The sequence below is a fragment of the Sarcophilus harrisii genome, chromosome 3 (genome assembly GCF_902635505.1).
Source record: "Sarcophilus harrisii chromosome 3, mSarHar1.11, whole genome shotgun sequence".
In the NCBI taxonomy this organism is placed as follows: Eukaryota; Metazoa; Chordata; class Mammalia; order Dasyuromorphia; family Dasyuridae; genus Sarcophilus; species Sarcophilus harrisii.
This window is the reverse complement of record NC_045428.1, coordinates 119687412-119940360: the sequence shown is the minus strand read 5'-3', so window position 1 is coordinate 119940360 and position 252949 is coordinate 119687412. Positions and strand designations below refer to the sequence as shown.

The 252949-nt window shown below is 33.8% G+C and overlaps 1 protein-coding gene across 7 annotated transcripts; it reads right to left on the bottom strand.

The window, feature by feature from the left end:
* Positions 1–22375: 22375 nt before the first annotated feature.
* On the bottom strand, positions 22376–176491 carry SCEL (sciellin). Of its 7 annotated transcripts, none has more exons than XM_031958526.1 (36): positions 176397–176491; positions 136066–136124; positions 133592–133709; positions 129105–129164; positions 118409–118477; positions 106193–106261; positions 105535–105573; positions 104133–104219; positions 101677–101742; positions 85691–85771; positions 84075–84128; positions 79949–79996; positions 78504–78563; positions 77208–77267; positions 76316–76375; positions 75949–76008; positions 75253–75312; positions 72552–72611; positions 70006–70065; positions 68904–68963; positions 66074–66133; positions 64405–64464; positions 63914–63973; positions 61228–61287; positions 59995–60054; positions 54993–55052; positions 54785–54847; positions 54378–54437; positions 45458–45520; positions 43081–43134; positions 36690–36782; positions 34730–34801; positions 31375–31449; positions 29421–29529; positions 27399–27501; positions 22377–24421 (listed from the first exon to the last, which is right to left on the bottom strand). In XM_031958526.1, exons 2-36 carry the CDS (start codon positions 136103–136105, stop codon positions 24405–24407), a joined length of 2280 nt encoding a protein of 759 aa, XP_031814386.1. In that variant the 5' UTR covers positions 136106–136124; positions 176397–176491; the 3' UTR covers positions 22377–24404. The 7 variants fall into 7 exon arrangements, with proteins under 7 accessions (XP_031814391.1, XP_031814388.1, XP_031814389.1 ...); XM_031958524.1 differs by lacking the exon at positions 176397–176491 and adding an exon at positions 161623–161768; XM_031958527.1 differs by lacking the exon at positions 176397–176491 and adding an exon at positions 161623–161768 and having other exon boundaries at positions 79949–79993.
* Between the last annotated feature and the right edge of the window lie 76458 nt (positions 176492–252949).

Below are 252949 nucleotides of genomic sequence, written 5' to 3'. Positions count from 1 at the left end.
GGATTTCTAAGGTCTTACAGGAAAAGAATCACCACTGTGTAATACATTGCAATATGCCCACTCAGGAAGGAGGAAACTACCACTGCACTTTGGGATAGTACTAAGAGATTCTCTCCAACGGTCAATCTTAAATTTTGTCTTTTTTTTTTTTTTTTTTTTGCATCTTCCACCCATTGCTTCCAGTTCTTCCCACTAAAACCAAACAAAATATGTCTAAATATCTCGTTCCTGTGACAATCCTTCAAATACTTAAACCCAGCTATTGTCTCTCACTTCCCCACTCTTCTCTTCCCCAAGCTAAATATCCCCACTTCCTTCAATGCACATTTACTTTTCCACTATTTTTTCCATGTGACTTTTTTTTCATAGGAAAATGATGAAGGGAGGTAGTTTTTGAAACCTAGTCCTAGTTTTCCTTTTCTTTTTCCTTAATTTTTTTTCCAGAAAATTTTAACTTATTAGCTCTTGTGATAAATATTGTTTCATAGGTTTCTATGGCTCTTTCTGGGACACACTAGGTCAGGTGGGAGCCTCTCTCCATCTCCATCAAGACCTCTCTACAAGACACAAGGCAACTGGAGATCCAGGAGATTAGACAAGGGACGACACTTGCACAGGGAAGATAGAAGACTAGCTCCGTTCAGGAGGAAATAATGAAGGAACAATTCAATGGGGGATACAACATTTGGGTCGAGTTGGGGCAGGAAGAAGTAGGAATCCAAAAAGAGTCTAACAGACCCATGGGAGGTGAGAACTTACACGAGGTCTGTCTCTCTCTCTCTCTCTCTCTCTCTCTCTCTCTCTCTCTATCTCTATCTCTCTCTCTCTGTCTCTGTCTCTCTCCCTCCTCTGTGTCTCTGTCTCTCTCTCTGTCTCTCTCTTTCTGTCTCTCTCTCTCTCCCTCCTCTGTGTCTCTGTGTCTCTGTCTCTCTCCCTCCTCTCTCTGTCTCTGTCTCTGTCTCTGTCTCTCTCCCTCCTCTGTGTCTCTGTCTCTCTCTCTCTCTCCTTTCTGTGTGTCTCTGTCTCTTTCTGTCTCTGTCTATCTCTCTGTCTCTCTCTCTTTTACACACACACACACACACACACACACACACACACAGCAGGATCTAAGGTCATTAGTCTCAGACTCACCCCAACAAGTACAAGGATTTCAGAGAACAACCAAGAATTTAAAGGACATTTTCATCATTCCCATCACAGAGCATCAGTGGGCAGGGATGGAGACAAGGTCCCTGAGCTCTGCCTTCAGGCCACACTAGTCTAGGGTAACCTTGAACTTTGCCACAATATGCAGGTATTTGATTGGAGAGTCCACAAAGTCATTTCCAGTCTTCTTGGAAAGCACGTTTTCCCAGCAATTTTACTTCAAAGAACCAGGTGACCTCTTGAGGGTTATGTTGTTATTGATGTTCAGGAAGCCTGAAAATTTCTTCCTCTAGCTTCTTCTTTAGCACTAGATACTCAGGTTTGTAACCTTAGGCACCACAGTAAGCCATATGAACTTGAATGGCTAGGCTGGAGCCCTGGCTTTGGCCAAACCACTAGACTGCTTAGCAGAATAGAATGCGGACATTTCCACATTCCAAATTGTGGAATCTAGTCCTAAATTTCTACTACTTAGATTCTACTACCTGAAGCCTCCCTCTCAGCTTCCCCTTTAATAAATTTCCCTATTTCTCTTGAAGGTACTATGCTTCCAGTCACCTTGATCTTGTAACTTTCACATTGTCCTAGACTGCTTGCTCATTCTCCCTCACAGAACCAGTTGTCAAATCTTGTGCTTTTCTACAGTCATAAATTTGAATTTAAACATTTCTCTCTATTCACACAGCTACCCCCTTAGTTCTGGCCTTCCTTACCTCTCACTTGGATTATTACAACATTGCCTAACTGGTTTCTCTCTACTCCAGTCTATTTTACACAGAGCTGCTAAAGTAATTTTTAGGGGCTTTTTGAAAATTTTACCATGTCTCTCTGCTAAACACCTCCAGTCTTTCCTATTTTCCTATAGAATGAACTGGAAACTTTAAATTTTAAAGTACTTCACGATCTAACCCCAAGTCATCTTTTCAGCCTCAAATCTTCTTTACACACTTTTTTCACCTTCCATTGTTTGTACTACATGTCTTACCTCTCTCAGAGTTCCTCTCTTCAAAGCTCAGCTTAAGTACAATGTTTTGCATAAACCTATACCTGCTTACTCCCAACAGTTAGTAATCTCCTTCCCAAGCTATCTCCTATTTAATTACTTTGGTATAGTTAAATAGGATGCCTAAATAATTTAAACTAAGCTTAAAGCTTAAATAGTCAAGGTTAAATAGTTTAAGACTGCACTAAGACTTTAGAATGTAATCTTTTTATGAATAGGAATCATTTTATTCCTTATATTGTTAGCTCCTATGACTAGCACAATACTTGTTAGTAAGACCTTAATAAATGTTAAAGTTCTAAATAAATAAATATATTGATGTGTGCATATACATATACTGTATACATGTATATAGAGTGCGCACATGTTTACATAAACTATATACATTGTATTAATATTTATACATGTTTTGTGTATATGTGTCTTCTGTTATTGATCAGTGACCTGATCTAATATATATGTATATGTATGTATGTATATATGTGTGTGTATTTGTATTTTGCACGTGTTTGGTGTATATACATTTGTGTACATGTGTGACCTGAATGCACATGTCTATATATGTGTTTGTGTGTATGTGTGCATGTTTTCTTTTGTTGTAGGTCAATATCCCACTCTCTGGTGCAATGAGTATTGGAAGTGTTTCCATAAACAAATAGACAAATAAGGGAAATCTTTGCTATAAATGGAAGTCTGTCCTAATGTAATATCTGACCTTTATTATCCCCATCTCTATACCTTTCTTAGAAACTAAAACCCTGCGCTCCTCTTTTTTTGAGTTTCAATCTATCTCCAGTCTCCTTTGGATGTTACTAAAACCTGGAGAAGTGGAGTCCTCCCAATGAAAGTCCTAAGTAAAAGGTCTATGGAAGGATTTTTCGCATGCTCAGTAGCAGATGCGGGTAAAGCAGTATTTCTGTTACACAAAGAAGGAAGGAGACAGGCACAATGGGAACAAAGAGCTACCGGGCTCCACATTAGCAAAAGAAATAAAGAAAAGGCACATCCTAATGAAAAGAATAAGAGTAATGTGATAAAGAAATGCAGCCATCTTAAACCAGAATTAACACTTCAAGGGAAAAAATAAAGAATTGGCCCCTCCCCCATTTTTCAGATGATGGAATATAGGGTACAACCAAGCAACCAGTAGTCAATATTTTCTATTGTCTCTTCTAAGAACTGGCTTTTATTAATGTACTTGTAATTGAGGTCTCGAATCATATTTTGTTTTCAAAATATCAATATTAAAAATAAAACTCTAATCAAAGGTTGGATTCTAAAGTTCTCTTTAGTTCTTAAAAAAAACTTGCAATTTAAACAGGGAAGGTATAGGAAACTAGTCTATTCTTAAAATTTTCAGAATTCTGCATCCATTTTCTAACAAAACAATCTCCCCTCCTAAATTTCTAAAGTGGAAAATGGCAAATTCCTTGAGAATAATTTAAGCCCTTTCATTCTTTTATATAAAATATTTTTAGATTTCCATGAATTATACAGTGATAGATATACATATGTATATATAATGTGTGCACACACACACACTTCTGTATAAAGGCACTCAAAAAAATCAGACTAATTTTCAGTTGGTTTTCCCCCCAGGTTGTCAGTCTCTTTAACACACATAATTAAAGAGGTTGCTGGTGTCAGGGTTATAATTAAGCAGTCTTAATTTTGATGTAAATTTGTAGCCTTTTTATTTTGAATAAAATTAACTGTATAGTTGCCTAGTCCTTTAACCCAAAAAAAAAGTGTATTTTCAGAACAGTGTAAACTAATTTTAATTCATATAACATAAATTCATAAAACTGATAACTACTTGTATTGTGAATGATGTGTTCAAGGATGCAGTATAACTGTGGATTCAAAGCTGAAAGAAATTTCAAAGGTCATTTATGAAGAGTCAGGTCTAAAAATCATGAATGATTGACCTGTTGACTAAGTCTGGTGATGGAACATACTGTACCTATAATGTATAGTTTTAGATAGTTGTTGGGGATGAAGGAGAAACAACTAAAAAATTAAATGATTACCTTTGGTCAAATGGCATGTATCAGAGCCTAGACTTCATCACAAGCAATTCTCACCATGTCATGTAGCCTCTCATTTAACTCATAAATTTCTTTTAAAAATGAAAAATTCATCTATAGTCCCTTTCTGTACTTCAAAAAATTATAGTGTGACTGTTTAAACTTTGCTTTAAAAATAAATTATCCTTATAGAATAATGTCTATATGTTCACATTAATTTTTAAAGCATTGTAGATGAATCACATTCATTTAGTTGATGGCTTAGAATTGTACTACAATCATCCCTTGTATTTACAAATATTTTCCCTACAGAGATCTATTATTATAAACTCAGTATTACAGATGAGCTAACTCAAATTAAGCCATTTGCCTAGCTCTAGGAAATTTCCAGTTGGTCTAACCAATAGTCTGCTTTCTGTCTTTCATTAAACTTTCTTAAAGCATCAGTAGCTCCTGGAGTTCAAACTTTCAAACCTAATCAAGAAAAGCAGCATGATGGAATGGAAGATCTGAATTCAAATTCTGTCTCTGAAATATTTTGGCTATTTAAATTGGGCAAGGCTTACCATAATTTCTCAGTGTTTGAAGCAGCTCTAGAAATTTCAGAGGTATCCACCTGAATTGGCAAAGAGAGTTCCTTATATTACTGAAATCTGTTCCTATATTACTGAAATCTGAAGGACAGATTTATCATTGCCTTCTAAATATACACACCTACAATTGTCACCACATACATTAAAGTCAGTTGATTTGATCTTCTCCAAGAAGAAAGCAAACTTCTGGTAAGCAGAACCAAGGACAAGACCTGTTGAATGTTACTGGGATCTGATTGACTCAGAAGCCACTGTAAATTTTATTACTACTTCAGTCAGCAGAATTCTCCATTTGTTTCTACCATCCAGTGGCAAGAAAACTCATTAAAAAGCTTGACCAAGCTTCTTTTAGCAATCCCTATGTTGCTGGGCTTTAAACTATTTCCTATCACAGGCAAGCAAGCTTTCTATAGACCAGAAAATAGTCATTTGCTCTCTTCTGACCAAGCCCATTTGAAAGCTGATAAAATTCCTTTAGCTTTGATATGATCATCTTAAAAGTACAGTATACCAAAAAAAGTTTGGGTTTTTTTTGAGAAGTGGCAAAAAGATAAGATGCCAAAATTTATTTTAAATGAGCCATGAAGCTTTCTCATTCTAATCCCACCCAGTCCTACCTAGTAATCCCAGTCATTTCAACACCTCCTGTGACTATGCTTCCATATAGCTATAATTAGTTATTATAATAATAACAACACCTTGTACTTCAGTATCATATTATACATTTCAAATTGTTTGCACAATCATTTATTTGGTTTTCACAATAACTCTGTGAGGTAAGTAGAGCAGGAATCATCATCTCCCAATATACAGAAAAGGAAACTGAGAGGCAGAAAGATTAAGTATTTTACTCAGTCTCTTAACAAAGTTGCAGATAGAACCCAGATGTCCTGACTTCTAATAATCCTTTTCCTATTATGTATGCTATGTTTCTATTTCTGATTTTATATGGATTCATGAATGAATGAGGAAGTGTTTATTAAGTGCTTACCACATGCCAAGCATTGGCTAAGCACTAGTGAGCCAGATGGAAAAAAAAGAAAGAAAAGAAAAGAAATAGGGCTTAATATCAAGGAGCTTATATTTGCTCCACATGGAGCTACATACCAATATCATACCCATAGCAATGGGCTTTGAGCCTTGGGTTATACATTTTAATAGATGGAGATAATATATGGAGAGAAATGGTGATCAGGGAAGGGAGTATTGGTGTGGGGAGTCACCAAGATTGTGCTTGGGACCATAGTACTATTATTGTGTCTATCTTTCTACCAACAGTGGTAGAATTAATTTGATTACTGGTTCCAGAACAAGACTTGAAAATCAAGGAGTGGAAGAAGAGTGCAACAGAGGAGATGGCAAGATGCCCCAAAGTCCTAGTTTTCTTTGGTGGAGACTAGGTAAGATAGATTCATGAGCACATATCCTGTCCTCCCATTAAATTGTAAACCCTTGTGGGGAAGAAATAAATTATTTGCAATTTACTTTTTATTTCCTAGCATCACCTACAAAACCATATTTAAAGCAACCTTCCAAAAACAGGAATAGAGTCATCCAACAATGATCAGGTATTCCATTGCAATGAACAAATTCATCCTAGAATGAATTTTGGTAGCTATCTATATCTAGGCCTCAAGCTTCAAAATATAACAATATCGTGTTAGATTCAGGAGAATTATTGAGATAACCTGTCCCATTGTTGACTCATCCTGAATGGTCAAAATCCTAGAAGAGCACAGGAATATGTATTCCTCCCTTTTGGGGACTACAAGTCATCATAGCATCTGTGCTCTCTTGTGATACTCAGAGCTTCCTTGAGCTTTCCTTTCTCTTCTCCTAATGTATTACCTTAGATATGCAAAATTGCAAAGTCCCCATTTCATACACACCTAGAGTGACTGTATTTCCTCTTTCATATACCTTTACACGAGATGCATAAAACCCCAGCACAGTCAGAAATGCACGATACAACACCTGTTCTACTCTTTCCCCATTCCCACAGTTCAGCAAGCTTTACCATTTGTGCTTACAGCAAAAAGGACCTAATGCAGTGCTAGATTCTAAACACAAAGACTGGTTGGTATATTTTGTTGGCTGATGGATTATATCTTTGTGTATTCTCCACAGCAGGTATCTAGGGACACTGAATTCAAAGTTCAATTTATTACTGAATAGACCGCCTGGAACATTTAAGTCACAAGCATGGAGTGAGAAACAATGAGTTTCCAAAATTAACAAAGTTGCTAGTGCTGGCATAACATTTCCAGAAGTACAATGGTCATTCATTGCCTGCTTATTTATGCACAAAAGACAAAAACAACATAAATGGTCATTGTGTGCTTCCTGATATGGTTATTTTTCACTTTTATTGAAATCCTTACATCCTAAATCTTAAATCCTTATAGGCACAGTTACTATTCTGGGAAGAACTAAATGGGATGGTTTTTGAAACATATGGCCAGCTCAAACAGACATGGTACTTAATTCTCAATGATGTTGAATTTCAAAGATAAAACGTAGCACTTTCTCCAAGTAATTTGACATTTTAAGAATTGCTTTACTTTTTTTTTCTTTAAAAGAAAGTTCCTTGATGCCTTTTGTTTCTCATTAAATTATTTATCTCTATGCCAGGATCCTTCCCCCTCATCTTCCTATACTCATTGATTGAAATTTCCTCTGTATTTTATTCCTCTAATTTAGCACTTTTATAAAAAGTTTACAAATATATAACCCAAAACCTTAAATTTGGTTTAAACCAATGCCACTTGAAAGATAGAGATTTCTGCCTTTTAGAAATAAAATTTTCTTCAACATGGGCTTAACTTGAAAGATAAAAATAGATCTGGAACCACACTACTCTCACTGAATTTTTTTTTAATTTTTCCACTCTTCTTTTTTCTCATCTTCAGTCTTCCCCAGTTTTCTTCAGTTAACAGCTCAAATCATATCTTCAAGAGACCATTCCAACCTTCCTGCCTAGTAGTGTTTTCTCTCTGACATTACCTCCTAGTTATGCTATATGCATTTTGAAAGTATATACACTGTATTCTCTCCTATTAGAATGTGACTTCCTTGAGATCTGGAACCATGTTTTCTTCTTCCTCTCCTCCTCTTCCTCCTCCTCCTCCTCCTTCTTCTTCTTCTTTTCTGCTGAGGCAATTGGGGTTAAGAAACGTGCCCACAGTCACACAGCTAGGAAGTGTTAAGTGTCTGAGGTCAGATTTAAATTCAGCTCCTGACTTTCGGGCTGGTGCTCAACCATGTTGTTTTTTGTTTTATTTTGTATTTTTGTTTTTATTTTTCTTGCATTCCCAGTACTTTACCATTAAGCATAACTGTGTAATAAATGTTTCTTGACTGTCAATCTGACTGATATAATGTGCTGGAGTCCATGGTCCATTGGCATAACCCTCAAGACGCCAAATTCACTTCCATTCCAGGAATGGGCAACAGAAGTGGACTTTTAACTGATGCATTTTGCCATTTTCAACCCATTTTACTTATTAAATATCTATTTCCTTGACTCCCAATTAGTATGAAGTTGCAATGCTCTTTCATTCTTTGTTTTTTTCCAACACTTTTCTCATCCTTTCCAGTGCTATATGACATACTGAGTTTTCTTAAAGAGGACAAACTGCTTGATTTTAATTTAACTATTGAATGATTTTCATAACACCTATAGAGTTCAATGAGATATATTAATGTGTCTCTGGAATCAGATTATCCAATAATAAGAAAGCTACCATATTTCATTCTCCTCAATCTCCAAGAAAAAAAAATATTTGGAATGCTAGTAATAGATAGTTAGAGATTGGTTCATCTATAATAGTTCACAGAACATGGCAAAACCCAGACTCTAGTGGAACATAAAAGACTGATGTTTACAAAGCTATTCTAAGCAAATCTTGCCACAAGTCCCCAAAAGTTCAATTTCAAGAAGAAAGAGAATAATATGTCTTTTAGTTATTTTGGATGGTTCCACACAGTTTATTGGGATCTTGTCTGAAATCATGTTGAGTACAAATTTCTTTTCTATTTTTAAAAATAACTGTGAATTTATTTCATGTTTTTGAAAGCTGAACTTTACATCTTATTTATCTATAAGGAATTCCTTGAAAATTTGACTGCCTTGACCAAAAAAGTGGAAGGTAAGGATTTTTAATATTTTCTGTGTTTAAAATAACTGATAACTAAGGAATCATCAAATACAGCCCAATAGATAGGATAGGAGAATGGGTAATGACTAGTACAAATGATTTTAGGAGCATAAAGACTCTGTTTTCAGATTTAGTTGATTATACTACTTATAAGTAATTTTAATTAGTGAATTGAAAACAGTGTCTGAAAGCTTCCAGATGCTACTAAAAAACTGGAGGCAGAGAAAACAACAAATAACAATGAAACATGATTTTAGAGAATTGGACTCATTAGGTGATTAGGCCAACAGATGGCAAATGTAGTTCAAGAATGAAAAAATGTAAAAATATTTCAGCTGGTAGTAACTAGTCTTGTGGGTACTTATAAATCTGGATACCATCCAATGAACAGAGATTGAAAGGGAAGTACTGCAGGAAGAAAAGAACTGATAAACTAAAGGGAAAAATAACAAAAAGGATAAAATGATTATCAGTGAACTTTTGGTTGCTTTAGTTCTCCATATCTATTATGTATAATAACCATTGAGTTATCATAAGGCAATAATCCTCTGATATTAGCAGTCAGTCAATGGGAGTAGTCATTTTAGTGACTCAAGGTGTGGTCTGTGATATTTCATAGAGGGAACTATGGAATTATGGATACAGAGTAAAAGCCCAGTGAAAGAAAGTTCTTGGCCAAGCAGAGATGGTTACACTAATAAGATGCATAGTCACCCTGTAATTCCTTATGGAACCCTGTAATTCCAATGAATGAATATTTGTGGGGATAAAAACCTCAAAACCTTGGTTAACTTGCATTTGTGTCTGCTCCAAACTAATTGAGCTTTGCTTTGAATAAGACTATTTCTCAAAATAGAAGGACAATAAAAAATGATGTTTGATTCTTAAGGAAACATGGATTTTTCTCCTCTCAGTTCTCTGACTGAAAACCATAATGTGTGCCTGTTCCTTTAAGAGGCAAATAAACCATATTTAAGATGTGACAGGAATTTTACACTTAGACTCATAATAGAGGTCAGCAACCAGCAACTCTTAGATTGAAAGTGATTCTTGGTCAAAATAATGAAGGATTTTATATTCTTGTCAGTATTGTCTATTGCAATACATCAACTTGTTTAATCTAAATAATATCAACATCTAAAGTCTAAATTAGGTTGCTGTGAAATCTAAATTAGGTTGATGTGGCCAGCTTAAATGGATTATATGGGTTTTCAGAAAGAATAGGAAGGAATATTGAAGAGAGGCCAGTAGTATTTAGGAAGACAGGGTCAGTATTTTCCATGTAATAGGAATATTCTTGATAAATATTTATTGAATGATTGATTGAATGAATGGAAGACAAGTCATGGAACTCTTAGTCTTACTTTCCATGGACTTTCTATTTCCTAACCTTTCAATTTTTTCGTGACTATCAGAGTTTTCTCAGTATTCATGATTTTTTATTTTTTAAGTTTTTAAACAGAAATGTGTATTGTATTTTACTGGAATTTTTTTTCTTAATCTATTGATAGAATCCTATGATACTGTTTTTGTTATTAATATGATCTATTATATTTTTCATTTTCTGAATATTGCTCTAAACCTGCATTTGTGGCAGAAATTCAAATTTTCCTCAGTCTGGTTAAATAGTAACTTCTATACTGATGAATGGTGGTATTTAGTTGTAGGAAAGGGTGATAGTCAATTTGACAATTTATTAATCACAGAATAATTAAATAAACCTCTAGTTTTTACACTTCAAAAATGTGTTACTGTGGTCAATTTGCTAACATTTTGTTCAAAATTTTTGCATTGTCTAGTTTTCTAGCTGTAAAATTATTTGATTCACTTAGGTCTTTGAATTTCCAGTTAAATCAGTTATTTCTTACAGCAGAACTCAAATCCCATAGTCGTCAGTTCACAAAATTTATTGTGTTTATACTTAGGCACACGATAACAAGAATATACTTGAACTTCTTTGTTTGAAATAAAAAAAGTATTTGGCAGAGAGAATCTTAATTCTCGTGGAAGGGATAAGTAAAGAAAATTTAAAAGGGACTAGTCCATTTTCATATTGTTCAATTGGAGTGGAGAAAAAATGGACCTTTTGGATTTGGAGATATTGTGTTTCTAGTATAATAGTGACTTATTAAAATATTATTAATAATGTTTTAGTGTGAAATTATTTTCTATGAAATTTATAATTTTTAGCAGTGTGATTTTTAATTACTTTTTGGCCAATGTCTTTTTTACATTTCTGAAATCACAGCATAAGTTTAGGAAAATATGGTTTTATTTTCAAAAATAACATTTAAATATAGCTCCTATATGAATGTACTCTTGCACAGTAAGATATTACTAATTTAAACAGATCTGAATACAGGACAATTCAACCTATGGGAAACAATGAAAATTCTGAATTATAATATATTTTAACATAAGATATATATAATAGCAAGGGCAGAACTATATTGACAAGTCTTAGGTCATTTGATAATGGAAACATTAAACATACATAAGGAAAATATAATTAGCACATCAATAGCTTATATATATGTATATGTATATCTATACATATAGATAGGCATATTTTTGCTTGTAAAAATACTTTAGGGCATTAAGAAACAGGCTACTCTAAATAAGTTTGGTTTTTATTCTGGTTTTTTTCAACATTCTTTTATAATGTAATCAGATTGTTATAAATTTTAAGTTATTGTTTAAATTATAAATATTTTGTAAGTTACAAAGGTAATTAAGCTTTAGGCTATTCTCCTAGTTTTCTGACCATGTCACATCTCTTCAGAAAGTTTTAGTGTCTCCTTATTTCTTCAAGTGTAAAATACAAACACCTCTGTCTGACATTTAAAGTCCTTTAGGTTTTAGACAGTTTCCATATTACTGTGTCGCAAGGTTTCAGCCAAACTACCTATCTGGTTTTTGTGTCTCTAAAGAGACTTATAATATTATTCCTTCTCACCAGGGAGGTGCTGATATATGTTTGGGGAGAGAAGGGGATGTGGTACACACTTTTGAGTTTAATTTGCACTATTAACATTTTCCTCCATCACTTTCTTAAGTCTAGAAAAAAACAAAACAATAAATGAGTGATGATTACAAAACTTGCCACATAGTGTAAATACCCATATTGAAATTTTCATAGTTGAATTTTGTGAACTGCTTAGAGTTGATTCCTGCTCTTTCTCTTTCCTGAAATTCCCAGCTAACTTGGAAGCTTAGATCAAACACCATGCCCTCTATAAGGGCCTTCTGAACTTCACAGAGGTGTTAAAGCTCCTTTCCTCCCAAAAATTACTTAGATATTTAGAATTTACTTTCTCTCTCTCTCTCTCTCTCTCTCTCTCTCTCTCTCTCTCTCTCTCTCTCTCTCTCTCTCTCTCTCTCTCTCTCTCTCTCTCGTTGTTTTACCAAAGAAGAATGGAAGCTCCTTGAGGATGGGAACTATTTTAGTTTTGTCTGTATGAACAACAAACAGAAGAGTTCCTGCTACATAATAAATATTTGAGAAATTCTCCTTGAATTGAATAAATAAAATTCAATGTCTTAGTGAAGTCTGAGCAAAGAAGTCTACTTTTCCAATTTGTGCTTCAGAGATGTTATTTAAATGAATACAACTTCTTGTTTGTTCATCAGTAATTAATCTGGGAAACTTTTTTGGAATGAAACATTGGCTTGACAAAAACCAAAAGAAAAAAAATAACTACAATGTTTAGGTTTTGTATGAATCATATAAATTTGAAATCTAGGAGAAATTATAGTTTTGATTTTGTTTTTAAAGAAAGAGTTCATGTCATATTAATTATAATTTGCTATTTTCTAATGAATGGAAGGGGGAAGAATAGGCTCACCTGTTTGTATCATTCCTAAAACTAAAAAAAAAAAAAAATCTGTTCATTTAAAAATGCCAGCTATTATTTTATTATTTGAAAACAACCATATTGGGATGCCACCCAGAACATAGCATAATCTGGAATAGTTGAAGGCTTCATGGTGACTTTTTTGATGGAACTAGACCAAGTCATTGTGAATCTTGTCACATTACACATTGGATGACAACTTCTTCACAAATGCTTTAGCTTCCTTGTTAATGCTCAGCAGAGGTAATAATTACTTACAGACGTTCCTGCAATTCATTTGAATTATAGGGTTGTGATTCTGAGAAGAAAATTCTACCATTTTTCTGGGCCCCATAATCAGTGATAAATTTCTGAAGGGCTATCACAAGCACTGAAGCCTTTCTGTATTATTTATACAAATCTCAGATTTCTGCTAGAATTCCATGTGTCCCCCCTGACTTCCCAAGTCATGCACATTGGCTTTATTTAAGAGAAGATGATTAGTTCTGTTGTTTTTCAAAAAAGCAGTTTTAAAAACATTACAGAGAGGATGAAAAAGACGCCGTTGGGAAAAGGATTGTCAGTATTTTAATAATAAATCTTCCATACAAATGTTCACCAACTTCTGTGGGAAGGTACTTCCTCAGCACATGAGTGAATACATATCTTCCCTCTTTGTGAACTGGAATGAGAATATCTAATTCTTTTTTAGAAACTCTCAAGAAAGTTTGGTAACTATATTTTTATTTCTATTATGAAAAATTAATGTAGTTCTATACCTAAAGAACAATAATGATTAGATATTCCATCCAACAACCATTTATTAAGTGTCTATTATATGCAAGGCACTATGTTGAACACTCTTTCATAAAAATGAAACAGTTCCTCTTCTAGGAGGTATACTAATAAATGACTTGGGGGGAGGGCAGGAGGCTAGAATAATTGGGACAGAAATGTATCTAACACATGTTTAGATTTAATCTGCATCACTAACATATCACTTTCTTAACTCCAGAAAATCAACAAAACAATAAATTAATTTCTGATCTGTAGCTTTTACCAATCTCAAAGATGTAAATGTTCAAAATTCCAGGTATATATTCGGTGCTTTAGTGACTGACACCTTGAAAATTTAACAATCAGGTTTTTAGAGCTTATAGGAACTGACTCAAGCATGCCCTTCCTCTGCATTCTACATATATACAGAGAGGAGGAATTAATAACTTGGAGGAGATCAAGAAAGGCTTTTTCTAAATTACATTTGAGCTGAGTCTGAAAAGGGAACAGAAATTTCAAGAACCAAAGGTGATAGGGAGGGCATTTTAATCATGGGCAACTATTGGAAACAAGGTTCAAAGATTTTTGCTGCAGGAAATATTATGTAGATGTGTGGGGAAATGAAAATGCACTCTAGGATTTTTGTCCTCTTCACACTTATCAATCCCAAGAAACTCTTCTATACCTTCAGTAGTTGAACCTAGTCTGTCAATTCTATTTTTTTGTAGCATCTTTCCTCTGTCTCTCTTTCTCTGTGTGTGAATGCACACACACACACACACACATATATATATATATATGCACCAGTCTTGGAGTCAGAAGACTCATTTACCTAAGTTTAAATCTGGCTTCAGACACTTCAGACCTGTGTAATCCTGGGCAAGTTATTAACCCTGTTTGCCTCAATTTCCTCATCTGTAAAATGGGTGAGAGCAGGAAATAGCAAACCATACCAATATCTCTGGCAAGAAAACCCAAATGGAGTCACAATGAATCACAAATACCTGACATTTCTCTCCTTGCTTTTTTCCAAACAATATACTCTACCTTCCCATTTAAGGCATTTTAAATGGCTACCACCCATGCTTGGAATGCTCTTCCTTCTCATCTTCATATCCTTGCTTCTCTGGCTTACTTAAATTATTGCCTTCTATAGGAAGCCTTTCCTCATCTTCTTCAAACTCCTCATATGTATTTCCATTTTATGTGTGCGTATATTTGTAATTTATATGTAATTGTTTTCATGTTGTCTCCCCCATAATCCTGTAGAGCAGGGACAGTTTTTAGCCTTTCTTGTATCTTCAGCATTTTGTGTAATGGCTGACACATAGTAGGTCCTTAAAAAATAACTTGACTAAACTTTTCCTAACTCTAAGGATGATTTTTCAATGTATCAGGCAGCTAACATTGTGACAAATGACAACATTCCATTTTTTTTTCAATACTTTAAGGATCTATGACCTGATCTACTCTTTTACCATTCGTATTCTTCCTCTTTGCCTTAGTTAATCTTCCTGAATTGCTGAAGCTGAAAAAAATCATCACCAGACCAATCAGGTGACAAGGCTCTCCAAATTTAGCTTGGTAGGTCCTTGGAAGACCTTGGGTGTTCAGAATGCATTTGAAGGCTTGGTAGCACATGCCAGAGTTTTCAAAGTTTATACTCCATTTGCAGAGTTTGTGAGAATCCAAGGTCACCTCCACAATGGTAGTACTTTAGTGAAGTCCAAATCTTATGTGAGACAATGCAGATACAAAGGTAAAAAAAGAAACAGACCTGTTATCATTATTATATTTTTTCTTACATGGAGGTGGGAAGAGGGGAAGTAAAGTACATACAAGATAAGTACATGAAAGATAAATTGGGGAGTGAGCATTAGCAATGGGGGATCAGACAAGACTTTACAGCAGAAATTGCACATTAGTTGAACAGAAGCTGAACAGAAAATCCAATGCATTAACATAAGAATAAGGAGGCATTAAGTATATATATTAATGTTTTTTTTTTAATTTTTATTTTGCTTTCTCTGCCTACATTTTCTTTTTTTGTGTCAAGGTCAATTAGAATTCTAAACTAAAATATTATTCAAGAGGTCTGTGACTGGAACAGTAAACTTTATTGATAGCTGAAAAACTACTCAGTTTATGAAGTTGTTAAAAGTTAGAGATGCTATATATCATTGATTTTCAATAATTATGGATATGAACATATTCAGAAGATGGACATATTTATAAAAGCTATCCACTAAGGTACAATGGTGTTTCAATTTGTTTTAGGTAAATTGGTAAGTCCTATTAGATAGGTCCCATGTTGATTAAATATTGAAGAACTGTTGGGTGTAGTCATTTCTCCACAATTCCTAGATGACTAATATGCATTATTATATAATATTAGAAGTTGGTCAGATGACTGCTAGCTCTAAGATTTAAAGTTTCCTATTCACCATTAACATGCTAACATCAACATATATTTATTAGTTCTTAGATTCTCAGTCCTTCAGTTTCAAAATAGTGTTTTGTCAGGCCTCTGGCTAACTCAGAAAGGCTGTCTTTTGTCAAATACTAGAATACTGAGATCAAACAGGTGGGTAGCACTAAGTATAATCATAGTACATGAGACCCAAAGAGTGTGTGTCAGGGAAAACACTAAAACCACATAATCACTAGGGCAACTCAGTCAGAGGTTGATTTCACTAGGGAATATACACAATAATTCATGGATTCAAAAAGTCTCCTGGGAAGCTCACAATGTGACTGTGCTGTTCCCCCAAACTCTGACAAACCCCAAAATTTAATTTACCTTCCAAAGGCAATTGAAAAGACAAAGATACCCTTCAAAAATGACCAACTTCACATTAATAGGAGAGAAATTTCTCCTCCTCTGAAATCCTCTCTCCAGAACAATAATTCCCAATTATTTTCTAGCTTCTAATTCAATTTTCGCAGATTTACTGTTTTTCTCCATGACAAATTCTTTCCAAAAAACAAAATTCTTAATTGTCTCTTTCAAAAGATCTGTAGACCTATCTTTCAATATAGGCACTCCTTTTACTCCTTCAGGTTATAGCTCATCCATATCCTAGTCATCATGAACTAATATGAATAGAAATTTTAATTATCCACTAGTAAATGCTCTGGTTAATGAGTCACTCCATTCCTTGAGTCTTCAGATGACAGCTACAATTTAATTGGTTTGTAGGGCTACAAAAACTAAAAATGAATTTGCACTTTGAAAGAGCTCCTTTAGCACATGTGACATGAAATAGACAAGCTAGAGTGTCTATAGCTTCAAATATGATGAAGTTTAATAAAGCTATTTACAAAATCTGACATAACTATTGCTGTAACTCGAATATAAGCTAGCCAAGTGGCATTGGAATTTTAAAGGTTAACAAGATATTAATGCACAAAAATAGTGTGGCATATGCAAATCATTTGCCTCATATAGTCAACCTTGGTTAGATTTTTAAAAGGGTTCTGTGTTCAGCTTGAAGTTCCACATGTGGAGGACTAACTAGGAGTCAAGAAGCCTGGAGTTTTATTCCCAGTGTCACTATCTCACTGTGTAACTTTGGTCCAGTCCCTTAAACCCCTGTGGGTCTAGGTTTTCCATGTTTAAAATAAAGGAGTTTGACTAGAATGATCTCCAGCATGCCTTACAATTCCAAAATTCTGTGGTTCAGAATGGGAAGTTAAGGGTGGGTAGGAGAGGGATAGAATAACAACTTTTTTTCTTCTTAAGTAAGAAATAATGTTTTATACAAGGCAATAAACAGTATACACAGATAATAGATTAGGAAGAACAATGACATAAATTACTATGAAAGTCTGTGAAATTATTCTGTCTAGATATCTTTTAAGGATAGATTACTATCTTTCTTAAATACTACTTTGCCTAAAGGTAATAGAAGGGACTAGATGACCTTTTAATGTTCTAACTAGTACCAGACTCTACCGTAGTCTGTCTCTCAATAAGGTCTCTTTACACGAATTCCTTTTGATGTAAAAGTCATACATCAATTTTATTTGGCGCCAGCATAATTTGTTTATTTAATGGTGTATAATTAACCTTTGTTAATTGTATTAACCTTGTTTGTAGTAGGGACTTAATAAGTATTTGTTGAATTGAATCACTAAATGAATGTTGACCAATGAAAATCATAAATGTTGGAGATGGAAGAGCTAAGATTCTGTCCAGAAAGATGATGAATTGACTATTTGAGAAACTGAAAGTAGAATTGTTTGAAATGATTTAAAGCTTGATGAATTATGTAAGTTCAATTTATATATGAAGTCAAAATTACATTTTAAAAAAAGTAGTCTACAAACTGTTTCATCTATATACCCAGCACAAAATATTTTAGTGTCTTTTGGTTTTCCATCAAAATCATTTTCCTGTAATACCAGATCTCATACTTAAACATTTTTTTCGAAAAAAGTAAAACATCTCAGCAAGTCTAATAAATACAAAATTATTTTTGACATAGTCATATTTAACATCTCTATTTTCACATCTTTCTACTGAAGGATTTGTGGTATATTTCATAATCAGTTCTGCGTGATCAAAACTAGTCATTACAATTAATCAATTTGGATTTTAGTGTTCTTTTCATTCACATGCTTATAGTCATTGTTTTGTTTATTAGTATTTATGTTTATATATGTTTAATATTATATTAATATTTATATACATGATATAATAAATATACTATATGTGATATAATACATAAATATTATATATATATGTTTTGCTTAATTTATTCAGCATCAATAATACCAGTCTTCCCAAGTTTCTCTGAATTCTTCATATTTTTTTTTCTTAAGGCAAAATAATATCCCATGATTCTTATATAGCACAATTGGTTCAATCTCATGCCAGTTTATGGGCATTTATATTGTTGCCAGTGTTTTACTGGCATGAAGAAAAGTTGCTATGAATATTTTAATGCCCATGCACCTTTTGTTTCTTTCATTGATTTTCTTGGGATATATTCCCTACAGTGGAATTTCTGAATTACAGTGTATGAGCAGTTTAGTAATTCTTCTCATATAATTTCAAATTCAATCATCCTGGTTGGACTAATTCATAGCTCCATTGACAGTAGACATTACGGTACATGCCTACTAACAACTACTTCAGCGTTAATCTTGTCCATCCCTGGGAATGAGGGAACAAGAAGAGAGGTACCTACCTGGTCCTTTATCTATGATCTGTGAAGCTATACAGGGAGACAGAGAGCCTGACTCCTCTTTGAGTCTCTGGGCCTATACTTAAGTGAAAAAAGAACCAAATGCAGGGAAAAATTTTCCAGAATCTGAGACTTGACCCATGAAAGACTCTGGCCCTTGGGTGTGCTTATAGAGAAAAGATCCTAAGCTTGACACTGGATACACCTCAGCATACCTTCTCACCCTGGCATATCCCTCTAACTCTGTGGTCACCTCCTTCCATTGGTAAATTCTCCCATGACTTCCATTTTAAGGAAGAACCTAAGCCAACCAACCTTTATTTCTATCTTATCTCTGCTTCTGTCTCAGGATATTCATACCAAGTTGCTCCCTTTTATGTATCATCTTCCTCCATTAGGATGCAAGCTTCTTGAGAAGAGGGTCTGTCTATATCATCCCATAAATTTACCATAGATAGTCTACCCAATGTATTAGAGGCTTTCATTGCATTCTCTTGGTATTATAAGTATACCAGTGTAGCCTTCTGGCTGTCCATCTGTCATTAATCCCTTGCCTTAAAATCATATGTTAAATTTGTATAACATGTTATATTTGGATATTTGTATATTTATTCACTCCATCTGTTGAAGCTGTACACATCTTTTTAAGCTAAAAAAAGCCATCTTCTCTAAGTCAGTAATAGCCTTCACACAGAACCTTGCATCTTTCACACATCTGTTTTCTTTTGAATTACAGTAATTAGTATGGCCCTTTTCTGACTTCTCTATGTTGTGAATCTATAATTGACATGTTATAACCTGAGACCCCCTAATTGTTATGCTCACAGAGAATAAAGAGGCAAAAAAAAGGATTTGAACTAAGAGATAGAACTAAGATGACTATGATCAATTATCATATGGTCATGAAATTATGACTGCAAAGATAACTAAAAATTCATAGTAATCAAATGTATCCTTTATTTACATAAAATTTTACAAATTTTATGGGGACTGCCACAAAATAAAACCTGAAAAAGTAGGTTCAAGTCAAATTGTATAATTCTTGGAAGGCTATACTCAGATTTCATTTTACTCAATAGATAGTGGGGATACACAGACATTTTTTGAGTAAGGTAGCAAATAATAAAGCAGGTAAATTTGTAACATTTGAGAGACTGAAAGCAGGAAGAGAGTTTGAACTAAATTGGTAAGGGTGTAAATGGAAGGGTAAATACAAAAGATATTGTAATAAGACATGGTGGTGATTGATAAAAAGTGGAGAATAAAGAAAATGGTGGCAGTAAGGAAGTCCTTTGAGATTTCAAATCTAGGAGACTGAGAGGAGAGAAGTTAAGAAAAGGAAGAAAGATAATAAATGAAGACATATTGAACTTCAGATGTCAATAAGGAATCCATGCATAGCTTTCCAGGAGGAAATGGAAATTCAGGATAGAGGTCAGTGATAAAGATATAGTTTTGAAAGCAATCTGTATAAAGTTGATAACTAAAGGAATGGGAGTATATAAAGTCAAAGGAGAGGGTATAACCAAAGAAGAGAAATTCAAGGACAGTTTTAGTCATGGTGGAAGGAGAAGAAGAGACTGACTATGGTAGCTGAAGGAAAATGAACTAGTAAATAAGATTGAATTGCTCAGAAATAAGAGGAAAATAGTGTCAGAGAAGCCAAAAATCAGAACAGTATTAAATATGAAAAAAAAATTGTCATGGGTAGCAAATGGTACAACAAGTTCACAAGCTGAATTTCACATCTTTGTTTTGCTTGCTGAAAGATAGATTAAATGTTAGAAAAAAATGATGAACAACATTATAACATCAAGTTAATATTCAGAGTACAAATATGAACAAATCTTGTCAATATGGTATATACTCTTCCAAAATCAAAGTATGAGAAATTAAGTCATTAATGCTAAAAACCACTACAATCATGAATTCATTTTTCTCAAGAAAAAAGTTATAAATGGATTTTAAGTTCCTATTGCATATTTGGATTGGATATTGGAAATTCATATTAACAGTTTATTGGAAATGACTTAAGGAAATACTTACTGAAGAAAAAAACAATCCATCTTTAAAAAATGTTTTCAAATGGCCATATATAACATTTACTTTTACCATTAGTTACTTATATATCAAATAAAATAATTAGAGAATTAGGGTATTAAAGCTAAAATGGACTGTCTATTCCAACTTTTTATTTTTATGGAATAAATAAAGGTGTAAGGATATTAAGTTAAAAGATTTTCCTAATGTCACATGCAGTTGCTAAATGGCAAGAGTATTATAATTTTTTTCTTGGAAACCAAATTATACTTATTTAAATTTATGTATGTCCACAAGATACCAAAGAAACTATTTAATTTAGTGGGAAAACAATCAGACTATACTACTGTTAATCTGCAACAGACAAAATAATAAATTAGATGATTTTTTCACTATTAAGTCAGTGATTTTAATAATGTTCCAGACTTATCCTGTATATAAAAATGATCCAAATGTTATCAGCTTTTTAAATATTAAACATAAGCCAGAATTTTTCCTGAGATGCTAATCAATAATAGTTGGAACATCTTGCTAATCCTATTTAATGACATAAATTACTGTGGTCAAAAGATTAGGGATGCACATTTTAGATTATTTACTGAGACAATTCTTATTATTCAGCTTTATTAAGAGGATAACTTAATAAATTGTTTTTCTTAACTCAGTTCTTCTCTACTTGGCCTTTCCTTAGTATTCCCTAAAAGTTGAGCCCTTCTTATTTTAAGGAATATTCATTGTAAATGTAAAAACCAACTTTTAAATGTTATCTTTTTGGATATTCAGCTTTATTAAGAGGATAACTTAATAAATTGTTTGTGAAACAGATTGCTTTCCTTTTGCTCCCTCTTACTAGTAAGAATGAAGGCATAATGAAAAAGGCATGCTGTACTTGGACTCAGAAAATTTGAGATCAAATTCTGGTTCTGCTATTTAGCCACTGTGTAGTAAGATCATAGGTTTTTAGAGCTGAAAGAGATTTGGTCCAATTTTCCCATTTTGTAGGTGAAGAAATTGGGGTCCAAAATCTGTATAAGAAGGAGCCAAAATTCAAGACCAGGCTTTCTGATTATTGCTCCTATATCATTTTACCCCTTTGTGCTTCAATTTTCCCACCTAAAAAATGAGAGGTTTGTGCTAGAAGACCTCTGAAATCTATTCATCTCTAGAAATTTATGTTTCTATGATATAATCCGGTTTGAAGTACTTGCCATTTTGATCCTATGTGATCTTAAGTGAAAAAATGAAGATTAGTAATCATTGGGCTAATTTCAAACAAATTAGTCTAGGATAGGTCCGATACTGCTATTTATTCAACAAAACAAAACAAAACCAACCCAAAAACATTTGAATGATGATAGCAAATCTTAAAAAAATATATGTTTTTGGTATATCTTAGGCTATTGTGTGGTATTTGTAGACTCAATCATAGTGAAGAGGGGGTTGATAAATTCAACTCCTTTCTTCACCTCAATTCACTCCATTTTCACAGCATTGTTTTAGTCATCTTTAATATATTATTGAAGGAAGATAAAAGATTTATTTAACAGCTGCAAAAAATATTTCTTTTAATTGTTTCACTAAATTTTAAAGAGAAATAAAATATTACAATGATATACAAAAGCAATATAAAAGGCTAGTTTTTGCTACAAATGTATTTACATGTTAATATAACTTTGTTTTAAGCAGGGAATCTGCTGCATCCTGTCCTTTCCTATAATGAGTTTCAAGTCTGACAAAATTATTTCTTTTTATCCATTTGGATACCATATAATAAAAGAACAATACAACACATGGCTCAATTATGGCTTCTCATGGAATGTGAATTAATGAACATGGAATTATTATTTATTCCCTTCTCAGACTCCTCCTTCTCCAAAGGACAACTATTATGGCATTATTGTATTTTGTTAGTCATTTTGGACTTAACTCTTTTGAAGCTAGTCTCCTGCAGATGTGACAATACCTCCTCATAACCCAGATGGCTGTTACTGAATTGGTCATTTATGGCAGTTTTCTAAGATAGCTTTTGAGTTTTTCTTAACTCAGTTCTTCTCTACTTGGCCTTTCCTTGGTATTCCCTAAAAGTTGAGCCCTTCTTATTTTAAGGAATATTCATTGTAAATGTAAAAACCAACTTTTAAATGTTATCTTTTTGGATTTCAACCTGAACACTTCTGAATGCTTATAGAATAGCTACATACAAAGAACAAAAACAAAAAATAAAAATGAACCATCACAACATAAAAAACCAGCTAGACCCTCCATACACTGAAAAAAACTCGATAAGTAAAACATTGGTCACACCACATAAAACAACGCACCTTGATCACTGTAATTCTCTCCTACTTTACCTCTGCCTCTGGATCTCCCTGACTTCCTTCAAGTCCCAGCTGAAATCTACCTTTTACAGAAAGCCTTTCTTGACCTCCCTTCATGCTAGTACTTTGACTGTTGATTTTCACCAATTTATTTTATATATATTATGTTTATACATAATTATTCACATATTGTCTCCCTCATTAGATAGTAAACTTCTTGGGAATAAATATTGTCTTTTGCTTTTCTTTGTATTCCTGGATCTTAGCAAAGTGCCTGGCATATAATAAAAGCTTAATCAATATGTACTGATTGGCTCGAAAAAATCAGTATATTACTCCGTTGGTAAATGAATCTGATTATCACACTCAACAAAAAGGTTTATTGTTAACAGCCATTTCAATTTATTTTTATAAGTCATTTGCAGATACAAAGTGTTATACAATATGAATATATGTGGCACACCAAAGAAAGTGTTTTTGTAGTCTATAACCATTGTCATTGAATGTCTGATTAACTAGATTTTGAAAAGCATGCAGAGAAAAATATAACAAGGGTACTACCTACAAAGTAAACATTTAATATTGTTTTATCATTCACCCAAAAATTTATTCCCTTTGACTCTTAAAACAATCTACAAAAATAATATTCTTGATAAAATCAGCTACCAAGATAATATTTCTTTAGACTTTTGATAAATAAAAAATCATAGGTCCTTCTTAACTTTAAAGTAGAAATGTGCCCTTTATATTAAACTTTGCTGCCAAATTATTGTCAAAAATTAAGTCATCAAAACGTTTTTTGTAGATGTCATTTAGACATGTGGACATGGAATATCTGTCTTCATTTCATGAGAGACTTATTAAAATATCCTTTCATTCACATCAGTGATACAAATTAAGAGGATAACACATTCATTAAAGGGTTGAAAAAATAAAGATGGGCAAATTAAAAACCAAGCAATAGGCCCACACAAAAAAAGTTAAAATAAAAGCCATGACTCAGCCTGAAAGGGAAGTGCCGTCCTTAACTCTGTCAATGCTAATAACCATCAGAAGCATCATTGTTATGGCACATGTCATTTTGGGCAAGGTTGGAGAACATGGTAGACAGTTTAATTTTTGATCTCTAAATCTGCTTTAAATGGAATAGTTCTGTTTTTCTGACTAACATTAGTATATGCATTGACTATTTGATTCTTAGCAGAATTAGCAATTTTATATAAGATTCTTTCAATCTTCAGTATTTTTAACCAAAAAGCTTTCCTTAACGAATTAAATGTTCTCAACAAATGGTATTCATCTTGCTTTCCATGTGTCAGAATCATAGAATCCACTTGGCTAAAAGTAAAAAGAAAACAACAATTAGATATATTGAATTCATTATAATTCTCTATATGCCTCTAATTAAAAGGCAAACCCATTAATGCATTATAGGAACAGATCATCTCTAGCATATGGTTTTTAATCCTGTGTACAGCCAACCTTCTGTATATATATAATTTTGAGTCTGGAAAGGTAGGAAATGAAAAATAAAATAATCACTTCGGCTCTTTGAGGAAAGCCTAGAGTCAGGAAGACCTGAGTTCAAATCCAGTCTCAGCTGTTTATTATCTGTGTGACCTCTGCCTGAGTTTCTTCAGTTATAAAATTAAGATAGTAATAACACCTACCAACCAGGGTTGTTTTGAGGAGCAGATGAAATAATATTTATAAAGCATTTAGCACAGTGCATGACATATAGTAAGTACTTAATAAATCCTTGTTTTTTTCCTTCAAGAAACTATGGGTTCTTCAAGAAACGATAGGTTCTGAACCAATAGAATATATAGTTATTGAGGAATCAGAGATTTAGGAGATACTTAAAATATCTTGGAGGGAAACCAGGGGCAAACTTTAGAAGAAAATTAAATATGGCTAGCAAAGAGCATGTGAAATAAGGGGAAATGAGAGCAGGATTTGTTCCTTTTTTGAGATTCATTTTGATAGCTTGATGATCTATGTTCTAAATTTTCTACAAACTCAATCTAGGTCTCTCAGACCTAGGTTAGTCTAGCTGTTATTAGCCCTTTGTATAAAGTTACGTTCTTTGCTCTAAATTCTTTGTAGGAATCAAATGAATTACTGTTTGGCATCAGCAGAGAAAGAATTTCATAGGAAGAATTGACTTTAACACTGTACTGTTATCTGGTTTCAATCTGCATTGTACCTCTCCCTTATTAGCTAAAGATAAAAAAGAGAAAGCTGCTACTGGATTTCAAAGATATATTTTATCTCACAGAATTTTATTACAATAATATTTCTGCATAGAAAATTTCTTTAAACCTCCTTCCCAACTCTTCATCATTTATATGGTACAAAAATAAGGGACCCTTTCACATAATTTATATATATATATATATATATATATGTACATATTTGATAGGTATTGTGATAAGAATTGGACCTGCATTGACTTTGGTATAGGAAATTCCCAGAAGTATGACTATAAGTCCCATCAAACCATTGGAACCAAATCTGCCTCATATAAATCCAATTAAGACATCATTTATGATGTCATTGATCTTCAGAAATTAAGGGCAAACATCATAGGAAATTCCCTCTACCAATACTTGTCAGCACCTTCTCTCTATTTTATAATCTTTGAGAGTTACCTAAAGGACAAAGAAATCAAGCTGCTTACCCAGGGTCATATAGCTAATACTTGTCAGAGGTGGGATTTAGATCCTGATCTTCTTCGAGATTGACACTCTATTTACTAAATTGAGTTAATAAATTATGGTACCATGGGTTTTTAAACTTATGAAACATAGATAATTATGTTTGGAAGGGTTCTCATAGTTGCTCTAGTTCAAGCAACAACATAGACAAGAACCAATGTATGCCCAAAAGATATCAGAAAATGGCTTCATGTTTGTATTTATATATATTTCTAGCATCGTTCAGTTATTGATTTACTGAAATCCCCTCTTTTTTTGACATATTTTTTTTGTTTGCTTTAGAGACTGGATGTCCTTTATTTTGCTCAGGCTGACTCTACTGGTAAGCCTGACCCCCATTGCTAATCAAAAAAGAAGCTTTGACCCTTTTTGTTTATGACATGCCCCTCCTTAGGCAGCCTAGGAGTCCCTCACTCCTAAAAGCTCACCATATTGGTAACTGGACTTAGTATGGATACCTGATCTTCTTTAAATCTACTATATCTCAGAATTCCCAAATTCAAGCTATCTATTGTCTGCTTTCCTTAGCAGTGAGGATTACAAATTTGTAATCTGACTGACAAGTGTTCATCCAGCCTCTTCTTGAAGGCCTCCAGTGAGCATATCACCTTCCAGCTTAGTTTACTCCATTTTTGACAGTTCTACATACCTTAGGAATTTTCTTCTACACATTGAAATGAACCTTTCTCCTTGTAAATTCTACTCACTAATCCTAGATCTGACCGCTGGGACCAAATAGAATAAATATAATCCTTCTTCCATATGACAATCCTTCACATAATTGATTACAGAGATCACTTATGAAAAAAATATAACGAAAATTTAATTTTACATTAACTTCATGAGCCTTTTAATAATGTTAAAAGCATTTTAATAATAACTGAACTATGCCTGGAATGATGGTATACACCTATTATTTCTGCTACTGGAGAGGCTGAAGCAGGCAAATAATTTGAACAAAAGGGCTCTAAACTACAGCGAACTAAGACAATCAGGTATCTGCACTAAGTGTGGGCATAAAGACAGTGAGCCTCCATGAACCACCTCAGATTGAAATGAGCAGGCCAGATTTCCTGTGAATAGGTAGATTCAGCTCTCTGAGCAATCACTGGAGTTCCAGCTCATGTAAGATAGGAAAACCTAGTTTCAATTAATCAGTCTTCAATTCAATCAATAATTGTCTTATACCAGAAGAATACAGAAACACAAATTCAAGAGGTCATTTCCTGCTATTGTCATTGATTGTAGAGTCAAAGAATGATACAGAGATTAATTTGAGGGGGGAACTTCCATATCTTTTTGTGATAATTATTTAATGAAGGAAGTACCTGTTACAAGCAATAAATTGCAGATTTTACAATGCTTTCTATTGAAAACTAGTAAGGACTTTAATTTTTTTTTTACAATAGAAGTTATAGTCTACTTAAAGTACGAGATAATCTCTATAATATTGCCTAAATATATCTATTAATAATCATCATCAAAAATAATATGGAATATTATTATAATAACAACTTGTCATATAAACATCTATCAATGTTCTATCAAGATCTATCAATGTTTACAAAATCTCAGTGTATTACAAAGTTGGCACATACCTACAACCTTGGAGTAGCAAGGCTCACAGTGTACAGTATGTTTATAGATCCAAATACTATCACCAGCTTCCAGGTTTTCCAAAGGCTTTTTGCAAATTTCACACTAAAGAAAAACAAAACAATTTTTAAATGTAAAAGCTCTTACTGAGAAAATCAATTTCTGTCATTGTTCTCTGAGATTATAGAATAAAAGGTACTTAAGGACATAAAAAGATTCCCAGTTGTCAAAGAGGCTCACAATAGATCCTTTCACTCTCAATAAAGTAGTGAGAGAAGAGGTTGGAGATTGAGGTTGGGGCTCAAGTAAAGAAGGAAAGGTTTGAAACAGCTGCTGTAGTAAGTCACAGCATGAATGAGATAATTTGTACATGATACTTCCATATGGACAGTATAGAATAAATACTGTATCACAGACAGTATTATTCCTTTCAATAAAATGTATTAATTTTACTGGAGACTTTACTAATTATCCCAACTATATAGTGTTCACATTCCACTGTACAAACTGCCAGGGGAAGCTTTTCCCTGATGTTAGCATATCATGTATATGTAGTATATCAATGTCTTTCATGTTTGGAAATGAAGCTGAATCCAGTGCTATTCATTTATATGGGTATATCTCAAAAGACTAATGGAAAGCCAGCAGGCCTTTCCACACTATAAACATGTCAAGATTACTCTTTAATTTGTAGCCCTAGCTACAAAAGTGTATGGTTTGTTGCTCTCTATGGCTGTGTTTCTAAGCCACATGGTCTACCCAATGTCTTGGCTCCAAGTCAGCACCTCTATTTCTTCTTGCTGCAAGAAGAGAGACCTATCTGCCAGTCTTTGATTATGGGACATACCAAATCCTAGTGCATTAGGAGGTAATTAGGTGCCAGATCATTGAGGACCACCTCTTCATGGATGCCTTGAGTTAGGCAACTAATTATAATTAATTAATTAAGGATCCACTGACTTTTTCCAAGAGGCCCAATGACAATTTATGGTCACACTGCTACATATAAAATTTTAAATTTATATGCAGTTCCTTTTCTTTTCTATAGTTTTGTCATTTTAAAAATATTGCAATTATTATGATTCTTTAACACATTGGAGTCATTTTTGTAAATTCAACTGTTACATGCTGACCATATTTCCACAGAATGAAAAGAGCCAGGAATTGTCAAATGTCAAATATACATTACTAATTGTTTCTAAGGATGTTGCAAAACCAATACCTACAAATATTTGAGAACACTTAAGAGCATATTTAAATAATGTATTATTAATGCAGACAATAGCAGGGGTTTATAAAGTACTACCTCCCTTACATGTGTACCAAAAAGCAATTATTTTTATGTTACATATTCAACCAGCCCATGCTTTATATCTCATCTAGTTATTTAGTCATTTATCTCAGCCCATTTTTCTCATGTGCTCTGCTGCTATTATGCTTCTTGCTTCTTCTAAGGACATCCTCTAGACCTAACTTGTAGAAATCAGATCCCCAGACTCTGAGGAGTTAATCCATTCTGCTTTAAAATTTCTGTCCAAGGATATGATGAGGAATTTCTCTTTAGTGAGATGTTAATGAGTAAATGAATGCCATCTCACCAGTTCAACTGTAGCTGGAAAATCCTGCTCTACCATTAAAGACCCATCTATTTATTCTCTTCATTTTCAATTTTCTGTTCTAGGAACAATCATCAAATCAATATTAACACTGATTGCTGGAAAAGGCATGTCAACCAGCTGCCCACTGGATCAACTTCTTACCCCCATGACTCCCTAGAGCAAATGCTCCCTCCCTCACCACCATTCATCTGTATGTGTTGTCTCTTTCTACCCACCCGCCAACTTTAGAATAGTAGTTCTGTGAACTTCTGTGAAGGCAGGGAATGTTTCATTTTTGTATTGATATTTCCATTGCTCATTTAGTATAGTAACCAATATGCTCTTTTTCATTCACTCCTTGATTATTTATTTCTATGTAAGCTTATATTCTTTAAAAAAAAAAAAAAGAAATGAAGCTCTTCTTACTTTGAAGCAAGTTGAATGACAGCAAATCTGTAACTCATCCAAGATCATTTTAGTATTTGAGCCCAGGGGCTTTCGGCAATAGGTACACATATCCTTTTCAATGACAGACCTATACAAACATGAATAATATAAATGTGAGCATCTCCATCTCTTAAATGACAAGTTCATACATTGCACTGACAGTCGCCTTTTAAAAATATATGGTAATGATGTGATGAAATGTTAATCATGCAATTATGAAAAACTTTGCTGTCCAGAATTAACCAATATAAATACTCCAGACCACCTGCTACTATTATATAATCTCATTGACTTTCTAATTACCTAAAGATGACAGTAATGGAATAACATGAGGAAAAACCACAACTTAAGAATTCAATAGTGGTGGAGGGCACTTAAAACAGGAAACAAGAGGTTCACCTTTTCCTAAAAACACCAGATTTTTGAATTGCTTGAAAGAGGCTAGATTGGAGCAAATCAAATGGATTTATATTGCACATAGTAACCTTGTAAATCTTGTAACTCTCAAAACTATGGAACAAACCCAAAAGAGAAACACAATCAAGAGGATTTTAATTTAAACAAAAAACCTTAAGGTCTTAATAGACCATCAAAGGAAAAGCAGGGATATTTGGAGAAGTTCTTAACTCTGAGGAATTTAGCAGGGAGGGAAAACCAGTACCTTTCAATATGCTTTAATACTGCAGATAAGAGAATTGGAGGATGAAGTGTTTTTCTGAATGAGCATGGCAGGTATTAACTTTTTATGCACCCAGAGAGGATATAATTCTGCTATGCATTCAGACACAGTCAGAAACTCTATATTAATTTTGTATGTGTTCTTATGTATTTATGTATACAGTCATCCCCCAATAGACTGAAGCACTTCAGGGTAGGGAAGAAGGTTTATTATTTCTTTTATAATTCTCCATACTACCTATTATATGTAGTGAGTGAGCAGTAATTTTGTTTAACAGATCCAAGGGTCAAAGACCCACATGGGGCATGGATACACAAGGAGGCTTACTAAGCACTCTAAAGGATTAAGAGAAAGCTACTTAGTTTATTAATACGAACACTCTTATGAGCAAAAGCTATGTCTAGCCCTATTAGTATTACCACCATAGAAAAGGCATTAATTTGGGAATTTCTCCAATATCAATAATGCACTATAAACCAAGTGTTTTAATACAGTGTTTGGAACTTAGTAATTACTTGATAAATGCTTGCTGATTAATTAAATGATCGGTTTACTCCTTTCATGCCAGAGGGATGAGGATGGAATCTGGTCCTGTATTTCCTCAGGGTGGAGAATCCTGGATGAAAAAATTCCCTCCACTACTGAAAATTAGCACCTTCCCTACAATTTATATTATTAGATATTTTGCCCAAGTACTGAGCAGTTAAATGACTTGCCCAGAGTCACATAGTCAGTGTGTCCCAGAAGTAAAATTCCAACCATTTCTGGTATGGAAGCCAGTTCTCTATCTCATCCTGTCTCTCAAAACAGAGGATGATGTTAATTTGTTCAAAAAGTGTTGCCATGATTGAAGGTGACTTTTAACAATAGGATAGTATTAGACTTGCAAAAAAGGCAAGAAGAGCTTGTGTGGCACTGTAAATTGATTGGTCTTTGGCCAACCTTGCCAAAAGTTACAAAGATCAAGAATCTTCAGTGAAAAAATTATGGTTTAATATTAAAGGTCCCTCACAACCTTCTACTAATTTGTATTTCTAGACTTATTATACATTCTTTCCCCCTCCCCCCACAAACTCTGAGTTTATACCTTACTGGACTTTTAGCTATCTATTAGACTTTGGCTTCCTTGAAAATAAAAACTTTCCGCCCCTCCTTTCTAGATATCCCCACTGCTTGGTACAGAGCTTGACTAGTTTATTAGCTGACCAACTACTTTGACACACATATATATAATGCAATAAAATATGTGCTTACCTATCAGAGGTTGAATAAACTGTTTGTATATATTTTCCAGAGATACTTTCTTCATAGCCATCCTTTGGGTATTTGCTATAAACAAATATAATATAGATTTATAAAATATGTTCACCCTTTGAGATATCCTGTAATATTGAGAGTAATGATATTTTGCTATTAATCTGTACATCCACACACACACACACACACTCACTCACTCATAAAGAGAGAAGTAGAAGGGACTGAGAGAGAAGCAGAGACAGAGAGACAGAGAGACTAGACAGAGATAGAGATGCAGAGAAATAAAGAGACAGAGATAAAGAGAGAAACTACACAGACTCGGGAATCAATTTGGAGTTCAAAAAACAAGTTACAAACAGGGGTCCTGAAACTATGGCCAGCGGGCCAGATGCGGTAGCTGAGGACGATTATCCCCCTCACCCAGGGCTATGAAGTTTCTTTATTTAAAGACCCACAAAACAAAGTTTTTGTTTTTACTATAGTCCCGCCCTCCAACAGTCTGAGGGACAGAACTGGCTCTCTATTTAAAAAGTTTGAGGACCCCATAACAATAAGCAATGTTTTGGGGGATTATTTTTGTGTTTGTTTTTGCCAAACACTGAGGAAAAATATTAAAATAGATAAAAAATGAAATAATGAATCATATTTGAAGTCTTAAAACTTTTAAAAAAATATATTGCTATATTAAAGTGATCTTTTAATTATTTGTTTTTCTTTGTACCCCCAGCACTTAGCAGTGACTGGCACATAATAACTACTTAATAAATGGTTGCTGACTGACTTTTGAACAATCATCTATTGGATTGGAGATGAATGAGATTTGAAATATTCTGCCCAGTCATGTTGTAGTAAAAAGATTACTTTTAAATAATCATCTCTTCTATTGTTTTTGAGTCAGGATACATGGGATCCAATCCCAATTTTGATACTTGTTAGTTGTGTAACCATGGGCAAATCACTCCACCTCAATGAACTTCATTTTTCTCATCCATAAAATGGGCACACTAATATTCAGACTATTTATTTACTTCACAGGGTTGCTGTAAGGAAATTTTTTTTTGTAATCTTAAGCCCTGTTATTAATGTGAACGGTGTATAATAATTTCCCTAATACCTAATTTATTCAGGAAGATTAAATTCCAGGAACCTAATTGTTTCATTCTTATTCAGTGACACCTTTACAATACTTGTTTATTCAGAGTAACCCAAAAGTCTCAGTACAATTTTAAGCCTTGATAGTCTTGGATAGTGTTCCTCTCTTTGCCATCACCCAAATGGTCTATGGGAGTCCATGTTACTAGATATAGAACTAAACTCATGGGAATTTGTTACCTTTATCTCATAGTTAACTAGGGTAAATCAGAGGATTTGAGATAATTTTTGATAAATTCGTGAGTGACAAATTTTTAATAGAATACCAGCTTCATAGATGTTTAGAACTAATTTATCTGGTTAGACTAAAACTGCTATTGAAGTACTGTAACATCAGAAGATGTGTGAAGTGTGTTTATAAACTGTTGAAATGGACATAATGGAGGGCAAACTGCTGCCTCACAAAACTTCCTTTGGTTCAGCTTTCAGAATTCTCTGGCTCCAGGGGAGGGAAATGGTATGGATTTTGGATCTTTTTTCAGTACTGTGTTATAAATGATTCTTTTCCAGATGATGATGGGTTTTAATAAAATGAAAGATTCACTATCATCAATATGGTCACCAGACTCACATCATTCCTGTGCTAATAATGCTGATACTTTTTTTTTCTAATTATGAGTTAGTATCCTATTTATTGATAGGTTCCTGACACCTACCTAAATAAAGGGTTTTTTACTTAACTCAAATATAATATTGTTTGACATCGAGTTTCATAAAAAAAAAGTTTTTAAATCAACATCTCTTCTATTGTGAGAGACTATTGAAATGTAATTTATATGTAAGACTATTGAATGATTAACCAGAAAATGTCAAAATTATATTTTTCATTATCTTTACCTCTATTTGATCTTTTTTTGCTTTTCATGGTTATATTAAAATTGTTTAATTGCTCTTTAATTTCTTGCACATTTAACTTCTTGTTATTTTAAAATTTACTGAGGAATTTTCTATCTTTTCAATAGCTGGACTCACTCAGGTGATCATTCAAATAAGCTTGTTTTAAATGTATTTAATATAAATATATATGCACAAATATATACATATGTATACATGTGTATGTGTGTATATATATATAAATGCTTATGTATAAATATATACATATATACTTAAGTTTAAATATATATATATATATGTGAAAAAAATATTGACTTGAAAAGCTTAATGTGGTATTCTTCAATGACCTTTGGCCCTCCTGGGAGTCTCCTAGATCATCCTTTCTAGCATGGTCTTTCTTGTGTTGCACAGCCAAGAGCCAAAAAGAGAGGATTTCCTCTTTGAATGCGTTTTTAAACTGCAGGCTGTAATCAATATGTGTACTACATATGTCTGTTCAATTTGTCATCTCATTACATCACCCTATAATCTCTAGAGCTCTAATGGCGAAACTGTTGGAAGCAGTTCCAATTGCACCCAACACAGCAGGCAATTAATAGCATCTGGAAATTCCTAATCCAAGTGTAATTATTCTTAGAGGGATACTTGGGGATTTAAGAATTTCAAAAATATGCTACAAATTAATATATGAAAATTATGTGAGAACTTTCAAATAGTGACCTTACCCCATACATATGTATCTACAGATGGTGTGTTTGCATATGTGTACATGTATATATACATATATATTTAAACAATAAACATATATATGATAGAGTTTTAAAAATTGCTTTTTTTCTAGTTCTATTTTTTCATTGGTATAGAAAGCTTATTGTGTGGAAACTCCCTCCACCAAAACAAATCAAGAGCTCAGTGTAATATATATATATATATATATATATATATATATATATATATAGTGTATAAATTTTAGAGAACAGCCCATTTTGTGACATAAAATATTAGGTGACCTGCCCATGATTACATAGCTTGTATGTGTCAGAGGTCAAAATTGAACCTATGACTTTCTAATTTGAAGCTGGCCACTATGTCATATAGTCTTTTCGTGTGTGTGTTTGTGTGTGTGTGTGTGTCTTTTGATATTGATATTGATACTTATATTAAAATTCAACTAGATTAAATTTTCCCAGGCTTTATTCAACATTTGAAACATCAAATATAATTATGAATCCAGCATTTGAGCTATCAGTAAATATTTTTCATATTAGGAACATCATACCTGATGATTACAGCTTCTATACTTAACCATAGATGATTTCAAAATTATTTTTAAAGTAGGAAAATATTTGAGATAACTTTCCAATACCTATTCTCCACATATGTCCTTGTGTATACAACACTGTCCTTTGGACTTGAGTACCTGGTTCGAGTATTAAAGCTGAAATACAAACATTTTTAACTTCATTTTAAAAAATTTATTTACAAGAATATTAATAATAGTAGGTTATTGTATAACTAGAATTATTATTTAGTAAAATTAATTAAAATGAAATTTATTTATAGGTATTATTTTCTAAATTATTTTTAATTTTAACATAAAGATTATATTAATTGACCATTCCCAAACTTCATTATTAGTATTTTTATTCCTGATACTCTATACTTCCACCAGTTACTAGATATTATTTTTAAGAATCTTTTGTCTCACATGTGAGTAAATAGACAGAATCTGATTGATAATTACTTTGATTTTTTTTAATTCCTTTTTATTCTGTGGACTCAATAATATTCCCCAATAGCAATTGCCCCTCACCCACAGATTTTTATATCAAAAGGAAAATATTAATTAAATCCACATGAAATTGTGCTATTTACTGGGATTTTATGAATAATTAAAAGAATATTAATCTTTGTAAACACTTTGAAGAAGAAATTGATTTTTCTTTATAACTTTCAAGGTTCATGTAGCATAGTGCTTATCTATTACAACTCATATGTAATGATGTGTGTAAAATATTTGGTACACCTTAAAGAACCATGTAAAAGCTAGTTATTATTATTATTATTTTCATTATTATAGGTCTTCTGTTAAACTTATTGATTGAATTAATATATGAATGTCACAATTTTACATTATATAAAATATTAGAAGTTCCTAATTATTTAAACACTCTTTTTCAAGGCTTGTTATGAGAAAAGTACTTTACAAACTTAAAAGTTTCATATAAATTTGATCTATTATGAACTTAATTTTTATAATAAAAGTATTAGGAATAATTACACCTTTCTTTCTTATTAAATGGAAAGATCACACATTGGAGTACTCAGCTTTCCTCTCTCTCTTTTTTTTTTTTTTTCCCTTCTCTTATATGTTTTATTTGTTTGTTTTCCTTTTGGTCTGGAATAGAGTGAGCCTCCCATAAAGAAATGCCTTCTACCAATACAGATCAGCAGCTATTCTGTATCTAATAGCCTTAAATAATTGTGTGTGGGTTACTTAAAGGTTAAGTGATTTTTCCTGGGGCCGTGGCACAGGAGATAGGGTGCTAAATCTTCAGTCAAGAAAAATCATATTCCTGAGTTCAAATGTGAACACAGAGACTACCTGTATGCAAGTTATTTAACTTTGTTTGCCCCCATTTCCTCATGTGTAAATTAAGATGGAGAACAAATGGCAAACCACTTCAGTGTCTTTGTTAAGAAAACTCCAAATGGGGTCATAAAGAATCAGACATAACTGAACATACACAGAGCTGTTATATATCAGAGGCTTGAAATAAGGTCTTCCTGACTCCTAGACCTGTTCTTTATCCACCACAAGAGCTGCTTTTCTTCTTCTACCTTTTATTTTTTCATATTAGACGAAATAATATACACAAAATATTTAAATTTAAATTTTATAGCAGCACAGAAAGTTAATTTTTTACACTTTCCTATTATCATAGTATGACTTTTAGCCAGGTGGCAATTTTATCTGAAAAGGGGAGCTCCCAATATAGCAAATCTCTCTACCACTGCAGATCAGGACTTGACCTACAAAGAGTCTTGAAGTTGACTAAAACATTGAGAAATTTAATCTTATTCATGATCACATATTTATTCTATGTCCAAGGCAGGTTTTTTAGACTTTGTGGTCCTCTATCCACTATACTACATCATAGCAATGTCCAAACTATGAAATCTGGATTTTCTGTACCCAAAAAACTCCCATTATAATTACCAGTTAAATGGGAAAATTCTGCAAAGAGAAAAAGTTATGTGCTAGTTGGTTTAAAAAAAATAGGTGGAGAGTCATTCAATTTATTAAGTTAAAAAGCCTACTATACCTGGGAGATGTTCTCGTTTCATGAGAGTAGGCTGTATTTATGTTGGACTGGTTGTTTCGGGCATTGGTAGATTCATTAGTATATTCCTCTAGCCTAAGAAAAAGCAGATTCAAAGACTCATTTAGAAACCAAACACACTTGAAGATTGCATTTTTTTCTTAATAATATAAACAAAAATATTATTAGCAATACAATAAAATCTTGCTAGACTTGACTAGTTAGCCATAGATATACACTCCTTCTCCTCGTTCTATATTAATGCACCTGCATAAAACCACTATCTTTCCAGGTAGGCTATTCTGAAAGCGTTAACTATATTCCCTAATTATCTTTTGTCAAGAAAATTCCTGTATCAAGATTGGTTTCTGTGATTTTCATCACCAGTTGTGATATTTCAGAAAGCTGCCAATGTATGATATCTTACAGTTGTCTATCAGTTTCATGAAGATGATCAAAAGGCTTCCTTTGAGAATCTTCATCTTCCATTCTATTATAAATTAAGGTCAACATTTTTATATCTGCAGAACTCAAACCTACATTTTTTTATCCCTCTAAAAATACTAGCAAGCATAGTGAGTTTAGGAACATTTAGTTTTATTTCTGGGTATCTAAGAAAATTATTAAACTAAGAAGAGTTCAAAGTCTTAGCTCTTCTTCCTTCTCAAGGCTTAAAAACTCTTAAAAGAAGATTGGAGAAAACACAGAAAAGAGTTTAGGTTTTTATTAGCACTCATCATTCCCAGATTGACTTTTCCTTAATTCAATAATTAATAATGTGGCTTCCAAAGAAGAGAAATACTTATCCATAGTCAAAATTTCTCTGAAATTAAGTGGTTTTTTTTTGTTTTAAGAAAGTTACCACATGAATATATGCATATAATTAGATTAGAATGACCTTTAAATTTTAAGAAAATAATTTTTTTGCTATTTAATCCAGTCATTTTTCAGTCATGTCTGACTCTTTATGGATCCCAATTGGGATTTTCTTGGCAAAAACACTGAAATGGCTTGCCATTTCCTCCTCCAGTTCATTTCACAGATGAGAAAACTGAGGCAAACAGGGTTAAGTGAGTTGCCCAGGGTCACACAGTTATTAAGTATCTATTAATACTTAAGTATTAAGTATCTGAGGCCAGATCTGAATTCAGGAAGATTAGTATCCTAAATTGAGGCTTATTATCTTATGTACTGAATCCAGATGATCAAAAAAAGTAAATTTAATAGGCATATAAAACTAATCTAATAGAGTTGCAAGATCCATTCCATATCAGGAAATTTAATTTCACTCATTCAATAGTGTTAGGAATGCTTGCCACTGTTAAATAAACATGCCAAATAATTAAGTTACAGACTAAAAGAGGATTTTAAAGAACAAAGTCTAATGACACATTTGGACTTTTGCTAAAGATTACCAAATTATTAAATCTGTCTTGAATTACATTTCAAAGCAGGCAAATCTATTTTAAGCCATGTCATTTAATTGTCATGTCTACAGTGGGATTTCCTACAATAGCATGACAAAAATTGTGATTTTATAACAATTTTAAAATATCTATGCTAGTCGATCTTTTTTTTTAAATCTACAAAATGATAACATCTGTATAAGCCTCTCTAACCAAATCCCAATATCCAACATGTTTTCAATATGATAGGGAATGCAAGTATAATTATATTTTTTCAATTCAATTTGAATTTTTATTAAACCTCTACTATTCACAAGGCATTGCATATATGAAGGCAAAAAAAAAAGTCAAAACATACCCTGTCCTCAAGGATTTTACCTTCTGCTTAATGGATATAATATATACACAAGGAAGGAGATACAACCTAATGCAAAATCATTTCAAAAGGGACAGAGAGCTAAAACTGGGCAGATTAAGAAAGGACTTGTGTAAGAGCTCTTGTACCTGATCTGTAAGAATTCTGTAAAGCAGTGGAGAGGAAAGAACATATTTCAGACACTGAGGACTACTTTTGTAGATGTAGAAAAATTGCTTGGAGAAGAGTCAGCTTACCCATTTGAATGGAACAGAGTGTTTGAAGGATGGCAATATGAAATAAGAAGCTTGTAAAAGTAGATGGGAACCAGATGGCAAAGGGTTTTATATTTCAAACTGAGGATTTTGCATTTTATCCTAGTGGTACTAGGGAGACACTGAAGATTCTTTTGGTATGTATTTGTATGTGTTGTAGTTGGGGTACATGGTCAAATCAATGTTTTAGGCATCTGAACGTGTGTGAAGGATGGAGAGGGAACCAGGCAGTTAACAAGCATCTGTTAAGCACCTGCTCTGTCCTAGGCACTCTGCTAAACACTGGGCATATGAAGAAAGACAGTCCTTGCTCTCAAGGAATTCACAGTCTAAAGGCAAAAACAATATTTAAACAATTAAGTTGTTCTCTCATTTCAGTAATGTCTGACTCTTTATCATTCCATTTTGAGGATTTTATGGCAAAGAAAATGGAATGGTTTACCATTTCCTTTTCCAGCTCATTTTACAGATGGGGAAACTGAGGCAAACAGGGGTAAGTGATTAATACCAACAAGCTATAATAGAAGAGATAGTGGAGATAACTAACAAAGGGAAGGCCCCAACATTAAGGGGAAATCAGAAAAGGAAAGCAGTTTCTCATTTAGTCTAATTTGCCACAGGCTTTAAGATTCTCTACCACAGTACCTCGAAATGGTGATCCAATATCTATTTGAATCCCTCTAGGGACTGTGAACTATCACATTTCATTACTGGAAAGCTCTATTCCTTGGATCTTCACAGATTACAGGGTCATAGATTTCAAATTCAAAGGAACCTTACAGGTCATATTGTTAAGCCCATAATAGCAACTAGATGGTGCAGTGAATAGAGTACTGGACTTGGAATCAGGAAGATTCATCTTCCTGAGTTCAAATCTGGCCTCAGGCACATACTATATGTGTGACCCTATGCAAGTCACATAACCCTGTTTGCCTCAGTTTCCTCATCTATAAAATGAATGGGAAAAAGGAAATTACTCTAGTATGTTTGCCAAGAAAACCCCAAATGGGTTCATAAAAGCCAAATACATCTGAAAAACAACTGAACAAAAGTTAAACCCATTCCTTTTACATATGAGAACAACTGAGGCCCAGAGAAGTTAAGTGATTTGCCAAGAAGATCCAGGTAGTAAGTAGGAGAGACAAGATTTGAACTCAGGAAATAAGCGGAATATTGTACACAGTAACAACAAGATTATGTGAAGATCCACTGTGATGTTCTTGCCTCTTCTCAACAATGAAGTGATTCAAAGTAATTTTAATAGACTTGTGATGGAGAGAGCATCTGCAAACAGAGAGTACTGTGGGGACTGAGTATAGATCACAAGATAGGATTTTCACCTTTTTTTTACTTTCTGTTTTTTTTCTTTCTCATGTTTTTTTTCTCTTTTGGTCTGATTTTTCTTATACATGACAACTATGGAAATTTTTTAAAGGACTGTACATATTTAACCTTGCTATCCTAAGGAGGGGAAAATTTACAGGAGGAAGGGAAAAAAATTTGGAACACAAAAGTTTTACAAAAATGAATGTTTAAAAATCTTTACATGTTTTAAAAAATAAAATACTATTGAGAAAAAAAGATTTGAATTCAGTTCATAGAATTATAGGCTGATATATTTAGAGCTAAAAAACCATTTAGTCTGAATCCTCAGTTTGCCAGTAAGGGGCTGAGTCCCAAGGAAGTTTGGACATTTGCTCAAAGTCAGTGAGATAATGAGGCAGAATGGGGATAGATCTCACATCTCTGACTTCAATACAGTTCTCTTTTCATGTGGTGCTTCCCTTCTTTGCTAGGTTGAGCTAAAACCTGCCTCTTTATAAATTTCACTAAATGGTGTTATTTTTGATTTCCTAAATACTCACCCTATGTGGCTTAAATCCAAATATGGCACCTTAAATCTCCAGAACTCTATTGAATATTAAGCTTTTGAATGCATGCTGGGTGGTCATATCCTGCAGTCCCTTGCCAATGTAAACTCTTTGAAAATTGTACAGTGAGGCCCTGAAAGACCTGTCAGAATGATTCCCTTATCTCCCATAATATATATCTCATTAATTTCACAAAAAAAAGTAAGAGGTTTCCATCATAGCTTTATTGCAATGAAATTTTTATATGGATGAACTATTTCCCTTAGCCGTTAAAGTTAATAATGTCTCTATGGAATATTTTTTCTCTAATCATTCAAAATAGGTCAGTAATCATATAACTTTAGAAGAGGCTTTTTCTTTGCAAAAGTAGATTTCAAGTAATTCTTAATTCATCAAATTTGAAAATATATATTCAGTTCTACATATATTTTCAAAGCCCTTGCTAACCAATCTCTTCCTACCTTTCTAGTCTTTTCACATCTAACTTTTCTTACTCTGTGACATTTGTTTCCTTGCTGTTCTTCAAACATAATACTCCATCTTCTGATTGAGAGTTTCTCAGCTGCCCTTCATATCTGGAATGTTCTCCTTCCTCATCTCTGCTTCTGAGGTTTTCTAACTTCCTTCATGTCTCACCTAAAATCTTGCCATCTGCCAGAAGCCTTTCCCAGTCCTCTTAATATTAACGGATTTTTCTTTGAGACAACAGTTCCCCACCCTTCCACCACCAGTTTACTTGCTTATGTTTTGCTTGTACATAGATTCAGGAGTCCTCAAACTATGGCCCACGGGCCAGATGCGGCAACTGAGGACATTTATCCCCCTCCCCCAGGGCTATGAAGTTTCTTTATTTAAAGGCCCACAAAACAAAGTTTTTGGTTTTACTATAGCCCGGGCCTCCAACAGTCTGAGGGACAGTGAACTGGTCCCCTATTTAAAAAGTTTGAGGACCCCTGACCATAGTTGTTGCCCCCATTAGACTCCATAAAACTAGGGACTGTTTTTCCCCACTTCTTTTATCCCCAGATCTTACCATACTGCCTTGCACACAGAAGACACAATATATGCTAGCTAATTTACTGACAAATTACATAATTAGTTGTGATCTAAGAACATTTCATGTGTTACAGCACATCTCCAGGTTACGAAAAGCTATTACATATATAATGCATATAAAATGTTATGTGTAGAGCACATGTTATTGTCTGTTTTAGAGAGGAAGAAAATTGAACTCAAGAAGTTTGAATAATTTGCACACAATGTCACAATGAGTAAGCATCAGGGACTGACTTGAAATTGGGATTCACTTTCTAATGAAGTTCTCCTATGTATAGTAGAGATGAATATTTCAGTTTAATAGACTAGTCAAAAGCAGTTGCCTCATTTATTTTGGTGTAATAGAGCCAGAAGACCTAGGCTTTGGATTGGCCTCTGCTATTTAATAATTATATGACTAGAGGAAAGTCATTTAACCAGTTGAGCCTCAGTTTTTATCCCTTTAATGGGGATAATGATATATTCATTATCAACCTCAGAAGTTTGTTCCAAGGAAAGCATAAATAAATAAATAAATAAAATGTTATTATTACTATTTTAGGCAGCTAGGTGACACAGTAGATAGAGTACTGTGGCTAGAGTCAGGAAGATTCATCTTCCTGAATTCAAAACTATCCTCAGACACTTAGTAACTGTGTGACCCTGTTTGCCTCAGTTTCCTCATTAATAAATAACCTGGAGAAAGAAATGGCAAACCACTCCAGTATCTTTGTCAAGAAAACCCCAAATGGGATCGCAAAGAGTAAGACATGATTGAAATGACTAAACAATAACAATTATTATTATTTTACCTACTCAAGTCCTACACTAATGACTCACAATGGCATGGCAATGAGTACGTCAACAAGATTGTGCCAACAGAGCACAGACAGATCCTATCAGCAGGAAGGGCTTCAGATATGACCATGGCAATATTCTCTAGGACTACAATCCAAGGACCAGTTTAGTTACTTGTTGACTCGCCACAAAATGATGATCTTTTTCAAATAGGACTCATGAGGAACATCTACTCTAGCAGGGGTCCTCAAACTAAGGCACGCAAGCCAGATGCGGCAGCTGAGGACGATTATCCCCCTCACCCAGGGCTATGAAGTTTCTTTATTTAAAGGCCCACAAAACAAAGTTTTTGTTTTTACTGTAGTCTAGCCCTCCAATAGTCGTGAGAGACAGTGAACTAGGCCCCTATTTAAAAAGTTTGAGGACCCCTGTAATAAAAGCATGGAAAGGTTGTGATCTGTGTTGATGGAGATAGTTTCCATATCTACCAACATAAAAATAGTTTTTCTGAAGTACTGAAGACATATTCTCTTAGTTTATTTCCTGATCACAATTTTACTGAAAGGAAATCTATGCTACAAATTCAATAGGTAAACATCCATATCTTTACTGTTCTCTTTAGCATGAGGAATCAAAGATTGACTTAAAACTCACCGCTTTGCATTATTGTATATGTGGGGATTTACATCTATGCGACTGTCAAGGCCTCTGTAAGAATGAAAAATTACAAAATGAGAAACATCCATGCATAGCGATTACATTCTTTTCAACCATTTTCTACTTTTCATATTTTTTATTGTAAAGCATCGAATGGTAGAGTAGTTAAAACCTCTGCATTTAGCGTCAAAAGATGTAGTTTCATGTTCTATCCCTGCTACTTCTTATGACTTTTTGTGTAACTTTGGACAAATGTTTTGCTATTTCTGAGCATGTTTTCTTATTTACAAAATGTGAGGAATAACACTTCTACTATTTACAGACATTTATTAGATCAAATGAGTTTGTTTATATATGTAAAATATTTTATAAATGCTAAAGCACACCATAAAGCATAGCTTATTACTTTTTCTCAGGGATAGAAACTAAGATGGGGAGGAGGGGAAGGAGATGTGGAAATAAGTAAAATTCTGATGGGAGGCTAACTCCACCTCACTTCTTTTTCCCAGATTGTATTCTCTATCTTGGATTTTTCTTTCTAAACAGGGATCCAATGTTTCCCTAAAGTTAATATGTTTTAGGCCCAAAATATTTTACTGTTTAGCTTTGGTTAGAAGTTGATATGAAAAAATAATCCACGGATTGGGTGTTAATGTTTGATAAGGGTTCTTGCATTATCCTTCTTTAAGTATTTACATTTTAACATGAGATTTTTCAGACTCTTAAAGCTTCATTCAAAGGAAATAATCTCCAATGATGGAATTCAGGCATTCTGACAAGCCAAGAGGCAAGCTGTGAGCTGCAAGGTTCTCCCTAGCACCCATTAAAAATTGCAATAGATAAGCAAACATATTCCACCTATGTACAAAACTGCCCTTATTAACATTTCCTCTACTGAGTCCCCAAGACAGAACTGAGAAAGCACTCATGAAAATGTTTTTCTCTCCCAGCTATTAAAAAAAACCCCACTAATTGAATGTTCTTGCTGAGGGTCTGAGGGAAAAGGAAGAAGGGAACTGAAATTAGAATGGGAAGGAACATAGAATCATAGATCTGAAGCTGGAAGATATTTTAGAGGTTATCACCTTCAATTCTCTCATCTTACAAATGAGGAAACTGGGGTCCAGAGTGGTTATATGACTTGTCTGAGTCAGGATTTAAATTCAGGTACTATGACCTCCCCCCCCCTAAGTTCATTATTTTCCCCATTACATGCTGGTGATTGGAAGGGCTATTGAGCGTAAGAAGATTTTGTAAATATTATAAAACAAACAAAAGGTTTCCACTCATTTCCTCATTTTTTATTGTGTACACATATTCCCTTTGCCTCACATAATTTCACAGAGTTGGAAGGAAATTGAGGGAGGAAATAGATAGAAGACTGTTGGATTTTTGGGGTTGTGTTATTTATCTTATTTCATTTTTTTAGTAGCAGGTGGCACTCACAGTTGCTATGGCACTGATAAGTAATTAATTCCTCCCTAATTTAAAATGTCTATTGAACCCAGCAACTATAATCTACACTAATCCTTCACATGGAGGCAAACAAGTTGCAAGAATTTTAAAGCAACAACATCCCAAGAATATCTGAAATTGTGTTTTGTTTTGTTGCTGTTAAGGATTCATGGCATCTACTAGGGTGAGGAATGCAGGAGGTGGATCTTTCAGTGCTTTCTGTCACTGCTACAAACCCATCAAACTGCAGTATGTAAAAATAAATTTTCACAGCCTAAGAACTTAGTATCCTAAATATACTCAATTTGCATGATGCCTTTTACAGTAAGCAGAAGATCCTAAGTCACAAATTCAGCCAAAATTGGAATTTTCTTTTAAGCTGGTTTCTATAGGATTTATATGTCAACCGTTAAGGATATTTTCTCCCTCCACCTCCATTTACCTTCTCCCCTCCAAAATCCTAAATGAATTATTTATGTTCTATCTCTCCCAATTAGAGTGTGCACTCCTTGAGAACAGGAATAATTGAGGATTTTTCTGTTTGTATTCTCAACTTGGCACATATGAAGCACTGTTTTTTCCATTCCTTCAAAACCTAATTTGAATTGTCCCTACATAAACACCTAATTCTAACTTACAATTTGACTTATAACCCAGGGCTTATAAAGAAAAGAGTACTGAATTTGAAGTCTTATGTATCAGAACTCTATGGACCTTGGGAAATCACTACCACTCTGAGATTCAGTTACTCACTTTTTTTAATCCTTAAAATAAAATTCATTCAAATGCTAAATCTATAATAATTCATCTATAATTCAGCTCTCCTAAAATTCTTATAAAAGGGTAAGCAAAATAATTTAATTTAATGCACTCATACATGGAATTTATAAAGGATAGGATATATTATACTTGGCCTTACCCTTCAGTCTTCTTGTTATATCCATTGGACTTTACTTCAATGTGATTGTCAAGGTCCTGGTCTCTATAGGAATTTAAAAAAATTATACTATATTAGATTCACCTTTGAATTATAAGAAAATGGTTTTTTGAATCAAAAATTACACATGGTATATTATCTGTTACTCTGGCAAGAAGAAAAACCTTTATGAAACAATATGTAATCTTAGAATTAGCTTTCAATGATTGTTTTATATAAATATATGTCTTCCCAATGACTTAAACTTTTTCCTCTCCATCCTAGAACAATAGTAACTGGACAAACTCTTTATGATTATAGGTATGGGACCAGGTTTCATATCTGGACACATTCTGGTAGTGAAATTCTTAAGCAAGTAAATTATTCTCTACATGCTCTAGACCACGATCATCTTTCTATCCACTACACAACAGTGGATGTAATGGAATATTATTGCTTTGAAACAAATTTTGCATATGAAAAAATTCAGATAAATATGGGAAGACTTGCATGAACCAATTCAGAGTGGACTTAGCAAAATAAGAACATTGTATACATTAATAACAATATTGTTTTAAGGATGACTGAACAAATAAATTATTTTGTATATTATAAAACCTAAATTAACTGTAAAGGACATATGAATAAATATTTTATCTGCATCCAAAGAAAGAACTGAAAAATAGAAGTATATGTAGCATCTAAGCACATATATACATATATATGCATGCATATATACAAATGACATGTATATGCCTGTTTGTGTCTAATGGTAGCTATCTCTAGGGGAAAGAGAAAAAATATATAGATAGATAGATAGACAGGCAGACAGATAGATAGATAGATGAAATTTGAAAGAAATAGCAAGTTTTGCATAGCAAAGTTTTGTGTAATCCTTTTTATTGTACTATGTATGTTATGGAAATGCTTGTTTTACTCCATAAATTAAAAATAAAAAAATACTGTAAATGAAAAGAATATTAAGAGAAAGTCAAATACTCAAAAATTATGACCAAAGAACCAACAATACAACATCTATCCTTTTTCTTCATATGAAAGAGGGAGACCATGGGAACAGTGTTAGGTATAAAGGCAAAAATGGTCATGAAATTGATTCTGCTTAACCGTTTTTCTTTGTTACAAAGAAAGATTCAATTCAGGATTGGGATGGAGGTAGAGTACATCTGGTAATGTCTGTGTATAAGGCAAAAGGTGAGAATTCTCAGTAAAATAAATAATAAATGTGTATGCTTAAAATCCAGATTACCAGACATAAGGATACTGAAAGTTTTGGGGGAAAGGGCAAGGACTGCTGTTTAATCAGGAAGAAGTGGACAAAAAGGAAATAACCAGGTAAGGCAACTTTCAAAAAACAAATCAAAAACTTCCATCAGAATTTACATGGCTAAAACATAAAGAGTTCTCTTAAGATTTGAATTATAGTCTGATGGAGATTAAATAGAGAAACTGAACCACTGTTCTACATCAAATACTGGATCATTCCATTAATATACAGCTTTGTATTAACATCAATCTGGCTGGGCAAAAAACAAAGTCTATGAAGCAACAAAATAAACTGATACTTTAGTAAGTACCCATATATCTGTAGTTAGATAATATATGCAAATACACTGCAGATCTTAATTGCCATGTAAATTTTATTATCCATGATTGGATTAATATCCATTAATTGTATCCTAGGATTCCAAGGCTGTAGGGTTACAATAAATCACCATTTTCAGGACCAGTCTCTATTGTTGTCTCTGAGTTCTTTAATTAAAATTATTCCATTTCTTCCAAGGCTACTCTCTTTCTTCTAACGTTCCGAGGTACGAATTCTGTGTTTAAATACTTGGTTTGGGTTATATTGATTTATTAATTAATTATGCATATTTAGATTATTGAACACACATTTGGGAGTTTTTAATGGAATTTCCTTTTTATGTTGATAGAAATTAATGTGTACATGCACACACAAAAACAACGAAAAATGACAACTTCAATTTTATCAGGGAAAAATCTGATATTATTAATTGTAAACCTCCAATATCCAAATTAAACTTCCTTTCCTAAAGGTTATAATAATAATTCATATTTCTATGATTTTTGGAGTTTTACACTATTTTGCTTACAACAACCTATTGGCACAAGCAGTTCATATACTACTACATCTAATAGATGGGAAAACTGAAGTTTAGAGAATTGAGGCAAATTTCCCCAAATCACACTCCCTCTAAGTGTCAAAACTATTACAAAACTCTCGTCTCCAAATCCAGTGCTCTTTCTAGGTGGATTATATATATTTGAATATGCAGAAACTATTATAAATGATATTTAAGACAGTGTGCCAGAGGAGAAACATAATCAGTGCAACAATGACACTTCAGGATCCTCTAAGTAGTTCAGAAAATGTCTGAACAGCTTAGTGTCATACAGCTCTCCAATGAAATGACTGAGCCTTCCTTTCTTTTCTCTTTCCCTTCTCTCTCTCTCCAGTAGAGATGTTGACAGATAATGAAATAAATCATCAAAAGGGACCACAGTGAGAGGGAAGAAAAACCTACCAACCACATAGAGACAACTCATTCTTTAGAGTAATCAAGAAGGAGCACAAAAATGGGATTACTTTTCTTCCTAATAGACCATCACAAAATTTGCACTAGAAACTATTAAAAGTGTTCAATATGCTCTTTTTTATTAGTGATCTAATAGAATTTCCTTTGTTTTATCCAAACATCAAACAAGTAGAATGGACTTTATGACCTGAATTGAAAGAAAACAAAATTATGTTACTAACAGGAATAAAAGACAGGATGAGTGAGGAAAACAAATCAAGGACATTATTGTTTTTCAGGCTGATTGATGTCAGCTTTGACAATCCAATCCAAGCAGCTCTGACTGCTCATAAACTTTCCACATTACTTGTGGTATAAAAATAAATTTTCCTTGTCTAATTAAGCTTATATAATTTATATCATGTCTTTTGCACCAAAGTATAAGATGGAAAGAGCTGTGATTTAAAGCACCCAAAATAGATTTTTTGAAAAGCCCATCCCAACGTTGCCTAGCAAACAAAAGCATGTGTGCAAAGCTATATAATAGAAGGATTATAGTCGACCTGACTATTTCTTATTCTTATAAACATTTGGAATTTATTTTAATGATATGGTCACATCATTGGCCTCTATAGATCATGAGAAAACATTTTGGAGAAAATGAGCACTACATACTTCAGCTGAAAATGGAATTTTAAAGGCAGCTTTCAAAAAAAAATAGAAAAAAGAGCTAGGTGTGATGGTACAAACTTATATTCCCTATTACTAGGGTGCATCAACTCTGGAATTCTGAATGACAGTGATCTAAGGCAATCAAGTAGTTGCATTAAATTTAACACTGGAGCAGGTTAAAACTTTGGAGCCAATAAGTAATAGGATCATACTATGTGAGAGACTGCTCCACTTCCACCTGGTAGAGATATGGTTCCCAGAGAAAGAGGGAGAGGGGGAAACAGAAAAAGGAGAGAAGGATAGGCAGAGAGAGAAAGCATAGCACAATGTGTTGAGAACTTGCCTCACTTTTTATAGAAAAGGAAATGGAGGCCCAGAGAGATTACTGGCTTTTTTCCAAAATCATGTGGGTAGAAATAGAGGACAGCCTGGGTTAAAACTAAAATCTTTGGTCTAGAGCTAAGGATTCCATTACACCATATGACATCCCATACTTTCCATCTCTGTTTTCATGTGTGGGAAGTAACACATTTATAAAGCAGCAATATATTTGTCTCAACATAACTTTAACTGCTCAATGTTCAGTGTGGAATACATTTAGAATACATTTACCAAATTATAGAGTGACAATACAAAAGATTTACTATGTGCCCTCATTTATGCCAAAAAATTAAATCTTGGGCACAAAGCTTTTGATTGAATAGAAGTCTTTGTCACTCTGAAAGGGATATAGAAACTATTGTGAGATCATTTGTATAATTCTTTTAGTTCTGCTGTGAAAAAAAAGGGGAACGTTTATATTTATTTTTCAGGACTTTTTTAATACATGAGAGAATTAAGGCTTTGCCATTAAGGGAATTAGTGCTCCATTTTGATGTAGACCCATGAAAACACAGCAAATTGAAAATACAAGCAGCCCTCTTCATCAAACTTGAGTCCTCATGGCATGTGAAGTCTGACTCAGGTGCAACAGGTTTGAACTAGGAAGAATTATTGGGGGAAAAATCCAAATCTTCCGATAGTTTTCTATTTTGTGTGCAATGCAAGTTCTGGAGATCAGAATACTTGGGTTCTAACTCTCTCTTCTACCTAATACCTGTATGACCTTGAGAATTCATTTTGGTCCATTGGGCCCAAGTTTCCTCATTTGTTAAATGAGAGGCTATAGGACGCTTTGGGAGCAGTGTGGTACAGTAGAAAGAGGGCTAGATTTACAGTCAAAAGAGCTGAACTAGAATCTTCACTCTTCACTTGTTCTCTGGGTAACTTTGGGTAAATCATGTTGAATTTTCAGAACCTTAGTTCTCTTATGGGTAAAATAATGGGTTAGATTAGGTGACCTCTAAAAACCTCTTTTACATCTAAATCTATGAACCCAGAAATTCATATTAAGCTTTGCTTTTGCTTTCACAGAATTCTACTTCTTAGTATGGCATAGTAGAGAGCTGTTCCAAAATCAGGAATACTAGGTTTAGCATCCCACCTCTGACACATTTTGGCTATGTGACCCTAGACAAGTAATTGAATATTTAAGTGTTCTAGGCAATTTTCCATAAGTTTCAGAAAAGGTATCAATCTACCTTGATAAACTCTCATTTGAGAGTTTCCTATATCAGTGAAACCAAAGGTCCAGTCCATCTCCCTATATTTTGGCATCAGTTGGTTTAGAAGGAATGCATTTCTTTTATGTGCTTGTGTTGAGGAAAGTGTTTAAGGATGGAAGGACATTTCATTGAAAGAAGAGGCAAAGGTGGTAACTTTGCAAATAGATCAGAGGACATTTAGTGTGTTCAAATCCTAGCTCTCCCATGTTAATTGCTGGTGGTGGTGGTTATTCATTCTCAAAGAGGATTAATGTATCATGAAGGTGATGTTTTGATTTCTGCATAAATTGGATTTGAATCAGGCAAAGCTGTACAAAGTCATCACCCTCTCTCTTCATATGACTTCCCTGGACCTCAGTTTTCTTATTTAGAAAACAAAGCAGGGATAACCTAATAGTCTTCATGATTCCTTTCATCTCTAAATCAATACTCCCAAGATTATATCATCCATTTAACTTTTTTTAAATGACTCAAGTAGATGGAGGTTGGATAAAGCCTTTAATGACACACACATGATGTTAGAAGTGGATAGGAACATCATTTTATATCTTTGACAAATATTATCGTTTATAATTTTAAAGGTAAAAATATCAACAGATGCATTTAAGTCTTCATTAAGAAATAGCTTTTATAGATGGGCTAACAATAGCTTAAGAGCTATCAGTAATTGACTTGCTCCTTTTTATGTTGGTTCATGGGACCAACATATTGAAAATATGTTGAAAATATGCCTGTTAAGAGTGAAACATTTTTTTCACTGTATAAGTGAAATTTCCCCATAAGTATGCATTTGTTCAGGTTGCTGAGTTCCTAGAAGGCGTGCAGGAATGTCTACTTGCAGGCAGAGTGACAGTTAGAATTTTATTCAGTACCTGAGTGAACTACAGCTGAAAATGTCACCAGTTTCCTAAAGAGAACTCAGCTTTGCTGCAGTTCTCCTATGAAGTTATCAAGTCATGCATCACATTAAATAGAATTGTAAGGGAATGCTGTTGCTATTAAGCTGACTATGACCCTTCAACATTGTCCTTTTCTGCACTTTTAGCGAATTCAAGTGAGAAGGACCAATGTACTAAATAATCATAATAATAGAATAAAATTAAGAGACCTTTCTTCCAAATAGATGACTCCAGAATTTATTACTTTTTTTCCCTATTTATTTTATGATTATTTATTGAAGACATCGACTGGTTTCTATGTAAATGTGACACACTATTGAAGGTATTCAGATATAACAGTTTTAGTTGAGGCCATTTTGAAATAAAATCATTAACTTTTAAATAAACATAACAATTATTTCACTGAGTGACACCTACCATTTATAGTACCATATTCCATACCAAAAAACCACATTTCTTTTTATAGGAATTTTATAAATCTTTGCTTAAATTTGCATTATATTTAAAATGTAATGCATTATTTTTTACTAAAGAAATTCAATGAGAGATCTTAACTCATTTCAAACAGAAGGAAATATTATCTGAGAGATATGGTTTTTAAATTCACTCCATTAATGCAACATACTATTTTTAGATTGGTTCATTTTACAAGATTCTTCAATAAATAACTATCTATCCAGGACTTAACATCTTTGGTAAATTTGTCTCAGTTCTACTTCCTGTCGTTCAGAACTACCAATCTCAGTGAAATTCTTTCCTCCTCCTGCTATCTTTCTTGAGTAGCTGAATGGTAGGCTGGATAAGAGTATTGTAGCTGGAATCAAGCAGACCTGGATTCAAATTCAGCTTCATACATTTACTAGCTGTGTGATCATGGGCAAGTCATTTAACTACTGTCTGCCTCAGTTTCTTCAACTGTAAATGATGATAATAATAGAAACTGCCTCTCAGAGTTGTTATAAGGATAAAATGAGATGTTTGTAAAATATTTTGCTAATCTTAAACTGCCATACAAATGTTAGTTATTAATTATCACTTTTATCCACATCCAACTCAGCTTAACTTCTAGTCAAAAATCTACAGTATCATTTTCTATTGGATTCTTCCATTCTGCCTTTGAAATCCATGTTTAGTGACTAAACCCCCGACCTGCTCCCATTACCAATCTTCAATTTCTACTTTTGCATTTTCTGCTTTCCATACTAATTGATCATCTTTCCCCACCTTTTACAATGCTGATCATTTCTCTCATGCCCTCCAATACACAGAACAAAGAACTGGCATGATCCTTTCTTTCAATTACCATTTTGATTTTTTTCCCTTTTTTTTTTCTTTCCTCCCCCACCCCTTCCTTAGAGATGGCTACCATTAGACAGAAACATTTATATGTATGTATATGTATTTATATACACACACATCTATGTAAAATCATTCTATCCATACTTCTATCTGGATTCTGTCTCTGGTTGCAGATAGCATCTTCCTTCAGATGCCCTTTGCCACTTCTAGACATTTGTTCTGTACTTTCAATTATCTTTCCCCCTTTGTAGTTTATGTCCCCTGATTATACCACATTCTCCTGATTAACTGCTGCTGTCCTACACAAACCTTCAGAACTTGCCCATCTTCCTCGATAACCTTTTTACTTTTCTTTCACTTTTTTATCACATTCTTCCTTTCAGTCTGTCTTCTATCCTTCCACCATCCTTGGAAACTTTAATATTTATGTTTTTTTTAATTTCTTTGTAACCCCAGTGCCTATTACTGTACTTGGCATATAATGGGCACTTAAAAGACATGTGTTGATTGATTGATTGATTGATGATCATTCTAATCTCCCTGGTCTCATAATGAAAAAGGTACCAGACTTGAAAACAGAATCCAATTGTTATTGTTGTTGATCCTTCATTATCAAATAAGACCATGGACAACACAAGATGATGACTTGTGAGTGAATTGGATTTAAGAGAGACAAAGCTACACAAAGTCTTCAGCCTCCTCCAGAGACAATTAAAAAAAAACATTAAGATAACTAGTGATGGTCTGGGATGCAGTGAATGTCCTTGGCCTTTCTAAATTAAGATCTTTCCCAGACTTTATGGACTTATTTAAAGTCTTGCCACGTGCTAGCTTTGGACCTTAGATTCCTCATTTGTAGTTTAAGCAGGTTGGACTAGCTGTTTTCTAGCATCTCTTCCAGCTCTGATAGTCTATGACCAGACAGCATATCTATGACTTCCCCTTTCTACTCCTACTGGGCTTAAAGCCTAACATTGGAGTCAAATGAACTGTATATTGGGGAAGTCATTTAACCTCTTTAAATCTCAGTTTTCTTGTCTATAAAAAGAGGAAGTTGTTTTGGAAATGCTCTAGGGTCCCTTCTACCTCTAGCTTTATGAGCACATGATATTCAATGCTAATTCACTACTCATTAGCCAGTTTTGTGTCATCCCTTCATTCTGGGTATGTAATTTCCATCAAGAGATTTGTTATAACAGCATTTCCCACTACCACAAAGCAATTTTGAAATACTATAGAATTCATATTAATGCATTTTACTTGTGTTAATAAAACACTCTGGGGTGAAGAATGCCACAGAAAAGAAACAAAGGGCAGGCAACTGTATGAAATATAGGATTTTTGCTTAGATTGTTTATTTCAGTAGTATTCCTGAACTCTGAATTATCACATAATTAGATGTAACATCTTTCAAAAATCTTTTCTTCAGATGAATCTTATTTGCTTTTCAGCCTTGATTACTGCCTCCTATATAGTCCAAATTTGAAAATGGCTCCCTAGTGGGAGAAAGAACATCTAAGCTGAGACCATAATGGAACAGCATGTTGTCTTGTTGACAAGGGCATGAACCCAATATGATATTAAATATAAGCAATTGAGAAAATGATGCATGACCATTAAAAATAACCTAGCAGCAGCAGCAGGTCCATAATTTTAAAAGAAGAGTCCCATTACTATCTTAAAAAGCCAAATACACAAACTTGGCATGTTTTGTGTTATAACCACATACTGATTTGGGGTGAGGAGAAAAGAAACAAAATCCAACCAAGAAAGAACACTCACCAATAAAAGAATGCACTACTAGCTTGATGAAAAAAAATATGCTTGAGTTAAAACTTCTTACTCAATTCTTTAGAAATCATTCAGAGAAAGCAATGAGATTAAACATTCTTACCTCTTGCTGTGTCTAAAAGTTGTTGGATCCACTTTAATAAATCTATCCAGATCTTGGCTCCTTTAATTGTAGAAAATAAAAATGGTTTGGATCAATGATAAAGACTTATAAACATATTCATATTATAATTCTTTTTCGTTCAAGTGTCTGCCTACAAAACTCAGGGAAATTATAGTATCATCAATCCAGAATAGGAAGTAATTTTAAAGGCTTCTCAGACTAAACCCCCTATTTTAATACAAAGAAAAGGAAATAGAGGCCTATAGAACACAAGGTACTTACTAAAAGTCACATACAGTAAGCATCTGATATGGCACTGGAACTAGGTTCTCTTATTCCACAATGTTCTTTTCATTGAACTACATTGCCTCCCATATTGTTGAAAGAATATATTTTTATTCTTTTACCTCTGATTACTTCTGAGAACTTCAGGAGTCACTTTGATGAATTTGTCAAGATCATCTTGGTTTCTTTAACAAAAAGTAAAAATGATACAGATTAATGATGTGATTTGGGGATAAGTATACTAATGTTATGAAAACTTCAAATAATTTTCTAAAAGTCTGTCAAATACCTTGGGAAAGGATGAAAATGATGAATATGATGTCCGCTTACCTCTGATTGTTTCTGAGAGTTTCAGGATTAACTGTGATGAAATTGTCAAGATCTTGGTGTCTTAAAAGAGAATAAATAAAAACTGTGGATTAGAGACAGGCAAAGATTTAATGTAAAGTATATATTTGTATGCGAAAGGAAAGGATCTGGATATTATTATGCTAAAAGACTTATTTTCTTAATAATTAGTTGATATACATCTTAGAAACACTGACCCACTTAAAGTGAGGATTGTTACCTTGTTTGAATAAAAACAATTTTGATTTTATATATTTTATTTCCAGTATCCCTTTGCTATTAGTAAAATATTTGTCTTGTATCAGTGTGTATATGTATATGTATATATACATATATATATATATATACATATATATTTGCATTTTAAGACACATGGTCTACAAAATGTGAAGTGGATATCCAAAAATCAAAAAAATATATATTTTTAAGTACTTATCACATGCCAAGCACTGTATTGGCAATGAATATACAAGGAAAAATAATTGTCTTTGCCTTCAAAAAGCTCATATTCTATAACAGGATTAATTCTTTTTCCTTTTATCCAGTTGTTTTGGTATCCTGGCGACATGACATAACTCTCTTATTTCTATCCTGATTTTCATGACCTATAAATAAAAGTATCAACTATAAAAATTAGTTCTAAGACTAGGAGGATTTTTCTCAATAAGAGCTCTGTTAAGTAAATAGAATTCCAACAAATTACAGCATTTCCTCCATGAATGAAAAACAAACTAAATTCAAAACAACTATTCATGTTGAGAATATGAATGGATCCTGGATCTGAGGTCTTAAAAAGGTAAAATGAGATAAATGGCAGCAGTACAACTGGGGTGGAAAAGGAGTTCAAAAATTTACATTTAAATCTCATCTCAGTTCATTTTACTTGCTACTTATATGCATTGGACAAGTAACTTGAACTCCCCAGATTTCATTTTCTTAATCTGTAAATTGAAGGAACGAAATTGGACATTTATTGTTCTGTTTGCTTTGTCCTTCATTCTAATCCAAACTCTAGAGCCTAAGAAGGAGATTGTTTTCTTAAGTATCCCCACAGACATTCTTTGATGCCTTACATGGGAGAGAATAAAAGAACATGGAAGGAAATTTTACAGAAGGTAGGTAGTGTGAGAATTTTTTTTTGACATTTTATATTTAATAAAATGGAAACTCAGAGATATTTGGTGATTTGCCCAATGTGCCATTGTTAACTTTCTGTAACAAGCCACACCAAAATACCCCTCCTCTCACTCTCACTCCCACCATTCTGCTCTATATAGTTTCCCCTTTTTAGAATATATGTTCCTTGTGTATCCCAACAGTTGACGCAGTAGTTAACCTGGAGTAAATGTTTAGTAAGTTCTATATCATTCAAGAGGCAACTAGTCTATGATAATGAATATTTGTTCCCTTCCCCTTCCCCTTTATTGAATGCTTAATTATCTATACTTAAGGACAGGATCATTAACATTTATCCTACAGCTGTAGCATAGTGGAGAGAGCATTGAATAGTAATCATAACAATAATAATAATGACAATAGCTAACATTCATATAGTGCCTCCTATATGCCAGGTCTGTGCTATTTTACAAATATCATCTCATTTGATTCTCACAACAATCTTGGGAAACAAATGATATTATTATCCTCATATTATAGATGAGGAAAGTAACGCAGACAAAGGTTAAATGATTTGTCCAGGATTTCAGGTAGTAAACATCTGCCATCAAATCTGAAATCCGATCTTCCTGATTCCATGCTAGAATTTTTAATAACAAAGATACTATTAGGTAAGGAATTAAGGTATATGACAGTTTCCTTGGGGGGAAAGTATAAATTAAAAACCTAATAAACTTCTATTATAAAATTCTACCAGCAGTGATCACACATAACCAAGTAATTTCTGACTGTATTTAACATACCCTTTTTGATTTTAAAAGAAGCAATGTCAGGATGATAATGGTATTATAAACAATGCTAATTTCCTATTTTACAAAAGACAAAGCATCAAAGCATAATTTCTTTTTAAAAACCATAATCCAGAGTAAAGTGTTTTACACTGTAACTACACATGCTGTACATTTCCCAGAAAAACAGCAGACATTTTTATCTTTGGAGTTAGCCAGATGGAAGAAGTTGAAAAAAACACAGGGAATCTTCATTCTCTTACTGTTTTGTTGAACAAAAGAGACTTGGTTCTAGCCCTCATTTCCAAGAATACATTAAATATATACCAGACTCCTTAACCACCAATCAAAATGCAAGCCAATTTAAGAGAGTCTGGTAATGAGGCTAATGTGAGTGCCCATCAACTGGAAGACACAATTGGGCTTACAGCTACCTATTGAGCACCTCCTAGATGCACAGCATTCTGCTAAATACAAATATTCCTGAAAACTTAGAAATGAATTTTTTCTGGAGAAAGCTTAACATGTTTCTTATTAATTCAGTTAACATATTGCCTCCCATTAAATTTTGTTGTATTAATATAACCAAGTCTCATATGTAATATTTAGGGATATTTATCTCTTTGGGATTTTAGATCTTTAAAATGCTTTGCATAGATTTACACAGATGGTCTATAGATATTAGTTGATCCTGAAAACAACCTGATAAGATGTTAATTCTATTAATAAGATTGAAGTCTCAGCTTTCTAGCCCATGCTACTTCTTCAAGGATAAGATTTATAAGACAAATTAGGAATTTATAATATACCTTGTAGCTTGTTTTATTTATTTATTATATTGATTTCTTGATTGAGGTACAATCTTTGCTTCTTTCATGTTTTTTTTAAGTACAAGTAAGGATGCATTTTAATCTCAATTAGCTAAATCAGAAAATGCTTCAAGAAATAAGTATGTATTTTCTTAAGTATAAGCTGTTACATTGATATGGACAACCTATTTTCTCCAAATAATATCTTTCTACTTCCAACACTTAATTAGCTTTAATGTATGATAATTACCAGCTGTTGCTAAATGAATATGTCTACTGGCTTCTCAATTTGGTGCTCAGAGACTACAATGACACATAAAAGGCAGACTATGTAGTGAATGCTATGTTTCTAGCACAGAGCCAGGAACCCAGTGGTTGTGTCACAATTATTCACTGACTAACTGATATGCAAATAAAGGTTGCAAAATAGAATTAAAAGTTTTAGAACTGCTTAAGATTCCAAGATGGATCCAGTGAGAATCACAATCTACTTCAAATAAATATACTCTCACCTTCCTTATTCTAATTCTCATTGTTGAGAAAACCCAAGAACCAAAGAATTCAATTCTCCAGATATTTATTAAATACCTACTAGGGCTTAAGGGCAGTCTAATGGCACAATGGATAGAGTCCTAGGCCTGGAATCAAAGTCATCTTCCTGAGTTCAAATCCAGTCTCAAACTGGATACTAGCAGTTTGAACCTGGGCAAGTCACTTAACTATATTTGCCCCAGTTCTTCATCTGCAAAACAATCTGGGGAAGAAAATGGTAACCACTCTAGTGTCTTTGAACAACACCCTCTCTCTCCCCCCCCCCAAAAAAAAAACCAAATAGAAACATGAAGAAGTTTATCATAACTGAAAAACAACTCAACAACAACTGGGTGTTTGGGGAGTCATAATTTTTAAATTACTTAGCTTCTACCCACATAGCTTTTTTAGCCTGGTAGTAAAGGAAGACATAAACACACGACACAAGCATATGATAAATATTTTTTTAAAAATCAGACCTAAGAATTCATTGACATAGGGAATTCATGGTAACAAAGCCTCCTCTACCAATGCAGATTGACACCTCAAAAGTTATAGTCTTAGAAGATAGTCCAGGACACTGAGGGTTTAAGTGATTTTCTCAGAATTATACAAATGGAACAAGAATTCAGGCCTTCTTGATACTGTGGCTGGTTGCTCAAATACTGTGAATGAGTATAAAAAAGGACCCGGGGTAGAAGTCTATTAATAATAAGGGGTTCATAAAAGACCTCTTGAAAAATATGATCCTTGAGTTGAATTTTAAAGAATGGGTAGAGATTCACCACATAAAGGTAATATGAGACTACAATCTAAGCATGGACTATTTCATCTGAACCTGTATTTACAAAGAATAATAATATAGGAGGATACCAAGAGAGAATAATGTGTTGAAAGCCCAAGGAATGACTTTACCGATTCTACCTGCAAATGCCTCTCATATTCATCCTCTTCTCTCCAGTCTCAAAACTGTCATCATAGTTCAGATCTCTATCATCTAAAATAAGATCCCAAGTGGCTTTCTAACTAGAAAAGATGGGAAAAGGCTATCCCACTCCAAGTCTCTCCTATGTTCAATCCACCCTCTATATAGTTTCCAAAACAATATTCCAAAAGAACAAGTCTGACAATGTTACTCCCATGATCAATAAGCTCTAAGAAAAAAATATAACCTCTTTTTGACCTTTAAAATTCTTCATAATTTGGCTCCAATCTACCTTTGCACATTAATTGAATATTATGCTACTTTATATACATGATACTCCAGCAAACTGGTTTACTTTCCTCATGCTCTATATTCCATTTCCAGTCTCCATGGCTTTGCCTTATACCGAGAATGTCACTTAACCTCTTAGAATTCCTACAGTTCTCAGTTCAAGTGTTCTGTTCCAGGCTTAAGTCAATTTCCCCCATTGTTAGCATTCTTCCCACCTGATAATTACTTTGGATTTATTTTGCATTTGTTTATCTTTGTATATGTTGTTTCCAGCCACTGGAACATAAAATTCTTTAAGACAAATCTTTGTTTTTTTTTTAATCCTCAGTTCCTAGAATGATTCCTGGCAAATATTAGGTGCTTGAATAATTGATTAATAAATAAGTGAATATAAGAAAGTTTTGCTGAGCAAATACCAGCTCAAACAGTCAATTATTGGATTCTTTTCTGAATTGATTCAGGTTTATTTGTTATCTAAATATGAGATAATAGAGGGAGGGAAAGGAAATGCTTATATCTTTTACCCTGTGATATTTTTGATAGCATTGGGGTTCACACTGATGAACTCATCAAGACCTTCTCCCCTAAAAGACAAAAAGAAAATGATCAGATTAGCAAATCAATGACAAGAATTCAGTGAACACCTGAATAAATTAAAGGATATCCCAGAGCTCATCGTCTTAAAAGGGAATTGGGGTGTATGAGTGTGTGTGTGTGTGTGTGTGTGTGTGTGTGCATGTATGTGTGTGCTTGTATATATGTGTACAAACTCATACAAATATAGTATGTATAACTTTTCTTCTTAAAAAATTTTTCCCACTTAATAGTATTTTCCCCAATTATACATGTAAAGATAGTTTTCAACATTTATTTTATAAAATTTTGATTTCCATTTTTCTCCTTCCCTCCCTCCCTTCTGCCCTTTGAAAATAACAAGCAAGTCTGATATAGCCTACACATGTACAATCATATGAAACATATTTCCATATTAGTCATATTGTGAAAGAAGAATTAGAATTAAAGGAGAAAACCTCAAGAAAGTAGAAACAACCTCCCTGCCAAGTGAATGCTTCAGTCTCCATTCAGACTCCATAGTTCTTTCTCTGCATGTGGGTAGTATTTTCCTTCATGAGTCTTTTGGAATTGTCTTAGATCATTGTATTGCTGAGAAGAGCAAAGTCTATCAAAGTTGGTCATCGCACAATGTTGCTTTGCCGTGTACACTGTTCTCATGATTCTCTTACTTCACTCAGCATCAGTTTATGTAAGTCTTTCCAGGCTTTAATAGGGAATTGTAAACACCAGAAAAAATACTATTTTCTACTTTTCTATAATGCTTTTATACCTATCAATTTCGTACTGTCGAAAATCTTTTGAGGCAAGTAGGACAGATTAATCTGTGGTGGTTTCTCTATCACATTTTTATCAAGATAATAATTAATTACAACCACCTCCACTTTCTATTCCCTTAACATTTAAGGCAGGAGAAAGCAAACATAGTTTCATGTTTAAATATACCAAGCAGGCATAAGAATTTCATCAGCCTACAACTTCCTTATCTGCTTTCATAAATTGTTTGCTGACCAAAGTTCCCTCTGGTTTGTTTGGGCTCACATGTGTACTTATTTTACAGTTATGCCTGAGCTATGATGTAGTTGTTTAAGTGTAGTTGTCATGCAGAAATTATTGTGCCCAATTTAGTTGATTTTTGAGCATATATTAGAGAAAACTAATTCAGGAATCTATATTTATCTTACCCTGGAGTAGGTTTATTTGCTGGTTGGTTCACTTTGATGAGATTATCCAAGTCTTGGTTTCTTAAAATATTAACAACAACAAAAAAAAATCAATTGAACAGCAGGGCATAAAATAAATATTAACTATTGAACACAGAACTTGTATACCACTTGAACTGATTAAATGCTTGCTGTTTGATATTTTAATTTTTAATGGTAATCTTTAGCCCTGTGTAAAAATAGAAATCCATTAAGATTTTGTGAGCTCTTAATACATATGATGATTGCATTTTAGTAACTATTGGCTCAGTAAGTCTAACTCACATTTGCAAAGTAAAATTTCTCCTTCCAAATTTACAGTAAGAGTCATCAGAAAAAAGGTATCTGGAATGTGTTATGAAACTATAACCAATATCATCAAAAAATAAAAAAAAAGATGTTATGATATATAACTTTTTTGCTTTCACCTAGGATTTGCTATGGAAATAAAGTGAATATGTATTGATTCTATATCATATATGTGTGTGTGTGTGTGTATGTGTGTGTGTGTGTGTGTGTGTATATACATCTATGTATATAAACAGATACAGAGGTGTATATGTGTACACATGTGCATATAATTATTCATACATGATATATCTATATAAATGCACATGGTGGTATATTATGCATTAATAATACATGTGTATAGTATATGCATATATTTACATATACATACTATAAAGTAATAAGACTGAACATACAAACAAAATTAGTTTCATTCTTTGCTTTAAATTTATACCTTATCTAACATATTCACCTCCTTTTATTTAAAGAGTTAATTTTTGTCTAATATTGTTTTCTAATTCTCTAAGTAACTTAATATTGGGCTAAAATGCAAAAATATTCTCTATTTTTTTTTAAATATAGAGATAGTCCATTAGTACATGTATCTTGTACAGATGCTACAGATAGATAAGGAGCAGAGTTCAGATTTGGATAGGAATATGGAAGCAGTATGGATTGCCTTTGGGAAATTACAATTTACTTTTAAGTACCCCAAGTCTCTCTCTAAAACAAAGGCCCATCTAATTATTGATATATTTCTAGTGATGTAGTATGGCTGCAAGTCTTGGAATGCCACAAGCTTCAACATATTAGAGCTAACAAGAACTGAAAGGTTTATCGAGAGATGTAAAGTATAAGGATAAGCAAGCTGTAGCAAGGTAGAGAGAATACATAAAGGATATCATAAAATAGATGATTAGAAATAGAGATGAGTTAATAATGAAGGAATATCCAGTAAATAGCCCATATGCTCTTTTGGTATCCACAAAATGTAAAAAGAGCTAGAGGAAGGGTAAAATAATGTGACATTTTTGGACTTTACTATAAGGTTTTTTTTTATTCCTATATAATCTTACTTCGTCACTTAATGTGCTTATGATTTTATTGGTGAGGCTTCCCCTCTACCAGTGGTGGACTGAGATTTCTTTATAATTTACAATTCTAAAAGGAAGAAAGGAAGGAAGGAAAGAAAAGTAAGAGAGAGAGAGAGACAGAGAGAGACAGAGAGACAGAGAGAGACAGAGACAAAGAAACAGAGAAACAGAGACAGAGACAGAGAGAGAGAGAGAGACAGAGAGAGAGAGAGAGACAGGAGAGAGAGAGAGAGAGAGAGAGAGAGAGAGAGAGAGAGAGAAGAAGCAACCTAGGGATGGAGGGAAGAGGTAATATTTAAAGAGCACATTGAAGGCTTAAATTTATTCAAGTTACCAGACCAGTAGAACTGCTCATATATATCACCATCAATAATATTTAAAAGATCATAAAAATTAAGAGAGGTTTCTGCAGGACTTCTTGGTAGTCAAATGTGATAAAAGGAAAGAGAGACGAATCTTCAAACTAAAGGCCATAGAAATTTAATTTAATTCCTTGCAGGAATAGTGGGTTAAGGAGAAATGTCTCATGACTGCCTTAGCCAGTATTAAATGGGCCTTACTTGCTTATGGTTGCTTGAACTTGATCCAATTCTAATAAGAAATTAACAGGTATGTTTAATCTTCTCTACAGCTTCCAGGATCTTTTATACCTCTACTTTGTCAGTGATTCATAACTTCAAGAGACCTATATAGAGGATTTAAGGGAAGGCCCCAGTCTCTGGTTAGGTCATGTGCTTCATACATGCAAATAAATGTGAAGTTAGCTCTTTGTCTTATTTCTAGCTTCAGTGGTCTGATGGAGTAAAGCACATTCAAAGAAATCTAGGAGTGTTTTTTTTAGTGCAAAATAAATAAACAGAAAAAGGCAATTATAGAATCATAAAATTTTAGAACTTAATGGAACTTGAAGATTATTTTGTCTGACTTCATTTTACAAAACAAAAAACCCTGGCACAGAAAGGTTAAAGGACTTATCCAAAGTTACACACCTCATTAAGATAAGATCTGGGACTAGAACCCAGCTTTCTTATGTCCAATTCATTATTCATTCTGCTATATCACATTGCTTCTATTTATTAGAAAAGAAAAAGGAAACTGAAATAATAAAAAAAGCATTGATATAAACCTTAAAAAACCAATCATCTACCTATATAATTAAAGCTTAATAACAATATTTTGGTGATAAATTTATTGGAAAGTTTATATTTTCTCAGAATTATAGTCACTGAATTTTTATATATTTCCACAAAGTTTTATAAAATTTAGAGAAGCTAATTAAATCTTACCCCTGATCACCTTTTCCTGTTCCTGGGTTTACTTTGATGAGATTATCAAGATTTTGGGCCCTTTAAATATTAAAAAAAAAGTTCAAAATAAGTGTTATTATTGTAAATACTTAACATTAACATTGATATTATTAATAATTTAAATGAAGGTTAAGCTGGAGGAAATTTGTTACTAATATCCTATTACATTTGTACTCTAGACCTAATCAGAGCAAAATGTCTACCACTAAAATTAATGTAACTATTTGAATTCCCATTTGTTGTCAGAAGATAAATTTTATAAAATTCAGGTTTAAATTAAACAAATCAGTTAACCAATTTCTATAGTTGTAGCCAGTCAAAAATATTTCATCTAACTACTTTAAATACTCCTTGTTAAGTCAGATTTGAACTTGAAGCACACTTTGGTCATAATGTTATTTTACACTAGCAGATGGACCAAATTTTTTCATAGCAACTTTTATAAAAGAAAAGATTTCCATAAGTCTTACCCCTGGCTATGACTGTGGGTTGCAGGATTCACTTTGATTAGGTTGTCTAGGTTTGAGCCCCTTTAAACATTGAGGAAAAGATCAGGTCAACTTCATATGAAGAAAATAAAACATTTTCTAAGACTGAGAAATAGTATATATAATATTAATAGAAGTAATCCCTAGGAAGCTAAATATTACCTATTAATATATTCTCATGTGTGCAGGAGCTTCAAATTAATTGAAATGCAGTTAGAGAAGCATCGAATTTTGGTTTTCCAAGTCCAACCGTAGATACCATATTGAATCTCTGCTTTCCTTGTAATATCTCTTTTATAATAGCAAAATTCATTCTACCTGTACCAAAGGGAGCACGTTATTGTTACCAAATCCAATGTGGAAGGGCAGACAGCAAGTGTTGTTGTTTCCTTTTTTTTTTTTTTAAGCAACTTCAGAGATACTTTATAATGTGCAATGTTCCGTGAAAAGCATTCTAATCAATCACAGAGCTCACTATTTAAATATATAACCAATTTCTCTTTAATCTATTCAGCCTCTGCCTCTGGTTGTTTTATAACTTTGAGCTAAGCTAAAGCTACAAATGATTGTTTGTGTTAGCAACAAACAATATAAGGATCAAAAGTAGTAATGGCAGTCTGCCACCAGTGTTTCTGCTTAGTTGTATTTTTCCCTTCCCTTCTCCCCATGTTGTCTTTCTCCTTCTTATAACTAACTAACTCTTTTAGGGTGCTAAATCTCTCTATAGATTTATCCTGTCAGTCGAGGGCACATTCCCATCTCATGGAATATACCCTTTGATTAATTGTGAATTCCACTAGGAAACTTGTCTTTTCCATTAATTGTTAAAACTCCTTTCCTTGCTAACTATATGTTCTCCCTACTCTCTTTTATTTACCAGTTCTGGTGTCTATTATATCTCTACATTTTGTGTGTAACCTCTTCTAAATAACCCAGAGAAAAATGGCTCTAGAATGTGACAAATAATACTTTTAAATGTGATATAAAGTCTACATCACATCACTAAAAAAAAATAAACAAAACAAAACAAAACAAAAACAACCATCATTGTTTCACTATTCAGCTGTGAGTATACTCCTACTTTCCATCTTAGTAAAATTACTACATATGTTTCCCACATACTGCAGCATCAGCAAGTCCTCCTCTGATGTACTGAGCCACCCAGATGTGGAACATGAATCCACATGTGAACCTGCCTTTTTCACCCTCTTCTCTGCACATTATGATCCTAGTGAAGACTGAATGGAAGACTCTCTAAAGCAGTAACAAGTAAAAATCAAATACCCAGATATTTGGAAACTTTCAGGTTTTATAACATTATTATTTTCATCCGGATGTCTAAAATTATGTTAACTATAGCCTGAAAATAGAATCAATACTTTTGAATCTGATGTAAGGTTAAATGAAACTTTTCCTACTTCAAGAAACAAAGGAACAGCTAGTAGAGTAGGAAAATCATAACACCCAATCTTTCTATAAATTTGTTCTGCTTTACCAAGCATGTTCTTGAGCTGGAGTGTTGCATGGAATAGCATTTTTTTTCTTCAGAAACCAAGGATTTGAGTATCACTTTACAACTTTTATAGAATTCAGTTTCTGTTTTTGAGCATGAATTTTTTTAAAGGAGAAAGCAGGAAACTATAAATCTTACCCTGGAATATTTCTGTCTGCTGAAGGATTCTCTTTGATGTAACTGTCAAGCTCTTGACCTCTTCAAATGAAAAATGATGTTTTGATTAGAGCAAGTTTATATCAAATACACACAGCTAATATAGAAATTAGACACAGCTAATATAGACACACAGCTAATTAGACACAGCTAATATAGAAATTTGTTTTAACAATGCATGTTTGTTGATTTTTTTTTCTTTTTTCCTCAGTGGAAATGGGAGAAGTTAGGAAGGCAAAGAAATAGATTTTTGTTCATTAAAAAGTTAAATTTAAAAATCCTTACTAGACCAAGTAATCTACAAGTTGGTCTTCAAAGAAAATATGTATGAAAAAAATACCTTTCATTCTTTAAAAAAAAAAAAAAAATCCCTCCAATGAAATGCCTACAAATGAAGGTAAGAGTAATGGTTCACACTTTGAAAAAAAAAAAAAACCTTAATAAAAAACTGGGGGAAAGATATGTAGTTGGGCTACATTGGGCTACATAGTATTTGAATCATTGAAAAAATAGACTCTACCTATATCATAGAAAGAACAAATCTGTTTCCCTTGTTTACCAGAATAATTGTAAGAATAGGGCTTTGTGACTTTGGACATAATATCCTACTGAAAAATTTTCAGTTCAACAGTCATTACATATATTAGTGATAGGATTAGGGATTAGAGCTATAACTTCACTGACACAGGAACCTCCAGGAGAAGGAAACTTCCTTTCCCAAAGCAGGTCAGCACTAGCCTAACAGTATATATTCTCAGAGAACTGCCCAGAATACTGAGACATTAATTGGAAAGCATGTGTCAAAAATCAGACTTGCAAGAGGACCCGAGTTAAAATTTGACCTCAGACACTTAATACTTCCTAGCTGTGTGACCCTGGGCAAGTCAATTAACCCCAATTGCCTCAGCCAAAAAAAAAAAATCAGATTTGAACCTTCTGGGCTCCAAATACTACCAACAACTAACCAAACACTGTCTTTCCTTGCTTTTTGTTGTTGTTCAATCACATCCAACTCTACATGATCCTCTTTAGAATTTTCTTAGCAAAGATAATGGAATGATTTGTCATTTTCTTCTCCAGCTCATTTTACAGATGAGGAAACTAAGACAAATTGGGTTAAGTGACCTGCCCAGGGCCACACAACTAGTAAGTAGTTGAACAGATTTGAACTCTGGAAGAGGAGTCTTCTTGTCTCTAAGCCCAACACTCTATCCTTCATGCCATGTAGCTGCCCTATACATAAATTATTTTAAAGTTTACAGAATGCTCTAATATACTACCTTATTTGGACTTGTCATGTTTACAAAATTCATGGGCTTGTTCCAAAGATCAAATAAAATTTTTTAATGTATTTATGTGTGTATGTATGCTTTTATGAGAGAGAGAGACATATACACATATGCATGTGATATTTATGTATGCATATATATGAAATTTATATACATGTGTATATAGATAGATGTACAGATATCTCTATAAATATAGAGAGACATATAGACATGCACACATACATAAATTTCATTTAGAATTTGGAATAACACCAAAATTTTACATAATATTACAAAGTCCAAACATGTACTCTACAACCATGAGCTATTCTCACTGTTCTTGTCATTATGCCCTTATTATAGATAAGAGATCTATGCCTCTGGGAGTTTAAGTAATTGCTCAGCATCATGTGGCAATAAAATGTCAGAGGTAAGACTCAATCCAAAGCCTCATCTCTGATAGTCTCCAGACTGAAAACCGACAATAATTTGGATTCCTTTATCCAGTATGAAAGAAACCCTTTAGGTTAAATTGAGGTTTAAAAGGTTGAAGCTCTTAAATAACAAATAAATAAAACATTCAATTTGCTTGGGGGAAAAAACTAAAACCAAAAGTCCTATATAACCTTTCAAAGCTCATCTTTGTGTAGTTTTTTTCTGTTTACAATGTTGTTTTATTGTGTTATGTTATATTTTTTCTCAGTACCACCATGTTAGCTGAGTAGTGCAAGTATTACATTGATCAGAGAACTGAATCTACCTTTAGAGAAAGTTAGAAAATTAACCAAGATGGGAAAATCTTTTAGGGGTAGAAAGCAGACATAATTAAATAGAGTAAGAGTCCCTGAGAACTTATAAAGATTATCTTTTTTGTGTTTGTTTAGGGTTTGTTTTTTGTTTTTGTTTGTTTGTTTTTTGTATTTTCTGGCTTAGTACAATGCCTTGAATAAACTCTTGGTTTTTGTTGTTATTGTTGTTGTTGTTTAGTTGTTTTTGCTGTGACAGATTCTTTCTGATCCCATTTGAAGTTTTCCTGACAAAAATATCGGAATGGTTTGCTATTTCCTTCTCCAGCTCATTTTACAGAGGAGGAAACTGAGGCATACAGGGTTAATTGACTTGCCTAGAGTCCCATAGCTAATAAGTGAGGCCACATTGAATTCATGAAGATGTATTTACTACATATTCCTGACTCCGGGCCTGGCACTCTGTCCATTGTGCTACCTAGCAGTCCATAAATACTTAATAAAAGTGTGCTAGACAAAATTGAACCTCATCTCTTCTGATTACAAGGCCATACTACTTTCTACTCCACTAACTTGTAGCTCTCAAATACCATACTAGATGGCTATAAGCTACACCAAACCACAAAAATGCACCATTCTACTTCAGTCACCTTTAGATTTCTGATGTATTTTCAGTTTGAAAAGCAAGTATTCAATTTGAGCTTGAAATTCCATTTTAATTTTAATCTTCCCAGATTAAACAATCAAATGCATTTATATAAGCACCAAAAAAAGAGTCAAAAGTTCCACATATCCTACCTCTGGGTGTTTTTATTTCTTTCAGTATTTACTTTGATGACACTATCAAGGTCTTGTTTTCTTTAAACAAAAAAAGAATTTCCAGTTAGTGGTAGTCAGCTTAAATACTATTCAAAAATATGAACAATGCCTCAATTTAAGAAATAGTAAACATATTCTTTTTTCCAAAATGGCAAACAAATTTGGAAATGTTGAATGCCAAGGAGTATCATACCAAAATGTCTAAAACTGGATTCTATTTAAAATAAATTATCTCCTAAAAAAAATGAATAATATGATTCTCGCAACCCCTTTTAGCCTCACGACAAATAATTACAATTATCTATTTATTATGTAAATTTATTTATACAATTTGAAACTTTCTTATTTAACAAAAACAATCTTATCCAAAAATATATGTCATCTTTTGAGCCCAAAATGGGCATTCTTTGATATGTGGAGATATACAAATTACTATTCAAGGAGATACAATTAACTATTTCAATTTTAAATAAAATACACACACACACACATTCACACACATACATACATCTGTCTCTATGTCTAGATAGATAGAGTCTTCCCTCATTAGAATGTGAGCTCTTTCAGGTTTTGTGTTTCTGTTTCTAGCATTTGCATAGTATTTATTTGGCACACAACAAGCCAATATGATAAATTATTTCATTTGTCACTGAAAATAGGAGAATTAATTCATCTCATGTATTGGGAAGCCACAGAAACCTCATGCATAGAAATATTATTTCCACATAAGAAACTAAGGTATGATTAGAGGAAATAGCAGAAGGTGTAAGCATTATATATTGTCCAGTATAGCAGTCACATTCACATTTATGCTACTTAGAAAAAGAAAAAAACTTTTAACTATGGTGGCCATTCTCATCCCTAAATTTAGAAAGAAATCCTCCAATCCTCCAGAAAAGATTAAAATAGCCCTCAAGGGTGTTAGTATATGCACCTGATTTATAATAATAATTAGAGAGACTCAGCTAATATCATTAATCATGAATATAAACAAATCTTTTAAGGTTAGAAATGCCCCTAAAAAGTACATTTCATTTTTCCTTTGATCATCTCATGGAGGTGAGTTGTCAGTAGGACTTACCCAGTGATATTTTCATTCTGATTAGGCTTCACTTTGATGAGATTATCCAGAGCTTGATCTCTTTAAAAAACAACAACAACAACAACAACAAAGTATTTTACTGAAATAACACAGTACTAAAAAGGTGTTTAGCTTTTTGTTTAATATTTAAAGGGAGGATTTAAGAAATTTCATCCTGGAATTCAGAATCACAGTAGCTTCAGACTGGAATGTACTTCAGAAGTCTTCTAGAACTACCAGATCTGAATCCATGAAATTCCCAAAAGGGGATCAACCAATCTTTCCTGATTGTAAAACCTGTAGTAAGGGGGAACCCATTACCACTTAGGGCAGTCTATTGACCTTTAAATGTTGTTAGGGGATTTTTCATTACCTAGAACCTAAATTTTCTTATTTTGCAATTTCCCCTTATTGTTCCTGGTTTTACCTTCTGGAGCTAAGTAGAGCAAGACTAAATCTCTCTTTTGGATGATAGTCCTTCACATACATAAATATAACCATCATTTCCCCCTAAAGTCATTTCTTCTTCAGGTTACACATTTCCTGTTCCTTAAACTGACCCTCATATGTGCTATTTCCTATTTGAAGTCTTTTTTGACTTACTCGCCGCCCCCCCCCCCCCCCCCCCCCCCCCCCCTAGGAGTAACTCCTAGAAATTCTTTAATGTTTACTGTATGTAAAGAAATGTGTTTGAATATGTGTACATATACACCCATATATATGTATATTTCTATCTGTGCCTATTTAATTTACTTATAGCCAATGTCTAGGAAAGAAAAATATTCAAGATGTTTTTTTGAGATCTCAAAAGGTCAACAGAACTTTGTATACAGTAACAGCTATATTGTTTTTAAGAAAAACTCTGAGCAACTGAGTAATTTTGACTATTATAAATATCCAAATTAACTTAATAAAGTCCATATGAAAATGCCATCTTCAGCCAGAGAAAGAACTGATAAATGGAAGTATGTACAAAACAATTTTACTATTTATGTGTGTATATATATATATATATATATATATACAAAAAAAATCTACATATACACACACACATAAAGCAAGATTATTGAGCATGAAACTGCAAATCTATTATGTACAACTTGCTATTCCTTTTAAAAAAATACACTAAAATTGTCATGTAAACGTCTTTTTTTTCTTCTCTTCCCATAGTGACCATTGGAAACACACACATACACACATATTTACACACACAAAAACATATATATATATATATATATATATATATATATACACACACACCTATTTGCATTAGATACAAATATATATATATATATATATATGTATATTTATATCTATTTATGACTAATGGTAACCATGGGGTGAGAGGGTGGAAAGAAAAAAAAAAAAAGAAATTAACACGACAATTTTATTGAATAATACACTATATATAACAGATTTTCAGTTTCATTTGTTATCATCTTTTTGATTATATTATGTTATGGAAATGCTTGTTTTATTCCATAAAATAAAAATAAAATAGAAATAAAATCATTTAAAAAAAGATAGGAAGGGCCAAGTTTTAAAAGACTTTAAAAGTAAACAGAATTTTATTTTAAACAATAGGGAGTCACAAAAATTGTGTTTGTGTGTGTGTGTGAGAGAGACAGAGAGAGAGAGAAAGAGAGAGACAGAGAGAGACAGAGAAAGAGAGAGAGAGACAGAGAGAAAGAGAGAGAGACAGAGAGAGAGAGAGAGAGAGAGAGAGAGAGAGAAACAGAGAGAGAGAGACAGAGAAAGAAAGAGAGAGACAGAGAGAAAGAGATATCTAGACTTTAGAAAAATCATTTTAATAGCTGAATGAAAGGTGGATTGCAGAGGGGAGAAGTTTGAACATGGAGACAAAAAAGATGGTTGTTGTAATAACTCAGGTGAGAGGCGATGAGGGCCTCTACTAGGATGGTGACTATATGAATGGAGAATGGAGTGGTACATACAATAGCTATTGAAGAGGTAGAAAGCCTTGGCAACAGACTGTGTATATATAATAAGTGCAAGGCATCTAGGATGAAGATAACAATAACAATAATAATTGCAAGAATAATAAGAACAAGTATTTATATAGCTTTTAGGATGTGTCAGGAACTTTGCTAAGTACTTTACAAATGTTATCTGATTGAAGGTCTGAGGGATTGGGATAATGGTGATACCCTTGATATTAACAGGGAAATATGGTAGAAGGGAAGGTTGGAGGAGAAAGGAAGAGCTCCACATTTAACGGTTTAAGTTAGAGATGTCCAAAAGGCAGTTATGATAAAAGATTGGAGCTCAAGAGAGAGATTAGGGTTGTATCCAGAAATCTTCATAAAGATGAAAGTTAATTAACTTAAGATAGTTAATAATTCTATGACAAAAATATTATGTACATAAATTGAGCATAGACTATTATATATATTTAATTGAGGATTGAAAATAGGAATATGACATGGAAATCCAAAGTCCATTAGAAGTTAAATTCTGGTCACTGAGATCACATATAAATAGTGGAAAAATTGCCCTGGGTTAAGATATATCCCACCATCTCTTACCCTTTTCCATTTTTATCTGCATTGGCATTCACTTTGATGATGCTGTCAAAGTCTTGGTTTCTTTAATAAATATTTTTTGAAAAAATCAAGTTAGCAACATGACATTATATCACCATTAACTCCAAATATCCACCCAACCCTTGAAGTGACCCTAGAACTAAAATGATAAGTGAAGACATTTGACTTCATTATGGTAATGTAACCTATGTTGATAATGATGTCAAGTTAAAGTCTTCCCATTTTATAGCTATCACTCTGAAACTAATACTTAGCTATATATGTTTTAAAAACAAAAATTCCCATTAAGTCTTTTTCTCATTATAACTGATTAGGGAATTCACTCTAATAAAACTACTGAGGTCTTATACTCTTTATTCAACATAAGCTAGTAAAACAAGGTTCAAGAAGCAGATTTTTGATACTATCTTTAAACAACTCTGTTAATAATTAATAATAATAATAATTTGTCATTATTCAGTTGTTTCAATCATGTTCAACTCTTTATGACTGTCTGAGATTGTCTTGGCAAAGATACTCCAGTGGTTTTCCATTTCCTTCTCCAGCTCATTTTACAATGAAGAAACTGAGGCAAAGAAGGTTAAGTGACTTGCCCAGGGTCATACAATCAGTGTCTGAGGTCAGATTTTTAACTCAAGTCTTCCTATTCCCAGGCCTGCACTTTATCCACTGTACCAACTAACTGCTTCAATTGTTGTTACATGACTTTATTTAATGTACGCTATGCATACCACATATCTAGCATATCTATCTAGCATTCTGTATTAGAAGAAAAATAATCATGGCTAAGAATAATAGTAGTATTGGAAATTTCTTGATTATTAAAGTTCTATCAATGTAAATCGGGCTGGGATTAATTTGTCTGGGATAAATTTGCCTGGGTTAGGTGACTACCCCAGAGTTAAACATTCAGTATGTGACATAACATGAAATCAAGTCTTCCAGGTTCTGAGGCTGAATTTCCTCCCACTATATTCTTCTTTTTCTTCCTTCCTTCCTTCCTTCCTTCCTTCCTTCCTTCCTTCCTTCCTTCCTTTCTTTCTTCCTTCCTTCCTTCCTTCCTTCCTCCCTCCCTCCCTCCCTCCCTCCTTCCCTTCCTTTCTTCCTTCCTTCCTTCCTTCCTTCCTTCCTTTTTAGAATTGTAAATTATAAAGAAATCCTTTCTCTCTTCCTTCCTTCCTTCCTTTCTTTTTCTCTTCCTTCCTTCCTTCTTTCCTTTCTTCCTTCCTTCCTTCCTCTCTTCCTTTCTTCCTTCTTTCCTTCCTTCCTTCCTTCCTTCCTTCCTTCCTTCCTTCCTTTCTCTCTTCCTTCTTTCCTTCCTTCTTTCCTTTCTTCCTTCCTTCCTCTCTTTCTTCCTTCTTTCCTCCCTTCCTTCCTCCCTCCTTTCTTCCTTCCCCCCTTCTTTCTCTTCCTCTGTCATATTGGAAATCCTAATCTTAACTGCTGGTGCCCTGCTCAAAGGAATGTAAATTTTGATTGCTGAAACCTAGCAAGATATTTGGGGGTTTACAGGCTAGATTTCTTTTTTTTATGGACCATGCCTTAAACCAAAATCACTTTGGCTCTCTTTGATTGGCCAACCATGCTTTACTTGGTCTTTGTTTAGTTTCAGATGGCTCAGAGTGAATGTAAATAGCAATTATTTCTGATTTAGTAAAAAACCCTAAAGATCTTTCCCTCCCAGATTGATTTAATTTTTTTTTTAACTAAGTAAAAGAAGCCACTTTCTGACTCATTTCTTACCTAGCCTTAGTCAAAGAATGGGTGTTACTCTAGACAAACTGAGACCTGGAAAAGACCTTAATTCAAAAAAGACCAAGGCCTCCTGTTGCATCTGTATCTTGCTTCTGGACCCAGCTAGCTCAGGAGGAGAAAGTGAGACTGATGACTTTTCACAGATTTGCAAGTCATGACATCTCTTTCCTGAAGACTTTGTTCTCTTCCAGAATGATGCTCAAACAACAACAATAATAAAAATGATAACTTACATAAAGTACTTATCCTTTCTTGCTTTTCTAGTGTTCTTACATCTTGTTCCTCACCATGTATTCACCAATTTAGTCACAATGGCTTTTTTGCTTTCCATGAATCTGACACTCCATCTCTCAGCTCTGGACAATTTTTTCAGCTGTCCCCATGCCTATTTCCGAACACTAGCTTCCCTAGCTTCTTTCAAGTCCCAACTAAAATCTTTTACAGGAGGCTTTTCCCAACTCCTCTTAATTCCAGTGCCTTCCCTCTCATAATAATTTCCTATTTATCCTATAAACAGCTTCTTGTCTTCCTTGTTAGATTTTGAGCTCCCTGAAGACAAGGATTTTTTTTTTGCTTCTTTTTGTATCTTCAGGACTTAGCACAGTGCCAGACACATAGTAGGTGCTTAATAAATGTTTATTGACAGATTTAATAAGCACTTTTTTTTTACTTGTTTTGCTGAGGCAATTGGGGTCAAGTGACTGCCCAGGGTCACACAGCTAGGAAGTGTCTGAGACCAGATTTGAACTCAGGTCCTCCTGACTTCAGGGCTAGTGTTCCATCCACTGTGTCACCTAGATGCCCCTTTAATAAGCACTCTTAGCTTGTTTTTCATTTGTGGAAACCAATCACAAATAGATGATATAAAGTTTTTAAAAAAATAAAGAAATTGACTTAGGAAATAATTCCAACAAATTAGTAGTCTTACTTTTTGCCACTTCTGTCTGCTGTGTGATTCACTTTAATTAGGCTGTCAAGTCCTTGGTTTCTTTAAAGATATCAAGAAAAAAGAAGTAAGTCAAATTAAGGTTGTCAGTTTTTTGTCAGTAGCAGTTCATGAGAGCTTCTTCACCACCCATTAAGTGACCCAGAACCACAATAAGTCAGAGGTAATTGGGGCTTTGACTTGAAGTGTCAAAATTTAGAGTGATTGGCAGTACTTGTAACCCTTTAACTGGTAGAAACCACTGAATTTAGTACTGAGCAAGATAAATCAGAAGCTACCAGATGACATGCTTACTTTGCCCAATATCTGTACATTAGGTGATTCCTTCCTTAGCCCATCTCTTAACTGACCCCTAAGTCAGTATCCTTGTGCAGCAATCTCTATCTTCCTCCAAATTTACATTTCATTCTGCTTTCCTCAGCCCCAGTTGCTTTACCTAAACCTGTTTTGGAGTGTTGTTCTGGTTTCCAGAATTCGTAAGTGATGCCTTTGAGTGCTCCCCAAACCAAAAAGTGCTATTGACATTTGAGACTTAATTCATTGAACTGTCTTTGCTATTGTTCACTGTGTAGAAGGGGCAACTAATTTTAGCCTAACACACTGTGTTGAAAATCCCCAGAAACAAATATCCAGCGATTCAAATCAATCAATTTAGAAATGAATTATACATCGTCTTACCCTTTGTCATCTTTGTCTTTATGAGAGGTCACATTGATGAGTTTGTCAAGATTTTGGTTTCTTTAAATATGAAAATAATTCAAATGAGAAGATCTATGATTTTATAAATGAACGTTTTAAAATTTTCAGGAAAAGATATTTCTTATGAAAAGTTTAAGTATAGCAATATTAAATGGCTAAATAGAAACTGAAGTTTTTGTGTCTATCATGACTGAACTCTGATAAGTAAAAAAATAACTCCTATATCTCTATTGCATATACATATAAAGTTTTATGACATATGACAGAATCTTCAAGTGTCTAGTGCTTAAAGCACAGTCAATATGAAAGATAATCCCACTAAATCCCATTATTGATTAATTCTTACCCTTTGTCATTTTCTTCAATCCTGGTCTTCACTTTAATCATATTGTCAAGCTTTTCATTTCTTTAAATATAAAAAAGTGATTTCATTTATTCAACAAATAACTACATAAAAGAAAGTTTACTAATAAAATAGCTTCAATTTTCTATCATTCTCACTTGTTACTTTGTCCATATCATATTTTATTCTTCCGACTTTATATGAGAACTGAACTAAACTACTAATTCCTGTTTCAAGTCCCACTAAATATCAAGTCATTTTAGATTACCTCTGTTCCCTCATCTCTCCATACTACCAATTCCATTACTCCCAAGATTTATATATTTCCCTTTTCATGTATCTGTTCTATTCTTATCATATTTCTTCAATATCTTTCCTCTTTCAACTCACCAAATACCTTCTCTTACTATCATTCAAATTCTCAAAATCTGACCCCTCCCATAAACTTTGCTGAACTATAAATAAAAGATAGCATAACTCTACCCTATTTGAAAATGAAATTACCTTAACAACCTATTTTCTTTCCATTAGACAAAATGTGTCTTTAACCCTGTATATACTTCTATTTAGCATAATCATGACAAATCTTTTTAACATTTATAGAAATGTTCTTATTCATGTTTCAGGAGGGGGTTGTTTTCACATCTTCTTCATCCTCACTGAGGGCTTTAATTCCTCAAGATGAAGACAAACTATGTCTGGCATTGTCAATTTGAACACAAACAGTATTGCTATGTCCATAAATTGGCACTTAAGAGGTCGATTTTTAAAAGATGAAAGCAACAATCATGATGATAAAATTGTCCTGTGACAATTAGTGACTAATAAAAATACAAATAATGATCATTGTGAAAAATACTATAATCATATTATTAGAAAACTCATTCATTCTTACCCTTTGTCATTTTTCTCAATTTGAGGATTCACTTTAATGAGACTGTCAAGCTCTTGATTTCTTTAAATATGAAAAAAAATGAAAATGATGTTATTCTTCCATGTCCATTGTATCAATTAACAATCTAGGATATAAATATAGTCAGATTATGGAATACCCACTTACTGACCACTTCATACAGGGCTTTGATTCAGGGCTGGCAGGGGGTATAAAATAATAAAATATATGCAACTTTAGAATTGGAAAGAATCCTAAATTAAAGAATAACTATCTCTTCCAAGTGCCACACTTTAAAAATGAGAGAATAGAAACCTGGAAAGTTTGAGTAGCATATCTCACATCTTACAAATATGTAAGAGATCCAAGAATAGGGCCTAAATTTCCTAACTTCCTTCCCAGAGTTAATTAGACCATAGATCTAGAGCTGGAAGAGAATTCAGACATTATATACTCCACTCCTTAACTGTTCAGTTTAGAACCTTTAGGCCAGAAGTGAAACTTCATTTCATCTGAGAACTGGTGACTTGCATTATTAATGTTAAAGTAACATAATTAAGTAAATAATCTGGGATTTGAACCCAGGTCTTCAGGACCAAATAGAGCATTCTTCCCATTGCCTCTCTTTCTTTGCCCTTAAAGAGCTTAGAGATATAGTTGAGAAAATTAAAAGATACACATGTGAACTGAGAGGGCCAGCTCCATGGTCAATCAATAAATAAACATTTGTTAAGAACCTTCTGTGTACTAGCCACTGTACTAAGTGCTGAAAATTCAAAAAGAAACAAAAGACAGTTCCAATGTTAACAACCAAAAAAATGATACATGGGGATGCAAATACACAGTACAAGAAAAAAAGAGTTCACTGAATAAGATGTAGAATAAAGGAATGATCAACAATGAGGTGAGTGTTCCCCACAGAAAAATGCCCAACAGATCCTACTATATTTAGTTCATTGGACTAATCTATTAGTGTTCATTATATATAATTAATATCTTGTTTGCATGAACTTATATTCTAAAGAGATAAGATACTGACTTAGAGAACTATAATATACATTATCACATAAGAAGGTTTAAAAAAGAAAATGCCATATGAGATTTGAGGAGGAAAAATTCTAAAGAAACAATAATTTCCTATGTAAATCATACCTCAAATAAAGGAATAATCTTTTAGATCCATGCTATCTATTTTAGTATTTCTATGCCAGGAAACTCTCATTTAATTAAAGAGTACACAATTAAAATAACCTGTCTAGACAATAATAAATTTAAATTAAGAGATAAATCAAGTCTTACTTTTTATCAATTCTTTCTGCCTTATGATTTGTTCTGAAAATGCCATCCAAGCCTTGGTTCCTTTAAACGTAAACATAGACACCAGCCTTTAGTCAATAATGGTATAGTCATTTAATTTGGCAATCGTATTAAATTCAAGAGATTGGAAATTTAAACCAGTTTGGAATAAATGACTCAACTGGCAATTTCTAAAGATCAAGGTACTACCATTCTTCAAAGTATTGAGTTTCAGTCTGAAGCCCAGAAAGGCTGTCACTCTAGCCTTCCTACAGCTAATTAGCAGCAGAACCAGGACTAGAATCCAAATCTACTAATTAATTGCTAATCCCTAGCTCAATGCTTTATTTGTTTGCTTTGCTTTTACTATAACTGCCTCTGTGTTTTGGGTAACATTTTTAAATTTTGCTTAGCACTTTTTTCATTAATTCATTCTAATTCTGTATGCTAAGTTATTTTTAACCTGTTTGTGTTCAACACTTATAAGTTAACATTGAATGCAAGTTAAATTATTCACTACTGCCTCTTATCAGATTTTTAGGTCACACAACATTTCATGTAAGAGCTGCAGAGCCAGAAAATAAAAAATGGTCGCAAAAAATGGTCATAAAAATGTAAGACTAAATGGCAGTTAAACTCAGATTAATTGCAATAACTAATCTTCATATTGGTTGACAGATGAAGAAACATATTTCCCTCTTCTTAGAAAAGAAATTACAAGGTCACAGATAATAGATTTAGAGATGAAAGCTCTTTTAAATCATCTGGCACAACTTTTTGGAGATGGAAAAAAAGGTGCCCCCAAAATGAAATCACTTGGATATCTAAGAGATAAATGTCAGAGTTAGTTGGAAGACCATAGATATAAAATGTTAGATTATTATTTTGTTGATCAATTTTGATTAACTGTTTTACTCTATGGTAAGGGAAGATTCCATAGGTACAGTATATAATGCAAAATTTCCATAATATAAAAAGGGAAAGGCAATTCCCTTTGAATATTTAAAACACAAAAGAGGTAGATTATATATATTGGAATAACAAGGGATGTTTTGTCAGAATCCAATCTACAGTAACAACAGTGACCATTTACCAAACCAAGCCAGACATAAGTTAATGGGAAGAGATATTTTTAGTCTTCACCTTCAGCTTTTCATAGTTTGGCTGGAGCAAAGTGACATGATTATTCACATAAATGGTTTATTCCACAACAATAAATGAACACAATAACAAAACAAAATCTATTATTAATAATCCTAATTTTTTTAAAGCTACATATGTTTTTGATATGCAGAATCAATAGCTTTTCACATACATGGGTTCTATTCAAATATTTGTAGACTATTTTTCTTAGATTCAGTGCATTTTCCATTTTGCTAACATACAAATCTCACACAAAAAGTCACATCATTTTCCATTTTAAAGAACAAAGCTCTTTTAAATCTTACTTATTCATGTTTCTGTTCATTTTGATGAGATTATCCAGGTCTTGACTTCTTGGAAAAAAAAGAAATACACCATCAGTAAAAATCTACCCAACAATAAACTAGGTCTAATTGCAAGTTCAATTTGTAAAAACTATTTGATCAATTCATAATCTACAATGGGAACATTCCAACCAAGAACATAATGCTTTAACTTTTCCAAATGACCCTTTGAAAAGATAATTATAATAAAGAAACAATAGGAATTCATTTACTTTTCTAAATCAAAATCCTCTCTCTATGGATATAAAAGGTTCTCCTAAGGTAATAACAATGAAGAATTATTTTACCTTCACTCATTACCCTTAAAAGTTTTTCCATGAGTGTAGACTGAAGTAAAAAGTAAATCGATATTTTAGTTTCTTTAGCTAGGAAAACATCTTAATATAGAGCACTTTAGAGAATTAACTTTAAGAGGTCACTGAAAATAGTTGGAAAAAATCTGGCCCGAAGAGACTGAATAACTGTCTTCTCTCTCAGAATTGGCATTGGCTTTGGAAGAATCAATTAAGTTTCACAGTCAATTCAAGGTGACTAAGTCTAATCAGATATTTGCATTCTAACCATTAAATTTATATAACAAAACCCAACAGCAAGCTCTTAAGTTCACCATTTCTCTTGTCATCATTCAAGAAACTAAAGGGAATTATTCCCTCTAAACCTTGATCTTTGAGACCCAAAGCTTTTCCTCTTATTCCCATTTCATATTCTTTCTTTTTAGTGAGTCATCATTATATTTGCAGCTAATAGTACAAGAAACTTCTTTACTAAAGCATAGAAAATTGAAACAAATTGCATTTTTTAAAAGCAAATCTGATTGTTATCCATATATTGGATGCCTTATTAACCCAGATTAGTAAATATTCTATTATTTACAATTTCAGCAAAGTTCCTAGCACAATTAATAAATGCTTGGTGACTGGTGGATTTAGAGATTTTTCTGGGGCACTTAGTTTAAGTGTCTTGTCTAAAATCACAGAGTTGATATGTTTCAGAGAGAGAATTTGACTTCAAGTCAATCTGTCTGCTGGACCAGCCCTCTACCCACTTCTTCCCTACAAGCTACAATAAGGCAGACCAGTTATAGAGGAAAACATCTACATTCAGGAAGAGCAGTATTTTGAATATTTGTTGATTGCTATGTGGCTTCATCTAGCGGTGTGCAGAAGTCAACTTGAGTTGGCTTGCAAAAGTCAATGGTTAAATTTTCAAAGCAAGAATTTGCACTATAGAAATTCACAAATACTACAAAGCAAGGCTTGATTTATTATTTTGTTGATCATCTAAATTTTAGACAGTGATGGAGAAAATATTAATAATGCAGACTTAAAAATATGTTGTGGGGATAAAAAGAAAAAAATATGTTGTGGGAACATTTGGGGAGGGGGGAAGGGGAAAGGTGATTATTAAACATTTACTAGCCTTCTCATTGTGAGAATATCTTCATTCTCACAATCATACTGAAGTAGACAGTATCCTGGTCTAATTCAAGCCCTTTAAATTCTGCCTCTAAGCAACCAATTCCCATAGAAAACAAAGTCCTTTCTGATTGTTTCTCCAGAAATATATCTTGAATTAAGGCTATAGCTTCTTTTTCTTTGACATCTGAAATGGATAGCTCTATACTATATAAGATCCCAAATCCAGAAGCTTTTGATTTAGTTTCCTTTCAATAAATGCCCAGTCTAAGTTTAAAAATCTACCAACCCTTGTTCTTTTCCTGTTTATACATTTTTTTTAACAAATCATCTTCTATGGCTCTTCGTATCTCTTTCCCTCACCCATCTCATCTACCCTCTAATTTTGGTTCACAATTGACTCCCCAGAGCTCTAAGTTGTCTCTCACATTTTAAAATTTGTTTTTTTCTTTTCCATGCTCATCCTAGGTGATCATTAGCTTAACAAAAATGTTACTATTGTTGTTTGTCCTTTCCAAAAGACATCAGGGAGGTGATACCATGACATGTAAAAGAATTGGATTCAAATGAGAGAAGGCTATGCAAAGTCACCAATTTCACTTTCTCCTGCAGAGTAACATTCACTTATCATAAGTCTTACTTTCAGACCAATGGCCTGACATTTTGATGCATACAAATATAATGGGGAAGTGGGTTTCCATTATAGCCATTTCCCAGAATTGACTTTGACTAGGGGATATTCAGGGGCTCCTTGAACCCCTTCACCTCTGTGTTTGCTCAATTGTTCTTGCACTAAAAAGGTGCCTGGTACAATAGTTTCACAGTCAAAGCAAGATCCTTTCATGCCTTTGACAATATGATAATTTAGAAACTGCCACAGAATTGAATCCTTTAAAGTGTATTATTTGTTCAATGGTGGGATTGATGACTGAGAATAAACAAAGGGAGAGCCAAAGTTGCTGTCCCTGTCATAAATTTGATTAGCACTGTATGCTTGTTCAGGACAAATGATATCCATTCCCCTGACACACTACTCCATTGTTATTTTTCCTTACTTTAAATTCTACTAGCTAACCTCTAAATTGTTGGATCTTTCTGTGTCAGCTGGGAAAAATGAAACACAGAAGCTCTATAAATCTTATCCTTGTTCTTTATGACTGTGCTGATATTTATTCTGACAAGATTGCCAAGATATCTCTATATCCCTCTATTTCTCTCTCTGTCTTTGTCACTCTCTCTCTCTCTAACTCTCTTTCTGTCTGTCTCCCTGCATCTTTCTGTCTTGCTGTTTCTGTATGTGTGTGTGTGAGACACATCTGTCTCAAAATAAAATTGGGCAGGTAGGAGACATGATGGAGTAAGTCCCAAAACTAGAGTCAAGAAAATTCATCCTCCTAAGTTCAAATCTGGTCTCAGAAACTTATTAGCTATAGAACCCTGGGCGAGTCACTTAACCCTATTTGTCTCAGTTTCATCAACTGTAAAAAAGAAGGAAATAGCAATGTCTTTGACAAAAAAAGCTCAAAGGGAATCCCAAAAAGTGGGACATGACTGAAACAACTAAACCACAACATAGATCATGATGGAGCACTCAGTGGTTAATTAAGCATAATAATAATTGTATTTAGAGTAAAGAAATAGAAGAGAATAAAGAGTATGTAGCAGAGTACCTGAACCTACAGACTAATTGGTAAATTGGGGCCAGATCATGAAATTATAGATTTAGATACTAGAAAAGCCAGTCTCCTTACTGGAGAAGAAAACTAAAACAGACAAGTTAGGTGATTTGTCTCAGGCCACACAGCTAATAAGCATCTAAGATGGGATTTGAACCCAAACCTTCCTTATTACAAATTCAAAACCCTACCCCATGGGAGATCTTGAAAACTTAGTCAATAAATATAAACTTTTTTCTGTAAGCAATGGAGGCCTTAGAAAGATTCTAAAAAGGGCAATGACATGGTTAAAGCTTTACTTCAGGGAGAGTAATCAGGTAGGTATGTAGAGTGGATTGTAGCAAGCCAGGCAAAAGACAATGTGAGCTTTGGATAGTGAAATGGAGTAAACATTGAAACAAAATTCTTTCTCTGACTCTCTCTCTCTCTCTCTCTCTCTCTCTCTCTCTGTGCTAAATTCCACGTAAACTACCCATCATCCTTCTATTAAGACAAAATTATCTGAGGAAAAAAATGTAATAAAATTGAATAGCTCACACCTTTGAAAAATTATTTATAATTTAGTTTACATTCAAAAAGAAGGTTTAGGGTGGCACCTAAGTCTCATGAATGAGGGTTCATAAATTGTGTCTCAGTTGGTCATTTTATTAATTTTATTTCAATTGTATTTGAGTGGCCAATCTTGTTTGGATGTCTATATATATCTATACTTTGTTTGGAATCTGGTTCAGAAACAACATGCTGAAGTTAATTAAGTCTAAAGATGAAAGTTTCTGCTTGGATTTAAAGTTGTGGGAATAGTTTTCTAAAAAAGAAATTATTGAAGCCGTGGTAGTGGCTGAAGTCACAAAAGGAAAGTGTTTAGAAAAAGTAACACAAGTATAATTAGCAGCTATTTAAGGTCAAAATAGAAACTCTTAAAGTAACAGGTTAAACATGCTTTTACTAAACATCAAAAAAAAGAAAAAAAAAACTAATGGGTTCCAAGGATCTTACCCTTTGTCATGTCTACTAGTATCCACTCTGATGATGTCATCCAGACCTTGGTTTCTTTAAATGAAGTAAAATCAGAATTGATCAGCAATAGATAGGTCACCATATGATTGAACTAAAATCATTCATTTGTTTTCAACACATTAAAATGGTTTTATTCAGGAATGATTCAGCAAAATAGAACAAATCATTCAGCTTATATTGCAAATCATTTCAATTCTCTGGATCTTAGTTTCAATTATCTGGGTTTTTTGTATGACAAGAGAGTTGAGTAAGATGATCTCAAAGGCACCTTCTAGATCTAAAATCCAAATGACCACATCAATTCTATACTTCCAATGAAGGCCAGCTCTTGTGCTTCTCTGTGGCCCAGCAGTGACCTCTAGCTTCTTAAAAACTTCAGAAGACAAAGATAAGTTTTAATAAGTGGAATGACTTCATCCAAAGTAGAGAGAATCCATGAGTTAACTGAAATGAATATTTAAAATTCCCACCAACAGGCTTGAATTTTGCTAATCTCATATGTTTATTTTAAGTCATTTGAGGTGTTTCTGATCACAGCAATTCTTAAAATCATAAAATCATAGCAATGAATTCCCAAATCAATGAAATCATAGATCCATTTGAATATTTGAGTATATATGGAAGCATGAAGGAATTGCAATTTGTGTCACTTGAAGGAATGACACTGATAACATCATAGCTTTTTTGAAATATCAAATCATGAATTCTATACCAGACCTCCTATTGTAGTAGTTATAACTAGATTTTAGAACTGCCATCTAGTGCTCATTGAAATAATACCACTATTATCAAAACTTACATTAAAAAACATGGTATTAAACAGATTTCATATACAAATAAGTATAGAATTATGGATACAAGATTTTATGCTGAAGCTAAAGAACATTTAATTAAATATGCAAACAATGCAGTTTGCCTGTCTGTGCCTTCAAATGGAAAAGGGTGAATCTATATCAATAATTCAATAAAACCCTACCAGAAAAAAATTGAGAAAAGTTTTGCTTTGTCAAAATGAGTTTATATTTCAAGTACTATTAAAGCATAAAATGGGAATTGGTAAAGTTAAAATGTAGATTTCAGGTTTTTCTTAACAACTTATGATAAAAGATGTTTGCTTGGCCTCCTTATATTTTCTTACTGATTTTCAAAAAAAAAAATTCAACAATCATTTTTGCTCCAGAGGCTATTTCTTAATTATAAAAACATCATTTCTTTTACACGTTCTTAAATTATCTTGCTGTGATTAAAGTGATTTCAAATGTGCATGTTATTATAATTTCATTTTAAATAAATTGGTGAAGGAATGGATATCTTAAAATAGTTAATGAAGTTAGAACAAGTCATATGAAATGTAATTTCTTCCATATGAAAGCAAATTCACTGATCTATGGATATGGTAGGTTATCCCCTACAAAATAGACCAGGCAAATTCCCAGGATGCTAGGGCCACCAAGTGGGGTTTCTAGGGGCAGCAGAATAGTTAACAGATTATGTTCTGGTGGGAAATTAGAGGATGCTTTCACTAGATGACATAGTCTGGTTTGAATGAAGCAGTGTCGTATTTAGCAGTTAGCATGGTATACCAATTACCTTACCTATTATCCTGTCGTGCCTGTGGAGGTGATGGAACTGGAGAATAAGGTCTTGGAAGTGTTGGTGGCAGAGCACTTGGTTCCCTTTAAAACAAACCAAAACAATGATTTCATTATGAAAAAATAATTATTTTCTAAGGCCATGGACTATATGGCATGGAAATATAACCCATAATCCAGTGAAATTCACAGCATATATGATTATCAGCTATTTTTATTATTATCTGAACTAGCATGATATATAATTACATAGCTACAGCAGATGGGCATGGATATACTTTATCTTCAATAGGAAAAAGAGTCATTAAGAGCACATGGATTATATATGACATGGAGGGACACAGGTATTAGTCTATAGAGTATAAGCTTTTGCATTTTACAGATAACACTGGCTTTACCTATAGATGACTTATAGAGTATTGAAGTACTTAGGTGATAATTTAAGGAACATCAAGGCTTTCTTGACTCTTCATATCACCATCCCCAGCAGGAATGGGAAGAGTATCTGAACCACCATTAAGTATTTATGTCCTTGGGTTAGAACATGGCCTTATTTTTAAAAAGCAAGTGCTTCTGAGTGGAGTGTTTACTAAAAGGCCATTTCCAACTTTTAACACTTTGAAGTGAATCCAACAATACCTCAAGCGTCTGGCATATAGAAGGTGCTTAATAAAATCATATTGATTGATGGATTTAGTTTATCAATAAAACTTCAGAATATATAAGCTAACTGATAAGGGGATATGGAGGGTAACCAGGAGTGGGAAAGGTAATCTTTTAATGCCAGAAATTCCTAAAGGGAGAAGATGAACAAAAGCCTGATTAAGATGATGAGACAGTATGGTGACCTACTTTGCCTACTTTACAGTTTTAGTGTAAGGTGTAAAAGGATTTATTCCAAATCTTCATCTGCTAAATCTTTACTATTTTAAATAGGCTACATTCTCCACAAAGTGATCTTAAACACTGATGTGTAGGAAGAGGGAAAATCCCAGAGAAAAGGATAATATGGGGAGGGACTTGGGAAAATGGCCTTGGAATGGGTCCAAGAATGCCCAGGATAGAGAATGTATAGAGTTGAAGGGGAGCGGGGGGACGGGAAAGAAAGGTTGATGGAGAAGTGAAATTTTATTCAGCACTAGGATGCATTTTCACCCCTGCTGGGACAGAGGCCAGTCAATGCCAGGTTTATTTCAACCCACCTCAAAGGGGCCTTCATTTCCATCTATGTGCTGACAACCACAGATGACAAAACTGAGGAAGTCCAGAGCCAACTGCGAGGGCTCATTTATGCCCTGCCAAGAACACAACAAGCTGCCAAGCATGGGTGATTTAAATGCAAAAGCAAAGAAGGAAGCTGTAGCTCTGAATGTTTTTGAGAGACAGGAAGAGAGAGGTGCTCGTGGAGAATGTTCCTTGCAGACAAATGCTTTGAGGATCCTTTGTGAACATCAACTTCCCCACAAGAAAGATCCAGGGAGCTCTCTCTAGAATTATAGCTTCTTGGATAGAGTTGTGCAGAAATCTGAATAAAGAGAACTGAGGTTGTTTTTTTTTTTTTATCATGTTTAGAAACAAAAGCCTTGCTTGAAAATAAACTCAAAAATTATGCCTTAGAGAGATGACCATTTTGATGAAAATGCTTCCTAATCATTTATTTTAAGCTTTTGAAAGATCTTGTCTGTGACCATGATGTCAAGAGATACATACGTATATAAAATGGTTAATTTGATACCGGAAATTCTTTTGTTATTTACCTCATCAGAGAACTGAATGGATTAAAAGAGACATGACTAGATCTCTACTAAGGAATGACTCCTGTAGTGATCAGTTCTTAATCATGTGGCTGTTTAGTTGGTTCAGTCATCTCTTACTCTTTATGACCCATTTGGTGCTTTATTCACTGTGTCATCTAGCTTCTCATGTTTTTGTCATGATCATCTCTAATATTCAGCCAAAAAGGAGTATTTTTCCCATCAGATTAATATACTGTCAAAGATCTGCCTATCTATCAATATATAACATATCTAGGAACATTTATTTGATTGATAGACATTTTATAGTATTTAAAAATCCATTTATTTAAAAAAGAGGCTATATTGAACAAACCACCTACTATCTGATCATTATGTCAAGTACTATGAGATATGTAAAAGAAGAAAAAAAACAAAGTCTTGAGTTTCAAGGAATTTGAAGTTGAAAAACAAAACATTATAATATATGTAAAATACTTATGAACTATAATATATTACAATGTGATATAAAATAAACTATAATAAGCTTATAAACTTGTAATAGACATATAAACTATAATAAGACTAAGTTAGCTAAGTGCCAATATTATATAAATATCATATAAGTCAAAGGAGTGATCAATATGTGTTGATCACTCACTCTCTTCTGGATATACTTGCTTTTTTAAGTTTTTGTGACACTATGCTCTTCCTGCTCCTTTGATAAACTATAATCTAAGCCAGGGCATCTAGGTGACCCAGTGGCTTCACTGCAATCAAGAAGTCCTGAGTTCAAATCCTGCCTCAAACACTTAATAGCTGTATGACCCTGGACAAGTCATTTAATCTTATTTGCCTCAGATTCTTCATCTGTAAAATGAGCTGGAGAAGGAAATGGCAAAAGTATCTTTGCCAAGAAAACCCCAGATGTGGATAGTCAAACTGAACTGAAATAATGAAATAACAATAGTGATCTATGCTATTACTATTAATGCTTCTCATTGATTTCTTTGCCTGGTACTTGGGATGAGGAACAGGGGGAGGAAATCAGCATAGTAGAAAGGGATTGTAGGTGGATGCACGTGCATGCATACACACACACACACACACACACACACACACACAGCTCAACTTCAGATGAGAAGAAGAAGGTTTAGAGGAGCTCTCCAATGCTCTCATCTGCTAGATGAAAAAATCTCTGCCCCTGAAATAGGGAAAGAAGAAATTTTTCTTAAAGAAAGGTATAATAAAGACTATTCTTTTTCAGTTTTCTATAAAGAATTAATGTAAGTTTTTATGGTAAGATTTTTGGCCCACCAATAATATTATCTCATAATAATAATTTAATTCTCATGGAAATAGTGTTTCCTGTAGTAATGTTTCAACTAGCATCACGATTTTTCAGAACTAGCTAATGATATTAAATAGAAAATGCCTTTATAGCAAATATTAAGAATTCCTAGTCTCCATGTTGGATTACTTGGAGGTTTTCAGATTGGAAAAATAGTCACTGGCTGCTAAATTATTTTAAGGATTTTTGACAAGTTGGCACAAAAAGTCGTCTGTTATTCAACAATCTCATAATTATAAGTCCTTTTGGAAACCTAGCAGGCAGGCAGGATCACTTGTCATCAGAGGCAGGGTTTCTTTTTTTATAATCAAACTATATTAAGAATTTTCCCAATCTGCAGATCAACCGTTATTTTGCCTTGTTCAAGCAGAAATCAGAGAAATTCAGTTCTTTCCATCTGTTGAGTTCTTCTCAGAAAGGCCAATAAACTAAAGTTCAAAATATCAGAAGAGACATTGCCCCTTTTTATTAAATAGTGAGGACAAAAACCTGTATCATCAGCTGAACACCAAAGTTCTATATATTTCTACGTGGAAAACAGTTTTTGTTCACTAAAGTGATGTGAGGAGTTGTTGAGGTATTACATGAAAGGAAGGAAAATTTTAAAAGCACCAGATTTTTAAAAAACATGTTACAGTTGAATAAAAACAGTGCTGATAGTTAATAGTTAATAGACCTGTGTTTCAGACAGTTATTTGACAAATTTGCTATCACTTCTCTCCTCAATTTCCTCATCTAAAAATGAAGTAATATTTCTCTAGTTACTTTTCAATTCTTAAATTTAATGATTCTGTTTCTAAGCTGGGAACTTCATTTATTATGCCTACAGAACTAAAGAGAAATGTTCTCAATACCAACATGTTTTGGCATATTAATTTGGTGATTCTGGGTCATCTTCCATGCACAAAATTATTTTAAGATGTACAACCAAAATGCACATTTTTGTAAACACTAAAATAATTATTTCAAAAGTTAATTAATAATCTATGAATATGGGAAAACATGAATACAAAACTCACTATTCCAGTCTCCACTTTTACTTATACATTTTACCTTAGCATCTTTTTATTTATTAAACATTATAAGTTAATGCAAAATAGATTTCAGTTGAACAAATGAAATATAGATATTTTATTCATTATATTATTAGATTTATAAATAAACTGGTAGCCAAAGGGTTAACAGTGTTTAAGTAATATGGAAATGGTTAGTTGGTTTTGTGGTGGGGTTTTTTAAAGCATCATTTATGGTTTACAGTCAAAAATAGCTGCAGAGCAAGGTTGTCATGGCAACTCACAAATCCATCAAGCATTTTTCTTTTAATTATCCACCAATCAGCTAACTGGAAAGGAAAGGAAGAGGAGGAGGAGAACATGTGAAATAAATAAGGAAAAAAGGAATTAAGATGAGTATAAAGATAATTTAGTTAAGGAATTATTGTAATTTTATTGGATTCTTAGGATGTTGTGGTGAAAATGATTATTAGAAACATTTTTTTCCTTACATTTTGGCCATTATTCTAGAAATAATTGTATGTTTCTCTATTTTTTTAAAATAATTGATTGACCACAGTAATTTTTTTTTGAGTATGTAGTGTTAAGGGGTTTTGGTTACCGGTCATCTACCCACCATCTGAAGCTTGAGTAGCAGGTTTATTTTGACTTAATGGGATAGAGGGAAGAGAGAAAAAGTACAAAACATTTTTTGTGCTAAGGACTTCTGAGGGCAGGAATGGGAGAATGGAAGGTTGATTTGAATGACAATTGGTGATTATAGTTTTAGAGAATTCAAGGAACTTCTCCAAGTTGCATCCCTGATTTTCCCTTCAGATTTCTTTAGGATGCTTCAAAAGCTTCTCCACCTTGAAAGCTCACTGCTTCTCTACATTTCATACGCTGGAAATATTTCTCTCTCTACTCTCACTGTCTGGTCCCTCCCAGAACCTCTAAGGAAAACATCTATGTTTTCATTCTTCTTCAGGATAAAATCCTGACTCATCTTCTGAACTTCCTCTAAAACAGTCCCCATGCCAAACGTCTTCATTCCCCTCTTTTATATATTATCTAGAATGTAAGCTCCCTGAGGATAAGGATTGTCTTTCTTTTTTCTTATACTCCGATTTTTGGCACTCATCACTTACTTGATAAAAACTTGTTGATTTGATTTGGGACCCCTAAAATCTTAATCTAAGAGATTTTTGAGGCGGGAGGGACATTCAAAGATTAGAACATTTACCTACAACTGTACAGTTCCTATAAATCAGAGGGAAGACTCCAATCCAGGTTTTCTTATCTTCAAGCTCAGCTCCTTATCCATTTTGCCTTGCTGATCTTCTGTATGTTATGTTCTGATATAAACAATGACTATATTATTACCTTTCCTAAAAGAAATTAACTATGTTTTACTGATTCTTCTGAACTTTCTAAGAAACTGGATCTCCTTTTCTAAGAGGAACATCTTGAAGATGTCCCTCTCTAACTTTCATTTTATGCCATCTCCCTCTACTAAAATGAGAGCATGGACGGGCTTATTTTTGTATTTGTATTCCTTGCACTTAATTATAGCCCCTTGCACATAGGAAATTTAGGAGACAATAATTAAAAATTGCTTTTTTTCAAGAACTAATTTATGTATTACACTGATTCAATTCTTTAATTCTTTTATAGTTCTACATGTTAATAACCAAATATCAGTGGTAGACTGAAATGTGTCCATAACTTAGTAGATAAGACTTAGAGAATTGACTGAGGCTCTGCAAAGTGAGTGACTTGAATACATTCACATTGAAGGTGGTCAGAAGCTGGAAATGAAATCCAAATCTTCCTGATTAGCTCTAGCAATCTTATCCACTGTTCAAATAAGAATGAAATTTTTCTGAAAGAATTTCTAAGCCTATCCTATCTTCTTGGATGATTATTTACCTAGAAAATGCATTGCAATAAAGAGTTTTAGCATTCATAGCATTAGTCTTGAAATAGCTCCATGGTTTCATTGACAATAATTTAGATGAACATCAGCAAACTTCAGCAGAGAGAGGCCCATGAAATTGGCATTTTAAAAGTGCTGTATTAGCAATCATGGGTGATAATTTAAACACACAACCCAAAGAATAATTATCAAATAGAAATACTGAAAACAGGATATATAGTATCCTCAGGAAAATTAATTGCCAAATAACTGATAATACTAATAATTGTAAATTCAGGAGAGGAAGAGATAATAATTTGCTGAGAAAACTATGTAAGAAAGAGTGAAATTTGAGCCAAAATTTTAAATCGGTAGGAATTCCATAGTGGGAGAGCACAGTTAAGAAGGGGAAAGGAATCACCTAAGTAGATTCATTTGACTAGGTTAGAATCAAGTATATGATAGGACAACCTAAAAAAAATTATAACTAATAACTAAATGTTAAATTATTAATTATTAAATAACAACTGTTAAGTCTTCAGCATGAGCAATTATACCTCAAAAAATATTAAACACTAAAAATCAGAATTTGATTTATCATTTTGTTGATTTCCAAACTTAAAAAAAGCAATAGAGAAAAATACTAATAATATAAATTAAAATTAAAAGTATGTCATGCAATTCCTCTCCTCCCCCTGTCTTGAGAGACACTTATTAAACATTTACCAGCACATCACCAGTTAGAAAACTTGTGTATAGCATGTCAAGCTAGGATGGTTATTTGGGACGTCATATACCAAGGTACAGAGTTGATTCCTAAAGGCACTGAAAATTGTTGAAAAATAGAGCAACAAAATGAATGATGTAATTTTAGAAAGATTAATTTGGCAACACTTTATAAAATGGATTTGATTGGGGTGACTATGAATATCAATAAATAGGTCATTGCAGTAATTTAATGTATAAGATGATAGAAGTCTTAATTTAAGTCACTGACAGAAATGTAAAGGAAGGGACAAATGAATAGAGAAGAAATAAGGAAAGCAGGTGTATTCTGCATATTAAATGATTAATATGGAAGGAAGAAAGTAAATGGTGAGAAGGGGCAGGGGGCCCCTTAGTGAAAATGCTAAATTGGAGGTTTATTTCTTTTTTAAAGATAATGGAGACCTGCATGGTATGAAGTCCAAAAGACAAAAATTTTAAGTTGACCAGAAAGTTAATTTCTAAAATCTGGCTTCCTAAAAACAAATTACTGCTAATAGCTTTTACTTTTGAAAGAAAAAATCTTCTTTAGTATTTTCCTACCAACATTCACAAAATATTTCAAATTTTCAGCATTTTTTGAAAAATCTCTTTATTAACCATCAGCATAACAAGAAGCATTAAAAAGTAAGAAAGATAAGTTGTAGTTTCCAAGATTCTCCAAGGAAAAACACTTTTAAAACCAAGTCTAATAGTCTTGTATTAGTACAATTCTCTCATTTTCAGCAGGTAAATTTGTTTTAGTGTTGTTCTCCTTACACAGAAATATTTTAGAGAACCTACTAAATGAAGCATCCATGTCTCTAAAAAAGGAATGAATATTTAAATTGATTGATCCACACTGATAGAAACCTTTTGTCTTTAGCTCCAGTGTTATGGACATGAGCCAGTATGCAGAAGGAGAATTACAATTCATCTCCTTCCTTCAGTTGAATCACACTAATAAACCATAAATTTTCAGGGCAAACAGCCAAATGAAGTCTGTTTTCTACAGGCGTATCTCAACTAGCTCAACTGAATTGGGAACAATAATGAATAGACAAATAAAATAAGAAGTGATTTTGGAAGCAAATGGTCACTATGAAGGGTAATTGTCAGCTATTTCTATTAGGTTAAGACTTGATGTATAATGAAATACTAAGGGTAAAAAAAAAGTTGAACTTCAGAATTCCTAAGTTTTCTTCTCATTTTTTTCCACTTAAGAAAGATCCCAACAAAACCACAGACAAAACATAAATCAGTTTTCCCTCCCCAAATTCAACCTGCTCTTCCTCCTAACTTCTTTATTTCTGTTGAGGATATTATCATTTTTCCAGTCATCTAATTTGCAACCTCACTATCATCCATGACTATTCCTTCCTATGTTCTCCCCACATCCAACCATTTACCAAGTCTTGTCAATTCTAATTTTACAACACATATCATTAATCTATTTTTCTATAATTGAATAGTCATCATAGAAGGGTGAGTTGGGAGAGGAAGGGGATGAGTTGTCCTTGCATATCTTTTCATTCAAGTTTTGTTTGATTTTTATTATTTTGTTACTTTAAAAAAAATGGTGTGTAGTTCTTTCCATTTATAAACTACTGTTTATTTATACCATGATACAGATGAATGAAATTATAATAGCAGATACTAACTTATTTAGGAATTATTCAGTTAGATCAAGCTGGGAATTATGAACCCAACAAACAATCAGATGTTCAAACCAGAATATTGTTTATTTTGTACTCATTACCACTCTCACTCCCACTATCTCCAAAAGGATAGAACTAATAAACCATTCCATAGGGCAAGCAATTTGGAGGAGGAGGATTTATCTCATCTCTTTCATGAAAGCCTTGTATAGTTGAATAATTAATATGGGAATTCTCATTGTGGACATTGGACATCCCAGATAACTGCTGCTTGTGACTTCAAGAACATTTCAATAGGGAAGGATAGATGAGATGGGGGAAGAGGGTATGGTATCTGTGGTGTCAAGGACAACAATGATTAGTGCCAAGTAAATTTAACTATACATAAAAGAACAAAAAAAGATAGAAAGTCATGGAAATATTTACATTTACTGACCCAAAGTAAATTAAACAAAGCTGGGGAAACATTGTATATGATAAATACTATGATATAAATGGAAAGGATCAAAAGCAATTTTGAAATATTGAAAAGAACAAGCTGGGCCTTGAAGAAGATATATAAAAAGGTATCTCCCAACTCCTTTGTAGGGAGAAAAAAGGAATGATGTTCCTATTTTTTTTCCTGTTCTTCTATCTTTAAAAAACAATTCTTTGTTACAAGAGATGGCCACAGGGAAAGTTATAGAGAGAAAATCTAGGAAACCTTAAATTATAGCAACAAAACACTATTTTAAAAAATATTAGATTGACATTTCCTAAGGTAATATTAGACCATTATACCTTCAGCTCAGAAACTGCCTTTTCAGTTCTCTCTTTTCTCTCAAATGAAGTCATTCATGCACTCATTCAGCAGGTGCTTACTGAATCTACTGTTTTCAAGGTATTATGCTAGTCATTGTGAAAAATAAAGATGACCAGGACACAGTCCCTATTCTGTTAAGAGAAAACAATCCTACACATCCAAACATTACATAAAATGTAATACATAGCATAAAAGACAAATGAACAGGGTACTGTAAGAGACTGGAGAGGAATCTCACCATATGGTAGTGGATGGGGACTTGGGGGGGAAGAAATATGGTTCATAGAAGAATTACTTTAATTCTTCAAGTGATATCTTGAAGGATGGATAGTCTTTTAATACATGGAGTTAAAGGAAAGGGAATGGAAGAGCATGAACAGAAGAAAGGAGACAAAACAATATAAAGTGTATTTAGACAACAAAATATGATCCAATTTGGCAAGACAATAGGGTATATTCAATGACTAAAGGAAGACAGAAATCCAGGAAGGAAGGTTAGGACCAGGTTCTGAAGGCTCTTGAAAGGTAGGCTAAGAAGATAGTACTAGTTTTTGCACAACATCATATCAGGGAAAGCTATTAAAAGTGGGGGATAGAGATATAATAGAAAACTATTTCACTAGCTCAAGAGTGAGATAATTAAAGTCTAAACTAGGATGGTGGTAATAAGAATAGAAAAGAGGAAAATAAAACTGACAAAAAGAATCTAGGTATCTAGGGTATCTAGGGTGATGAAACAGTCAAAGATAACATGGAATTTACAAGTTCAGGAGAACATGGTGCCATTTAAACAAGGGATAAAACCTCTATACTCAGCATACAGATAGCTAAATGGCACAATATATGGAACACTGGGCCTGGAAAATGTACATTCACTCTCTAACTAGCTGTGTGATTCTGGGCAAGTCACTTAACTTAAGTTTTCTCAGTTGTAAGATGGGATAACAATAACAATAATACCTACTTCCCAGATTATTCCCAGGTAACATTTGTAAGGTCTAAGTTTTCAGCATTCATTTTTGTAAAACTTTGTGTTTTATTTTTTTTTCCCTTCCACTTTTAACTCTCCCCCTTCCAAACAATCTAATATGGGTTAAATGTGTGCTATTTGATTAGGAAATATTAAATAAAATAAAAATATAATATGACAGATAATTTAAATTTGTAATTTTCTAAATCAATATGTGGCCACAAGAGTACTTTTTTGATATCAGTGGTTCAGAATTAGGATAAACCATTTCCTATAGTAGGGCATAATATTTATAGAAGAGATCAACTTTCCCCTCCCTCCTTTTTCATCCTATTACACTGGGTATAATGACTGCTCTCTCTTGGATTTCTAGCAATCTCTTTTTTCATTTCCCCAAGGCCAATGGTGGCTGTATACTCATGAAAGGGTGGATCCAGACATGGATGTAAAAACATATGTTTATCTAAATGAGCCTGAATCTGGCCCTCAAGATCCTGCTTGTTTCTTTAGTTTCATGCTTTGTTTTGTTTTGCTTTTTCAATCTTGTTTCCACTGTTCCAGGTCAAGAAACAGTGAACCTGAAAGAATGATCTTTTCTGTCTTGGCAGCTATCTGCTAAGAACATGAGCTCACCAGCTTCTCTGAGTCAATGTTGTTGACTCACTGGGAAGTTCTATTACTTTTCACAGGAGAAGTGGATCACTGCTAAGATGGTGCTGCAATTGAAGACTCTGAAAACCCAAGCCATGTCCTGTCTCTGCAACTGTCTCTGAACTGTTCTCTATATAAATAACTATTTTTCCAGTCAGATTGTAAATTCCTTGAAGGCAAGGATTTCTTTATATTTATATCAATCCATTGTCCAGCACAGTGTTTTGATGATAGTAATTTATAGTCTTGAGGACAGCATTTAACAAATGTTTGCTGAATCGATGCTGAAGTGATTGTCAGGGATAATAAGGTGCCCTCTATTTGGCCTATATTTTAAATTGTTATATAATATAGTGCATGCTATTTTACCCATTGTAGACCAGAAACAATTGATTACCAGAAACTTTTGATGAATCTAATAACTTCCTAGTGTTGAATTTCACTTTCTGCCTTTATTATCTGTTTTTCAATTTTTCCAGGTCAGTGGTTGACTGTGATGACTGGGAAGCATTAGTCAGGTTTTTGTATTTAATTTCAATGTTGCACACTTTCTTCCTGGATCATTGCCTTATTGTGGCAGGATGGCTTGCGTAGCTCAATGAAACTATGAGCTCTACCATGCAAGCTCTACCACCCAACATGGATAGGTCTTAGTGGAGACAAAAAAAAAAAAATGATCCACTGGAGAAGGAAATGGCAAACTGCTCCAGCATCTTTGCAAGAAAACTCCCCGGGCAGTATTAAATGATAAAAGAGATGATATCAGAAGATGAATCCTTCAGTTCAGAAGGCATCCGACAAACTATTGAGGAAGAATGAAAGACAATTACAAGTAGCTTCAGAAAAAAATGAAGCAGCTGGGCCAAAGGTAAAAAGAAGCTCAGCTGCACATGAGTTTAATGAAAGAAGGAAAGTTGAATGCTGTAAGATTGCATAGGAATGCTAAACTGAATGTGGTCAAATAAAAGATGGAAAGATTAAACATCAACATGATGTTTACAATGAACTTGAATAGATGGGAATGAATGAATATAATTCAAGTGATTATTGCATACATCACTCTAGGCAAAAATCCCTTAGAAGAAATGGACTAATTTTCATGGCCAGTAAAAGGGTGAGAAAAGCAGTACTAGGATAGAATCTCAAAAGTAAAAGATTGATATCTGTTTGAATACAAGGCAAACTGTTCAACACCACAATAATACAAGTCTATGATCCAATTACTGATGCCAAAGAGTCTAAAACTGATCAATTCTTTGAAAACCTACATCTTCTAGAAATAATGCCCCCCAAAAAAGATGTCACATTCAGCATAGGGAATAGGAATACTAAAGTTGGAAATCAAAAGATAATTGAAATAAATAACAGGCAAGTTTGACTTTAGAGTACAAAATGAAGCAGTGCAGAAATGAATAGAATTTTGTTAAGATAACACACTAGTCATAGCAATCACTTTCAACAACTTAAAAGGTAACTCTACACATGGATACCACCAGATAATAAAATCAGACTGATTTGGAAATATGTTTAGAAGAATTGCACATGTTTAATCTATATCAGATTGTCTGCTGTCTAGGGAAAGGGAAAGAGGGGGAGAGAGAGAAAAAAATTCAGAACACAAGGTTTTGCAAAGGTGAATGTTGAGACTATCTTTTCACATCTTTGGAAAAATAAAATACTATTGATAAAATCAGATTGATTATATGCTTTATAGTCAAAGGTGAAAAACTATAGTCAGTTAAAACAAAACCTGAATCTGACTCTGGCTAAGATCATGAGTTTCTTATTACAATGTTCTAAGTTGAAGAAATCAGGGGAAACCATCTGTCCATATAGGTATGATCTAAATAACATCCTTTATGAAGCTAGGATTACAAGAATCACCAACCCAGAAAAACTGAGTATAATCCTTCAGGAGAAAAAAAAAAAAGGATATTCAATTAAAAGAAAACTTTTCAAACATTACTAATGAAAAGACCAGAGCCAAATAGAAAATCTAACTTTCAAATACAAGAATCAAGAGAGGCATAAGAAGGTAAAGAGGAAAGGGATATCCCTTTGAATCCCTTGAATCATAAGGGATTCAATAAAGTCAAACTATTTATATTTCTTTATGGGAAAATGATACTTGTAACTCCTAAGAACTCTATCATTATTAGGTCAGTTAGAAGGAGTATATATAGAAAGAAGGCAGTCAGCTACTATAAGTTGTTATAACTACTATACATTATGGGATGTAAAATGGGTAATTTTGATTATATTAAATTTTAAAAGTTTTTGTACAAACAAATCCAATACAACTGAAATTAGAAGGAAAGCAGAAAACAGGGGGAGGGAGCATTTACAGCAGGTTTTTCTGTTAAAGGCCTCATTTCTCAAATTTTATGAGAATATGAGTCATTTGCCAGTTGATAAATGGGCAAATGATATCAACAAACAGTTTCCAGGTGAATAAATCAAAACTATAACACATTGGAATAAATGATGTAAATCACTACTAATTAGAGAAATGTGAATTAAAACAACTCTGAGGTATTTATCTCATACCATTAGATTGGTTAATATGACATAAAATGAAAATGATAAATGGGTATTTATCCATTTATTTTTTAGGATAAGTGGGGAAATTGGGACATTAATGTGCTAGTGGTGAAGTTGTGAGCAGATCCAACCATTCTAGAGAGAAATTTGGAACTATGCCTAAAGATCTAGAAAACTGTGGATATCCTTTGACCCAGAAATACCACCACTAAGTCTATATTCCAAAGAAAAAAATTTAAAAGGAAATTACCTATATGTCCAAAGTATTCCTAGCAACTCTTTTTTGGGGGCAAAAAATTGGAAATTGGGGGCATATCCATCATTTGGTGAATAACTTCAAGTTGTGGTATATGATAATGATCAAATACAATAGTATGTGATAGTATAGTGCTATAGGAAAAAGAGAAGATAAACAAGATGCCTTCAGAAAACCTGGGAAGACTTACAGTAATTGATGCAAAAGTGAAGTGAGCAGAACCAGTAGAACATTGTTTACTGTAACAATACTATTGGACAATGATCAATAGTAAATTATTTATCTATTCTCAGTAATACAATGATTTAAGATAATTCTGAAGGACTTATGAAGAAAAATGCTATCCACTTCCTAAGGAAAAAAAGATAAAAACATCCTTTTAATTTTTTTTAAACTTTCTTTGATTTCATTGTTTTTATTTTTGTTTTTTTCTTTCACACTTTTTAAAACTTTTTTGATTTCATTGTTTTTATTTTTGTTTTCTTTCACAACAGAAATAATATGGAAATATGTTTTACATATTTGTACATGTATAACCTATGTCAAATTGTGTGACTTGATGAGGGATGAGAAAGGGGAAGAAAAGAATTTGAAACTCAAAATTTTCAAAAATGAATGGAAAATTTGTTTTTATATGTAATTGGGAAAAATAAAGAAAAAAGAATATTAGAGATGTCAAATTATGTTATATGAAAAAATGAGCATGATAAAAAAAATTTTAAATGGTAGGAACGTCACAGAAGTAGAAGAAATTAAGAAGTGGCAAAAATACTAGAAGGAGCATACTAGAAATATCTTAACATTACTTAAAAATGGTTTGGTTATTTATCTAGAGCCAGATACTCTGGAGAGTGAAGTCAAGTGGCCTTTAGGAAACATTGCTAGCAATGAGGCTAATGGAGATGATAATTCCTGTTGAGCTTTTTAAAATCCAAAAAGATGAAACTGTTAAAGTACTGCACTAAATATTTCTGGAAATTGGAAAATTCAGCAGTAGCCACTGGATTGGAAAAGTTCAGTTTATATCGCAGCCCTAAAGAAGGACTACACCAAAAAACATTCAAATTACCAAACATCAAATTGTGCTTATCTCACACGGTTATGCTTATTATTCTGCAAGCCAAGTTTCAGCAATACGTGAACAATGATCAGAAAAGAATAATTTTCAAAAAGACAGAGGAACCAGAGAGCAAATTGCCAATATTTACTGAATTTTAGAGAAAGCATGGAAATTTTAGGGGGAAAAAAATCTACTTTTTACTAGAACTTTTGACTGCTTGGATCACAACAAAATGTGGCAAATCCTCAAAGAAATGGGAGTACCAGATCATTCCTGAGGAACAAGGATGCAGATCAAGAAGCAACAATTCAAACCAAACATGGAGCAACTGCTTTTAAAGATTGGGAAAAGAGTTTGACAAGATTGTATATGTCACCTTATTCAATTTATATTCAGAGTACATCGTATGAAATGTCAGGCTGGATGAAACAAAAACCAGAATTAAGATTGTCATGAGAAATATCCACAATCTCAGATATGAAGATGACACCACTCTGATGGCAGAAAATGAAGAAGAATTAAGAAGCCTCTTAATGAGGTTGAAAGAAAAGAGTATGAAAACTGGCTTGAAACTTAACATAAAAAAAAAAAAAATCTTGGCAACTGTTCCCATCATTTCCTGGCAAATAGAGAGAGAAGAAATAGAAACAGTGTCAGATTTATATTTTAGGCACAAAGATCACTACAGATGGCAACTGTAACCATGAAATTTAAAGAGTCTTGCTCTTTGGAAAGAAAAATATGACAAATCTGGATTACATACTAAAAAGCAGAGGCATCTTGCTGATAAAAATCTGTATTGTCAACTGTATTTCTAATAGCAACGTGTGGCTGTGAGAGTTGTACTATAATGAAATCTGAGTGTCACGGAATTGACATTTTTGAACTATGGTGCTAAAGACTTTTGAGAGACCCTTAGACAACAAGGAGATCAATTCAGTCAATATTTAAATTGATTCAGGCTTTAAACTGGAAGGTCAAATACTGAAGCTAAAACTTAAATAAATTGGGACTGATTAAGAAAGACTCTGATGCTGAGAAAAAATTGAAGGCAAAAGGAAATCAGGGTGGCAGAAAATGAGATGAATAAATAATATCATGGAAACAATGAATGTGAACTTGGATAGGCTTTGAGACATAGTGAAGAATAGGAAAACCTGGTGTGCTTTGTTCCATGAGGTCATAAAGGGAACACAACTGAATAACTGCATAATAACCATATTTCAAAATATCTCAAATAAAGTTGTTTTTTTTTTAATAGGATCAACTTTCCTATAAAATTAACCCAGCAAATTTGTTTTGCCTTTCTTCCTTACCTTCTGCTTCCTGCTGCATTGCGGGTGGCATTATACCCTGGATGTGGTGGTGGAAACCAGGATTGTCTGTTAAGAAATAACACATAAATAAAATGTTCAGAAGATCTAATCTCTAAAGTCAGATCTCTGTAGGATCAATTTACAACATTTGGCAGCCAAGGACAAAATAATATATGTTAGGTCATTTGTTTTACAAGTACCAATTCTTGTAAATAGAATGAAAACTACCATGGAGTATTCATGCTCTCTACATTGAAATCAATTTTCTGATTTCCTTTGGACATTAAATAATAAGACATTGTAGCAATGATAGTGTCAAAAAATAACTGAAAATATAATCAAACTCAGAGACTTGAATAGTGTCAGCTTTAGTGCAAAAAGCTTTTTTCCCATTAAAAAAATTAAACCTGACTTACTCACCCTTTGGATTGACAAGAGTACCTAAGAGGTTCAGCAAAAAGATAAAAGGGTAAAATAATAAAGAATATCCAAAGGATGATTGACAAGAAAATGAAGGGTCTGGAGTTCTCCATATGTTATATGGAGAACAATTTCAAGGACTAAGGAGGCTTAATCTGAAAAAGAGAAAGATTGGGACATTCACAATAGCTATCTTCAAATATTTGAGAGGTTGTCATGTGATAGGATATGTATTTTTTATCACAACAAAGGAGAGGAATAGGACAAATGGGTGAAAAGTTATAGTAATTCAAATTCCAACTCATTATTGCATGGAATTCCTCAACTTTTACTCCTTATTTAGAATAATAGATTTACTTACTGCTTTTATATCTAGTGGATAAATAGATCTCAGCAAAGATAAGAGATATGTGGATAAAGAGCTGTCATTATAGTCAAAAAGCCCTATATTCAAGTCTCACCTCTGACAAATATTAGCTGTGTGACCCTCAACGAGTCAATTAATCCCTCAGCACTCCAGGGAATCCTTTAGGACTGTAAGACATTGCTAGAAGGACTCCATCATTGGAAACTTTCTATGAAAATGAAATTACAGATCCAGTTCCTATCCTTATCTTACCATAAAAGTAGCACCTAATCAGAGAAGATGGTAATGATCACAGAAATACAGGAATTTTTATGCAAGATTCCTTTATATAAAGCTGTTGTGAAAATTGATTGATTATAAATAATTAATCTATCCATGGCAAAGAAAGTGGCCACTTTCACAGAATGATTTAAGGACTCTTACGAAAAGTTTACTGGCACCCAAAGTTTCACCCTACTAGAATGACATAATGATCTTTGTTTCCACTATCCCAGTTATTTTGAAGTTTTGGGCACTATCTGTAGATGTTTCCATTAAGATTTGTGGTATAATGCAAAGAGCAATGCATTAGGAGGAAAAAGATGTGGATCCTAATTCTAGCACAGTTACTAATTTGCTGTCTCAAAAACTTAATTGAACTTAGAACTAGAAAACAACATGAAATCATAGAGCCAGAACTAGCAGGTACCTCAGAGGTCATCTAGCTCAACTTCTGTTCCCCGTTTTATAAGAAGATGAAACTGATATCCAGGGTGCTTAAGTACTTGCATTCTACAGTCCCTCAAAATTCACCTTTTTTCTATCTCTCATTCAAAGCCAACAGCCATCTCCTATCCCTGTACCTTTTCATTGGTTATCTCTTCCCAGATCTGAAATTACTTCTCCTTACAGCAATCTCATAAAGTCTTTCTCTTTCTTTAAGATGCATCTTAGGCACCCTTGTTTGATTGGAGCCTTGATCCTCACAATTGCCAGTTTCCTCTTCCCCAAAACAGCTCATATTTGACTACTTTTGGACCCAATATGTATTTTATACATATATGTATACATACTCAAAGAGCATATATTAACTCTATATTTATACCATATGTATTTTCACATGGACTTTTGTCCCCACTAGAATGTAAGAAAAGATTTTTTTTCATCATTTCATACTTATATCCCAGAGTCTGGCATTTAATAAACAATAAAGACATGTTGGTTAATTATTTATTGTTTAAGATCATTCATAAACAGTTGACTTTGAACACAAGAAATCCTAATCTGGAGCCAATGCTTACATTGCTCAGATATCCAGTATAAATTCAACATGTGGATTATACAAATGAGGAACCTGGAATCCAAAAGATTAAATGAAATAGTTTCACATAGCTAGAGACAGAGCCTGATCTAACTCATGTTTTTCTTTATAGTATAGAACTCCTTATATCATACCATATTTCCCACCTTGAGCAAGAAATGAATAAGACAATAGGTGGGGCATAACCAGAACATGATGGGCATTTGGAAGACAAGGAAGAATATAAAAATAAGGAAACTGGGAATAGAGGAGGGAAGAAGATACAAAGACAAATTTTAAACATCCATCCCAGATAAGTCCAATTTACACAGCCAGGTAGAGAAATACTTTGATTTAAAAGTAAATATTTTCCCAATGATAAGCACTGACCTCTTTTTCTTTACAGGAGTTATGACAGGTGTGGTAGTAGCAGTAGGGCCTGTAGCGGTGCTGGTGTTCAAAGAAACTCCAGGTAGCCTATATTTAAAAAAGAAAAAGGTTTGTGTTTTGTGGTTGTTCGTTTATTTTGAGGAACTCAAAGAAAAAAGATCATGGTAACAATTGGATCCTTATTCTTTATCTTTAAACCCATCGTCTCTGTCAACCCCCAACCTCTAGAAACATCAACTTCTGCAGTTCTCTTCACTGGCTTAGCTTTAAGCATTATTGGAAATCATACCAAGGGTAGGTTGTGGAGTGGCAAGGGGGAGAGAGAGAGAAAGATGTCCTATAGTGATAGGAAGACCCCCTGAATGAGCATCAACACACAAAAAAAGAAATTAATGCACAAAAAGAACTGAACAAGGGGATAGATAAATAATCTTAATAGCTTGTTAATTTTTATATATTAATTATAAAAATTTCTTTAAAAATAAAATTCATGACAAAAGTTTACATTTTCTTATACAGTCATCATGTTTTTAAACATTGAAAGTTTTGTTGTTTTAAAGAAAAGAAGAAAAAATACATTAATGTTTGAGGATTAAAATTTGGCTTGATAATATCTTTAAATATCTTCCATTCATATATTCTGGGCCAAATGCATTTTATCTAAATGTTGTAATAGGTATCCTTTTTAGAGAACCAAGATTTTGGAGTCCCCTTTCTATTAATAAAAGAATTACAGGGAAATGAAGTCAGGCAGGAAGGAGGTGGTGCCTATGATAACCCGGAATATCATGCAAATGAAGAGTATTAACAACCAACAATCACTAGAAAAGAATAAGGGAAAAGAAGGGAGAGATCATCAATTCATAAGATCATAGATCTAGACATGGAAGAGAACTTAGAGACAATCTAATCTAAGCCCTTCATTTTATAGATGAAGAAAAGAGGTCTCAAGGAGATTAGATAACATGCCCAAGGTCATAAAGATAGTTAAGTATTAGAGGTAGGATTTGATGGGAAGAAAAAGGAGAGGAGGGGAAGGAGAAAGAAGAAAATTAGGGAGGAGCATAAAAGGAAAGAGAGGAGAGGAAGGCAGGGGAGGTTAAGGGAGGAAAAGAAAGGAAAATTGGTTGAAGAGGAGAGGGAAGGGGAGAGCAAGGGAAGAAAAGAGGGGAGAGAAGCAGAAAGGAGGAAAGAGAAGAAAAGAGAAGGAAGGAGAAAAGAGAGACAGAGAAAGAGAGAGAGAACAAATAGGAGAATGTTTTCATTCCCAAGAAGGCATATAAAATGATCCTTTAAGTCTGAAGTTAATGTAGAAGGTGAGGAATGGCAGTACTTTGAATAAACATACAAAGAAACAAAAACAATATGCTCTAAAATATAGTTTCAATAGAAATATACATACGGCTTTGTTGCTTCTGATGTTCTGAATGTGGACAAACCTCTGATGGGGAGAAAAACATAAAAGTTTGAGAAATAAACAAGTGGCAACAAAGAATAATTAATACCATCCGTGTTATAGTCATCCATATTTTGATTGTTCAAAGTTAGAAATTCTTTGAGTAGAGGAAAGAGAAAAGCACTAGTATTTAGCTAAATACTATGAGATGGCCTCCCCATCTTGGCTGTATCTTATGAGAATCTCCAAAGAAGTATTCCTCCCATCCCCTTCACCCCCAGAAAAAGAAGCTGCTTCTGTTTTCACCAAATGGATTTATTTGCTGTGCAGCTGTGTTCAATCATTTTCCTTGGTAATGAGAATGTAAAATCCACATTTACATGATTTTTTGTCAATACTCTTGCTACCAGAATATTTTCTAAAATAATATACATGTGGTATATATAATGAGGTCCAGATCTGTGCTTGATTTCCAAAAAACCCCACCAAGTTTTCTTTTTTCTCTGGTCATGGACCTGAAATAAAGGCCATTCACTTGAACCTTCATATGCCTTCCTACTACCAGGAACTGAAATTATAAGAGACCTTATAGAATACATTTAGTAAGAATGGAGTTGTACAAATTGATATGATAACCTTTCCCAAAGTTAGTAAATACTTGTACCTATTAGTTAGTCGGTTATCCAGGATATTGGCCTTATAAGTTTTAGCAGCATCATTTCTGTCTGAAATCCTTTATGAAGAAACATAAGGAAAAGTCTTGATAAGTATTCTGGTTTTTGTACCCCTTTCAAATTCTCTTTTAAGCTAGAATCATTTAAAAACATAATTCTTCCCCAATGAAAATCATTTTTTAAAAATTTAGTTTTTGTCCCTTTCCCTTTATGCTACCATCCAGTCCATCCAACCAGTTGCAGGTCTTGTTAATTTTATCTCTGATGATTCATTCACTCACATCCCTCTCTGCTTTCAGTCATAGACCTATCTCAGAACTTCATTTCCTCTAGACTTGTGCAATAACCTGAAACTGTGCTTTATAGGAATTGAGCAAAGCTGTGAACCTAATCCCTTTCCTCATCCCAGAATATGAAATAGTGCAAGGGGGTACCCTTAGTTAGTTGGTTAGTTAATAACCTAACTACCACTCTATGATTCAATCAATCTAAACTATTCACTGTTAAATTAACACATTCCATGCTTTCCTACCTTTATTAATGCCATCCTTCATGTCTGGAATGGATCAATACCTTCCTCCTCTATTCACCTGCTAAAATCCTTATATTTTCTAAGACCCAATTTATATATATATTATCACACTACATACTGGAGTCATCATGAAAACATTATAAGTGTCTTGAATGTCACATCTGACCAGTTAAAAAGGTCCTAGTATAAATATAGCAATAGTGGGGGAAAATGGGTAGAGAAGTAGCTTTGCAGATCATATTACATATTTCATCTTACATATTACATATTTCAGTAACAGACAATTCTAAACTCAAATTCTAGGATCAAAACAAGATTAAAAGGACCAGGCACAGAAAAAAAAATTATTTAAGGTCTGTCTATAAGTCTAGAACCATTATCTGATAGACCACAATCTACAATATATCCTCAACAAAGTGGGTCCCTCTTTTTCTTACAAAGGAGAGATGTTCTAGTTCTGGAAGAACATACTGAGTTGTTCAAAAAAGATCTTTTGTGAAATCAGTTAACTTGTGTAAGTAGAAAAGAAACAAATGATTCCAAGGCCAAGCTAAAAGAGGAATAAATGTGACAGAATACAAGATATTCTTAATACATTACTAATATGAGAAAATAAGAGAAGACTGGTATTTATGTATTCTCTAGCTTGAAAAAATACATAAAACTCAACAGTATCAGTAGATGTGTCTTTTTCCTCCCTCATGCACTCTTTCTTCTTGTTTGCAGAATGATGACATTGTGGCTATTTCCCTCTTCCTCCCATCTCTTAAAAGAGGAAAATTGCAAAGTTCAGAATACATATGCTCTGATTTTCTAAATTCAAGATTTCAAGTTGACTCAGTATGGTTCATGCTATTTAAATTTGTCATGGAAATGACTATTTATTATAATAATAACTGACATTTATTTAGTGATTTAAAGTTTGTAAAATACTTTATAGCACTTTTTAATTTACATTTCAAAATAACCCTTGAGGAAGGTATTATAGGTATTAATTTCCCCATTTTATAGATTAAGAAACTGAGGGAGTTATCTCTTTTATTAGAGCTCTCATTATTTCTAAAGACTTACAATCTAAAAAGACTTCAGCTTGTTCCATTTGCCTAAATAGAAATATCAGTGCATCCCAGTTAGACTGGTCCAATGAAAAGCAATTTGTAATTAAATAAGAAGATATTCTAAACTCTTCATATCATATCCTTTGACTTACTACTGATCATATACCTCAAGGAAGTCAAACACAGAAAGGTAGATCCCACAACAAAACAAAATGTCTACTGCAGCTTTTTTTGCGGTTACACTAAACTGGAAATATAGTAGATGCCCATGGATTTGAGGTTGGCAAAACAATTTGTAGTTTAATAATATAATAGAATCGTGTTTAACAAAAAAGTACAACCATGAAGTATTCCAAAAAATCTGATAGAGAAGAAAGTACAATCAGGAAAACATACAAAATGACCAAAATAACATCAAGGAAAACTACACTAGAAACAAATTGAACTGAGATTAAAAGCAGTGATCAATATGGGCTCTAGTGGATGTATTTCATTTCTCTTCTTTTGGTACTTAAGTAAGAGACTCCAGGCATAGAATGTTTTTGTTGTTGTTCAGTCATTTTTAGTTGTTTCTGATTCTTTGTGATCCCTTTTGGACCTTTCTAGCAAAGTTACTAGAGTAGTTTGCCATTTCCTTCTCCAGTTCATTTTACAGTTGAGAAGACTGAGGTAAATAGAATTAAGTGATTTGCCCAGAATCACATAGGAGGAATTTGAACTCAAATCTTGCTGACTCTGAGTCCTATGCTCCATCTAGTGTGCCACCTAGCTGCCCTATAGAATGTTACACAAACTAGTAAATTTAATTATTGTACCAGTTAATTTTTAATTTTATTTTGTTAACAAGGAAAGATTTTCTTAGTGTCTACATATGGCAAAAGTAGGGGAAAGGGTGCATATTAGAAAACATATATGGTATGAAAAACAAAAGCTATGATTATTGGCAAGACACATATCTATGCTTCAGTTTTTCATCTGTCAAATGAGGTTAGATTAGATGGCCTCCAAAGTCTCTTCTAGACGTATGATCCTATGACCGCAATAAAATTTTCCAAAGCAAACTAAAAATGTTCAGTGTGACGCTGATCAAGGTCACATTATTCTGTTCTATCTCCCCTTGATATTTTTCTTACAAATTGCAGCTTTTTCTTCTGCCCCTAATATTCTATTTGTGTATATTTGCTTTGTTCTTTTCATGAACTTAAGCCCTCCTCTTATCCCTTCTGTTCTGGCTTCTTTTTCCCTTGACTGAAGCATGGGTGCCTTACTTTTTGGAATTGTTAAAGTCAATTTCCTCATGCAAATTATCTTATTGAATGTATTCCCATTTGTATTTACAATGATTTATAGATTTGTCCTCAGCTAAACTTTCCCCCAAAAGGAATCAAAGCATATTTTCATTCTATATGATTAATACATTTATTTACTTGTTTCCAAAGGATGACCTGTTATTATGTAAATTATGGGGTACAATCTACTAAGCTAATATATTACAAGTTCACAGGACACTTGGAACAGTTAAAAGAAGCTCATGTTCACAGGAGAATCTTTGACAATTCTAATAGAATATAGAATTTTTTTTTAAAAAGATGAGTCTTACTACCACGTCATTGCCTTCATGAAACCTTCTTTGATCTCCCCAACCAGATGTAATCTCTTCCTCCTCTGAATGGTAACAATACTCTTGTTCTCATTTGACACTAAACTTTATTTTTTTTCTTTTATTATAATTGTGTTCTCTTATCTTTATCCTATAAGATTATAAATTCCTTGAGGTCATAGATTTTGACATTTCATTTCTGTACCTTCAGCACCTATCAAGAGGTTTTATATATGGTGAGCAATTGATAAGTGGTTAAATGAGTAAATTTATTGTTTAGACTATTCAATCAACTAATTAACATTTATTCAGTGATTTATGTATACCAAGCACATGCTAAGCAGTGGAGATTCAAAGGGAGACAAAAGGGGCTGCTAGATGGTGCAGTGGATAGAGCAGCAGCATTGAAGTCAGGAAGACCTGAGTTCAAATTCTGGCTCAGACACTTAATGTCCCCTAGCTGTGTGACTCTGGGCAAATCACTTAACCCCAGCTGCCTTTGCAAAATTAAAAAAAAAGGAGCAAAACAAAACAAGACATCTCTCACAAATATGGTGGAGCACATAGTCATAATGGGAAAGACAAATATACAAACAATATATACAGGACAAAGTGGAGATGCTCAATAGAGAAGTGTTAGCATTAAGGGTGAGCAAGTAAGTTCCTTGTAGAAGATGGATTTTTAATTGGTACTAAGTCAACTCAATTAGAAATCAGGATGCTTCAATTCTGACACAAGTGGCTCTCTTCAACAATGAGCTGATCCAAACCTGTTCCAATTCTTTAGTGATCAAGAGAGCCATCTACACCTAGAGAGAAGACTGTGGGAATTGAATGTGGTTCACAACAGAGCATTTTCACTCTTTTTGTTATTGTTTGCTTGCATTTTATTTTGCTTCTTTTTTAAAATTGTTTTGATTTGATTTTTCTTGTGTGGCACAAATAATTGTATAAATATATATGCATATATTGACTTAACATATATTTCTACCATGTTTAACATATATTGGACTACTTGCCATCTAAGGGAGAGCATGGGGAAAAGGGAGAAAATTGGAACACATGATTTTGCAAGGGCTAATGTTAAATAATTCTCCATGCATATGTTTTGAGAAATAAAAAGCTTTAATAAAGAAAAAATAAATAAATAAAAAGAAATCAGCATGCTTAGAAATTTCCTTATCAACTAAAGAATTCCATTTAAAAGGCTCTTTTCAAGTTCTTCATAAACTCCATCATCATCCTTTACAAAAGGCATATAAATTTTTGACATTAAAAACTGATGTTATCATAGAGAATAGGAAGGAAAACCAAAGGTCATCATCTCTGCATAACTTATTTAGTGAAGATCTGTTTGCCTACATTCATGCATCTTATATAGCAAGATGAACAAATGGCCCATTAATTAATTTTTCTTGTTTTCAGATAAATGATGAAGGCAACTTCTCCAAATCTTTTATTCGACGCTACAAGGAGAACCATTGTCCTTTTAATTGCAGCTAGACTATTGGATCAATTTAATAAGATAAAACTTACTAAGGATAAATACAAAGCCTTAAACTTAGATTTTGAAAATTCTTTTCACAATTACAAGATGAGAGAAGTATGGTGAGACATGTCAATATGCAAAATTTTTATAGGTTTTGATGTGCTACAAATTCAGTGAGTCAATAGTGTGATACTGTATAGCCCTTAAAAGGCTAATGTGATCTTAGACTATCTTAAGGGATGCATAATATACAAGAGTGGAAAAGTCTTTTTACTTTCTTGTGCAAGTCACATTGTATTCTGCCCTGACCATACTCCATCTGAAATAATGTGTTCAGTTCTAGATGCCAAAAGAACATCAAATCAAGTGGATACTACCCAGAGGAGAGTGATTGGGATATTAAAGTGCCTAAAGAAAATGTCATATGAGAATTGACTAAGGAGACTGGATAAATTTTGGGGGTTATTGTTGTTTAGTCATTTTGTTGTGTCTGACTCTTGTGACCTTGTTTGGGCTTTTCTTAGCAAAGAAATCAGAAATGCCTTTTCCTTCTCCAGCTTATTTTGTAGATGAGGAAACTGAGACAAATAGTGTTAAATGACTTGCCCAGAGTCACACAGCAATTTAATGTCTGAGGCTAGAACTGAATTCAGAGAGATGAATCTTCCTGACTTAAGGCCCAGCATTCTATTCTCTGAATCACTTTGCTGCCCCTAGATATGTTTATCCTATAGTTAAGAAGATAGGGAAGTTGATGATAACTGTCTTCAAAAATTTAAAAGAGATGTGGAGAGTTCTTAGGCTTGTTCTTTTTGGACCTCAGGACAGAAGCAGGAACAATTGGTGAAGGTGGAAGAAATGCAGATTTTAGTTTAATTTTTTTTTTAAATCTTTCTAGCAATTAAAACTATCCAAAAGTTGAAAGGGTTTCCTTCAAACTAGTAGGGTCATACTCACTAGAACTCATCTGTCATTAAAGATCACTAGAGGTCATCTGTCACTTAAGTTGAGAAGGATTCTTGTTCTTCTGTGGGTTGAACTTCCATGGATTGACTGAGGTTGCTACCAAATCTGAGATTTGGTGATTGGTTCCAAATCGATTAATTAATAAGCATTTACTAAGTACCATTTAATGTCAAGCACTGACAAGCTATTACTAGGGATACAAATACAAAATGAGATAATCCCTGTCTTCAGGGAACTTACATGTTTATGAGAGAGTAGGGCTCTAGGGACTATTCATACTATGTCTACCATGATTCATTTCAAAATGTCTAATTTGTGATCTCTATAAACCTTTCATAATATATGTATAGAAATAGAAATAGGAACGGAGCTATAATTTCATTGATATAAGGTACTCCCATTAGGGAAATTTCTTCTACCAATGCAGGCTGGCAACTTCTGTATAATTTATAGTCTTGGAGTGCTTAGTTCTAAAAGCTCTAAGAAGTTCAATTAGCACTCTTTAGTTCAGGGTAGCATAACCAGTATGTATCAGAGGCACAAGTTGAACTTTCTATCCATTATACCAAACATCTTTTCATTATGTGTATAAGATCATATTTTGCTCTTTAATTAAATCTTTAATTAAAATTTTTAAATAATTTTTTAAAATTTTGTTTCCTTCCTTACTCTAAGGGCAAGCAGATATTAAATATGTAAATAAATACATTCACATATAATTATATTATGAAAGAAGACCCTTCTAATAATCCTAGTAAGTTCTTTTCTGTATTATAGTTTACTTTCTCTTATGGAATCTGTTAGCACTTCACCTGTAGAATTCTAAGGAAAAAACCCACTAATATTTCTGTGTTGTCTTTGATCCTCGAAAGAACAACTCAAGGCCATTTTTTCTGGCTTTACCAGATAATTTAAGAGACAGAACTCTCCAGGAAGTTTTATGTCCACATTACTTGACGCATCCTTAAGTGTTAATTGTCCTTTTTTTGTTTTTGTTTTTACCTCTAAAACTAATTGACAAAGTCTCTCCCTCTTTTCCCAATAATAATCCCATAGATAATTTGTCCATCTGTCTCAGACATGCCCATAACATCTGGTATCATAAATAACTCTGTCTATATCCACTTTGTTAGCTAACCTTGAGTAAGTCAGAGGACATTTCATTTTCTCATACCCCTCAATTAATTACTGCAGTTGAAGCTCTGAAAGCTAAGGCAAGAGATAACATATTGCTCCCCACTAATCACCATTCTGGGACTCTCAGAAAGAACAGAGTATCTCTAACATTTATTAGAGATGATTTTTTTTTTAAACAAAAAGGGAACGCTGGGTAACTATCGTTGAAGTTGTCATTCCACCACTCCAATTGGATCTTGGACATGAAGGACTGCAGTATCCTGATTATATCTCCAACTTTCCTGAGGCTATAGAGAATATATTTTAATAAATATTTTGTTTTGTGCAGAGGCCTTTTCCTTTTCTCCTTAATATAAATGCTGAGTTGCTACATAATCATTCATTTGTAGAAGCTTCACTTAGCAAGTGTAGGAATTCACATGAAGAATCTTCAACTATAGTGAATGCTTCCTAATTGAAGGATATAACCCTTATTGTGAAGAGGTAGCCAGGGAAGGGAATTTTATTCCAGACAATCACAGGGACAATGAATAGAGATATAAAATAATAGATGATCATGCCCTTTTCATTAATAATGGTAATATTGATTTAATTATTATTTCCCTTCACAAAAGATTCAAGGAAAAGCAAGTTAGGAAAGGGGCAGTGGAATGGATGATAAGATAATCATGAGGGATAAGCTCTAAGGTTCAGGGTATGGCTGAATAAAGTGAAGGATAGTATAGGGATGACTAGATATAGGGCTGATGTGAAATTTTACTTATTTACCCTCTAATCCAGACAGTAATACTTCAGGACAAGTCTCAAAAAGGAATAGATCGCTATCTTTACATGTGGTACACAAGAGTAGTGTGAGACTTTACCAAATGTGCTGCAAAACTTTAAGTAAATCATATCATCTTATTATCCAGTATAGGAACCCCATCAAAAAGAAGATAAAGTTAGTCTGATAAGACCTATCTTTTGATGAAGTCATGATGTGGATGGTTTCTACAAAATCATTAACCATTCCTTTAATAATATATTCTATAATTTTGCCACTAATCCAAATTAAGTTCACTGCCCAAAAGCTTTTGAACTTCTCTCTCTTCTTTTTTTTAAAAATTGTTTTCTGTTTCTGAGATACTTTTTCTATTTTTATGACTTATTTTTAAAAGCGTTATTGATTTTTTTTGCTTTTGAATCCTATTGAATTCTAAATATAGATTATTTACTCTCTACCCAGATCATCCATGAACTTTCAAAGATCATTGTCCAAGGCTTAACAATGCTATCTGCTGTTCTTAAATACACTGGCACATAATTTGTCTAGTCCTGATAAATTGCATTTATCAAAGGAATCATATCTCTCTACTCATCTCATGTTTTAAATCCCTCTGAGCCATTTTTTCCAGCTGACATCTTGAGCAAAGAAAATAGAAGCAAGAGAAAAGTTGAGTTGTTCATTCTTTTTGTTATATGTTATTGTTGTCCAATGCCACCCCCAAGAAGCAGTTCTTCTCTTTCCTTACTACTGCTTAAGATAGGTTAAAAAAAAAAAAAGGAACAGTAATCTATTTGTCATTCTTATCATCCCTAAGCAACTTTTCCTCATTCTAACACTATTCTTACAAAACAATTGTATTCATCTTCCATTAACTGCTTTTTCTTCAAATTTTTATACATGTCTTCTTAAAAAATGAAGTTGATCAATGACTTTCTTGAGCAACTATATGAAACTTTTTAAACAACTCCTTTTTTCATCATAATTAGTTGATTTATATCATTGGAATTTTATTCAGAATCTAGGCAATAATTTAATTCATTGGGATTTTATTCAGAAGGGATAGAGCTTTGGACCTGGAGTTAAAAAGATTCAGTTCAATCCTGGCTTTTGACATTTACTAATTGTGTGATCCTGAACAAGTCACTTGACTTCTATTTACCTTAGTTTCCTTATCCATAAAGATTCCATAAAATGGGGATAATCGCAACCCACTTCACTGTAACTTACTTCAGAGGGTTGTTGTGAGACTCAAATGAGATAAGGCTATAAAGCCTATCTTCTACTAAGTGCTATCTAAATGTTTGTTGTTATTATTGTTGTTAGAACTTTTTATTCTCAAGTATTTAAACATAAATAGGGAAGAACAAGCTTTTCTCAGAATTTGAACTGATATGTCTGGAATAAATTCTGATGAACAATCACAAGTAACCTGTAATCAAACTCCTCACTTTCCTTTGTCTTAAGACTCCCACAGAGACTAAACAAGGAGAAAAAAAAAATAACTTGTATTTTCTCTACCAAACACTAGGGGTCTCTATATCCTATATTACAGTTACTGAACCTCAATTCTCTGTGGCCCAAATATTTGTTACTGTTCATTCCTATTTTATTTACATAATTATAAGATATAGTAGGGAAACATTGTAATGGAAGCCGTAAGTTCTAACCACATTTTTTTTTTCTAAAAAAATGATAGGTTATACTAGATAGTCTCTGAGGTCTATTACAGCTTCAAATCAATAATTCTAGGATGGCTGAAATTAAAGAATAATTTAACTTTTAAAACTTTTCAAAAGAATGATAAATCAAAAGCTTCTTTCTTTTAAATCTCAAATGCTACAAATGGTTGCATGAGAGATATGATATGGTGTAATAGCTCAAGAGTGAGCTTTTTTATAAAAGTAGAGAGCTTCTTTATGACTTCATGCCTTTAAAGTAACCTTTTCATGCCATGGATCAACTCTCTAACACCGTAAGTAGGACAATTGCTAACCTGCCTTTGCTAGAGAGGGTAGGAATTCCTCACTGACAGTTCTTTATGGGAATAAAACTACTGTATTTTTCTCCCTCCTCCCCCCAAAAAAGCAAACAAACCCAAAGTAAACTGGAAAGTCAGCAATTCCTCGAGTTTCATAAATGAAAACATAGAATAAACCACAAACCCAATTTCTATTTTTTTCTCAATAGAGCTGTCTTTTTTTTTTCACATCAAAACTTGAAATTGTTGAGCATGGTAGCATTTTACTAATTTTTCCCTCCAGGATACAGGCACTTTTTAATCTTTCTCTTCAATCCTTTCACCATTAGTTCCAGTCACTATTTTGAACTTCTTACCTAGAAATATGTTGTCATCTATCATTTAAGTAGAAGGACAGGTGAAAGTAAAGGTAAAGGTATAGTAAAGTGGAAAAAGCCCTGAACAGGGAGTCAAGAGGGATGAGTTCTTGTCCCAGCTATGCCACTTATTTGCTGAATGAATCTGGACAAACCACAGAGAAGATACTTAAATATTGGATGAAGGAAACTAAAACTAATTCAACTGTTTGAGCCTCAGGTTCATTTATAACAATAAATAAGTGGATCTAATCTCACATAAATTGGACCTACTATAAGAAACTTTTTTTATTGGAGAAGTCAAGTCATTCTCACTCTTCTACAATTATTTCCATCATATCTTATCTTTTATGTGTTTAATTACATCAAATATTATTGGTAAAAGTGAGAAAGAACTGGGAGACAACTAGAATGATCCCTTAGTATATACTGGCTGCAATCTGCATCTTTGGAGGTAATACCAAATCAATAAGATCACATATTCACTTGAGTTAGTTTGAATGAGCAATTGAGGCAGCACTGGCAATGATGACAACATATATTGCCTCTTTTAGTTTACATTGACTTCAAAATATAAAAGAACCATAGCAATACTGGCCATTATCAGAATTTTTATGAAAACTGAAGCAATCTGGACCCAGAATCTAATGGACACCTCAAATAAAGGCAAGAACAGATTAAAATCTGATAGGTGCCAAGTTGATCTATAATACATCCTTTATTCAAAGAGAGTTATCAGTCTAGATGGTTCCAATGATGACTAATAAACAATGATTTTCTATCTATATTCAATTAAAATATAAGCTTTCTAGATTATGAAGAAGCAACATCCAAAATATATTTTTAATTGTCATTTATACAATTTTCATTGCATCTTTCATTTTATTACCTCAAGTTCTTTAAAAAAAAAAAAAAAAAGAAGGTACGTTCACTATCTTAATGCCTTAGTTTCATCGTAACGTTATAGTCAATACTATTCAGTGAAATTTTGAAATTAATTATCTCTTACCCTTCTCACAGATTGGAATCAATCTTTTATACTATTAAATAGTGTGTGTCAATAAAATAGATGAGCAGAAATTGCACTTTGTTCCATAATCAAGATGGAAACATCAAAATTGTTAGGAGAGCTATGAGCATATCTCTCCACAGAGGTAAGGAGGAAAGACCAGGTGAAAGAAGAAATAGAGAAAGAGGTACAGGGATTTCTCAAATGTACAATTTATCAGTTAGAACTAAACTAATCACTCCCTACTCATTGCAATTTTTCCCCTAACTACATTCAGGCTAGATTTTCTCCATCTAAATTGCATATAGATTTATTGTCAGTATAAAATAAGAGGTAATATTCAGGCTTATGGACAAATCATGAACTTTTTTGAGAAAAATCCACATGTTCAGTATACCTTAATTATTGTAAATAAAGCTTTAGAAAAAATAAGATTAATAAATGTAACAAGCTTATGTACAATCCATAAATTTCATTATCATTATTATCATCACCAATATTTATATAACACTTTAAGAATTGTCATCAATAATCATTTATTAAACACCTGTTCTGGGCCAGGTACTGTGTTAAAGCCTGGATTTACCAAAAAAAAAAAAAAAAGTAAACAATAACTTCTGCCCTCAAGGAGCATAGATTCTAACAGGAGAGACAACAAGTGAATATATACCAAACAAACTGTATGCAAGATAAATAGAGGAATCCTTAGGAGTCCTTAATAAAAGAATTAGAATTAAAAGGGGTTGAAGATAAATTTAGGATTTTGATTGGCACTTAAAGGCAACCAGCAAGTCAGCAGTCAAAATGAAGGGGGTAAAGCTTCTAAGAAGGGAAGACAGAAAGAATGCCCAGAGTCTTGTTCGTGGAGGAACCTGGAAGCCAGTGTTATTAGACTGAAGAGTATATATTGAGAAATAAGGTATATGAAAACAGAAAGATAAGATATATAAAGGATTTTGAATGCCAGAGAATTTTTACATATATTTGCTCCTAGGGACAATAGGAAACCCCTGGAATTTTTTGGGACAGAGCATGGAGGTAACATGATAGGGCATGTGATTGGGGAAAATCATTGTCTTTAGGTATATTCTCTGATTTGAGAATATACCTCACAATAACCAACTATTATAAGCCCTATGTTACCTATATCTTAGAAATTAGAAAACTGAGACTGAGAAAGGTTAAGTGAATTCACAGGATCCCTGACCTAGAAAGTGTTTGAGGCAAAGTTCAAACTCAGATCTTCCTGACTACAAGTGTAAAACTAGAATTAATTGTATTCTAAACACATTGTACATGGTTTAAAGCAACTTACCTGTCTAAAGTATCATCGGATCCGTACCGAGTAATTGTAACTTTCTTCTCATCCCTTTCATTTTTGCTCCTATTGTCAAAAGAGTACATCAAAAAATTAATAAAATAACAAAAATGGAACTAAGTAAAATTTATAAGAATACAAATCATTCCCCAATTGATAAATAGTCAAATGATATGAACAAACAAATTTCAGAGGAAGAAATCAAAGCCATTTACAATTACATGAAAAATGCTCTAAATTACTATTGATTAAAGAAACGCAAATTAGGACAACTCTGAGGTACCATCTCATATCTATCAGATCAGCTAAGATGACAAGAAAAAATAATGATAAATGTTGGAGGGGATGTGGGAAAACTGGAACACCAATACATGGTTTGTGAGATTGTGAACTGACTGAAAAGCAATTTAGAACTATACTCAAAAGGCTATAAAATTTTGCCTACCCTTTGATCCATCAGTATTACTAATTACTAAGTCTGTATTTCAAAGCGATCATAAAAATGGAGTCAAGGAATTGGAAACTGAGGGAATGTATCAAGTGGGGAATAGTCAAATAAGTTCTATTATATGAATGAAATAGTATATTATTGTTCTATAAGAAATGATCAGCTGGATGATTTCAGAAAAGCTTGGAAAGACATAAATGAACTGGTGCTGAGTGAAGCAGGCAAAACCAAGAGAACATTGTACACACTAACAGCAAGATTATGTGATGATCAACTAGTATAGACTTAGCTTTTCTCAGCAGCAATGATCCAAGACAATTCCAATAGACTTGGGGTGAAGGATGCCATCGCATCCAGAGAGAAACCATGAAGAATGAATGTGAATTGAAGCACATTATCTTCACCTTTTTGTTTGTTTGCTTTTTCTCATGTTTTTCCCTGATTTTTCTCACAACATGACAAATATGGAAATATGTTTAAAATTATTGTACATGAATAACCTATATATTGCTATCTTAAGGAAGGGGGAGGTAATGGAAGAAGGAAAAAAATTGGAACTCAAAATCTTACAAAAATGAATCTTTACATGTATTTGGAAAAATAAAATCCTATTGAGGAAAAAATAAATAAAAATAAAAGGAAAAATGAATTCTTATTGGAAAAAAAATGAAAAATGATCCAAAACATGTCATGCATTTGGAAAAAAAACAACTGGCTATATTGAGGTAGATAAAGACATGTTTACTAACATAATTAGATTTGGGGAAAATTTCTGTGACAAACACAAGCCTACCTGGATACTAACTCAAACATCCATTAAGTTGTAAACAACTTTGTCTTCATTCTTTTCACTGTCATGTTATCCATCAACAAATAATAGCAATATTAGTTCATATTTATGTAATGCTTGAAGATTTGCAAAGTTTTACATTGTTTATTTCATTTGATCATAACAATAATCCTATGAGATAGATATATTATTAATCCATTTTAAAGATGAAGAAACTGAATTTCAGAGAGATTTACTTGTCCAGAGTCACAAATGAAACCAGATGCTCTGATTCAAAACTTGAGAGTAGGAAGGGTCCTTAACATAAAAGGAAACTTCACTCTACAATATTTGACAAATGGCCATTCATTCTCTGCTGGGTGGGATCCACTTCTCAAATCAGTCCATTGCACTTTTGGACAGCTCTAACTATTAAGTGTTTTTTTTTTCCTTGACATTAAACCTAATTTTTCTTCTTTGAAATGTCTATCCATTGCTCCTGGTTCTGCCTTCAATGACCAATAAGAAAGAATAAATTTAACTTCTCTATACTAGCCCTACAAATACTTGAAGACAGTTATCCTATTCTCTCTGCCCCATCCCACCTGCAATCTTCTCCAAATTAAACATAGCCAGAGCATCATTTTTGGTGCCTGTCTTCTGGAAAATCTCCAACATCAAAATTCATATTCAGTGTTCTATCCCATTATGCCAGGTTATCAGCTGCTCTACCTTTAAAACACTGAACCAGGTGTGTATTGAGAAATGTTTAATAACTAGCTGCTCTAGCCCCCTCAAAAAAAAAAAAACTTTTATATTTAATCTACATTACTAATATTTTCTTCATCATTTTCTTAAGTCCAGAAATAAGCAAAGCAATAAATTAAGCCCTGATTTGTGGCATTTGTTAATTTTTGAGGTGGAAATGCTCACACTGAAAATTTAATTATTTGATTCTTTTTTTTTTGCACATGAAAGTACAAGTCTTTTATGTACAACTTGCTACTTCTTTTAAAAATATATAGTTATCATGTAAATTTCTTTTTTTCTTCATTCCTCCCTAACCCCATATTAGAGATAGTTATTATTAGATGCAAATATTTTTTTGTGATTTATTATTTACTATTTCTTTCAAACTGCCTTTTGCATACCTATAGCTGAATCTTTTCTAAAAACTATCTACTATTCTTCTCTCTTTCTCATTTCCAAACAGAGGAGTCTTTTACACATTTTTTTTCACTCTCCTCTATGATCTATAATGATCTGCAAAGTAGGAGAAGAGGTTGTTGAGTGATACAGGGGTAGTGGAAGTACAAATTGGATTTTGAGAAGAGTGAAAGAGATATTGAAAGAAACTAAGTTCATACTCCTTATTTGAAAAATGAGGAAACTGAGCTCCAGAAAGGTTAAGTGATTTTCCTGAATTTACAATTAGTAAATTATAAAACAAGGTTCAACTTCTAACCCCAAATCCAGGAATTTTTCTACTATATTCTGCTGTCTTTTTAGAAGTGCATATTTGAACCTTCACTCTCCATGACTCAGATCTTCTCTATTTTTAGTCATTCCTCTCTCCTCTCATATAAAAAGATAAAATGACTCTCCCAAAGTTAACATCTCCACACGCATTCTTGATTCCAACTACTTTTGGGGCCTCAATTTATCACTCATTCCCCTTTTTTCTAACATCCTAACATTCTACTTTTCTTCTTGCTTCTCCCCATTCATATAAATTTCTACTCAAGACTTTCTCATGAAGAAAAGTAAATTTAGCTTTATTCTATGTTATTATCCCTTCAAGGTACCATTCCATCTCTCTCATCCCTTTTATTGCCAAACTTTCAGGAATGTTATAAGATATAGCATATGTACTATTTCCTAACCATTTACTTACTCACCAACCCTTGTAACCAATCTTGTCACCAAAACCTTGTAACAGGTCCTGCTGTTCTAAAGATAGTACTTTCTCAAAAGTAACCAATTTGCTCCTACTCATAAAATTAATTAAGCTCTTAAGACTTCATCTTCCTTGATATTTCTCTAATATTTGACAGTGTTTATTATACTCTTCTACATACATATTCTTTCTTTGGTTTCTATTTCACACAATTGGTGTCTATTTTCAGTCTCCTGGATCTCCTATTTCAATACTACTTCTTTATTTTATTTCTCCAACTACTTTAGATGATGGAGCTTCTCCAAAGCTCTATCCTTGGTCTTCTCTCTCTATGCTCTATTTTTTGGCAATCTGGTTCACTCACATTACTTTAATCATTCTCTCTCTCTGAAGATAGCTCTCAAACCTCTAATTCTAACATCTCTCCTGAGTCATAGACCTAAGTTTTTAGCTCTTTGCCAAATATCTCAGTCAAAATGTGCCATAATCACCTCAAATGCAACATATTTAAAGCATAACTCTACCCTTCTCCCCCAAACTTTCCCATTTCTTTTAGAGTAACACCATTATTTTTACAGCTACCTAGACTTAAACACTTTGAGTCACTTTTGATTCTTCCCTCTCAGTAATCCCTCAGTTCAATCATTTTCCAAGTCTAGGCATTACTTCTTTAATATCTCCTTCCTTTCTAAGAGTAATAATTTCAACTTAATAATGATTTAAGCTATACAAAATGCTTTCTTCACAACACTCCTGGAAGGTAGGTAGCATAAATACATTTTTTTTTTTCTGTAACGAGGGACTAATTCTGCCAGTTTGATTGACCAATATTTCTCCCTATGGACGGGTTGACAGCCTGCTTCCTTGAAAGAGTCATTGTGATGTAAGATGGAAGTGCCTTAGAGAGACTGTAAGACATTCAAGGACACTCTATAATTGATTCCAGTTGAGTGACCATGTATTGAATGATGAGGTTTGGGTATCAAGGTGGGCATTGGAAGAGAAAGCCTGAAGTACTGATAAGATTATAATATTCCCTGAGGCAAACACGGAAGGATACTGATGAAATCAGCTCAGCCTGAAGTGAGCCTTTGTTCAAGTGTCCCAATGAGGTCTTTGGAAACTCCATTTTACTATATCTAATCAGAAAGCTAAATTAGAAGTCCAACCCTCCTCCCCAAGTTAAATTTCTCCTATGAAATCTGCCCAAGACTTACACCATCTTTGCTAAAATCACTTTTTAGCCTGCCATGCTCTGTCTCATGGAGTCTTTCTTCTCACCCATGCCACCCATGTCTTTTCCGTAACTCTTTTAGGGTGCTAAATCCCTTTAGGGGTTAGCCCAACAATCAATGGTGTAATCCCCTTTGCTAACCCTTTTTGGTGCTAGTCTGCTAAACTCCTTTATGGATTTAACCTGCCACTCAGTGGTGTATTCCCACCTCATAGAGTATTCCCCTTCTCCTGGTTAATCATGCGTTCCACTGAGAAAGTTATCTTTTCCATTGTTAATTGTTAAAACCTCTTTCCTTGCTAACTATAATGTTTCTTTTTAGTGCTCTCCTGAATCTATTTCATATTTAGCCCTCTTGGTATCTATTTTACCTCTTATTTTGTCCATAACCTGTTCTTGTAAATAAAGGTAGCTTTTGACAAAGAGAACGACATTGTGAATTCTTCACATGTGCTTTGTGCCTTGTGCCTCATATTTCCAACTAGGAATTGGTAACCTAAACCCATCATTGAAGAGATGGCTCTTTGATCGGCTATGGAGGTGTTCAAGAAGTCTGATCAGCTTGTTACTTCTTTGCCTCATTCAACGATTCTGCTCAAGATATCCAGTGAAAGATCATATCTGTAATAGATATAATTGTGCTTTTTCTTCTCTGAGGCCATATGGTCCTATGATAGGGTTTTGATCCTTGAAATTCTGGGTTTATTCTTTGCTATTCTAGATGAAAGAGATATAACCTCTGTAATCTTGTGAATTTCAAAAAGTCCAAAGGATACCTGGCGTCCCAATATTATAGGTAAGAGTGTGCAACCAACTCAGTATCATTGTCCCATGAAGCAAGGAACAACTTTGGGGAGAGTTTTTCTGTAGTCAGATAGGCAGTAGTAGAGAATATAATCAATGAAATTTAGTCTTAAAATTGGTGATATTAATGCTGTGTAGGAACTAAGCTAATTCTTCTACCTATCCTTCCTAGAAAGTATTTCCCCAGATATTGGAAGAAATATTTGTACCTTATTCTTGCTAGATATTCCAAGTAAATATCACTTTTTAAAAGCTAATTGACATTAATAAATTAAATAGAACCAAAGCACTAATCACTGACACCTAATAATAGAGGGATGTCACCTGCCAAGGATTTGAGCTTATGACAATAGAGAAAAAAGAGAGTAAAAATTCCTCAAGCTACTCTTGAATATTGAAAAGGATGGTAGTCAGCCTTGCCCTGAAAGCAAGAATCATAGTAAACTCATTGCCATTTTATAGGCTACAAAACTTGGTTCAGAAAGTTCAAATGATTTATCTGCAGTGACTCAGTAAATGGCAGGGCCTGAATTCACACCCAGTTCTTATGATTCTCAATATAATGTATACTCCATTATATAATGGCAATTTTCATTCATTCTCACTGTAATTGCCCTAATTCCTGCATGCATCATCTCCTACCTAGGCCATTTCATTAGCTTCTTAAGTGGTTTCCCTTCCTCCAGTCTCTCTCTCTCCACCCATAAATCATTTTATCTACTATTTCCAGATTAATAATCTTTTAAAATCATAATTATACTCTTTTCATTACACTGCTTAAAGTCTTTCAATGGCTTTCCATTGACTAATGAATTAATACCAAATATATTCCATTATCCAATTAACCCACCTTTCCAGCCTTAACTTAGTTCATACTGCTTCCTTTACATACTCTATAATTCAGCCAAATTGGATTATTTACAATTTTCTGAACTTAACTCATATTCCCATCTCTATCCCTTTTCCTTTACTCTTTTTATGCATGAAAATTTCTTTCTCCTCATATGGGCCCCCTAAAATCTTAAGGCCCAACTCAAAAACGGTTTCCTTTGTGAATCCTCTGATTTCTATATCTAGAAACATATGAACTCTCTTGGTTGTCTTTTTAAAAATCTCTTTAATGTGTTTTTTTATTTTACTCAGTATTATAGTTATTTTTGTATATATCTTACCTTCCATACTAGAATGTCAGCTCTTTCAAGGCAAGAATCTATGTCTTTAACACCTAGAATTTTGGCTGAGCCTCCTTTGCTGAACTTTTGAGAGGACAAGAATAATAGCATAAAATAAGAAGACATAGATTTCTATCTGTATTGTTGAAGGGAATACCCATATCAGTAAAATAGCAAGCTCACTTGAGTATTTAAAAATAGGAAAAAATGACAGCAAACCTAATTATTCATGTTAATAGAAGAATCCTTTCTGTACTTAATTATCCAAACTACAATGTGACATATGCACATTGGGAATCAGAATATGCAAATCATATAACATAATATGTAAATTGGACAACAGCTAATATATACTTGTTAATTACTGTGTAATAATTTTTTTTCCTGTAATTAACCATCTTGTGCAGGCAGACTTTTAACAACTTCACACTGTGTTAGGGACACCTGGAAAATTGAAATGACAAATAATAAGTGATTGAATATTAATTCATTTTATATAACTGGTGTTTCTTAGTGGGTAATGTAAACAGGCATGATGGATATTAGCAGGCTTAAACATTTTACCATCAATTCCTTTGTGCAAGAGAGGTAGCACAAAAAATATTATCCAGAGTATGTATGACCAGAAAGAAGATGGATCAGTCCTGTAGTGAGAATAAGACAATAAATATTTCAAGTACTTTCCACCAAATGGTAAAAGTACTAGAAGTCAGTGCTCCATCGATTCAGAAACATGAATACTCTATAGAGAATTTAAAGGCGTATAGGACAGAAAATTTTACTTTCACTTATCCACTACGCATTTATTAAACATCTACTATTTGCAAATGTAAGAGACAGATGGATAGAGACCTGACCCAAAGCCAGGAAGTCCTGAAATCAAATTCTGCCTCTAACACATAAGGAATTTTTCTACTCTGGGCAAGTGACTTAACCTCTCAGGTCTTTAGACAACTCTCTAGGACTACAAGTTGAAGAAAAAGTGCTCTGTTGAATTGTTAAAGGGGTTCATGTCATGAAAGTGTTCCCCATTCTAAGAAAATCAGAGGACCCTCACTTTTTGGCCAGCCACTCACTGTGCTATGAATTGAGGGCATAATGACAGAAACAAGATAGTCCCTGCTCTCATGAAACTCACATTCTACTAGGAGGATGGGAAGGTATGGAGGTATGGCTATTTGCACTCATAAAGGGTGTACCCCCACAGATGAGATCACAGATCCATTAATAAATGAATAATTAAGAGTAACAGGAAAAGAATATCCTTGAGGACATTATTTCAGAATGCAATTTGCTTATTTTTCATATCACCTTTTAAAGAAGCTATGAAAAGATATTAGCTGAAACTGAGGTATGTACACAAGATATTCTAGACCTAAATGAAAAGCTTTAAATTAACTTTGTAGATCCAAGAGTTCTGAAATAATTGAGAGTAAAATTGGGGAATGTATAACATGTAGTTACAAATGGTTACTCTGATCACTGCACAGACCTACTTGGAGAAAAGATTAAATCTAGCACTAGGAATTATTTGTGGGGCTGAGTATGGAGAATATTGTATTCAGTGCACATGAAAAAGATTGTTTTAAAAAGCTTAACTGTCTTAGAATATGGAATATTTTTTCATAGAGATTAAATAAATTCAGGAAACAAGGTTAAATGGTCATACAGCAGGAGGGCTAGGAGTAAAAATATTAATAGTAGAGGCTCCTAGTCTTATATGATGTCTTATGAACTATCTAGAAGAGGAATGCCACAATCAATTCTTCAGCTTTGAAGATGTGCCTGGACTATTTTGGATAGGAAATGTCAAGTTAAAACTAAGCTGTTAGAAAATCTCTCAAGCCTGCCTGAGTAGGAAGAAAAGTGACAATTAAGATTTCATGTGGGTGACTGTGAAGTGATCTCAACTATGTTTAGAGGATTACAACTTCTGGGCTGTTAGTTACCATTCAAGAATCTAGGTTGGACCCAATGGCCACAGAAAGGTCCTTTTAACTCTCAAATTTTGTTGATTCTGGGAGAAAGGCTTTCATCTAGAAATCATTATAAACTATCCACAGAAGCCCAAAAGTGATTAGGGAACAAAAAAGCAGTGAAAATGACAGCAATATTTCAAGGATCTCTGATTTCATTGATGTGAAATGAACCATGACACCAATTTGCAACCTTCTCTTCCCACTTCTCTCTCAATCTATGACTCTAATAACTGGTTTCACAAAATTCCTTTCAGACAAAAATCAATTCATCATCTATTGGCCAATTGCTATTAAGGAGCTCCTCGAATATTATCAAGGGCTTTTTTGTTTTTTGTTTTTTGTTTTTGGAGAACAACTACCCAATCTTTATCAGGCCCATCTGTACATTTTTTCCAGCTTGGTAATATTTTCAAGAGTTTATGCCCACTGACACAATCCTCTTCATCAATTCTTAAGTCTTCATTCTTCTTGACTACTTATTTGACACTTATCACATTATAAAGTCTGTGAATAGAGTGAAAATTGACTTCTTTTCAAATCCTAGAAGAATAGAACTAGGATACTTAAAAAGAAAGGGTAACACCACCAGAAGAGGTGTTCCAAGGGAAAACAAAAACCAGCAGAAATCAAATTTAAAATCAAGGTTTAGAAAACTTCCCAGGTTGTGTTTGAAGCACCTCCTTAACCTTTTGGAACTGATATTTTAAAAAGAAAACATCTACTCTTACTCAACATATCTTTCTGGCACTGTCAGAGAAAAATAATGGGCTAGTTACTGTCAGAGCCTGCTCAGGATACAGCTACAGCAGGTTAAACAGGAAGAAAAAGGAATAAGGTATGATCATCCACCCTAGGGTATATATGGTAAAGAACTAGCAAAGCTTCCTTTCTGGTAGCTGGGGTTCCATAGATGCCCTCTGCCTGTTCTTGATCCTTTCAATTTGACAACTTTCCTAGAATTCGAAACCTGTATATTTTCTGGTTATTTATCTTGGATTTGCCCTTTATAGCTCCTTTGTCCTTTCAGCTCCTTCCCACCTGCGTGCCAACTAGGCATCCCAATGCTTAGTTCTCCAAGCTAGAGATAAGTCTCACTTTCACTGCAATTAAGAACCTGCTTAGCCTTCTGTCAGGACCCCCCTTTTTTTTTTCCTATACTGCGATTTACAACTTCAGCTACCTTACCAACCTCAGGGTAGAGAAGCTAATATTTTCACAGGGCTCCTTTCAGGGTTGACCTCGCCTTTGGGCCTCTGATGGAATAACTGAGAATTTCTCTGCTAAAACAAACTTTTTATTATTATATTCTTCTGATGGGTATGTTCTGATATATTTTTGGTCTTTCATTCAGGAAAACAGGATCTGAATCCCACATCTGACATTACTCCCTGGGTGAAACTTAATAGATCTTGTTCAAATCACTTCTTCTCTGAAACACAGTTTTTTTTATCTATAAATTGGAAATCATACTCTCAATACTGATTTCACAGTTATTAGGAAGAAAACTCTGAAAATATGCTGTTATTTCTGTATAATAGAAGCCATTTCTATAAATAGGAATTATATTCTTGTTAGTATTTGAAGTTTCAAATTCTATTCTTCTTCTCTTATCATTTATCTACCTATCATACTGTCTACGTTCTGAATCCTTCTGATTCTACCTATTATTCAACATTTACCAATCATGTTTATTTGTTTTGAAGTTGCACATAATTTGAATTACTCTCAGGAAAACCTACAACAGTTCCTAGAGAGGACAAATGGTTGGACCATTCCAAATGATAAGACAATCTAAGATCTTAAAATTTTATATCATAGGACTAGAAGCAACTTTAGAGGCTTTCATATTCAATCCCCTCAGTTTACAGATAAAGAAATTGAGGTTTCCCCAAAGTTATACAGTTTGTAAGTGACAGAACTGGAATTGAACCCAAATTTTAAAACACCAAATCCATATTCCATATTCCAAGGGTCCTTTTTCTGAAACTAAAGGACCTCTGAATAGGAGAGCTAAAAATGAGAATAATTCATAGTTGAATAATTCAACCTTTTAGAATTGTATTTTCAAATTTTTTTTCTCTCCCACCAAATAATCTGTCCCAAACAGGTGGTCTAGCAATATATTGTTATTTTTTCATTGCCCATACTCCTTTTTTTCCCAAAAAAAATTCTCTGGACAATCATATTTGGAAAGACTACTATAGTATTCCCTTTTCACTTTCCAAGTTCATAATTATTTTGCAGGCCTCATGTGTTCAAAGAGTTAAGGAATTCCTTACATTTGCTGCAGATAATCAGTGGTTAGAAGAACAATTCTAATCAAGTCTCTTTTTTCCCCATTATTTGAAATTTTTACTAAAACATTCATATACTGTAACTGAGATACCCACCTGTCTAAAGCCTCATGGGAAGCATGTCGATTGAGCACCACTTTGCCATAGTTTTCATCTCTGCATGTTAAAAAAAAAAATAGTTCAAAGAAATAGTAACTACAGTGTTTGGTAAATACAAAACAAAGGAGAAGGGAAAAAAGATCTCATAATTCTTTGGCAAAGAGTCTTTCCTTTCACTGCAGGCAAAAGAAAACAAGCATCTATTTATTTTAACCAGTCACCACTTGACTGCACATGATGACATGAAAATAATTTGTCAGTACAAAGGACAATTTTTCTAATGTGCCTCATGACATTTCCATGAAGTTCAACAATTGCGTCAATTTTTCATCAGGGTGTGAGAACATAGGATCACCTACTTTTCTATTTATTTAAAATAGCTTTTAAATGCATAAGACTATCCCAATTTAGGTAGACGGTTGATTTTATATGAGGATTAGTATGTGCTTGTTTGAAAAACCTGGTAAATTTCACTTTAGAAATTCAGACATTTTAATTTGAAATTATAGGGTTTGTAGATCAAGAAAGGACCTTAAATGCCCTTATTTTGCAGATGAGGAAACCGAGGCCCAGAGAGGGTAAATAATGTGCCTAAAATTCTTTTCCACAATAACAACAAAAGCTTAGAGAAAAATAAACAACAATAAATATAATAAAGAAGACACCATTCAAAAGACAACATATATTTTAGGTCTCTGAAACTATAGTTTTTCTAATTAGAAGAGAACCTCTTGTTTACTACCAAAAAAAAAATCTGTTTTACTTTGTACAATGAGCTAGAAGGGAAACTAAGAAGCCTGGGCAATTTTAGAAAATGTCAAAACATGTAGTACAGTCTATAGACATGAGCCAAGGCAGGAAGTACGTACATGGAGCTACATGAAATCAACCTAACCTGAAATACCACATTTTTTTCTAGCTTTGTTCCACTAAAGTTCCTTAGTACTGTGAAACTACACTTAATGAAAGTAGAAAATACAACTGTGTTTATCAATTAAGAAAAAATTCTGATTAATGAAGTTCAAATCATATGAACAGCTACTCCTGCCGGCTACTCTGGAGGTGACTTTGCCTCCTTGAATTCACACCGATGCTTGGTTGATACCTTGCTCATCTTTCATGCTATGCTGTACCATGAAGTTGAATGAAGGGAATGGCAGGAAGAAGGGAAGGCTCTCACCTGTAGAAGAAGGATCAAAAGCAGACCAGAAGCTGGCCATCCAAAATAAAAGAAAGGGATTGCCAAAAACAATTTCTCCCTCAACCCACATTGAACCACATCTATCTGCTGTCCTGTACCTTGGTAAGGAAGTGTACTTGGTAAAACAAACAAACAAACAAATGAACAAACAAAAACCACTCATTTTCTCCTGCTGTAGTCTTGAAACAAAGGTCCTCAATATTATTGGCATATGGGTAGATATATATTATAAAAATCCCACTTTGTCAGAACATTTAAAAAGGTATATTAGATCAGAGTAATGGTCCACATAACCTCACATTTTGATTTTACAGTAATTCTGCCTGTGTTTACTTGGGAGTTACTGTACCTCTCCCAAGATATTAACTGTAAAATATTAGAAATATTCCACATTAATCCCTACTTTCCTTTTACCAATAAGAAAGGAATTATGATGTAGTGGCAAGGAGTGCTGGATTTAGAGTCAAGGACCTCAGTTGAGATCCTGGTTCTGTTATTTACAATCTAGATTAGTCATTTAATTTTTCTGGACCTTAACTTTCATCTGTTAAATGAGGGGTATAACCTAGATGACCTTTAAAGTCCCTTCTGGAAATTGAAGACCTTATGACCCTAAAATTTGAATGAATCTACATCTCAGCAATGCAGGTAGCATTTACAGTAAATTTCAAACTAGTATGTATGTGTGTGTGTGTGTGTATACACATATATTCATCAGTGTCCCATAGTTGAAAATAATGGTGTCTTAACAAAAGTTGCATCATCCCAAGTATGTAATTAGTTAAACTGAAAATTCGCAAACTTCTCATGGAAAGACTGAAGAGAAAAAAGAAGCTTGATTTCATTATTATAGGCTGTAGGCTGTTTGAAGGCACGGATTATTTCATTTTTGGCTTTCTATCCCCAACATTTGGCATAGTATGGTATCTAACACATACTAGGCAGTAACCAAATGTTCATTGATTGGTTAGTTGGTTGCTGAATTGAATTTTTAAATAGAATATGTAATTTCACTATATGACAAAACTCTTGATGAAGAAATCTTTTTTTTTAATTAAAGCTTTTTTCCCCCCCAAAAAAATGCGTGGACAATTCTTCAACATTAGCCCTTGCAAAACCTTGTATTCCAATTCCCCCCTTTCTCCCACGCCCTCCCCTAGATGACAAATAGTCTCATACATGTTAAACATGGGAAGAAATCCTTTTAACCCTTTAGCCAAGATAATCATGATGTGAAACAGTTGTAGATAGTTGTCTGATACACCAAGAGGTTTAAGGACTTTGCCAAAAGCTACATAGCCTGTAACTCTGAGGTTAGTTCCCTATCTTTTATACGGGTGTCCAAATTTTTTTGATGTCATAGCTCTGTTAGTATAATGCTTTAAGTGTATACCTACTTCAACATGTCATTTACTAATTTCTAAATAATATATATGAACTACTCCACTACTAATTATGTATGTGATAAAACTTAAACAAAATAAGTTAAAGGATAAAATCAGATGAAATAATATTTGATCTCAAAGAGCTAGTATGAGTCCCTTTAGTAGAGAAGTGACAGAGCCAGATCTATGCTTTAGGAAAATCCCTTCAGCAGCTGTGTGTAGGATGGATTGGCGAGGAGAGAAGTTTGAGGCAGGGAGATTAGCCAGAAAGCCATTTCACAGTCCAAAGCTAATGACAATGAACTAAAATAAAAGCTGTATGAATAAAATGGGAGATATGTTATGATGGGAGAAACTTGGTATTTGCTTTGACTTATGCAATGAGGGAAAATAATAAGTTTAAGTGATTCTGAGTGACTAGAAGGAAAGTGGGTCCCTTAGCAGAGATAGGGAAATGTAAGGAGGGATGGAAGGTAATGAGTTCCATTTTTACATGCTGAGTCTGTGATGCTGATAACACATCAAGTTCAACATGCCCAATAGTACTGAGAGTTCACAAGCTCAAGAGAAAGATTACAGGAATCTGAAAAGAAATCTAGCAGTAGTTTATAACAGGACAGGTAAATCCTTGTAGGTTAATGACATCACTAATCAAAATAGTGTATAGAAAGAAGAGGAACAAAATAGAGTTATGGTTATGGATCATAATGAAGAAAAAAAATATGAGAAAGAATAATTCAACATGGAGGCGGAGAACCAAGCAAACGCAGCATCATGACAATCCAGAGATGAGAAAGTGCATATTTAGGATATATTTATTCAGAGATAATCCAGATAATCCAGAGATGAGAAAGTACATATTTAGGAATAACATACTGTTTTTTTAGGAGCTAGAAAATGAAGATTTTTCTAAATTTCAATTAGTGAGTAAACTTTGTCTGATAGACAACAACAGAACCTTATCATTTCTGATTAATGACTCATATACAACCAATGTACCCCATCCTCAAATTTATTTACTTTGAAAATCTGATCCCAGGGCAGCTAGTTGGTGTAGTGGATAGAGCACCAGCCTTGAAGTCAGGCGACCTCAGTTCAAATCTAGCCTCATTAACTTAACACTTCCTAGATGTGTGACTCTGAGCAAATCACTTAATCCCAATTGCCTCAGCAAAAAAAAAAAAAAAAAAAGAAGAAGAAGAAGAAGAAGAAGAAGAAGAAAATCTGATCCCACTGACAGATATATATATGTATGTGTGTATGTATATATGTATATACACACATACATATATATATATATATAATATGTATTTACAAATACATACATACACACATATATGTACAAAAATACCCAAAACAGGCTAAAATATAGAATATTTAATAAAACCAATGACAAGGAAATTGCTCATTTTTCTAAATTCACACTAGCAATACAATACAAAACAGAGAGCATTGAAATTATAGTTCAAAGATGATTTCATATTCTAACTTACTATTTATGTGATTTTGTATAAGTTTCTTAATATATATGTGTCTGAAATTTTCTCATCTGTAAAATGGAGAATTGGTGTGGTTCACTCATTTTAGTTATAATTGACTCGTGACCCCATTTGGTTTTTTTTCTTGGCTAAGATATTGGACTCTATTTCCTTCTGCAGCTCATTTTACAAATGAGGAAATTGAGGCAAACAGGGTTAAGTGCTTGCCCAGAGTCATCCAGTTATTAAGTGTCTGAGGCTGAATTTGAACTCAAGAGGATCAATCTTCCTGACTCCAGATCTGATGCTGTATCCACTAGCTGCTCTTGAAATGTTGCTATTGGACTAACTAATCCGTAAGGCATTACATTCTAGGATTCTTCCCCCATCTCCATCTTTCCCCTGTTTTCTCCTCCTTACTTTTCTTCTTCTGGGCGTTTCTTTATCCAGCTGCTATCCTGTAAGAAAGTCCTTCGCTTGTTCACTTCATGAAAACCTTGTTGTCTCAGTGCAGTCCCCAGAGGAGTAGTCTTCACATCTAATTAATTTAAACATAAAAATTTGCTTTACACAACAACAGATTAAAACTGGGCTCTAGGATTTAAAACATGGAAAGAAATTTCAGTGGTGTATCAGATCACCCAGTGAGACTAAATACTAGATTGGCAAACTCAAGAATGTTCCAATCTTAAGATATGCTGACAAGAAAGAACAAATCCCACATCTCCAACATCAAAGATAACCCAAAAATATTGCATAGATACCAATTAAAACCTAGGCATAATCCTCATGCCGAGAATACAGACCTGTGAACTTGGCACAAACACCAATAGTTTATTACTTTGCCTTTCTCCCCCCAAGTGAACTCTTAAAAGCCACAGGAGACATAAAATTTTGAACTAGCAGGGCAATGATCCAGTCTATCTCTTTTGTTTTGTAGATCAGTAAATAGGAGATTTGGCAATGTCTTGTTGTGTTCATTTAGATGCTAACACTGTATGTACTGTTCATGTTCTGATTTTATAATAAAAAAAAAAAAAGTCAGCACAAGAGAGGTTAAGGGCTTATTTAATGTCATATTGATAATTAGTGGCAGATCCAAGACTAGAGCCAGGAGTGTGTTGATAAATGTTTACCAAGTGACTCTCAAAATTAAAAAAAAAAAAAAAAAGACCTATGACACTTCTAAAGTTTTATCTGCATTCTTAACATTTATTCTAACACTCTATTAGTTTATTAAGCAATCCACAAAATATATCAAGCCTTGATTTGTAGTGCTCCTTGATTTAAGAAGTATAAAGACTCACACTTAAAATTTAACAATAGACTCTCAAGCCAGTGAGAGCTGGTTCTAGCATAGCTCCTGGCTCCTGTCTCCCATTGTAATCAACAGCTCTGAGAATCTAGAAGCAAGAAGGTGACAGTGGATGGAGTGCTGGAACTGGAATCAGAAAGACCGTAATTCAATTTTGACCTTTGTTTCTTAGTAACTGTGTATTCTTGAGAAAATCACTCAACTTCTGTTTGCCTCAGTTTCATCAACTATAAAATGAGGATAAATAGCACCCACCTCCTAAGGTTGTTGTAAGGATCAAATAAGATAATAATTATAATTGTTTAGCAGAGTACCTGATTCTATATGTTTATTTCCTTTCTTATCTACAGCTTCCATTAGTATTTTCTCCTTAAGGATACTGTTTCATTTTTAGCTTTTAATCTTTAGTTCCTCACCCAGTGTCTGACACATAGTAGGGATTTTAAAAATCTTTTTTGGATTTACTTTAACTGAAATACTAAGATAATAAAGTATTAGGGTGTTAGGAAATATGTTTTTGTCTCTCATCACAATTTTCTGCTCCATATATGAAATCAAAGTCATTACTTGAAAGGAAATATTTGTTTTTAAAATAATAGTTCCTGGCAAAAGATTTAATAAAAGTTAGCATTTCTATAGTGCTTTTAGGATTGTAAAGTTATCTCATTTTATTCTAACAACCATGTAAAATAAGTGCTGTCCCTACCTTGCAGATGAGGAAATCGAGGTCTTCATGTACAACTACTAAGTATCTTTATGTAGGATTTGATTTCAGGACTTTCTGATTACAAATCCAGCACTCAATCCACTACATTGCCTAATATAAAAAATTTTTTTATTATTTTGGAATATCTGAAATCTTCAGCCTTCCTTATAGACAGAGTTCACAGCAATTTTATTTTTTATTGTTTAGTGCCTATTAAAATAAGGGAGTGTGATTTAAAAGTAAGAACATCAGTCCTTCTACTGCATTGCTTTTTGTTTCTTTTTATTTCCTAATGATTGAAATTATATTACACTTAATATGATTTCTATATAATTGCTATAATTGGAATGATAGTTTCATACTTTGTTGTTCAGTTGTTTTCAGTCATGTTTGATTCTCCACAACCCCATTTGAGGTTTTCTTGGCAAAGACAATGGAGGGACTTAACATATACTTCTCCAGCTCATTTTATAAATGAATGACTTGTCCAGGGTCATACAGCTGAGAAGTAACATATTTGAACTCAGGAAAATGAGTTTTCTGTTTCCATATCTGGTTCTCTATCCTCTGTGCCACCTAGATGCCCAAGTATTATTTTCTCTCTACTTTATTCAGACTATATATTTTGTACACTTCTTGTTAACAGATTTCATGACTGATATGAACAAGCTAGAGCAAGAGAATTGAAAACTATGTCATTTAAAGATCCAAAGAAAGAACTTCTCCAGTAGAATATTAGCTCTTTGAGAGTAAGAATTTTTTTTTAAATTATTGTATTCACAGCCCTAGCACAGTGCCTGGTTCATAGTAGGCACTTGATATATGTTGTCAATGAATAAATATCTAGTTATGGAAGATCATTATTTATATTACCATTTCTAGGAGATGCTTTTCTCAAGGCAATATTTGACATGTTGTCATCCAGTCAGGATCTAAAATAAAATGATAAAACAAACAAACGATAAATCTATGGATTTAATTTAGGGACTGTTTATTGCTTCCTTCGAACCCTTGTGTTTATTTCTATGAATACATTTTAAGTCAAACTCAAACTCTGTAGTCTACTGGAAAACAAAACATGAATACATATAGCTTCGGCGAGTGTAAGAACTAAGAGGTAGCTTGGAATATACCTGGCCTAACACTTTGACTTTACAGATGAGGAAAAGCTCAGAGAGAGGAAGTCTTATATTTGTCTTTTCCCATTGCCTCTAGGATTATATATGAAATCTTCAGCATGGACTTTAACACTATTTACAATCTGGTACCAAACAGGTACATTTCATTCCATTATTCCCCATTTTTTCTCCAGTCATGTCCAACTCTTTTTGATATCATTTTGGGTTCTGTTGTGTTTTACTTTTTGGCAAAAATACTAGAGGGGTCTGCCATTTCCTTCTCCAGTTCATTTTGCTGATGAGGAAACAGAGGTAAGCAAGGTTAAGTGACTTGCCCAGGATCACGGAGCTACTGGGTACTTGAGGTTGGATTTGAACTCAGAAAGTTGAGTCTTCCTGACTCCAGGGCCAGTGCTCTATCTATTGTACTATTTAGCTTCCCCATTACTTCCCCAAACACTCTATTCGAAGTGAATTAGACTACAAAATCTTTCTCCAACTCACCTTGCAACATTTCCTCTACAATATGCACATTCCATGCCTATAAAGCACTTCTGACTTATGGATTCTTAACTTCCTTCTTCAAGACTCACTTCCAGAGCTACCTCTGCCACAAGGCCTCTCCCCTGATCTGCCCAGAGGTAAATCTTTTCCTTTAAATATTTCTGGTCTGGATCTTATTTTTGCCTTCATCATTCTCTAAGTCATATTGAATTATTCTTGAGGGCAAGGATTCTATATATACATCCTTTATTCAACTGTAAAAACAAATTGCATCAATAAGAAAATTATATATATTCTGGTTTTAAGTCTTGATTTATATCTCATACCCAAAGCAAGTCACTTAACCTTGCTTACCTCTGTTTCCTCATCAGCAAAATGAACTGGAGAAGGAAATGGAGAAGAAAAGCTAAAGGGACCTTCTTGGACAATAAAAGAGATCACCAAATATTTTCTCTTATCCAAAAGAGGATAAAAAGTTGAGGCAGTGAACTATGATGGGTAGAGACCTGTCCTTACAGCTAGGAAGACCTGGATTCAAACTCCTCCTCTGACTTAGCCATCTCATCCAAATCCTTTCTGAATAGGATGGCTATTCAATGGTGAGCCAGTTTACATATTCTTCAGCCCTCAATACAACTTTCTAAGACTGTACACTGCAAAGCAGGTAGCCTTCATTTATAAAGTAAGTTTCCTCACTTGCTAGTTCTCTTTACAAGTAAAATTAAGATCTGGGTCTTATTCCATTACAAGGAAACTGATGAATGTATTTTGTTGTTGCTATTGTTGTCAAATTATAACCCTATTTGGAGTTTTCTTGGCAAAAATGCTGGAGGGTTTGCCATTTCCTTCTGCAGTTCATTTTACAGATGAGGAAAGTGAGGCAAATAGGGCTAAGTGATTTACAGGGTTGATTACATTGCTAGTAAATTTCTGAGGCTGAATTTGAACTCAATTAATAGACATACAGAATCTAAATTTTTAAATAGTCAAGCCATAAGAAAACTATTAATGCTAATTCTTTTACTTAGGGATATTTGATAATATTCTGTCCTTTTTTTACATTTGATGGGAGATAATTGCTACCTAATCAGGAAAGTACATAAATGTGTGAACTCTCTGAGGGAACATTCCCACTGACCCTTCACTATTCTTCTCCATAGATGCCAATGCAACTAATAAAAGGGTGTTTATCAAGCTGATAGTTAACTCCAGAGAGAAAAGCTAGTTCCCAAGGAAATGGTATAATTATTAAATGCATGCTATCTCTACTAGATGAAACAGGACTAAGATTTCTCTCTCAGAAAGTAAATAAACAGGGTAGAATAATTTGCAATATAAAATAGGAAATTAACATGGCAAGCTTTAGTATATAACATGATCAAAAGAAAAGAAGATGGTGAAATCCTACTGTAAACACTGACATATACTAAAATCAGCATCTATTACTGAAATCAAGCCCCAGGGGAGCCCGGGCAATTGTAGGAAGTAACCAATAGAAACTTCTGAACATCTTTGCCATGCTAAACATCTACCAGTACACTTCTGGATATGCAATGTGTTAAACAATACAATAAATATTCAAAAACATCTCAGCTGGCAATGATAATAGATCATATCTATTAAGACAAAAGTTAGTAAAGAATAATAAATAGCTTATAGAATCATAGAGCAAGAAAGGATCTTATCAGTCCTTTCTGAAGCATGAATGATATATTAACAAGTGATTGTAAATAGTTATTATTTGTATAGTTCTAGGGATAATGAGCTAATTACCTAACTACCTAACAAGATTCTATATTTCATATTTGGGAGGAGCTCTAACAACTAGGAAGTGCTGTGTCTCCCTATAACTTCTATCTGTTCATCCTACTTCTACGAATTATAGACAAACGGGCTATAGTTTCTCTTCTACATATGACTTTCCCCATCACTGTTTTGCCCATATCATGAGTTGTTATAAGAAATAAAATGGGAATTTTGAGCAAGTTTTGGGAAAGTCATAGATGACATGTGAAAACCAGAAAAAGTTTAGAAACTAAGACATATATAAAATATGTGGATATTATCATATAATATCCACATATTTTACCTTTAATAATACCATAATAATCCTTCTTTGGCATGAAGAGAAGTCCAAAAATTTTTACATGGATTTTCCCAAATTCATGTAAAATTCCTAAATTCCCAAATCCAAATTCCCATATTCCCAAAATAAAAGCCAAATCACAGCAGTGCTGCACCTCTAACTACTATGATGTAGAAGAAATAACTTTAATCCAATTTCTTTTCTGTCTTCTTCCTTCATGTATTTGAAATGATTATATGATATCATGTATTCTCCAGAATAAACTGCCCTGATTACTTCAATTAGTCCTTTTATGATATGGTTATAAGCTCCCTTACTCCTCTGGTTGCTCACTACCTTGTTAAAGTGCTCTCTTAAAATGCAGAAGTGAATGAATATTCCAGATGTAGTCTGACCAAAAAAAAAAAACACAAGGGTAACAGAACCATTTTTATTCTGGAAATTCTATTTTTACTCTTGCAGCTAGGTCATCTCATTTTTACTATGATACATATTATCATTGCAAATTGAATCCACAGTCTAAAAAAACAACCAAAACCCTAGGTCTTCTTTATATAAACAACTACCTGACTATTCAGTGCAGTTCTACAGTTGGATTAAAATTTTCACTGTGTAAAAATACAGATTCTGTAGCTAGATAGTAATTTAAACAAAAAAAGTCTGAATGGAAGGTCAATATGAGTTAACAATATAATATGATAACCAAATAATGTAACATTTTCTAAAGTTTTCTTGAGAGAAGGATAGTGTAAGAAGCTGGGCGGTGAGGAATGATAGATTATCCCTTTGTTGTCTGCCTGGTCAGTGCATATCTAGAGAGATATGTCCAATTTTTTAATGTTCATTTTTCATTTTTAAGAAGGATGTTAACAAAGTAGATAGTGTCTAGAGAAAGGTGCCAGCATGGTTCAGAGACCAAAGACCATCTTATTTGAAGATTGGTTTAAAGAACTGAAGTTGTTTAGCCTGCTTAACCTTCAAAGGGCTGCCAAATGGCAGAGGGAAATGTATTTCCCTAAAACTTTTATCTATTCATCTTTTTTTTTTAGGCCACAGAAATCAGGGCTTAAACTAATAGTTAGAAATTGAAGAGAGACAGATTACTTTTTATATAAGGAAAAACTTCCTGACAAGTAGAACTGCCATAGATTGAGAGTTGGAAGGGATCTTATAGATTTCTAAATAAACCTCTCTCTCAATTTACAGATTCTGAGGTCCAGAGAAATTAAGTAAATTTCCCAACACTACACAGCTAATAGTTTGAGGTGGGATTAGAACTCATATTTTTCTGCCCCCCCTATTCTGGCTAGTTGCTTCCCCATCACTAGGAGGGGGAACTAAAGCTATTGTACAATAATAGATGAATAGTACTGCTGAGATCTCTTTCCAATCTGAGGTCTTGTCAAATTTCTTATACAGAGTCACAGGGCTAGATTAGAGCTGAGAAGCTTTCTTTTGACTAGAGGTCCACCACTTTTCCCGCACCAGGATTGGTTGTGCCTTCTCTATAAATCTTCAATTTCCCTCTTTGTTTCACTGCACTGATTTCTTTATTCTCTCTGCAATTTATTATATTTTATATATATATATATATATATATATATAATATATATAAATATATTATATTTTATATTCATTATATTTTACATTCTGTCAGTGCTTCATGTTTATTTTTATTTTCCTAAATTCCCCTCTGCAAGCTTATTTGCTTCAAACTCCAGTGGAAGTAAGCCAGAGAAAATACGGCCAACTGAAGAGTGATAAGAAGTGATTAGTTACCTGTTTTTAAAGGGCCAGAAGGCATGGAAATCTTAAGCTTGGAAAATTATTATAATTTTAGCCATTTGTCTCCCCAAGAAGAGTTAATAAGAGTCTTTTATTAAGCAAATATGCTTACCTGCCTAGAGTATTTTTATTCTTAGGAAAGAAACAATAAAAAATAATGTATATTAAATAACAAAGCATCTACCTAGTAGCTAGATACTCACTGCCTCTCTCAGATCTTGGCAGTCTACAAAGAAAACAAAAATTACTCCCAACTTAGGAATTCTATGTCAAATACATTTTGTTTACCTCATCAGGAATTCCTTCTGTTATCGGGCAAACGAGTAAGAACAATGTAGACAACATTTTCCATTTAGTATTTTATTCATACTTCCAATAGAGATCATCTTTATATAAAGAAACCTGTATTTTAAACTTGAAACTCCTAGCTTTTACACTGGTATAGGATCATAGAACTAGTCATAGTCACAGTCATAGGTCAAGAACTAGTGAATTTGGGGGAGGAGGGAATAGAAACTCATGGCTAGGAATTTTCTCAGTCACAAACTATTCTGTTGCTGGTAGAAACTTACAACATTTTTTTTTTTAAACCAAAGTGTGCTTATCACTTGTGGAGCAGGATTAAGTAGATCCAATGTCTAAAAAAGAGAGCCCTTACAGGGCTGGCAACTTGCCACCCTTGCTGCCAACTCTCAAGCATTTCCCACTTTTTATGGAACATTTACTTTCTTGCTTCTCCTCCAAACAACTGAACTTGGCTGTTCCCTTTCCCTCATGTGTATAGGAAGGGAAAGATAGTACTAAGTAGATAGTACAGTGTAAGATGCTAAACTATATTTCAGAAAAATATAGGACATTGATTGAAAAATACCATATTGAGTGCTAAAAATGAGATGCCATATCTGGCATTTGAGAATCTCTAAGCAGCTGCTTACTTTTATCCAGATCACAAGTGCAAGCTCAAAAGAACAAGAACAGAGAGGAAACCAAAATGATGATGAAAAAATTAAGACCATGATGGAGTATTGTATCAAGTGAAAAAGACCATAAAGGTATGCACAGAGTATTGAACAGTGAAATGATACCTGGCAATATTAAAAAAAAAAAAAAGGAAGACATTTTTTCATGCTAGAAAAAAATGTGGCAGCTAATGAGTAGCATGCTTTCTATCAGTTGAGTTAATCTTCATTCATCAAAAGGCCAAATATGAAGCAACAAACAATATTTATAGTTAGCAATTCAAGCTCCACTTGGAGGGAAAGAATACCAGATTTTGAATCAAAAGATATGTGTCAGGTGTGGAACCAAGATGGCAGAGTAAAGAAAGCATTCGCCTGAATTTTCCTAACATTCCCCTACAAATAACTTAAAATAAGATCTCAAATCAAATTCTGGAATAGCAGAGCCAACAAAAGTTCAGAATGAGACATTCTTTCTATCCAAGACAACACAAGATCTGTCAGAAAGACAGATCAATGACATAGGGGAAAAGGCTGATTCAGAGCCCACATGAATGAAATATAGGTAGTAGGAATAGATGGTAGTGACAAAATCAGAAGCAGCTTTGGGATTTTTAAATCCATATATGATCAGGGGATCTGGAAACCGGTGGAAAAGAGATTACAAAGTACCCCAGTGCTAGTACTGTATGCAGGACTATATGCTATTTTGCAACTCCATTACTTATACCAACTTTTGTATCCTAATTCAAGGACAAAAAGTAACTCTTTTGTTCAAGAGAAAATGCCAACAGTTTGGCAACTTCATTATTTATATCCACTTCTAGTTCAAGGGAAAAGAGTTGTCAAAAGAGAGTGGAAGGTCTGAAGGGTGGTATCATTTCTGGCCCCAAAGGATAAGGGACCATGAGAAACAGTATCTTTTCTGGTTCCAAGGGAGAAGAGTCGCTGAGAAACAGTACTATTTTAATCTTGTTGGATAAAAGTCAGAATGGAGACCAAGAGAGCAATGATCCCAACTCTCCCCAGATCACACCATCTTGGGAGCATCTAAAACTTCTCCAATCCCAAACTAGCTCTAAAAAGCCTAAAGCTTGAGACAGTATCCTCCCCACCATGCCAGGAACAAAGTCCAACATTAACAAATCAAGAAATAAATAGGGTGGGAAAATAAGCAAATGGGGAGAAAAGAGAGCCAGGTCATAAAAAGCTACTATAGTAAGAAGAAAGATCAATTAAATCTAAACATTTACAAGCAAAACCTCAAAGAAATATATTAATTAAAAATAAGTCTAACAATAATTCCTGGAAAAGCAAAAAAAAGTAATTATTTTGAAAATCAAAGTGATAGAAGAAAAATAGGTAAAGAAATGAAAGCAAAAGAAGGAAAATGTGAAAAAAAATGATGAACAACTTGGTAAAAAGAGGCACAAAAATATGGAAGAAGATACCTTAAAAACAGAATTGGTCAAATAGAGAGAAAAAAGGATACAAAAGCACACTAGAACTTCTTAAAATTTAGAATTGTGTAGCTGGAAACTAATAATGCCAAGAGACATCAAAAAACAATAAAACAAAGTCAAAAAAATAAAAAAATATGAAAAACAACTGACCTGGAAAGTAGATCAATGAGAGATAATTTAAAACTGTTAGAATGTCTGAAAGCCATCATCAAAGAAAATATAGACATCACTTTTCAAAAAATTATCAAAAAAAACTTCCCCTATATCCTGGATAGAACCAGAGGATTAGATAAAAGTTAAAAGAATACACCAATCACCTCCTGAAAAAGATTCCATAATGAAAACTCTGGGAAATATTATAACCAAATTATCAAACTCCCAAGTCAAAAAGAAGATACACCAAGCAGCCAGAAAAAGAAATAATTTACTGTGTACCCACAGTCAAGATCACACAAGATTTTAGCAGCTATCACATTATAGCAGCAGAAGGCTTGGACTATGATATTCTGAAAAACAAAAGACTTGGGGTTACAATCAAGACTAATTTACCTAGCAAAACTGAGTATATTACTTCAAGGAGAAAATGATATTTAATGAAATAGAGGACTCCCAATCATTCCTGATTAAAAGATCAAAGCTGAAAAGAAATTTTAATTTTGAAACATAAGACTCAAGAGAAGCATAAAAAGGTAAATATAAAAGAGAAACAGCAAGGGATTCAAGAAGATAAACTGTTTACCTTCCTATGTGCAAGGTGAGTAAAAACTTTATCATCATTAAAGCATTTACAAGTATTCTAAATAAAAAGAAGTTATGAGTCAATTATATTGGGATGAAATAAAAATGTATATGTGAGAAAGAGCTATGCCCTGGGAGATGGTGGAAAAAAGAGAAAGAAGGGAGCAAATTATCACAGTAGATGAAGAAAAAGCCTTTGACAAAGTACAATATCCATTCCTATTAAAAACCCTAGAAAGCATAGGAATCAATGGAGCCTTTCTTTAAATATTAAGTTGCATTTATCTAAAACCATCAGCAAGCATTATTGGTAACGGGCATAAACTTGAATGAAGCCTTCCCAATAAGATCATGAGCAAAGCAAAAATTTCCATTATCACCACTATCATATAATATTATACTAGAAATACTAGCAAGATCAATAAGAAAAAGAAATTGAAGTAATAAAAATAGGCAATGAAGAAACAAAATTATCATTTTTGCAGATAATGTGATAATATACTTAGCCAATCCTACAGAATCAACTAAAAACTAGTTGAAAACACTTCAGCAAAGTTTCAGGATATGAAATAAAACCACATGAATCATCAGCATTTCTATATCCTATTAGCAAAATTCAGCAGAAAAAGATACAAAGAAAAATTACATTTAAAATAATTTCAGACAATATAAAATAATTGGGAGTCTATCTGCCAAGACAAATCCAGAGATTATATGAATACAATTACAAAATACTTTTCACACAAATAAATGCACATCTAAACAATTAGAGAAACATTCATTGCTCTTGGGTAGGCAGAACCAACATAATAAAAATCACAATTCTACTTAATTCGCTTATTCAGAGCCATACTAATCAGACTACCAAAAAATATTTTATAGAGATAGAAAAAAGTAATTATGAAATTCATATAATGGAGCAAAGCATCAAGAAGATCAAGAGATCATTTTTTTTTTTTTGGATGTTCAAGAAGGTGGCCTAGCAATTTGAGACTTCAAAGTATATTACAAAGTGGTAATCATCAGAACAATTTGGTAGTGGGCAAGAAATGAAGAAATCAAAGAACAGGAGGAAAGGACTTATTTGTACAAAAATATTTATAGCAGATCTTTTTGTGGTGGCAAAATATTGGAAAGTGTGGAGATGTCCATATATTGGATAATAGCTGAACAAGTTGTGATACATGATTGCGATGGAAGACTACTGTGCTATGAGAAATGATGAGCAAGATGGTTTCAGAAAAACCTGGGAAGACTTCTGAATTTGTTTAAAGTAACATAAGCAGAACCAGGAGGACATTGTACACAGTAATAACAAAATTGTAAAAATCTGTGAAAGACTTATTTACAATCAAGGCAATTCCAAAAAACCTATAATGAAAAATCCTATCCACCTTCAGAGAGAAAAGTGGTGGAATTTGAATGCAGATTTATGCTTTAATCTTTAATTAATTTTAATTTAATTTAATTAACTAATCTTTAATAAAAGTATGCTTTCTTTTTACCCTTTATTTTTTAAAATTTTGTTTGTGTTTTCTTTTGCTAATATGGAAATTTGGCATGATCTCACATGTATAATCAAAATCAAAGTGCTTACATTCTCAAGGAGGTTGGAAAAGGACAGGAGGGAAGAAGAGAATTTGGAACACAAAATTTTTTAAGTGATATATTAAAAATTATTTCATGTGTTACTTGAGAAATATGACAAAATAAATAAAATTTTAAAAAAGAAACATCCTCTTTAGCACTAACTGAATTATCACCTTTTATAATAAAGGAACTCTAGACCCAAGTCTGCTTGGTATGAAGTGAGGTGCATCAATAGTTTTGGAAAAGAGATAATAAGATCTTTATCCTTTATTTTAACTTGATGCTTCTTTTGATTTTTGCTCTAAACAATTGATGATTTGATTATACACAGAAAGGTGATTCTGAAATGACTACCACTCTTGGAAGCAGTTGCTTTGTGCCTATTGAACCAGATTCAAAAATTATCCTTAAGTTCCATTTTTCTGATTTCATTTGATGCTTGTCACATTTAATATTTTCCATCTTCTTGAAAAAGATTCACAATAGACAAAATTGACAGTTGAGACTGCTAACCATTCTACAAACCTTCAGCTTCTTATTTCTTTTCTCTGACTTATATTTCCTAACAATTTTCATCATCCTGTGCTGATTCCATTTTCATGTGAAATCATGAACCTTCAAGGAAAAGGGTTTGAGATCACTAGAATTTTCAGTAAGAGCCTAGATGGCTACTTGTCAAAGTTGTGAGAGAAAAAATTATTGTATAGGTATGCTCTGAAGTTCCCTCCACCTTAGAGATCCTGTAATTCTGGATTAATTTGGCAGCTCTTACTGAGTTTTTTACAGATTATTTTTTTCTACCTCATCATCCTTTACAATGGATAATGGATGCAGGTAGCTTCATGGTGGTCCTCTTGTTTGTTTCCATAATAGACATTACAAGGCAAGATGACCAAGTGCCCTATGAAATGTTGCCTCTGGACCAATTTTTCCAATTCTTATAATCATCTCTCCCCAGAGAATTTACAAATCCATCCATTTAGTTGTAACTCTTTGTTTTCTGGTTCAATAAATTCAAGTTATATAGCTCAAGGTATTTTGTTTTGGTTTGGTTTGGTTTGGTTTGGTGGTTTGTTTTATTTTTTTCTCAAGAGGGAGGAGGAATCCTGATTTTGATGTTCATTGTGTTATCTTTCCCCTATAAGCTTTCTATTTACATCCTAGAGTAATAATAAAAAAAAAAAAAAATTTAAATGTTTTTTTTTTTGTCAGTCAATGATCTTTGAGTGATTGAGGAGAAACTGGGGGAGGGGTCATTGCCATAGAACTGAAGACATAAATATATCTCTGCTTTTAAAAAGATCAAGGGAGTGGAGCCTATAAGTTATAGGCCCCTTGAAATTTACTTGACTTTTATACTGTATTACTAAAAAAGTGTGTTAACATTTAGAAAGAAAAGTAGTATTAAAAGTGAAAATAGCTTTATCAAGAACAAGATACTAATTTATCTCCTTTTACTCTTAGGATAAGCACAGTTAGATGGTAGAATACAAGGCCTAGAATGAGGAAGACTTTTATTTGTGCATCTGATATTTTAAAAAACAAATTTTGCTCATTTCTTTTGTTATTACATTACAATAATTTGTGGAAATATGCCATCTCCCTCTATTCATCACCCCCCCCCTTCCCAAAGAAAACATTTAAGCAATAAACCCAATATAGTGAACTAACATATATAATATTCCCACAACAAAACATTTGAGAAAATTTCTGATATCGTCCTTGTGGACAAGATGAAGATGCACACATCTTCATTAAATTAGATTAAATAAGAAAGCAAAGTTAGATGATTTTAGAAGTAGTCAAAAGACCAGGCAGTAAGTTTAGCTACTAAAGTGGCAATATGGAGTACAGCTAGGATTTGCAGTTTCTTTGTCCTATTTAACACTTTTTTTTGATGACTTAGGAATGGATAGCATACTTAGCATACTTAACAAGCCTGAGAAGGATAACATACACAGAACAATAGTTTTAGAATCAAAAAGATTTCAGCATGCTAGATCAATGGAATGAGTCTTAATGAATATAAAGCTTAACAGATATAATTACAAAATACTGTTGTTTTACTTTTAAAAGGCAACTTTACACATACTAGATGGAGAAAGTGCTGTTAGCTAATTTACAAGAAAAACTTATTGTGTAATGAGGAGTTAGAATGCTTTAAGGTTAATAAATATCAATAGTATGACATGTCTGACAAATGCCCCCACCTAATATGATCTTAGCTTGCATTAAAAGAGAATTGTATTAAGAACAAGAAGGTAATAGTCCCACCATACTCCATTCTGGTCAAATAATACTTAACATATGATGTTCACTTCTGGACATCATTTTTTAGGAAAGATATTTAGAAGTAATGCTGGATGAAGGAACTAAGATTGTTTAGCTTAGAGAAAAGACTTAAGTATGATATGATAGCTGTCTTCAAGTATTTGAAGGGCTATTATATATAAAAAGAATTAGACTTGTTTTGTTTGGTCTCAGAAACAAAAACTTGGAATAAATGGAAGAAATTGCAGGGGATAAATTTAGACTCAATATAAGTAAAACTTAATAATTAGACCTAGTAAAAAGTGAAATGAGGTCACCACTCAAGAGGTCACCAAAGGTCTTCAAATGAAAATTACTTTAGAGATAAATTATGGAATTCTTTCTTTTTATATGCATGCTGAAGTCAATGACCTCTAAAGGGCATTTTGGGTAAAAACCAAACCCTAAATCTGTTATGATCCTTTTCAAATTAGAGATTCCATGGTTACATAAGAAGAAAGAAAATCAGTAGATATGGCCCAGTTTATCATTATTATATCAACATTGGTCATTGGACTAAGATCATATGATAAAAATTTGAACAATTAAATTAGAAAAACTACAGGGGGGCTGAAAACTGTATAATTCTCTGTATCCCTGCCCTTTGGTTTTGTTTGGCTGGTTGGTTTAGTTTGGTTTGAGGTTAATTAGTCACTTTACCTTATCTTCTTTTTTTAAATTTTTTTTCAAGCTTTTTATTTTACAAAGCATATGTATGGGTAATTTTTCCAACATTGACCCTTGCAAAACCTTTTGTTCCAAATTTTCCCCTCCTTTCCCCCACCCCCTCCCCTAGCTGGCAGATAGTCCAATAAATGTTAAATATGTTGAAATATATGTTAGATCCAATATATGTACACATATTTATACAGTTATCTTATTGCAATAAGAAAAATCAGATCAAAAAGGAAAAAAAAAAAAAAAGAAAAATTGAGAAAGAAAACAAAATTCAATCAAATAACCACAGAAAGAATGAGAATGCTATGTTGTGTTCCACACTCAGTTCCCACAGTCTTCTTACTGGGTGTAGATGGCTCTCTTCGTCACTAAACAAGTAGAACTGGTTTGAATCATATTGTTGAAGAGGGCCATGTCCATCAGAATTGATCATTGTATAGTCTTATTGTTGCCATGTATAATGATCTCCTGCTTCTGCTCATTTCACTTAGCATCAGTTCATGTAGGTCTCTCCTTTCTGAAATCATTTTTCTGGTCATTTCTTACAGAACAATAATATTCCACAACATTTATATACCATAATTTATTCAGACATTCTCCAAATGATGGATACCATTCAGTTTCAGTTTCTTGCCACTAAAAAAGGGCTGCCACAAATATTTTTGCACGTGTGGGTCCCTTTCCCTCCTTTAAGATCTCTTTGTGATATAATCAGTAGAAACATTGCTGGATCAAAGGGTATGCACAGTTTGTTAAGTTTTTGAGTGTAGTTCCAAATTGTTATTCAGAATGGTTGGATGTATTCACAATTCCACCAACAATGTATAAGTGTCCCAGTTTTCCCACATCCTCTCCAATATTCGTCATTATCTAAGCCAATCTGACAAGTGTATAGTAATATCTCAGAGTTGTCTTAATTTGCATTTTTCTAATCAATAGTAATTTGGAACATCTTTTCATGTGGCTACAAATAGTTTCAATTTCTTCATCTGAAAATTGTCTGTTCATATCATTTGAGCATTTATCAATTGGAAAATGGCTTAAACTATTATCAATTTGAGTCAATTCTCTATATATTTTAGAAATGAGGCCTTTATCAGATCCTTTGGATTTTACCTTATCTTCTTAAAAAACTAAGGTTCATTTTGTACTTTCTATTTCATGAGATGTGATGGTCCTGAAAGTAATTAATTGTTGATCAGCCTTCTGGTGATAAGAATCATCATACTTAGGTGGCTAGCTAGTAGTCAGAACCTGAGATCAAATTCTGCCTTTGATACTGTTAAACTGTGTGATCTAGGATAAGTAACGATCTCTCTCAGCCTATTTTCTCATCTATGAAATGAAAACTAATAATAACACCTACCTCACAGGATTTTTGCAAATACATTAAATAACACATATAAGGTGCTACACAAACTTAAAGTACTATATAAATGCTTTGTTGTTGTTTAGCTTGCATAGTTCTTGAATAGCAGATAAACATATATCATATAGTTTCACTGGGCTAGTCTTCAGACCTTTTCCATCTGGATGGAACTTATTACAGTTTGGGCTTCCCCTTGCAAAACCTCAAAACTATAATGTAAAATCAGAGTAGAAAGTTTTATTTTTTATTTTTGTTTTGATTTGTGAGGAAAACCCTATATTAGTCTGGATAATAAATTGCTCTCACACAGGAATTTTCATTTCCCAAATTCAGACAAATAGTTGTCATTTTTAAATTTAAAAATTTTCAAACTAAGTGTATACCTTATGACAGGAAATCTAGATTTTAGCAGAGAGAGAAAGAGAGAGAGAAAAGAAAGAGAGAAAGAAAGACAAAGAAAGAAAAAGAAAGAGAAAGAAAGAGAGAGAGAGAGAGAGAGAGAGAGAGAGAGAGAGAGAGAGAGAGAGAGAAAGCAACAAAGAAAAAAACAAAGAAAGAAAGAAAGAGAAAGGATGGATGAGCGAGCAAGCAGGATGGTAGGTGGCTTTCCCATGGACACACAGCAACTTAACTGTCAGAGGCTAAAACCAAAGGCTGAAAGGCCTAATAAAAACAGACGCCAACACCTATATCTTTAGTATGACAGACTAGTGCCAAAACAATATTAAAACTGGACTTCCCATGTTTGGAAGCCCAGAGGCCTTAGAGTGAGAACTGAAAGGTAATATTACAACTTCACAAATAGGAGTCTGTGAAGACAGAAAAAAATTGACCCTCCCAACTAATGTCATTCATGGACAAACCCCTCCAACAGGTAATCTCCACCCACTGCTTATGTTATCTTACTCCCACACCCTTGTGAGCCCTCTGGAGCCTAACTTTTGTCTTTGGTTCTCCACTGAAACTATTCTTTAATTCCTTTCTTCTGATATAATCTCTCTTCTCACTCCCCAATCTTTTCAACCTTTCAGTTGCATTTGATACTATCAGTCACTTCTATCTACTTGAAATTCTCTATTATTTTGGCAGCTATGAGCCAGTCCTCTTCAGCTTCTCCTTAAACAAGGTATTCCTTTGGGATTCTTTTCAGTGACTCCTCTGCTTGAATATGGGTGGGTCCTTCCCCCGGAAAATTCTAACAAAAGCTCATTGTTCTATTTGCTTCTTAGACCAACCTTAGTTCCTGCTCCTTTTGTAAGGATACCTGGTTTCTATCTGGGTCACCTGCCTGCTAAGCCCTAATTTTTCTAAATTTTCTTGCTCCCTCCCCTCAAAAAAATTAGGGACATGACCTTTCTAATCTTCCTGAGGATAATTTTTCATTACATTGTCATTAAGCTTGACCCTACCATCACTCTTCTCCACCCTCTTTTAGCAAGAGTTTTCATTGAGTAAGAGAAGGAACTGAGATCAGAGAGGAGACAAAGAAAAGGAGTGGGAAAAGTGGGTGTAGAGGAGAAAGTACAGTAGTTATGGAGAGGAATAGAAAAGATGAGGGTTAGGGTTAGGGAAAAATCCAATTTTTGCAGACCAGAAGATGTTACTAATTTATTGCAATACCAGAAGTTACACTATCTCTAAAAGAGCTCATTTATAAAGAAGATTATGGAGCCAAGAGAAATAGATAATCAATAAGGAAAACATGGAGGATATAGCCACTTTTAGGAGCATGGACATTGATACTGGTGTGTTTTAACAATTTGGGACAAAATTTCACATTTACCAACTAACTAAAAATGATATTTAAACCTGAAAATTAAATAACTTGCTAAAAGAACAGGAAAATATCCATACTATATATGATTTACAACTAACATCCTAACTGGCTAATGCTAAATTAGTTTCTTTGTCAGCTGGGAACCAAAATGAAAAGACATGTTCTGAACACTTGCCAAAATGCTAATTACTATTCACAACTGGCTGATGTAAACATCAGTCAGTCAAATACCCAACTGCTGATTTCAGTTGGACATTAGCCAATGAGTGAGGCTGAGATGGCTGTCTTTGTGAAGAAGAATCTATGTTCCCAAGCTTGATAGACATAGGTCAGCAAGACCAAAGAAATATAATTTCTACTGATTGTAAGGAAAAATGGTACTAAATACTTTAAACATTTTTTTCTAATAGATAATTTTTTTTTCTTTTTTCTTTCTTTCTTTTTTTTTTTTCATCCAAAATTGTGATATTATCAATGTGGAAAACTCTCTGGTGTGGAAATCTTATCAGAAATTTCCCTTTAAATTATATGTCTTAGAGAATTGCCAGAGTGATGTAATATAGCATTTGAGCTCTCCTGATTTGGGGGGCTTCTGTTCTAACAATAAGTCAATAGTCCTGAATCTTCAGGCTTTGGAGTCTGCCTCAGGAAACTCCCATGCCCAAATCTGTCTGATTCTGAATAGACCACTCCTCAATCAGATAGCTTCTGGCCTCAGTATAGTTCCATAGATCAAACCCTGAGACAATAGTGAATAGACCACTTCTCAGTCCATTGCTTACTATCAGATAGATAATCTGTTGGTCTGTGAATATCACTTCTTCCTCATCTTCCTCCATTCCACAACTAACTAGTTTTCAGATCCTTTCCCATCTGGCCATAATATACTTTGAATCTTTTACCAGGTCTGTACTTAAATGCATGCCTACCATGCTATCTTAGACCCTTATCACTTCTCACTTAAACTAATATTATAGCACAAAAAGAATAAGTGTGTTCATTCTTACGACAACAACAACAAAAAAATGGCCTTAAACATTTCTAATAAGTTTAACATCTATTCTTATCATCATCCTTGAAAATATGTCAGGTACCCACATTTCTCATAAAACCTATTCTACTCCTGATATGAAAGTGTTTTCTCCAATTTCAAATTCTCCTATAACACTTTTCTCAGTCCTTATTTTATTTAAATTCTCTTTTAACAATTTCCCCCCTGGTTTCCATGACATTGCATTCTCTTGGTTCTCCTCAAGACTACCTGCTAACTCCTAACTGATGTGTTTTACTAGATCACCATTCTTTTGCCCATTCATTAAGAATGGTGTCCTCCAGTAATGTATTGTTGGTGGAGCTGTGGACTGACCCAAACATTCTAGACAACAATTTGGTTCTGTGCCCAAAGGGCTATAAAATTGCGCACATCCTTTGATCCAGCAGTATCTCTACTGGTCAATATCCCAAAAAGATCATATAAAAGAGAAAAAGATGCACATGTACAAAAATGTTTGTAGCGCTCTTTTTGTGATGGCAAAGAATTGGAAAATAAATGGATACCCATCAATTAGAGAATGACTGAATAAGTTTATGGCTTGTGAAAGTAAAGGATATCATTGTTCCAGAATAAATGATGAAAAAACTGATTTCAGAATAGCTTGAAAAGACTCAATATGAACTAATGCTGAGTGAAGCAAGCAGAATTGAGAAAACATTGTATATAGCAAGAGTAAGATTATGTAATCAACTACAATAGACTTAATTCTTCTTAGAAATTCAGTGATCCAAGACAATTCCAATAAACTTTGGGTGGCAAATGCCATCTGCATCTAAAGAGAGATCTATGGAGACTGAATGTGGATGGAAGGATATTATTTTCACCTCTCACTTGATCTATGTCAAAAGTTTTCTAATTGTCTCCCTGTTTCTAAGTTCGCTCCTCCACAGTTTCAACTACACAACTATCAAACTGATATTCCTAAAATATAGATCTATTCATGAAACTCTCTCCACTCAAAAAAAATTTCAATGGTTCTCTATTTCTCTAGAATCATATTAAAAAATACTTGCCTTAATTTATGACCTTCTAGCAATCTTTCAAATTCTGTTTCATGTTATTCTCCTTCAGTAATTCTCCTTTTCCTTTAGTAAAACTAATTTGCAAACTAATCCATCTCTTACCTCTATATCTTTGTATGAGACTCTTATAATACCTAGTTTCCTCAAATATCACTTTATAGGAAGTGTTTCCCAATTTCCCCTGCACCCTACATCCTACAGACACCCCTGCCCCAATTCTTTTGTTAGGGTTTTTTCCCACTTGAAATTACCTTGTAAATATTTGATATTTACTTATCTTTGTATTGGTTATATTCTTGTATTCTAATGGGAGCTCCCTGAGTCAAAAGGATCTTTGATCTTTGTCTTTGCCTCACCAGCACCTAGTAAGGCCCTCTACCTTTGTTCAATTATTTCTGTCCTGTAGGACTCCTCATGATCCCATTGGAGTGTTCTTGGGAAAGATACAGGAGTGGCTTGCCATTTCCTTCTCCAGCTCATTTTATAGATAAGGAAAGGCAAATAGGATTAAGGGACTTACCCAAGGTCACTCAACTAATTCATGTAGGAGGACAGAATTGAACTCAGAAGATGAGTCCATCCTGGCTGAAGGACAGGGACTTTATCCACTAAGTCACCTTTGCACTGAAGGCTCTTTTATTAAGTGAACCTGAACAAGTCTTTCCTTGCCTTCATCACATTTTATCATGTTCTATTATCGCTCTATGTACCAAATCTCTTCTCTTTCTCCTAAAAACTATTTGAAGAGGAACTGTGTAATAGAAAAAACATCCAGTCTCACATAGGCTAAGCTACTTTTTGTTATTAAAACCATACTGAAAGCTTACCTAACACAAAAAGGTGCAAAGAAGGGGGGAAAGCATTTATTTGGTACCTACTGTGTCTCAGGTACTGGGATAAGCAGCTAACAAATATTTTCTAATTTAATAATAATAATAATAAAAATTAGCACATAAGTAGTATCTTCTATGTGCCAGGCACTATGCTCAATGTTTTAAAAATATTATCTCATTTAATATTAATAATAGTTAACATTTATTTAACACCTACTGTGTAGCAGGTTCTTTGATAAACACTTTATAAATATTATTTCATTTCATGCTTACAACAACAACTCTGGGAGATAGAGTTATTATCAACCCTATTTTATAGGTGAGGAAACTGAGGCAGTGAAGAGATTTGGCTAAGAACCACAGCTAAAAAATATCTGAGGTGACATTTGAACTCAGGTCTTCTTGATTCCAGGCCCATATCATTTGATCTTTACACCAGCTCTACAAGACAGTTCTTTTTATTGTGGCAAGGAACTGGAAATTGAGTAGAAGTCCATCAATTGAGGAATAGCTGAAAATGTAATGGTATATGGAATATTATCCGTCTATAAGAAATGATGAACAAGCTGATTTCAGAAAAGCCTGGAAAGACTTGTATGAACTGATGCTAAGTGAAATGAGCAAAACCAGCAATGCACACAGTAACATCAAGATGGCATAATGATCAGCTCTGATAGACTTAGCTCTTCTAAGAAATGCAGTGATCTAAGATAGTTCCAACAGATTTGGGATGAAGGATGCTTGCACTCAGAGAGAGAACTATGGAGACTGAATGAGGATGGAAGCATGTTATTATCACCTTTTGTTGCTACTGTTGTTTGTTTTTTCTTTCTCATGCTTTTTGCCTTTTGTTCTGATTTGTCTTTACAACATAACTAATATGGAAATATGTTTAAAATGATTGTGCATGTCAATATCAGATTGCTTGCTGTTTTGGGGAGGAGGGTGGTAAAGGGAGGAAGAAAGAAAAAAATTTAAATTCAAAATATTTTTAAAAATTATTGTTGAACACATCTTTACATGAATTTGGAAAAATAAAATACTGTTGAGGGAAAAAAAATTCTTTTAAATAAACAGTACAAGATAGAAACTGTTTAAAGGTTCTGATAAAGGCCTCATTTCCAAAATATATAAAGAATTGACTCTAATTTATAAGAAATCAAGCCATTCTCCAATGGTCAAAGGATACGAATAGACAATTTTCAGATGATGAAATTGAAACTATTTCCACTCATATGAAAGAATGCTCCAAATCACTATTGATCAAAAAAATGTAAATTAAGACAACTCTGAGATAACACTACACACCTGTCAGATTGGCTAAGATGATAGGAAAAAATAAGGATGAATGTTGGAAAGGATGCGGGAAAACTGGGACACTGATACATTGTTGGTGGAGTTGTGAACGAATCCACCATTCTGGAGAGCAATCTGGAATTAGGCCCAAAAGTTATCAAACTGCATCCCTTTGATCCAGCAGTGTTACTACTGGGCTTAGATCCCACAGAGATACTAAAGAAGGGAAAGAGACCTGTATGTACACAAATATTTGTGGCAGCCCTTTTTGTAGTGGCTAAAAACTGGAAACTGAATGGATGTCCATCAGTTGGAGAATGACTGAATAAATTGTGGTATATGAATATTATGGAATATTATTGTTCTGTAAGAAATGACCAACAGGATGATTTCAGAAAGGCCTGGAGAGACTTACACAAACTGCTGCTGAGTGAAATGAGCAGGAGCAGGAGATCATTATATACTTCAACAACAATATTATATGATGACCAGTTCTGATGGACCTGGCCATCCTCAGCAATGAGATCAACCAAATCATTTCCAATGGAGCAGTAATGAACTGAACCAGCTACGCCCAGAGAAAGAACTCTGGGAGATGACTAAAAACCATTACATTGAATTCCCAATCCCTATATTTATGCCCACCTGCATTTTTCATTTCCTTCAAGCAATTTTTACAATATTTCAAGTCTGATTCTTTTTGTACAGCAAAATAACTTTTATGTATACTTATTGTTATCTAATTTATATTTTAATAATTTAACATCTACTGGTCATCCTCCATCTAGGGAGGGGTGGGGGTAAGAGGTAAAATTGGAAAAGAGGTTTGGCAATTGTTAATGCTGTAGTTACCCATGCATATATCCTGTTAAAAGGCTATTAAATAAAAAAAAAAGAAAAAAAGAAAGCCACAGGATGAATACAGACTTGAGATTAATGAACTGATCTGGGAAATAGAGAACAGAATCATTATACCTTAAAACATATTTTGAGGATGTATTCTGATGGAAGTTTTCTTTGACAAAAAATCTAATTCTTTCCAATTGATCAAGTGGAAGAACACTAATCCAAGAAGGAACACTGGAAAATAGTTGTACTTTTGATTTTGTTTTCCCCAATTATTTTACCTTCTGAACCAATTCTTCCTGTCAACAAAAAAACTTTTGGTTTCTGACAATATATTGTATCTAGGATAAACTATAAAATATTTAAATGTTAAACCCGCCATTTAGGGAGGGGGGGGGAAGGAAAAAATTTCTGGGAAAAAGTATTGGGATAATTTTAAAAAATTACCACAATTTCTTCATTAAAAATAAATAAAAAAAATAAAAATTTATTACCCTATTTTACAGATGAGGGTTGAGGGAATCTAAAAATTTTAACTACATACTATAAAAAATCATATTTAACTTATTCTAACTATAGGCTCGAAACTTACCATTGAGCTTTTAAAAAAGGAGAATAAAGGCCATCAATACCTTCTTAGTGGCCAAAGTACAAACAGTCCAGACTCTAAGAGGTCAATTGTATAATCTCTCAGGCTTTTAATCAACAGACTAACACAGGTACAAGGAATTTCTATCCAGATGACCCAATACCATATCCTCATTGAATATTCCTTGCTACTACAATGTAAAACTTGTGTTACCTCTCACATGTTGTAGAATTATTCCATTTCCTTCCCGTCTCAAACTTTAGCTACCAGACAGGCCTGAATCAGACCATATCTTTGTTTTTTCTTTATATATATTTATCTGTGCTTTTTATATAATAAAACAATAAACAGTTTTTTAATTTGTTTAATTGAATCCATGGAAGATAAGAATAAAATATTATACAATCACTTAGCTACTTCATAGAAAATACTGCAAATCATCTAAGAAACAATGTAAACAATCACCAATGAAAAGTAAATGATCTAGATCAATTAAATTTCTTTCTAATAAGCCACATAAGACTTGTTGAGTACCTTTAGATATACAATCAAAGAAAATAATTTTCAAAAATCATCTGTAAGATTATTTTCATATTCTATTTCCTCAAATAATACTAACTTAAATTTATATTGTGCTTTGATTTTTGGAAAGCATTTTCCTCACAATAACCCCCATTTTCATAAGTAAGAAAACTGGAATTCATGATGCTAAGGGAAATGAGCAGAACCAGGAGATGATTATACACTTCAACAACAATACTATATGAGGATCAGTTCTGATAGAAATGGCTTACTTCAACAATGAAAGGATCCACATCAGTTCCAATTGATCAGTAATGAACAGAACCAGCTATACTCACCAAAAGAACACTGGGAAATGAGTGTGGACCACAACATAAAATTTACACTTTCTGTTATTGTTTGCTTGCATTTTTGTTTTTCTTCCCAGGTTATTTTTAACCTTCTTTTTTAATCCAATTTTTCTTGTGCAATAACTGTATAAATATGTATACATATATTGTATTTAACATATACTTTAACATATTTAATATGTATGGGACTACCTGCCATCTAAGGGAGGGGGGGAGAGGAGGGGAAAAGTTGGAACAGAAGGTTTTGCAAGGGTCAGTGTTGAAAAGTTACCCATGCATATGTTTTGTCAATAAAAAGCTATAATAAAAAAAAAGAAAAAGAAAACTAGAGTTCAGAGGTAATCTTTTTGACCAAAATCCATGCTGAGAAGGGTTTCAAAATTTAAAAATCTATTAACAAATAATCAGGTAAGGAGGATTCATCTAGTTTATCCATCAGGTTTCTTACCATCTAAAAATCTAATGTATTTCCCAGGTACTCAGAATCTTTTGAAACTTGCCCAACTAGCTCCAAGAAAAGTCTAAGTTCAACATGACCTTTTCGAGTGCATATTCCCCACCTTTCTTTAGGAATTCATGATAACCCCACCCCATATTTCTGACTACCAGCAACACCAAGCTTTATTATGAATAGAATTCTACTTTTTCAGATTAACAGCTAGACTCATTTTACAGAAGATAAGTTCTCTATGTTTAGCTATACAATATAATATCACTTCCTCAATACTGAATCAAAAATATTTAAATTGAAAATGATTCTTTTATTGACCTCTAGAAGTTTAGGTCCAACCACATTTAATGCATTATTTAGAGCCCAACTTCTTAGACTGTGGGTTTACAAGACCTTATGACTGAATGTAGGTGTCATGAAATTATGATTTATTATCAATAAATATTTGAGTTGTATACCTATTCTATCTTCCTATATATTCTGGGTCACCTAAGAATTCTCAAGTAAAAAGGGGTTGCAAATGGAAAAAGTTTAAGAAACCCTGATCTAGAATCACCTCGTTCATTGTAAGATCTAGAGGAACAAATGATGATAGTGATTATCTCTTCTAGTCCTTTCATTTTAAGGATAAAAATCTCAGTGAAGATGGGATTCTTAGGCCTAATAGTCAGTAACACATATTTTACTTAATATATATTCAACTTTTCAATTTAATAGTCATATATATGACCATATACATGAATACATATGTATAAGTATACTTACATATAATATATACACACATATGTTCCTTATGAGGCCTGTTAGCAAATAATAATAAAATCTAATAATAGTATATCAATTCTACTCTGAGGAGCTAATTAGCTCTTCATACATATAGAATCCAGCATGACATTTGGGCTTTTACAATTCTGCTATAAAGTGTCAAGACTGAATATACAAGTCACACATTGAAAGTTAATTTCCTTACTTTATAATCTTGTCTTATATATTATAGTAATACATTAAGATACTATATGCTAAGGAACTTCTGATTTCAATATGATTTACAATTCTTTTCCAGTGCTGGAATTTTGCTTATTTAGAATTAGAGAATCATAAAATGTTAAAGTTAGAAGGGACCTTACAAAGAAGTCCTAGTCCAATTCCTTTGTTTTATATATGAGTAAGCTGAGGGCAATACAGTTATAATGATTTGCTAAGGCCACACAGAGAAGGCAACTATAGGCAGAAGTTGAACTATAGGCAGAAGCCAGGTCCCCTGACTTCCAATCCAGTGTCTTTCTCACTTTCTCACTATGCTGCATTTTTGTAACCAGACATTTTTATTCTCTATGACTGAACACTGAATAACACTGAAAAAAATCATAAGTCTAGAATAAGGTATCAAATTGGTATGAGAAAGAAAAAAAACAAAGTCAGGAATTGAGAAACCTGAGTCCTGGTCCCCACCTTGCCACTAACTCATAAGCAAATTATTTGATCTCCCTAGTCCCTTACATTCTCATCTATAAAATGACAAATTTGTATAAGAGCATAGCTAAGATTCCTTTCATTTCTAATATTTTAATATTCTATAAATTAGCTTGAATAAATAATATGAGTGGAATCAAAATGGGAAAACAGCCAAAAACCTGGATTATTTATCTATGATAAAAATCCAAATATTTGGAAACATATAGATGTTTTTACTGAATTTTTATGCTTTTAACTAAATATTTTGATTTGCAAAGACTTCTAAAAAGGGAGTTAATAGAAAATCTCACTCAGTGGAATTTAGATGTTTATATTTGAAGGAATATAGTAAAAATCAACCTAAAAAATGCCATACTGTAGTATAGATTATAAATATGAAGGGGTAAAAAAAAATTGATTTCTGTTCTTTCAAAGTCAATTTTAAAAACCCACTTCATTATAACATTCTAACCATAAAAGTCTAAATCTTAAGTTTTGGGTTATTTCAAATGTTCAAAATGCTTTCATTCTTTCAAGCACAAGTTATCAAATTCTTTAAAAAACATTGTGAAATGAGTATATTTGTCTGGAGATCTTCATGGATTCCAGCAAATACCACAAAATCTCTATTCCTCAAGTTTGTAAGATTAGTGTACATTGTAGATCCAGACCATCCCCCTTGAAGAACACTTTCCTGCTAACCAAACAACAGCAAGGACAGTCTGGGCTCAATTCCTACAACACTACCTTATAAATAATAATGATTGACAAAATTGAGAGAAGAAAGGAAAGCAAGCTAACTTACCAAATTAAAAAAAAAAAAAAAGACTTAAAAGTAAATTGTCTATTCATATCAAAGAGCTTCTAAAACTGGTTTTACAGGACTTGGGTGGGGATATTTCTGTCTTGAAACAAGAAACAGAAGTGAAATATTGTCCCCCATAAATTAAGCACCTGTTAGGTTAGAACCCCAGTTTCTATGTGAAGTATTTGGCACTCCATGCAGAAAAATCAGAAAGAAAAGGAAAGAAAAAATTCTTCTTTAAACCACCCCATCTTCACTCTCTTTTGATCTAGAGTAGCAGAAAGATGGGTGGTGTTTTTTTGTTTCTTGGGGGGTTGTTGTTGTTGGGGTTTTTTTGGCATCTGTCTATGACATCAATATGAGCATCAAATTGCTTAAATCAAGAATAACAAAACTACCAGTAGCTGAATAATACATGTTTAAATAAATTTGCTAAAATTATTATCTATCAAAAATAGAGATTGTGTGTTTAATTATTAAGTATTCTGAGTTGAGAAATGAGCTAGTGAGAGCTTGTCTAGCTCCTCCTTTTAAAAGACGTGATTCGTATTTGCTCAGAACTCCCCAGATGAAATCCCTCACAAGAAAAACTGAATAAACTATCGTCATACTTCCCAACATATAAAAGTGCCAAAAAAAACTAAAAATAGTGTGATCTAAAAACTGCAAGAACTACCAATGGAAAAGAGCTACTCTGTAAAGGCTGGTTGAGCAAACTATTTAAAACAAGTGAAAGGAAAAGTTCACACAGTAAGAGCTCCAGTTTAAGAGAAGGATAAGTGATGCAAGAAATCTATCTCGTTTATTTGCATTGGTAGAATTCACCTTACCTCCCTTTAGTGAACAGCCAGGGCTTTGTAGGTAGGTCTGCAGTAATTCCCCAACCTGAAACTGAGGTGTAGCTCAGGATGACTGGAAGTAGAATCTACCTCTATCTGACTGTTTTAATGAATAGTTTAAAGGCTTCTCCCTCAAAGTCTGAGTCACACAGGGAGGAGGAGGTAAGTAGTGTGAAATAAGGTGCCACCTAGAACAAAAAGCAATTCCATTAAAAGCACCAGAGTGTCTGAAACTTCTCTCCTGGATGAATTCCTTATGCAAGTTATATCCTTATTGTGCCAAAAATTATACCTATCAACACTTTCATTGATATCAATGAAGTTGCACAATTGTTCCACTATGCTACTGAGAGAGTATCAAACCATTCTGGATTCCTTATTTAAAAAAAAAAAAGAAAAGAAAAGAAAAAAGCTGAGTTTGGAAAGGTTAATGCACCTTGCATTATCTGAAAGTTGATGCACAGGTACAGAAAGAAATCTAAGCATCCTGAGGGGAAAATCTCCTTTAAGAGAGAAAAGTCTTAAAAATGTATCTATTTGGGGATCAGTCCAAAGAAATGTGTTATGCAAATATTGACATATGGAACATTTTGGTATAAGGTAGTAGTAGGTATGAAGATACCACCTGAACAAACTTGTTCTCCTGGATAGAAGGAAGGGGAAAGAGAAAATATGAAAATATGAAACTTCTTACTATTGTTCTTATGAATAAAGAGTACAAAGAAACAAATTATTTCAATTTTTTTCATGTTTGAAGGAAGTAAAATTTTTTATTTTTAATATTTTTTTCTCAGAATATATCTTATTGAAGGATAAGGAACAACTTAGAATGACCAGTCTCTTAGATGGCCCCTACCATAAAATATTCCCAAATGAACATATTTTATGATAACAAAGATATATGCAGTCATCCTGTCATTTCTAGATGTTCAACTTTAATAAAAAGAAATCAGTTCTTAAGAGTTTCTGAAGACATAAAACCAATTAATTTTAGAGCTAGAAGGGAACATAAAGATCATTTAACCATCTTTCTTCATCTGTCACACAATTAACCAAGTCCTACCAGTTAAGCAGGTCTGCTACACAGTATAATTCAATTAGGACTTCATCTACGATTATAATAATAAGCAGGAAGGTTGAACATTGTAGAATATAGTCATTAGCAATATTCAACTAGAACTGGAGAGCTACCACACCTGTTCCTCTAATTCTGGGGAATAAAAGATATTTCTATGCAATAAAAAAAGTCTATAAAATTTTGCAATTCAGTATTCCTGTACCACTTGATAGATGCAAAGTATTTTACAAACATATTTATTAGTTATTTCTCAAAACAATGTCATGATGTTGATAGGTCAATAACATTGCAGAGGAAAAAAACTGAAAAAGATGTGACACCCCAAATTAGAAAGCAAATTAATAGGAAAGCATAGGATTAAAATTTATCCAAAAAGAATGGCACTGAAACTTACTTTATAGGGACAAGCAGAAACAGAAACTAGAAAAGTTTGAAAGCAGATTTCATCCATCACAAAAAAATTTATATATATATATGGGATATATTGTGTGCAATATGAACCAGTGAGAAGAGAGGGAATGAGAAAAGACTTTGTTCAAGTGGGACTCTAGACCAGACCTTGAAGAAAATCAGCGGGTGGCCTGCATCAAAACAAAACAAAGCAAAACTCTATTTTTTGAATATTCAAAAAAGTTTAGAGTTCACTATTCTAAAAAATATCTCTGCATAGTTGGAGGGAGTTCCTTGATGTATATGGGAAAGCATTAATGTCAGAGGAAAAGGAGTTTACCTTGCAAGGTGAATATATCTAACACACATTATGGTGTGGAATTAGCAATTGTCTTATTTATATTTCATCTACCAGTTTTCCCAACTTCTATATCTTTGTTTTCTTTCTTTAAGCCCCCAAATTTAAGAAAATAAATATCATTTCCAAATATCTATAGCCTATAACGGATGAAGATATTAAAAACAAAATACTGGTTTGCATAAAATTAAAGGACCAGCTTAGCGAAGCCTAATCAGACCTTAGTAATTAGGTAGAATATACTTGCTTTGACTTCAGTCAGGTTTTAAGGAGTAAAATCTTCTAAGTGATGTAAAACTCAAATAAAACGGGATCCCTGAAGCTTCATATTGACTTAGAAAATCTTAAGCTAATATTATCTATATTGTATTGTATTTTTATTACATTTCCCAATTGCATATTAACCTGATTCTGACTGAACTTTGAAAGTCCTTGTTCCAGTGAGCCATAAGCTCTGCTTTTCATGATCAAAAGGACCTTCCTCTTTTCTCATTCTGTGATTTGAAGAGTATAAAGGAATTATTTGAGTACATCATCTTTGGAAGGTTGTAAGCATCTCTCTGTGTGTGTTTCTCTTTGACTTTCTGTCTTTATGTCTATCTTTTACTCTCTCTTTCAAGTAGGAACAGAAGACAGACCTGTTTTTCATCAACAAATCTAGCAAAACAAATTAACCCCTTTCTCTGTTGTTTATGATTTTAGGAAGTTGTACTCAGAATAAGTGATTGTCCTAAAGTCACATAGCCAGTACAGAAGAAGAAGAAATGAGACCTTCACTCTGGTCTTCCTGACTCCAAAGCCAGCAGCTATCTGTTCAATCCACCATGTTGCATATGAAAAGTAATCTCATAAGAACCATAAATGATCTATAAAAATAATCTAACGTCCTATAAATAATTATAAAAATAATCCCATGTCCTTCCAAATAGAACTTGCCTAAAAAATAAACAGAAGACCTTGAATTCAAATCCAGGGTCCCTTAATCTCAGTTCAGAATTCTTCCTACACTATACCCTACAGTTCTTAAGAGGGAGGACCTGTGCTTTGTATTGTGAAGTATACAATGAAGTTCACTTGACACTCTATATTTGTAAATCACTACTACTTCAATGGGGAAGCTAGGAGGAAAATTCTGGGCTTGATGTCAAGAAAACTCATCTTCTTAAATTCAAATCCAGCCTCAGACACTTGCTAGCTGCATGATCCAGGGTTAGTCTCTTATCCTATTTGCCTCAGTCAGACCATAAAGAATCAGACACAACTAAATAATAACAACATCCCTTTAATAATCCCCAACAGACCCACAAAACTTTCACTGAAAACTGAAACTAACCTAGTTTTAGATACATGTCTCACTGCATTCTAATGTTACTCCATTGTGGATGGAATCGTAAGGATTATTTAGAGAAGTAGAGGGCTTCCATTTGCCTGCCTTTCCAATGGAGAAAAATAAATGTTATCTGAATGTAAACACTAAAGAGATATCATTAGGGTGATAATTACAAAGCAGATTTCTTTTTGATTGGATATAGATGGATGCCAGAACTAATGAAATAACAGGCAATGTGCTGGCTACCATTGCTTAATCTATTTTAATCAAGTTAAAGCTATGTGGTTTCATGTGGAGCCCTCTGAAGAGGCAGCCAGAGACCTAATGTATTCTATTAGCAACTCCAGCACTGACTCATTGATGGTGCCTAAGTGAATCACTTAACCTCTCTAGGTCTGTCTGCATGTTGTTAAAGAAAGGATAAATGATGCCCACTATCTCCTTACCAACTCTTCAGGGCAGAATGAAAGAGTCATGGTTTTTGTGGGCTCTCCCTGCTTCTTCCTCATCTTTCTCTCCCCTTTCTCCATTAAAATCAAGAAGAAGGTAGTTCAAATCCGGAAGGAAGGAAGGAAGGAAGGAAGGAAGGAAGGAAGGAAGGAAGGAAGGAAGGAAGAAGGAAGGAAGGAAGGAGAGAGGGAGGAAGGAAGGAGGGAGGGAGGGAGGGAGGGAGGAAGGAAGGAAGGAAGGGAGGGAAGGAGGGAGATTGAAAAGAAAGAATTGACTGTTTAAGTCAATTCTTATCTTTAAAAAAAATTCCCTACACACTCTAAAGAATGCTCATTCAGGCTTTACTTGAAAACTTTAAGTCTAATTGAGAGAATCTGCCACATCCCCAGGCAACCCATTCCATTTTTTGTATTGTTTTAATTGCTAGGAAGTTTTCTTTCATTCAGACCTCCTGGTAATGTCTACTCATCATTCTTACTTCTGCCCTCTGGGGTAACATGAACAAATTAATACTCTCTTCCATAAGACAATCCCTCAAAAGCTGCTACGATAACCCCCTCCTTAGCTCCCCTTTTCCAAAATAAACAGCAACTAATTCCTTCAACTGCTCTTCATACAGAATATTTGAAATTCTTGACCTATCTCTGGATATTCTGCAAGTCTATCAAAGTTCTTCCTAAAGTGTGGTACCCAGCGGGGAACACAATAACTCCACAGAGGTAACCTGTGCAAAATAAAGCTTATTCCTAAAATGTTACTCTTTTGTAAAAACAAGCCTCCTCAACTTCCTCAAAGAAGAAGTGCCAAAGAGGAAAACTTGATTCATTCAATCTAAGTTTAAAAGTAATGACCTAAAGCCTCTTTTCCAGTCAAAAAGTTTGAATTTCAACTAGTCTTCTATTCCCCATTATTCTTACCTCCTCCCATTCCTCACTGTCTTGAATCAGCATCAATTCTCAAATCCAGAGTCTTCCTTCCTCCCTTTATTGTCTAGTCCTTTTAGACTAATTAAAAAATAAAACAATATAACCTATTAAAAACACATCAGATTTTGCTGATTGAAGACAGAATGGTCTCATTCCCTTGTTGCCTTACCACAATGCTCAGTTCCTTCCAGGAATTTGTCAGAAGCTCATTTCCACCCATAGCCCTTCTGACTTATTTCTATCATTCTCCCTCATTAAACTTCATCTTGTAAATATCTTCCTTTAATAAAGCTAGACTGTCATACTATCTTGTAAGTTCCATGTTTTCTTATACTAGTTTTTTGGTATTTTTGGATTTCCTTAAGCTTGTGTTGAGACACACTTAATACAGCCAAATTTCACATTCACTCTGTGGACTTCTATAAGTGACTGCCAGAGTACTGTGTATATAGGAATATATGGGATCTCACCAAGTTTTTTTTTAACAGATTGAAATAACTACAGAATAAATATACTCTTGGGATTCCAGTCAATGGTGTATTCAAAAGAGCCCTATAATTGGGCTAATTGGAGGCCTAAATGGAGATTTATCTATGTGACTGTCAAATACTCTAAACCTTAATTTCTTCATCTTCAAAATAGAAGTATTAATATTTATGTTTAGAAATAGGTAGCTAGGTGACAGAGTAGAAAGAGGAATTTGGTCAGTCAGAAAAACTTGCATTCAAATCTGACTTCACTTACTAAATCATTGTTTGCTTCAGTTTTCTCAGCTGTAACATGGGGATAATAATGGTACCTACTTCTCAAGAAGGTTGTGTTTGGAAATGAGATAATAATTGTAAAGCACTTAGCACAGTATCTAGAATATAGTAGGCACTATATAAATGTTAGTCATTATTATCATTACATTGTCTATTTTACAGAGCCATTCATTGTAGGGATTACAAATGAGATAAGAAAATTCTTTGCAATCCTAATCTTATAAAAATATAATCTATTAAAATGTACAATCATTTATGCTCTAAAATGCAGAAGCAAAGATCTTTACAGATTGAGCGTGTACTTTTATTTCTAAGTATTTTGTAAAAAGATCAATAGACTATTGCTATTCAAAAATAGTCTACAGTTTTGTCCATTAAATCCCTTTAGAACAACCAATGATTTCCTATTTTTTTGTTTGTTTGATAGGAAAATTAAGTAATTTTACAACAACCATCTTCCTTTCCTCATATTATGTTACTACTAACACACTGATCTGAATTCTCTCTTCTCTCTCTCTCTCTCTCTCTCCTCCCCTTTTACTGTCATAAATCTATTTACCTATCTGCAATAGATATCTAGATAATAGATACATAACATATATATATATATATACATACACATATATATTTGTGTAAAGGCACTTTATGTACCTATACATATGCATATATATTGAAGAAACTTAAAATTTCAGTTATTCTCAGTGCAGAAACTCCCTTTACCAATACAAAGTGATACATACTGTGCAATTTATAGTCTTTAATAGCTGTCGGGCATGTAGAAAAGTTAAATGCCTTGCTCAAAGTCAAATAATTTAATGCTCAGCAAAGGGTAGGTATGTATGTATGTATGAACTAAGAACTTCCTAAGTCTGAAGTCATCTCTCTGTGTTGTGCGTTAATGTGCAACTCTGTGTGAATCATTGTAATATAACACATGTACAAATAATTTATAGCATTAAAATCAAATTTCTATTCAGAATTTAGAGACAATTTCAAATTTTCCCTTTATATTACTTGAGATGTCATAGCATAACAAGAAATTACAGCTGGTTATTGCTGATATGAAGTATTTGCCTATCATTTCCTTACTTTTTGCAACTTAAAAAAAATCGAATAAATTTATTCACACTCTTTACCTCATCTGTGGCAGGAACAACATGGTAATCCCTGCTCCCCTGTAAATATAGCTTTTCTTTTTCCTAAAAAAATATTGGAACCATCCTTGAGATTTGTTTAGTCCAGGGGACCAAGAGCTAAGACTGCTGGTATCCTGGTCACCTAACTACAAAGCAGATAGATGACAAGTTCTAGGTATCCATTCTAACATTTGGCTAGTGGACAATGGCAACTCATACAAACAAACTTTATTCAATTAAATCAACTCTGGGTATCTTAAAAGCACATCCTTATTGAGCATCCTCCTGCTATGGCTAAATAAATCTCCTTTTTTTAACTGCTGAATGATCTACAAACTTCTCATTTCATTCCTGAATTAAATTATCCTGAATCAGACCTAGCCCAGAACACTTACAAAAGGCATTTGCATTCTTATGGACATCAAGGCCTTAAGGCAAATTAGAGAGTGTTATTTATTTTCAGATTCGATATATAGCTTTTAGTTCTGCCTGGATACTGGGAAAAGGGCTACCAAAGAGTGAAGATGATGAAACACTTTGTTCACCTCCTGACTGAGAGGTAACTACCTAAAAATGCATGAAAAGACATCCATTTTTCAGACTTGGCTAAAATGGTAATTTGTTTTGCCAAACTACACAGCTAGCTATATGTTAAGATCTTCATTTTTTAAATTTGCTCAGTGTGTGTGTGTGTGTGTGTGTGTGTGTGTGTACAGAGAGAGGAGGATAGTGATAGCAGAACAGATTTTTAAAAAAATATTTATTAGCTGAAAATTTTAAATGTTAAAAAAAAGGGGGGTTGAGAATTAAATTACTTCATGTGCCATATCAATGTGGTTTATCCATTAAACAAAAGAAATGAAAGACTGCATAACTGAACATTTGCAAGGTTGCACCCACACATAAAATGCCACATACTTGATAAAGTGGTTGGGCAAGGGAAACTAAATAAGCTGATCCAGGTCTGTATATGACCTAAATAGGAATGTTAAAATCTCCACAAAATGACAAATATACTCTATTCAAAACAATAACTCATGTTTATATAACTCTATATCCAGCACAATAACGCATTTAAAAAGTTCTTAATCAGGTTATCATAATTACCCCAAGAATTAAATAGGGCATCCCCCTATCACCCTCAGAAAAATGAATCTTATAGAGATGAGGGGATTTGCCTGAAGTTTCACAGATAATTAGCTTGCAAAACCAAACCTATAACCCTGAGTCCAAGCTTTGCTCTATTAAACTGCATTGTCTCCCAAAATAAATAGCATTGGTCTTTTGGTCATTTGTCTTTATCAAAGGCACTGGAAGCTCTGGAACTATTCTCAAAAAGCTATCAAACTATGCATACCCTTTGATCCAGCAGTGCTACTACTGGGCTTATGTCCCAAAGAGATTTTAAAGAAGGGAAAGGGACCTGTATGTGCCAAAATGTCTGTGGCAGCCCTGTTTGTAGTGGCTAGAAACTGGAAACTGAGTGGATGCCCATCAATTGGAGAACGGCTGAATAAATTGTGGTATATGAATGCTATGGAATATTATTGTTCTGTAAGAAATGACCAACAGGATGATTTCAGAAAGGCCTGGAGAGACTTAGATGAAGAGATTCTGAGTGAAATAAGCAGAATCAGGAGATCATTGTACATGGCAATAACAAGATTATACGATGATCAATTCTGATGTACGTGTCTCTCTTCAATAATGAGATGATTCAAACCATTTCCAATTGTTCAGTGATGAAGAGAGCCATTTACACCCAGAGAAAGAACCATGGGAACAGTGTGGAACACAACATAGCATTTCCATTCTTTCTGTAGTTGTTTGCTTACATTTTGTTTTCTTTTCCAGTTTTTTTTCCCTTATTGATCCGATTTTTCTTGTGCAGCAAGAAAACTGTATAAACATGTTTACATATATTAGATTTAACATATATTTTAACACATTTAACAGGTATTGGACTACCTGCCATCTAGAGGAGGGGGGTGGGGGAAAGGAGAGGAAAATTTGGAACAGAAGAAGACTTTGCAAAGGTCATTGTTGAAAAATTACCCATGCATATGTTTTGTAAATAAAAAGCTTTAATAAAAAAAGGGGGAGGGAGCCACTGGAGGCAAAAATCTATGCATTTTATATGAAATTGTCATTATTTAGATTCACAATGCTCATATAAGAAGTCAAAAATGAGAGTCCAGACTTTAGGCAAAGGTGGAGATGGAGTCTGTGTAGATAGGCAAATACTGAGAGAAATGAATGGTAGTTTTCACTGGTCCACAAAACTGAAGTACCTTCAAGTCTAACCCATTGCTTAACTCTTTCACCTATGCAAATCAAACCTATTTTGAAAAATGCCATTAGTCTCACAACTCTACCCAGTAGATGTGTTCTTTTATTGTTGGTCCTCCACACTTTAAGACCACCAATGACATCTCACTGTTAGAGTCACAAGGTACAGTGTGTAACACTGTGGCAGAGCAGTCCAAAATAAGTTTGGAAGATTCTATCACAGGTCTGACACAAATACTCCTTATAAAACTTCGGGATAGAGATGTCTCTAGGGAAAACCAATAAAAAGAAAAGTGCTCTGGTACTTAGAATCATTAAATTTCAGATGTTAGATATGCCCAGTTCAACCTCCTCATTTTAATAAGGAAATTAAAAACTAGAAAAGTTGAATGACTTGTTGAGTGACTTGCCCAGAGTTGCCCATTTAGTAAGTGGCATTCATTAAAATGAAAATTCATCACTCCCCTTTCATTTCCTTCTTGTATATCATCCTATTGAGAAACAACTTTTTTTTTTAAACTACAGGGAGTACTCTACAACTAGAAGGAAACACATTGATGGCAACTACTGAAATCCTTTCCAACACCAAGATGTGATTCATCCAATGAGAAATTTCTGATTGGATCATTGAACTTCTTCTCTCTTCCATGTCTTTCCAATGCATTTATTTTTTTCAGCAAATATGGAAATAGGAAATGGGCATTGATTTTATAAAACTATCTCCAACACTAGGTTAAAAATATAAGCCATCTTAAGAATGGGCAATCCTTACTTGAGTGTCATTGCCCACCAGAAATTTAGCAACAAAGAGCATAGGTTGATACAATTCTGTTATTGTTGTTATTATTGTTATTGTTGTTTTTATAGAATTATAAAGTTTTTGACATCAAGGACTATGTTACTTTTAGTTTGCTCTTGTTTTGTTTGCATTATCCAAACATAATAATAGCACTTTGTCCTAAGCAGGAGCCTAATAAATATTCATAGGATCATAGATTTAGAGTCGGATAGCTCATTAGAAGTCATCTTCTTGAAATCCTTAACTTTATTGAAGACAAAATTAATGTAAAAATGTGAGGAAAATTAAGTGGCACCCCATGTTACAAAACATTTAAATGGCTGTACTTTAATTTGAATTAAGGACTTTTATTGTTCAGTTTTTCTTGGCAAATATACTAGAGGAGTTTACCATTTCCTTCTCCAGCTCATTTTACAGGTGGAGAAACTGAGGCAGACAGTTAAGTGACTTGCCCAGGGATACACAGCTAGTAAGTATCAGAGGCCATACTTGAACCCAGGCCATCCTAATACTTTTATCTACTATATCACCTAGGTAATCTGAATTAAGGACTTCTAATTCCAAATCTAGCACTTGTTTCACAATAAGTTGGACACAATGATAGAAACAACACTATATTACATTTGGATTATCTTGCTAACAGGGGTTAGCAAAAGTCCTGTGCCAAATCTGGGAATGCCCTCTCCAAGCTTTTAGTCAGTGGGCCCTACAAAAGCTGAAGTGGGCTGAATTTGGCTTACAGCTCTCTGCAAAAGAAAAAGTTCTGTGGACTTAAATCTTCCCCTTCCTTGTGTTTTCTTCCCTTAAGACATTATTAAAATACTTTGGTTAGTTATTGCCCATCATTCTCAAAGAAATAAAAATGACATCATTGTTGGAATCAAGTTACAGTATGTCTGACTGGGGCTGATCAGATCAATATGAATTCAGAAGACTGCCAAAGGTCAAACACAAATAGTTTCTATAAAGTGTTGGGGTGACTTCTCTAATTTTGCACATCTCTCATTTCTTCTGAGTTAATTCAATTCTGTTTTGCTCATAGAACACATCACCTTCTCTGATGAGGGCATACCATGCTGAGAGGTCCTGTACCAGTGTCTCCTATGGCATACAATCAATTCTAAAGTTCTTGAGACCTTGACAGTGTCCTTTTATTGTTTTTTCTGACCACCTTGTGAGCACTTGCCTTGTGTGAATTCTCCATAAAATAATCTTTTTGGCAAATGTACATTTGCATTCAAACAATATGGCCAGGCCACACTGTGAGCTCTTTTGAATGCTTGTCAGTTTAATTTGAAAAAGAATCTTGGTGTCTTCTATCTTATCTGCCAGGTGATCTTCAGGATCTTCCTAAGACAATTCAAATGGAAGCAATTCATTTTCCTGGCATAATGTTATCCAAATATCTCAGGAATACAACAATGAGTTCAGCACAATGGTCCTGTAAACATTCAATTTGGTAGTCAATCTAACACCTCTCCTCACCCATACTTTCCCTGGAGCCTCCCAAACACTGAATTGGCTTTGGCAATGCATGTGTCAACCTCATTATCAATGTGTACATCCCTAGAAAGTATACTGCAAAGGTAAGTGAACGTATCCACAGCATTCCTACATATGGATGGTGTGGTGCTGGCTGATGGAGTTCCAGGGAGGAAAGAAAAGGAGGAAGGAAGGAAAGAAGGAAGGAAGGAAAGAAGGAAGGAAGGGAGAGAGAGAGGGAGGGAGGGAAGGAGAAAGGAAGGAAGGAAGGAAGGAAGGAAGGAAGGAAGGAAGGAAGGAAGGAAGGAAGGAAGGAAGGAAGGAAGGAAGGAAGGAAGGAATCCAGGCTATACAAGTTTCTAGCTGTAAAATGGAAATGATTTCATAAAATGTTCAATTTCACATTTAGTGATATTTTCTTTTCCTTGCACATCCTGCATATTAATTTAATCAAGAGTAATATATGTCTGTGTTTTCATCTATGGGAAAGGGAGATCATGCTGGGATAGCCTTAATGGGAAAAAGTCTAAGTTCATCTCATCATAGAATTTTCTGCAAAGAATCAATTCTTAAGAAGGTTACTCCAATTCTGAACATTTCTTCAATTCACCTGACCAATCTTCTAATCTTCGAAGGTATAGATCTAACAGTCTTAGAGGACTTTTGTGTACCCCACTCTCCTTTTTTTTTCATTTTTACTCCTTTTCTGTTTATATATCTTAATGATAAAACCTGCAAACTAAACTTTCTCTTCCAACAAAAATTATCCTAAATTTATTTTTAATATATAAAGTAATGGTTCTCTTAGTGCTATTTTTGCACATGGCCTCAGTCAAACTGAAACCTGTTGAAGACTTTAGCTTAAAAGTCCAAAGTCTCACATTTCATCCAGGGCCATCTCCAGTTGTCTTGATCTATATCTTGCTACTGGACTCAGATGGTTCTGGAGGGCAAAGTGAGGCAGGTGACCTTGCACAGCTCTCCTTCACTTAAATCCAATTTACTTACATGTTATGAGTCACCTCCCTAAAGTCATAGTCCTTTTTGAGAAGGAAGAACAAACAATAATAACAGCACAAAGTATAGCTGTAATGGCTGCATCTGGGTTTGGAGTCTGTGCTTGAGCAAGCTACCAGCTTAAGAAATGGAATGCTCAGGTAGGACCTTCCCATTCCTGTGCCCTTTTTAGTCACCATGCATGTATGTGTATGGGACCAGATTTTCTTTTTCTCTGCTTCCTGGTATTTCTGTCTAAAGATATAATTAATTTCCATCTTAAATCCATTCCTAACTTGGCTCAAGTTCACCTCCATTTCACAAGATCCTAATAATTGTTCCCCCCATTATTTTAAGCATGACCCCAGAATACTATTTAATGAACATATCCATTAAATGCATTTACTGGAGTAAATTAGAGAAAAACACAGATAAGAACATTCTGAAGTAGCAAAAGTAGCATCAGTTGATTTTGTCCCATTCTCATTGTGTTCTGTCTCTCAATATTGAGGCAAAGACAATTACCTGAATCTGAAATCTGAAGCGGCCTGGAAGAGTCATTCCTACACATTTAACTTGGTCTCAAAGGTCAAAGCATCAGGGTATCCAGGACAAGAAAGTCAAACTACCTACCTTTTCTCCCTCCCCCCCACCCCCAATTCTTCTGATGTTCCTTGGAGAATCTCCTCAAACTTACAGCTACTCTAGGTAAAACTTATGTTTAATGCCTTTATTGGAGTGGTTAAGTTTCCCTTTCATTATCTATTAAACAAGATGTTATACTACTCTTCAAAAGCTCAGTGCCAAATCAGACAGGTTTCTTCTCTTTACTCCTTCCCCCAGCCAAGCATGAAAGAACAAGTAAAGAGAGAAAAAGGCCAAACCTGACTCACCTTTAAAAATTTCTTTTAGGAATGCAATTTTTTTAGAATTTTCTCATGCCCCTCCCCCTTTTTATGGTTTGTCTTCTTTGAAGCTTTTCAGTTCTTTGCTTACTGTCTCTTAGGGATTTAGAAATAGTGTAGAAGAAATCCCAACTATATCATGGGAATTAGGAGCAAGACAACCCCATGATCTGGAAAATTCGTATAAATTTTTTTGGCTTTCTCTTTATACAAGGGAAAAAGTTTGAATTATGGTATTAAAAGATAAAATATATTGACATTAAACAATACAAAACATATATTTTATGCATTTCTGAATTTCCAATTTTTTTGCTATCTTCTGGCCTTTGTGTATTTTCTGTGGCTTTGGCAAAACTCCCCTAAAATTCCTATTTAATTTCATATGCCAACCTGCCATATATTGAAATTGCAATGGGTGAAGACTCAGCGTAGAAAGGATAATTGTACAACCAACTCCATTACAGGAATGTAATGTATTCCTGTAATATATTAGCTATTCTAGAAAGTATAACAGATGAAAATGGGAGTTATGGTACCTTGTGAATTCAGGAGGTCAGAAGCTCCTAAGGTTTTCACTCAGTACCTCCAAACATAACTACAATACTTTTTGGAGAAGATGACTATTCAGGCAGAAAAGTCCAATCCCTAATATATAGCTTGCCAGAAGAGACAATTTGAAAATCTTAGAAAATGTTTCATATTATGATGTTGTAGAGTGATGATGTATAAAAATGGTTTTAAGTTATTGATTCATGTTCTAGATTCCAAGTTCTAAGAAAATGTCAAACAGTATTTTTTAGGTCTCTTCCCTTGTTAATTGTTAAAACCCCTTTCCTTGCTAAGTAAAATCTAACTATATGCTCTCCCGAATCTATTTTGTATTTACAACACCTGGTGTCTATTTTACCTCTTCATTTGCCTATAACCTCTTCTCATAATAAAAGAATCTTTTGGCAAAAAGAATGCCATTTGGAATCTTCACATGTGCCTTGTGCTTTGCATCTTATTCCCTGTATTTTGAACTGGAATTGCTACCCCAACCTCATCATTTGATGTCGACCTCATCACTTAATATATAAGGACTTATAAATATTTATAGATACTTAATTACTAATTAAGACATTATTAAAGAATTTTTAACTAAGAACTATTGAGCTAGATAATCTTAAAAGTCCTTTCAGGTTCCTCATTCAATGTTCCTGTGAACTTCCCCTTCTATCCTAATTAGAATCTACCTTCTAGCCATATCCTACTTTTCTCCTACCTTTATCCTACCTTTGGCCCTAGCCAAAGTGAGCTACTCTTTCCTGTCAGCCCTTTTCAGCCATTGTACTCTTAATGTCTCAAATTGTTCCCTATGACTGGAATGCCTTCCCTTTAATGCATCATTCAAGTACTGCCTTCTCCAGGAAATCTCAAATAATCTCTCCTTCTTACCCTGGAAGTTGCATAGCACAAACATAGGTATTCATTTGTGGTCTAGGTTCCCACTTATATCCAAAGCCAGCCAATGAGTATCTAAAGCTTGAATTCCCTACTCCACTCATCATTGAATACACATGAATGTTTATTAAATAGTATCTCTTGATGCACAGCTAGATGGTGCAGTGGATAGAGCATCAGTTCTAGAGTCAGGAAACTTCATCTTCCTGAGTTCAAATTAGATCTCATTTGCTAGCTGTGTGATCTGGGTCAAATCATTTAATCCTGCTTGCCTCAGTTTCTCATCTGTAAAATGAGCAGGAGAAGAAAATGGCAAATCACTTCAGTGTCTTAGCAAAGAAAATCCCAAATGGGTCTTAAAGAGTCAGACAACTAAAACAAATGAACAATAACAATAAATCACACGGTATTATACTTACTCTGTGTAGTCTACTGGCCCAAGAAAATAGATTACTCTTTCTTCTTTCTTATTCCACAATGTCCCACTCTCAAAGTTAGATGAAGGTATGTATACATCGATTTACCAGGTAAGCCAAAGTTAAAAAAAAAAAAAAAAAAAAGTTTAAATTGTGTTTGAATTGATACAGCTTTCTTGTCAATTAACTAAATTAAAAAAAAAAAAAAAAAAAAAAACTTTAAAACTTAGCAACTACTAGAGGAAGTTACCTGGGTAGTTCACAGAGGCCCCAGGCAAATTCCTGACCAATGTAAACAGCAAATCCTAATCTTTGACTACTATTACTGGTCCAGAGACAGGTTCTGGGTCTCCCTGGGAAGGTATGCAACCTACCCTCCTGAGGCCCGCCCTTCTGGGCCAAAACTGAGAATGCTGAACAAACACTCTTGTGAAAGGCCAAGAATTTCTTGGTGGCTATGCCAGGTATTTGGCAGTAAACTTCTCCCCTTCAGGGTGTGGTGCTGAGAATGAGTTCCTCCACTGGGGGAGCCTCTAAGGGAGAACTGTCACAAACTGTGAGGAACTCAGATTTGCGTGAAAATACTTCAGGGACATTTCCTGTTCCAGTCACTCTCAGGGCATTCTCTCTATAAGTTCCATTTCTTTGCCAGGTTTTCACCTCAAATTAAAAATTTCCTTTATCTAAGGGCCTTTTTCATTTTAATTATTCTGTTCTGAAGAAATAATCGGTTAGTTCCTGACCATTTGAAGTAGTGTTCTATATTTTAAAAACTCTGTTGAGATCTGACCTCGAGATACTAGCTGTGAGACCCAGGGGATATCATTTCGCCTTAATTTCTCTACCTGTAAAATGAGTTGGAAAAGGAAATGACTAATCACTTCAGTTTCTTTGCCAAGAAAAACCCCAAAAGGGGCCACAAAGTTAGACATCTTTGTAGTTTATCCTTTGTTCTTGGACAGAACAAATGACATCAGAAGGGTGATGTCTTGGCTAGCAAATGAATGGGATTTAAAGGAGCAAATGTCATCAGCATCACTCTCTCTTCCAGAGCCATGGAATCCAGGAGGAAGACACACGTCAAGATGACTGGTGATGCCCCAGAGCCAATGTGGGACCAGGATCTTTTCAAGCTAAGGTCTTTCCTAGGTTTCAGTTTGTCTGAGGCAAGGCTCATTCAATAATTAAAGACTACATGGGGCAGCTAGGTGGCGCAATGGATAGAGCACCAACCCTGAAGTCAGGGGGACCAGAGTTCAAATCGGGTTCCAGACACTTCACGCATCCAAGCTGTGCTCCTGGACAAGTCACTTAACCCCAATTGCCTCAGGGGAAATAAAAAAGACTACTACATAAGATTTGAGGCCAAAAATGGCCTAGTTTACCTTCATTTAAATAAATAACTCAGCAATAATGACAAATTAAGGAGGTAGGGTAATCTATGAGGTAGACCCCAAGTCATAATGGAAATTATTGTTGGATTTATAGTTATAAACACCTGGGTTCAAATCCTGCTTTAGATACTTAATAGCTGGGTGATTACAAAAAATAATGAAATAGTTGATATTTTACCTAGTATCCACTTTTAGGTCAAGGATATTACCCTAATTTCGCACACAGGAGAAAACTAAGTTGAGAGAGAATTTGGCCTCAATCATGTTGAATTATCAGGGCCACTATTTTATCCTTGATGTCAGTTTGTTTCTTTGAGTCAATCAACCTCTCAGAGTCTAAGTCTTCTAATGAAAACTTTATAAAATGAGGATGACAAATATTGTTAAGAACAAATGGACACAAAATATTTTGAAATTTTCTTTGCTGGGGGCAGAACAAAGAGAGCAGAGTAAAGGCAGGGATTCACCTGAATTGTCCCCACAAGTCCCTTCAAATATTTTCAAATAATGACTTTAAACAAATTTTAGAGTACTAGAACCCACAAAAATTTGGAGTGAAACAATTTTCCACCAAACACAGCTTAGAAGGTTAGCAGGAAAGGTATGTTGCTCCAGGGTGAGACTGGAGTGCAATCTCAGTGCAACCCTCTGCAGCATATCCCTGGTCCCAGCAAACCAGGGGCAGACCATGAGGGGCTTCTGATGGCAGCAGTGGTGCATTCTAGACTTCTTAACATACAGACAACTTGGACAAGACAACTTGGAAGATCAACAGGAAAGGTCTGTTGCACTAAGGTATGAGGGGAGCCCCAACAAATTGGGAGTAGGGTTTGGGAGTCACTGAATTAGTAACAATGGCAGTGGCAGCAACAGCAGTAGTGGCAGCTGTGATAGGAGCTTGCAGAGGTCTCAGCCCACAGACAGTAAGGTGGTTGAATAACTAGTCAGAAGGAGATTACAGAAGTCTCCTTTATAGCACTGAGATAGGACTCTGTTGCTTTGGCTATACTCAGATCAGGGTGCAGCACTAGCTTACAGTCCCAGAGCAGGGAGGAGCACTAGCACACTAGAACTTACAGCCAGAGTGGAGCCAGGACCTTCCTCACAGTTCCAGGGCAGGAAAGATTACTTGTGGTCACATGTGCATGTATTCCAAAAGAGATTCTCTCCTCCCTCCTTACCCCCCTCCCCAGGCAATTGGGGTTGAGTGACTTGTCCAAAGTCACACAGCTAGGAAATGTTAAATGCCCTAAGGCCAGTTTTGAACTCAGGTTGTTGTGCCACAGTTCTCTTTTAATGTCCTGACCCATTTTCCCTAATTGTCTTATTTAGTTACTCTGCCTCAGGTTATAACCATTCCCTCTTAATGTTTGATAGGATAAAGGTCTTACATCTTAGACCTTAGGCTATTTTTATTCCCTCTTAATGTTTAATGGGATAAAGGTATTTATCCATTTTAGACATCATTAGCATATCAGGAGCCTCTCCATTACCTTTCTCTATTATGTCATCCTAGGTTCCTCCCCCATTATGTCATCGGTCTTGTAACCCTATAAAAGAATCTTGTATCAGACATTCAAGGCTGGATTCTTTGAGATGATAGTCTCATTCAGCCCTGGGACCAAATATGGATTCATTTGGTCCCAGGAAATCTCTCCATTTAATAAATTATTAAATATTCTGATCTCTATCTTGCTTAGTTTCTCCAGCATTACAAGGTCCTCCTGACTTTAGGGCTAGTGCTCTATCCACTATGCAATTAGATACACAATAAGTATACATGACCAAAACGTTATTTTGCTGTACAAAAAGAATCAGACTCTGAAATATTGTACAATTAGCTTGTGAAGGAAATCAAAAATGCAGGTGTGCATAAATATAGGGATTGGGAATTCAATGTAATGGTTTTTAGTCATCTCCCAGAGTTCTTTCTCTGGGCGTAGCTGGTTCAGTTCAATACTGCTCCATTGGAAATGATTTGGTTGATCTCGTTGCTGAGGATGGCCTGGTCCATCAGAACTGGTCATCATATAGTATTGTTGTTGAAGTATATAATGATCACACAAATATTTTTAGCAGCTCTTTTCTCAAGGCAAGGAATTGGAAACTGAGGGGATACCCATCAATTTGGAAATGACTGAATAGATTGTGTTATGTGATTATAGTGGAATACAATTGTTCTATAAGAAATGATGAGCAGAATGCTTTCAGAAAAATTGGGAAAGTCCTGCATGAGCTCATGCAAAGTGAAAGATACTATGCAAAAAAGTGAGAGCAAAGCTGTGGGATGATCAGATGTGAATGACTTAGATATTCTCAGTCTCACAATGATCTGTGACTATTCTGAAGGACTTAATCATAAAAATAAAAAAAAAAATACTACCCATATGCAGAGAAAGAAATGATTGTGTCTGAATATAGGATGAAGCATGCTTTTGTAATACCAGAGAAACTGAGGCAAGGTAGAGAGTAGAGAGTATATAATATTTTATTTGAAAGGGACAGATTTGCTGGGACCAAATGGATCCATGGTTTGGTCCCAGGGCTGAATGAGACTATTGTCTCCAAGAATCCAGCAAATAATCTGAGTTCTCAATGACATATATACACATGCCTCAGACACAGGAGGTAGCTCAAGGCAGGGGCGGAATCAGGGTGCTGAGAGCAAGACTCTGACAGGGTGGGGTGACCCACTGGAGATGGGGATTATGTAATGGGGAGAGGCACCATAGATGGAGAGAGGCATCTTGATAAGACAGTATCTGATATTCTGATAGCTTGGGGTGGGGAGAAGCATTCTGATATCCTAAAATATAGGATCTTTTATCCTATCAAATATTCTGATTAAGAGGGAAGGGTTGTTTTGCAGGATTGAGCTGAATAATTATAAGCAGGCAAAACAGTTAGGGAAACTGAGTCAAGATAATTGGGGAAATTGAGTCAGGATAATAAAAGAGAATTGTGGCATAACATTTTTTTAAAAATTACTTTATTTGTCCTGACTTTGGGGGGTAGGATGGATGAGGATCTACGTTTTCTTCTGCAAAATGACTTTTTTGGAAATGTTTTGCATAAATACATATGTGTCTTCTCCATGAGTACAGGGATGAAATGGAGAAGGAGGAAGCAAAAGAATCTGGAACTCAAAGTTTTAAAAACAAGTGTAAAAATTGTTTTACATATAACTGGGAGAAAATAATTTTTAAAATACTTCCTGTGCTGTATTAATGACAGCTGTCATTTTTAATTGAATTACTTGGGGTCAACTGAAGAGCAAGATTCAGATTTATAGTCACTTCCTAGGAATCAAATCCTGCCTTTGATATATTTTGGAAAGTCAATTAATCTTCCTAAGACTCAGTTTCATCAACTATAAAAATGATAGAATTAAGCCAAAGAGCGTCTGAGGTCCCTTCCAGTTTTAGATTTATTCTGTCATGTGCTTTTTATGTTGTATTTGTTCATCAACAACATGGTCTTGGAATGTCAAGAAAAAATTACAATATTATTGTTGTCTTACCTTACCATTTTAAAAGTATTGAGACTCACAATTAGAATTAAGCTGTAGGAGATTAGGGATAAGAAATGGAAGGACAGGGTCCTCCATCTTGGGGAATGGGGAGTGAAAAGGGTCTTTGAACATTTGTATAGTCCTTAAGGTTTAAGAGTACTTTCCTACTGATGGAGTACCTGGGTTGCTGCCAGGGTTATGGTTTTTTGCTGCAGTCCATATATTCCATCATTCCCAACAAGCCTAGATGATTTCTGTTTCCACAGCCATTAATTCTATAATGACTTAATCCTTCCAAAATAGGAAATTGCCACAAAAAGCAATGAACTTAAAATCAGAAAATCTGAATTTGAGTCTTGAGCAACAAAATTTGACAAATTCAATAAATATTTGTTTTCAACAAATTCAACAAAATTTTGGGAATTTTCTAGGGGAAATAATTATGTGCACAAATAAACATGCAACATAATACTTTGTGGTAATAGCAATGGAAAAGTACAAAGAAAATTGTCTATAAAATTTTGTAGAACAAAACACCATTTTTCTTTTGAAAGAAAAATTTAGGTAAGACTATGGAGGAGGGAGTTGGTGCCTGAGCTGGAGAAAGCAGGGAAAGATTTTAGTAGGTAAAGAGAGAAAGAGTATATTATTGGGATTTCTGGATGGGACTAAAGGAAGCAAATTACCTGCTGAAAGCAATGTGTTTAAAGATGAAATGTGACTTAAATGCAATACCAAAGGAAAAATTAAGGGCAACAAGAGAAGAGTAATAGGGCACTATGTACTCCCCAAATTAGGACAAGAACCACTACCTTCAAAATAGGAAAGCTATTTATTTAGATGTATGATCCTACCCTCAGGGGAGGTCATCCAGTCAGAAATCTAAGTTATGTCTCTGAGGTTAAATTTTCCCTATAAACATAAATGGTTCATGTGATCTGCACTCCTTTGGGTCAGTCTACCAGGATATTCTGTCTTATGGTGTCTTTCCCCTTTCCTTTTTCCCATGCCATGTGGTGTCTCTCCAAACTCCACTATGCTTCTTAACTCCATTTCTCCTCCTTAAAACTAATTAACTCTTTTGGGGTGCTAAATCTGTTTCAGGATTTAGTCTGCCAGCTAAGGGCATGTCCCAAACTCATGGGGTGTTTTCTTTTTCTAGGTTAATGGCAAGTTCCACTAGAGAACTTGCCCTTTCCATTATTAATTGTTAAAACTCCTTTCCTTGCTATGTGCTCTCCCACGCTATTTCAAATTTACCAATACAGGTGTCTATTATATCTCTTCATTTTGTCTGTAACTTTTTCTACTAAATAAACCTATCTTTAGCCAAAGAGAATGACCACTGTGAATTCTTCACCAAACCCCCATCTGGTGCCTACAAACACATCATTTCCTACATCAGCCAATATTTTGTTGTTTTTTTATTTTTTGTTGTTGTTTAGTTGTTTCAGTCACGTCAAACTCTTTGTGAGCCATTTGGGGTTTTCTTAGAAATACTAGTTATGTGACCCTGGGCAAGTCACAACCCTGTTTGATTTCCCTATTTGTGAAATGAGCTGGAGAAGGAAATGGCAAATAAATGCAGTATCTTAATCAGAGTCTTCTCCCTGTCTACCCCAGGAAACAATTCCATCAATGTTCCATTTTCTTTCTGCCAACCAAACCCACCTTTCAGGACCTCATCATATATGATGATTTCATATCATTCCATATATTATAAAGTATATTCCATAGAATACTATATATACACATAATATTGTATATGCACATGTATATGTATATATGGGCCAGTGTGTGTGTGTGTATATGTACACATACACATATGTTTAAAAAGAAGATTTATGAGGATTTAGAAAGGAATGCAATATGCAAATTAAAAAAGGCATGGCTTCATCAAGAAAAAATAATACCAGATTAACCACATTTTCTTTATTGAGAATATTACTATACCTTTCGATCACAGGAATACTATAGACATAGCGCCTATAGTTCATTATAACAGATCTATTTATTGTCAAAGTTTTTTTTAATGTGCTTTGGAATCTCAGAACTTCTTTGCTAACATTTGAGGTTTGTTTCACAGTGTTTTTGTTTCATTTTAAAAACATCTGTGGATAGTTGGAAAGATGTGGGATAGATGGTAAACAGAGTTAAGTGGATTTTGGAACCACTTAAATGGCAGGACCAAAATAATAGCCATTGATGAGTCAATGTCAACTTTAAGGGTGGCTTCTAACAAAATACCCAGTGATGCACCCTTGGTCTTAAGTCATTTGACATTGTTATTAGTGACTTAGATGAAGGCATTGATGGAATGTTTATCTAATTTCCAGATAATACACAGCCATGGGGGAGGGAGGTTAGAGGTTGGAGGACAGCTAATACATTAATTAGATAACAAATCCTTTTAACATCTCAATAGGGAGAATGATAGGGTATAATATAATAAGGTGACATGTTAGAGGAATAAAATAACAAATCCTATATTCATTTTAAAAGCAAAATTTTACAAGAGTAGGTATGACTAGAAAACAGCTTGTATAAAAAAGATCTAAGATTTTTGTGGAATATTAATTCATCATTAGTGTGTGAACTAGTAACCAAGAAGACTAAAATGATCTTAAGCTATAATAAGAGAGGTTTAATGATCAACACTAGGGAAATACTACTGACTTCCTTCCCCTCAGAATTTACTGACATTTGCTTTGTATATATCTTGTGTGTGGGAATATCTAATATTCCATTAGAAAGGAATCTCCTTAAGGGACTGCTTTTTACCTGTCTTTGTTTCCTTAGCATTTTACACAGTTTCTGTCATATAAGTCTAATAAAATTTTCTTATTTGATTACTTAGTTAGTAGGCTGATTGATAGCCAAGTCCAATGACCTTCTCTGCAATCTTTGACATTGTTACTCTTTTCTCATATTCTCTCCTCTCCAGAATTTTGTGGTACTGCTTTCTTCCGCCTTTTCTCCTACATTTCAGACTATTCTTCTTAATCTTCTTTGTTAGATCTTTATCAAGATCATGCACTTAACCATGGATTTCGGCCCTTGGTCAATTTCTCCTCACTTTATATGCTATTTCTCTTGATAATCTCATGTGCTCCTTTAGATTCATTTGTCATCTCTAGGCTAATGATTCCCTACTAATCCTTCCCTATCTTCTCTCCTAATCTCTGCTATTGCATCTTCTCTCAGAGTCTTCAACTGGATGTTCCAGAGACATCTCAAATTCAGCATATACAAAGAAAACTCCCCATCTTTCCCCCCAAAAATCTCTATACTGAATTTCCTTGTTATTGTTTTGGCTTTTCTCTTTCATGCTCAAAGAAGATCAAAATGGCATAACCACATTGAATTCCATGTATAATGCATCTGACTGTGGCTGACTAATATGAGTTTGGGCACAAATAGTCCATATGAACATTTGCATATCTCACATTTCTTTTGAATTATTGCAATTCTGTTTTGCTCATAGAAAATAGTACCTTCTTTGACATAAGCAACCATCAGGGGAAGTGCTATGCCAGTGTTTCTTTCCCATGTATCACAATTGATTCCAGAGTTCTTCATAAAAACCTTGAAAGTGCCCTTGCATTTCTTCTTTTGACCTCTGTGTGTATGTCTTGTGTGAGTTCTCTGTAAAATAATATTTTAGGTATGTTTGGCAGTTGAATAATGTAGCTAGTCCAATGGATTTGTAATCTCTACAGTAGGGTAGCTCAGAAAAGGACTTCAGTATCACATACCCAGGTGATCTTCAGAATATTCCTAAGACAACAATGGAAATGATTCAATTTCCTGGGATGGGGCTGCTAGATTGTCCAGGTTTCACAGACATACAATAAGGAGGTCAGCACGACTCCATAGATCTTCTGTTTGTTATGGTTCCATAGATGGATTGTGGTGCTGGCTGGTGGAGAGACTGGGTTTTCTTTGTTTGTTTGTTTTGTTTTTTATTTTAGTTATCAGGCCAAAATTAACACAAGAGGGCATGGCATCTCAGACTCAGAGACTGATCTATCATCTGTAAACAAAAAGTTGAGCACCAACTCTACTCTCCCCTTTGTCTTTTCAAGTTAAATAATTGTTAGTTTGGTGGTTGACCTTGCTGCCATTTTCATCCTTGTTGAAGAATAATATCACTGACAATATCAAGCTAAAAAGCATGAGAGTAAACAAATAGCCCTACTTCATCCCTGTTGAAATGGGAAAGTGGAAGAGCATTGTCCACTCTCAATGCAAGCAGGCCATCATGAAACTTGCATATCATACTGACGAACTTTTCTGAGCAACCATGATCCTTCATAAGCCCTCAAGATTGACAGTATCAAATGAGAATTAGTTATATGTTGTATTTTAAACTGATTGTGCTTTTAGTGAGTGAGTCAAGATAATGTGAGTTAATAACTTACCAGTTGTCAAAATAGAAATGACAGGAATCTTCATTTTAATGGAGATTTTTTTTTAATTTTTAAATTTCCATATGAATTTTAATCTTTAAATTTCCATATGAAAATGAGCAAAATCTGGCAAATACCCTAAAATTCATCACTGGTGATCATACTTCAGGAACACTGGCACTGGAAGAGAATGCAGACCTCTAGTATCAAATTCTAATTTATAGATTGGAAACTAAGACTATCTGGGTAAGGTTAAGTAACTTGCCTAGGGGTGACATAATCATATTTTAATTGGAGTTTTCTGATTTTTCCATTACTTTTTTAAAATTACTTTCTTGAAGATGACTGTCACATCAGGGAGATGATGCCATGACATGCAAGTGAATTGGATTTAAGGGGAGGAGGGCTGTGCAAGGTCAACTACCTCACTTTCCCCTACAGAGACATCTGGGTTTACTGGCAAGATACAGATCAGAATGACTGGAAATGATCCTGAAAGCAGTTGGTAGACTTTGGTCTTTTTTAAGCTAAGGTCTTAAACAGGTCTCGGTCTGACTGAGACCATATCCAATCAATACTACTAAATGTAGGAAAATAGTCCTTTTGGAAAAGTTCAGAGAAATGCTACCTAGGAACCCCTGGTCTGTGGTTCTAGAGGAGCAAAGAGATTAAGACCTTTCAAATTCTGATATAGCAATCAAAAGGCCAATGAAAAAGAAAACTGAAAAGTAGCATCCAAAGAGGTAGGACTGGAATGCTAATATTTAGACAGAGTCGTAGAGACCTTGAGGACCATCTTGTCCAAGTCCCTCATGTTACAGATAATGAAAAGGAGATCCAAAAACTTCTAAACACTGCTGAAAGAAATCAATAGACCGTGCTTACAAGATCTACTACAAATGTGAACTTTGTAATGTTACCTGGACAAATAGGCCTTTATAAGGAGTTTGTCAATTAGCTTAGACTATAAAAGAATATGTAGAAAAGATGAAGGCAGGAGTGTATAACCACCAAAACATGTAGAAAAATAGCATGGATGGATAAAGATGGTGTCAGGTGAAAATAAAAATGAGCTGAGGTTTGCAAAAAGTGCAAAGAAAAAAGGAATAGATCTGTTATTGAGTGGACAAAATGATAAAGATAGGGAATTAGCAGATTTTTTATAAATGTCTTCTCAGTTTAGGAGGGGAATATTCAGTCCAGAAAGGATGGAATAAATTTGGTTAAGTAAGAAGCTTAGAAAGGTGAGGAAATAGTGGGAAAGCCAATGCCTTTAAATAAGCTCAAGTTTCGTGAGTATGATGAATGCCCAGGAACATACTGGTAAATGCTTGACAACCAATTGTCCAAAAACAAAACAAAACAAAACAAAAAAACAAAAACAAATTCTTTTCTTGGCAAAGATACTGGATTTTGCCATTTTCTTCTCCAGCTCATTTTACAGACAAATAAAATTAAATGACTTGCCTAGGATCATACAACTAGGGTCTGAGAACAGATTTGGACTCAATAAGATAAGCCTTCCTACTCCAGGCCTGCTACTCTATTTACTCGGCTACCTAACTGTCCCTCTTTATGTCATTTATTCTCAACAGAGGAAATGCCTTAAAAACATTTTCATCATAGCTTTAATTTCATAGTGTTGACAAATGGTACCTTTGTGATATTTCTGATCACTGAGCCAAGTCCCTAAGCTACTAACACATTCTTTATCAAGTTGGAAAATAGAATTAAAAGAATAGTAGCCTGGGCTCTTGGCATTTGAATTCACAGTATTGTCCAGCTGGCAGTCATCACCATCAGAAAAAGCCTCAAGAATTTTCACTAATTATCAGATTGTGCCCCATCACCACTAGGAAGAGCCCAATAATTTTTAAAAGTCTTCTAATTCTATTAAGCTTGCATAGTGTCATAGAAAGAAAATAAGACAATGGCATTTGCCTTCACTAAGCTATGAGGATAAAAACTACCATGAAATTGTGTCTCTTGAGCTCATTTAAGGCTTATTCATTGGAAATCACATGGAAATCAAGTAAAATGCACTTATTTTTACTCTGAAAGACACAAACTAATACCTTTTCCTTTTAACTTTGTCAAAAATTTTCAGCTTTTTTTGATGGAAATTTAATTATGATGTACTTGGGCATGTGTGTTGAAATATTTATGGCCTCTGTTTTTCAGAAGAAGGTTTTTTTTCTGGCTTTGCAACCTTCTATTTTTCTTTGGGGAGTGGTAGAAACAAGAAATGGTTGAACTCAGAGAGAATGACTGTAAAAACACATAATGTTTTTTTTAATAAATAAATAAATAAAAACAAAATCCCACAATGTAAAATCAGAGAATTTTAGAGTTGGAAGAGATTTTAAAGATTATTTAATCCAACTTCGCAAATAAAAGAATGCTTTCAACAACATCCCTGAAAAGGTGAACCTCCAGTCACTTCTTGATACTTTAAGTGATGGAAAAATAAGGGGATCAAATCCATTTTTGAAAACCTTTTATTGTTGGAAAATTCATTTTTAGATTAAATGAAAATATGTCTCTATCATTTTCACTTTTGGTTACTTTTTGGTTACTTTTGGTTTGGTTACAGATTTGCCCTCTGAATCCATGCAGAGTAAATTTGTTCTCTCTTAGACATGGTAATCCTTCATCCAGTATTTTTGTCAGGAAAGCCCCAAATAGGGTTGCAAAGAATTAGATCTCACTGAAATAACCAAACAACAACAAACCTAGATTCAAACTTTGATTCTGTTTCTTATTACCTAGGTGATTCTGGAAAGATTACATAATTTCTCTGTGCCTCATTTACCTTCTCTAAAATGAAAATGTGGGCAAAGATCCCTGCTAGCTCTAAAATCCCATAATTCACATATCCATATCCATATATATATATATATACATATATATATATACACACTCCTAATAACCTTTTTAAAAGGGAGAGAATTGGAGATTATTTTCCCTCAGTTTCAGTGGTTCTTTTCTTTTTCTTTTCACTATTTTAACTATTATATTTACTATATGTTTTACTATTTATTTATTATTTTTACTATTATTTATTTACTAGTTTACTTTTTTAACGTTTTTACAATTTACTATATTTTTACTAATTTTTTACTATTACTATTTTTATTTATTATTTACTTTTTACTATTATTAAATTTTACTATTTAGTAAATTGTTAATTTACTAAATCAATTACTATTATTTGCTATCTCCCAGTTATAGGGGCCGACAGAAAACATGATTCATTAAACTTCACAACACATTTAAAGTATGTAAAAGGGCATTTAGGTGACAAAGTGAAAACAGCAATACCCTTGGAGTAAGGAGAACCTGAGTTCAAATCACTTTCAAATTCTGATTGCCTTGAGTAAAGATTATTATCCATATTTTACTTTTTATCAGCCAAAAAAGTGTACAAAATGGCATTTGAGGAGTAAGCTAATCACTAGCAAATAGGATAAAGAATTAAAAGTCCTAATTCCTATTTCATTTTTTTAAAGTCACAGTTTTTAAATGACGCCAAGGATAAAAGCTCAAACTCCAATAGTATACAAAAAGCTGTGAAACTGGGAATCAAATATTCTGAAACACTACCATCTTAAACTTGGGGCATTTAGTCAACCTTCATTCATTCAACTATTAGGGATTCAGAACAAATAATGAGTCAGTTTTTCAAGAGCTTCTTGTTATTCTTGTTTTTCCTTCATTCTAGAAGAGAACTGATGACATCACAAGGGTGATACCTTGACTTTCACATGAATTGTACATGAGTGAGGCAAAGATGGGCGAAGTCCATAGCCTCACTCTGTCCTCCAGAATCATTAAGTCCATTGGCAAGATAAAAGTCCACATGACTAGTGATGACCCAGGATGCAGTGGTCAATCTTGGTCTTTCTAAATTAAGGTCTTTCCCAAGTCTCAGTTTGTCTGAAACCTCACCCATTCAGTGATTAAGGGCTTATATTCCACAGGATGAATGTCCCAAAATGATACCTTTTCTGCTTGGCATGGTACTATGCCATGCCAAAATAAAGTTTGCGGTACAGTATGTGGTAAGTGATTGAAGAACAAAAATATTTGAGGTATTCAGTAAATAAAAGGTTTACTGACTGGTACTTTTGATCTTATTTTGCCAAATGTATTTCCCTTATCTCTTTCAAAGTGAGTCACCAAAATCTCTGGATATTTAAGATTGAATCATGAAATCTCAGAGCTAGAAGGGACTTAAAGGTTCATAGGAATATAAGATTTAGAAGGGGAAGGAACCTTAGAGGTCAGCTAGTCCAATGTATTGATTGACAGATAAGGAAACTGAAACATAGACAGATGAAACAAAAAGTGGCTTCCTCAGCCTAGGTGACATCTTTATTTCCCTATTTTCTCAACCCCCATATTTAAGTTATTCTTCAGTTGTCAATTCTACTCTGATAACATCTCTCCTATAAGTCTCCTTCTCTACTTCGACACTGCCACTATCTGTTACATGCCCTAATCTCCTCACACTTAGACTATTTCAATCACTTGTTGGTTTGTGTCCCAGATGTGAGTCTCTACCTACTATAGACCATCCTTCATCTAGTTATAAATATGATCTTCCCTTAAAACAAAATGACAGAATATTTAGAGTACTTTGCCAACCTTGAAGAGTTATATAAATATTACCTAGGTCTCACCTTGTCATAACCTTATTAAATAAATTCCAGTGGCTCCCTATCACCTTTAGGAGTAAATATAAAATTTATTGTTTGCTGCTCAAAGCCTTTTAAAACCTGACTTCTTCCTCCTTCTATCTTACTCCTGTCATAACATATTTCAACCACTCCATCTCCGATTATTTCCCCATACCTAGAATTCTCTCCTTTCTCATCTCTGCTTCTTAGACTCCCTGGCTTCCATCAAATCCTAGCTAAAATCCCACCTTCTACAAAAATCTTTTCCCAATCCTGGTTAATTCTAGTACCTTCTCATTTTTAATCATCTCCATTTGTTTCTATATGCTACTTTGTAGAATGTCTTCACCATTAGACTGTGAGTTTGTTGAAAGCAGGGACTATTTTGTGCCTTTCATTGTATCCCTAGAAGTTAGCATGGGGCAGAGCATGTAATAAGATCTTAATAAATGCTCATTGACACTCTCATCCAAAGACATATAAATAGGTCATAAGAAGTAGTACTGAATGAAACAGAGAAACTGAAGACTTCTCAGAATAATCACTTTTGTGAGGGATTGTGTGGTTTCTCATAAAATCACTAATTAAGGTAGACTGAAGCTACCATTAAGATTTTAATGTATGAAGTAAAATGATGGGTTTGGGGAATGAAATTCTATGTATAAATATTATGATAAAGAATTTAAAATAATTTAAAGTATTGTGACCAGCTAAGCTTGAGCAAACATTTGTAACAAATCAACCATATTGGTTTGAGTGAACATTGTAACAGACTGGAATGTAACAAACATTGTAACACTTTATAACACTTTAACTATGAATGAAAACTGTGGTAAACTGAGGACTTCTCAAATAATAAGACTCAACACCAAGGGTTTAATCATTAAGGCTCTGGGAAGAAGACCAAAGACTCTCCAAGAGAAAACATTTAAGAAATAACTGCTTAGAGAAGAATCTGACTATTTAATGGCCTGGAGATATTCAAGAAATCTACAAACTGGATAATCTCTATTTGTTGATTGAAAGAGAAACCTCTAAATTGATTATTAACCTTAGAAACAAAACAGACTCTTTCTTTTGAAACAGGTATTGCTTAACCAAGACCCTAGTGCCACAAAAAGCCCACCTATATTCCAGAGACAAATAAAGGAATAAAATCGAGTTTGCCAATGATTTTAGGAGGATTAACAGGAGATAGGTGAGCAAATAGTTTCTGTAATTTTTTTTCCCTGACCATTTAAATTCTCTCTCAGCCTTTGTGAAATCAACCTCTTCTCTCTGAGACTCCAGTGAGTGTACCATCCACTTTTCCCAAGATTTTAATAAAGCTTCTGTTCTTCACTTTGAGATATCTCTGAGTAGTAATTTTGAGTTATGTTTGCTGTCCCAGACAGCATCAATATTTGAACACAGGACCTATGATTCTAAATTCATTGCAGAATTCTATAGCCTCCTAATTTTTAAAAGCTGAAACAATCATTTTGATGTATTTTCTGTTTAAATACAAAATTAACTAATTAAAAAAAACTAAATTAAATGATTGTTTGATATATACCCATATAGAGGATCTGGTGGAGGGAATATTGTTCACAATTAAAGGTAGAGCACAACGAATAAAACAGGAGCAAATCCAAAATAAATACACACACACACACACACACCGACACACACACACACACACTTTTTTTTGAGGGTTAGTGCCAAATGGATTTTTTTAAAATGTCAAGAAAAACTTCTCACTTAAATGAACCTTTTCTCAGCTTGATTAATTCCACTTCCAACTAATCAAGAAACTTCCTTTAGCTTCTGAAATTTTAATTTTATCTCTTTATATGTTATGTGGATCAAATTTCCCTGATCAGTTGAGTCAAAAGTTACCTAAGAAAATATCATTGTATTTGCCTAAAGGCCTAGTTATATCTTTTATTTCTAAATGTGGGTCTAGAACTTCTGAAGGATACTCATCCAATTCTTGTAAGGACTGAAAATCAAGAATCAGAAGATAGATTTTAAATCTAAAAAATCCTGAGGTTGGACTAGAGTGAAGGAAAATCAAGTATTTTCCTTCTAGTCTGTCTGGTAACCAATGCCTTTTGAAGAAGAAATAGGAGCAATAATTGACCTGCCACATTAGAGATTCTGACAAGAGACATGTCATGATAGGAATTTGTCCAATTTGCTACATGGAAGTCACAGAATATGCAAAAGACCTTGTCTTACAGAAAGGTCAAGGTATGCTATAGCCAAGGATGGGCTGGAGCCAGCAGGAGCTGATTTGCCAGAACTGATTGTTAAATTTTCAGGTTTAGCATTTATACCTCCAGAATCAGCAAATGTGACAAATCAAAGTGTGAGTTATTGTATTTGTCTAGACTTTGAAAAATTATCTAGAAAATGTTAATAATGCAGATTATACAAAGGACAGATAAAGAAAGATGCTATCTCTATCTAGAGAAAGAACTGATCAATAGAAGTATAGATAGAATGATTTTTACATATATATAGCTATGTATATATACATGTATGTATATTTGTGTCTATGTATACATATGCATAGATATAGCGATAGATATATAGATGGTATATACATAAAGAGAGATTTATGTTTAATGATAGCCATCTCTAGCACAGGGGAAGGGAAGAAAAAAATATTTCCACAACTTTATTATTTATTTTAAAGCAATAGCAAGTTGTACATAATAGATTTGCAAGCTTCATGAACAATGACCTTTTTAAAATTGTTATGGAAATGTTTGATTTATTCCATAAATTAAAAATAAAGTAGATTAAATTTTAAAATATGTCATGGGATATATTTCTAGCACCTCATCCCAGCTATATCTTCACTTAACATTGTTTTTGCTTATCCTTCATTCTGGTAGAGGACTAATAATATGAGGAAGGTGATATCTTGACTGACAAGTGAACTGGATTCAAGCAAGGCAGGAATATGCAAAGTCATCAGCCTTATTCTCTCCTCTAAGGCTATCTGAATCTTGTAGCAAGGAAGTTAGGTGTCTCAGTGGATAGAATACTGGGTCTGGAGTCAGATAGATTTGAATTCAAATCCAGCCTCACACACTTAGTAACTATAGGGTCCTGGGAAAATCATTTAGTTTCTGTTTGCCTTAATCCACTGGAGAAGGAAATGGCAAACTATTCCAGTATCTTTGCCAAGAAAATGCCATGGACAGTATTGATGCAATATGGTTCATGAGGTCATGAAGAGTCAGACCAGGACTAAACAACAATAATGCTTCACTTGGCATAATGCTGGATGGAAAGAATTCACTAATAACTAGAGACAAGGTGTGATATCTAGGTTTGTCTTTGGTTATCAACAATGAGAAGTATATATTTTACTTTCCCCAAGCCCCTAACTCTACCACATATACTTTATTCTCAAAAAATTATTTCAACTTCTTCCTTCCCAAGATGACTGAGTACATTTCCAAGTGCATTCCCTCCTATAAGCCTTTACACTTTACTGTATTTGTTCATCCCATCTTCTCTTTTCCTCCTGCCTCAAGGAAAAAGGTAGCTTTATTTTTTTGCCAATGGTAGTATCTCCATTTTTGTTGCTAACATCACACTCTCTCCTTTTTCCATGAGCTTCTTTCTCTCTACTTGCCAAAAAGTCCAGATATCTTTTATCCTTAAAGAAAAGCTACATTTGAACCTGCCTCATTTCCAGTACCAAATTTCTAGAGAGTAAAGTTCCTATTTGTAATTTTCTCTAATTCTCCATGATTCATTCCTGAATCCCATACAATCTGGTTTCTGTACTCCCCCTCCCAAAATCTCTACTGAAATGCCTGAACTTAGTTTTAGTTAATGTGTACATAGTTCTGATTTTGCTGATCTCATTTTCCTTGATCTTTTATCCCCCCGTGATGCAATTGGGGTTAAGTGACTTGCCCAGGGTCATACAACTAGGAAGTTTTAAGTGTCTGAAGCCAAATTTGAACTCAGGTCTGCTTAACCTCAGGGCTGCTGCTGTATCCATTACACCACCTAGCTGCCCCTATTATTTTTCTTAATACTTTATCTTCCATTGGACTGCTATATCCATTTTATTTTTCTCCTATCTCTCTGACTTCTTTCTTTTTTTTCCTGCTGACTCCTCTTATTCCTCCAGATACCTTAAAGTCCACATTTCTCAAGGTTTTATCCATACCATTCCTCTGCTCTATAGGGTCTCCAATAACCCTTTAGTCTACTTCTAGTCATTCAACTATCATATTTACATAATATTTCCTAAATTCATATTTTCATCCCTAACTTCATTCCTGAAGAGAAGTTCTAAATGGATTATAATTACATGACTGTTGTATAATAAAAAAGATTTCTGGATTTGTAGTCAATGGGCTTGAGTTTAAAGAAAAAGTATGAAAGAACTATTTCATTGCACATAGGGCAAGTCATTTATTCCTAAATAGAAAGTAATGATAACTATAAAAGAATTATCATATACACCAATATAATATTTTAAACAAGATTTGGAAACTCATCAGAAACTCAATTTTTAACTACTAGTACAACTGTCTGGGAGGTTAACATTCAGCCTCATATAACATATGCACTAACACATAACATAACACAGCCACTACATTTACCTTTTCTTTGTCGTCTGAAAGCTATAAGTGAAACTTTGTTAGTGAAGTAGCTGAACTAGAATATTCACAGATGCTTCCCCTGCATCCAACCATTGCCACTTGCAGGGACACCTCTGCTAACACCATGATGGAATGTGGAGGCCATCATTACAATCACCATTATTCAGACCTTTTGAAACACAGAAATTCACCTGCTTTAAAAAAAAAAAAAAGGAAAGGGAAACAACAACAACAACAACAAAAATACTGGATTGACAGAATATGTACTCAATGGATTCTGCCCTCCTCCAAACAAATTTTCAAGAATAGTGCACATACTTTGAAGATGGAAATGATGAGAGTCAGAAGGACAAGCCAATCTTTTTTAATTTTAATTGAGTTCTTCAGTGAAGAGTCATATATGACTGGAATTTGGTCCCTCTAAGTATTTACATATATTCACTTCCACAAAAATGAATGGCAGTGATTTGGAATATTCCATTCTGTACCAGGAACAGGGAAGGTCAGTTAGCACTATTTCTCTTGTTGGAATTGGGATGTTCCCCCCTTGTTTCCCATTAAAATCTGTTCTATCATTCACCATTCAATACCCAGCTCAAATATCATTTATTCCATAAAAGTACTATTTTGATCCATCTGTCCTTTGACTTTTTATAGCACTTTATATTTATCTTCAGTTATTTCTTACTCAAGATGTGTCTTTATCTTTGTACCTGCTCTAGTGTCTAGCATACTACTTTGCCTTTAGCTCAACAAATGTTTGTGGATTCAAGTGTTGACATCCACCCTGCATTGCCCAGATGTGGCAAAAATAAGCGAATAGGAAAATGTCATGGTCTGCTGGGCAGAAATGAAACAAATAATCCTTTAAACTGTTAAGTGGATGTTTTCCTCTTTTTATTTCATCCATTCATTTGTCAAAGATGGCAAAAGTGAAATGTTTAAAAATAGATTTATAAATAAAAAGTTATAGTTTTAAAAGAAATGTACTTTATCAAATTTGAATTATTCCTATATAAGATTCATGCAATTTTCACTTTTGAGCACTAGAGGGAAACAAAGTTGGAAATATAGTTAAAATCAATACCAAAAACTATTACTAATTTCTTTCCATCGTGACATTTTTTAGAAGCTTTTAAAATTTTTTCCTGTGAGATGTTTACATTAGCAGTATGGCATGATTTTGAAACAAAATACTTTAATCCTGCTTTCTCAGCACAAAACTACTCTTAAAATTATTTCTTTTAGAAGATAGTCCAACAGTCAATTAGGCTTGGGTGGGATCTCAATTATGGAAGTCCAGTATTCAGAACCTATTAAGTTCATTTCAAGAGATTTCATTCCCACCCACATTTGAACAGTCATTAAGAAAAGAAGACAGCAATCCATTTCTGATTTGAAGCTCTTTTCTAGTCATTATTGTTCAGTTTCAATTATGTCCAACTTTTTGTGACCCTAATTGGATTTTTTTTGTTTGGGTTTTTTTGGCAAAGATATTGGAGTGGTTTGCCATTTCCTCTTACAAATCATTTTAGGAAGGTTTAAAAAGCAAGTGATTTAATTCATAGACACAGATTTAGTTCCATCTTCCTAGCTTCCAATAGATTGTCAGAAATAATAATTAGGTAGAATTTGTTGTTTATTTTTAATAAAAATTTTAGAAATATATTTATTTAGTATACATTATACATTTGATAATATATATGAGAAAGAGAAAGACAAAGTGAGAACAAGGCAGTAGCTAGACAGCCAACCTTGGAGTGAAAAAGAGCTGAGGTTCAAGGCCTGATTCATACTGTCAATTTAATAAGATCACTTACCTTTGAGTTCCAGGCAGGTTTTTTTTTTAATTAAAGGTTTTTAATTTTCAAAAGATAGGCATAGATAATTTTTCAACATTAACCCTTGCAAAACCTTGTAATTTCCCCCCTCACCCTACCCTTCCCCTAGATAGCAAATAATACATTATATATTAAATATGGTTAAAAAAATGCATTAAATCCAATATATGCATATATATTTATATAATTATCTTCCTGCACAAGAAAATTCAAATCAAAAAGGAAAAAATGAGAAAGAAAATAAAATGCAAGCAAACAACAACAAAAAGAGTGAAAATCCTATGTTGAGGTCCATACTCAGTTCCTACAGTCCTCTCTCTGGGTGCAGATGGCTCTCTTCATCACAAGGTCATTGGTACAGGTTTAAATCATCTCATTGTTGAAAAGAGCCACATCCATCAGAATTGATCTTCATGCAATCTTGTTGTTGCCGTATACAATGATCTCCTGGTTCTGCTCATTTTACTTAGCAACAGGTCATATAAGTCTCTCCAGGCCTCTCTGAAATCATCCTGCTAATCTTTTTTACAGAACAATAATATTCCATAACATTCATATACCATAATTTATTCAATCATTTTCCAACTGATGGGCATCCACTCAGTTTCCAGTTTCTTGTCATTACAAAAAGGGCTGCTGTATTTCCCACATCCCTTCCAACATTCATCATTATCTTTTCCTATCATTTTAGCCAATCTGAGAGGTTTGTACTGATACCTCAGAGTTGTCTTAATTTCCATTTCTCTGATCAATAGTGATTTAGTGCATTTTTTCATAAGATTAGAAATAGTTTTAATTTCTTTGTCTGAAAATTGTCTGTTCATATCCTTTGACCATTTATCAATTGGAGAATGGCTTGAATTCTTATAAATTTGAGTCAATTCTCTATATATTTTAGAAATGAGGTCTTTATCAGAACTTTTGAATGTAAAAATGTTTTCCCAAGTTATTGCTTCTCTTCTATAATCCTGTCTGCATTAGTTTTGTTTGTACAAAACCTTTTTAACTTGATGTAATCAAAATTGTCTATTCTTTTGTTCAATAATGATTTCCAGTTCTTTGGTAACAAATTCCTTCTTTCCTCACAGATCTGAGAGGTAGACTGTCCTTTGTTCTTCTATTTTATTTATATCATTCTTTATGTCTAGATCATGAACCCATTTTTGACCTTATCCTGATATACAGTGTTAGGTGTGGGTCAATGCCTAGTTTTTGCCATACTAGTTTCCAATTTTTCCAGCAGTTTTTGTCAAAATTCTTATCCCAAAAGCTGGGGTCTTTGAGTTTGTCAAATACTAGATTGCTATAGTTTTTGACTATTTTGTAACCTATTCCCTATTCCTATTCCCTAACCCTATTCCACTGATCGACTACTCTATTTCTTAGCCAGTACCAAATTGTTTTGATGACTGCTGTTTTGTAATATAGTTTTAGATCTGGAACAGCATTTGCATTTTTTTCATTAATTCCCTTGAAATTCTTGATCAGTTGTTCTTCCAGATGAACTTTGTTATAATTTTTTCTTGAGCTGCAACATAATTTCTTGGGAGTTTGATTGGTATGGCACAGAAAAAAGTAGATTAATTTAGGAAGTATTGTCATTTTTATTATATTAGCTTGGCCTACCCATGAGGACTTGATATTTTTCCAATTGATTAGATCTGACTTTATTTGTGTGGAAAATTTTGTAGTTGTGTTCATATAGTTCCTGACTTTGTCTTGGCAGGTAGACTCCCAAATATTTTATATTATCAACAGTTATTTTAAATGGAATTTCTCTTTGTATCTCTTCCTGTTGGACTTTGTTATTAATATATAAAAATCCTGATGATTTATGTGGATGCATTTTGTATCCTGCAACTTTGCCAAAATTGTGAATTGTTTCTAATGGTTTTTTAGTTGGTTCTATAGGGTTCTCTAAGTATACCATCATATCATCTGCAAAGAATGATAATTTGGTTTCCTCCTTACCTACTCCAATTCATTTAATTGCTTTTTCTTCTTTTATTCAGGCAGTTCTTTTAAAACCATATTTTTTATTTTTTTATTATAGCTTTTTATTTACAAGTTATATGCATAGGTAATTTTACAACATTGACAATTGCCAAACCTTTTGTACCAATTTTTCCCCTCCTTCCCCCCATCCCCTCCCCCTGATGACAGGTTGACCAATATATGTTAAATATGTTAAAGTATAAATTAAATACAATATAAGTATATATGTCCTAACAATTATTTTGTTGTACAAAAAGAATTGGACTTTGAAATAGTGTACTATTAGCCTGTGAAGGAAGTCAAAAATGCAGGCGGACAAAAATATAGGGATTGGGAATTCTATGTAATGGTTCATAGTCATCTCCCAGAATTCTTTGGCTGGGTATAGCTGGTTCAATTCATTACTGCTCTTTTGGAACTGATTTGGTTCATCTCATTGCTGGAGATGGCCACATCCATCAGAATTGATCATTATATAGTACTGTTGTTGAAGTATATAATGATCTCCTGGTCCTGCTCATTTCACTCAGCATCAGTTCATGTAAGTCTCTCCAGGCCTTTCTGAAATCATCCTGCTGAAAACCATATTTTTTAGAAGTGATGTCCTGCTTTTACATATTGCCTGAAGTTCCTCACTGCCCCTATGTTGGTGAAATGGAAAGTTTGGTAAAAAAAAAAAAAAAATTTAATATTCTCATCACTGTAACTAAGAAAGTCAATTCATGGATCTTCAATGACCTGCCACAAGGGACAAACATATTAATAGGAATGGGGATAGAAAGCTTCATCTTCCTGTTAATTAAATAATATTGAGAGATAATAGATTGGTAATTTTCATGATTTTAAATAACTTCCATATGAGATAAATGTAAGTCCTTTTGGTAATGAAATAACTATAGAATCTCTTGAATCAAAGATTAAAAGTTCCCCAGATATCATCTAAAAAGAAATAGAATCATATCCAGTCTCATCCAATCATACTTCAAAGCACTTAGCCTTCCCCGTATATTAGTCCTGCTGTGATAAAGACATATGGGTGTACAAAGAGTTTTGAATCTAAATTCTCATCCTTTCTTCTACCCTTCCCCCACCCCTTGATTAGGCAAGCAATATATCAATTATACATGTCAAATCATCAAAACATATTTCCATTTTAGCCATGTTGCAAAATAAAACTACTTGTCTCAGTTTTTAAAATCTATATAATAGGCCTTGCTTCACAGACTGCTTCCCACTATGTTCACTATAAGGCTAAAGCTAGAACCAACGACTACTGATTGATTCATAATTAGAGGAAAAGGATTAGAGAAATTGGAAGTTTTTTAATAGGATGATGAACACAAGAACAAGAAGATGAGTCACATTTATTTCATAATCCTAAATTTAAATAAATATTCACTCATATACATTTATATAAATGTAAAAATCATGATAGACATTTATTGTCTGGTACTTGTTGAAAATAGCCAGTAAGATCTATTTCATTCAACAAATGAGGTAACACTTTCAGGTTTCACCTGTTTGGAATAGGTGGGTGTGGTTGTGGTCAGAATTAAAATCAGTCACTTTAAGCTTAGGGTGGGAATGCAGAACAATTTGGGGTTTAGCTAAAATGATCATTAGTTCAATCATTCTATTTGCCACTTCCCTTGGGTGTTTTAAGCAGAACGTTGATTATTCACACAGATTATCACTAGGACGTTCCTGTTGTTCAGTCTTTTCAATCCAATCCAACTCTGTAACCCTATTTGGGGTTTTCTTGGTAATAATAGTGGAATGATTTTTTGCTTCCTTCTCTAACCATTTTACAGATGAGTAAACTAAGACAAATAAGGATTAAGTTCACACAACTAGTAAATTGTGAACAAGTATATGTAAGATATAGTAAGTATCTGAGGCCAGATTTGAACTCAGGTCTTTCTGAGTCTTGGCCTGTGCTCTATCCACTGTGCCACAATGGTAATTGCATTATAATATTCTCAGAGATTATATTTATAATGTATTATTCATATATAGTGCCATTTATAGAATTGTTGGGATTTTCTTTTTAGCATTCCACACTATATTATAGTAGAAAACTACAGTATTGTTTTCTGGTCTTTTTGTATGGCACTGTAGCAATGTTAACTACTGCTAAGCTTCTGTTTTTCTTCTTTTTTTTTTTTTCAATTGCAGAATTCTAGAGCTGAAAGGATCTTAGAAAACATTTGGTCCAAATCCTGTTATTGTAGACAAATCCTCATTTTATACCACCAGAGACAGGGAACTCCCTGTCTCATGAATTATATTTCAGAAGAAATTCAATTATTAAAAATCTCTTTTTCTTCCTCCCTTCCTCCTTCCCTCCTCCCTCCCTTCCTTCTGCCTTCCTTCCTCATTTCCTTCCTTCCTTCCTCGTTTCCTTCCTTCCTTCCTTCTTTCCTTCCTTCCTTCCTTCCTTCCTTCCTTCCTTCACTTCCTTCCTTCCTTCTTTCTATAGATATTTTATTTTTTTCAATTACATGTAAAGATAATTTTCAATATTCATTTTTTATAGATTTTGGGTTCCACATTTTCTCCCTCCCATTCTTCTCTCCCAAAGACAACAATGAACCTGATGTATGATTATACATGTGCAATCATGTTAAACATATTTTCATGTTAGTTATAATGTCAAAGAAGAAATGGAATAAAAAGAAAAAGCTGTGAAAAACAAAAATAGTGAAAATAGTATGCTTTGATCGGAATTGAGATTCCATAATTCTTTTTTTGTGGATAACATTTTTCATCATGTATCTCTTGGAATTATCTTGGATCACTGTATTACTGAAAAAAGCTAAATCTATCATAATTTATCATTATACAATATTTCAATTACTATGTACATTTTTCTCCTTGTTCTGCTCAATTCACTGAGCATCAGTTTATGTTAAGTCTTTCCAGATTTTCCTGAGATCTGCCCGTTCATCATTTCTTATAGCACAATATTATTCCATTACATTCACATACCACAAATTGTTCAATCATTTCTCAATTGATGGGCCTTTCCTCAATTTCCAATTCTTTGTCACCACAAAAAGAATTGCTCTATGTTGAGGACCACAGATAGTGGGGGACTCTAGGTGAGGTATAAGACCTTTAGTCCAATAAAAGGAATCCTGCTGACATGTCTGGTTTGGCTTCCTATCCCCACCAAGGGCATCTTGACCTTCCTGAGAAGTCAGGGGGCATGACAACTTGTGTTGTAATTAAAGCAGAATTATATTAAAGTGGTAAGGAAACATTTGCACAAAGTATCAAGTTATTTATGTGGTCCCACAGGTGCAGTATCCTATAGTTAGCACATGTGCAGAGTGCTATAGTTATGCAAGTGTATTACATAAGTATAGGGTATATAAAGCTGAGGATGTTTTGAATTAATGGACTCCTGTTTGATCATTCTCATGAGTTCTGCCTTATCACTCCTCACCCATGATCAGGATTCGGGCTGGTACCGAAATCCTCCCAAAAGCAGATCTAGACAACTCTAAATATTTTTGCACACATAGATCCTTTCTTCTTTTTAGTGATCTCTTTAGGATACACACTTAGTAGTGGTATTGCTGAATAAAAGAGTATACATAGTTTTATTGTCCTTTGGGCATAGCTCCAAATTGTTCTCCAGAATGGTGGAATCAGTTCACAACTCCACCATTTCATTAGTGTCCCAATTTCCCCACATCATCTCCAACATTTATTATTTTTCTTTTCTGTCATATTAACCAATTTGATAGGTGTGAGGTGGTACTTCAAAGTTGTTTTAATTTACAATAAATTTCTTTCTTAAAACATCATTCCCCTTAACTTCAACCCACTTGTTGTCCTCTCCCTCTCTGAAATCAAGAAGAATAAATCTAATCTGTTACACTTGTATGGGTAGGAAATAGTTTTTGAAAAAAATTAATATTTGTAAGATTTTCTAGATCCATTTACATCTAGCATGGAAATTTCTTCTAGGGACTTCTTTCTATAGTACTGAAGATGACATTAATAATAATTAGCATTCATATAGCTTTTTTAAAATTTATCAAGCACTTTACAGATGTCATTTGAGCTTCATAACAATCCTGTGAGGTACAGACCATTATTCTCCCCATTTTATGTATATGAAATTGAGATAGAGAAATTGAGTTTTAAACAGGATTATACAGCTAGTAAGTGTCTGAGGTCATATTCAAAATCTAAGTTCAGCATTCTCTCCATTGTATCACCTAGCTGTCTTACATTGCATGTCATGTTATCTATTTATCAGACTCTTCCAATCCCTTACTCCCTGCATGTAACAAGATATATCACTGTTCTTTAAGTTAAAATTTGTTGAGGAAAATGCACATATATTATGGGCATAATTTTTTTAAACTTAATTTAAAAATAATAGTTGCTATTATATAGGTTATAAAATGTTTTATATACTTTACCTTATTTGATCCTTACAACCTAATAAGCTAAGTGTACTTATTTGTATTTATTACTATTCTCCAGATGAAGAAAGTAAGACAGGCTCATTGGGCAATTTGCCTAATAAGAGTCTGAGGGAGGATTCAAATTTAGATCTTCTTGACATCCACTCCTACTAGTCTATGAAGCTGACAGTCTTCTTTATACTATGTTCAGGCTAAGACTGTCCTTTAAGGGACTAATATGATGCTAGAGAATGAATGCTGCTTGTGGAATCAGAGGATATGGGTTGTTTATACATTGGCTGTGAAATTTATCCCCTGAATGACTTTGGATGAGTCATTTAATTTCTGTATGTCTTGTTTCCTTAACTGTAAGGTGAAGAAATTAAATTAGATAATATCTAAGGTTCCTTCTAATTTTAATTCTACCATCCTATGACTTGTAGTCACACTCATTATTTAGCATCCTGTTGTTGTTCTTCCCTATGGAGTATATCTAGATAATGTCCAACATGTCCCACTTTAGAATCTATGGATTTAGCATCATGAAATTGAGTTATCCTTGAATGTGCCTAAATTTAGATAAATAGCTAGATATCCCCACAGATGTCCTCCTGTAATTTCTGATTATTGTGTGCAGGAGTCAGAGGAACAGAAGTTATTATATATCCTATTAATCTAGAAAGACTTTAAATACTGGTCTAATGATAGACTCTCTGCCTCTTATCCTGAAATAAACTTAGGTCATCAACAGCAGGTTGCCATCAAGTGATGAATTTTGTCCACAGGGGTACATGGAAGGATTGTAATCCGCCTTGTGGTGGATTTATCTACACTATTTAAATATCACATCCTCAAAGGCTGGGCATAATTAAACATGATGAAGACAAAGTCATGCAATGCCACTGAAGATTCATCTTCATCAGTTGTCCTGTACTGTGGGTTCATTGCCTTAATAAAATTACTTCATTCATTAAGTGATACATTTCTCCAAATTTTGAGATCTTGGTGAGCAATAAGGAAGTTACATTTGATTTAAATATTAGTTTAAGAGCACATTTTATTTTTAACTCAATTTAATATTTTTATCACAAAATCTATTTCTGTAACTGAATTAAAAATCAAAAAATCTATGCCTGGCCAGTAGTTTTACAGAAAGAATAGATAGATAGATAGATAGATAGAGATAGATAGATAGAGCTATAGATATACATAGATGTACACACATGTAAATGAATACATAGATATATAAGTGAGAGAGAAGCAGAGAGATATTTGAATTACAAATCCCCATTAGTATGGGACTCTCTGTATTGATGGAGATGAAGGCCCTGACATGTATAAGTGACAAGGTGGAGTTGGCAGAGGTAAGAAAGCTCTAGCCTTCAACAGTACCTCTTTGGATGAGTTCACTTTGGTATTAAAACAAGTCTTTCTTGAGCAATGAGTCACGTCAGGCTTCTAACTTTAAGAGAGAATATAGAAGAGATCACTTTCAGACTGTTGAAAGAAAATTCTCTGAGATGACATGAGAAGAGCAGTCTTTGTCACCATGAAATTCTATGTGTGTTTATATATGTGTGTGTATATATATATATATATATATATATATATATGTATATACATATGCACATGTGCAAATATATATATATATATATACATATACATATATACACTAAAATATAAATGATAAACAAGAAATCTTTAGAGGCCAACTTGTAGTTTACTGGTTTTGCATATTTATTTTTATACAACATAATACAATAGGCATTCATTTAATAAATACCTACTACGTGCCAGGCTCTGTGCTAAACACTGGTATACAAATAAGAAAAAAAGACCGACAGTTCCTAACCTCAATCTAATAGATGAAAACAATAAACAGAAGGAAACTGAAAAGCAAGAACAGAGAAGGGTTCCTGGCATGGGGACAAGAGGATGGTAGAGTTGAAACCAAGTAGTTTAGCTAGCTGGAAAGGAATCAATCAATAAGCCTTTACTGAACACCTACTATGTGCCATTATTCTCAGCTTGTGCCAGATAATGTGATACAAGGATAAAATTAAATCATAATAATAATTTATGGATATGTTCTTTTGTAAATTCTGTGTAAAATGAATTTTGATAATCTTAATCTTATTTTTTTTGCTATCTCACCTTTCAACTTGAGGGATATTTTATGAAACAGAAATATATGAAGATAAACAATTTCAAGAATACTCGGGAAGAGAAGAGAATAAGTTGGGGACAACATTGGTGAATTTGAGAATGACTGATGCTAATTTCTGAAAGCTTAGTAGAAGTGAGATGAGTTATTATTTATAGAAAGGAAGGGATATAATTTGATGAATGAAAAAAGATTTTCTGTCTCTGTCTGTCTGTCTGTCTCTTTCTTTTTCTCTGTCTCTCTGTCTGTCTCTGTCTCTGTTTCTCTTTCAGCCTTTTACTGCTAGTTTGTTATTTCATAAATTCCTTCAGAATAGCTTGAAGAGGGACGATAAGGAATGGGCAAGATTAGGTAAGCAAAATATACCTGACTATAAAGCTAAATGGTAAAATAAATGAAGACAGCAAATTTAGATGCTATAAAGTTAGACTAAAATAATAGTGTTAGAAATTTGTAATATTTTTCTAATTTCACAGATAGAAGCACCAATAATTGTGTATTTAAAACTAAACTCAAAATGTCATAGAAACACTAACAGATTACCTCTCAAAATCTATTATTGAAACACTCTTACAGCTCAGAATAAGGAGGCCAATTTTATTGTTATCATATCCATCCTTCCCCATCCTAAGAGGAAATCTATTTCCATATCCATGTTCATATCCATATCCATTTCCATGGATTTAACTAATCCTTTCTTAATCTGAAACATTTCTAATAGCCTGGACCCAAGAACTTGGTCTTCAATTTAAAAATTTTTATTATGTAGCAAAATCAATGAAAACAGTCATACAGACACGATTGGAAGTTATATTGGTATGGGAAACCCCCACTGAGGAAATTCCCTCAACCTAAGCAGGTTTATCTAACTTTTTTTTAAGCCTTATCTAACTTTTCTGCTCCACTAACACGTTCATATTCCTGCTTGGATCTATTCTTTATACTTTTAGTTTTTTAAATCCAGTAAATGGACACATTAAGCAGGCATTGACACTATGCTATAGGAATGAGAGCTTTCAGGAGATCTGCTACAGCATATACATAATTTTTTCTGCAGTTAAAAAATCTTTCCAGGGAATATATTCTTTGTAAAAAGCCTAGGTTTTGCCTACCAGATTCAAAGAGCTCAGAAGTGGATCCATCAGTTTCATAAAACATCCCTCAAATTATGATTATGATTTAATTTTATCCTTCTATCACTATTATCTGGCACATAGTAGGTATTCAGTAAATGCTTATTGATTGATTCTTTTCCAGCTAGCTAAACTACTTGGTTTCACCTCTGCCATCCTCTGTCCTCATGCCAGGAACCCTTCTCTCTTCTTGCTTTTCAGTTTCTTTCTGTGTATTATCTTCATCTATTAGACTGAGGTTAGGAACTGTCGGTCTTTTTTCTTATTTGTATCCCAGTGTTTAGCACAGAGCTTGGCACATAGTAGGTATTTAGTAAATGAATGTCTACTTTATTATGTTTTGAGGCATCAAAAACTTAAGTGACTTTCCAAGACTCACTGTATTTGTATCTTGAACCCAGGTTTTCCTATGCCATAATTTGTCATGGTATATTATTGAAAACGATCACTTTCAAAATATCAGGTAAAAAAATTTCCTTTGGAACTATATATTGGACTTATCTTTAGGTATTCCAGGAATGTGAGCAGAGAAGGTAGTATGGTCAAATTCCCATCTCCCCTCTTCATTTCATCCTCTCTACTCATAAGTCACCATTCTGGTTCAAGCCTTTATCATCTTCCTCAAACTATTATAATAGTCTCCCAATTGGCCTCTCTGCCACAAACCTTTGCTGTCACTTAATTCATCCTCTACTCAGATATCAAAGAAGTATCAGATATCAAACTGATACTCCTAAAGCACATTCTTATGACTCCTCTGCTCAAGCACTTCCAAAGGTTTCCTCTTATCAAATTTCTCTGGTTTTTAAAGTTCTTCACAATCTGGTTCCAATTTATCTTTCCAGATTGATTACACATTATTCCTCTCTAGGTAACTTACACTCCAGGAAAACTAGTTTACTCACTGTTTCCCATACATGGCATTCCATTTCCTATCCCTGTACCTTTCCAAAGGCTGGGCAAAGTAGGGTCTCATGCCTTGGAACACATTCCTTCCTCAGTTCCATAGAATCCCTTTTTATTGTTCCACTCCATTTTGCCATAATTTGCCATTCTTGGCAAAGATGTTAGAGTCATTTGCCAATTTTTTTCTCCAGCTCTTTTAATAGAAAAAGAAACTAAGGTAAACAGGACTAAGTGAATTGCCCAGAGTCACACAGCTAGTAAACGTCTGAAGCCAAATTTGAATTCAAATCTTCCTGATTCCCAATCTGGCACTTTAATCCACTCTCTTCCTTCAGAGCTCAGTTCAAGTACAAGTGCTTATAAGAAGTTTAGCCTGACCCCTTCCTACAGAGGGACATATTTGTATATATTTTGAATTTCCTCTATTCTAGACATGTTGTTACACATACCCCACCCCCAAACAGAATTAAACTCCTTTAAGGCAAGACTATTTTTTTCTTTGTATTAGTAGCACCTTGTATTTGCAGCAGTGTATGGCCCATAGTAGGCACTTAGTAAATACTAAGATAATGAATGAATAGAATCATCTGACAAATTAAGACTTCCTCCTCACCCCAATAAAAGTAGCAACACAGATTAAGATCCAATTGTTGTTGTTGTTTGTCCTTTATTCTCCAAGAGGATCATGACATCAGGGAAGTAATGCCGTGACAGTAAATTGGATTTAAGTGAGGGAGAGATGCCTCATTTTCCCCTCTAAAGCTGTCTGGGTCCAGTAATAAGATAAAGATCAAGATAACTGGAGATGGCCCTGGATGAAATGGGAGACCTTGTCTTTCAAACTAAGATCTTCAATAGGTCTCAGTTTGACTGAGGCTGTACACATTCTGTGACTTATTTATGAACACAGATATGTAGGAGCAGCATTCTATTTAGTTTCACTATTGACTAAAAGTCTACTGGCTATAGGGTAAAAAACATATATTTGTATGTATATGTATGTATGTACATATATGTCTCCTGGCTGTAGGTAAAATGTACAGTATCCAATTCATGGAAAGAAGATTTATAGGATTATATATGCAGATTTTAATTTACGCTGGGTCTACATAAGTTAAAATTAACCAAAAAGTTATGGCATTGTAGGAAGTTGATCTGAATAATTTTGGCCAACTGAGTTCCATTTTCTCCCAGTCTTAGCACATAGTAGGTATTTAATTAATATGTATTGGCTGTTTATTCATTAATAATTTGCATGACAATTAATTGACATTAATTTACATGAAACCTAAATAATGATAACTGAAATACATTTTTTAATGCTTTACCAAGGATATAGATCTAAGTTAATGAGAATAATTCAAGTTCATGTGACACTTTACAACAAATTTGTGAAGCAAATGGTACAAGAACAGAATTGGCACCCCCATTTTATATATAAGGAATGAGAGTTAAAGAAATCAAATGATTTGACAAATGTGGAAATATGTATAGAAGACTTGCACATGTTTAACATGTATTGGATTATTTGTGGTTGGGGAAGTGGAGAGAAAGGAGAGAGAAAAAATTAGAACACAAAGTTTTGTAAGGTTGAATGTTGAAAACTAACTTTGCATGTAGTTTGAAAATAAAAAATGCCATTGTTAAAAAAAAAAAAAAAACTTAGAAATCAAATAATTTACCCAGAATCATAGAACTGGTAACTCTCAGAATGGAGATGTTAAACCAATATTTTCAGACTCCATCAAAGTCCATAATCTTTCCACTTCTTCCCTCCCACTTGGGAGAAAATACTTCATAAGCCATTATATTACTGCTTTAAATCCGAGGTTATCCTAGAATTAAAAGTACATTTACATAAATCAAATCTTACATCATTTTCTAAGAACAGAAATGCTAATGAAGTCCTCTGTAAGTTATTACTACTATTCCAAGATTCAAAAACCCACCATCCTTTGCCAATAGATATTTTAATTTCCTTTAAGCACTAGTGTAGTACTACCTCCTAAATAGTACAAGTATCTTTTTGGAAAATCCAAATGGAAAAACAATGCTACCCAAACAATACAAAAAAAAAAAAAAAAAAAAAAAAATTTATCTAGGCTGAGACTCTTCAAGTGTAGTACCTGGTTCTCTAGCACCACTCCATGGAATCATGCTGAAATACACTTTCTGGGGTGCTAAAAAATAGAAAATTAACATCTTTTCTGAGTAACACAGTACTTGACAAACTGAAATATATAACACTGGCTTTGCTGAGGACCAGGAGTTATACAGAACTCCTAGGAGTTATACAGAATGTATACGTGTATAAGTGGTTTCTATTACTCTTCAGCCATTAACAGTTTTTCTTCTAGGAACTCAGGCTAGATACATTTTCTAGCAAAGGGAAAATAGTCATCTGCACTCTAGGCATCCCTTTTGTGACTATAGGTTCAAAGTTGGGAGAATGGCCACAAAACGAGTACTGTACCATGAAATCTTTCTTTATGATAATTTGGGGTCTCTTTCAGTTTGTAAAGACCCACTGGAGAGATTCCTGATCTGGGAATCTCATTCTTGTGTACTTTAATCTTCAGGAATCTACTAGAGAAAAATTAGCATCTTTTCTTTTGTTTTAAACTATAATTACATAGTTTTCTGATGTGGTTCCTTACCTTATTTTCATGATAATCTTTGTTTGCTTGAATAATTAATCATTAATATCTGTTGTTTTACTATACCCTTACATGTATAGAAGCTCTGAAGAATATGAATTTTTAAGCCCTAAAATAATAATGTCTAACAGTTTGTTTAGAGCATACTGTGATAGTTTGCAAATGTTCAGGTTTTCCTTTAAAAGAAAATTGGTCAAACAGACCTAAACTCTTTCTTGAGTGTGATAAGCTTATCTGAGATTCTTACACTCTTGCTTCCCATCCTAGAAATCTGAACCAAACAACTGCAATTCTTAATTCTTAATTTCATTTTGGGAGTACCAATTCTGGGATCTTTGAAAAAAAAAAAATTGTGTTTCCTTTGGTGAAGGAATTGAGAGAAAATGTTCATATTGATCTCCAGTGGAGTCACTTTATATATGAAAGTGATCCCTTCATATAGTAAACTTCATGTGTACTATTTGTGAAAAGAATACTGGAGATCCTTTGTCCAGACCTCCATCTAGATTGCTTTATATGCTTAAAAGAATCATTGTTAATATTTTAACCCAGGACAGTATGGCTTTTCACCTAAGGGTAAGAGGTTGACTTCTAATTGACCCTATGCCCCTAGTTCCTCCAGGGAAAGCCCTGTATGCTCTAGAAGCTCTGGAGAAAATAGGTTTTCCTTCAGAAGAAGAAGCCTTATTTTTTTTTCTTTTTCATTTCTTTATTATCTCCAGGTTGGAGAAGGCCTTTTATAAGTACCAAATCAAATAGTAGCCTATGATAATTTTGTAAACATGTACTTATTTGCTAAGATTTATTATCATGTATTTATAAATTTGGGAAAATGTTAATTTCTATATTGTTTGTGAATTTTACATGGAATTTTCTGAGATTCCTGAATACAAAGTATTCAACAAAGGAGTACCTAAATAAAGACAATTGAACATTGTTCCTTGAACATTCCCAAGTCACCAAAGAGATTCAGGATTTGTGGACTTTGCCAAAAGCATTCCACAAATTTGCAGGACACAGTAAATATTGGAGGGGAGGAATCTCATGATATCATAGAAATTGTCTGGACTGAATAAATCAATCAACAATGGAAATTGTGTGAATAAACCCTTAATCAATTTGTTAGGATTAAAAGTGTTTTGGCACCAAGCAGGAAGTATTCTGTGATTAGCTGAAACAATCAGACATGCTTCTGAACCTATGAACAAAACAAAAAGCCTCCTTGGAATCACATAGACCCGCATAGGTCAGTGTAGAGTTACTAGCTCTAGCCAAATCTCTCTGTCTGTCTCTCTCTATTTGTCTCTGTCTCTGTCTCTGTCTCCCTTCCTCCTTCCTTTCCTCCTGCCTTCTCTTCTCTCACTCCTCTCTCTCTCTCTCTCTCTCTCTCTCTCTCTCTCTCTCTCTCTCTCCAGTACTCTCAGTTCTTAAATACCCTAATCCAATTACATCACTATAGCTTTAATAAAATAAAAAAGGGGGAAAAAGAATGCAAACTAAGATTAATTAAAAACTCCTCCCTCTGGTATTTCCTCCTCTTCTCCTTCCCACAATCCCTATCTCCAGGAGACTATGCAAATTAAGAGCCTGAGGATCTCTCAGAAATCCTGAGAGATAGGATTTCTATCAGAAATCCTACCAGAGAATGAAGGGCTACCAGCAGCAGGGGCTACCAAAGCAATAGTGGTCAATGGCAGAGGAAGTACCTAAAAATAGATGTGGGAATAGTTTCCTGAACAGTACACTAATACTCCTTGTGTCTAAAAGGAATGCTGGGTGTGGAGTAGATTCAATAGAAGCTCCAATCCTCAGAATCTGTTAGAGAATTATATTTAAAGAGAATATTATGAAGATTCCACAAAGAAAAAAATTTACATATTAGTATTTGTAAGTAAAAGTATTTACACTCATATTTGCCTCTTTTTAATATGTGTTCCTTGTACCTATGCCTCATTACTTTTATACATTAAATTAGAGCATAATCGATAGGAACCAGATGTACTGAAGGAGATAGGGTACTCCTAATTTAGAGAAATGTATTTGTAACTATTATTCTTGCTATATCTTCATAAATACCCCTATAAATCTCCTTTTCTGAAAGTTAAATGAAGCTGATCATCAATAGAAAACACACTAGTCAGAGAGCATGATCAACAGTAGTAGAAGTCCCAACTCTTCATGGTTACTCCTAGAAAGGTTATTTAGTTGCCCCCTGGGAATCTACAACTTTTGACTGTGATTGCCTTCTTGACAGGCAACATAAACAGATAATTATCAGTTATGAGGTTGACATTTCATTTGTTTCCAATTCTTCATGAGCTTATTTGGGTTTTCTTGGCAAAGGTACTGAAATGGTTTTCCATTTTCTTCTCCAGCTCATCTCCAGGAAACAGAATAATAAACTGAAGTGATTTGCCCAGTGTCACATAACTAATAAGTGTCTAAAGCCAAATTTGAATTTGCAAAGATGTGTCTTCCTGACTCTCTATCCTAGCATCCTATCCACAATGCCACTTGCCTGTTAGTAAATCAATTATGAGGCCTGATAGCCAAAAAAAAAATCCTGCTAGGCTATAATTTTGGCATTCTCTCTCTCACACATCCCTTATATATCATTGGCTGCCAAGTTTATCACATGTGTGGCATCTTAATGCTTCTCTTTACTCATATAGCTACAATCTTAAATCATACTCTTAAATCAGATTGTCTTGTCTAGATTATTAGAATAGTTTCCTAGTTGGTCTTCTGTTTGCTCCTTTCCCTACCTTAGTTCATTTATTATGCTATTACCAAAGTGATTTTTCTTAAGCAGAAATCTGACCATAGCATTTCCCTATATAATAAACACATCACCAATCTTAAGCAGAAATCTGTTGACTGAGGAGAGACAAGTATTAGTATTTTCCTCCTTGTAGGTATGTTCCCTATACCATGCTTCATTGCTTCATGACCTTTGTATATTAAATTTAAATACAATCCATAGGGACCAAATGTATACAGAGAAAAAGAGTAGGAGATAGTTCTGTTGCTCTTTGCTTTGGCTAGACCACATAAGGAGTATTAAGTACAATTCCTGGTGTCAAATATTTGTAAGGATTTTAGAAAATTGGTGTGAGCCAAGAAAAGAATAATGAGGATGATGAGAGGGCTGGAGAGCATGCTATACAAAGATTTTTGAAGAAGCTACTAATATTTAGGCTGGATAAGAGAAGATTGGGAGCTGGGACAGAACATTATATTTATCTTCAAATATTTTAAGAACTGTCACAGAAAGAAGTGGATAAAATTTATTCTTCTTGGCCTTGGGGAATAGAGCTAGAAGTAATTGGTATAAATTCAAGAGAACTAGATTTAGGTTTAAGATAAAGGAGCAATTTCTACAACCATTAGAGAATGCAATAAAGTACTTCAGTGAGTTTTTCTTGATTTAAATTTTTTCAAGGAATGCCAGAAGACTAGTTGTGATAATGTAGAGATATTCTTGATTGGTATTTGCTAGACTTTTTGATCTTTGAGATGCCTTCCAACTCTTAGATTCTGTGATGTATAAATTTGTGACCAGAAAGAAATTACCAGTTGGATAAAGACATTGGGAGTGAAAAGGAAACAATCATTATTAAGTGTTTTCTTTGTGCCAGGCATTATGCTAAGTGCTTTACAAATATCACTTAATTTGATCTTCACAACAACCCTGAAAAACAGGTATTATTATTCCTGTGGTACAGTTGTGGAAACTGAGGCAGGCAGCAGTTGGATGACTTGGCCAAAGTAATATAACTAGTGTCTGTTGCCAGGTTTGAATTTGGATTGTCCTGTCTACACACCTAGCCTTCTAGCCACTATGACACCTATCTGCTTTTTGATTGGAGGTATCTCATATCAATATAATGTAGGGATTTGGAAAAATGAAGAAATGTGACTCTCTTTACTAGCTCTATTCCTCTAACTCATAAGACAGAGGCAGAAGCTTATTATATTTCAATAGTCACATCCCACAGCAGATGGTCATCGTCAGCAGCAACAGATCTCTGGCCATGGTGCTGAAACATTGACCAAATGACTAAATATAAGGGTGGACAGGGCTCCAAAAATACTGAGGTCCAAGAATTTGATGTGTGCACCCTACAGATAAATTTGTTGCAATTAAAATTAACAAATCTCTATTTATTCTCTATCAAAGCACAAGGCATTACTACTTCAGTTACTGGAAAACCTGCATTGACCTCTCTATTCTGTTGGATTAAAAGAATAACCTATGTATCCTTAATGAGCATATAATTGAAATGGAAAATCCTTCAAATCTTATAAAACTATTTTTGTGATTAAATATGCTTTAAGGAGAAAATAATACTTAAGAGCTGACAGAATAGTTTCATAAAATTCAGATCTTGACATTTTTTAACATTCTATTTAAAATAATTTATATGGAAATGAATTTTTAGAAGAAGCAAATTAGAGCAAATTAGAAATTGACCAATTCCATAATTAAATATAATAAAATATTTATTAAATAGCTACTGTGTACAAAACCATAACTTTTCTAGTTACCAGGAAAAGCTCAAAGTTCAGATAAGACAGCCTTTAATTTTACAGAGTTTATAGTTTAGTAAGGGTATAAGATACATATACAATATCTACATACTTCTTTAGAACTTCAGTGGGTTATACTAAGTATGTATATAATATGTTGTGCTGAGGCAGCATAACTTTGAGAGTATTAAAAAAATGATAAGAATATCTGAAAGTGGACAGAATAGTAAGTATTTGGAAAAAGCACAAATGTTACCATAATTGTCATTAAGTAATAACAGTAACTATCAACTCACATGCATACTTTCTTATTTTTTACATAAATTTTTATGAGGATTATAAAATTCTCCTTGAGGACACATATACCTTGAAGATATCTCCTTGATAAATATATGAAAAGGTAATTATAATGTCCAGGCTAACTCTCTGGAGGGCCTTAGGATCAGTCAGAGTCAGGATTAGTCAAAGTCCTTGGTCTTCAGGAGGAGAAGGGAAGTAGGCAGACAAGCTGCTATGTGGCTCCTCAAAGATGGATCCTGGACTCTGGAGTCTGGACCCTGAAGTCTTCCCTGCTGAGTGTGCGGCAGAGAGACTCTGACTCTCTCCCTCAGTCCTCCAATCCTTCCCTACAATTACTTCACCACAACACATTCAGCAGGTGCCAATCTTGAGGAGAGCCATCACATCACCATATCTAAGTATATGTTTATAGAACCATTATCTCACATTGAGTAGGTACTTAGCTTTAAGTGCTCTGCTGTCTTAGATTCAAGTACACCTTTTTAGAGTTCCAGCCCTCTGCAATCATTCCAGCCCTCTATGTCTCCTGCTATCTTTTGTTTTAGGACATAGGTGGCCATGTCCTAAATGGCCTTGACTTCTTGACTTCTCAGTAAGGGAGATGAAAAACATCAAAGGGAAGTGGGGAGTCAAACCAGAAATTGTAAGCAGGTTTCTGGGCTCAAAGGTCTTACTAGAAACAGTATACACAAATCCATCAGCATGGGAGGTATCACATAAGCACATAGCAATAAAGCACAGTCTAGTAGTGATGACTCTCCCCACAGCCACTTCAGATTCAATGTGGTGTAGCAAACATGAATTGCACATGCAAGTAATAATATAACAAACAATATGAATCAACATGGTATTGTGAAAGATTTCCAGAAGTCCTAGAAGGAGGATATGTAAATAACAATCACACATATGCCTCCTTCAGCAGCCAAGAGATAGTCCAAAACCAATCTATTATCCATTACTTCACATGTCAGGAAATCCAATGATTCCTATAAGTTTTTGAAGTCCTGAAACAGTCTCATCATATGTCAGGGAATCCAATGATTCCTGCAGATTTTGAAGTCTTGCAATAGCCTTATCATGTCTCAGGGAATCCAATGATTCCTGAGGGTTTTGAAGTCCTGCATCAGTCTCATTAACAATTTTTGATGTCCATGAGTCAATTGTCATAACTGCCATGCTCTTTCAGTGGTGGGAACAGTCAATGATGAAAACACCCAATGCTTCTTGGGTCTTCTCTGTCTCTTGCCAATGGACAAGGTGAATATGGCTCATTGGCACCCATCTGATTGTAACAATGTTTTCTTAAGTAATATTCTATAGGGGACCTTAGAGAGTATATGTCCCCTCTATGCTTATTCTTGTTTATTAATTTTAAAAAGCATTTTAATAGAGCAAAATGCCAGTTTAAATATATCTTCATGTATATGCTAATATAACAAACCAATTAAAAGACATAAAAAAGAGATAATTTCTTTTGGTCAATATCCTGACTATAAATATCTAGTGAGGCATAAAACAGGGAAATATTCCCACTGAAAGTGTGCATGATTATCATGTGGAACAAAATCATGCCAAGTGCAGAATTTAAATTGAACAAGGACTTCCTATAGGCTATGAAATCATCTAGATACTGTTGTTTGAAAATGTTATTGTTCGTTGCATTAAACCTTATAACATTGCAATCTCCTAAATAAGATTAACAAAAATTCAAAAGAATTTGATCTAATGCCACAAAGAAAATCTCAAATGGATAAAGAATACCCATAGTCCTAACCAATGAGTCCAAAGCCTGTGCAACACTATATTAGTGAGCTATGAGTTTCACTAGATATGATATAAATTGCATGCACTAAATTTACATTTGCAATTGTATATGTGTGCAATAGTTTTCCAACTCTCCTGTAGTGTTACCATGCTAAATGTTCATTTGACTGTGATTTCCATTAGTAAAAGTAATACTGGACTATGGGAAGGTGTACTGAAAGTAAAAAAAAGAGAGGATCTGCTAGAGGGCATAAAGGAAATGAAGAGATGGCCAGGAATAATGATAAAAGATTGAACCTTGGCATAATAAGACAAAAATTCACCTATTAGAGTCAGGGGAATCTGGGAGCAGAGTCCAAAATTTAGGTGGAGAAGTAGATAAATTCAAATAGACAATAAACTGGACAAAACTGAATGGAAAAAAGAGAGCAGGTTAGATCACCTTTAGGAAATTGAACTATGTTTTTTGTGGCCTCAGGCTTCTCACTGAAACAAAGGTATACGTTTTAAATACTGATATTCTTCTAGTAATGCTAAGTACTGACAGATTGTAGAAAATCACAACTTCCAAATAACTAAAATTGCACATATTCTGAAAGATATTGGAAGATACATGATGACTTTGAATAGATTATAGCATATTAAAAATGAAGACTTCTACACTCAAAGCAGAAACTTAAATCTCATTCTTAGGCATTGTCTTGTTAACCATTTGCTCATTTCTGAAATCCACACATAAAGAACAGAAAGATATGGATCAGATATTGTGAAGGAGTGATAATGGTGAAATTGGGTGCTCCAATAATATTTATGAAATATAATGTATCTATAGGAAAGGCCTTAGTATATTTGGCAGATTTCCTTTGGAAAAATTATTGAAGAGTATGGATGAGTCACAAAGAATGTAAAGAGTTACAATCAATATAATTGAAGAAAGTCTCCACATCACAGAGATCACAGATCTACCATAGTTTTTAAGAATTCATTTTTGACTGTTTCCTTTGATTGAGCTCTCAGCTTATAGCACTGTGCCACTCTTTTAAAAAAAAAAAAACTGTTATATTATTTTATCTTTTGTCCAGTTATATAGCAGAAAAATTTAGCATGCATTTTTATAATATTTTATGAGTTACAATTTTTTCTTCCTTCTCCCTCTCCTCCTTTCTCCTGAAGATAGTAGGCAGTTTGGTATAATTTATATATGTGCCATCATCTAAAACATATATCCATATTAACCACAATTGTGAAAGAAGAAATAGATCCCCCCAAATCCCAAAATTACAAGAATGAACAAGGTAAGTGAAAAAAAATAGCTTCAATATTCATTCAGCATCCAACAGTTGTTTATATGGATATAGATAGCACTTTCTTTCTTGAATTCTTTGTCTTGGATCATTGTGTTGCTGAGAAGAACTGAATCATCCATAGTTGTTCAATGTACAATGTTGTTGATGCTATGTATAATGTTTACCTGGTCTTGCTCATTTCACAGTACATCAGTTTATCTAAGTCTTTCCAGGTTTTTCTAAAATCTACCTGTTCATCATTTCTTATTGCACAACAGTATTCCATTACATTAATATACCACAGCTTGTGATTTTAGAAAAGCCTGGAAAGAGTTGCACAGACTTATGCTGAATGAAACAGGCAGAACCAGAAATATGTTGTACACAGTAACAGCAAGATTGTGCAATGATCAGCTGTAAAAAAAAATTGGTTTCAGTGATCCAAGACAATGCCAATAAACTTTAGATTTTGTTTTTGTTTTGTTTTGTTTTTATGAGTTCCAGCCACAATAGCTCTATTAATCTCATTGTATTCTTTATATAATTTACAATGGGCACAGTAGAATTTCTTAAGTTTTTCAATGGAATAATTTGAGACCATTTTGAATAATATTGTATGGCAATTATACTGAAGTAATATAAATAAGTTTTGGTGTATACATTTTCAGAAAATACTATAGGTGAACATTGTATTACAAAGACTTAACAAATCACCAGTTTCTAATGTGAATAGCATTTCTTGGCCAAGTGAACAAATGGATTCCTTTCCAGCTGCATCTTCCTGAGCAGCTGGGGCACAGGTCAGAGGTCCTTGTTGCAGGAGGGCATCTATCTGAGCCTGCCACTTGGCCTTCATCTAGAGGTATTAGCCTTTGCCCTCCTCAAAATGTTTCTTCTCTTCTTCAGTTTCTGACATACATGGAGTGGCTTTCCCTCTTTGCTCAGGGACATGTAGGTGACAAAGGCATTGGCAGCCTGGTATGTCTCTTGGGAATGCAAATAGACAGGATCACATCCAACAAGACTTTGATTTCCATGGACTTATTGTTCATGAAGGTCATGCATCTAGAGATGGTGACGACACCTTTCCTGATCTTGTCTGATGACAAGATAATGTATAGTATAGTAGTAATGTACAGAGTAATGTATAGTAAGATAATGAAAGTAAAATATATAACCAGAATAAAAGTTTATTCAGTCATTCTTCTATTGATGGGCATTGCTTTGATCTCCAATTCTTTGCAATAATGAAAAAGACTGCTATGAATATTTTGTACATGTGGTTCCTTTTCCAATTTTTTTATGGTTTCTTTGGGATACAGACCAAACAGTGGTATTGCTGAATGAAAGCATATGCACAATATTCTCAGTGTGTAGCAGAAACAATATCCTTGCCTTGAGGGCTTGACATTATCTTTTTTCCTTTTTCCTACCTACTCATCTATGAGAGAAGGCTTAGAATTTGAAAATTGTAACTTAGAGTTGTTTGAGAGTTATTAGATGTTTTAGTTATAGACTAGCTTATGATACTGCTAATCATAAACTTACTCAAGGTTTAACAGAAGCATGACTATAAGACTAGGAAGTGATTCCAAAGGGGGGAGAAAGTGAAGTCTAAAAGCATTAGCTAGCTGAGAATGTTCCAATTTATCTTAAAAAGCCTAATGCTGTAAATCTCCTAAGGAGAAATATGAAAGAATAAGGAGCCAAAATTAGAAAGAAACCCTATCTTAGAAAAGATATTGACAAGTAGAAGCATTTCCAAAGCAATATTTCCAGTCTAGGGTATTTAAGCCTTAGGATTATTGTGAGGTATCAAAGGAGACAATATATATATTAAGAACTTTGCTAATATGAAAGCCAATTATTCTCAGATGAAGAAATTGAAACTATTTCTAGTCATATGAAAAGATGCTCCAAGTCATTATTAATCAGAGAAATGCAAATTAAGACAACTCTAAGATACCACTACACACCTGTCAGATTGGCTAAGATGACAGGAAAAAATAATGATGATTGTTGGAGGGATGTGGAAAACTGGGACATTGATTCATTGTTGGTGGAGTTGTGAACGAATCCAACCATTTTGGAGAGTAGTTTGGAACTATGCTCAAAAAGTTATCAAACTGTGCATACCCTTTGATCCAGCAGTGTTACTACTGGGATTATATCCCAAAGAGATTATAAAGAAGGGAAAGGGACCTGTATGTGCATGAATGTTTGTGGCAGCCCTTTTTGTAGTGGCTAGAAACTGGAAACTGAATGGATGTCCATCAGTTGGAGAATGGCTGAATAAATTGTGGTATATGAAAATTATGGAATATTACTGTTCTGTAAGAAATGACCAACAGGATGATTTCAGAAAGGCCTGAGAGACTTACACGAACTGATGCTAAGTGAAATGAGCAGGACCAGGAGATCATTATATACTTCAACAACAATACTAGATGATGACCAGTTCTGATGGATCAGGCCCTCCTCAGCACAGAGATCAACCAAATCATTTCTAATGGAGCAGTAATGAACTGAACTAGCTATACCCAGAAAAAGAACTCTGGGAGATGACTAAAAACCATTACATTGAATTCCCAGTCCCTATATTTATGCACACCTGCATCTTTGATTTCCTTCACAAGCTAATTGTACAATAATTCAGAGTCTGATTCTTTTTGTACAGCAAAATAATGTTTTGGTCATGTATACTTATTGTGTATCTAAGTTATATTTTAATATATTTAACATCTACTGGTCATCCTGCCATTTAGGGGAGGGGGGGGGTAAGAGGTGAAAAATTGGAACAAGAGGTTTGGCAATTGTTAATGCTGTAAAGTTACCCATGTATATATCCTGTAAATTAAAGGCTATTAAATAATAAAAAAAAATATGAAAGCCAATTATATTAATCTTATTTATTATTGATCTCTTCGGGGATGCCCAATAGTAGCATCACTGGATCAAAGAATTTGAACAGGTTGGTGAATTTTTTCTTCTATTTTCAAGTATTACCAGAATTTCATGGCTCTACCAATAATGTATTAGTATGCCTACTTTATCAGTGCCCCTTCAACATACTGTTTCCATCTTTTAGAATTTCTGTTAATATTATTTTCCTAGTGATGAAATAATCTGAATAGAATACCCTTCACTTATTCTATTCAGATTACTCTTCAAATATTCCTTTACTTAGTCCTCAAAATGATAACCTTTTTGAGCTAGTCAGTATTATCAATGCTTTTTTGGGGGTATATATATATATATATATATATATATATATTATACACACACACACACACACATATATATATATATATATAGGTTAACCTTTTTCTCATTGTTTATATTATTTTCAAAATTACATGATGAGGTATTAAAGCAAGACTTTTGTGGTGAATGAGAGACAAGACTGAGAGAGGAAAAGTGATAGTTCTTCCTGAAGGAAGGCTTCTAGAATATTGGGTAGATTTTCTATGGGAAATTTCAGGAAAAAAATATAGAAAAGATTTATCCAGGAAGAAAGTCATGGTGATATCCATGCAAAATGCATTGTACTGATCAAAATTTATCTCAGTTATATTCAATGGTTGCTTCTTTTCTTTCATTCCTAATCTAGACATCATTGCTTTCCCTGTCCTTGTATGTATCACATTCTCATTCCAAAGCATTCATTTCAAAGGGAAGGGATGGGTTTCAAGGAATGTATCTCATCATCAAATTATCTGTCAAATGCCCACTGGGACAGCCCATACTTGTCTAGCACTCATTGTTGACAACTCCCTTCCACAAAAAGAAGAGTCATTGGTCCATTGGTTGACTAATGAATATACTTTAAACAAACCAGTAAAAAAAAAAAAAAAAAATGAGCCCAGGAAACAATTATAAATCTTCCTGAAACTAAATCATGAAAATTTTAGGCTAGAGGCTAAGGAAGTATCTATAAGGTGAAAATATACCAAGTAAAAGGTCAATGTAGCCTAAAGTTCAAGGAAAGAATATTAAGGACCTAGACAAGAAAGTATCTTTCCATTTGGTATATAGAAAATCAGAGCAGTGACTTCAGAAAGCTATAGGCTATTACCAAAAAAAAAAAAAAAAAAAAATAGAGATTGTAATCTGGATTCCTTCTACCACAAATAAAATGAAGAAACACATTCCATCAAAAGTATTTAAAATCTAAACATAAGCTGAGCAAGAAATTATAGTCAATAAAGGGCAGAATGGGCAAGAAAGATCTTTCCTTAATCTTCAAACCTATTTAGAAACTTGTATTCTTTACATATTTTTCCTACTCTCGTTTTGTTTTGTTTATCTCAATTTGTTAGGAAGACTAGAACTTTAATCTTAAAGGCCCTTGCAAATTTGACAATAGAAAAAATATTATAGGTATCCTTTACACATCATGAGGGTGATGGTGTTAGAGGCAGAGTATCCCCTCTTTTACCACCCATCTGGAAAATTCATATACAAACTTTTGGCCCAGAGAAGTTTAAATTATTATGATATTAAAAGCCAAAAGATGTTGATATTATGCAATACTATACATATATTTTATGCATTTCTGATTTTCTAAACATTTTCTTTGTCATCTGCTGACCTCCACATATCTTACAACTTTTGCAAAACTTCCCCCTCAAATCCCCTTTTAATTTCTCATGCTGATCTGCAATATATCAAAATCATAATAAGGAAAGTTGCAATGTAGGAAGGATAACTGTATAGTACTCCTACTGATCAGGTACAGTGGTGATATAAACTATTCCAGCTCTATTAGCCAATGGGGTCCTGGAACAAAGTTCATCAGTGAATGCTAAATCTGCTTCCTAGATGGATATTCCATCACAAAAATAAATACATAAAACTATTGTGTCTGTATGCCAGATTCATGTTGCATGTTTTATTGATTACAATACTAAACTCAGTATGCTAAATATTTGTGTGTTTATTTAACCTTAGTTTGTTATTAAAAATAGAATAATAATAAAGGTAATATTGGTCCCAAGTCTCGAAAATGATCTGAATTGTTTGGTGTATTTAGACAACTCACTTCATTTCTGCCTTAATTTCTCTGGTTTGTGACCTTACAGAGATATCTATATTGATTAATAATTAAGAGTTCCTTTGAAAATATAAGCCATTATAGAAATGCTGATTAGTCATTTATTTTTAACTGTGTGACTCAGAATTGGAAAGTTTCCAATATGTCTCATTATTCTTGGTTGATTGATTTTCACCAATCAAGTCAAGTGAAAAATAAAAGTAGACATAGGCTTTTAGAACTGGAAGGAACCCAATCCAACTCTCTCATTTTTTTCAGATGAAGAAAGTGACAACTAAAGACTTTCTCAAACTCACATATCTAGTCAAAAGCAGAAATTTAGCTAGCACCCAGATTTCTTGGCTTTAGGTTTGGAGTCGAATAATTCACACCCACTAGAGCCAGCAAAACTAATTCTCATTTTACTGAGTTCTACCAGTGAGAAAACATATTTATTTAATTTTTTTTTCATTTGGCATCATGGTTTAAAGCAATGTGAATCTGAAGGCTGAAAACCAGGGTTTTCATCCAAGGTCTATCAATCACTGACTGTGTAACCTTGGGCAAATAATTTAAGATGTCTAATACAGTACCTACTTCACAGAATTCTTTAGGGAAAAGTCCTTGGTACACCTTAAAAATGGCATTTAAATATGTTAATTTTTTTTTTTTTACAAATTTTTCATAACTAATCTATTATCTTGTCAAGAAAAACAGTTTTTGGTTTATATATTCTGTCCAAATAGTTTTCATTTAAATTTTAAACTTCTAACTAGATTTTTTCAATCTCACCATTTCCTTTCTAAAAATAAAATCCATGAATTATGTACTACTATCCTTATATTTTAAAATGTCTTTCTTAGTCTTCGTCTTATTTTGCTTCCCATTGATAGAATGAATTTAATTTCTTAACCTCTTATGTAGTATTATGCAACCTCAGCTACCTCTGGGAATTTAGTATTCCACAAAATTAAATAATCATCAAAGGCAAAAAAGAAAAAAAATTATATGGAGCAAAAGCATCAATCATATGGCCACGTTCAACCATCTTGAGTTTAAAGGGAACTAGATTGAAAAACAATTAGGAAATATTTATCAGAATAAATAAAATACAATAGAATATAGATCAGGTTTTCTAAGTCAATACATGGCAGATAGGGATTCTTATGTGTGGTTTATTGGTCCCTATTTCTATAAAGTGTGACACTACTACTCTAGAGGATGGAATTTTGGATAACAAAAATCCAGATCTGAAGAATAACCAGAACATAAAGTCCAATCCTTAAGAAAATTGGTTGAATAAAATGGAGATGTTAGTTTTTTAGAAAAGAGATTTATGGCGGATGAGATAGTTGTCTTCAAGTACTTGAAGGTCTGTCATATGGGGGGGAAAATCATTTATTTTGTTTTGTTTTGGTTCCAAGGAGAAAAACTACACCTGCTAGATACTTAAAGGAAATGACCCCAAAATTATAATAGTTTACACAACAAAACTCATTTATTAAAGTATAAATATAAGGAAATCAAGTACTGCCTCATTAAACAATGACTAGCAATACTGAGAAAAGAAGATGTGCAAGACATTCAGGTGTTTAAGGATGAAACTGGAAGACAATATTCAAACAAACAAAAAATGGAAAAGAGCTATAGAGATTCCTACAGCTATTTTTTTTCCACCAATGACAGTGAAGCTACAATAATTTGAATCTAACATAATCATCTCAGATGTGCTACATCAAGAATTAGAAAACAGCACTAAACAAACAACCCCCCCCCCAAAAAAAAGAATTCTTGAGTAAGACAAACCACACATTCAGAGAGGTTCATGCTGTAGAAGACAATATTATAAGATTTGAGGGAATTAGTTTCAAGGACCTGAAGCAGAAGCAGATACCAAATGTTTGAAAAATTCATGAAAATTATTATCTTTTTAATGAAACAACTAAATAAAATAAATAATTATCAATTTTCTTTCCATTTCTATTAAAAATTATGAAAATAATGTGCATATGCATTGAAGAAGCTAAAACAAGGATACAGATGTAGTTTCTTGCTATAGGAGATTACATCTCTTAAAAATCACATAATAGACAAAATAGTATAAGTACCATGCACTCATACTATATTTATCATTTGCTTATTATTTTTTATAGCTTTTTATTTACAAGTTATATGCATGGGTAATTTTACAGCATTCACAATTGCCAAATTTTTTGCTCCAGTTTTTCCTCTCCTTCCCTCCACCCCCACCCCCAGATGGCAGGTTGACCAATACATGTTAAATATGGTAAAGTATAAATTAAATTCAAAATAAGTATGCATTTCCAAACCTTTATTTTGCTGTACAAAAAGAATCGGACTCTGAAATAGTGTACAATTAGCCTGTGAAGGAAATAAAAAATGCAGGTGGACAAAAATATAGGGATTGGGAATTCTAGGTAACAGTTCTTAGTCATCTCCCAGAGTTCTTTCCCTGGGTGTAGCTGGTTCAGTTCATTATTGCTCCATTGGAACTGATTTGATTCATCTCATTGCTGAAGATGGCCAGGTCCATCAGAAATGATCATCATATAGTATTGTTGTTGAAGTATATAGTGATCTCCTGGTCCTGCTCATTTCACTCAGCATCAGTTCATGTAAGTCTTTCCAGGCCTTTCTGAAATCATCCTGTTTATTTTTACCAAAAAAATAATATTCCATAATATTCAATACCAAATTTATTCAGCCATTTCCAATTGATGAGCATCCATTCAATTTCCATTTTTGCATACAAACAGGGCTGCCACAAAATTTTTAACATAAAGTCTCTTTCCTTCTTGGGATATGCCACCAGCAACACTTCTGGATCAAAGGGTATGCACAGTTTGATAACCTTTTGAGCATAATTCCAAATTGCTCTCCAGAATGGCTGGGTGTATTTACAATTCCACTAGCAATGTGTCCCTGTTTTCCCACATCCCCTCCAACATTCCGCATTATCTTTCCCTGTCATTCTAGCCAATCTGACAGGTGTGTAGTGGTATCTCAGAGTTGTCTTAATTTGATTTTCTGATTAAAACTTGAGCATCTTGTCATATGGCTAGAAATAGTTTCAATTTTTGTTCTGAGAATTGCTGTTCTACCTTTTTTAACAATTGGAGAATGTCTTATTTTTATAAATTAGAATCAATTTCTATATATTTTGAAATGATTTTACGAACCTTTGACTATAAAATGTTTTCCCAGTTTATTGCTTCCTTCTAATCTTGTCTGCATTTGTTTGTACAAAAACTTTTAATTTGAATAATCAAATTTTCTATTTTGTATGTAATGATTTAGTTCTTCTTTGGTCATAAATTCCTTCCTCTTCCACAGGTTGAGAGGTAAACTATCTTGTGTTCCTTTAATTTATTTATAATATCATTCTTAATGCCTAGGTCATGAATCCATTTTGACCTTATGTTGGTGTACGGTGTTATTTAATGCCTGTTTCTGCCATACTAGTTTCCAATTTTCCCAGCAATTTTTGTCAAACAGTGAGTTCTTATCCCAAAAGCTGGGGTCTTTGGGTTTGTCAAACACTAGAATATTAAAGTTATTAACTGTTTTGTCCTTTGAACCTAACTTATTCCATTGATCAACTAATCTATTTCTTAGCCAATACCAAATGGTTTTGGTAACTGCTGCTTTATAATATAATTTTAAATCAGGTACAGCTAGGCCACCTTCATTTGATTTTTTTTTCATTAATTCCCTTGAAATTTTTTACCTTTCTTTTTCCATATGAACTATGTTGTTATTTTTTCAAGGTCATTAAAAGAGTTTTGTGGGAGTCTGATTGGTATAGGGCTAAATAAATAGATTAGTTTAGATAGTATTGTCATCTTTATTATATTTGCTTGCCCTATCCAAGAGCATTTAATATTTTTTCCAGTTGGTTAGATCAGGTTTAATTTGTGTGGAAAGTGTTTTGTAGTTTTGCTCATAAATTATCAGTATAAATAAATCAGTATGATTCTGATTTTCCCTTGGCAGATAGATTCCTAAATATTTTATACTATCAGTAGTTACTTTAAATGGAATTTCTCTTTGTAACTCTGACTGTTGGATTTTGTTAGTGATATATAAGAATGCTGATGATTTATGTGGATTTATTTTGTGTCCTGCAACTTTGCTAAAGGTGTGGATTATTTCTAATAACTTTTTAGTAGAATCTCTGGGGTTCTCTAAGTATGCTATCATATCATCAGCAAAGAGTGATAATTTGGTTTCCTCATTACCTACTCTAATTCCTTTGATCTCTTTCTCAACTCTTATTGCCAAAGCTAGTATTTCTAATACAATATTGAATAGTAACGGTGATGGTGGGCAACCTTGTTTCATTCCTGATCTTATTGGGAATGGTTGCAGTTTGTCCTCATTACATATGATGCTTACTGATGGTTTTAAACAGATGCTACTGATTATTTTAAGGAAAAGTCCATTTATTCCTATACTCTCAAGTGTTTTTAATAGGAATGGATTTTATCAAATGCTTTTTCTGCATCTATTGAGATGATCATATGGTTTTTGTTAATTTGGTTATTAATATGGCCAATTATACTGATAGTTTTCCTAATATTGAACCAGCCCTGCATTCCTGCATAAATCCTACTTGATCATGGTATATTATCCTGGGGGTGATTTTCTGTAGTCTTTGTTTATTAGTTTTAAAAATGCTTCTGGTCCAATAAAGGAAAATGTCTACTTACTGGAACTTCTCAACATGCATATGTTCACATCTTCAGGATTTCTTGATAGGATTAATCATATTTTTTATTAATATTAGTATTTAGTAAAGCATGGAAATGTAAGGAATGTTTTCCAAAGGTAGCTATTTGTCCTTTGTTCTCAAAGGGGACATTAGAAAGGTTATGCCATGACTTGCAAATGAATTGGATTTAAGCAAGGGAGGGCTGTAAAAAGTCACTGGTCTTATTTTCTTTCCCAAAGCCATCTGAGTCTAGTGACAAGATACAGATCAGGATGAATGCTTATGACCCTGAATGAAAGGTAGTTAACAATGTCATGAAGATTGTCCTATACAAATTGCAAATGAAAAGGAGATTTTCTATGGATAGCAATTATAGAGATGATTCTCTTTGTGGAAGGCACTTTACTGATTCCACCAAATCCCTGAGCAGTACATGCCTTGTTAATGAGATTAATGGCAGATCAAAAGAGAAAGATCATCATCTCCAGTGAAAAAACTAAGTGGGTGAAAAAATATTACCCAGATTGTGATATTCAATTTGCATATAAAATTTTGAGTTAATCCTTTGGTACATATACACTGTCCTAGCAATCTAGATGCATAATGATCAAGGCCAGAATTCAATAGGTTGAGGTAAGCAGCCTGGATTGAATTTGAATATAGGTGGAACAATTTCAAAAGGCTTAATTTTTGCTTATTATCATAGTACATGTTTTTGTTTGTTTTTTCAAAGCCCATATTTTTAACAATAACATTCTTCCACTGATGCTATAAGGCTCTAAAGCATGAGGTATGATTTCCAAAAAGCCAAAATTTTAGATTAGTCAAATGGAAATTGAAATATGCATAGCATGTAATGGAATATACATCTACCCACTTAGGATACAATACATTATTACTGATTATAATCATTTGATAAGTTTAATAAAGCACCTCATTTTGTGGCATGTGTAATTGGAAAAGGAAATAGATCATAGTGTAAGGGATAACAGAGAGCCCAAATATTGTATCCACAAAATATCAAAAGTGGGAAAGATTTCCAGTGTATTGGGTGCTTGGTTATTCTAACAAATATATTGTGATCTGTAAGAAATAATGAAATAACCATACCTACAAGTTTTTGAATGACCTGAAGCCAGAAACATTTACTCTAGGCCACTATTATTTTAATAAAGGAAAAACACAGACTAATATAAACAAATATTGTTTTTTTTTCAATGTAAATGTGATAGAATCCTAATTTCTTGATTGTTCTTTCCTCTTTCAAACATTAGTTTTGTCCCTTCTTTACATTGTCTTAACACTTTGACTTAGTCCCAAAAATCAAGTCGCAGAATAATAAAAATAATAGCAATAATTCTTACTTATGTAACATTTGAAGATTTTCAAGGATTTTTTCTGTGAAATCTGTGGCCCCAATCTAAGTTTATTTGGAACAGGCTCAATCTTGGGGAACTTCACACAAAGTAACTGTTTTTTAATAGAAATTTACTTACTTCTAGGTCTCTACAGCAAAGTCAGAGAAGCCTCAGCTACCTTACAGTCTGGCTCATATTGCAATAAACATAGATCAAACTTTATTTCATCTCAGAAAATACATAAAACAAAGAAGATTTGCAACCAGATTCAAAAGTAATCAAAATTCTTTTTCCCTCTGTTGGTTTCCATTTTCTACAAAGAGTACCCTGGATTTGATGCTATCCTACCATGGCCCTCCCCTCAAACATAATGCAAAAATTTCTAACAGCTAAACTACTTAATTCTCTCTCACTAAAAATATCTCTTTTGACTAAAAATCAAACATTGTTCAGGTGATGGAACTAAAGTTTGGATTTTGAAAAAACTATCAATTGAATAACAAATTATTGGGGGAAATTACGTTGAGCTGATGAATATAGTTTTCTGTTAATAATAGTTTCATAGCTTCATTGTCTACTCAGACTTTCCTATATCTAGATGTGTGGATATGGAATGACACTAAATTTCAACTATATGCATTCATATAGTTAATACATTTACCATAGGAATACAAAATAGTTTGCCAAAGAGATGTGACTCCTTTGAAGGACTAATGGTGCATTCCATCAAATAGTTCAGCTCATTCCTTTCTGATGATTACTAGCCTTTTAGTAAATCTGTTGCACATCTAACCTAGATCTTTACAGAGTCTTTCACAGGATAACAACTATCTATTCATAAGGAAATTTCTATGATGTGCCTCTTAACCTGTGTTGTCAATAACATGGCACATTGTCCTGGACTTGTTCATAGATAATATTTCTTTCTGTATTTCATGGATTTAACTTCTCCAATCCCATTTTAAATATAGCTAAACTATTTCTGAAAGTCATGCTCTTATCTGACCTTAGGAATCTAACTCTCAGTTTAGGCACAGATATCTCATCTTTGACATAGAGCAATTGGAAACAACCTGATCCATAAATGATGTATCTTATTGTGGTGGCAAAAACCTTCCCTTAGTTTCCCATGTAGGTGAGAACTCAAGTATTATTTTAAACTCCCAACTCAATTGTTATGCTATGTAATCACCTTTATACAATATTAATTTCTGTGGGAGCAGAGCCAAGATGATGGAGTAAATCAGCAAACAGGTTGAACTTCCAACTTTCCCCTTTAAACCCCTTTAAAATATGTCAAATTGAATTCTCAAGTGACATGGCCAACAAAAGGTCAGGGTAAAACATTTTTTCCAGCCCAAGACAACTTAAGAGTTTGGCATAAGAGATCTGTAACATGGGGGTAAGGACCAGCCACCAGAACTTAGGATGTTGCAACAGCAATAGGCCTTGAGGGAGCAGTGAAAGCAGCAGCAACAATTTCAAAAACTTTCATCCCACAGAAAGTAAAGGATTGGTGAAAAAAAAAATTTAGGAAACCCTGAGCTAACACTAAGCACAGAACATGTTCTATTTGGCAACTTTATTTCCTATACACATTTCTGGGTCCTATTTCCAGGGTGGAAAAGAGAGTTCAAGATTAATCACAAGGAACCAAGGTCCTTGGTCACAGCTCTAGAATAGAAAGAAGTGTTAGCACTTGTAGCTTCAAGAAAACAGGGGCCTTCCTAGGTAAACTCCAGAGCACAGACCGGGAAATTGCTGACCAAATGTTGCCTCAGAACACACTACTTTGAAAGCACCCACAACTTTTAGACCCCTAGAAGTACCTCTGAAAGCAGTAGCATGAAAAAGCCTGATCTTTGGAAAAATGCCTCTTCAACCTCAGGTAAGCAGAGCTTATTTTTAACATAAAGTTCAAAGGCAAAAAATAGACTGGGAAAATGAGCAATAATAACCAAAAAAACTATAACTACAAAAGTATAAAAAGCCATTTTAGGGAATAGACACAAATTCAAAAGCTTTCAATATGAAAATAGCTACAAGAAAAATCTCAAAAAAAAAAGTTGAACATGAGCCCACCAGGAATTCCTGAGTTAAAGAAAAAAATTTAAGACTGACAGAGGAAATGAATGAGAATTACAAGAAAATTAAAACTTTGGTAGAAGAGGCAATTTTAGTAAATAGTAAATAAAGTAAAAGCTTAAAAAAATAGAATTGGCCAAATGGTAAAAGAAGCATAAAAATTCACTGAAGAAAAGAACTTCCTAAAAAGGAGAATTGGCTGAATGGAAAGGGAAGTACAAATTCTTACTGAAGAAAATAATTCCTTAAAAATTAGAATCAGACAAATGGAAGCTTATGGAAGCAAATCAGGCAAATGGAAGCATGAGACATTAAGAAACAATAAAATAAAGTCAAAAGAATGAAAAAAAGATAGAAAATATCAAAGAAATGACTAATGATCAAGGAGAGAAAAACTATTTGAGAACTATTGATTTTTGTTTTAAAAAAAAACCTAGAGATCATATTTCAAGAAATTATAAAGGAAAACTGTCCCAGTGTCTTAGATCTGGAGAGTAAAATAGAAATGAAAAAAATCCACTGATCACTGAAATCTCTGAAAGATCTCAAAATTAAAAGATTTGAAAATATAATATCCAAAATCCATAGTTGCAAGATCTGGGAGAAAATGTTACAAGCAGCCAGAAAGAAATTATTCAATTATCATGAAGACATAGTAAAGATCACACAAGTGTTAGCAGCTTCCATATTAAAATAATGAAAGGTTTGGAACATGACAATCCAGAAAAGAAAGGAATTAGGATTATAACCAATAATAACTCATTCAGAAAAACTGAATATAATTCTTCAAGGTGGGGAAATAAATATTTAATGAAATAGAGGACTTTCAAGTATTCATGATGAAATGACAGAGCTGAATAGAAAATTTGACATTCAAGCACAAGACTCAAGGGTAATAAAAAAAATATGAAAGATAATTCGTAAGAGACTTAATTCTGTTTTCCCAACAGAAAATTAAGAAAGGGGATAAAAGAAGGGGGAGGGAGTGATAAGAAAGAAATAATATTAAGAGAGACAGTGGTCAAAAGCAAAACAGATTTCACATACACAGAGACAGAAATAGGAACAGAGAAACAGAGAGAGAGAGAGAGAGAGAGAGAGAGAGAGAGAGAGAGAGAGAGAGAGAGAGAACAAAAATAGGATGGAAGAAAATGCACAGTAAGTAATCATAACCATAAATGTGAATGGCACAAACCCATGGATTAAATGAAATAGGGTTGCAGAATGGATTAGAAAACTGAATTCAACAATATATTATATACAAGAAATATACTTGAAATAGAAAGACACATGCAATTAAAATAAAGGGCTAGAACAGAATCTATAATGTTTCAGCTGAGATTTAAAAAATACAGAGATAGCAATCATGATCTTAAACACAGAAAAAGTAAATATAGACCAAATTTTAAAAATATAATCAAGGAAACTATATTTTATAAAAAGGTTGTTGTGTCCTGCTTTCTGGAGCCCCCAAGTTGGGGTGACAAAACGACCATTGCTTTCTAGAGCCTCCACACCAGGGTGATTAAAATATACCTAAAGGAGAAGTGAAGAGGATGGTGGAAAAATGGAGTCCATTTATTTCAAGGGCTTTCCCCTTTTTTATAATGTAACAAAAACAACACTGAGCATGTGGAACCACATAAACAACTTGCTATGGTACATAGTTTGCCACCTGGTATCACTCTGCCACCTGATATCACTCTGCTTCAATCTCAACACAGATTGTCACTGCCTCCTGACTTCTCAGGAAGGCCTAGAGAAGATGGGGAGCCAAACGTTGTTTAGGCAAGTTCCCTCTGGACTGAAGGATCTTATACCTCACCCAGAGTTTCCCCACTGACTATGACCCTTTACAAAAGGTACCATAAACAGTGTAATAATATCAAACTTTTAGAGCAAATTACTCTAATAAAAGATGTTATAATTTGATTTTTGTTGCTTTTCTTGTGATATGGCTAATATGAATTTTTTTTCATGATTTCACATGTATAATTAATGTCATATTGCTTGCCCTCTGTGGATGGGGAAGGGGTTGAAAAGAGAGTAAGAATTTGGAATTTAAATTAAAAAAAAAAAGAATATTAAAAAAATAATAAATTTGCAACTAATAATATGATAGATGATCAGAGTATAAAAATTTGCTAATCCAAAATGAAAATGAAATAAAAATTCAATTAAAAAGAAGAAAAGAAAGATGAATTGAAACAAATTTTTGTATTTTTGAAAAGTTTGCAAGTTTTCAGATATTGTCATATCTTAATTTTGTTAGGTATTTTTAAATTGTCAACTGAGTTGACAAAGCATAATCCATATTGTATCTTTTGTCATCCAAAATGGATTATTCTACTCCCCTAATTTTTTTTACTTTGTTCTCTCAGATGTAGTTAGTTGGCACATATAGAGCACTTGACTTGACTTTGAGCAAGTCACTTATGCTTAACGAGTGATAATATCAGCTACTTACTTTGATTTGTGAGAATCAAATGAGATAATATTTGTAAATATTTAGCATAATGTCTGCCTTCTAGTATGTATTTATAATAAGTACTTGTTGTTTTCCCTCATTCACACTTAAGACTTTGTAATAACCTCAGATCCCAAACAGAATCTATTCCAAACAAAAATAATTCTTACGAATGTCAACATCCCTAAAATGAAAGCATTTTCAAATACCAAGTACTGGGTAGTAGCTGACCAGTCACCAAAGGGCAATTCACTAACTGACCAAACCAATAAGCAAAGCCTCAAAACAAAGTTCCAAAGTGAGAGTGATATGTTCATCATGTATCAGCAAACTGTCAGTGATATATAGCAATAGCATTCCACTTGCACAATGGACAATTCAATAACTGTCCTGTTACCAACAATAAATTAACATCCATTTAGAGGTGCAATTTGATCAAGCATGAAGGGAAAAGGAGAAAAAAATCATAATAGAAATAAAATTAAAATAGTATTCATAATAAAATATTATAAGAGAAAAAAGTGTACTTTAAAAGGAAATGAAATATTAAAATGTTTTAAAATAAACAAACATTTTAAAATGAAAATTTTAATTAACAATTAAAATAATTGTTTTTTTTATAAAAATTAACAAACATTTTTATCAATATATTTTCCCCAAAGGAACAAAAATGGTGAAGTACATTCACTTTTAAACTCAAAGATATAAAAAATAAAATGATATATAATCATAAAAATAATTGAGAAAAAATTAAGGTTTTTTTCTTTAATGCATGTAACAATAATTCAGTGTTTAATAGAAAACAGGAAGAGAAGTAAAATGGCATCTAAATTTTCAAAGCAGAAGAAAAGCAATTAAAAAAAAAAAAATCCCATGGATGAGCTTTTTGTTTGTTACCAGTAGGCTGTGCTGTCTGGCAAAATTGACTATATCAGTGCCCACATGGCCCACATCTTTGGAATATAGGCATGTTTATTCTGCACCAATTTCTCCTCATTAGCAGAAGACCAGTATTTTTCCTTAACCAATGAGGATAGACCATATTCAAAATAAAAGGCATAATGAGAAGAGTTAATTTACATGATGCTACTTGCCTCTATGAAAAGTTCTTACTTTTATTGTCTTCTTATATCTATGTAAGTCTATTTATTCATGACTCAATAGCCAAAGGGAATGGTTTGAATTTCTGCTACTGAGGAAATTATGTCATTAACAAAAATCAAAACCCATAAGATACTCTTTCATAGAGCTCCAATTTCTATTAGAGCACAGGGACCCTCTTCTCTGCTACTTCAGTAATTCAGGCAGCAAGACTATTTTCTGTCTCTCTCTTTCTGTATCAATACCATTAGTTATTCACTGATTCTTTTCCTTGCTTACTCACAGAGCAGTGGTGACCTGTTATAGTTTCACATCAAGGAGAAGGCAGCTTTTAAGTTTTTTTTTTTAAGTTAATAAATAAATATTTCTTAAAGTAAATATATGTGAACTGCAACCATTGAAAACCAAATATTAAAATTTGGAAACAATTTGATGACAGACTAAAAAATTTTAAGAGCATATTGTGCTAGGAGCAGAGTTTAATATAATTGCTACATGAATAGCAAAACTGTCATGCACATGTTCATGATGGTTTTAATCATTGTGGAACCAAGTCTATAATATTTCAAATATTCAAGTGCCACTGAGAAAAAAAATATATATTTGTAACATAATTGGACTGTTATTTACAACGTTAGGCACTATTAAAAAACTTTTATCATGAAACTTTTGGATCATTTCTGCAAATCCTCTTGTACTCTATTACTTGTACAATCTGCTACCTCAGATTCTGTCTACATACAAAAAATAGGGGGGATATTGGAATGCAGAAAACTAAGGCTTCTATTCATATGCAGAACCCCTTCACAGTGATGTTCAAAGACTAATTGAACCTCTTAAAGTAGGATACAAGCGAAGTTTAACTTTTGCTTTCATGTGTGTTTTTAACCCAACTCTAAAAGAAATTCCAAATCAAATTCAAATAGGCATTAAAATATTTATTTCTATTGTCAGGTTGTAATGAACTTCTTGGATAAGGCTTGGGTGGTGATAAATTAAGTAGAATTCAATCCTAAAATGCTCTGCTTTCTGATTCTGGTAAATATATTGAACTTTTACTTAAATCATATGCTTGATCTCAATTGCCAGTTAGATTCACAAAGTAAAGAAGTGACATGATTTAAGAAAACTATCAAGTACTTTGCATCAGCTGGCAAGACTTGAAAGAGTGTAGCATCTGGGGAAAATTCAACATGCAATTGTAACTGTCTTGGAGTTTAGGAAAAACAGTTGGCTGAGCAACCATCTATTTAAATTACTGAAAGCTGGCAATTAAAAATAATCCTCTGGGCTGATAATTAAAGGGCCATTTGAAGTAGTACAATGGGCAGAAGGTGATTCAAGAGATTCTAGGAGTGTTTTGCTTTAAATGGGACGGTCCACTCCTTTTTGGAGGTTGGGGATGTTGGTATTTAAGAGTATGGAACAATGCATATAATATTAGATTGTTTTTTATAAATGTTTTCTCTTTTTTTTCTCTTTTAAAAACTGCAAGAAATGACTGTGGGAAGAGGAAGGTGTTATATAGGTGAAAATTTAGGCAATGTGAAAAAGAGATTAATAAAAAATCTATTTTTAAAAATAAATGGCTAATGCAGACAAGAGGAGGCTAGTTATTTGTAGGAAGAATATACTTAACTCTTTAAGTGTCTTATAGGAGGCCACTAATTTGTAGGGATAGAAATACCTAGTAGTCTAACAGATATAGATATCTAAATGATAAAGAATCTAGGTTAAAAAAAATATAGTGGAAAGCACCAGATATTGGGAATCAAAAGACAGAGTCAAACTCTAAATAACTGTTTGATTTGGGGTCAATCATTTTAACTTTTCTGGATCTTGGGTTCCTGATCTGCAAAGTCAAGATGTTGGATTAGAATACCTCTGAGTTCCTTTCCGCTTCCACCTTTATGAGCCTGTGATCTTATGAGTTTGAAGTGCCTTTAGGAGTCATCTACTCAATGCAGCTCTCATCCAAAGAAAGAAAACATTCTACTATATCCACAACTAATCATTTATCTTCTACTTAAGACCTCTAATGATAAAGTATCTAAAGATGGTACAGTAGCAAGAGTGCTGCTAGGTGTGGAGGCAGAGGGCGTGATTTCTAATCCTGTCTGTTGCTTCCTGGCTGATGACCTTGCACAAATTGTTTAAACTATTTTCTACTCCCTCCAGTGAGGGGGGTTAGTGGACTAAATGATTTCTGAAGTTCTTTTGGCTCTAAACCTATAGATTTCTGACTTCACAAGATAGGCTGTTCCAATTTGGAATAGACATTGTCAGGATTTTTTTCTTTCTATTGACCCAAAATCTAAATACAATAACTTACACTCGGTACTGGTTCTAATCCTCTGGGGGGGGAAAAAAAGCAGGACAAAGCAAATCCATTCTTTGTGAGATCTGAGTTTTCCAAACATTACAGAATCTTTGCAAGAACAGCTGCAGATAAGAAGCTACTCTCCCTTATCCGATTCCCTCCAAACGCAGAAGCTATAAATTCATTAAAGACGCATCTCTGGCCTTCAGTGTTTCCCTGGCTACAAAGACAGACACAATAAGAAACAGAGGAGACGCCTCCTGTTTCGCAATAATCGTTATGTTTATAGCCACTAGAGGGTAGTAAGAACCTCTTGGAAATCAATGCGACGAGCCCTAGTATTCCGCCTCCTCAAAAAGAAAACCATATTATGGAAGCATTTTCCTATTTCGCAATAACAAAAGCGTCGCCTTCCTTCCAGCAGCGGAAGAAAAAAAAAAAAAAGAAAGGGGAAAAAAAGAAGTAAGTCTTTTTTTTTTTTCTTTAAAGCTCTTTTGTCCAGGTGGCAGCAAAATGAGTGCCAGGGATTTTAACTGGTTCTGATTGCCTGGGTAGCTTCACAACCAATCCCTTCCACCCCCATTTAGGAAGGCACTAGAAGCACGGTGATTCAGCACTTGTGGTGTAATGATGTCAGTTCCCTAATACACACCCTGATTTAACACCTCCTTCAAAACAGCAACAGGTCAAGAAAGCTAAGGGATCATAACAGACCCAAACATGCCGATCATTGCCACTTATTAGCAGGCATTCAGAGGACAATACAATCTGTCTGTCTCTTTTTCTCTCTCCTTCTCTCTGTTTCGCACCCCAACCCTCCATTCTCCAGTCTCTCTCTTTCTGCCTCTGTCTCTTCAGCTCTGCCTTAAAATGATGTAAGCAGTGCTTGCTTTTTTAGACCCTGAGATCAGAATGATTATTTATTTTAAATTTGCAGCTCCGTTTAACCCACACTATTTGTGGAAGGTGAGGAAGAGACAAGTCACATGATTGCCAAGATGTAATCATCCTTGTGAAAATGCAAATGAATCTGGGAAAGAATTCTGAATCATTCTGATCTCTTTAGTTGAAATCTTCCACACATTGAAGAGGGGGCAGGGAATTGAGAAAGTCCAGAATTACAGGATCTTAAAACCTAGTACTGAAAAGGTATTTAGAGGTTATCTAGTTCTTAATAGATGCTTTCTCTGGCTATCTATGTTATCAAGACCCTAAGTCTAGAACTGGAAGGGAGGCGTTTTATTTTTAATGATCTACATCACCACCACCACCCTTTTGAGCCAAGAGGCTGTGCTAGGTTTGGAAGAATACAATGACAAAATGAGAAAAGATTCTTATTTTCATAGACATTATATTCTAATAGGGAAAAAAAAAATGTGTGCACAGATAAACACAAATACATACACTACAAATTTAAAATAAAGGAGAAATTTGAAAGAATTGTCTACCAGAGAGATCAGGAACAGCTATATATAGGATGTGGTAGTATCTGAGCTGAATTTTGAAGGGGACAAAGAATCCAAAAAAAGGTAGAGGGTGCCACTCATATACAACCTTCTCCTTTTACAAACGAGGAAACTAAGGCTTACTAAACTTAAGTGACTTACCTAAGACCATACAAATGATAAATCTCAGAGGAATGATTTGAACTAAAATTTCCTAACTCCTGGACCAGGAATCTTCCCACTTTTCTTCGTTGCCACAGTATAACAGAAGATGGTGCTATTAGAAACATGTGTTTGGTGTTTTGGGGTTTGTTTGTTTGTTTGTTTAATTGTTGTTGCTGTTTTTTCAAGGAACATCCTCTCATGACCTGGCTATAAAATGTGGCTTTAAATGGTTTGTGGCCTCGTTCTTTAAGGAAGATTTATTTTAAATGTCAAGAATAACTGAAGAATGTTAAAGAACTGTTGTAAATAATAGCTGCCCTTCTAAGCATAAATATAATGAGTGATGAGAGAAGTCAGGGGCCAACACATTTTGGTTTACTGAAGCAGAGCTCAGCCAGCATGGTGATTTCAGTCCTTGGCACCTCATGGAAATCATTCTAGAGTTCAACAGGAAATGTAAATTGACTACAACTCTCTTCTTCAGAAGCAAATTGACAAATGCTGACCCATTGACAGCTAGCTCCATTAAATGTGAGACACAAGGACTGAAAAATAATCTTACCATCAGTCTTAAGCAATGCCCAAGATGGAGTTATCATTCACATAAAAATACATACATGCACACACACATGTACAAACCTCTATTCCATTAATCTCCAAATCTGTGAGATGATGATTAATGTTGGAAATAGCATTTGTACCCATATCTTCTAACTGTAAGTTCTATGCTCATTCCTCTACATATTCCTTCTTTTATTAGTAACTTTTATAGTAAACTAAGAAGTTTTTAGTGTAGAACATTGACTATATACTATCCATATAGCTACCTATTTACATGTGACATAGGGTAGTTTGTATATAAGGGACATCCTAAATTCATGCAGAAAACATATCTGGTTTTCGTTCAAGTAACCAATTAGAAATTTGGAGAGAAATAGTATTTAGCTGTGATGACTCAGGGTTCATACTGTGTGATGATGGGTAGTCTTCCAATTGACTTCACAGCTGGAATGACTGATGACTCAAGGGTTTTTGAACCTGAATTAAATAGATTTACAAAAGGGTCAACCCATCCCTTGCCCTCTCTTTTTCAGTTTTAAATAAGGCAACACTACTTTAAACTGGTTCTGAGAGGTTAGTGAGGAAAGGTATGGTCCTTGTCTTTCCTTAACGAGGCAGCTATGAACATATTGCTGCCGCTGGGTCTTTGTTTTTTATTATTTCCTGGTCTTAGGTGAATGAATTTTTAGAATTAAGAGTCCTTAGGTGACCTTAAGAGTTTGGGTAAGTCTGAACATCTCATGAGAGGTCAGAGCTGAATGTGAGTTGAGAATCCCCCCAGAATGGTAATGGCTGATGATAGTGTCTTCAGTGGCAATGGGGACATATTAGGGGTATATGATAATCACCAAAAGATAGTTTCAGGGAGTGCAACTCCCTTCTACAATGCAGACTATAGACTCAACAAAGTTATTGATGCTTTTAGCCCAGTTGTGCTATCTACTTAACAAGGAGTTATATTTAAGGGGAACTTGGTGAAGACTCTATAAAGAAAAATAAGTTCTCCTACTTCCAGGAATTATGAAGTACCCCTTAACTGCACTGAGTCTTTCCATGTGTTTCAGACTACCTGTGTACATTAATTTTGATGCCACTCCTCAACATATATATACAGGAAGAAAGTGTGTTCTGAGATAAGGGACATGTTTTCTATCTATATTTGCTATACCTTCTCAGTAAATCTTTTTTTCTAAAAGCCAGGGGAGTTCCCTGGCTGATTATTATTGGGGAACACATAGTAGGGGGCTAATGAGCAACAATACTAGAAATCTCAGCTTTTCAATATTACCCCTACTCTTCTGAAGAAAATTGGGACAGCAAGGTGACAGTGGATAAAGCACCAGCCCTGATTCAGGAGGACCTGAGTTCAAATCTGACCTCATACACTTAACTCTTCCTAACTGTGTGATCCTGGGCAAGTCACTTAACCAATTGCCTCAGCAAAAAAAAAAAAAAAGAAAAGAAAATGAATAGTAGTCAGCCACCTCAGGAACCCAACCCATGAGTGTATATGTCCATGGAAAAGAGTAGTTACATATATGAAGGAAAAAATGCATTTATAAAGGAAAAGATGTCATATAATAACAATAGCTAACATTTATATACTATTTACTATGTACCAGGCACTGTGCTAAGGACTTCATAATTATTATCTCAATTTATTCTCACTATAACTCTGGGAGAGAGGTGCTATTATAATCCCCATTTTACTGATGAGAAAATTGAGTTAAACAGCTTGCCTGGTGTCACACAGGTAGTAAGTGTCTGAGTAAGTCTCTCTAGCCACTGTGTTATCTAGCCACCCAAAGCTCAACATTATGAGAGATAATGTCATATTGATGGAGAGAGGACCATTCTTTGAGTCAGGAGGATATGGGATGAAAGTCTGCCTCTAACACATATTAATTATTTATCCTTTCAGTGGCTCAGGCAACTACAGAAGAGTTGCTGACCTGCATTTGTGGGGAAGGGGAGGAGGTTTCCACACCTGGAATTCCTGGGAATTCCACACTGGGAAATCACAGATCCAGACACACATATACTTCCCCACACACACACCCAAAGTTATATGTGTGTATATGTACATGTATGAATACACTTGTGCATACATATATATAGTTATTCAGTTGTTCAGTTATGTCTGACTCTCTATGACCCCATGGACCATATCATCAATAATATCCATGAGGATTTTCTTGGCAAAGATTCAGGAGTAGTTTGCCATTTTCTTCTCTAATGGATTAAGGTTAAATGACTTTTCCAGAGTCATATAGCTAGAAAGTGTCTGAGGCTAAAATTAAATTGAGATCTTCCTGATTCCAGACCCAATATACACACACACACACACACACACACACACACACAAACACACACACACACAAAATCGGTGCCAGTCCTAGAATCTAGAAGGGACCTTGAGGTCATCTAGTCCAACCCTTTATTTTACAGATGAAGAAACTGAAGTCAGTGAGGTTAAGGTGACTAGTCCAAATTCACCTAGGTGTCAAGAGACAGGATTTCAAACCAAGTACTTTTGACTTCAAAGCCAACACCCTTTCCCATGCTGTAGATAAATGATATTACTTTTCTGTGCCTCAATTTCCTTTTGTTAAGTTGAGCTAATTTTCCTTTCTTTGGCTATCTCACATAGAGTTGTAAATAGAAAAGTGCTTTATAAATGTGAGTTATGAAGAAGTGTATAGTGAACAATTGGTTCTGCCTTTATCACTAATCTTTGTTAATCTCCAATTTTCTTGTCTGTTAAAGATGGCTATGAATAGGATCCATATTAGTAAGATAGAAATAAGTAAATCCAAAAGATTCCATCTCATGGATTTGAAATATTTTAGTTTATACCATTCTGTGAGTGGCAAAAAAAAAAAAAAAAGATAAGCAGTCTCCAATAACTAGGAGTTCCCACCAGCCATATTGGCTTTTAATGATCAAGTGTTTGAAATCTGCTAGGTCCCAGCCTGGGCTATTTGATTCTTTAAATAATTAAATTTAATCCCTTAATTAATTAAATGGTTATAAAGATAAAATTATCAGATAAAGAGGAAAATGTTCCAAATTCATATATTCTTTCTATATACCTTTGAACTTGCAAATCTGGAGATAAACAAAGGATGGTGAATCCCAGAATGGAGAGGATATAGCTGCTCTTGCAAGCCTCATCACTGAATCTCTACAATCCTCTAAAATAGGAATAAATCACAAAACTTCCAGAACATCCTGAGCATGCCCCATCTATCCTGGACTTCTGAATTTACCATAGACTTTTGCATGCATTATTATAATTATGGTTTTTATTTTTTAAAACAGCTCTGTAATTTTGTGAATAATACACTAACTTGGAGTCATAAAGACCTAAGTTCATATCCTGCCTCAGGCATTTATGAGGTGTGTGAGGTCTGTATTCTCTCTGTCCTGGGGATTTTTTATCTGTAAAATGTGAGTAATAATAATACCTATTATTATAATCTTATAACACTACAGGACTATTTGTTGTTTGTAAATGTAATTTTTTTCTAAGTAACAAAAATTTCTCTCCTTTCTCTTCCATTGGGAAAGAGGAGAACAAAATCCTTGTAACAAATATGCATAGTGAAGCAAAATGGGGGAGAGAGAGAGAAGGAAACAGGGATGAAAAATGAAGACAGGAGGGTGTAAATGATGTAAGTATAATCAATCATTGGTTGGAATGGTTGTTCAGTTCTGGTGACAGGCGCTCACATTTTGGGAGGAAAGAATTTGGTAGATTAAATGGTGCAGCCTTCTTTTTTTCGTAGTAACAACTAGTTAGAACAGGGAAGCAAAACATTACAACATATAGAAGTCCATCTATAGTTCTTGCACCTTGAGAATAAATTTACACAGTGCTACTAGGATTGATTGAGGAATAACCCACTGCTTTACCCACCTCGTGGAAAATTCTTCAGATATTTTCCCTAGAGAGAGAAAATAACCAGCAGAAGAGTTTTAGGCTTTTCACCAGGACATTAATGAATTAGGTCCACAATAATGGAGCTATAAAACATACTAATGAATTACTTTCCTGCAAAAGACAAGCCCACTTGAAAATGTACCATCCCAATAAATTCACCCATTATGTTTTTAATCTACTTCCTTTGGTTAGCATAATGCAACATCCAAAAAGAAAATAAAGAATATTTGTATATGCCAACTAAGAAATGATTCATGTTCCCAAAGCTCATTTGTAAGCTGCTTGTTTGAAACTAGAAACATATTTTACCATAGAAACCATCTTACCCAGTGGTAGTTATGTTCCCAGACTGATCCATAGAAATACATTTTATTCATAATGTAGGCAAACTATTTACTAATAGTGCTTACCATTTAATAGTACTAATTGCAATAAACAGCAACTACATTTAAAACATTTCTTCCAGGGAAAGATATAAATCAAAGCACCACGGACACTACCCGAACAAAAATGTTTCTGCAATAACGAGGGGAAATTTTCTTGCTTGCAGACTTCAGTTAAAGAGGTTTCAGAAGCAAGTTTGGGATTGCGTGAAAGTATTATTCCACTGGACCCAAAGTATCACTATTGGCAAATTAACATCCAATAATCTTTTTTTTTTTTTCCAAAATTGGCAACAGAAAGTCTGTATGAATTGAGTATCTTATACAATCTCTTAGGAAGAGCCCCTAAGCAGATTATTAGAAACTGGTTAATGGATTTTTTTTCATCCACATCAGAACATAAAGATAATAATGAATGAATGAAAAAAAATTTATTGAGCTCTTACAATGTGCCAGGTACTGTGCTAAGTTCTAAAAACAGAAAATAAAACCAAACAAGACAGTCCCTGACCATAAGGAGCTTACATTCTAGTAAGAGAAAACAACATATATAAAAGAAGAGGTAGCCATGGAGCAAGATTTTTAGAGAGGGCAGTCAGAAAGAATAGTAACTAAATACAAAGGAAATTAATTCAGATGTTCTTAATAGAAATGGGAGTGTTGAGAATTGACAATGGAGAAGTACTTGTGTCGTTGATGTTGTTCAGTCATCTCAGTTGTATCCGATTCTTTGTGCCTGCATTTGGGATTTCTTGGCAAAGATATTGGAGTGATTTGCCATTTCCTTCTCCAATTTATTATGTTGATGAGGAAACTAAGGCAAACATAGTTAAGTGACTTGTTTAGGTTCGCACAGCTACTATGTGTTTAGAACAGATTTGAATTCAGGTCTTGCTGATTCCAGGCTTGTCACTCTGTCTACTGCACTATCTAGCTACCCTACATGTGCACCACATAGCATTGAAATGAACTATTTACTATTTAAAGAAACACTCTTCCATAGTAGATGGCGTGCTAGTCAGCATTGGAAGATCTTAGTTCAAGTATACTCTCTGACAAAAATATTATATTTATAAACTCAAGTAATTCCCTTAATCACTCAGTCTCTGAAATGACTCTCTAAGACTAAATTATTGAGGTTACTGGAAGATACCTTATTGTCTGGATTGGAAGAAGGCATTTCCACACAAAGAGTTTCATACACTGATGAATCTGATAATTACAGGTCTGAATCTTCCCAACCCATGCAGAATAGTATTCAGCACACCTTGAGTAGAAGTAGGGTACTCTTATAAGCAAAATGAAATGAAGAATTGAAATAATTAACTAGAAAATAAAAAGGAAGGGAAAAAACTCTTGCTACTAGAAAAATTTTACTGACCAAATAAGCAGATTGTTCATAGCCATTTGACTTATTGCTTCCAGTTTGATAATGCTATTTGAATAGATCATTTTAGCTCTTGGGAAGGTGATTGTGAAAAAAAAAAAAAACTAATATTTTGACTTAGAACTGGGGATCATCGCTCTATCCATGCTCAATACTACTGTTTCCCAATTTTCCCTCAAGGATTTGTTGCTTTTCTTTTTGAGCATACTATTTTTAAGAAATTGCTTGAAAAGATTCACTTTGATCATTTTTAATGTGCCCTACATCAGAAGCCAAATCATGCTACTGATGCCGTTTTACAGTTTTCAATGAATGATGCTGGCAGAATAACCAATAGATGAGCCACTAAAACACAAAGGAAAAGAAAAAATAAAAGGAATAAACCTGGTGTTCAGGCCAACATTGACACAATATGCTATTTGTTTAGTCTATTCAGGAGGGGGTGAAATTGTATTTGAAAGAATTCCACAATGAACACTGGACACAGTCAAACATAAGTGGTAAATAGTAAGTAAACAATGTGCCCAAAGTAAGTTTTCAATTTTTAAATTGTTGTTATATGAGTATATAATAACATTAGGGACTTTTTAAAAATAATAACATTATAAAAATAAAACTTGTGAGGACAGAAGGAAGTAAGAAGTCTTAATAGATCTGGGAAGAAAAATGAGTTATTCTGTTTGTAAGCATTCTCATACATATGCAAATTGTTTTCAAATATATAAAGAAGTAGAAATAGATTTATTTTTAATTCTTTTATTCTATTTATTCTTGACAACATTTCAGCTATCAAATAATGTGTCAAGAATAAACAATATGCCATACCTCATGCATTCCCATTTTGTGTGTGTGTTTCTTAGAATTTCTAACTTTTTCAAAGTCTAACTAATACATCCTTCTACATGAAGCTCTTCTTGATCCCCCAGTTGCCAGTGCCTCTCTCCACAAATTACCATGTCTTTATTTTATTTTATTTTATTTTTTATATATACTTTTAAACATATGTACTGACTCTCCAGATGAGATGTAAACTACATGAGGAACAGATCATTATATTCTAGTTTTTGTAGCACTGACTCTTCAGTGAATACCTGGAATATAATAGGTGATTAATGAATGCTTGTTGCTTGACTGCTCCCATGCCATTTAAAATATTGTTTTAGGAGAAGTGCTAAAACTAGCACCATAAATTTAGAGCTGGAAGGCACCTTACTCCAACTTCCTCATTTTTACAAATGAGGAAACTGAAGCCCAAAGAGATTAAATTACTTGCCCAGCATCACCCCTGAGGCAGGATTTGAATGTAGGTCTCCTTGACACTAAGACTAGCACCCTATCTAATTACCTCAACTATCAGGAGAGTAATTAATCCACCAGTGGAAAGAATACCAACTCAGAAGACCAGGGTTCATATTCCATCTCTGATACTTGTATCTGTGATACTTGGTAAGTCTTATAAATTTCCAGTGCCTCAGTTCCCTCATCTTAAAAAAAAATAGAGTAAAAAAAAAAATCTGATTCAGTTATAGATATATGATTTTATATGAATCTCCACTTATATCTGGGTATAATAAAAAAATATTGAGTCATAGTTCCCTGTAGGGTAAACTATTCCCTGACTATACACTTTGGAAAGTTATAAAAAGCTTTTTCAAGGCACAGGAAGCCATATAATAAATTATAACTTTAAAGTTCTCTTAATAGCTTAAGAGATTTGATGTAACTTCCTAAAATAGTCTAATACAATAGCTTATCCAAGGCTATCCTTTAGCTCATTTGATACATTCTCCAAATCTCCACAGGGAAAGTAGAGTATTAGAATGGAAATTGAGGGGCTTCTGTAAGGCTGTTTACAGAGACAAAAAGAATATTGTCCACCATGCTCTCTTACAGTGGCTGGTCCTATATCTCTTAAATAGGTCAGGATTCAGCATTTATGTAGTACTTTTAGTTTTGAAAAGTACTTCAAATAACCATGTAAAGTGGGTATGACATATGTTATTATCCCAGTCTTACAGATGAGAAACTTATTTGTTTTCGATTTTTGCTTTTATAATCATTTTATTTTCATTCTTTTTCTTCCACCTTCCTCCCCTAACCCTTCCCCAAGATGACAATTCATCTGATATAGATTATACGTGTATAATCATATTAAACATACTTCCACATTAGTCATGTTGTGAAAAACTAATCAGAACAAAAGAGAAAAAAAACACAACAAAAACAACAACAACAAAGTGAAAATAGTATGTTTCAATCTGCATTCAAATTCCATAGTTATTTCTGTGGATATGGAGAGCATTTTCCATTGTGAGTTTTCAGAATTATCTTAGAAGATGAGAAAAATTGAGAGTAAAAAAATGTTAAATGTCTTATCTAGGGTAGCAGAGTGTCAGAGGCAGAATTTGAATTCAGCTTGTCCTAATGGCAAGTTCAAATATTGTACTATATGCATTTTGTACAGGGACTGCAAGTTGACTAAGGAATGAAATGTTTGACCAGTTTATAACTGTAGCATGTGCAGTGGCCATACTCCAGTAAACCATCTTAGCAGATTAAAGGCAACGGAACAGTCATCAAATCCATTGGTGAGTAGGGGGATATCAACTCCAAGCACATAAAGGGCAAATGAGAACAATTTATTCCAACAGCCATGAAGGCAGCTGAAGCAGATGCTGTGGAACACTTAGAAATTATTCAAACATCAGACTCCAAGAAAATCTACTGCATCCTGGCTATCAACAGTCATCTTTATCTTTGTCTTGCCATCAGACTTTGATAATTCAGGAAGAATCAGTTTTGTGCAATGGTGCCTTGTTTAAATGCAATAGTCAAGACATTACCTGTTATGTTTTTCACTTTCTTTGAAAATGAAGGCCAAATAACAATATATACATGTACACAAATATGTTTATATCACCCTATAAAATGAGAGATGTGTATATATATATATATATGTATATATATACATATACATACATATTTAAATTTTGTTGTTGCCTTTTTATTAACCTTGCATTCATATTCTTTTAACCAGAGATCCCCTTTTTAAATATATATATGTATTATTTTTAATTTATGGAATAAATAAGATTTTTATTACATAGTATTATAAAAAAGATAATTATACATAAACTGCAATATATAATAAAGTATATACATTTCTTATTTTTTCTTTTCCCCCTTTTTTTTTGCTTCCCCTTTGCCTTGTCTTAAAGATGTCTACCATTAGACAAAAATAAGAATATATACATACAGATATAGTATAAATATATACATATGTGTATGTGTATACATACATATATATATGTAAAATTATTCTATATATACTTCTATTTATCAGTTCTTTCTCTGGATACAGATATCATCTTTCTTCATATGCCCTTTATTTTTAATTTATATACTTATGAGTCAAAATGATCTAGTTGCTCAAAGTTGTCCTTAAAACAATATTTCTAATATTATATACAGTGTTCTCTTGGTTCTGCTCACTTCACTTTTCACCATTTTATGCAAGTCTTTCTATGCCTTTCTAAGATCATTGAGCTCATCATTTCTTATAGCACAATAGTATTCCATCCATTGATCTCTTCCTGGGAGTTGAAAAATATTAAGGTGAAACCAAATGATAATATCACCAATCATTCCCTAACTATTTTTAAATAGCTCATCTTTTCTTAGAAATACACAAGAAATATCTTACTAGTAGTACCTTGGGCTCATTACTTATTTTTCTGGGCCTTAGTTTCCTCAGTTGCAAAAATGAGGTGTTAGACCAGGTAATGGCCAAGGCATGTTTTCACTGCAGCTCTGTGTTCCAAAAATTTAATTTGGTCTGTGATTTTTGTGATACTCTGAGGCTGGTTGGCACATAGAGAGATTGAGCAATCTGGCCTTATGTTGGAAACTCCCATCTTTCTGAGAAGGTTTGGCCACATTTCTTCCTAGAAGTATTATTGTTATTGTTTAGTCATTTCAAGTTGTGTCCAACTCTTTGTGACCCTGTTTTGAGTTTTCTTTCCAAATCTACTGGCATGGTTTGTTATTTCCTTCTCTAGTTCAGTTTAGAGAAGGGGAAATTGAAGCAAACAGGATTAAATGACTTGTGCACGTCACAAAGCTAATAAGTGTCCAAGAATGGATTTGAATTAATCATCCTGACTCCAGGCCTTGTATTCTATTCACTGAGCTACCTGCCTGCCTCCTAGAAATATGGAACAAATTCATAAAATTTTATTTATTTATTTTTAGCCTGAGGCAATTGGGGTTAAGTGACTTGCCCAGGATCACACAGCTAAAGAAGTGTTAAGTGTCTGAGGTCAAATTTGAACTCAGGTCCTCCTGACTTCAGGGCTGGTGCTCTATCTACTGCACCACCTAGCTACCCCATCTTTTATTTTTTTAATGAGCATTTCACAGTAGTAAGCGATAATTACAATAATTACCATAATATCCTATTAAGTCTCTAAAATACCTTTCTTCCAAGAAGTTAGAAGACTTCACAAATATCTTTTTTTTTTTCTGTGCCAGGTATTCCCATTTTACAGATAAGAAGCTGAAGCAAAGATCAAATTATTTTCTGCAGAATCATATACAGTGGAAGAGCTAGAACTAGGTCTTGACTCATATTGTTTTTTTTTTCTCTTTTCCTCTTCCATTCCCTCTCCTCCATTCTTTCCCTTCCTCACTTCTTTTCCTTTCTCTTTCCTCCTCCTTTCCCTTCTCCTTCCCTCCCTTATCTTTCTCAATTTCTGTCTCTTTCTCTCTCTCTGTCTTTCTTTTAAGAAGAAGTAATTAGCATCATATGAAAGAGCATTTGAAAGCAATCCTTGCTTTCTTCCATTTGGGGGTAATTAAATGGTGCAGTAGATGAAGTGCCAGGCTTAGGGTCAGGAAGATTCATCTTCATGAGTTCAAATCCAGCCTTAGACACTTGTTAGGTATGCAACTCTTGGCAAGTCACTTAACTTTGTCTCAGTTTCCTCAGTAAAATTATCTGGAGATGGAAATGGCAAACCACACTAGTATCTTTTCCTAGTAAACCTCAAATCAGGTCACAAAGAGTCACATGTAACTAAAAGAAAACTGAATGAAGAAAGAGCATTCCCCTTATTTTCCTCAAGCTTATTTTGAAAAAGCTCACTAAGGGAGTTTTATATAAAAATCATTTACAAAGATACTTCCCTATAAGGATCCTTTCTGGAGATAGCCAGATGGAATCATGGATAGCGTACTAGGTCTGAAGTCAAGCAGATTTAAATTCAAGCCCAACCTCAGATACTGATTAGCTCTATGAATCTGGTTAAGTCATTTTTATTTGAAATTTTTCATGATTTATTTACATTTTTTCATGGAGATTTCCAGATTACAGCATCAGCTACAGAAAGAACCTTCCTTCTTAGTGTTTTGGAGCTGATCCATGAGAACCCAGAGTCCTTCTTGGGAGATGAGGGCACATGGCATATAAATTATGATGGAATAGGATACATTTAGTCACAAAATGGTTGTCTCCCACGTTAACTTTATAAAAGACTCCATCACAGTGGCCTCTCTAGGAATTTGCTGCTAAGTTACAGGATTTCTGATATCATAATCCCAGTGAAAATTGTGAGCTTACAGTTTCCTCATCCATAAAATGGGGATAAAAATAGCATCCATCTCCCTGGCTTGTGGTGAGGAATAAATGAAATGATATTGATAAACAACTTATAATTACTGTTTGTGAAGTACTTAGCACACTGCTTGGTACAAAGTAGGTGATTAATAAATGCTCCTTTTCTTCTTTCTGTATGTCATTTTTATTCTCTTTCTTTTGCAAGAGATTCTTAGGAAAACAAGAACAGGAAAATCTTGCCTAAGTACTTGGTATTTGATCTCTATTTAAATCTTGGTTTCTGCTTCCCCACCCTTGACATTAATTGTCTCTTGCTTGGGACTTTCTCAATTCAGTAAGCATACTAAGTGCCAAGCACTGTGTAAGGTTCTAGGGATAAAAACATAAAACTGATACAATCCCTGTCCTTAAATATATTCTACAGGGTAGTTGGATGGGCATTTGGTTAGAACCCTGAATCAGGAGGATCTGAGTTCAAATTTAACCACAAACACCTAACATTTACTAACTGTGTGACCTTGACAAATCACTTAACTCCAATCGCCTTATTCATATGTATATGAATATATATGGAAATTTTTATCCCTTTCTCTCCCTCTCCTCCTATCTCAAGATAGCAAGCAATCTGATATAGGTTAAACATGTGTAATTCTTCTAAACATATTTCCATATTCATCATAGCAGAAATATTATAACTTGAAGTGGATTACTAAAAAAGGTATTAGGCATTGTTGGTGAAGTTGTGAACTGATTCAACCATTGTAGAGAGCAATTTGGAACAATATCCAAAGGGCTCTCAAACTGTGCATACCCTTTGATCCAGCAGTGTCTCTACTGGGCCTGTATCCCGAAGAGATCATAAAAAAGGGAAAGGGAACCACATGTGCAAAAATGTTTGTAGCAGCCCTTTTTGTAATGGCAAGAAACTGGAAACTGAGTAGCTTCCCATAAGTTGGAGAATGGCTGAATAAGTTATGGTATATGAATATTATGAAATATTATTGTTCTATAAGAAATGATCAGGAGGATGATTTCATAGAAGCCTGGAGAGACTTACATGAATTGATGCTAGGTGAAGTGAGTAGAACCAGAAGAACATTGTATACAATAGCAAGATTATATGATGATCAATTCTGACAAACATGGATCTTTTCAACAGCAAGGTAATTGTGGCCAGTTCCAATGGTCTTGTGATGGAGAAAGCCATCTGCACCCAGAAAGAGGACTGTGGGGACTGAGTGTGAATTACAACATTTTTATTGTTGTTTGCTTGCTTTTTTTTTTTCTTTCTCATTTTTTTTCCCTTTCTTGATCTGATTTTTCTTGTGCACCATGACAATTGTGGAAATATGTATAGAAGAGTTGCCCATGTTTAACATATTGGATCACTTTACATCTAAGGGAGGGAGTAAGAGAAAGGGAAGGGAAAAAATTGGAACAAAAGGTTTTTGCAAAGGTGAATGTTGAAAATTATCTATGTAAATATTTTGAAAATAAAAAGTTTTAATCAGAAAAAAAAAGAAGATATTAGGATGGAGTTCTTTATAAAGGTAATATGGGAGACAGCCATACTAACTAGATAACTAATAATAACTTACCCAGTTGAAATTATAGGGGTGTATGTGTGTGTGTGTGTATGTGTGTATATGTGTGTGTGTGTGTGTGTGTGTGTGTGTGAAATATGTGACCCAATCATGTCCTTCAATCCCCACCAAGGATTTTGGGTTTTCATGTACCAGGTCCATAATCCCCAAAAGTCTAGCTTCTTTAATTAATGCTTCCACCTGGGAGTTCTTCAGGGAAATTCTAAATATATTTTTTGTATAACTCTTGCATAGGTTTCCAAACATGTAAGCAAAAGGGTCCCCAACATTCAAACCAGTACTACATTTTAGGAATGGAAAAACAAATATTTATCCCCAAGAAAATACGTAAGATACAAAGGACTCATAGGTACTCACAAACATATGGAGCACCCAAGAAATCTGGCTTTAGGCACTTTTAAGCTCTGTGACCTGGGCAAGTCATTTAACCTCTGTCTGCCTCCTTGTCTTCAACTTTATAATGGGGATCAAAATAGCACCTACTTCATTATAATATACTTAGCACATTGTTTGGTACATAACAAGTATATAATACATAAGTGGTACAGTGGATACAGTGCCGGGCCAGGAGTCAGGAAGACTCAAATTCATGAGTTTAAATCTGGCTTTACATACTAGCTGTGTGACCCTATTTACCTTAGTTTTCTCATCTTTAAAATAAGCTGGAGAAGAAAATAATAAACCACTCTAGTATCTTTACCAAGACAGTTTCAATGGGATCACAGAGTTAGACTTGATTGAAAAATGATAGAA

Coding starts and splice junctions, on each gene's coding strand:
- SCEL (XM_031958526.1), bottom strand. CDS start 136,105: ATGTCAAATATTGCCTTGAGAAAAGCATCTCCTAGAAATG. Junction 76,009..76,315: donor ATTGAAGAAAATGACAAAGG/GTAAGAATTAAT, acceptor TCATATTTAAAG/AAACCAAAATCTTGACAAAC. Junction 66,134..68,903: donor AGAAATAAAAACACCCAGAG/GTAGGATATGTG, acceptor TTTCATTTGAAG/AGGTCAAGAGCTTGACAGTT.